Source organism: Oncorhynchus mykiss, chromosome 15 (genome assembly GCF_057628025.1).
Source record: "Oncorhynchus mykiss isolate SJ-2025 chromosome 15, ASM5762802v1, whole genome shotgun sequence".
Taxonomy (NCBI): Eukaryota; Metazoa; Chordata; class Actinopteri; order Salmoniformes; family Salmonidae; genus Oncorhynchus; species Oncorhynchus mykiss.
The window spans coordinates 23,464,132-23,722,500 of NC_143036.1; the positions used below are offsets into that span (position 1 = coordinate 23,464,132).

A 258,369-nucleotide genomic window follows, 5' to 3' on the forward strand; every position below is an offset into this window, starting at 1 on the left:
GGAAATGTATATTATTATTATTAAAAAAATATTGTCTGTGCGTAGAGATTTTATTTTGGGGCCGACACATTTTCATATGTAATTATACGCTCACAGTCCCCCTGCTGTGGCCTATCCATACACAACACTATTATGGCTCAATATTGATCCATCATTTAGTGTCTCCCACTGACTCCAGTCGAATCGGTCATGCAGTCAGGCCCGAGTTGCCACTTCTTGTTAAGACCAATGTTTAATGACGCAATTATTTCATAAGGGGATTATATGGACATGGGCGGTAATGACTCGTGTTTTATGACATATACTGATGAATTCCGGGTGCATATCACTCGGCGGCTCACACATCGTGTGCTGCACCACATGAGGCGTCTGTTGTGGAATCTTAAATCCCATCAACTCGTGCCATTTTGTACAAAGATGGGTGATGGTTTACCCTCATCACTAGTTGATTGATTAAAAGGGGAATGGAAACACTAGGCTTTATAACACCAGCTAACTGTAGCTGTAAACCAGCATCTTGGCATTGTTGCATCAATCAGTAGGAGAGTTTTGGAATTCCTGAATTTACTGAGACCATGACCTCGGAGTGCATTAATGAACATACTTTGCTGGTGTCAAAACCATGTATGAAAACATTGTGTGTATTTTGAAAGCTGAGAAACAGCCCTTTCAAATGATATGACATGCAATAGCCCCACATCAATCAAATCAGTCATGAAAGAACACCTGTGAAAATATGTATCTTATACACCTTTGTCCCAAACAATTGCTATTAACACAACTTCCTAGTGAAGACAGAGAAACACTTAGAGCATATTGAGTCTTCCTTATTTGTAAGGATTGATAATCTGAAATCAGACTAGTAATACCTTTTACTGTGAATGATTTACAGACATTTTAGTGACCGGTGGTATTTTTCTAGAATTCTATGGAATGTTCTGTGATCAGACACTTTCTTATCTGATAATATAATAAATATATATATATGCACCAAAACATATTACAATTGGCATTTGATAAGGAAAGACAAACAAGTTCTATAATATTAATACAATTTGAACGTTATTGAAAGAATAAGGATAAGACGTTGTCTCATTCAAACCTGAAAAAAAAATGCAACTTACATTATTCTAACAAAATTATAACATTATATACAACATTTATTTCAGGGATATTGTCATTGAAATTGATCTGGAATGGCAAAATATTATAAGAATAAGGCATATAATTACAATAATTGGCTTTTGCACTAGGCCACTAGCCTAATACACAGAGATTCAGAACTAATTAAGAAAGGGGAAATGACCATTGACAATTTGCACTACTGGGTGAAGACTAGGAGTCCACTCACTAGTACCTATGCACTATGTAATGCACTAAGTGTATTTGTTATTGTATTTTTTTACACATTAAATAAAAAGGAAAAGCTGAAAAGTCTGGAGTGCATAAGTATTGAACCCCTTTGTTACGGCAAGCCTAAATAAGTTCAGGAGTAAAAATGTGCTTAACAAGTCACATAACTTGCATGAGCAATAGTAGTGTTTAACATGATTTTGGAATGACTACCTCATCTCTGTACCCCCCACATACAGTTATCATTAAGGTCCCTAAGCCGAGCAGTGAATTTCAAATACAGATTCAACCACAAAGACCAGGGAGGTTTTCCAATGCCTCTCAAAGTAGGGCACCAATTGGTAGATGGGTAAACATAAAAAAAAACATTGAATATCCCTTTAAGCATGGTGAAGTTATTAATTACACTTTGGATGGTGTATCAATACATCCAGTCACTACAAAGATACAGGCCTCCTTCCTAACTCAGTTGCCGGAGAGGAAGGAAACTACTCAGGGACTTTAACATGAGGGCAATGGTGACTTTAAAACAGTTACAGAGTTTAATGACTGTGATAGGAGAAAACAACATTGTAGTTACTCCACAATACTAACCTAATTGATAGTGAAAAGAAGGAAGCCTTTACAGAATAACAAATATTCCAAAACATGCATCTTGTTTGCAATAAGGCACTAAAGTAAAACAGCAAAACAATGTGGCAAAGAAATGTACTTTATGACCTGAATACAAAGCGTTATGTTTGGGGAAAATCCAACACAAGACATACCTGAATACCACTCTTCATATTTTCAAGCATGATGGTGGCTGCATCATGTTATGTGTATGCTTGTTATCGGCAAGGGAGGTTTTTTGACACAGGCAAAATTCTAGAAGAAAATCTGGTTCAGTCTGCTTTCCAACAGACACTGTGCACCTTCTGGACTCTGACCTGGTTTATGAACTTCTGCCTGTCCTCGACCTGCCTCTTGCCTGCCCTGTTGTTCAATAAATATCGGAGACTCAAACCATCTGCCTCCGGTGTCTGCATCTGGGTCTCGCCCTGTGTCGTTATACACTGGGAGACAAATGTACCTTTCAGCAGGACAACAACCTAAAACACAAGGCTAATTAAACACTGGAGTTGCTTACCAAGATGACATTGAATGTTCCTGAGTGTCCTAGTTACAGTTTTGACCTAAATCGGCTTGAAAATCTATGGCAAGACTTGAAAATGGCTGTCCAGCTTGAAGGATTTTTAAAATAATAATGGGCCAAATTGTACAACCCAAGTGTGCAAAGCTCTTAGAGACTTACCCAGAAAGACTCACAGCTGTAATCATTGCCAAATGTGTTTCTAACATGTATTAACTCAGGGGGTTGAATACTCATGTAATCAAGATATATTAGTGTTTTATTTGACAAATGTTTGAGTACTTTGTGTATCTCCTTGGACCCCTTTTGCCTCCAGAACAGCCTGAATTCTCTGGGCCATTGATTCTACAAGTCAGAAATGTTCCACAGGAGTGTTGGTCCATGCTGACGTGATGGCATCACATAGTTGCTGCAGATTTGACGGCGATACACCACCACCAGCCTGTACAGTTGACACCAGGCAGAATGTGTCCATGACGCAACAGGAACAGGGATTCGTAGGACCAAGCAATGTTTTTCCACACCTCAATTGTCCAGTGTTGGTGATCACGTCCTCAATGAAGCCGCATCTTCTTGTTTTAAATGAGGAACCTGGTGTGATCGTCTACTGCAATAGCCTATCCGTGACAAGGATCGACGAGATGTGCCTTCCGAGATGTCGTTCTGCACACCACTGTTGCACTGTGCCGTTATTTGTCTGTTTGTGGCCCGCCTGTTAGATTGCATGATTCTTGCTATTCTCATTTAACCTCTCTCATCAACAAGCTGTTTTTGCCCACAGGGCTGCTGCTGAACGGATGTTTTTTGTTTGTCGCACCATTCTTGGTAAACCCTAGACAGTGTCGTGCGTGAAAAGCCCAAGAGGGTGGAGGTTTCTGAGATCCTGGATCCGGCGTGCCTGGCACCGACAATCATACCACGCTCAAAGTCACTTAGGTCACTCTTTTTGCCCATTCTAATGCCTCAGTGCCTGTCAGCCTGCTTTATACTGTCTGTAGGAGCGATCCATTTTCGTGAACGGGTGGTGTGCCTAATAAACTGGCCGGTGAGTGTACATGTATGTGTCCTATGAGGGCGAGGGTGTGATTGTCCCTCAGCCCTGTTTGCAGACTCAGCAGCATGTCCAGTCTCTCCAGCATCTGCCTATCCTTGTCACCGTGGGGGCAGCTATTGTCTTCCTGGTGCACAGGTGACATGTCTATAGTGTCGTCCTCCTGACAAAGGTCTGAGAGCTGACAGTCCACCAGTGTCCTACAGACAGAGAGAAAGGGAGAGAGGGAGAAAACATAGATCTAATTTATATTTAGGCCTAATAGTACATATCAATAATACATACAGTTACCTTCCAGTCAAAAAGCTGAGGGGCAGCAGCATCACGTGGTGACTCCACCTTCCTCCATTTCAATCTTATCTTCTTTGTCCTTGTGTTTCCCAAGTAGCGATGACCCTTCAGCACATAATAAAAGGGAATCATGAATGGAAGGGAATTGTACAAGTTATCAATCAGCTTGCAAGGTGAAAAAGTTACATTTTATCATCCAAAGGTTTTCACTCTAACATTTGAGAAAACATGTAACATCATTTCATATCCGATAGTCCATAACTGAAATAATATGATAATGTCTGCCTGTAAGTAGCAAAGTCATGAATCAGCTATTTGGTTTAGGCAACACACTGTTGTGCAAGAGTCATTTAAAAGCAAATGCAGAGAGGAGCTGAGAAAATGTGGGTTCTCCCTCTGGCCCTCTAGTAAATTGCTGAGGACAGAGTTTTATAGTAAGTGGGGCCAGACAACAATTCTCCCTATATACGGCTGGTGGCACCTTAATTGGGGAGAACAAGTTTCCACGTGTTTGATACCATTCCATTTATTCCATTTCAGACATTATTATGAGCCATCTTCCACTCAGCAGCCTCTTGTAGTACAGCACTGAGCTCAGTGGGGGGGAGGGGTGGGGGGGTTGAGTGGCTGCAATATGAGAGCAAGTGCCACCTGTATTCCAGCAAAGTCTAAATGAACAAGGGAATATATTTACTGTGGGACACTCAACATGTCACACTTCAGGCCCAGATTCAGTCAGGGAAGTATTCTGCGTTGGAGAGAAATTGGCCTATATAGCCCCTGTGCTGCAGAATGCATCTATTCATCAATGTCTTGTTTCACACAACAAACACTGGTTAGCCACATAACTTGAATTTGCTTTACTATGTATTTTTTTCCCACAGTGCAGGTTTCACGCAGCAAATGAATTCCTTACGTAATCTACAATGAATATGAGCTAAATTATCTGTCTAGCAATTCAGTTCTATGATCAGCAAAATCCACAACGAAAGGCTAAACAAAATTATCATTAACTTCAATTCACTTGAGTGTCAGTCTCTGAATATCTTCTCATCCCCTTTAGCAGAGGTGATTCTGGACAAAGTCAGAACAGAAGGCAAGACATTCCCAAGAAACTTTTTGAAAAAAAGATGTTCCACTCTCTTAGGCCCCAGTCAGCAGCACATTCAACAATGAAACAGACAGATAATTACTATGCCTGAGGAGCCGGCACGTCCCCTACCCCCCAGTGGTACCTAGCATTGGCTGCCTGCAGTCTTCATATGGTTAGGGAAGGAGGAGGCTGCTTGACAAACTAAAGGGATAGCAGTCAACATGGTAGTAATGAAACAGGTTTAGGCAATGTGCTTTCCAAAGCTTCGAAACTCTTAGAGCATGTTCATGTAAAGAAAATGATTATACAGAATTCTTGCAACCAACCGAATGTTATTTATATGGGGGATACAACCTTCCCAGCTCTGCAGATTTCACTGCGAAGAGGCACAATCATTAGATAATTAGTTTTGGTACTGTCCATATGTAGCTTGTTTTTGGTCACAGGTTCAGGAATGGCTGAAGAATTGCAATATTTACCTGGAGCTAACCCTGCAGATAGCACTACTGGGTGGTCTGAAAAGTCATAGTCAATCGATCAATAATATAAGAATACTCTTAGCAAAAATGTTCATTTTCAATTTACAATCTGTGGGAACAATGAGAATAGAAAGGTTCAGAACTTTTGTGAAACATCAAAGCACAATTGAAAAATATATGACAAATAGAAATCCAATATGGATGGTGTTAAAAGATTGATGGGAGGAGATGAATGGAGCTGAACGTTGTGACTAATAACAACAAGATAACTAATGTAAAACATACTGTGCCCGTAAAACATATATAGGTTTTAAGAACTTTTGGGAAAGAGCGCAGTTTGAAAGATATGGCAAATAGAAATCAAACCGGATGGATATCACAAATATATGGGAGAGGTTGAGGGTCGAGGAAGGAGAAGAGTTAAAAACAAACAAAATAAAACTATTGTAAAATAGACTGTCCATAAAATGTATATAGTAATTTATGTATAAGCATGAAATACAGGCCTAAGCGTTGTTGTTCACTAGTTTGCTCTAACTGAGGGAGGGGTGGTAGGGTTGGTGGGTAATAAAGAACATATATTAAAACAAAAAGATGTGTGTGTATATATGTATACAATGGCAAGAAAAAGTATGCGAACCCTTTGAAATTACCTGGATTTCTGCCTAAATGGGTGATCAAATTGGATCTGATCTTCATCTAAGTCACAACAATAGACACACATAGTGTGCTTAAACTAATAATACACAAATTATTGTATTTGTCTTGTCTATATTGAATACGTCATTTAAACATTCACAGTTTAGGTTGGAAAAAGTATGTGAACCCCTAGGCTAAATATTTCTCCAAAAGCTAATTGGAGTCAGGAGTCAACTAACCTGGAGTCCAATCAATGAGACGAGATTGGAGATGTTGGAGAAATTAGAGTTTGCTATTCACAAGAAGCATTGCCTGATGTGAACCATTCCTCAAACAAAAGAGATATCAGAAGATTAAGAATTGTTGAGAAAGCTGGAAAGGGTCACAAAAGTATCTCTAAAAGTCTTGATGCTCATCAATCCACGGTAAGACAAATTGTTTATAAATTGAGAAAGTTCAGCACTGTTGCCACTCTCCCTAGGAGTGGACGTCCCTGCAAAGATGACAGCAAGAGCACAGGGAAAAATGCTCAATGAGGTTAAGAAGAATCCTAGAGTGTCAGCTAAAGACTTCCAGAAATCTCTGGAACATGCTAACATCTCTGTTGACGAGTCTACGATATTAACACTAAACAAGAATAGTGTTCATGGGAGGACACCACGGAACAAGCCACTGCTCCGATACGTGCAGCAAAAAAACATTGCTGCACGTCTGAAGTTTGCAAAAGTGCACCTGGACAGATAACTACAGTTGAGTTGTTTGGAAGGAACAATGTGTGGAGAAAAAAAGGCACAGCACACCAACATCAAAACCTCATCTCAACTGTAAAGTATGGAGGAGGGAGCATCATGGTTTGTGGCTGTTTGCTGCCTCAGGGCCTGGACAGCTTGCTATCATTGACGGAAAAATTAATTCCCATTAATTCCCAAGACTGTTATGTTTCTGTGTTGTGGGTTTGTTTGTATGTGTGTGTTTCAGGATGGCTTCCTGAAATCCAAAGCAGCTGATTCGTCGGCCCCATCGATGATTGGAGCTCTGACCCCGTCCTCTCGTCAGGAGATACAGCTGTTTTCAATTACCGACTCCTTCTGCAGATTTAAAAGCCAGTGTTCCTTTGTTAGGAGTAGAGCTTCTGGGTATGTCATGTATTGGTGGTTGCACAGAGAGGCCATACCAAGAAGCTCTATGTTTCGTTGTTGGTCTATGAATTTTTTTAAAGTATAATGTAGCCGGTCCTGTTGACATTTGTGTATGCCATAGGACTGTTTTTTGATTAGTGAAATTGTTCATTTTAAGTTTGTTCTGTTTCATTTGTTCCCAGGGGGGAAGGGCAGGGCACATTGGGAGTGTTTAGGAAAGAGGCCTGCGCGCATACATATACCCGTAGTATTTCCTATGTCTATGCACACTGGGGAAGACCTGGGAGGACCGTCCCCAGTATTTTGGTTAGCGCGCCAGGTGGTGTTAAGATACAGTTGAAGTCGGAAGTTTACATACACCTTAGCCAAATACATTTAAACTCAGTTTTTCACAATTCCTGACATTTAATCAGAGTAACAATTCCCTGTTTTAGGTCAGTTAGGATCACCACTATATTTTAAGAATGTGAAATGTTAGAATAATAGTAGAGAATTTATTTATTTTAGCTTTTATTTTTTAAATCACATTCCCAGTGGGTCAGGAGTTTACATGCACTCAATTAATATTTGGCAGCATTGCCTTAAAATTGTTGAACTTGGGTCAAACGTTACAGGTAGCCTTCCACAAATTTCCCACAATAAGTTTGGTGAATTGTGTCCCATTCCTCCTGACAGAACTGTGTAACTGAGTCAGGTCTGTAGGCCTCCCTGCTCGCACACACTTTTTCAGTTCCCTCCACAAATGTTCTATAGGTTTGAGATCAGGGCTTTCTGATGGCCACTCCAGAAATAGCATTATAAATATTCACTGTACCTTGACTTTGTTGTCCTTAAGCCATTTTGCCACAAATTTGGAAGTATGCTTGGGGTCATTGTCCGTTTAGAAGCTTTAACTTCCTGACTGATGTCTTGAGATGTTGCTTCAATATATCCTTATAATTTCCCTCATGATGCCATCTATTTTGTGAAGTGCACCAGTCCCTCCTGCAGCAAAGCACCCCCACAACATGATGCTGCCACCCCTGTGCTTCACGGTTGGGATGGTGTTCTTCGGCTTGCAAGCCTCCCCCTTTCCTCCAAACATAATCATGGTCATTGTGGCCAAACAGTTCTTTTTTTGTTTCATCAGATCAGAGGACATTTCTCCAAAATGTACGATCTTTGTCCCCATGTGCAGTTGCAAACCGTAGTCTGGCTTTTTTATGCTGGTTTTGGAGCTGTGGCTTCTTCCTTGCTGAGCGGCCTTTCAGGTTATGTCGATACAGGACTCGTTTTACTGTGTACCTGTTTCCTCCAGCATCTTCACAAGGTACTTTGCTGTTGTTCTGGGATTGATTTTTACTTTTCGCACCAAAGTACGTTCATCTCTAAGAGACAGAATGCTTCTCCTTCCTGTGCAGAATGACGGCAGCGTTGTCCCATGGTGTTTATACTTCCGTATATTGTTTGTATAGATAAACGTGGTTTTGGAAATTGCTCCCAAGGATAAACTAGACTTGTGGAGGTCTATAATTTCTTGTGGAGGTCTTGGCTGATTTCTTTTGATTTTCCCATGGTGTCAAGCAAAGAGGCACTGAGTTTGAAGGTAGGCCTTGAAATACATCCACAGGTACACCTACATTGGACGCAAATTATGTCAATTAGCCTATCAGAAGCTTCTAAAGCCATGGCATAATTTTCTGGAATTTTCCAAGCTGTTAAAAACCTCTTTGGGCTGAGATCCTGCTAACGGGATCGATATGACAACAGCCAGTGAAAGTGCAGGGCACCAAATTCAAAACAACACAAATCCCATAATTAAAATTCCTTAAACATACAAGTATTTCACACCCTTTTAACTTCTTATGGCTGGGGGCAGTATTGAGTAGCTTGGATGAATAAGGTGCCCAGAGTAAACTGCCTGCTACTCAGTCCCAGTTGCTAATATATGCATATTATTAGCAGATTTGGATAGAAAACACTGAAGTTTCTAAAACTGTTTGAATGATGTGAGTATAACATAACTCATATGGCAGGTAAAAACCTGAGAAAAAAATCCAACCAGGAAGTGGGAAATCTGAGGTGTCATTTTTCCAACTCATTCCCTATTGAAGATACAGTGGGATATTGGTCATGTTGCACTTCCTAAGGCTTCCACTATATGTCAGTCTTTAGAACCTTGTTTGATGCTTATACTGTGAAGTAAGGGCTGGCTGAGCCAGGTGTCTAACAGAGTGCCATGAGCTCGTGACGCTCGTTCACGTGAGAGCGAGCTCTGTTCCATTGCATTTCTACAGACAAAGGAATTCTCCGGTTGGAACATTATTGAAGATGTATGTTAAAAACATCCTAAAGATTGATTCTATACTTCGTTTGACATGTTTCAAACATTTGTGGAACTGGGATTCCTGGGAGTGCATTCTGATGAAGATAATCAAAGGTAAGTGAATATTTATAATGCTATTTCTGACTTCTGTTGACTACACATGGCGGATATCTTTTTGGGTTGTTTTGGTCTCTGAGCGCCGTACTCAGATTATTGCATGGTGTGCTTTTTTCGTAAAGTTTTTTTTAAATCTGAGCGGTTGCATTAAGGAAAAGTGTATCTAAAGTTCCATGTATAACACTTGTATTTTCATCAACATTTATGAGTATTCCTGTAAATTGATGTGGCTCCCTGCAAAATCACTGGATGTTTTTGGAACTACTGAACATAACGCGCCAATGTATACTGAGATTTGTTTTATATAAATATGAACTTTATCGAACAAAACATACATGTATTGTGTAACATGAAGACCTATGAGTGTCATCTGATGAAGATCAAAGGTTAGTGATTAATTCTTCCTCTCTTTGGCGGGAAAAATGGCTGTGTTTTTCTGTGACTTGGCTCTGACCTAACATAATCGTTTGTGGTGCTTTCGCCGTAAAGCCTATTTGAAATCGGACACTGTCGTGGGATTAACAAGAAGTGTATATTTAAAGGCACAGTCAACTCAGTGTATGCAAACTTCTGACCCACTGGAATTGTGTTACAGTGAAATCTGTCTGTAAATAATTGTTGGAAAAATTACCTGTGTCATGTACAATGTAGATCTAACTTACTTGCCAAAACTATAGTTTGTTAACAAAAAAATTGTGGACTGGTTGAAAAATGAGTTTTAATGACTCCAACTTAAGTGTATGTAAACTTCCGACTTCAACTGTAGGTAGGAGAGGGGGCTTTAACTTAAACTTTTTTTGCTTTGGTTCCATCCAGCCCCTTTTCCCCAAATTACCGTGTGAAGGAAATAAATTCCCTACTAATCGTAACATTCTCTGCCTTTGTCATCCTTACCCGCAACTGCAATCCCATACCTCCTCACTCTATGTTGAGTTGTAGCAGGGTGTTGCGTTCCCTCCTCCAAGAGGCGTGCGTAACAAAGATATTTTGCAGGAGAATGTTAGGCTATCTGTCCGCCAATTGACGCTCAGCAGAAGTTGGTTGATGCAACAAGACAATGACCCAAAGCACAGAAGTAAATCAACAACTGAAGAAAATACGCCTTCTGGAGTGGCCCAATCAGAGTCCTGACCTCAAACCGATTGAGATGCTGTGACATGACCTCAAGAGAGCAGTTTACACCAGACAGCCCAAGAATATTGCTGAACTGAAACATTTTTGTAAAGAGGAATGGTCTAAAATTCCTCCTGACCGTTGTGCAAGTCTGATCCACAACTACAGGAAACGTTTGGTTGAGGTTATTGCTGCCAAAGGAGGGTCAACCAGTTATTAAATCCAAGGGTTCACCTACTTTTTCCACCCTGCACTGTGAATGTTTACATGGTGTGTTCAACAAAGACATGAAAACATATTGTTCATTAGTTTAAGCAGACTGTTTGTCTATTGTTGTGACCTAGATGAAGATCAGATCACATTTGATGACCAATTTATGCAGAAATCTATGTATTGAAAAAATGGTTCACATACTGTTTCTTGCCACTGTATATGTATGTGTATATATCGGCAAAAAATATATGTTGGAGATTGGAAGTGGTGCAGGCAATTACATTGATGGAAGCTACAATCTATCTGAAATATTAAAGCTGATCTACCCCCTACAAAAAATCAAATGCACAGCCCCATGTGTCTGTGTATTGTGTAGAGTACCCAGAGGGGGCTAGCCTGGGAGTGTATGTCTTGTTCTCTGTGCCTTTGTATTATAGCAGGCAACATCAATATGATGTCATGCATGGAGATGTGCTTTGAATGGTAATACCATTATACTATGCACTGGAGGGATAGAGGACCTCTGTATTTGTATGCTGGGTAAATGGGGTCCTGAGACCAGATCAAAGGGAGAGAATGTAATGACAGCAATAGACATTTGATGCCCAATACGAAGAGGATGAAGGTAAAGATGTAGACATCTTGGTTTCATGAGGAGAGAGAGAGAAGAAAAGAGAGGGGCTGACTGTGTAATTTCAATTGAATGTGGATGTGCACAGGCATACTTCATACAGTGGAAGAGATGTCCGAATAGGAAAGAACAAAGATGTCCAGACTGTGCAAACCCCCAACTGTAAACACAAGGAAATATCAACACTCGGCAATGTGCAGCAATGCAGCACACTTCTTATTTGCTTTGATTTTGCTGTCTGCCATATTACTGGTGACTCAAATACCAGAGCGGAGAAAAGTCAACCATGGCAGCAGTCAAAGTAGTTGTCGTAGTAGAAAAGTTTATTGTCCCCAAGGGGTAATGGGTTTTGTATGGGTTTTCCTTTGGAGTTCTGGGCTTGTGCTGGTGCCGTCTGACGCATCACCCGGTGATGGTGTCGTTTGAATTTGGTCGTGGCAAAGTGAAGTCTCATAACAGTCAACCTACTATACTGCTCCGTCAGTGAGAGGTAGCAGTTAGGAAATTGCTTTAACAACCCTTAGGTGTATGCTTATTTCTCAGTTGCCTTGCTTAAAAAGCCCAGCCCAATCTAAAGCCTCAGACCCCAAACAGCTTAGAGGAGAGACACAGCAAAAGCTGCAGCCAACCTGGATATACACCGTCTAAAAAAAAAGAAGGGTATTACAGACCCCCGGGGTATCATAAGTCAGGGCATTGTACACGCACCCCTAACCCCATAATTAAGTCACATTCCCCACAAGTGTAGGAAACCAGACGCTTGACAGTTCGATTAAAAAGTAAGGATGAAATACCACATGAACGCGAATCGAGATCTCCTTTTGCGTGTTCACCGGTGAGAAAAGTTATGACCTTGTAGGAAAATGTTATATTCCTGGCCAAGAGGAATAGGTTTTAATCAACTCGATGGATGGGCTTTTTGTTTGCATCTGTTGTTGCTTACACCTCCACTTATTTACTTATATTCTGTGGGAAGTGTGGTTGAATGGTAGTTCTGTTCCGAAAGGTATATTAACAACAATGCAGAGTGATGGGCGCTGAGGTCAGAGTGTAAATATCCCTATTGCAATCCTTCTCTAACAGACACTGTAAGTGAAAGAAATGCATAGAGTTAGCAATGACATGGCAATGTGAATAGTGGAGGCTACTAGCATGTTGCATTAGCAGGCCAAAGCTAAAACAGACTACATTGGCTATATAGCACAGCACTCGCGGCAAACAAGACATAAAGCTCATAGGAGCTAGCTGTCTGACAGGCATCAGCAATTGATGAGCGTGGCTTCATTTGTAGAACATAAACAAATGCCTGTTTTATAGAGATACATGGAGATTGATAGATCTGCCACAAACTCTCTCTCATCACCTTCATGTCTCAAAACTTGGGAATTCTGAACAGTAAAAATTGCAGTTGATTTCAGTGAAATTGGTGTATTGTGTACAGGATGAACTTCAAATCATTCTCTAGCCCTCTCTTATGCACCTCTGAAGATCAAAAAGGATTAGACAGGTTCATCCAATATGTCAGAGAAATCTATCCAGCCTATCAGAGGGAAGGATAAGGCTATTGCTACTTTGGCATGCCTAATTCTAATGCAATGTTTTCAGATCTAGGCCTTCATGAAGTGCCTGTATTAGGTGCAAGGGGTTGCTTTAGAATTCAGAAATCATGTCCTCTACCTCTATTGTAGGTAGAATATTTTACATTTTTAACATTTAAGTTCTAATTGTCATCATTTAAAAGGCCCTTTCATGTTAACTTCACCACTAGATGTCCTCTTCCTCCCAGACTGAAGACTGCATACAGACAGCAGCAATGTAGACCTGAGACATTACTAAGCCATGTCATGCACACGTCTCATGCACATACGCATGAGTTGTCTTTTCACTGAAGAACCCCAACAGACCATATAATCTCCTCCCTGAAAATGCTCTCTGTTATTAGATTGAATATGCTCTCTGCCTATATGAACTATGCCTGCCTGAAGTGACGTCTTAGAAAAAGGTTATTTCGACTAAAACGTTGACCAAATAAATGGTATCTACAGTAAACTTGTGTATAGGAGTATCTCATGAGGAACTATATGGCTTTTATTCACAGCACAATAAGGAACGAAAGCATAATGGTGTGTTGCGTAGACTGTAGCATTCATTTAACCAAAAAAAAACTTTTATTGCAGTGGACTTCTTGGTAGTCTTAAACAAATCTACTTTGGAACAAAAGTATATCTCACACACATGGTTATGGGCTTAACAAAAGAAGACAACTGTACCATGTCAGATAAAGAGTTGAAATGTATTCCATTTTGAGTTTGCATCTCAATATTGCACTTTATTACATCACAGAAGACAGAAATATAACAACCATTTGACATAGAAATGATGTTTATTATTTTATTATTATATGCAATTATGACACATACAGTATTAATACAATTCCACCCATGAAGCCACTAAAGGGCAATTTGGTCAGTTGACTGCAGGAAAGGACTACCTAAACATATAGAATGTGCAGGAATGCTATTTTTACTTTTCTGATGAAAACACAACGTAATTTCAATGACACTATGTTGAATCAACGTGGACTAAATGTTGAATTGACGTCTGTGCCTCGTGGGCAGCTATCTCAAATCAAATACAATTTTTATTTGTCACATGCGCCGAACACAACTGGTGTAGACTTTACTATGAAATGCTTGCTTACAAACCCTTCCCAACGATGCAGAGTTTACAAATAATTATTCTTCTCCTCTTTGCTCAACTTCCTCCCTGGTTGTAAGAGTGATTTGATACTGTAGTTTAAGGGTTCTTTATATGGTGGATTGAAGACTCTCCTCAAATTGTATTTGTCACATGTGCCGAATACAACAGGTAGACCTTACCGTGAAATGCTTACTTACAAGCACTTAAAACTTCTTCAGGATTAGTGGGTCCCCTGTGGGACAGTTGAGCATAAAGACAAGATGTGCATTTTCCCACCAGAGATGTGTTTTCATCAACTTGACCTGTTGCGGTTAGATGGCTGTGCATGATGATGTAGTGTATGTAAAAATAACTTTTATATTTCCATGTCCCGGAAAAAAACACAAGTTAAATGGGATTCCATTGCAAGTCTACTGATGGTTGCGTCAGAACATTGTTTTTGCGAATGTGTCCACTCTGGTGTCCACTCCACCTTTTTTTAGCGTATTTTATTTTGTCTACATTTGGAAAGGTTACCGACAAATTGGCTGTTTTCATCAGGCCTATTTTTCATCCGACATGTACTTTACTCGTTTAGATGGAAACTGTCGCGCCCTGATCTGTTTCACCTGTCCTTGTGCTTGTCTTCCCCACTTTTCCTTTGGGTATTTATACCTGTGTTCTCAGTTTGTCTGTTGCCAGTTCGTCTTGTTTGTCAAGCTTACCAGCGTTCGTTCTGTCAGCTCCTGTCTTTCCCAGCCTCTCTTTTTCTCATCCTCCTGGCTTTAACCTTTCCCTGTCCTGACCCTGTACTACCCGCCTGACCAGTCTGCCCGTCCCTGACCCTGCCTGCCGTCCTGTACCTTTACTCCTACTCTGGACTATCGACCCCTGCCTGCCTTGACCCGTCGTTTGTCTGCCCCTGTGGTTACAATAAACATTGTTACTTCACACAGTCTGCACTTGGGTCTTACCTTGATTCCTGATATAAACTTGGTTTGTGTAGACAAACAATGGATGGAGACCAATTACTCTTTTGCAGATTTAATGACGAACTGATCACATCTACAGCCATGCATCAACTCAACTACTTCCTGTTCTCTCCCAATGACTAACCAACATATAACCAATCAGAATAGAGCACAGTAGTTAACTACTGTAGCAATTGCTAGCTAGATAATCAGAATTACACAACATTCCCTTAGAAAACAACATTCCCTTAGAATTTAAATAATTCTACAGTACCATAGAATTCTAAAGCAGTCACAATGGATGACATACAATTTGAATACAAACTCTTCAATTCAAGTCAATACACTTTATTTATCCTCCAAGGGACAATTATTTTGGGGGTTAAAAAGTTACAGGGAGACAACACATAACCAACATCATACTGTACTCTGTATAATGTATGTTGCTTTGGCATTCATGGAAGATACATTTTGACCCCAAAGTCGTGCTTCGCTTCTCTGTTGCAGAGCTGAGCGGAGCGTCAGTCTCTGAGCTGTAGTCCAGGTAGCCCGCTGTTGTCTCCCCAAACGAGGAGTTCATGTCCATTTCCATTGCTTGGTGTGTTTACTCTCAACCTGTCAAAACATTGCCAGCTCTTACAGTAAACAACTTATTTAAATCAGCAGAAATTGAGAGAGGAAAATATACATTTTAGCTGACTTACCCAAAACGTTTGGCTGGCTTGTTTGCTTGCAGCAAGTAAATGTAAAAGTTTCTTTGTCTTCAAGTAAGACTCAGCCTAGGTTAGGAAATACACAGGGGAGGTAAGTGTGTGTGCGTGTGTGTCAGCCGGGTGTGATGCATAACACCCTATGAATCAGACCTTTGTCATCTAGCCTTTAGATATTATCTTTCTATTCTGTCCTAATTTTTTGCACAATCTCCCCAAAAGGTTGAAACTAACTGTAGCACCAGATAAATTAAACTGACAGTGTAGAGGTCCTCTCTAGCTCAGTTGGTAGAGCACGCGCTTGCAATGCCAAGATGGTGAGTTTGGTTCCCGGGACAACCTATATGTCAAAAATGTATGCATGCATGACTATGTTGCTTTGGAGGAAAGTGTCTGTTAACTGGTATATATTATTACATAATTAGTGAAACATCGTATGCTCGCTCCATTTTTCAAAAATGTAGGTGTGAATGGAAGAAGGAAGTTAGCTACTCACCCTGCATATTGAGTCAGGAGTAATGTTTATTTCCAAACAGCAATGTTTTACATTGCCAGATAATGTTAGCCAGAGGCAAAATGTAAACATTTGATTGAGAGTAAACATAGAAAAGAATGACTTGCACATTGTTATGACACATTAAGTCATTTCTTAACTTGTCCTGTCACAACTTGTCTCCAAGTTATTGATAACATTTTATTGAAATTGTACAATAATGGAGCATTAATGATGGATTGGATTTATAGAGTGTCTTTCTACCAACCGAAGCATTCAAACACTTTACATAGTAAGGGGGTAACTCACATCTACAATTAACATTGTATAAACACATTTATTTTCAATCAATCAACCAAATGTATTTTAGGAAGCCCTTTTTACATCAGCAGTTGTCACAAAGTGCTTTACAGATATCCAGCCTAAAACCCCAAAGAGCAAGCAATGCAGAGGCAGAGGCACAGTGGTGAATAGCAACATACATTTTTCAAGGTTCATTAACTAATATGAGACTCCTAGACATGAATGAATGTGCATTCCTGTGCCACAGGGCTCCTATATCATACCAGAACATCTGTTTGACTAGTTATGCCCACTTGAGGGTTTCTAATATGTGACAATGTCCGGCTACCATTGATTGAGACATGGTTCTTTAAACACGGCATATGTTTCTGCAGCAGAATCCGGAAGTGGTTCTGGAATTTTCTCCCCACAAAGGTGTAGAAGGCAGGATTGATACAGAAGTACAGATATGTGACCATACGAGTAACATGCAGCGCATAGTCAAGCTTACGGAGTTTCACACAGTCGACTTCAGCTGCTTGAAGCATCACCACCACATTATAAGGAGTCCAGCATGCAAAGAACAGCAGTACTATGACAAATATGAGTCTCACCGTCCTGTACTTGTTGGTCATCCTGGAGGAGATGACCGTCATGGCAATCCTAACGTAGCAGTAAAAAACAACAATGAGAGGAAATAGGAAAAATAAACCTAACTGGAGATATGGCCCCGACAGCTCCAATTCCTCAGAGACAATCGATTCTGGGGTACCAACCTCCTCACACACCAACCCCTGGTAGTAATGCTCGGCCTGGTCATAGAGTAGAAACGGCTTGATACACGCCAGGAGGCTGATGCCCCACACAGCGGCGGATGAGGCGAGGGCGTAGCTCCTCCGACGTAGCCTGGTGGACGGCACGGCGTAGACCACTGCCAGGTACCGGTCAAAGGTCATTAGGGTGAGGAACAGGATCGAGCTGTAGAAACCCAGGAAGTAGGCGCTGCCCACAATCTTACACCAGACCCGGCCGAAGATCCAGCTGGACTTGTGGTGGTATACGGCCCAGAAGGGCAGACTGGACATGAAGACCAGGTCCGACACCACCAGGTTGAGGAGGAAGATGTTCCCCACCGTGTTGAGTTTCTCGAACTTGCAGATGATATAGAGGACCAAGCTGTTTCCCACCACACTCAGTGTGAAAATCAGCAGGTAGAAGGTGGAGAGTTTGACCCCAAAGTTGTGGTTCGTTTCTCTGTTGCAGAGCGGAGCGTCAGTCTCTGAGCTGTAGTCTGCGTAGCCCGCTGTTGTCTCCCCAAACGAGGAGTTCATGTCCATTTCCATTGCTTGGTGTGTTTACTCTCAACCTGTCAAAACATTGCCAGCTCTTACAGTAAACAACTTATTTAAATCAGCAGAAATTGAGAGAGGAAAATATACATTTTAGCTGACTTACCCAAAACGTTTGGCTGGCTTGTTTGCTTGCAGCAAGTAAATGTAAAAGTTTCTTTGTCTTCAAGTAAGACTCAGCCTAGGTTAGGAAATACACAGGGGAGGTAAGTGTGTGTGTGTGTATGCATGTGTGTCAGCCGGGTGTGATGCATAACACCCTCTGAATCAGACCTTTGTCATCTCGCCTTTAGATTTTATCTTTCTATTCTATTCAGCATATTGGGGGTTGGGGAAAAAAATCATTGTGTGTGTCCCATGTATCCTACTTTCAGCACACGTCTTCCAACATATGTCAGGTGGATATATATATACCCTACAAATATATTTGCACCCTTGTACTTTACAAAACAAGTTCTCTATTTCTTCTAAAATCAGTTGAAATTGAAGAAAACATTTGGTATCCACACCTTGTTAATGAATTTTTAACATTGCAGAACCAACTTTATTTTTGTAAGCTTAAGCTTACAATTTCTATTAAGAAAATAAAGGCAAATGGCATGGACAAAATTATTGCCAACCTTTGGCCAAGATAACTCCCTACAAATGCTTATTTTAGCCATCAATGTGCTTGCTGCACATCTGTAGATAGTAATTTGGCCCACTTTTCAGCAGCAAACTGCTCTAATTCTTCAATGTTTGAGGGGTGCCCTCTACCAACTGCTGTTTTCAGTTCTTGCCATAGGTTATGGATGTGATTCATTCAGATCTAGACTCTTCGCTGGCCACTCTAGAACAGTCCAGTGCTTCTTCTTGAACCATCCAGGGTGCTTTTGACGTGTGTCTGGGGTTGTTGTCCTGCTGGAAGATCAAAAACATTCAACAGAGACCCAATTTTTGGACATTGGGTTAAGCATTACATCCCCAAAAAACTTGATTATCTGCTGATTTCATGATGTCAAAGCCCCCATTACCAGAGACAGCAAAGCAACCCCACAGCATTACCGACGACCAAACTAATCATTCAGTGAAAATAACACCCTTTTGCTGCCTGGTACTTGTGGAACACATCATGAAATCATGAAAAATCATGGGGGGGGGGGGGGGGGGAATCATATTTAAATGAAATCAGTAGATTATCAAGGTGTTTTGAAGTCAATGTTCAACCTAGTGTCCAAAAACTGTGTCTCCGTCAAAGGAGGTTGGTGGCACCTTAATTGGGGAGAACGTGCTAGAGTGAAATCTAGGAGCTAAAAAAGAACACAAAATACACTACATGGACACCCCTTAAAATGATTGGATTCTGACGGGTGTATAAAATTGAGCGCACAGCCATGCAAAGTCCGTAGACAAACATTGGTTGTAGAGCGGCTTTACTGATGAGCTCAGTGACTTTCAACGTGGCACCGTCATAGGATGCCACCTTTCCAACAAGTTAGTTCATCAACTTTCTGCTCTGCTAGAGCTGCCCCGGTCAACTGTAAGTGCTGTTATTGTGAAGTGAAAACGTCTAGGAGCAACAACAGCTCAGCCGCAAAGTGGTAGGCAACACAAGCTCAAGAACGGGACCACCGAGTGCTGAAGCGCCTAGTGTTGCAATACTGACTACCGAGTTCTAAACTTCCTCAGGAAGCAACGTCAGCACAAGAACTGTTCATCGGTAGCTACATGAAATTAGTTTCCATGGCCGAGCAGCCGCACACAAGCCTAAGATCACCATACGCAATGGCAAGTGTTGGCTGGAGTGGGGTAAAGCTGGCCGCCATTGGACTCTGGAGCAGTGAAAACGCGTTCTCTGGAATGATGAATCACGCTTCACCATGTGGCAGTCCGACGGACGAATCTGTTTGCGGATGCCAGGAGAACCTGCCAAAATGCAGTGACAACTGTAAAGTTTGGTGGAAGAGGAATAATGGGCTGGCGCTGTTTTTCATGGTTCGGGCTAGGCCCCTTAGTTCCGGTGAAGGGAAATGTTAACGCTACAGCTTACAATGACATTCTATACAATTCTGTGCTTCCAACTTTGTGGCAACAGTTTGCGGAAGGCCCTGATTCGCCTGTGCACAAAGTGAGGTCCATACAGAAATGGTTTGTCGAGATCGGTGTGGAAGAACTTGACTGGCCTGCACAGAGCCCTGACCTCAACCCCATCGAACAACTTTGAGATTAATTGGAATGCCGACTGCGAGCCAGGCCTAATCGCCCAACATCAGTGCCCGACCTCACTAATGCTTTTGTGGCTGAATGGAAGCAAATCCCTGCAGCAATGTTCCAACATCTAGTGGAAAGCCTTCCCAAATCAAATCAAATGTATTTGTCACATACACATGGTTAGCAGATGTTAATGCGAGTGTAGCGAAATGCTTGTGCTTCTAGTTCCAACAATTCAGTAATAACCAACGAGTAATCTAACCTAACAAGAAGAATGGAGGCTGTTATAGCAGCAAAGGGGGGACCAACTCCATATTAACGCCCCTGAATTTTGGAATGAGATGTTCGATGAGCAGGTGTCAACATACTTTTGGTCATGTAGTATACTTTTGGTTGTGAGAGTACAGAGAACTGACGGGAAACTGGCATGTAATAAAGCAGGCTAGCAGATGGTCACACACACACACACACACACACACACACACAGTATCGGTCTCCATAGTCTGGTGATATTTGTGGCTGATTTCAAGGTTTTACTGCTAACCTACAAAGCAGTACATAGGCTTGCTCCTACCTATCTTTCCGATTTGGTCCTGCCATACATACCTATGCATACGCTACGGTCACAAGACGCAGGCCTCCTTACTGTCCCTAGAATTTCTAAGCAAACAGCTGGAGGCAGGGCTTTCTCCTCTAGAGCTCAATTTTTATGGAATGGTCTGCCTATCCATGTGAGAGACGCAGACTCTGTCTCAACCTCTCTTCAGTAGGTCCTATGATTGAATGTCGTCTGGCCCAGGAGTGTGAAGGTGAACGGAAAGGCACTGGAGCAATGAACCACCCTTGCTGTCTCTGCCTGGCCGGTTCCCCTCTCTCCACTGGGATTCTCTGCCTCTAACCCTATTACAGGGGCTGAGTCACTGTCTTACTGGTGCTCTTCCATGCCGTCCCTAGGAGGGGTGCGTCACTTGAGTGGGTTGAGTCACTGACGTGATCTTCCTGTCGGGGTTGGCGCCCCCTCTTGGGTTGTGCCATGGCGGAGATCTTTGTGGGCTATACTCGGCCTTGTCTCAGGATGGTAAGTTGGTGGTTGAAGATATCCCTCTAGTGGTGTGGGGGCTGTGCTTTGGCAAAGTGGGTGAGGTTATATCCTGCCTGTTTGGCCCTGTCCGAGGGTATCGCCGGACGAGGCCATAGTGTCTCCCGACCCCTCCTGTCTCAGCCTCCAGTATTTATGTTGCAGTAGTTTGTGTCGGGGGGCTAGGGTCAGTCTGTTATATCTGGAGTATTTCTCCTGTCTTATCCGGTGTCCTGTGTGAATTTATGTATACTCTCTCTAATTCTCTCTTTCGTTCTCTCTTTCTTACTCTCGGAGGACCTAAGCCCTAGGACCATGCCTCCGGACTACCTGGCCTGATGACTCCTTGCTGTCCTCATACCACCTGGTCGTGCTGCTGCTCCAGTTTCAACTGTTCTGCCAGCGGCATGGAATCCTGAACTGTTCACCGGACGTGCTACCTGTCCCAGACCTGCTGTTTTCAACTCTCTAGAGACAGCAGGAGCGGTAGAGATACTCTGAATGATCGGCTATGAAAAGCCAAATGATATTTACACCTGAGGTGCTGACCTGTTGCACCCTCGACAACCACTGTGATTATTATTATTTGACCCTGCTGGTCATCTATGAACATTTGAACATCTTGGCCATGTTCTGTTATAATCGCCACCCGGCACAGCCAGAAGAGGACTGGCCACCCCTCATAGCCTGGTTCCTCTCTAGGTTTCTTCCTAGGTTCTGGCCTTTCTGGGGAGTATTTCCTAGCCACCGTGCTTCTACACCTGCATTGCTTGCTGTTTGGGGTTTTAGGCTAGGTTTCTGTACAGCACTTTGTGACATCAGCTGATATAAGAAGGGCTTTATAAATACATTTGATTGATTTATTGATTGGTAATGACTGGAACGGTATCAGTGGAATGGTATCAAATACATCAAACACATGGTTTCCAAGTGTTTGACGACATTCCATTTGCTCCGTTCCGGCCATAATTATGAGCCTTTCGACCCTCACCACCCTCCACTGGTCTCCATTGAAGGTTGTGGGTCTTCCAGCAGGAAACCCCAAACACAAATCAAAAAGCACCCAGAAATAGTGCAAGAAGAAACGCTGGACTGTTCTGGAGTGGCCAAAGAAGATCTGAATCACATCCACCCCTCAAAGGGTTTGCTGCTGAAGAGTGGGCCAAATTGCCAGTAAAAAAGGTGCAGCAAGCTCATTAATGCTACATGAAGCATTTGTCAGTAGTTATCTTGGCCAAAGGCTGTGCAACCAAGTACTAGCTCTGGGGTGCCAAAAAATTATGTCAATGTCATTTGTCTTTATTTTCTAGATTAAACTAATTCTGCAATGTTGAAAATGTAATAACATGGTGTGGAGACCAAAGGTTTTCAATTTCAACTTATTTTAGAAGAAATTTGGAATTATTTAAGAAAAGTGCAAGTGTGGCAATATATTTTGTCCACAACTGTATTTACCTGAATTCCTTATGTCGTGACGTTGTATTAGTTAATGTGATGACTGTTGCTCATCGAATGATTACAAGTTTCTAATTGCGTGATTAACTGAATCAAGCAATTATTAACTCATTAACCTGGGGCACCATGGGAAAACTAGTTTTTATTGAGTTTCTATTTCCCAAATTAACTCAAAGAATATCAGAATATCGATTTTACAACAGCCGCTAATTAACCAGTTGCCTCTACCAATCTCATTCTGAACGTCGTATAGCCCGTGAATCTGCACGGACCCGGGTCTCACCAATGAATTCGTACCACACCAATCTTAGTTGAATATTTATTTACTAAAAAGCTAAAATTATGATAAAAGATACACATAGACAAAACACATTATAGGCTATTGATTAGAACTTAGTATAATGGGCCAACACACTATGGCGCATGTTACCCGCAATGGGGATTTCAAAAGAGAGAGAAAAAAAGAAAGTACACAAGAGAAATATACATTTGGGTGAATTTGTCAGCTATGCTATTCTAACCCTAGCCTTGCCCCAAACTGCCGCTCTTATGGGTCAGAATATAATGATGTAATTACGCGGGGATGATCTCCGAGGATTCTCTGCGTGGACCGTTCAGCTGTTCGATGACGCACTTCTCCTGCGCACCTCCCTGCTCGTCCTCCCGATGTCAGTGTCCTTTTTGGCTGAGGAGTCTGTTCCCTCACCGTTTGCTCTGGAAGGGGTCTTCTGAGGACAGACAGCTCTGTAGCTCAGAGCTCACAGCATAGGAATGAAACCCTTTAGATACCACGATTCGATGGGAGATGGAGGCTAGGTGGTTTGACTTGAATTCACCCGCTTAGACACAGCTACTCATCCGTAGCTTGGGTAGAAAAGGATTTCTTTGTCCTCAAACTTGCGTTGCGTTCTGGGTTCGTTGACTATTTAGACCTTGCTGCAGCTGGGGTCACGTAGTCCTCCTGTAAATTCTATACTCACAGGTTTTATACCCTTGGCTCAGAAGTGGGCGTAACCGCCTTTAGGGCAATTCTCTGGGCGTACCAAGTTAATGAGGCAAGGTCTAGATAATATTCAAATCCAATTTTAGACAACTAACTTAACATTTTATCTTCCCCAAAACATTCTCTTTGATTTTGATATTTTCCATACACCTGTACAATATATAAACATCAAACATCTACGAGGAAAACTCTTCACATTACAATGTTTTCGTAATAACGTCATCCCTGGGTGTACCTTTAATAACAAAACAAAAATGACATACATTTTCATATTCCATCTATCGTCATACCACCATTGTGGCTGACGGAAACCATTGTTCCAAAGTCCCTTTATTTCATGTTTAATGTTCTGAGGCTGGTTCTCCATAGTAACAGGACAAAGGAATTTGTCTGTGGCCTTTATGTCTGCAAACTTTGGCAGCTGGGGTGAAAGAGGAGCGATTACGATAGAGGGAACCAAGTCTAGATGACCTATGTTTTGGAGGTGTTCAAAACAAGGTTAAGGGCAGAGAAAACTTGTTGGACACTAAGAAACAAAATCCGGGGAGGAGCCAATTAAGTATAAGACTGTATTATCTGCATCTAAATTGATGAGAGCTTCCTACTGCCTGAGCTATGTTGTTGATGTCAATTGAGAAGAGTGTGGAGCCTAGGATCGAGCCTTGGGGTACACCCTTGGTGACAGGCAGTGGCTGAGACAGCAAATGTTCTGACTTTATACACTGACTTTATACACCTCAGAGACACCAACACTCCTTAGCCCACAAGAATGGAATGGTCTACCGTATCAAAAGCTTTGGCCAAGTCAATAAAAATAGCAGCACAACATTGCTTAGAATCAAGGGCAATGGTGAAATCATTGAGGACCTTTTAGGTTGCAGTGACACATCCATAACCTGAGCGGAAACCAGATTGCATACCAAGGCAAAGGGTTGCTACTTTGAAAAATCTCAAATATATTTTGATTTGTTTGACACTTTTTTGGTTACTACATGATTCCTTATGTGTTCCATATTATTCTACCATGTAGAAAATAGTAAAAAAATAAATAAAGAAAAATCCTTGCTTCACATATTTATTGATATTTCGGTCGTGACACCTTGTAAAAAATATATGAAGATTTACCAACTTGCTAACTAATTTTCTTCAAAATGTTTGCAGACATACTACTCACCATGCGGCTATGCAAGAGGGTTACAATCCCATCACCTGGTGATATTTGTAGGGTTGTGGCTTAAGGCAGTGTTTCCCAAACTCAATTCTGGGGTTTAGTTTTTAGTTTTTTGCTCTAGCACTACACAGCTGATTCAAATAACCAACTCATCATCAGGCTTTGATTATTTGAATCAGATGTGTAGTGCTAGGGGGAAAAAAAAAAGTGCACCCAGGGGGGGCCTCAGGACCAAGTTTTGGAAACCCTGGCTTAAGACAAATTCATTCTAGTCTTTTATTGTGAGTGTTTCAGTAGTGACATCAAAAGCATTTCTTTTTTTAAAGACGTTTAAATAAACAAAACTACTAATTAAATCAGTATCTTTGAATGTAGTAATAGAACAACTCAAGATGTTCTATTGAAATAGGTGTTTAAAAAATTACAAAAATCACAATTTGCTTTATTTTCAAACATGAAGTTTAGGAGTCAAGATTTGGGACAGCCACCTCTGAATATGATTAGCTGTATAAACAATGACTTTGTACTATATTAAATGTAACTGTATGTTTGTTATTGCCTTGGATTGTATGAGAACATATCATGAAGTAAATACATGTCCTAAGTTTGGATACTTAGATGTTTTTTTGCACCAATCATGCAGAATCACCCATATACAGTACAGTCCAACCATATAAACACATAACAGTTGATGTAAAAGTATATCATGTAAAAGGATATCATAAAATACATAAAAGCATCTGAAAATATATTACAATATTTTAAATGTGAAAAAACAACACCAAAACAGCTTAACCATTCATACACATGTCAGCATCTGTCATCTCCCATGGCACATCATGTAGCCCCTGTAGTTAAACCAGGAGGTATAGCACATCATGTAGCCCCTGTAGTTAAACCAGGAGGTATAGCACATCATGTAGCCCCTGTAGTTAAACCAGGAGGTATAGCACATCATGTAGCCCCTGTAGTTAAACCAGGAGGTATAGCACATCATGTAGCCCCTGTAGTTAAATCAGGAGGTATAGCACATCATGTAGCCCCTGTAGTTAAATCAGGAGGTATAGCACATCATGTAGCCCCTGTAGTTAAATCAGGAGGTATAGCACATCATGTAGCCCCTGTAGTTACATCAGGAGGTACAGCACATCATGTAGCCCCTGTAGTTAAATCAGGAGGTATACTGTAGTATTTTAATAAAGTATAGTATGATATTTAAAGTAAAATTTCAAAAATGTACATGAAGTATGGACAATGCAGTATGAATCCTTTGGCTATATCAAACAAAGAATGTGTTTTAACAAAGATATGCAAAACACATTTGAAGCAGTTCCTGAGGTTTAATTTCATTTATGGTATGGGTTTATAAAGGTACAAGATGAATTAATATATTATCTACAGTACCGTTTTCGTAGTTGGGATACATTTTAAGCCGAAATTCTCACAATGTTGTCTTGTAAAAATGCACCAGGCACTTACTATAGTAGCACATTCTGTGGTTGAATCCAGGTAGCCTGTTATTGTACTAATTAGCAGTTACTCTGTGTTTACCTCAGCCCGCAACATATTTACATTTTGACATGCTGTAAAATATTTACATATGGAGGGCTTGACAACAACATCTTATGGTATACATTTTTTTAAATATGTTTCATACCCTGGTTTTACAAAACATTTTTCACTGGTGTACTTATATGTAATGCCTTGTGTCCAGCAACGAGGTAGTGTTACAGTACCAAGGACTATGATGATTCTCTTTGGACAATCACCATTAAAAGTCCAAAACATATGGTTTCTATCATTTATCCTGAAACCTACAAACATACAGTATATGAAACCAAGCATATGTCTCAATATACGTAGACCTAGTTTCAGTTAATCGGGACAAATATTTCTACTGAACAGCAAAGTGGACTCCCATATGCCTTAAAACAGGGTTTCCCAACCCTCTCCTCAGGGACCATAGGTCTTTTTACATATTTGTTGTATCCCTAAACTGGCACACCTGATTCAATTAGTCAATTATCACCAAGCCCTTTACTAACGGAATCAGGTGTGCCAGTTCAGGGCTAGAACAAATATGTGAAATGTCTGGGTGTCCACGAGGAGATGGCTTTTAAGCATTGGTGTCCAATCTTATCTGCAAAGAGCCAGTGTGGGTGCAGACCTTTATTCCATTTTCAGGTGTGTTAGTGTATGGCTGGAGCAAAAGCCTGCAGTGAAACACTCCCCTTTGCCGAAAAGATTGGACATCACTGTCTTAAAGTACTGTATGACGTTGCATCTTGACCCCGACATTGAAGCCCGTCCTCCCCTCTAGGGGCCCCTTCCTCTCAGAAGTTGGGCCCTTTGCTGTAGGGGTCATTCCTGAGGTTGTAGGCCTGGTAGCAAGAAGACATGTCACAAACTCCTGGTAGTCCTGATGACCCTTGTTTCCCTGGCATTCCGGGACTTCCTGACTTCCCAGGCATCCCCTGAGTGCCCGGGCGTCCGATGCCATCCGATCCGCGAGGCCCCTGAACTCCTGCCCGTCATTAAGAATAAATACTGTAAGGGGATATGACTCCACAGAACGAGCAGTGTGTTTTCATGTTTCAGAATAATCAATGGTGATGGTTTCATATGGAGTGATGGGATATGAGGCTCTAGAAGAACATTTGTGTCAGTATAGCAAGCGAGCTAGCATTTTATGCTCTCTGGAGGATACCTTTTTAGAAGACTCCAATCGCTGATAGAAGGGGCAAATTAGTCATGATTAACCGCTAACTAGCCACTTTAGCCTCTTCAATCTCTGAATCCCTAGGTGCTAATCCCTGGGTGTACGGCTAATCAAAAGCTAGCATGTCGTTAGCACCCAATGGTTAATTCGCCATTGTGTTAGCTTACCTGACTGTCCAGTAGGGCCTGGTGACCCTGGACGGCCCTCTCCTTTGGTGCCTTTGAGTCCTCTTGGTCCAGTGTCACCTAAAGATGATTTCTAATCATTATACTGTGTATAGAATCAACATGACTCTAGCTCACCTGCTAACATAACATACTCCACTGTTACTTCAAGTGGGTAACACTTTCTATGAAGCTGTAAATACATTGAACTGCAATATATTTACAGTAGTGTATTGTATTTAATTCAATTGTCGGGCCGACTCTTCTCTCTGTATATATCAACGATGTCGGTCTTGCTGCGGGTGATTCCCTGATTCACCTCTACGCAGACAACACCATTCTGTATACATCTGTCTCTTCTTTGGCCACTGTGTTAACAAACCTCCAGACAATCTTCAATGCCATACAACACTCCTTCCGTGGCTGCTCTTAAATGCTAGTAAAACTAAATGCTCTTCAACCGATTGCTGCCCGCACCCGCCCGCCCGAATAGCATCACTGCTCTGGACTGTTCTGACTTAGAATATGTGGACAACTACAAATACCTAGGTGTCTGGCTAGACACCTTCACTCACGGTGCCAAACATACCCTCGTAAAACTGACTATCCTACCGATCCTCGACTTCGGCGATGTCATTTACAAAATAGCCTCCAACACTCTACTCAGCAAACTGAATGCAGTCTATCACAGTGTCATCCGGTTTGTCACCAAAGCCCCATATACTACCCACCATTGCGACCTGTATGCTCTCGTCGGCTGGCAGTCTCTACATATTCATCGCCAGACCCACTGGCTCCAGGTCATCTATAACTCCTTGATAAGGTAAAGCTCCGCCTTATCTCAGCTCACTGGTCACGATAACAACACCCACCCATAGCACGCGCTCCAGCAGGTATATCTCACTGGTCATCCCCAAAGTCAAAACATCCTTTGGCCGCCTTTCCTTCCAGTTATCTGCTGCCAATGACTGGAACGAATTGCAAAAATCGCTGAAGTTGGAGACTTACCTCCCTCACTAACTTTAAACATCAGCTATCTGAGCAGCTAACCAATCTCTGCAGCTGTACACAGCCCATCCAATCTACCTACCTGATCCCCATATTGTTTTAATGAACTTTTATGCTCTTTTGCACACCAGTATTTCTACTTGCACATCATCATCTGCACATCATTCGCACATCTATTGTTCATTTGCTAAATTGTAATTACTTCGCTACTATAGCCTATTTATTGCCTTGCCTCCTCACGCCATTTGCACACACTGTAAATATACTTTTTTTCTATTGTGTTATTGACTGTACGCTTGTTTATTCCATGTGTAACTTTGTGTTGTTGTTTGTGTCGCACTGCTTTGCTTTATCATGGCCAGGTCGCAGTTGTAAATGAGAACTTGTTCTCAACTGGCCTACCTGGTTAAATAAAGGTGAAATAAAAGAATTAGCAGCAAAGTGCTTTACAAGACTAGCTATGGTGTTCAGCTATTGCTCCTTATAACCAATTATATAAATGTAGTCATCTTTATAATTCTGGAAACGCACGTGGTTCATAGGTGAATTATAGGGGAGTAATGTTGTATTTCCACATGTGTTACCATGTCATAATTCCTTTATCCGAACCTGTAGATTAATGCGTTACCAAACACTCAGTAGAGTCTTTGGGGTTTCTGTACAGGTGTGTTACCTTTGACTCCCTGGGGCCCCTGCATGCCGGGGGTTCCTGGATATCCTGGTGAGCCGATTCTACCGGGATAGCCCGGGGTTCCTGAGGAACCTTTGAGTCCTGGTGCTCCAGGCTGTCCCGGGGGTCCCTTCACCGTCTCACACGGCTCACATCTGCTGAGAGGGGATAGTGTCTGCAGCAGCTGGGGGAGCTGATCTGGGAGGGCCCAAGCACAATTTGGTTCAATCAAATCAATGTTAATCAGTCAATCAATCAAGGTATTAAGGGAACCATTGTTTACAATCATTCATATGTCTCATGATTTAAACTTCTTTATTTGAGTACACCTGGAAAAATAGCCCACGTATTACCGCAGCTAAAATATTAATAGCACCAGATAAACATATTGCTATTAACTGTAATATGATGCTGTAAGGATGTTACCATTTTACCTTCCTTCTCTAACCAATACATATTCATATTGAACATGGATTCTAAGGCGTAGTCAGATCCCTACACTCAATTTACATTTCAATATGTGTATTGTTTAATCCCTACAGTCTTAAGCTGCTGAGTCAACAACGAGCTGCACGCTTTCCAGCTTACTTCAATTTGCACTTTAGTTATTGACACTGCATAGCTACCACTGGGCGGGTGGTGACAGGTACTTACTCCGCAACACATCGCCGCAGAGCTTCATCATGTGGTCGTCAGAGGGAGGCTTCCCCTGTAAGACACAGATAAGGCCAAATGGGTAAGACGGTTGATGTCTGGATGGCGAAGGTATGGAGAAACGGACAGGGTGCTTTTAGAGAAAGGCAAGGATTCAAGAGAACTCACAGGCTTCCCAGGGTAGCCCGGCGTTCCCGGTTGCCCAGGCAACCCGTCCTCGCCGGGAGATCCCCGTGGGCCAGCGGCCCCCACGTGTCCCATGCCCCCTTTCTTCCCATCGGTGCCTCTGACACCGATATCCCCCGTGATGCCTTTCTGATGATCGTGAGGAGAAATATGGTCACAAACTGTATATAACTAAACACAGTATATAGGACCTTTGCATACAGAGCTCGATTGCATTTAAAATGTCTGTTATAGCCTACAATATATCTGCCTTGAGACTAGAAAATGAATAAGCGTTCCAGAATAGGTGTTCAAAGAAATCATAGTGTAAATATGCCGACATGCATCTTTTAAAATGTGAATGTTGAATTTGGGGCCTGATGTGATATGGATTTCACAGTAGGTTTACTGTCATGTCTACCTTCACCCTGCGGGTGTGATGTCGGAGGCTTCATGGTATGATGTGTTCAGTAGTGTTCCTCAGAGAGGATCTGGTCTCTGGTGTAGAATGAGGCAGAATGGATTATAGCTAATGCAGCAGTGTAATTCTACAAACCTGTCCTTTGCCTCCCCTGGGTCCAGCTTCACCCTGGCAGAGAAGGGAGAGGAAAATGAGAGAAAGAGCCTGTTAAAAAAGTTCTGCTTGTATATCAAAGAAACGCTCTCTTTCAGAAGCTCTTCATTCAGTCCGCTCTGATAAAAGTACAAATATTTTTTCTTGCTGCTGTCTTACTTACTACAGTTGATGCAGAGGTACATTTTTTTATTTGTTATAAACCGACATACTGTTGGCCTAATGCTGTTGTATATCAAACACGAGTCACAGCCAGTGCATTGGCCACAGGGAAAGTTATGACTACAAATTGTTTACCCATAAATAGTGTTATGTAAAAGTGACAGGCAAATCCACTGTGCCTGATATTGGCCGAGGCGCCATCTGTGGAGGGGGGTGGGTGGGGGGGGGGCTCTGTGAAGACCGAGGAATAAAAACGTTTTGTAGTTCAAGTTGATTTGATATCCACTGCCACCCAGTGCCCTGGTCATGTAACTGCACTCACTGGTAAGCCGGGGTTCCCAAGGGCCCCATCGGTGCCTCGTTCGCCCTGGAACAAGATACAGGGTTGGGGGTATGGATGATGGGAGAGGGGAGGAAGATGGGAGGCATCATAGGAGGGTATAGGAGAGCACTCGCCACTAAAAGGTCATCATTAGTATTCACAGCCAAGGAGAGACGCAAGGGTCTCATTGACCTTTAAAAAACACATCACCTGAGTTTCCCCTACCTCCCCTCTCTTCCCTCCCTTCCAACCACTCTGCTCTGAAGTCTGCCTTTATCACGGTCACCCTGCTGTGATTGTAAGGCTATAGGAAGTACAAATCAAAGCACAGAGCCAAAGACACTACACTCTGTAGTCACAGCACAGGGTCCTTAAGGGAGGACTGACTTCGGTGCAGGAAAGCGTTGTTCCTCGTGATTAAGACATGACTAACACTCATTATTTTCTTGTCAGTGTCCTGGAGAGATATGAGTATGTACAGTACAGTGCTCTAAATATAGTGTAGGACTCTATGCGCAGTATAGGGTTCTAAGGAGCCTACAGGGTAAAGAAAGTAGCCTTACCTAAGCACATAGGAGCAGGATCCAATCTCCTGTTTCTGTAGCGTAAGGCAGCTTTATGTAGTACACAACCTGGACAGGACTCTAGTCTATCGCAGAGCCTTAGCCCCAATCTACTTTATCTCCTTAATGCTGAGTGCCAAGCAGAGACGCATTGGGTACCATTTTTTATCTTTGGTATGACTCGGCCGGGGATTGAACTCCCAACCACAGCGCCACTAAGGAGTGTTGCAAATGCAGCATAGGGTTCTAAGTACAGTAGAGTACATGGTTCTAAGTATGAACTTGATTGTTTGGATAATAAGACAATCACTTGTCCTTATTTTATGTGCTGTGTATGGCGAGCTCTATAGGTCACTGCAAACAACCATCCATCAACCCAATAACTAAATGTCACTATGACAAGAATAAATGACAATGAACTGAACCACCCCCTGTGTCAGAGACAGACAAGAGAGAAGATGACAATACCTGACTTCCTCTGGGACCCGCCTCTCCAGTTTCTCCCTGAAAAACAGTGTATAACATATGGCTGTAATAACCAACGAGTAGGCGTCTGGGCGTGCCTGCATACAGTCTGAAGGACAAGCTCTCAGTGTGTGTGAATGACAACACGTAAGAGGAATGAAATATGCATTATGCAAAAAGACATCAGCGCTTACTGCAAAACAGGCACATGAACAAGCTCCCTGATACCGAGAACCATAAATCATTCATAAATCATGTCTTTAGAGCCGCACACTGCCTCATTAAGCCAAAAGGCCCCCCTACAGGCAATAACACTGTTATGTTAGCTGAGATTTGGGCTCAATCTCAATTCGTCTTTCTGTGATTCTTTGCATCCTATCTCCTTGTCTCCTTCTCAACCGTATTGGAGAAAGTCAAAGGCCCCTCCCCTCAGACCTTCTTGTCTAATGCTTTTTGAGAAAGAAGCAAGGAAAGAGGGTGCAAGGAATCAAGGAAAGATTCATTGAGACCTGAAGTCTTTGTTGGTGCATGCTGATGCCCTTACCTTGGGACCTTTGAACCCAGGTAGGCCATTAGTGCCCGGGGACCCAAGGAAGCCTGCCTCTCCTGGTGTGCCCTAAAAGAGTGAAAAAAGCATGATGAATAGCTGGGGTAAGTCTTCTTAGCGCAGGCTCTGGGTGGAAGTAGTCTGTAGGCAGAGCGCTAGGGTCAGCTTACCGGGTCAATCTACAGTTGCTACATACATTTTTGTACTTATAACTTAATGATATGTACCTATTGATTATTGAAGAATATAACTTCTAAATGCCTCATGAGTTTAGTTCAACGGTCATACCCCATCAGAACCCAAAATAGATGCTCGTTTTACTCCAATGTTTGTAAACAAAGTAAATGTAAAGACACACTCTACAGCCTCAAGACATGGTTAAAACTATAATTTTGATATCATGGCTGGTCAGTCCTTGGATCCATAGTTCTGTCTATGAATTTGGTTGCATTTCTCTAGCCCCATCCCTCAGCTTTTTACTGAACCATGGATGTATGTTGTCTGTCCGTAGTCTAATCGATCACGGAGTGCGTCTCTGGTGCCTTTCTCACCTTTTGGCCTGGCATTCCTGGAGAGCCATCGGAACCTCGCTCCCCCTCGCTTCCCTGAATAGACACATAGGAATTAAACACTGACACACACACACACACACACGTTCGCACGCACACATTCACACACACAAACACATGCACGCACTAAAACACGCACAAACACACATGCACACACTCAGCATTGCCAACAAACACAGAGCTGATGAAGCTTCCTTTGTAAAACAGAAGGCTATTTGAAATTCAAGACAATAGTCTATTTACTCAACAACGAAAGACTAGAATTACTTTTACACCCTAAACGCACTTTGGTAAAGAAATATCACATTGGGAGAGATAATTCTAGTATTATCAGTAAGCCATTCGGAGAGTAGAGAAGAGCCCACACACTGGGGATGAAAAGCTGCAGCATTAGCATAATCACTCATTAAAATGGGTGATGGACAAACCTTTGGGCCATCGCGTCCACTGGCTCCAGGGTCTCCCTGGGGGCCTTGAATTCCCTGGGCATATAAAAACACAGACAGTTGGCCTGCAGGCAGTGTGACAGGATGCGTGACAGCTTAGTCACCAACCACTGAGAGGGAATTAGATGGCAGATGCCCCATTCTGGTTCATAAAAAAAAAAAAAGGGGATGTGCAAAGTGGCTTTAACCCTACCCATCTGCAAATACACTTAGCTATTGTTCCTCTTTGTTGATGTTAGGATGACTACTGTTATTATTCACTGCGACCGGTCTATTTGCACGTTAATCACTGATATACAGTAATGTAATGTGTTCAAAACCATATCCCAGACCACAAGTGTGTGTGAGTAATTGTACGAGGGTCAATAATGTGAAGTTAAAAACTGCACTGAACAAAAATATAAACACGACATGTGAAGTGTTGGTCCCATGTTTCATGAGCTGAAATAAAAGATCCCAGAAATGTTCCATACACACTAAATGTGCACAAATGCACAAATGTGTTTCCATCCCTGTTGGTGAGCATTTATCCTTTGTCAAGATAATCCAATCACCTCACATTTGTGGCACATCAAGAAGCTGATTAAGCAGCATTACCATTACACAGGTGAACATTGTGCTGGGGACAATAATCGTAACCAACATCAGTGGGCAAATGCTCGCCTTCGATGGCCACTGGCACGCTGGAGAAGTGTCCTCTTCACAGATGAATCCCGGTTTCAACTGTACCAGGCAGATGGCAGACAGCGTGTACTGCATCGTGTGGGCGAGCGGTTTGCTGATATCAATGTTGTGAACAGAGTGCCACGTGGTGGCAGCGGGGTTACGGTATGGGCAGCGGGGTTACGGTATGGGCAGGCATAAGCTACGGACAACGAACACAATTGCATTTTATCGATGGCAATTTGAACACACAGAGATAGTGTGCAATTCATCAGCCGCCATCAACTCATAGTTCAGCAGGATAATGCACGGCCCCATGTCGCAAGGATCTGTACACAATTTCTGGAAGCTGAAAATGTCACAGTCAAAATGTCACCAGACATGTCACCCATTGAGCATGTTTGGGATGCTCTGGATTGGCGTGTATGACAGCATGTTCCAGTTCCTGCCAATATCCAGCAACTTCGCACAGCCATTGAAGAGGAGTGGGACAACATTCCACAGGCCACAATCAACAGCCTGATCAACTCTATGGGAATGAGATGTGTTGCGCTGCATGAGGCAAATTATGGTCACACTAGATACTGGCTGGTTTTCTGATCCACACCCCTACCTTTTTTAAAATCTGGGACCAACATGCATATCTGTATTCCCAGTCATCTGAGATCCAAAGATTTGGACCTAACGAGTTTCAATATTTCAATTGACTGATTTCCTCACATGAACTGCAACTCAGTGTAGATACCATGTCTTTACTAAACACTACAATTCATTCAAATTTGAGGGAAGAAAACCTTCAATTCAAATGTAGATGATTGCTCTAACTTAGTAACACGTGTAGTTATGCAGCTTCACTGAACCAGAAGAGGGCAGCAATGGAACACCATATGATGCACAGCTCGATGGCTCTGCTTGAATAGGGACAAGCTGTTACTTACTCACCAGTGGAGGGTGCCCAATCACCTCGTCTAATCATAGTCCCTTTATGGAACACTGTCAGAGCTCTCTTAATGCATAATGGATAATTAATTAAGAGAGAATTACATTTCAGCGACAATTAAATAGACATGTTACAGTACGTGATGTGTATTGTAATTCCTCCCGTGGAGAAAATGACTGCAATTGAAATAAAGTAATAAACATACTCGTTCATTACTACATTTACATTTGAGTCATTTCGCAGACACTCTTATCCAGAGCGACTTACAGGGTGAAGTGCTTTGCTCAAGGGTACATTTTGCACCTAGTCGGCTCAGGGATTCGAAGCAGAGACCTTTCGGCTACTGGCACAACGCTCTTAGCCACTAGGCTACCTGCCACCCTAGTATGTGTGCAATCGGTTAAATCATTGAACTGGGATTGCTTGTCATTGTACAGATGTTGACACCCACCTGTGGACCTTTTGGACCTGTCGATCCCTTCTGCCCAAGTGCTCCTCTCTCTCCCTGTTGGATGAGAAGAGATGAATGCACTGCCTCCCCTGCAAGGTAGTCCATCTAATTACTTCTGTGCCTCAGAAATCCTCCTTGTATTGACTTGAGGCCTGGGACTTTTCTTACTCTAATATGGTCTCAGCTTTCAATCTATCTCTGATCTCCTATTATTACAGTTATTGACTGGATATTAGTAGCAGCGTTATTTTTTATTCTGTTCTTACATGAGGCTTAAAGACTGTCCTTGCATCCATAGCTCTGTCTATGAATTTAAGTGTTTACATTTCTCCAGCCCCATACATCAGCTTTACCAAACAAAGTGACAGTGCTTCTGCATCTGCATTGCTTGCTGTTTGGGGTTTTAGGCTGGGTTTCTATACAGCACTTTGTGACATCAGCTGATGTAAAAAGGGCTTTATAAATACATTTGATTGACAGTGCCATTCTGCCTTTAAATACTTTCTTATTTACTCACATGCAAATAGGAGAGTCTTACCTGAGGTCCTGTTGGCCCCGCTCCTCCAGGAAGCCCCCGGATCCCCTGGAGATGACACACACAGCAGGTCAGCTGACACAGCAGTGGCACAGTGAGTGACAAGAAAAGCGGGCCCCAGTTTAATTGCTTAGTAGTCAATTCATAATTTCCCCCTCCTCTAGTTACAGTACCGCCATTAAGGCATTTCTAGAATGGCACATCGGAGAGGATGAATAAAACAATCTGGCATGGCAAACCACTTGTTGCAGTGTGGAGTGCTTGCCTTGCATACAGTACATGCCAGTCATCCATTCCAATGAGGCCATGATGAGCCACAGTGGAGGGCATTGGGAGACCTTTGGAACACATGCCCAGATGCGCTGTGATGATTGTTTTCCTTGCATTCTAAATTGGTTTAATGGATCCCGCGTCTCTTCCCCCTGGTTTCCGCTGGGGGTCCGATACGCTGTATTCACCTCATTTACAGCCAGCGGGGCCTTCATGCACTTTGCTAAGTAATTACACACAGGAGAGGAGAACAGAGTGCCAATACACCACGTGCTTAGAATTTCAGAGAGGGCCATTGTAAAGACATGCCCTCGCCACCCACTGGCTTAGATGGAATCAACCTAACCACTGAGGTAGTAGAGGTGATAGACTGTATGTTCACCTGTTTAAATAGTCATATGGTGTTAAACTCTATTGTAATACTGCTGAAATAAATAAGCAGGGGTGAAAGTAAGGCGGTACAGTCCGGTACGGGGGGGTGGGGGTACGCCCAGTAAAACATGCACTTATCAAAACAATTCATTCAAAATGTTAAGAAAAACGGTAGGTTATTACACCACTTTTCATAATCTACGCTCCAAAATACGATGTGGTTTGACGAGAACACAGAAAGTTTGCCAAGGAAGAGATGAGTGGCTGACACTGAGACTCACAGGGACAGCAGTGGATTCTGGCCTAATGACAATGGTAAACTATTGTCATGACACTTTGTGATGTTGTGTAACGGATGTTTCTTTCCTTTCATCACTGTTTGGAGGGTGGAAATACAAGTATACAAAGCATACTCTGTGTATTTCCAGCCTGCTCTTTCCATGACAGACTGACCAGGTGAAAGCTGATCCCTTATTGATGTCACTTGTTAAATCCACTTCAATCGGGTAGATGATGGGGAGGAGGCAGGTTAAAGAAGGATTTTAAAGCCTGGAGACAATTGATACATGGATTCAGACAGTGAATGGGCAAGACAAAATATTGAATTTCCTTTGAACGGGGTATGTAGGTAGTAGTAGGTGCCAGGCGCACAGGTTTCTGTCGAGAACTGCAATGCTGCTGGGTTTTTCACGTTCAGTTTCCCATGTGTATCAAGAATCGTCCACCAACCATGGGCCATCATCCCTGTGGAACACTTTCGACAGCTTGTAGAGTCCATGCCCCGACGAATGGGAAAAAGGGGGGGGGGGGGGGGGGGGGGGTGTTCAATATTAGGAAGGTGTTCCTAATGTTTGGTATTCTCATTGTATGTTGCGAGTGGGAAGCGGGACCAGGTGTGACACTATGTAATTCTATGATTAGACCCATAACATTTTTTGGTAGGTCCCGTACCGGGGAAGAAATGTATTCTACTTTCACCCCTGGAAATAAATTATGTTCTTAGTACTGCAAAGCCACAGCGCAAAAGTGATAACCAATGTAGAGGGGCTAAGGTTAGAAGTGAATGACAATAGAATACCTTAGTGACTGCTTCCTGTGTCTGAGGTGTGACTTATTGATAGATTCATGTAATAATGTAGATACATATACCGGTTCCCACTTTAGATAAAGAGTTCTACAGGAAACAATGGAGCTGTCTGGGTGGGATACTGTTTTTACAGACCTGCTGAAAATACATATCCATTTTCCCTGGAGGACTTTCAAATACCACATGGAAAGATAAAAAGCTGAGCTCTGACCACGTTCTCCATTTTCCCTGGACGACTTTACAATTATACCACATGGAAAGATAAAAAGCTGAGCTCTGACCACGTACTCTAGCATCAAGCTGGTAAAATCGATAGTTTGCAGAGTTTCACAATTTTTAATAGCAAACACAAAAAACAGAGGGGTGTAGCCGTTGTTTGCATTAATCAAAACATACCTGGGTAAATATGGGCACTATCATTCTGAAAAGAAACCAGCATCTGTTATATCAAACATTTCCCAAAACAACCCTAAGAAAACACTGATAAGATATGGCCCCGTCCCAACTGAAGGTGTGTTTTATTTTGAAGCGGGTCCTGGATTGAGCGGCTCTATTACTCTGCAATCTCTCAGCACCACACCTGCGTGTGCGAACACACACAAACACAAGAACCTGCTTCCGTAGCACAGTAAATAAAATCCCAATGAATGGGGTTGGAAGAAAGCGCCATCTGACACTGCTGGACCTTTCCCTGCCCCTAGTGTATTCTGTCTCCATTGTAATTAACCTGCTAGAGCACAACCACTTCCACCCACAGTGGAATGCATCCAGATCATCAAGGGGTTGGCTGCTGGAGTGCCCACACTCTTAGGAAAAGGTGGAGAGGAGGAGAGAGGGATACGAGAGGGAGAAGAGGAGAAGAGAGGAAACTGGAACACGACAGTCCCTTTGACATCCCCCACTGCTGCATGCTGTTTGGCATTAATGACACATTTGATCAGAAGAGGCCCACATTGATGAAAAAGTGCTTTTGTTTTAATGCCTTAGCATGCAAAGAGAAAGCTTGGTGAGAAAAGATTGGGACGAGCTGACTACTTTGTTTTCGAGGTGCGGAGAGTGCCTCAGCACGCAAGGGCGTATGCTTTGATGAATTTAAAGGCAATGGGGCCCCTGCCAATCTCCCTTCCAAAATGGCAATCTAGACCTACTTCTGTATGTTTTAGCGTATCTAGGGACTTGCTAAAAGCAGGCTAATTTAGTCAGACAAGCAGAACATATTACACTCTTAGAAAAAAGGGTTCCAAAAGGGTTCTTCTGCTGTCCCCATAGGATAACCATTTTTGGTTACAGGTAAAACCCTGTTTTGTTCCAGGTAGAACCCTTTTGGGTTCCATCTAGAACCGTCTGTGAAAGGGTTCTACATGAAACCCAAAAGGGTTATACCTCGAACCAAAAATGGTTCTCAAAACGGTTCTCCTATGGGGAGAGCCAAATAACTATTTTAGGATCTAGATAGCACCTTTTTCTCTAAGAGTGTACAGTCTATAAAGTGGGTGACAATGACGACCAAACCAGACTTTTATCCTGGTTTATTGAATGTAGGCCTATGGCTGGAAGTGTTAGCACCAAATAAATGGAGACCTCAGCAGCAGTGTGACTTAACATTTTAGGGTAGCGTACAGGCCTCCTCCTATCCCCAAAAAACTAGAATAGTGTAGGCTGGCAGATAGTGATATTGAGACATTTCATCTTACCGTCCAAACGCATTGTATGCAGCTGGCAATACACTTGTATCCCCCATGGACCGGTTTGATCCTAAAACATTCTCCATTCCGGATACAACAGCATCAATTTCCTCCTTAACTAGATTTAGTGGTGAGAAGGAGGGAAAAATATGTATACTTTCTTTACATAACACCATTTTCCACCACCATGCTAGAGTGGCTAATGCTAATTCCTGATGTTGCACCCTGCTTTTAGCCAGGGGTAAACATCAGACTGCTGCAACCTGATAGGCTTAACGCGATAGCAACATCCAGGACTAGCATTCCTAGGCATTAGCCACTAGCATGGTGGTGGAAAATGGTGTTTCATAAAAATGTATTTCCTCCATTTTTTTTTTACACCTTCTCGCCATTAAATCTAGTTAAGGAGGAAATCGATGTGTTTGCAGCCTGAATGGAGAATGTTTTATGTACGAACCGGTCCACGGAGAATACGAGTGTATTGCTGGCTGCATACAATGTGTTTGAACAGTAAGATGAAATGACTCAATATCACCATCTGCTGGCCTTTGGGCTAATCTATGTTGTACCGTTTGTAAAACAGGCAGTTGGATTTATTAGCCTAGTCCTGAATTCAGACCAAGGCTTAAGACTAATCTTTTTGTATCTGCATATCAGCTATCCACATTTATAATGAGTTCTTTTGAGCCTATTTGAAATGAGAATCAATGTGTTTACTTACACAGTAGGTATTTCTTCTTCGCTATGATCAGCTTTTTTTTTTACCTTTATTTAACTAGGCAAGTCAGTTAAGAACAAATTATTATTTTCAATGACGGCCTAGGAACAGTGGGTTAACTGCCTGTTCAGGGGTAGAAAGACAGATTTGTACCTTGTCAGCTCGGGGGTTTGAACTTGCAACCTTCCGGTTACTAATCCAACGCTCTAACCACTAGGCTACGCTGCCGCCCCGACAGCTTTGACAGCTTTTCAAAAGTCGACGAATAGGCCGACAGTTGAAATCACTGACTCCTGACAATTCAGCTCACAGAGGGGAACTCCCGGAATGCAGTCGCAAGTAGCCTAATTTCAGTCTATATTGTCAATTTTATTTGTACCTGACCTGTTTTTAGAATATGGTGTTTGTTAACATGTCATATTCAAATCGAAGCACATTTTTATTTGATAGGAAGTCATTTAGTCTATTTGATCGGAGACACATTTGGATGTAAAAAAAAAAGTGTCTGTCTCATAACATTGTCATAAATATGGTCTCCAGTCTGTAGGCTACTGGAAAACCACATAGGCTCCTACTCTTTCTACTACTGGCTACATGATTTATGTTACATTACTTGAGTCTTGGTGGAGTGCCGCAGCGCTGCATCTCTCCAACAGCACCCTGGAGAAGCGCGCTGGGCATGGACAAGATACATTTTGTGCCCCTGACTTGTGACCACTGCTTAACATGGGGCGTCATCGGCGCTCACCTAAATAGCCCATATGCCACTGGGTGAGAGAAGTTTCCATTGTTTTTGTGCAGAATTATGTGAGCTGGTATGTGTTGTTGGAGGTACATCTTGTTCAGTTTAGCTCGGAAAATGCTGCCCTCGTCAATCTGGTCCGCCTAATCCTGCCCAATGGGCGGGCCAGCCCTAGCCTGGCCAAACTAAATCTTCAACCGCATGCTATCCAATTGCAATTTCTCAAAACTATTATTAAAACGCTTAACAAATCTCCCAACATGCATGCATGCCACTCATATTAGCTACCTCACCCAATCAACTGCTGCACTTCAGTTTAGTCAATCCCATGTTCTGTTCTTTGCAGCAAACAAGGATGAAGCGCAATGGAGACAGATGGTTGTGATCCCACATCAAGACCACTGTGGATTTACTCATGATGGCCATTACCATTGCGGGAAAACAAGCATGGAGATGGCCCAAACCCCTGAGTGGTCCAATACATCTGGTAGAACCGTTCAAAGCCATTCTCTCTCATTCAAGATTAGCTTCACTCTCTAAGGGACACATTTGAGCTTGAGATCCATGATGCTCATCACTTGAATCTACACAACTACTCCATTGATACCAATGCATGATGTAAGCGAGGATTCGAGGTACTTGACATAGGATTTAAATGTGCTCAGAAAGCATAAACACTACAGTGGTAAGACTGCAGTGTATCGCCCAGGGTGATTTTGATGCTGCAATCCAGCCCCAGCATCAACAAGACTCATTACATGCAAGAAGGGAAGCCTGTTAGGCTGTTATATTCCACTGTTGTTATGGCAACTCCTCTCAAGAGGTACACTAGTTGGAGAACTCTGTGATTTGATGGGTGGAGCTATATTGCATGCACTGAGGTCAGCAAACATTGTGGCCAAGCGCTTGGTGTGGCACCAATACGAGGTTGCGTGCCTAATTCCTAATGTCCTTTTTTCATGAATCTTTACGAAGTCACTTGTAAAGCAGCTGCTGGTTATAGGTTTTTCTGCTGAGTTGATGGGAAATGTGTTTGTTTGGAGGCACTACGTTTGTTGCTACATTCAGTTTGGGTGACAACCACCATTGCCAGTGGTTATAACTACAATGCATGTGTGTATTCTACAGTACGTGAGACATAGCCAATGGATATACAGGTAAAATAATGGAAACAAAGTGTATTGAAAGCAGGTGCATCCTCACAAGTGTGGTCCTGAGTAAGAGTAAGAGTAAGCAATTAATATTCCATCATGCTTATGGTCACGTATAAAAAAGAATACCATGGCCGTCTCAGTCACCAGATCTCAACCCAATTGAACACATATTGAAGATTCTGGAGCGGCGCCTGCAACAGCGTTTGACCACCACCGTCAACAAAACACCAAATGATGGAATTTCTCATGGAAGAATGGTGTCTCATTCTTCCAATAGAATTCCAGTCACTTGCCAAGGCGCATTGAAGCTGTTCTGGCTCGTGGTGACTCAACGCCCTATTAAGACTCTTTATGTTGGCGTTTCCTTTATTTTGGCAGTTACCTGTATCTATACTGTATGTGCCTAAAACTTTGTGAATAGCCAGTAGTATCTACTTCATGTGCATTCAATGTTACGAATCACCAATGGTAATGTGTGCATTACAAATTCTGCCCAACAGATTACACATTTCTTTACAGCAGATTAAAACAAACATCGAAAACAATGTATTCTTGACTTATTGATGAAAGTCGTGTCCAGCAAATGTAATTAATAATGTCGGGACTTCTACTTGGTGAGAGTCAGAGAAGTGCATCTGTAAGCAGTATCCGATCTCTTTGGTCTCATGCAGAGAGGAGGTTACAGTGCAGCACACACACACACACACACACACACACACACACACACACACACACACACACACACACACACACACACACACACACTACAGCTACTAAAGTGCTGACTGACTCACCGGTACCCCCTGTTGTCCATCAGCACCAGACATTCCAATATCTCCTTTGTCTCCCTGTGAAAGAAAGAGAGAGATTGAAAGTAAGATTGAAACAGCGTTAGATCGCCTTCATTGTTCGGCACCTTTGTATACAGCTCACGTGCACACCTAGTAATCAGAATGCTTATATAGTTCCAGCACGTAAACGTCAGCCTAAAATTGTGACATGTTGCCAATTCATTTGGATCCCACATGCAGCTCAAAAGGAATGTAAGTTAGTGAGTCGCATTGCATGAAGCAGTGGGAGATGAGGTCAATCATCAGAATAATATCAGTATTCCTGTGACCTCTGTTGTCCGGCAGTTAAAGCCACAGACCTGGGCACACATGTACAGCCTAGGCTACTTCGAGTGGACCCACGCCCTTCTGACTGGTAAACTCTTCTACCTTTCCTGTCTCCTCTTCACTGTCCTATCTCAGGAAAAACTCAAAATCTTTAAAACAAAACAAGGGTTATTTATGCAAACATATATAAAGAATAATATAAGTAATCCTTCCTTATTATTTATTATTTCTGAGCCAAGAGGTGGATCTGGTTTAGACTGTAGGTGGTAAGGTGAGACTGAAATACATGAACCATGAATCACCTCTTGGTAAGTTACACATGTTAGCAGTTGTGGCGGGGACCTTCTATTCTTGTTCCCTTGTCCAGTCTCAATATGGTTCCACTGTACAAAGGCAGTTAGCATCCCATGTGCATGTCCCAGACAACCGGTGGGCTGACCACAGCTCATGCTTCTATCTTAGTTATCTTTATTTTACCTGGAAAGAAAGAGAAGAGCCCTTATTCTCATCTAAATGCGAGAGCAGTCCTTGTGGTACTATATTTATAATTTGCTCAAATAGAGAGCTAGCCAGGTGGTTGGTTACTGTTACAGCAGTATTGTAGACATACAATGTCTCTCATGAATATGACTTTGCACTAAGTACTGGCTGATGGAACATGTATTTAAACAATACTGGTAGGGTGGTGAGGGTGAGGAAAGTGGTGAATAAGCTTTGCCTCTGTTATGTTTTTTCTTTTGAAGTGTCCTGCCACGCTGCGCACATAAAAACATACATGCCACCAAACCCTGTAATTACAACAAGAAGACGCCCTGATGTACCAATAAACGGGGTTAGAGACATACATCTTTGTATGCTATAACTGTTAGAAAATAGACAAGTGCAGAGTTTCTGGTTCAAAAGACAAGGAGGACCCCATGTAAAACTCTAGCGACCAGAATTTTCTTTACAAACGGGGGACATAAATAATGGCTAGTGGCTAGGTTTTGTGAATTGAGAGTTGTAAAGAACTAATGTTTTACTGATATTCAGTTAAAATGAGGATACAGTTGCTCTGAAAAACTAAGCTTACTGTGCTCCCTGTTTTACAAATGAAACAACTGAAAATGAACACAACCTTCTGTTTTGGCACAATGGGCATCTGGAATAGGTTTGTTGTATCCATTTTTGTATCCTTCTTGGGGAGCCAATTTGACTTGTTATTGTTGTTTTCTGAATATTATCTGATCGCAACCAGTTCTAAAATATTAGAGAACATTCCAAACCAGCAATTCGTCAACAAGCACCAGCCACTTGGGAAAAATGCAATGTGACACAAATTACACACACATATGTCAAACATACAGTAGTACCCTGTATATAGTCTATTTTAATTGGAAGCAAGAGAACAGAAAAGAAAGGTCCAAATTGGTTGTAAAATATAAAGTAGTCACAGGAAATGGGAAAATATGAAATGGGAATGTGAGTTCCATAGAAAGTCATCCTAAATATAGCACTGTAGATGTAACTGATATGTACTTTTCAATTGAAGTTGTTTTTTCCTTCAGCAAAACCTCCATAGACTTGTTCTGTGTCCTCTCCAAAGTAATGAAGGGAACCAGATTGACTGTACTCATTAAAAAGTTGCATACATTAGCAAGGGTGAGAAACATTGAAGTCATAACCTTGAATACACTCCCCATTCTCCTCTCCCTTCAAACAGCACGGCACTTAAATGGCTAAGCCGGAAAATAAAACCCACACAGAGGGCCTTGATTTACAATTAAATCAGGATGAAATTTTGGTTCGTATTTGCTAGTTGTGTTTGGGTTTTCACTGAGCTCCCTGATGTAAAACACTGCTTTGCACCGCAGTTATTGATGGAAGGTATTATTCCAGAAGTTCCTACAGAAAGTCTGTCTCATGAAGCCTGCTGTTTGTTTTCATAATCCCAAGCAGCTACACTGACTGTGCAGTGTGTTCAATGGTGGCTACGGCACGAAGCCAGCTTCCCATTATTAGGCTTCTGCTTGTCAATGCCTTTTAATTATGAGGGCTCAAACATTGATTTTGGCAGCTAAATGCTGCATCACAATCATATTAGGGTGGCATTACAAGATATTAGAAAGGGCTCTCTGTGTAGCGACTAGCTAGCCTCTTCATGGGTTTTTTGACGTACTGGACCTGGAACGTGGTTTAAATGGGAAATTTTTCAAAAATGGCTGCCTCCTACTGTTGCCTGTTTGTACGGAGACTGGACAGACATCGTAAGAGCTGAAACTGCATGTGTTGTCTCGACGCTCAGCCACCGAGCAACAACACAAAAAGCGCTTTCTATCCCAGTGTAGGTGTGTGACAACTTCACTCAACACAAACCAACTAAAGCTGGGACTAGGAGTGACAGCACCACTCCCCGGAGCACTCGGCTACACACATTACAGGACTTTTTCCTAATTGCTAGAGGTTCAGGAAACTGAGGCTAGTTGCCCATTTGTGGAATGGTAAAGAGTTTTGAGTAAGCAGGTGGATAACAAGAATGGGAGATGAGAATTCCATTTTAGAAAAGTGCTGTGTATGTATGCCAATAGTTATTAGACAAACATTTCCTGATTTTAAAAAAGCATTTCCTTTCTTCCAGAACCTCTTCCACAAGTCTTCTATGTGAATAGGGCAACAACCACAAAGAATATATAATTCACGTGTTCCATATGTAATTGTATGGCAATAACACTAACAAATCATCAAAACCATGTAAACAGGTCATGCTTAGGGATAATACCCTATAATTAAAAAGCCAAATTACATTCAGCAGATATTTATTGCGATATGCAACTGGAATCTCAACAAAGGAGTAACATAGGGAGTTCCCAAATTACAAGCCGGTTTTTAGGGACTCTGTGTATCATATTGCCAAAGTAATTAACACCCTCAGTTTTGTTGAGGTATCATGCGGTAACATTTTCTATAACATTTACGTTTGAATCAATTAGCAGACACTTATCCAGAGGTGCGTACAGTTAGTGCAGTCATCTGAAGGTAGCTAGGTTAGACAACCACCTAAGCCATTATATATAGGCCATCCACTTATAGATATAATGCCCTCCATTGTCTGCCAAGAGTATTAGTAAGAGCTTGTGGTTCCACACAACAACCTCATAGATACATAAGCATCTGTAAATGCATTCAAAGCAATGCTCATAGAATGTCCTCCTTCAGCTAGCAACAATGAACAAGGGAGTTTCATTTGAGGCACCTTTTCCTGAATGACGTCAGAATCCCATTGTAGTGTTACTGAGCTTCCTCGAGTGCTAATCTAATTGGCACTAGTCCTGTAGGGAGGCTTAGCCTAAAACAGAGTGGGCTACAGCTTGGCTTACATTCTGCCAACTTGTTTAATTCAAGGATCAAATCTGGTGTCCTGTTATTGTACGTGTGGGCTACTGAAGCAGCGGGGGAAGGAATCTTGATGTTGGGGCTTTAGCCAGTGATGGTGTTTGTGTGTGTGTGTGTGTGTGTGTGTGTGTGTGTGTGTGTGTGTGTGTGTGTGTGTGTGTGTGTGTGTGTGTGGTGCTGAGAGTAGACATATACACATGTATTACCCATCTGCTACACTACACATCCCCTGGTTAAAGATCCTAACAGATTCATCCCCTGGTTAAAGACCGTAACAGATTCATCCCCTGGTTAAAGGTCCTAACAGATTCCTCCCCTGGTTAAAGGGATAACTCAGGAATTGGGGTAATGAAGCCCTTTATCTACTTCCCCCAAGTGAGATGAACTCATGGATACCATTTGAATGTCTCTGCATCCAGTATGAAGGAAGTTAGAGGTACTGTAGTTCTGCGAGCCAATGCTAGCAGTTACCATAAACTTCCAGTCATTGTACTAACATTAGTTAGCAATTTCGCTAAAGCTAGTTAGCAACTTCCTTCAAACTGCATGCAGAGACATAAAAATGGTAACCACAAGTTCATCCGACTCTGGGGAAGTAGATAAAGGGATTCATTGCCAAAATCCTGAAGTATCCATGAAGGACCCAAACAGATTCATCCAATATGTGCACACAGACAGACAATCCTTCATGAAATACTCGAGTATGCCTTTTTAATAATGCATGCATTGAGTATGCAAGTACAAAAAAAAACATGCTCAATGGCTTCAACATGAGGGCCTCAATAAGACATTGTTGAAATTAGACCAGGGATAGTGTAATCGTATATTTTATCCCCAACTATGAAAATGTTTTTGTGGGAGGAATTGCCCTGGTCTATACTTCTGTAAAGTCGTATAAGTCTATAGTATAGGCCTCATTGACATTAACTGGAATAGGCAGCCCGGGTTTCAGTATTGTTTAAAGGACAACTCTGTGTAAATCAACGATATTTACAACAAATTTGAGTTTTATATGTCTGTGAAAGTGTGGATAGTGTCGAGATTAAAATGTGCTTGTCTAATTGTGTGTGTGTGTTCGTGCATGTGTTCATGCGCGTGTATGTGTGCATGTGTTTTCCTAGGGCAGAAACCTCACCAATGAAACTGACAGGCCACGTCACAACAGCTAATCACACAACCTAATGATGTGTGCGTTGGATGAAAGAAATTGGGCGAAGGATTTGGCCTGGAATCTGTTTTACTAGCTCATGTGGCATTGGGACATTTTTACTGTCCTCTAATCTCAATAGTCATGCATGGGTCATCTTTCTCAGGGATTTTGAAAGAGATGGAAGAAGATAGAGAGGGGAGAGAGAGAAGAGTCCCTTCTGTCGTGACGAGATGGAGAGATAGACATGAGCTCTGTAAATACATAAGGCACTGTGAGTATTAGGTTGGGTAACTGGTGTCCTGGTAAGAGATCATCCCCCTCCTGATGGTCCAGTGCTCATGGATTTAAGATCTGGGTAAAAACCCACCTTTACCCCTAGCTAAAGGTATCTGCTTAATGACATGTTTTTGTTTTATATTTGCATTATATTTAAACACTTTAAAGACCTTCAGAGTCCCATTTCTGTTATTGTATCATTTTTTAATCTCAGACCAACTTTCCTGGAGGCTTCCAAACCAGTAAACTAGACAGAGAAACTACTTCTACTAAATGATAATGATAATACATAGAAATTATTTTGCGCTTTTGTTTCAGGCCCTAAGATATTTTGGGTCTGCCAACTGTCATAATTTAGAGATGAGAGATGCAGGGCACATCTAGTCTGGGTACAGTCATTTTTTGTTGTTATTTCTCTGTAATACTACAAGCCACCTAGCAATTTTATGAAGTTGGCCTATAGCTGTGCCCCATCGGATTTGTGGGGTCCATGTTGCCTCTGTGACATGGCGTACAAGGAGTGGAATGTTAGCTAAACATACTGGTACCTAGGCTATGGCACTTCCATTGAGCAGGCTAAACTGTTTGTTGGAATTCAGAGACCCTGACCTGAGAAGGGATGGGACAAAAGAGGGAGTAAATCTGCCATCCTGGTCGATAAGGGGAAGATATACGTCTGCTGAAGCTAGGTCTAGAGGTGCCCTCTGTAAACATTGTTCTAGCGGAAATCTCCAATAAAAAGGAGAAGATAGTAAAAACCAAGCCAATATCTTGAATGTCTTCTACCGTTTTCCTCCTGAGGTATGTTGGAGAAGCGGAGGTAGTTCAGTGAACCATGATTGTCAAATGAGTAACCTTGCCTGAGGGCTTGTTTTAACTCCCAGATGGGATGCAGAGGCTTTAGCTCATAGGGTTAACACGATGTTAAAGCATAAAGACCACCTGCGTTCAATACCAAGTTGTCATAGTTTAAGTTTTGCTACCGGGTGAAGACTAACATCCTTCAACATTCATAACATCCTTCACCAAAGCCTAGGTACCCTACAACAATTGCCTGCCATTTAGATGTTATGGAATTAGGCATAACAACAGGTTGCCGAGTCAAGTTTGCTTGTGTGTCCCAGGATCTCACCTAGCCCTGTCAGTGTCTCTTCTGTCTCTTAGCTCAGTGATAATCACACCATAACCAAAATCAATACACACCCTGCCCCAGGATACCGTGTTGCTAACTCACCCACCTTGGAATATTTCGACTGCAGAGAAGAAAATGGCCTTGTTTTTACCCAAAGAGCACAACACAGTGTAACACACAGCAAACACACTCCTAATGTGTGCTCCCAGAGCAAATATTTTGCTAGGTTTGTGAGTCCACTGGAAAAATGGTTGGAGTGAAAATATTTCACCTTGTCCTGCAAAAACCTTGAGAACGAGCCAGCCGCCATGAAACATATCACACAATGCAACCCAAGCAGACTCGTGGACATATCCCATTCATGAGATGTTTGTGGTGATTGATTTCACTTCCCTCCTGTGGGTATAATTGTAGTACAATTTCAGTATTGGGTATAACTTCAGTTCAATTCCTAATGTCAGCAGAAAATATAGATTTGGGCGAATAGTAAAATGAAAACTAACCCATGGAGATTGTTAAAAACATAAAACTCACAAATAAATGTCTAATAATGGTTGCATTTATACTTGATATACACATGGATATTGACTTTATACATTCATTTAGAAGGCGTGCGTGCTCTCTGTCAGTGAGCAAGCAGGTGTTTGGGTAACAGCCAGGCTAATGGTAAAGCCATGACCTCACAGGCATGCAGTGTGTTACAGTGCAGCAGCTAGACATGTTGTTAACAGGAGGTTGTGAGTATAGTACAGGTACAGGCCTATAGCTTGGCATGGACTGGGTGCTGAGTGGGGGGGTGGCCCTCTGCCAGTAATGTGAAACACCCCCATGACAGGACCCAGGACCCCAGCCACCTGAACTGTCAATGGGGGTGAGTGCATGTCTCATTCAAACTGCCTGAGACTGGAAATACACGCACGTGCACACACACACACACACACACACACACACACACACACACACACACACACACTATTCTATATGCACCATCAGTGTTCAAATTCACCAGTGGATCTCAGTGTAAAGCAACACTAACTAATTGAATCACGCCATTGGTTTGTTACAATAGTTCTCCAACATGTGTCACAAAAAAAAATAAAAAATCACACACAGTTATACATAATTACACTGACTTCCAGGATCACTAAATCATAATTTCAATCTGATGATTTACTGCAAGTCAAGATTGTGCACTGATTGTGTCCAGATGGGTTGAAGTGAATGAATCTGTACAACAAGTGAATTAATCAATCTGTACAACCCAGTTCAACAATGTCTCTCTCTTTCATTAGAAAAGTAAACTGTATAAGATCCGGTAGCACAAATAACATTACGTAGATTTGTCTCACTGAGTCTGCACTGCCTTGTGATTCATTCATTTACCAACCATTACAATGGGCTGAAAGGTAGAGGGGAAAACACTCTTTCTGACTTTTCCATCCAAACACAATCTTTGTTAGGAGTCACTAATCCAATAAACAGATTTGAATTTCCATGTTGGAGTCAACTGTATGAGAATAGCCCTTTCTGTCCGTCTGTATATACAGATGGATTGATTCCTGTAAATCATTAGGCTGTGCAATGTTCCCTGCAACAGTATCAAGGGAAATGCACTTCATTTATTTTTCTTGCAGTATCTGAGAAAATGCCACTAGTGAACGTTCGCTTGGTCCCAGGACCAGGGAAATCACAGGCTTCTAGCTTGGTCCCAGGACCAGGGAAATCACAGGCTTCTAGCTTGGTCCCAGGACCAGGGAAATCACAGGCTTCTAGCTTGGTCCCAGGACCAGGGAAATCACAGGCTTCTAGCTTGGTCCCAGGACCAGGGCAATCACAGGCTTCTAGCTTGGTCCCAGGACCAGGGAAATCACAGGCTTCTAGCTTGGTCCCAGGACCAGGGAAATCACAGGCTTCTAGCTTGGTCCCAGGACCAGGGAAATCACAGGCTTCTAGCTTGGTCCCAGGACCAGGGCAATCACAGGCTTCTAGCTTGGTCCCAGGACCAGGGCAATCACAGGCTTCTAGCTTGGTCCGAGGACCAGGGCAATCACAGGCTTCTAGCTTGGTCCCAGGACCAGGGCAATCACAGGCTTCTAGCTTGGTCCCAGGACCAGGGCAATCACAGGCTTCTAGCTTGGTCCCAGGACCAGGGCAATCACAGGCTTCTAGCTTGGTCCCAGGACAATCACAGGTTTCTAGCTTGGTCCCAGGACCAGGGCAATCACAGGCTTCTAGCTTGGTCCCAGGACCAGAGCAATCACAGTCTTCTAGCTTGTTGGTTACAAATCCCTCACTCACTTTTCAAGGTGCTTTTCAGGATGAAACACATCCATGACATGGGTCTTTAACCACTGTGTTTTGGTCCTTTAGTTCTGATGAAAGGCCTCATTTGGGTCTAATAGGACATGTTTAACAATATGACCGGACTGCAATTCTGTTTTGTGTCAATGGAACTGTGCAGTAGCACCCGACATGTGGTTCACATTAGAAACTCAAAGTGTGAACACAACCTTTTGTTTTTACTGAGGCAGTGCTCAACCCACACACAGACCGATGGGCCTGTTGGAATTACAGTGTTTCTTGGGTCGCAATTGCATTATAATAACAGGAAAACTGCCAAATTGCTTTGTGGCTGGAATTCAAATTGGTATAACATGCACATAACTTCCTTTCCTAGAATGGTCGAAAGTGAATCTCCACAGCGAGCCTTCATGCTTTCTTGTTTGCAAGTTCACAGTGTTGCATTTAACTTATTTCACAACTTGACGTACTTCAGATGTGGTCAATCCTGTGTCCTTCGCTTAATTGAATCAAATTATGCCAAGAGAGGCTTGATGGGATTGAATTTCAATCAAAGTAGAATATGATTCACTTGGCATCTGGTGCAGAGCACATTATCCTATATGATCGTACTGTACCTCATATTTTCACACGGTACATCAAAGAAAAACCACCATGTAGTGAATGTAGTTGCTTGGATAGTATGTTGTTTCATGTAATGACACAGGAACTACACTGTTAACTAACGAGAAACAGAATGAGTCTTGCTTCCTTTCATTACTGCCTATGCCTCTATAAACAAAAATCAAGTTAAGATCCGCCCATTGTTAATGGAGCAGGAAGTAGAGGATAGGAATCACCTTTGGTCCCACCGGCCCAATCATTCCATCTTTGCCCTGCACTCCTGGTCCCCCCTGTAAGGAAAATAAAATAAGAAACGGAGCAGAACAGGTCAATACCAAATTCCCCCTCTTCACGTCCCAAATCAAACACAATTACAGAAATGAGCCCCTCCACTCCCACTTCAAACAGGCTGTCTGGTGTATAGACATACAGAGAGGACTGAGGAAGCAGCAAACCCACTCTGCTGTAACCTACACTTTCTCCCATATCTGAGAGAATTACAAAAGAACTGTGGTGTCTCCTCTGTGAAGGTAAGAACGGCTAGCCTGGGAATCAAAACGGTTTCAGAGTCAAAGACCTGCTGTGGGTTATGCAGTCAGGTGCATCTCAGAACCACTGCAGTGAGAGAGAATTTGAAGTACTGAAATTTGGATGACAGTTTACTAGCCCCCTTAAACCGACCCAAACCAGAAACCTTGGATAGATGGCAGAATTCGCGCAAAACCGCATTTAACCATGGCAAGGTGACTGGGATTTTGGCTGAATATAAGGCAATCAAACAGGCAAAATGTCAGTATAGAGACAAAGTGGAGTCGCAATTCAACAGCTCAGACACAAGACATATGTGGCAGAGTCTACAGACAATCACAGACTACAAAGGAAAAACCAGCCACGTCGCGGACACCGATGTCTTGCTTCCAGGTAAGCTAAACACCTTTTTCTCCCGCTTTGAGGATAACACAGCGAAACCGACCAGCTACCAAAGACTGTGGGCTCTCATTCTCCGTGGCCAACGTAAGACATTTAACCGCGTCAACCCTCGCAAGGCTGCCGGATGAGACGGCATCCCTATCCACGTCCTCAGAGCATACTCAGACCAGCTGGCTGGAGTGTTTACAGACATATTCACTTCGCTGATCCTCAATACAGGGGCCCCACAACACCCTGTTCATCCATGACTGTGTGGCCACACACGCCTGCAACTCAATCATCACGTTTGCAGACAACACAACAGTAGTAGGCTTGATTACCAACAAAGACTAGACAGCCTACAGGGAGGAGATGAGGGCCCTGGGAGTGTGGTGCCAGAAAAATAACCTCTCATCCAATGTCAACAAAACAAAGGAGCTGATCGTAGACTTCAGGACACAGCAGAGGGAGCACCCCACTATCCACATTGACGGGACCGCAGTGAAGAAGGTGGAAAGCTTCAAGTTCCTCGGTGTACACATCACTGACAAACTGAAATGGTCCACCCACACAGACAGTGTGGTGAAGAAGGTGCAACAGCGCCTCGTCAACCACAGGAGGCTGAATACATTTTGCTTGGCACCTAAAAGCCTCAAACTTTTACAGATGCACAATTGAGAGCATCCTGTCAGCCTGTATCACCGCCTGGTACAGCAACTGCACCGCCCACAACTGCAGGGTTCTCCATAGGGTTGTGTGGTCTGCCCAACGCATCATCGGGGGCAAACTCCCTGCCCTACAGGACACCTACAGCACCGGATGTCACAGGAAGGCTAAAAAGATCATCAAGGACAACAACTACCCGAGCCACTGCCTGTTCACCCCGCTATCATCCAGAAGGCGAGGTCAGTAAAGGGGCATCAAAGCTGAGACCGAGAGACTGAAAATCAGCTTCTATCTCAAGGCCATCAGACTGTTAAATAGCCATCACTAGCATCTTAGAGGCTGCTGCCCTGTATACATAGACTTGAAATCACTGGCCACTTTAATAATGGAACACTAATCACTTTAATAATGTTTACATATTTTGCATTACTCATCTCATATGTATATACTGCTTTCTATTCTATTCTATTGTATTTCAGTCTATGCTGCTCCGACATTGCTCATCCAAATATTTATATATTCTTAATTCCATTCCATTCCTTTTACTTTAGATGTGTGTGTATTGTGAAATTGTTAGATATTACTTGTTAGATATTACTGCACTGTTGGAGCTGAAAACACAAGCATTTTCCTACACCCGCAATAACATCTGCTAAACATATGTATGTGACCAATACAATTTTATTTTATTTTATTTATTCATGCAGTGCATGGTAGTTATTAGTTCTGTCAGTTTGAGCATCTTATGAGATGAGACGTACACTGGAAGCCCTCACCTGTTAGTAATGGGGATGGAGTTGAAGGTTTGCATTTTTTTGTGAAGGACTTAAATAAGAATCATTGTAATAGTCTAGGGTGTAGAAGCAGGCAACACATACTATTTTATCAGCAGCTATGTAGACATGGGAGCTTTAAACAAGATCTAACTAAGAAGCCAGGTTCCCGAAACTGACAGACTGCCAAAGATTATGACAAACGACCATATTGGTCAGATGATGATCATAGATAAACAAAGAATCAAAACCAGAACGTACCATTGGTCCAATCTCACCCGGAGGTCCGGTTTGTCCCCTCTCACCCGGAAGTCCCTATATGGACAATGGAGAAGACATGCTGTTACAGGCAAAGTTTCGGTTCATCAAATATTATAGATCTATTGTTATGAAAAGGTCTGGAGACCCAGGCCCAAACCCTTCCTCCCTTACCTTTTTCCCTGGCATTCCAACAGAACCCAGGTTTAATTGTGAGGTGGCAGGACCCTTGAATACAAAAGACAATATTTAACAACGCACAGTGAGGCATTGATGAAAAATCTAACTACTCTTGGCATCTGTAGTGTATTAGTGTTGACTTTTTTTGCTCTGCCCATTTTCTGAAGGTTTTGATATGCTACATGTGAAAATAAATCCCTCCATTTCCTCCCCATCTGGTCTCAAAGGGCCTGCACTTCAACGCAGTTAGACTGTGTTGTTTCCATTGAACCTGACCATCTGTTTAAACCCTCTTAAAACACTAGTCCAGAACAGACAGAACAAGACTGGTATACAGAGCACCATTGTGGTGCTTCAGACAGGGCTGTGGTGGTGGTGTGGGCCGGTTGGCTCCTCTCGTCCCCTGGCACAGTGGGTGAAAGTCGGGTTGGGAGTCTCACCTTTGGTCCTGGCGGGCCCGGTTTCCCCGGCAGTCCTGGATCCCCTCTCTCGCCCTTCATGGACACAAAGTTGGAGCATGTTAGAGTGTTATGCAAAACTCAAACCCTAATATATAAATCCAAATCATGCACATCTACACAGAGGAGGAGGAGCTTACCTTGCCACCTGTCAGACCTGGAGCCCCGCTGGGTCCTAGTTGGCCCAATTCACCCTGTGTGGGTCAGGAATAAATAAGAAAAAAACACTTCTATTGTATGTCTCTCAGATTTAATAGATGTATCATGCTATTAAACATATATTAATGGCACTGCAGCGGTTGCTAATAAAAGAGACAGTCGCACGCTACTCTTCCTAGCATCATATTTTAGGTGTTGGTCTCTGGGCTTTCCTCAGAGCTTTCAGAACAGTGGTTGCTGCAATGGTGTTGGTAATACTGGCTACTATTGTGGTGGGTTTGATTCCTGCACAGACCACATTAAACTGAATGGATATGCTAACTGTTAGCATAACAACCATAACGGTTTGATTAAAAAAACGGTACTGTTCATATTTAATAGTACATTATTCCTGAGTGTTACACGTGTTACAGTTAGCAGTGTTGGATTGTCAAGAAATGCTCACCGTCTCGCCAGGAAACCCAGGTTCTCCAGACCCACCAGGCTCACCCTGGGTTCCCTAGACAAAACAACAGGGTCAGTATAATGTAGTCTATGTGTTGCCTAAGTGGGAAGGCTATCTGTGATTCTCTGTTCCGTTATGTCAAATGATAGGTCAAAAACTCCCCCAAAACTTCTCCCAACATCTGTGGGAGGTAGGTGTGATGGGAGATGGGTACTGTTGTTTTCACGCAATATAAAGAAGATATGAGACGTTGATGTGTACTCACAGGCTTACCGTCAGGGCCTGGTGGTCCTGCTCTTCCTATCTCGCCTCGGAGACCCTGTACAGCCAGTCACAATGGCATTAAAAACTTTACGGGCTCCACAACAAATGTGAATGTGTGATTGATCATGCTACGCAAGTGGGATATACTCAGGAGGATCAGAAAAAAACATTGGAGTGATTTCTCCCTTTCTTTTCTAACTTGTATTGTTTTGAATGAAAGATTGTCCAAATAAATACTGCAGTAATAATGGATGGCCCGTCTAATGATTAATGATCGACAGTGATTCCTGCCGACACACTTCTAGAATGGACCCAATGTAATAAATCACACAGGATGCAGTTGCAGTGCCTGTCGCTGATAACTGAAACGTTTTAAGCTCTGGTGTCAAAAGCTACCTGAGGGGAGGAGACTAACCAATCTATCAGATGTCATTTTCTTTTACAACGAAGCCCAGGAAGCAGACAGACAGAATGAGATGGAGAGAGGGGCAGAGAGAGTGTGTGTCTTGGTATACTGTATGTGTGTGGGAGAAGGTAACCCCCGGAGCCGGTGATGCTGTACTGTACCATAGGTCCAGGAGGGCCAGGTGGTCCTGGGCTGCCATTAGCACAGTCACACTCCACTTCCTCCACTGTGGGCTCACGGTCCAGGGGACACTGGGACAGATACACACTGAAGTGTGACACTAATGCAGACACTAAATGGTTAAAAAGAGCAGAGACAACAAGTCCTCACTCACCCTCTCATCATCCTGTGAAAGAAAAAAGAGAGAAAAATATATATCACTATACCCTTATACCCAGTTTATGTAAACTGCACTTCAAACTGCACTTTACAACTTCTTTGTCGAGATGCTATTACATTTTCTCCGTCGGTCATAATAACATTAAATAAGTAAGGAGTTGAGAGTAGTTGGGGAAGTGAACAGATTTTCCCCACATTGTAATGTGTGCCTCACCACAGAGTAGATTTCACAGGCTGTCTCTCTCTCGCTTTGATGAGGGTCACAATAAAGGCGCAGTTTCTGTATCTCCACCTAAAAAAGGCGGTTAAAAAAAGAAAGGAAAACAAGTCAGGCAACACTGAAATTATGAAAGAGACTACACTACATCCAACAATTTCACCCATTGTTCATCCAAATGCAATGGTCCTATTTCACTTTAGTCCAACATAGAAAACCACATCTGCTAAATGCTTTCGTCAAATGCTTTGTGAGAGCCGTGCACGCCCCACGTAAGGCCCCAGTAAAAATACAGTGCCAACCTAAGTAATTATACTGGAGCAGTAGTAAGCCTATAGTCACATCCCTTGCCAATTTGCCGTAGAACAAACACTGTTCCTTCTACTCACAGGGACTGTGGTCTCCGCCCCAAACTTCTTGGCGACCTGCGTCTTGCCGTTGATGTAGATTGGCTCCACCGGCTCCAGTAGCGCCACTTCCTGGATCTCCTCATCGTCCAGGAAACCGGTTACTTGCCGGGGCCTCACGAGCAGCTTCAGCTGGTGCCAGCCTTCATCAAAGAAACTCTGTAATGGATGGTGGCACAAAAGGGTCAATCAGAACGATAGGGACATGGATGTGACGTCCATAATACCATAGGGTTCTAATTCACTTGCGGTTGCATCCATACCACAAATTGTGGGCCTAAATCACGTTTCTCACTAGTGGCCATGAAACTGAACATATGTGTCCACATTGCCAGTGTAAATGTTAAAGTGTACTCTTAGTTATAATAGCTACATCTAGGAGTGGGAGTACTTGTGGCACCCAAGCTTCTAGACAGGTTGTCAATGCTGCCAATCAGAGTGGTGAGCAGTGCCATGGAGGTACTTATGGCACTATCCCGCTTTTCCGTGGCACGCTATCTTTGAACACAAAGCTGCCAAAAGGAAAACAGAAAAATCAACTGTTCCGTGGTCTTTAGACATGGCATCCACATGAATTAACTTTGCATGTTGTTCTGAGTGGAGAACGCGTTGGAGTCTAAACTGCAATCCAGTCCATTAAAAGTATCAGAAATAGGAGGGTCATATTCATGATCATTGACAGACTACATTCCGACGCCAGCAGAATGTATGCCTACCATCACCTCTGTACAAGATCACAGTTAGGATCCGGTGTGTTTCCTGATAATGTTACCTGACCAGGAAAAAGTCCTGGCTTTGAAAAGTCTGATATAGTGTTTTCAGTATACTGTGGTATCAGTGGAGACTGCTGAGAGGAGAGCGGTTCATAATAATGTCTGGAACGGAGAAAATGGAATGGCATCAAACACCTGGAAACCGTGTGTTTGATACCATTCCGCTGTCATTACCACGAGCCCGTTCCCCCCAATTAAGGTGTCACCAACCTCCTGTGTGTGGTATACAGTACGCTCTTTAAAAAAACATTATCCATTCTGGCTATGACAGTAGTAGAGGTCTACGTTGTTCATGTGCAAATATGTATACATGTATACAAAAATGTACACAAGTACACAAAGATACCAACCCCAACGCCCTGCACATTAAAGGTGACCAGCTGCTCCTCATTGGTGGTGCTGGTGGTCGTGAAAGTGACAGACTTGTCCGCTCCGTTCAGTGTCACTGCTGCCTGGGTGACGCCATCTTTAGAAAGGATCCTCAACAGGTCAAACTTGTCCTGTTTGGCTGAACCCTTGAGGCGGACCGTGGCCACAAACACATAGGATGGAGGCAGACCCTCTGGGAAGATCTCCCTGAGAAAATAGTCAAATAACAAATAGAAAACTGAATCGTGAATACAGTACTTGTCAACATCTGTATGGTGACTTGTAAGTAACCTTTGAAAAATGAAGGGAAATCATAAGCCTGCAAAGTATGACGAGTACAAAATGTGTTATTATCAAGTGACCAGTCTAGGAAAAACTATGGATTCAGAGATTTTCCTGGTCAGTTCATATTCCACTGTTTTCCTTCAAGCTGCCAAGAAAGGATTTAGAATATTCCACTATTGCCGATGATGTTGTGCACTTTTTACCACCACAAACATGTGTCAAAGAGGTTTGAAGTGCCACTGGCCGGAAAATCATCTGGATGTTTTCAGAAACTCACCCAGGCTTCTAGTGTCTGTGGCTGAAGGTCGTCCAAGTGACTCACCCAGGCTTCTAGTGTCAGTGGCTGAAGGTAGTCCAAGTGACTCACCCAGGCTTCTAGTGTCTGAAGGTAGTCCAAGTGACTCACCCAGGCTTCTAGTGTCTGTGGCTGAAGGTAGTCCAAGTGACTCACCCAGGCTTCTAGTGTCTGAAGGTAGTCCAAGTGACTCACCCAGGCTTCTAGTGTCTGTGGCTGAAGGTAGTCCAAGTGACTCACCCAGGCTTCTAGTGTCTGTGGCTGAAGGTAGTCCAAGTGACTCACCCAGGCTTCTAGTGTCTGAAGGTAGTCCAAGTGACTCACCCAGGCTTCTAGTGTCTGTGGCTGAAGGTAGTCCAAGTGACTCACCCAGGCTTCTAGTGTCTGAAGGTAGTCCAAGTGACTCACCCAGGCTTCTAGTGTCTGTGGCTGAAGGTAGTCCAAGTGACTCACCCAGGCTTCTAGTGTCTGAAGGTAGTCCAAGTGACTCACCCAGGCTTCTCGTGTCTGAAGGTAGTCCAAGTGACTCACCCAGGCTTCTCGTGTCTGTGGCTGAAGGTCATCCAAGTGACTCTCCCAGGCTTCTAGTGTCTGTGGCCGAAGGTAGTCCAAGTGACTCACCCAGGCTTCTAGTGTCTGTGGCTGAAGGTAGTCCAAGTGACTCTCCCAGGCTTCTAGTGTCTGTGGCTGAAGGTAGTCCAAGTGACTCACCCAGGCTTCTAGTGTCTGTGGCTGAAGGTAGTCCAAGTGACTCTCCCAGGCTTCTAGTGTCTGAAGGTAGTCCAAGTGACTCACCCAGGCTTCTAGTGTCTGTGGCTGAAGGTAGTCCAGGTGACTTACCCAGGTGTAGACGTTAGTCAGATTTCAAATTCAAGCTTGTCTTGTCACGTCTTTAGCAGAAATAACAATGCCCCGTAACTGAGTTGATAATAATAATAATAATAATAATAATATTATATTTTGTTGATTTTATTCAGATTCTCATTAGCCAATGGCAACAGCTAGTCTTACTGGGGTCCTAAATTATGAAAAATACATTATAAACAAAATACTTTACAATTGACATACATTTTAAAAACATTAACATGTAGTGTGTGTGTTTGTTACACATACATGTCAGTACATACGCACAACAAGTAGGTCACATGTTGTGTCGTGAGGTGTTGCTTTATTTGTTTATTGAAAGCAGGTTTGCGGTTCACTTGTGCTATATGAGATGTAAGGGAGTTCTATGCATTCATGGCTCTGTATAATACTGTACGTTTCCTTAAATTTGTTCATGACCTGGGGAAAATACCCTTGGTGGCATGTCTGGTGGGGTAAGTGTGTGTGTCAGTGCCGTGTGTAAGTTGACTATGCAAACAATTTGGGATTTCCAAGACATTAATGTTTCTTATAAAACAATAATCAATGCAGTCAGTCTTTCCTTAAACTCATAGCCATGAGACACTCACATGCATATTACTGATATTAGCCCTCTGATTACAATGAAGAGCAAGACGTGCCACTCTATTCTGGGCCAGCTGCAGCTTAATAAGGTCTTTCTTTGCAGCACTTTACCATATAACTGGGCAATAATCAAGGTAAGATGAATCTAGAGCGTGCAGGACTTACTTTGTGTAGTGTGGTGTCAAAAAGTAGAGCATCTCTTTACCACGGACAGACCTCCCCCATCTTTACAACCATTGAATCAATATGTTTTGACCATGACAGTTTACAATCTAAGGTAACACCAAGTAATTTCGTCTTCTCAACTTGCTCAACAGCCACACCATTCATTACCAGATTCAGCTGAGGTCTAGAACTTAGGGAATTATTTGTACCAAATACAATGCTCTTAGTTTTAGAGAAGTTCAGGAACAGTTTATTATTGGCCACCCATTCTAAAACTGACTGCAACTCATTGTTTAGTTTTTAAATTATTTCACTAGCTGTGGTTGCTGACAGGTATAGGGTTGAATCATCAGCATACATGGACTCACAGGCTTTGTTTAATGCCCGTGGTAGGTCATTGGTAAAAAATAGAAAAGAGTGGAGGGCCAAGAGAGCTGCCCTGGGATACACCATACTTCACATGTTTAAACATTAAAAAAGCTTCCATTAAAGAGTTATATTAGATAGATAGCTTTGAATCTACGTATGTGTTATGGTTGAAAAGCCATAACACATACGTTTTCAACATGATAATTATGGTCAATAATATTAAAAGCTGTACTGAAGTCTAACAATACAGCTCCCACAATCTTCTTATTATGCCATTTTTTAACCACTCATCAGTAATTTGTGTCAGTGGAGTACATGTTGAGTGCCCTTCTCTATAAGCATGCTGAAAGTCTGTTGTTAATTTGTTGACAGAGAAATAGCATTGTCTCTGGTCAAACACCATTTTTTCCAACAGTTTTCTAAGAGCTGGCAGCTAGCTGATAGGTCGCTCTGATAGAACCAGTAAAGGCCGCTTTATCATTCTTGGGCAGCGGAATGACTTTGGCTTCCCACCAGGCCTGAGGATAAACACTTTGCTCTAGGTTCAGATTAAAGATATGGCATATAGGAGTTGCTATAGAGTCATCGACCATCCTCAGTAGCTTTCCATCTAAGTTGTCAATGCCAGGAGGTTTGTCATTATTGATCGTAACAATAATATGAGATAAGTATGAGTTCAAAATAGCTAAACAAAGGAATTGAGGACCATGGTTGATTTGGAGGTTGAAGGGGAGACCCACCTTGTGTTCTCTGTGATATCTGTTGAGGTGGTCAAGGAGAAGGCTGTCTCAGACACCAGAGAGCCTTGGATCTTCTTGGTCTTCTGGTGGATATTCATGCCCAGCATCAACTCAAAGCCCTTCTCATCCCTGGAGGCCACTGGGATACGCGTAGGACACACAGACTCTTTGGACAGGAAATTACATCACATACGTCTCAGTGTGTTGTGGCATATCTACCGTAGATACAATCTAGATTGTATTTGAACATGCATGCCAAACATTATAATTAACCCATTTTGACTAGCTTCTCTTTGTAAGTAGTGAACGGGCTCCTATGGCTTCGTAAACGTTGTTGACAAATTTCCCTGCAGTTTATGGTCAAACAATGCCTCCAGCTGCAGTGTGGTTGGCAACAGCGAGCGTATCACATCTGTTTCCTGACACCATCTTTTCTAATGCCCTTTCTTTCCACCGCCACATGTCCCTGGTTTGGCTCCAGTGCCTGCGGCTTCCCACTTCACAAAGCGTGAGTGGTGTGCAGCCTGCTTTCAGGGCAAACCTCCAGTCTCTTAAATAGGCATAGTAGCTGGGGCCCCGCACGAGATGTGACCCAATTAATGCTTTCTGTACTCTTGCAACCCAAAAAGTGAAAGAAGTCCAGGTGAAATAAAATTAACGAAATCAAGGAAAAGGAATAGCGGCAACCCACCCTCGAGTCCTAAACCCACTGTTTGGGGAACTCTATCCTAGCACACCTCCAGGTAGCAGTACACCTCCTACCTTACACTCACTCACCCTCACACAGTCTCTGCTCCATGGAGTCTCGGATTCGGTCTATGTTGGCGTAGTCCTCGGCATACAACACGTAGGTCCCCCCCGGCTTGTTGGCGATGGACATCAGCTCTGAGGTGGTGATCTCGGTGCCCACTCCCACGGCGAACACAATGACGCCTTGCGCCCGTGCTTCCACGCTAGCATCCACCACATCATCCTGGGACTTTCCGTCCGTCACCACCACCGCAATGCGGTTCTTGACGGTGCTGGTGCGCTGCGAGGACGGGAACACGTGATCTACGGCGAACTTGATGGCTCGGCCCGTCTGAGTGTTCCCGCCTAGATAGCTGATGCCCTCGATGGCCTGGATGAGGTCCGGGCCACCGTGGTGCTTCCCCAGGGGGATCTCCAGACGAGGGGTGTCGCTGTACTGCACCACGGCCACCTAGTTCAACATAGTCTTATTTGAATATGTCAAAAAAGTTCAATTTAACCGTTGTAGTTATATGTCAACTATGCTGTCATATGTCACTTTCGGTGACATATTACGGTAACACTGTACCGGGCAACTTAAGGTGCAGTGTTACACATATTCATTCTAAGTCTGACCTGTGAGTAGTGGGAGCTGATGTCGAAGCCGCTGGTGATGTTGACGAGCCAGCTCTTGGCCTTTTTGAAGTCACTGTGGCCCACGCTCCACGAGCCATCTATGATGTAGACTAGGTCATTCACCGCCGTGCTGCAGCCTAGGAGGGTTGGTCACAGGTGTACACACACACACACACACAGTCATAGATACATTAATGTACATGCACACACACACACACCTCAAGAATAAGATATGATCATGTACAATGTCAAAGCTTTCCATATTTAGCTCCAAACATGTCCTTCGTAATCAGGGCCAGCCCTCCCATTAGGCAAGATTAGGCCGCCGTCTAAGGCGGGACTTGAATTTGGAGCGGCATTTTGACAATTGGCTGCTGCCCCCCGGCGCCCCTGATCGACTACTACACCGCCCGCGGCACCCCAGCCACCATCTCATAGTGTTGCTGCAGTTCCCGCCCCCACCCCATTCCAGCTTCTCCCGAAGTTCACTCCCACTATCCTTGGTAGCTCTGGTGATGTGTGTGTTTATATGGGAGTATCCAATTGTGAAACATTGATAAAAATGACTCTGCCATTTAGATTATTGTATTTTTTTTTATGTTTGTGTGTGATGAAAACGATTAGTGATTAAGGCAGTAGCCTAACCTAGCCTGTCAACATTAGCTAGCTACTACTAGTGGATATACTTTTAGCTAAAAGTAATCTATAGAGATTTGTAGTGAACATTTAAAAAATCAATGAGAAAAGAAGCACAATCTCTAACCAAAGAAATTCGCTGGTGAAATTTATCAGCGTGCAGCAAAGTCCATCAGCCATGTGGAGAATGACAAGTTTTCATTGGCCCACTACAATAGGAGGATGGCGAACAGGGGGATAGTGGAGAGACCAAGGTTAGCCTATTCCAAGCCTATTTGCCTATTCCAAGTTTTGCTGCAAACTTTTTGCTGCACACGAGTGCAAATATGTGCTGGTCAGGGATGGAACAAGGGACTGGAAGAATCTGTGCCACCTCCTCAGCTCGCAAGAGAAGTCACATGACCACCTAGATAGCTTCCAGAGATGGAAGGAGCTGGAGATCAGGCTGGTGTCCAAGCAAACTCAGATGGTTTGATTTAACGACCATGGACAGCTACCGAGAGAACATCGCTGAATGCAATGCAGCACCCCAGCAGATGAAAGAAGCCACTAGGTGGAGACAAAATAAATAAATTGTTGAAACTGATGTCGGACAATCAAATTCAATATGTAAATAAACAACATTTGTTAAGGCTGGGTCATTGACATAAAGCTTATTTTACACTGCTCCAGTGAAACGAGGCCCGCATTTATGAAAGCAGTTGTTTCCAAAGTTCAAATGATCTTACTCTGTCTTACAGTCCTAACAGAAATATTAAAATATAATGTTAAATGTGTTATACAAAAGTGATATTTTTATTTTAATTGTAACAATTATGGAGCCGTGCTATGTGTGATAACAGGTGTGATTTACAAGAAACTTGTTTTCCTACTATAGGTAGTATGTTGCATAGTGATAGCAACATTGTAACTCTCCGATGCAGGGGTTAAAGATAATTGGAGCTTATTTCTTCATCTTCCAATAAATAAGTGGTAAGCCTACCTGTTTGACACACAATTATCCTATCCATATATGTCGGTATAGCCAAGTACTCCAATACTGTCACATGCACTGATTAAATACCTTTGTGTCTGGGAAGGGCTTGGTGTGTTTGACTAAAACCAGGGCTCAAATTGAGTGAGGGTATCACATACCCTTTGTTAAAGAGAGGGCAAAAAGGATATACAGTGCCTTGCGAAAGTATTCGGCCCCCTTGAACTTTGCGACCTTTTGCCACATTTCAGGCTTCAAACATAAAGATATAAAACTGTATTTTTTTGTGAAGAATCAACAACAAGTGGGACACAATCATGAAGTGGAACGACATTTATTGGATATTTCAAACTTTTTTAACAAATCAAAAACTGAAAAATTGGGCGTGCAAAATTATTCAGCCCCCTTAAGTTAATACGTTGTAGCGCCACCTTTTGCTGCGATTACAGCTGTAAGTCGCTTGGGGTATGTCTATCAGTTTTGCACATCGAGAGACTGAATTTTTTTCCCATTCCTCCTTGCAAAACAGCTCGAGCTCAGTGAGGTTGGATGGAGAGCATTTGTGAACAGCAGTTTTCAGTTCTTTCCACAGATTCTCGATTGGATTCAGGTCTGGACTTTGACTTGGCCATTCTAACACCTGGATATGTTTATTTTTGAACCATTCCATTGTAGATTTTGCTTTATGTTTTGGATCATTGTCTTGTTGGAAGACAAATCTCCGTCCCAGTCTCAGGTCTTTTGCAGACTCCATCAGGTTTTCTTCCAGAATGGTCCTGTATTTGGCTCCATCCATCTTCCCATCAATTTTAACCATCTTCCCTGTCCCTGCTGAAGAAAAGCAGGCCCAAACCATGATGCTGCCACCACCATGTTTGACAGTGGGGATGGTGTGTTCAGCTGTGTTGCTTTTACGCCAAACATAACGTTTTGCATTGTTGCCAAAAAGTTCAATTTTGGTTTCATCTGACCAGAGCACCTTCTTCCACATGTTTGGTGTGTCTCCCAGGTGGCTTGTGGCAAACTTTAAACAACACTTTTTATGGATATCTTTAAGAAATGGCTTTCTTCTTGCCACTCTTCCATAAAGGCCAGATTTGTGCAATATATGACTGATTGTTGTCCTATGGACAGAGTCTCCCACCTCAGCTGTAGATCTCTGCAGTTCATCCAGAGTGATCATGGGCCTCTTGGCTGCATCTCTGATCAGTCTTCTCCTTGTATGAGCTGAAAGTTTAGAGGGACGGCCAGGTCTTGGTAGATTTGCAGTGGTCTGATACTCCTTCCATTTCAATATTATAGCTTGCACAGTGCTCCTTGGGATGTTTAAAGCTTGGGAAATCTTTTTGTATCCAAATCCGGCTTTAAACTTCTTCACAACAGTATCTCGGACCTGCCTGGTGTGTTCCTTGTTCTTCATGATGCTCTCTGCGCTTTTAACGGACCTCTGAGACTATCACAGTGCAGGTGCATTTATACGGAGACTTGATTACGCACAGGTGGATTGTATTTATCATCATTAGTCATTTAGGTCAACATTGGATCATTCAGAGATCCTCACTGAACTTCTGGAGAGAGTTTGCTGCACTGAAAGTAAAGGGGCTGAATAATTTTGCACGCCCAATTTTTCAGTTTTTGATTTGTTAAAAAAGTTTGAAATATCCAATAAATGTCGTTCCACTTCATGATTGTGTCCCACTTGTTGTTGATTCTTCACAAAAAAATACAGTTTTATATCTTTATGTTTGAAGCCTGAAATGTGGCAAAAGGTCGCAAAGTTCAAGGGGGCCGAATACTTTCGCAAGGCACTGTATATTGTTTGCTTTATATTTTGAAATAAATACATAAATGTATCCAGATTATATCAAGCGTTCAATAACAATGCTTAACTCGGTGATGCCTTATGGTAGAAACCAGCTCTAAAATGCCTGGGAAAGACGCGACTCCAATGCATATGGGGATATATTGATTCCTCTCTATGACAATCTCAAGCTGAGCTGCAGCCTAAAATATTCAAGGAGATGAAAACACTTGACTTCGCTATTCTGTCCCTACTAATTAAGCTTTTCTCTTTCTGAAAAGAAAACACGTTTGTTTAAACCCAGGCAGTTTTAAGGAACCACTTCTGTTTTTTGGTCATACAACGGACGAGTAGCCAGTAGTTGAAGCTTACAGTTTTCTGCGTCAGTAGAGCCTCTGTCTGGGTGGAAAGGTAACTTTTGAAAGTGCCATGCTTAGATTCATCAGGATATCTACAATGTCATTATTTTTGTCTCGCCTACGGCGCAGAACGTCCAGGGCATTGCTGATTTTATCAGCGCAATCAGATTGAAAATATTAGACTATGTTATTGACATTGAACTGATTATATAGCCTACTAACCAGGTGTGTTAAAAATGGTGTTTATTCGTAGCATAGGCCTATTAATTGGGCTGATATTATGTTCTGTTCCTCCAACTTTTAGCTGAGAAGAAAAATTGGCCCAAGGCCAAACCTACGGGGGGGCGGCAGATTTTTGTCTCGCCTAGGGCGGCAGAACGTCCAGGACCGGCCCTGTTCGTATTTTGAGATGCAAGGTTTAACCTGCATGTTTTCTACAGAACAGATTAGACATACCATACCAAATGTAGACATACTGTACATACCAGCTCTGATATCCTCCTCCTCTATTGCCTGTAGATATGCCAGAAACAGCAGCATAGTCAGTGACCTTAATGTCCATGCCATTGTTCTTTAAGAGGTGTCCCGGTCCAGTCTTCACAGTCTGAAATTAATACTTTCACAGTTGAGAAATGCATGTTTATAATTTACAGTATGTAAATCAACAGATTGGATTTCAGATCAGAGAATGTCAGGGAGATGTGAAACGTCAAGAACAAACAGCAGTTTGATATGTGCAGATGTTGAAGTAAGCTGTTCTGAGATTTCATGTCAACTCTCATTTCAGACCTGAACGTCACATTTTCCAAACGTAATCACATGTAAAAACCCTCTATACGCTATCAAAATACAAAACAGCAGTCACCACGTACTGTGAATTTAATTGGACTGTCACTGAAATGCCTAACACCAGTCCTGTTTAGAACGGACCTGTGGTACACCCACTCATTCATATGCCTGTTCTTCCGAGAGTCTGCTGTCTCTTTTTACAAGAGAGAATGTTATGCTTCTCAGCTCTGTTTTGTTTCATGCAATGTAATGGGACAGATGTGTCAGATGAGCAACCAGGCAAACTCTAAATAATGTACATAAAAAGGACATGAATAAAACAGCATGTGTCAGGAAATTGTACTTGTACGCCCATGGGCTGAAAACAAGAACCTCTCTCCCTATCCCCCTAAAATCTGTTTTTTCTTCCCCCACTCTTCAAAAATATCTTGGTAAGGGAGACATTTTGCATTATGCCATAAGACGCGTGGTCTGTTTTTTTGTGGGGGCCAGCCCACTTTCATTTAGCCTAGAAACATTGCCCCACCGACCACAGGCCTCAGCCAAAGAAAATAACAATGTAGGCAGAATGCTAGAGAACACAACACGAAAATAAACATGGCATGCTGCAGTGTGTTGGCAGGCAGTCTGAAGACAGGGGTGGGACGGCACACACACACGTCTCTCTATGCGGCGGATGTCAGTCGTGGCCAGTCTGCTTCCTCCCGCCACTTCAAATCCTTCTCCACTACGATGTCCTTTCAATGTCAATAGACATTATTTTCTTTTTTAAGTCTGATCAAACAAGCATTGAGTTGTTCTGCTTCAAGTCATGGTACTGAGTCATGTATTTCAGCAAACAGCCTTGAGACCAAGTGAATAACATGTTTCTTAACATGGGGGTTCTGAGTCACAGGGATATGTAACTCTCAGGCTGTCAAGACGGTAAGTTCTTTTGAGGTAAAGGAGTGGCCTGAGTTCAAGTATCAGACACAGGGGTAAAGAGAGAAAAAAATAGACAAATGTGTCCAATGCTGGCCTCCATTCACTACTTCTCCAAGCGGTCTTGTAAAATGGTAGTACAGGTAGTAAAATGTTACAGCCTGGCTGTAACTGCAGGTCCTAGGAGAGGGCACTCAGGACATTCCCAGGGACATGGGAAGTCAATTCCCTCGTAAATCATCTGTGTGCAGCGTTTCCCTCCATCTCACTTCAGTGATGGTTCCACTAAACCTGCAAATGATCCATCAGTGGTAAACAGAGCACCAGAACTGTGAATCAGGTATTAAAACAAAACCCAAAATATATATTTATATACACATTGTGGCTCGTTTATGAATGAATCACTGAGAAGCGACGTTACATCCATCACCAAGAACATTTAATCATTTCCCTGGCTTTATGTCCTACACAGCAAACGTGTGGCTGTTGTGTTGAGGTATAAAAAAAAAATGTTTTCAACAAATCAAAACATAGTTTATATTTTAGATTCTTCAAAGTAGCCACCCTTTGCCTTGATGACAGCTTTGCAATGCAATCTAATACAATATATAAGTGGTTGGAATTATTGCTCCCGTTACTGAAATGGTTATTCCAATTTAGATGGTTTAGGTAGTCTTTTATGACAAGTTCATCACCATAGCACTCATTCTGAATTTAAATTGTGGGTGATAAAAGTTACAATTATTATAATGCGGCGGCAGTTAGCCTGGCAGGTAGGAGCGTTAATTACTGTCCCAATGCTCCTACCCGCCAGGGTAATGCTGCCGCATTATAATAATCATAACCGAAAGGTTGCTGGATCAAAACCCGAGCTAACAAGCTAAGAATCTGTCATTCTGCCCCTGAGCAAGGCAATTAACCCACTGTTCCCCAGGTGCTGATGCTGTCGATTAAGGCACCTCTCTGATTCATAGGGGTTGGTTAAATATAGAAGACACATTTCAGTTGAACGCATGACTAGGTATCCCCCTTTCCCTTTCCTAATTGTTGAAAATCCTCCCTATGGCTGGATTCCAATAGGAATACCAGCATAGTGACCTGCAGGGGGCATAACTAAAGACCTTATGACATGTATAATGTAAGGTCATGAAGGGTTTACTTTATACTCAAAAACATTGAGTTTTTGAAGGCTTTTGTTGAAGGCTTTAGTATTGAAGATTAATGAATGCAACAACCATGTCTCTGTAACTAACAAACACAGTCTTGGGTGGGTAAGTCGTAATGTTCACTCGAAATGCACCCTGGGAAATATGCAAATAAGGCTTTACACCCTACAGTGTTAAAACAACCCCCCCCCCCCCCCAAAAAAAAAAAAAAACATAATACATGTGTTTTTCCCTAAAACTGAGAAAGTGTAACAGCATCAGCTCAAATAAAATGTTAATTTAAATCAGAATTTGCTACACCCACGGTGTTAGGGACCTAACACTCTGGGGATGTCAGTTTATCAGCACTTTGAAAAGTGTTAGTTTAACACTATTTGAGATGGTCACCTATAATTTCAAAGAAAGTGTTACATTTAACACTGTGGGTGTTAAAATTCTGATCGCAAATTTGCTTTGTAGATGTGTCGCCTGTCTTGACCCAATATCTTCTGACTAACATCCTAATCTTTGCACTAAAACTTTCCACATTAGGACAATGAACAATGCTAGGGATTATGCACACTCGCTGTTGATCAATCCTCACTTCACTGGCACAGTATACAGTGCCTTGCGAAAGTATTCGGCCCCCTTGAACTTTGCGACCTTTTGCCACATTTCAGGCTTCAAACATAAAGATATAAAACTGTATTTTTTTGTGAAGAATCAACAACAAGTGGGACACAATCATGAAGTGGAACGACATTTATTGGATATTTCAAACTTTTTTAACAAATCAAAAACTGAAAAATTGGGCGTGCAAAATTATTCAGCCCCTTTACTTTCAGTGCAGCAAACTCTCTCCAGAAGTTCAGTGAGGATCTCTGAATGATCCAATGTTGACCTAAATGACTAATGATGATAAATACAATCACCTGTGTGTAATCAAGTCTCCGTATAAATGCACCTGCACTGTGATAGTCTCAGAGGTCCGTTAAAAGCGCAGAGAGCATCATGAAGAACAAGGAACACACCAGGCAGGTCCGAGATACTGTTGTGAAGAAGTTTAAAGCCGGATTTGGATACAAAAATATTTCCCAAGCTTTAAACATCCCAAGGAGCACTGTGCAAGCGATAATATTGAAATGGAAGGAGTATCAGACCACTGCAAATCTACCAAGACCTGGCCTCCCTCTAAACTTTCAGCTCATACAAGGAGAAGACTGATCAGAGATGCAGCCAAGAGGCCCATGATCACTCTGGATGAACTGCAGAGATCTACAGCTGAGGTGGGAGAATCTGTCCATAGGACAACAATCAGTTGTATATTGCACAAATCTGGCCTTTATGGAAGAGTGGCAAGAAGAAAGCCATTTCTTAAAGATATCCATAAAAAGTGTTGTTTAAAGTTTGCCAGAAGCCACCTGGGAGACACACCAAACATGTGGAAGAAGGTGCTCTGGTCAGATGAAACCAAAATTTAACTTTTTGGCAACAATGCAAAACGTTGTGTTTGGCGTAAAAGCAACACAGCTGAACACACCATCCCCACTGTCAAACATGGTGGTGGCAGCATCATGGTTTGGGCCTGCTTTTCTTCAGCAGGGACAGGGAAGATGGTTAAAATTGATGGGAAGATGGATGGAGCCAAATACAGGACCAGTCTGGAAGAAAACCTGATGGAGTCTACAAAAGACCTGAGACTGGGTCGGAGATTTGTCTTCCAACAAGACAATGATCCAAAACATAAAGCAAAATCTACAATGGAATGGTTCAAAAATAAACATATCCAGGTGTTAGAATGGCCAAGTCAAAGTCCAGACCTGAATCCAATCGAGAATCTGTGGAAAGAACTGAAAACTGTTGTTCACAAATGCTCTCCATCCAACCTCACTGAGCTCGAGCTGTTTTGCAAGGAGGGATGGGAAAAAATGTCAGTCTCTCGATGTGCAAAACTGATAGAGACATACCCCAAGCGACTTACAGCTGTAATCGCAGCAAAAGGTGGCGCTACAAAGTATTAACTTAAGGGGGCTGAATAATTTTGCACGCCCAATTTTTCAGTTTATGATTTGTTAAAAAAGTTGGAAATATCCAATAAATGTTGTTCCACTTCATGATTGTGTCTCACTTGTTGCTGATTCTTCACAAAAAAATACAGTTTTATATCTTTATGTTTGAAGCCTGAAATGTGGCAAAAGGTCGCAAAGTTCAAGGGGGCCGAATACTTTCGCAAGGCACTGTACATGACATACTGCCATGCCACCTCTCTCTCTTCACAGCCACATGTCTGTATGCTTGCATTACATGATGTAATAAGCTCCAAATAACCATCCGGTTTCAATGGTGGGAGCAGCTGATATGTGTCTCCATTGAGTGTGAGGGTGTTGGGTATTTGGCTGGCTAAATAGTGGGGAACCCTGAGATTTTCCTCCAGATGTGTAACGGTTGTGGTATAATGGTACTTTTCAACCGAAGGCCATCTGTGTGTTTTCTTATGTACCAAATCCACAAGTTCCCTACCATAGCTTGTGGAAATTCCTCATCACACATGAAAATGAGAAAAATCTGTCCATCGACTGAGGTTTCCTGTTTCCTCTGAGCTTACACATTTTGTGCCAAACGCAATCAGTAAAAGCGAGCTAGACAGGTCAATGGTAAAAGCGTTAACGTCTCAGCATTCGTCTGTTGTGAAGAAAGATGCATTCTGTTCAGGCTCCATAACATTGGTTGAATGTGGCAAGATGGCCTCAAGATGTTCACAGTTATGGATTGGCCTCCATTATGGTTTAAGAAATAATGTTGTGTTTGAGTGATGTTGTAACCAGTCAAACTCAATAGCTCTTCTTGTCTTCTCTTCATTTACACTGATGTGAAAGAACTGAACTGGTCAAATTGCACCCATAACATTGAGAGGAAATGAGGAGAAGAAGCTGAGATACTCCCATTGAGATGCTCACCATTCAATGAGAACTAACTGGAACATTTCCTATGAACGCCCTTTTCATAACACATTAAGTGTGTTTATAATGCCTTATGAGCTATGCATAAAAAACGTCCCTCTGAGACAGGCCGAAGCATTAGAGCAGACTCTTTTTCTTTCCTTGCTGCGTCCATCCAGGCGGGCACAACAACATCAGCAGCTATAAATTCCCCATGGGCCTCTCCTAGTGAAACACATCAGTCATTACACAGATGATTTACACACGCATGGCATAGCGGCAAGCCTCGAACCTGAATTGCTTGGAGCCTCACGGAACATTTGGGAATCACTGGTGCGGTCAGTGCAACCACTCCCATTACAATCAATTACATCATCTTATTAACACGTACAGTATGTCTTTATTCAGCGTTCTCCTTCCACTCATCTCAATGTGGATGAATAAACATGAAGGTAGCTAAACCGCACTGGGGCACCATTGTGAATACAAAAATGCTAATTGATTCTATCAAGGATGTAATGAACTACATTAATGATGTGTGTGTGTGTGTGTGTGTGTGTGTGTGTGTGTGTGAGAGAGAGAGAGTGACTGAGTGCATAAAGAGATCTCTGGGAATTGATGCAGCAAAACCCATTGTCAATTGAACAAGGGAGTTCTAGGGGAGAGCTGGCTTTTAGTCCTACTAAAATGACTGCAGATTGCTGCAATTCCTCAGGGACTTGGCACAGTACAATGGGCTACATGGAGGACCTACATTAAAAATACTGATAAACCGAGATTGCCGTGTTTATAATTCCAACCGATTTTTCCCATGACTTCATATATATTCTTGTGATGCACTGTTCATTGTTGTTGAGTGAATTCACTAGGAATGACAATACACTTTATGAAGGGGTTCCTTGACTGGAGCAGTGGTCTAAGGCACTGCATCACCGTGCTAGAGGTGTCACTACAGACCAGGGTTCGATCCCGGGCTGTATCACAAATGGCCGTGATCGGGAATCCCATATGGCGGCGCACAATTGGCCCAGCATCGTCCGGGTTAGGGGAGGGTTTGGCCGGGGTAGGCTGTCATTGTAAACAATAATTTGTTCTTAACTCACTTGCCTCATTAAATAAAAGGTTAAATAAATGGGTAATGAAATATCATGCAGGAATATCTTGCGTTTTAGGTGCTATATTTGTCCATCTGTATCCACTCAACTCCTAACGTCATATTTAGTCCCTACACTGCCAGAAAATATGGCTTCTTCTGTTTACAGAACAGCCTTCTTCAGATTTCGGATATGTAATCATTTCAGTTGCAAGACACATTGGCCATGGTTGGAGGAAGGCATACTACTGTATATTCTCCTTAGCAATGTGTAATGTGCTTCTTATCAAAACCAGTGTTTGGATGCAAGGCCACACAGGCATAATCATATATATGGCATTTATATTTGTAGCATGTCTGCCCTTTTCTGCTCAGCGACAGTTGAATTTGCAATGTTTATTTTCTGCCTCACCAACAGTTGCAGAATACAGATTCTGGGGGTACAAGACATGCTTATTCTGAAAGGCCCACTTTAAGGACAACTTAATATCATTACCATGAGGATAATCATGGTTAACCCAGAAGTAAAATCTCACAGAATTTGGTCAGCTACAGAATCTGTCCACAAGAGATTACCACGAAGGCCAAAGTACTGTACGTGATAAGCAATAAACCAATACACCACAAAATGTGACTTTTATTTTCTTTAACTGGCTCAGGTGTCTCCCCTTTGCCCCAATATGAGGTCAGTTCATCATTGCCATTGCCACTGGGCAAGCATATGTTACCCTTTCAGTGCGGAGCCACCAATCTCTTAGAGGCAAGCCATGATGTAATACTGAGTAGCAAGCAAGTCAGTATCAGGCTAACTAAAAGTCAAGAATAGGCTGTTGTTACAGTACTTAGCCTATAATTTCCTGCACCCTACAGGGGATTACATACTTCATGGCTTCCCCATTAAATGTAGCCCATGTACTGACAATACTTGCTCCATAATAGGAACAATGTAAAGAAAAGTAGCTCCAGTCATCAGCTACTCAGATAGGCTACTGTTGTAGTAGACTACCATTGTTGTAGTAGGCCGCATGAACCTTGCATCAGAAAAGACATTAAACCAAATGAAAATGTGCCTGTGGGATATCAGGCTACATTCCCATCACCACATTCCTCAAAAGCATGTAGCCTCTTTGCATCAGTTAGAATGTCTGAAAACGCAAATAGAGATCTGGGTTCGGAGGAATCTGCAATCTGATTGGCTGAAATGGGGTTCCAAGCCATTGACAATTCACTGTTATCTGCACTGTCTATGTCTAAGTAGTGTTAAGTTTCAAAGTATCAATACTTCAATTCAATTACAAATAATATTCAAGACAATAGTTCATTACTTTATTAGTAATTAACTATAATGTTAAGTAATCAAAGTCGTTTTTGGAATAGCCATTAATAATTTCAGTATGAAAAATATCTGAAAAGAAAAGCTTACCTTTTCAATTCCAGGAGACTAGCACAGTAAAAACTGTCCCTCTCCAGAGACAAACTTAAGACAAAAAGATTTATTGTACAAATAGAAATTCTCTGTATCGTCACTAGAGGGAGACTTTGCTATTGGTCCACAAGTGAAAGTGTCGCACTCGCAGGTCTTTATACCCGGGGAGCCTGTGACGTCTCATGGAACGCTCCACATGTTGCTGCTGTCACTCCCGACTGCAGACTTTGTTAAATGAGTGGGATAACCTTTAAATTAATTCATTAGACCGACACGCAGACAGAGAGACTGACACACACACACACAGATCTTCATTGGTGATTTGTTGGTTGAAAGATACACTCACACTTATAACCTCACTTTATGACATGTTTGATTGAAAATGTCTGTGTAGGCTCCTATATTCTGTAGTAGCCTATTTTAACTTGTCTAACTGTAGATAGTTTTTTGTTGTTACGTAAATGGTTGGATACAGAACAAGCACACATTTACCTTTACTAGCCCAAATGTGTATGGAAAATGTAACAGTAGGTAAAATATTTGTCCCCTGCACAGTTTCAACCTAAATGTATCTCAAAAACGCTCATTGGTGACTGAAAACCTTCATGAGAGAAAGTGGCATCAAGTTGACCCTTAAAATCTACCAAACTACACTGTGCATGAAAACTTTTTAGAGTTTTAATGTAGGTTACGCTTTACCAAATAGATACCCATTGCAGTGTTTGAAGCAGACCAAATCCATAGATCCAGAGCCATGCTGTTGAAATACCATAGACTCCACCCTACATTCAGCCCCCTAAATGAACTATTTTCGTTCAAAACAACGACAAGAAATGTTTAACCCTTCAGACTCAGACTTTGACTATGTGGAAGGTGATGAAGACAAAATGATCTATGTCAGAGGTCACTGGATGAGTTTGGCATTTGTCAGTGGGTGGGAGGTGTCGTAGTAATTGTAGTGTATTTGAGAGTTCAAATATGTATTTAAATGTTTCTAGTGGCTGGAGAATTTTCCATATGCATAAATGCTGTGTCTTCTAATGGCGTCATTTTTGAGATTCTAAAAACAACATCTCAAGCATTTCGGCCACCCAAACGTTTTCTTTTCATTTGATTAAGTTAAATGTTATGCTGCACATATCTTTGGGGATTTAGGTTTTGTTGGTTGTCTAACCTCTTTAAATATCAGTTGAAAGGGCATACTTAACCAGCTCATTTTATCAATAAACAAACCAAGTAAATGTCACTGGATCCATTATCAGTGAGAGTATATTAGTACAATTGAAAATACTGTAAATGTTGCTGTATCGTATGCAAAGGATTTCAAATACCAGCTTTTATTTTTTCTATAGTGTTCATATAAAGTGGAAGAGCTACATTCATTTTACTTCATTACAGTAATAGTCTAGATACATGCCATAGCTGCATAATGCTTATACATCGCACATTTCAGCTATTTAACCTTTAGGACTACCAAAAGGGATGGATGATGAACCCTGATCAAATGTTGCCCCCTGTTGCTTGCCTTCGATTACTGCTCAACATAATGCAAGGCTTCAAGCTGTTTTGAACAACACCAGCTACAAAAGCTATGTGGATGGTCAAAATGTCATGTCAAAATACCATTACATTCTTTATATTTTTATTATGTATTTTTTTTAATGTATTTAACTAGGCAAGTCAGTTAAGAACAAATTATTTACAATGACGGCCAAACCTGGACCAATTGTGCGCCGCCCTATGGGACTCCCAATCACGGCTGGATGTGATACAGCCTGGATTCGAACTAGGCTGAAACGCAACATGTGAAGTGTTGGTCCCATGTGATGCCTCTGGCACGGAGATGTAGTGCCTTAGACCGCTGCGCCACTCGGGAGCCCTGTTGATGTATACAATTATACAATTATCAAGGATATATGATTAATCTGATGATTAATCTGATGATTAATCTGACATACAGTCGTGGGCAAAAGTTTTGAGAATGACACAAATATTAATTTTCACAAAGTCGTCTGCCTCAGTTTGTATGATGGCAATTTGCATATACTCCAGAATGTCATGAAGAGTGATCAGATGAATTGCAATGAATTGCAAAGTCCCTCTTTGCCATGCAAATGAACTGAATCCCCCAAAAACATTTCCACTGCATTTCAGCCCTGCCACAAAAGGACCAGCTGACATGTCAGTGATTCTCTCGTTAACACAGGTGTGAGTGTTGACGAGGACAAGGCTGGAGATCACTCTGTCATGCTGATTGAGTTCGAATAACAGACTGGAAGCTTCAAAAGGATTGGTGGTGCATGGAATCATTGTTCTTCCTCTGTCAATCATGGTTACCTGCAAGGAAACATGTGCCGTCATCATTGCTTTGCACAAAAAGGGCTTCAGAGGCAATGATATTGCTGCCAGTAAGATTGCACCTAAGTCAACCATTTATCGGATCATCAAGAACTTCAAGGAGAACGGTTTTATTGTTGTGAAGAAGGCTTCAGGGCGCCCAAGAAAGTCCAACAAGCGCCAGGACCGTCTCCTAAAGATGATTCAGCTGCGGGATCGGGGCACCACAAGTACAGAGCTTGCTCAGGAATGGCAGCAGGCAGTTGTGAGTGTGTCTGCATGCACAGTGCGGCGAAGACTTTTGGAGGATGGCCTGGTGTCAAGAAGGGCAGCAAAGAAGCCACTTCTCTCCAGGAAAAACATCAGGGACAGACTGATATTCTGCAAAAGGTACAGGGTTTGGACTGCTGAGGACTGGGGTAAAGTAATTTTCTCTGATGAATCCCCTTTCCGAATGTTTGGGGCATCCGGAAAAAAGCTTGTCCAGAGAAGACAAGGTGAGCGCTACCATCAGTCCTGTGTCATGCCAACAGTAAAGCATCCTGAGACCATTCATGTGTGGGGTTGCTTCTCAGCCAAGGGAGTGGGCTCACTCACAATTTCGCCTAAGAACACAGCCATGAATAAAGAACGGTACCAACACATCCTCCGAGAGCAACTTCTCCCAACCATCCAGGAACAGTTTGGTGACAAACAATGCCTTTTCCAGCATGATGGAGCACCTTGCCATAAGGCAAAGTGATAACAAAGTGGCTTGATCGTCGACTTCGGTGATGTCATCTATAAAATAGCCTCCAACACTACTCAACAAACTGGATGCAGTCTATCACAGTGCCATCCATTTTGTCACCAAAGCCCCATACACTACCCACCATTGCGACCCGTACGCTCTCGTTGGTTGGCCCTCGCTTCATACGCGTCGCCAAACACACTGGCTACAGGTTATCTACAAGTCTCTGCTAGGTAAAGCCCCGCCTTATCTCAGCTCACTGGTCACCATGGCAGCACCCAAACGTAGCACGCGCTCCAGAAGGTATATCTCACTGGTCACCCCCAAAGCCAATTCCTTCTTTGGTCGTCTTTCCTTTCAGTTCTCTGCTGCCAATGACTGGAACGAACTGCAAAATTCTCTGAAGCTGGAGACCCATATGTCCCTCACTAGCTTTAAGCACCAGCTGTCAGAGCAGCTCACAGATCACTGCACCTGTACATAGCCCATCTATCTACCTCATCCCCATACTCTATTTATTTATTTATCTTGCTCCTTTGCACCCCAGTATCTCTACTTGCACAGTCATCTTCTGCACATCTACCATTCCAGTGTTTAAATGTTATATTGTAATTACTTCGCCACCATGGCCTATTTATTGCCTTAACTCCCTTATCTTACCTCATTTACGCTCACTGTATATAGACTTTGTTTTCTTTTGTTCTACTGTATTATTGACTATGTTTTGTTTATTCCATGTGTAACTCTGTGTTGTTGTATGTGTCGAATTGCTATGCTTTAGCTTGGCCAGGTCGCAGTTGCAAATGAGAACTTGTTCTCAACTAGCCTACCTGGTTAAATAAAAGTTAAATAAAAATAAATAAAAAGGCCACTCTAAAATGTGCAGTTTTGTCACACAACACAATGCCACAATTGTGTCAAGTTTTGAGGGAGCATGCAATTGAGCATGCTGATTGCAGGAATGTCCAGCAAGTGTAAAGAACTTATGAAAAAATACTTTAAAGTACTACTGAAGTAGTTTCTGTAGGGTATCTATTGTTTAGGGTATTTATATTTTTTACAATAACTTTTACTCCACTACATTCCCAAAGAAAATAATGTACTCCCCCCCCCCCCCCCCCCCCCGACATACAAAAGCAGTCGTTACATTTTTAATTCTTAACAGGACAGGAACATTTTCAAATTCACGCACTTATCAAGAGAACATCCCTACTGCCTCTGATTTGGCGGACTCACTAAACACAAATGCTTCATTTGTAAATGATGTCTAAGTGTTGGAGTGTGCCCCTGACTATCCGTAAATTAAAAAACAAGAAAAATTGTGCCGTCTGGTTTGCCATACATAAGGACTTTGAAATGATTTCTACTTTTACTTTTGATACTTAAGTATATTTTTGAAATGACATTTACTTTTGATACTCAAGTATATTTAAATTCAAATAATTGTATGACTTTCACTTTTACTTGAGTCATTTCCTGTTAAGGTATCTTTACTTTTACTCAAGTATGACAATTGGGTACTTTTTCCACCACTGGCTATGCCCCTGCCCAGTCATGTGAAATCCAAAGATTAGGGCCTAATGAATTTCTTTAAATTGACTGATTTCTGTAACTCAGTAAAATAATTGAAATTGTTACATGTTGCATTTATCTTTGTTCAGTATATTTCACATACAGTGGTCTACTTTAAAGCAGTGTAAATTTTTATCCTGGTCCTGGGAACCCAAATGGGTGCACATTATTGTTTTTACCTTAGCACTACACTCAATAACCAAGGCTTGATGATGAGTTGATCACTTGAATCAGCTGTGTAGTGCTAGGGCAAAAAAATATAAAAAATGCACCCCTTTGGGACCCCAGGGCAAGGATAAAGACACTACTGTAAACGATTTGAACATAATTCAGGCCTTGGTGGTATGCAATGTGCACTACTTATGCAATGTTATTTTTGAGCCACTAAGGGTCAGTGTTGTCTAGAGGAAGGCTTATCTCGGGATAGGCCAATAGGAATAACACACTGTAATGTAAAGTTGTACCAACACATGCTTTCCATGCTTAAATAGCTAAATCAAGGGAAAATCATATATTTTAATACACATATATAATTTTAACCTTCGCTTTAGGCCCAAGCATTTGAGTGGATACATGAAACTGTAGTGTGTACTGTAATAAATTGAGTACTGAAAACATGGACTATTGATAAAACGTTTTTAGACTACCTTTGTACTTCGTAAACACATTACCCATGATGATGAGTTGCACATATAGAAGCCCATCAAATAATATAGGCCTGCCATTTAATAAGATTCTACAGATTCAAAATGACATATCTAAAATGTAACTTTCTCTACAAATTTGAATTCTACCCTAGATTGTAGATAAATAAACTAAAACGATAAACTCAAGTTATGACACTTGTATAACAATAATTTTTTAGGACCCAGAACGCTTCTATGGAAAGGAGGAGGGGTTTGTGAATGATTGACATGTCACCAGAGTGCGATCTACAGTGGAGAAAACTACAGCTTGTCGCCGAGTCACTGTGATTATTACAAAACACAGAAAAATGTTATTTGCATCCGTTGATTCTGCTTTAAAAAACGTTTAGACGATCAAAGGATGAATATTTACCGGTAATTTACGCCTTGAAGCCTTTCTAGTCGAGCTGATAATGCTTAAAATGAAGCTGCCCATGAGAACGGCGGAGGCAGGAGGAGACGACACGGCCGAGGAACAGCCCGATCTCCATATTCCAAGATCGGTCTCCGACAAGCCCGAAGGTTCCTCCAGACACCCAGGATATCCATCTCAATTGGATAAAGAGACCGTTTTCGAATGGTTTGGTTTGCATTTAAATCCTGCCAAGCGGATCGAGTTTATGTGCGGACTGCTGCATATGTGCCAGCCACTTGAGCTCCGGTTTCTGGGCTCCTGTCTGGAAGACCTGGCTCGGAAAGATAACCACGTTCTACGGGATGTCGAGATAAGGGCCAACAATCCGAATGATCTGGCCATTTTATCAGATGTTATCGACCCTGTCGTGCGCTCCAAACTGCTGGTCTGCTTGTCTCTTCTGGGATCTGACAGCAGGGAGTGTGCGGGAATACTATTTAGGATATTGAGCCATGTGGATCCCTCCTTGTTATTCAAAAACTATGGCTATTCTGTTTCGCCCTTCAAGGACTCTCAACATCACCAGTTCTATTCTCCGTGTGTGGACGGGAAAGCGTTCGGGAGAACAGAACAGAATTGCGGGCTTCCAATGGAGGCAGTGATCGGACCCTTGGAACAGTTGGCGCTGCTTTTTACTATGGCCTCCTTGCATCCAGCGTTCCCGTTTCATCAAAGAGAAAAAGTTCTAGAACAGCTGGACAAAATTCAACTTGCTATAGAGGACGAGAGACAGCAGAATCAGCGCAGAATAAACGCCCAGGTAACATTGATTAGCAGTTAGATTGACTAGTGTGTTAGATAACGTTAACTGGGGTTGTCACTAGTTACCACACAGCCACAAAGACTATAAAACATTAATTTAAAAAAAATTAAAAGCTTTTTGGGCTAAATTTAAGGTTAGTCGTGTGGTAAGGTTAGGTTTAAAATCAGATTTTAAAAATATACATTTTACAAATAGGCGGGGTTTAGCCATAATTATGACTGTGGTTGTAGTAACTAGTGACGACCGTTAGCTGGTTGCAAAATGAGTGGTTAACTATATCTCTAAAGAGTTTGGGCCCACGTTTCTGTTTGCCTTAGCACAGATTCAAATAATCAAAGCACAATTATGAGTAGGACATTTGAATCAGCTGTGTATTAGTAGTTCTACTCCAAAAACCAAAATGTGCACCTGGGAGAGGGGCATGGCCGAGTTTGGGAAACCCCTGAGCCAGATCACGTGATATCTACGGTTCTGAATAGGAGTACAGATTCGACCGGTTCGTATCTTAAACGTTCTACATAGGCGTCAATTTCCCCCTTAATTTTATTTAATGGTAAGAAGGCAGGAAAAATATGCATACTTTCCTCATGAAATTGGGAGAATATGCGTACTTTCCTTATGAAACACCATTTTCCACAACCATTCTAGAGTGGCTAATCCCGGATGTTGTGTATCAGGTTGAATCTCAGACGAGGGTTTCCGTTTCTTTTATATATGCTGCGTTAAAGGCTCTGCATGGTCACTCTGGCAGTGGCAGTACAGTATTTACTGCTATACGGCCTCTGTAGAAGTCGGGGCATTCATACTTCTTGCGCTTCTCAGAGCTGTTGTCAAGGAAGTGAGTTTGTGTTTATACAGGACCTCCCACCCCCGCCTACCCTAAACCAATCATGTCAATGCGCAGCTATTGGCATCGGCTAATGGGTATCCTAATAAATCAAATCTATAGGGAGCCCTCTGCATTGTTACACAATTTGGGAGGTGCACAGCGATCTGGTGCGGAGCTCGATTTGGCCTCCACAAGCTTCTGGATGCTTCTTCACACTCTCCATACAGACTGTCTGTATACAGTCTGTTTATTTTACCCCAAAAAGCCCATTTGTGACCCATCCTCTCTTTTTAGTCTTCTGTTCCAAATGTTTGAAATTGTGTTTTTTACATTGGATCAAAGTACAGACTCAGAGCTCCAAATGGCATATTGTAGTTGGAGGCAATATGGGGATGTAAATGCTGCTTTAAAATGTGATAAACATATAATCCAGTTTAGGAAAAAAGGCATTAACATTTTTACTTTGATTGTCACACTTGCTCTACATTAATCCGTTGGAAACATATTTAGAAAATGAATACTTATACCAAATTGCCAAAATGGATTCTCTGACCATTATCCCACCAAGTTACTCCATTAGGCAGACCATTTAACAGTATCAAATTGCCTATTGTTGTATAATAAAGGTAACCTTTCACATTGAACAGCTACAGTGCTGTTCTTTGTTTACGCCCATTTAACATCGTTCACAACCACTAAAGCCGTAGATCCACCCATCTCTTAAATAATTCACATTGGAACACATGCAAATGTGGCCATCTGATAAAGCAGACAATGGTTAATATTTCAACAATAACCCACTTCAAGTGCTAACGGTAGTAGCCTACAATTAGGAAACGTAATACACAAAGGCTTAGGTAAAAACAATATCTAGGCCTATATCATAAAATCCTTTTGAGGGACTTTGGTTTAGGTCATGTTATGATATCTTTGGAGCAATATTGGCCTTTTCATTGCAAAAGTCCTGATCTTCTCAACTTAGCAGTTGTCCCTTTAATGTAACTTGGGTTTGGTTAGCGTGCTAATCTATTAGCATTCACACCACAGTGGCTGTTTTCAGTAGCTAGCTAGTTAAACATGACAAACTGGCAAACATGAAAAAGATTAACGTCATGCATGCCATAGCACATCAGCAATCAACATTAACATCAGAATACAACTGTCCAGCTTAGCTAGCTGGCTTAACATTGCTTCGTCCCGCAATGAGCCATCCTGCAAACAATGGCTCGTTGCGGGACGAAGCAAGCTATAGTGGTACCTGTATGAAACTGTCCAGCTAGCTAGCTATATAGCTAGCAATGAAAACTACTTTTTGATACAGTTGAGACAGTAAAGCACCTCCCAAATAATATGGTAAAATCCGGGAACTATCATTTCGAAAACAAAACGTTTATTGACCAAAACGTTTATTCTTTCAGTGAAATACGGAACCGTTCCGTACTACATCGAACGGATGGCATCCCTAAATCTAAATATTGCTGTTACATTGCACAACCTTCAATGTTATGCCATAATTATGTAAAACTTAATATAATACATCAATAAAATCAATTTAGCCTCAAATAAATAATGAAACATGTTCAATTTGGTTTAAATAATGCAAAAACAAAGTGTTGGAGAAGAAAGTAAAAGTGCAATATGTGCCATGTAAGAAAGCTAATGTTTAAGTTCCTGGCTCAGAACATGAGAACATATGAAAGCTGGTGGTTCCTTTTAACATGAGTCTTCAATATTCCCAGATAAAAAGTTTTAGGTTGCAGTTATTATAGGAATTATTGGACTATTTCTCTATACCATTTGTATTTCATTAACCTTTGACTATTGGATGTTCTTATAGGCACTTTAGTATTGCCAGTGTAACAGTATAGCTTCCGTCCCTCTCCTCGCTCCTACCTGGGCTCGAACCAGGAACACAACGACAACAGCCACCCTCAAAGCAGCTTTACCCATCGTTCCACAAAAGCCGCAGCCCTTGCAGAGCAAGGGGAACAACCACTCCAAGTCTCAGAGCAAGTGACGTTTGAAACGCTATAAGCGCACACCTGGCTAACCAATGCTAGCCATTTCACATCGGTTACACCAGCCTAATCTCGGGAGTTGATAGGCTTGAAGTCATAAACAGCTGCTGGCAAACGCACGAAAGTGCTGTTTGAATGAATGCTTGCGAGCCTGCTGCTGCCTACCACCGCTCAGTCAGACTGCTGAATCAAATCATAGACTTAGTTATACCATGATAACACACAGAAATACGAGCCTTAGGTCATTAATATGGTTGAATCCGGAAACTATCATCTCGAAAACAAGACATTTATTATTTTAGTGAAATACAGAACCGTTCCGTATTTTATCTAATGGGTGGCATCCCTAAGTCTAAATATTCCTGTTACATTGCACAACCTTCAATGTTATGTCATAATTACGTAAAATTCTGGCAAATTAGGCGGCCCAAACTGTTGCATATACACTGACTGCGTGCAATGAACGCAAGAGAAGTGACACAATTTCACCTGGTTAACATTGCCTGCTAACCTGGATTTCTTTTAGCTAAATATGCAGGTTTAAAGATATATACTTCTGTGTATTGATTTTAAGAAAGGCATTGATGTTTATGGTTAGGTACACATTGGAGCAACGATACGCAGCGCATCGATTATATGCAACGCAGGACACGCTAGATAAACTAGTAAAATCAACCATGTGTAGTTAACTAGTGATTATGATTGATTGTTTTTATAAGATAGCTAGCAACTTACCTTGGCTTACTGCATTCGCGTAACAGGCAGTCTCCTCGTGGAGTGCAATGAGAGGCAGGTGGTTAGAGCGTTGGACTAGTTAACTATAAGGTTGCAAGATTGAATCCCCCGAGCTGACAAGGTAAAAATCTGTCGTTCTGCCCCTGAACGAGGCAGTTAACCCACCGTTTCTAGGCTGTCATTGAAAATAAGAATGTATTCTTAACTGACTTGCCTAGTTAAATAAAGATTAAATAAAGGTGTAAAAAATATATATTTTAAAAAATCTGCCAAATCGGTGTCCAAAAATACAGATTTCCGATTGTTATGAAAACCTGAAATCGTCCCATTCCGATTAATCGGTTGACCTCTACTGCATAGACCCTGACTCTGCTTGCACAGAACGAAAGAGAAGTGACAATTTCCCTAGTTAAAATAAATTCATGTTAGCAAGCAATATTAACGAAATATGCAGGTTTAAAAAATATATACTTGTGTATTGATTTTAAGAAAGGCATTGATGTTTATGGTCAGGTACACATTGGTGCAACAACAGTGCTTTTTTTCGTGAATGTGCTTGTTAAATCATCACCCGCTTGGTGAAGTAAGCTGTGATTCGATGATAAATTAACATGCACTGCATTGATTATATGCAACGCAGGACAAGCTAGATAAACTAGTAATATCATCAACCATGTGTAGTTAACTAGTAATTATGTTAAGATTTTTTTATAAGTTAAGTTTAATGCTAGCTAGCAACTTACCTTGGCTCCTTGCTGCACTCGCGTAACAAGTGGTCAGCCTGCCACGCAGTGTCCTCGTGGAGTGCAATGTAATCGGCGTCCAAAAATGCAGATTACCGATTGTTGTGAAAACTTGAAATCTGCCCTAATTAATCGGCCAACCTCACACTAGGTGGTGGTGTGTTGGACACAGTCACTCATATAGAGCCTGTCTGCAGTCCTGATATCTGTAACTCTTGGCTTACCTGTGTAATATTGACATAAGCTCAGAGAAACTTGTTTTGCAAACATGGGCCTGTTTTATCAATTGCTGGGCTGATAATTGGACAGTTTACCTCTGTCAAATGAATATGTAGTTTAAAGTTGTGTGTATTTGATGTTCTTTTTGCAATAAAGATGGTGACGCTACAATAATACACATTTACAATAGGTCTATATCTGAAAATATATACAGCCTGATGATATACATACATTACTTTAAGAACAGGATAGTGTAGTCAACTGAAGAGTATGAATTAGGCTTTGAGAATGTTTGAATCCTTAGAACCCTGCATATTCTTTGTTTTAATTACAATAGACCAACATAGCTACTTTAGTAGGTCAAAGCTGTGGGCTGGAAAACCTTGGTAGAGCATGGGTAGAGTAGGCATTGTGGTGCTCAGGCTTCAGACCAATATATATATATATATACACTTCTCACTTAAAACATTCACTTTTTTTATATTTAATTTCCATGGTTTTTACACCGGAAGGTGATTATGCAACATTATAATACAGCAATCCAAGTAAAGTAAAAAATACACAATAATGGCAACATAAATAATGTAGTTATTAGTATGCATTTAATATTAACATCTGATATTCCAGTGGGGAAGCGAAAAACCAGAAACCAATATGGAGTAAACTGGAAAATGTCCCTGATCTCTTTTAAAACCTCTTAAGGATTTGGTATGTCGCCTAAAATGGCATAACCAAATCTAACGGCCTGTAGCTCAGGACCTGAAGCAAGGATATGCATTTTCTTGATACCAGTTGAAAGGAAACACTTTAATGTGTGGAAATGTGAAATTCATGTCGGAGAATATAACACATTAGATCTGGTAAAAGATAATACAAAGAAAAAACATGAGTCTTCTATCAAAAAAACATACTCGTCTTTGAAATACAAGAGAAAGGCCATTATAAAACCATTATACCCAGTTCCTAAATTTTAATATAAAAATTGATTTTATCAAACAAAACTATTCTACATTTTATCTCTGGGACCCACGGGATGACAAATCAGAGCAAGATTACTGAATTATTTACCTTCAGAGGTGTCACGATCGTTATAAGGAGTGGGCCAAGATGCAGCGTGGTATGTTTCCATCCTTTTATTTAGAAGCACAAAAACAATAAAGCGAATAAACAAAACGTGCCGCTACTATAATGCTCACAGGCAACTATACATAGACGAGCCATTTTCCCATTGTGTTTTGTGTGATATCTAAATATGATCCCCAATCAGAGACAACGATAAACAGCTGCCTCTGATTGGGAACCATATCAGGCCATCATAGAAATACAATTCCCCTAGATAACCCACCCTAAATCACACCCCGGCCCAACCAACATAGAGAATCAACAGCTCTCTATGGTCAGGGCGTGACGAGGTGAATGTATCAAACCAGTTGCCATGATAAAAGTTTTGTTGTTGTGCACTCTCCTCGAACAATAGCATGGCATTTGTTCACAGTAATAGCTACTGTAAATTGGGCAGTGCAGTTAGATCAACAAACATTTAAGCTTTCTGCCCATATAAGACATGTCTATCTCCTGGGAAATGTTCTTGTTACTTACAATTTAATGCGAATCACATTAGCGCACGTTATCTCAACCGTCCCGTGGGGGGCACACTAACCCCGTAGAGATTTTAACAAAATAATCTCGCAATCTCGCTCCTGGAGAATACACACATAATCAACATGACTAGGGTATGTATGGAGTAATGTTAGCTAAAGTTATTGTTAGATGAGCAATGCCCATTGCATGTATTATACATTAGCAGTTTCCCAAAGTTTGTTGGTGATTATGAACTTTATTTAGCTAGCTGTGCATTGTGGAAGGATGTGGGGGATATTGTCAACATTGAGTTGTGCCAGTGCACGATCTGTCCATGCAGCTAATATTTCAGGCTTGTTGGCTTGTAGCTAAGTTACTGGCTAATGTTAGTTGGCTAGCTAACTGGCAATAGCAACCAAGGACATTCACTATCTTATTTCTGCTTATTTGTTTGTGCTTTGATGACACGAACATGTCAACGCCAACAGTTTACACTGATGACTTCAGCCATGTGAAAAACCTTCCATAGCAAAATATAGCTAGCTTCCTTTGCTTTGCTCTCATCCAACTGGTGTTTAGCTAGCTACTATTGCTGTTGCAACCCATGTGCTTTGGTACAGTTTTAGAAATCGTTGAGATTCGACTGAAAATATGCCTGCATTGTCATAAATTCTACAAAAAGGTAGCAAATCGTTTTGAGTACTTGGGAGCGATACATTTTATTCAAACTGTTGCTCCTACAAACTTATTCTGACCGAAAGGTGGAAAGTCTAGTGGTCACTTTGTGGATGCTGTAGGCTCTTTCTTATCCAATGACTAGATATTGAGCTAGGTCAAGGCAAGAAATTGTGTTTTTCCCCAATGCTAATGAACGTGTTAAAAATATGCTACATAGTTCTCTGTATCAGCCGGACGGCTCATGACTAGGCGGGGAGAGTGTTTACCTCCAAGTTGATTTGCGAATTTTCATTGACATTGGTGTCATATTGGCTTAGATATTTTAATTTAAAATTGAACTTCAACCAATGCCATACTATTGGGAGGGGGGGCTATCACCCCCACAATGATGAGTATTATATCCCAATGTCTTACAAAAGGCTGAAAGAGTATGGCTAGTTCTCAATTGTTGACATTTGACAGATGGGGGAAGATGCCGTATTTGTTCAAATTAATCAGCTTTTGCACCAACAAGCACTCTTCCTTTTGGAATACAGTTTTTTTTTTGTGGCTTATGAATTGATCCATCCATTGATGGCCCTAAGTAAGGCTGCACATCTCATTTGGTCTTTTAGAGTGTGTGACATATTCATGGAAATATCCAGAATTCTCGCTAGGTGTGGAAAATCCCCACTCAAGAGTGCTTGAACATACTTGTGGAATAGACACTGGCTGGAATGCACTTTTAACCAATCTGCATTCAGGATTAGACCCACCCGTTGTATAACAGCCGCTATGCCCTATGCTAGGAATTTAATAGTGTTACAGGGGACTGGTTGTCATCTCCTCCAATACAAAACGCCACCATGGAATCAACCCCCCGAAATACACTTGCTCGTCTTTACGGGCATTTCACAAAGAGTTATGTGCTGTGCTGCGTGCAAGGTATTTGGCCTTGTGGCCTACTGCACTGCAGGCCTGGCGACTCTACAGGGAGAAGGAAGTTATGTCCGAGTGTGGGGCTCAAAACCATGCTGGAAGCCAAGGGCTTGAAACCAACTGAGCATTAGGTGACTGACTGCAGAATATAGGATACGGGGAGGCCAGCCAGGGTCTCAGTTTGTTGACAGAGAGGGATTTCCTTCTTGGGGTGCTGCATCTTAACAGGGTGTCCTCTCTTCTCCTTGTCTACTCGCCTTTACTGATTTAAACAAGCTATTTGGCCAGGTGAAAGCAAATGCCTTATGACTTTATACTGATTGCAGGCCTATATTTGTATTGGAGTGGTACTTGTCACTGTGTAGGCTATAAAAATAACAGACACATCCATGATTTTATTTTCTCCGTACTTTGAATAGGCTATATACAGAACATTTCTGTGACAACCCGTGGTCACGTCCTATTTCCACTTGTGTTTCTAGTATAGTTTTAATACAGTTCTGTGTTGGGCAATCATCCATGTTGACTGTAGTGTTGTTGACCCACTTGTCCACTGAAATAGTTACATCTCTATGTGTGCCTGATGTCATATTTAGCCACTTGGAGAAAGATGTTGAAGCCAGCAGCACACAACCTCACAACTCAGATATACTTACACTCTCATAGCCTGCAATTATGATCTGAAGAACAGCTACTAGCGCTCAAGTGAAATGGCGTGAGGTTTTAATGTGTTGTTATAGCAAACACTGTCCCAATCCACCCTCTCCACCCCCGCAGTTTACCAGCAAAGAAGAGAGTTCAGTCACTCTGAGCCTAGAGTGACCACAATTGGAGCTCTCAATTCCTAGGAGTTTACTAATGAGGTACTTGCTCAAGTACTGGCCTTTTTTTTGTTGTTGCCTAGGCTACACCAGGTGGAATTGCTTGGGTAAGAGGGTGAATCTCCAACATGTGTTGCTGTGTCCAATGTATAGGACAGGTAGGATAGTGTAAATAGGAAGAATGCAAATCTGATGTCGAAGAGACGAAAATCTTACTTCACATACTTGGGTTATTTTCTAACTTTGAATTTGAATTAATGTACTTTTTTTTACAGCGTCCCGCTTTGATTTAAACACATCTTCCCATATATCTTTGCCCAGGGAAGAAGTGGTCAGAAAGAGACTTTTTGGACCAGAATGTCAATACATTTAGGAGATGCTCAGCTCAATGTTGACCCATTTAGCATACCATACCATTAGACATCGATGTCTTCATCATTCAAAAATATAAATAGTCTGATATAATTTAAAAGCCTACAAACAGGGTTGTCAAACTATTTTATAATGAAAATAAATAAATAATAGCTTTTTGTAAAAACCTTTTAACATCAACAATCTATCACATCAGTTATCTTTTTTTCATATTTACATGTTGTAGCTTAGACCCTACTTTCCATCACCTGAGGTTTTTGTGGTGTGTCCGCCATTGGTTGAGAGACAACATGCTCTTGAATACAGGGTGGGTGTCATTTCAATAATAGAAATAGAATGGACCTATCCCTTCAGACCACTGTAATTTAGCTGGTACACCATTGACATTTAACTTGAATTTAAATTTTTACTTCTAATTACTACCACAAAGATGGCGGCCGGTCCACCCACTGTTGAATGTGATCTTAAATGGTCATGTCTATTCTATGATCTATATTTATATGATTTCAATAGTAAATTGTTGATGGGTTGACAGTATAATTTAAACAACGGATATTCCCATTCAATTCAACACTCTCTGATGTGTGGTCCAGAGGAGGCTGGTTGGAGGAGCTAAAGGAGGACGGGGTCATTGGAATGGCATAAATGGAACGGAGTCAGACGTGGTTTCCATATGTTTGTGTTTGATACCGTTCCAATGATTCCATGCAAGCCATTACAATGAGCCCGTCCTCCTATAGCTCCTCCTACCAACCTACACTGGTGTGGACCTCCAACCGTCTTTGTGGCACCATTTGAAAGTAGAAATTTCAATTCTATTCCCATTTTAGTCCATTTATCAGCAAAAACATGACACTCGCCCTGTATTCAAGAGCATGTTGTCTCAACCGATTGCGGTCACAACACTAAAACCTCAGATGTAAGTAGGGTCTAAGCCACAGCATATGTGAATATTAAAAAAATATGAGCTTATGCATTTTTTTGAATTTTTTAACCTTAAACGTGAATTATGAAATAGTTTGACAACCCAGTTTGTAAGCTTTTAAGTGTTATCAATCTCAACCATTTAATTTCTACTGATGAAGACATTGGTATCTCATGTTATGGTGGTGGCGTATGCAAAATAGGTAAACTTTGAGCACCTTTTATCTCTTGAATGTTTTGGCATCTAGGTCCAAAAAGTCACTTTGAGTACTTCTACAATGGACAAACATTTATGGAAAGTTTTGTTCATATCAAAAGCGGTGCTGTCAAAAAGTTATAGAATTCAAGTGGATTTACCCAACTGTAAGCAGGCTCATAGAGAGACTCCCTCTGCAGTTCAACATGCAGTTCATTACATCAATCTCCACTGAACCGTGTTGGATGAAAAAGAGTGATGTCCACTGACTAACCCGTTCCAGAAATAGACCTTGATGGCCTCATGGTGAATCACCTCTCTCCACTGCAGCAGCAGCAGATGTCGAGTTAATGCCAAATTAAATCAGAGCTCCCATTTGTAAGACAGTTGTTGTTCCTGGACCATGTCAAATGTAAAGAGGGAGGAAACGCTTCAAGCCAGCAGAAGCTGATGTGGTCGCTTTGTTTTGTTGTGTTTGGCATCATTCAAGTGCCACTGATATAGGACCAAGGCTATCCATCTATTGAATGCTATGGTTGGTTTTCCCCTGGTATATTTGAAGCATACAGAACTAGGCTTTTGCTATTATCATATAAGCCCTAGTACCAGTTCTCCAATAGCACTACTGTATCTGTCCCCTCTCTCTCCTCTGGCTTGTGTTGGGGCTTGTGTTGCACTGATATGCCAGGGCTGAACTGTGTTCTGTTCTCCCATGACCTTCAGCGGAGGCATAACTGTCAGTCTGTTTGTCAGCTCTGCCTCCTAGCTGATAGCCAGGGACCAAAGCCCTGACCCCTTCTCATGGGCTGCAAGCAGGGCGTGTGTGTGTGCAAAAAGAGATCTCTGGGAATTGATGCAGCAAAACCCATGATCAATTATGAATATGTAAATGCTGATTCTATCAAGGATGTAATGAAGTACATTAATACTGTGTTTAGGGTTGCACTTTTTGGGGAATATTCAGAGGTGGAAACTTTCCGTGGGAATATATGCAAATTAATATTAATACCATTTAAATGTAGATCTTTTTTGCATTGGATATATTTACCATATCATATGGAGACAGAAACATAAACCTTTTACCTTATCATAAGTAGACATATTTGCAAATGATTAAAACCTTCCAATAGAAATAAAAAACAAAACAATTTACTTACAAATTGAACTTTTAATTAAATGAGTTGACTTCACATGTGATGATTTCACTGAACAACAAGAAAGGGAATATTGAATGATCCCCAGTGATCCATCGCATCTCCCCAAAATATTTTCAGCGTACATCTATAAAATGATAGCTTAGAAACTAAAGCTTTGGGTGTCTTCCTCTCATGCTTCCATGTCTTCTCCCTGGACCTCCTGTCATGAGAATGTTCAATCCCAATGATAATAACTGATAATCAATAGCTCTGACCAATCCCGAGATCTGTAAAACCATGGGTTTAATAATAATTAGTCAAAGACTAAAAGATAGTACAGTTCCTTATACAAAGACATCCATTTTATAGCTGCGCACATACTTCCACACAAACAGTACATATCCTACGCACATACATACACACCAACAGTAGGTATCCTACGCACATACATACCACCAAACAGTAGGTGAGTTTTATCCTTCTCCATAGTTCTCACCACTGTGTATCACTACCCAGGCGACCGTTCCATTCCCCCGAGATTAGGGGAACCTTGAGAAGTACTCCCTATGCTATCATACATTTCTCAGAGGCCTAGCCAGATCGGTTCAAACACAGTTTAATTGTTCTCGTTTTTTTTCTTCGGCACACACATACAAGTTCAAATTCTAAACCACGCCTTGCTCAGACAGTGCGTTTTTCCACTATACAGATACATTGTTAATTCGGACTAAAACCACACGCATCATCAGATTATAATTTTATGATTCTAATCAATTTCATACAATTATAAGGTTTCAGAGTGGAATTATGTAATCATTATCTTTCAACATTTTAAAATATTTTATCACCTCCTCAATGTCCTGCCACTTTCCAACCTTGTTGAGGATGGCTGGTCAAAAAGCCTCAAATGGATGGCCATCAACCCTTGTATTGGTCAGCCTGTTACGTGCTTTGGTGTGTTTGTTCCCAAACAAGGACCAGTTGTGCTCTGAGGCGGCTGATGTTGGTGGGATTTGGAGGATGATAGAGGCAACAGGGGAAAGAACCTCAGATCCACCAAGTCCCTTCCACCAAGTGGCTGATGTGATATGTTGGCATGACTGCCATATTGCATCTCCATCCCAAAGCCCTTGCTTGGAAGTGTACTTTGCCAGACTGCCAAGAACCTTGCCCTCATCTAGACCAAGGTGGCAAGAGACGGTAGTGATGACACCATAGGCCTTGTTGATCTCTGCACCAGACAGGATGCTCTTGCCAGCATACTTGAGGTCCAACATGTACACTGCGGCATGTAAGGGTTTCAGGCAGAAGTCTTCACGCTTTTGATGCATTTCAGAACTGTAGTTTCCTCTGCTTGGAGCAACAGTGAAGTGGGCAAGGCAGTACAGATTTCTTCTCTTTTGCAAGCAGAGACTGAACATCAGACAGGATGGCATTGTCTCCATCAATCTGTACAATGTCTACTGCTATAGGTTTCAGGAGTTTCAGGCTTACCATTCTCTCCCAAAATATATCATCCAGGAGAATCCTCTCGACAGTCTGATATGGCCATTTCTTGGAGAGACTCCTTCCCCTCCAGGAGACTGTCAAACATGATGACAACACCACCCCGACGGATGTTGCTGGGCAGCTTCAATGTGGTGCTCTTATTCTTCTCACTTTGCTTGGTGAGGTAGATTGCTGCTATAACTTGATGACCATTCGCATACCTAAGCATTTCCTTGGCTCTCTTGTAGAGGGTATCCATTGTTTTCCGTGCCATGATGTCCTTGAGGAGCAGATTCATTGCATGAGCAGCACAGCCAATGGATGTGATGTGAGGGTAGGACTCCTCCACTTTAGACCAAGCAGCCTTCATGTTCGCAGCATTGTCTTTCACCAGTGCAAATACCTGCTGTGGTCCAAGGTCATTGATGACTGTCTTCAGCTCACCTGAAATGTAGAGACTGGTGTCTGTTGTCCCTTATGTCTGTGCTCTTGTAGAATACTTGTTGAGGGGTGGAGATTATGAATTAAATTATTCTTTGCCCACGAACATTTGACCACCCATTAGAGATGATTGCAATACACTCTGCTTTCTCTATGATTTGCTTGACCTTCACTTGAACTCTGTTGAACTCTGCATCCAGCAAATTAGTAGATTAAGCATGTCTGGTTGGAGGGGTGTATGCTGGGCGAAGAACATTCAGAAATCTCTTCCAATACACATTGCCTTTGAGCACCAAAGGTGAACCAGTTACATATACAGCTCGAGCAAGACATTCATCAGCATTTCTCTATGTTCCTCCATTGAGTCAAAAAAAACTTTGATTCCAGAAGGACCATGAGCTGTTGCTATCGATAAGGTGTCTGATTCATCATTTTCACCTTGAGTAGAAGTGGAGAGACTTTTGTCAGAGGTTGCTTGTTGTGAGCGCTGAGGGAACTTTATGTACTTGGCCAGATGATTCTGCATCTTTGTTGCATTCTTCACATATGATTTGGGACAGTATTTTCAAATGTGCACAGCTTCGCTGCAGTGAAATGTCTCCACACATCAGATAGTGCCCGTGGCATTTTCCTGTTAAGATTAAGGGAGGGGAAAGAGAGTAAAAAAAAGAAATAAATACAATTCCATGTACAGATAAATAGTTAAGCAGTTAGATTAAACAACTCCTTTGTAAGATAAATGTTTTAAAATGAAACCTGTATGGAAACAGGTGAATTAACACTCCTCTGTTAGCAGGCTCAAGCTAGCTAAAACTAGCAGAAATTGTTAACAAGTTAGAAATTATTTAAAAACACTTTGCTGTAGGATACTATTTACTAGTTAACAAATAATTATGTATGTCCTAAAATATATTCACCCCACCCAGTATTGTAATCAAAACTTACCAGAAAGCATGTAGTCCTTGGCTCAGACAGTGTAGTGGTGTGGGCTCAATAGCATCTCATTAGTGTGCAAGATCTTGAGAATCAGCTGCACATGTGATGGAAGCATGCACTGTGCATGCAGAGGGTTGCAATTCCATTGAATTGGGGACAGTTCAACCAAAATATGCCACAAGACCTAGAATTGCCTTGTGTATCCCACAAAAAGGGTTAATTGTTATAAGCTAACTTTTTTTGATGAATTTAAGCAAAATTCCCCAAATTCCCGGGCTTAACTTCCCATGGAAACATTCCAGAAATATACCGGAAAGTTTCCAACCCTTTGCAACCCAAGCTGTGTGAGTGTGTGGTGGAGGGCTGGCTGCTGTATGTCTCATCCCATATGCAAGTGTTCAAAGACCAACTTATGAACAACGGCATGGGTCCCAGACGGACAAAAGCACCACTGCAACAATGGCACAAGCGGCAACATTTTAGTATTCGCTCACACCTGACAGATGTTCTGGGAGCTTGATAGTTTGATTAATCTTGGTGACCTTGCTGTGTGGGATGTCATCTTTTAAATGCCCGAGTACAGCTGTGATGTTGAAAGCTTTCTACTCACTAGTCCCTTTGTGTTCCGACAGCACAACAAGGCCCAGAAAGCAGAGGAGCATGGCCCAGCAGCAGTCACCATCGAGGCCAGTCTTGGTGAGAGGACGCAGGCACAGGGACAGGCTCGCCACGCCAGCCAGACACCCCCCAGCAGAAGGGCCCAAAGGGAAGGTAAGCCAGTGAAGAACACACAAATGTATACACACACACCCACCCCCACAGTGTTACAAATTCCTCGCAGTCAATTGGGAAGAAAATTACAACTGTATGCACAGCCCCATATATTTAACTATTATTACTGTGAAGCAGTTCCAATAAGACTGTACAGTATGTGCTAATCCTCTTCCCTCGCTCCTCACAGCCGTGCATGTAGAGAAGATCGTGTTGAAGGGGATCTTACGGAGGAGGACAGACAGGGAATACAATTTTGTGGTATGTTCCCAGTCATTGCAGTGTATTAAACTTACCTTTTCCACTGGTCCCACTGATGCTACCAATGATTTGGTTGCACCAATCATAAAAAAAAAAAACATGATCATTGATAATGACCTGGCCTGTGTTCCATAATGTGCCTGCATTCCATACAGAACCAGGCTAATCATGACTAGCCATTTTTTTATTAGCATGCCCTTGTGTTCTTATGTTGATTTTGATAGATTTACAGCAAAGAAAAGAAAGTGAAAAACGTATTTTTTGCATATTTCAAAGTGCCATGTGTTATTTTCTGCTAAATCCTCTAGAGGGTAGAATTTTAGAAAAATATTTTTTTTTAATCTATGTCTACAACAATGCTTAAACCACATCAGGGAACAATTTGAGGTCTGGAAAAAACCTGAGAAATTTAGATTTTGTTTTCTGTAGTTACCCTTTAACCTTTCTGGCGCAGGCGTTCCGCTAGCGACCCACCTCGACAATATCCTGTGAAATTGCAGAGCGCGAAATTCAAATTACAGAGATATAAATATTTAACATTCATGAAAATACAAGTGCCATACATCAAAATAAAGCTTAACTTCTTGTTAATCCTGCCGCTGTGTCAGATTTCAAAAATAATTTAAGGCAAAAGCACACCATACGATTATCTGAGGACAGCGTCTCGCATACAAAAGCATGAAAAACATTTTTCAACCACGAAAGTCAGAAATAGCGATATAATAAATGCCCTACCTTTGAAGATCTTTTTCTGTTGGCCCTCAAAGGTCCCAGCTACATCACAAATAGTCATTTTGTTCGATAATGTCATTCTTTATATCCCCAAAAACTCAGTTTAGCTAGCGCGCTTCATTCAATAATCCACCAAAATGCGGATTCAAAATGCATACAAAATGAATCCCAAACGTTACCAATAAACTTATCCAAACAAGTCAAACAACATTTATAATCAAACCTAAGGTGCCATAATACGTAAATAAATGATCAAATTTAAGACAGAGAATAGTATGTTCAAGAGAATAGTATGTTCATTACCGGAGATAAACAACAAATAATGCACTCTCATCCACACGCATGAAAACACTACAGCCAAAATGTGAGCCACTTAGAAAAACTACCAATTCCAGACTAAAATGAAAGACTGTTGACATCTAGTGGAAGCCCTAGGAACTGTAATCTGGGAGGATTTCGCCTCATAATAAACATGACAGCCATTGGAAACAGTGGTAGGCTTTTTGATGGTTTGTCCTCTGGGTTTTGCCTGCCATATCAGTTCTGTTATACTCAGACATTAAACAGTTTAACAGTTTTAGAAACTAGAGTGTTTTCTATCCAAACCTACCAATTATATGCATATCCTAGCTTCTGGGCCTGAGTAACAGGCAGTTTACTTTGGGCACACTTTTCATCCGGACGTCAAAGTACTGCCCCCTAGCCCAAAGAGGTTTTCAGGTGTACCCTTTAACAGCCATACTGTTGTTTGACTAGCTGTGTTTTTGTAGCCATAGGTGGCGCGTGAGTTTCAGGTTTGGGGAAGAAAATTTACACCATAAAAATGCACCTTTTATAATAAAGGATCACCGCATTTGCATCACCACATTTGCATTAGCGCATTTGCAGACTTCTGTAAGATTTCCTAATGTGATGAGTATATTGGATAGTCATAATTTAGGCTAATAATATAACTCAATCACTGTTCGCAAAAAAAGACTGTTCAATGCATGCTTGAGCATGTAGATATGTTTCTTGGCCTTTGATGAACACATTTCATTCAATTCTACTACACTATATGACTGGAGACATTAGCAGAATCTTTTTTTAAATGACTAAATTACAGGGTAGCCTATTCTGCTGACACTGACAAACAGATCAATAAAAACGACATTGTCTGATCCATTTAAGTAAAAATACTTTAAAGTACTACTTAAGTAGTTTTTTGGGGTATCTGTACTTTACTATTTATATTTTTTACCTTTTTACTTCCTAAAGAACTACATTCCTAAAGAAAATAATGTACTTTTTACTCCATACATTTTCTCTGACACCCAAAAGTACTCGTTACATTTTGAATGCTTAGCAGGACAAGAAAATGGTCCAATTCACACACATTTTACTGGATGACTTTTACTTGAGTCATTTTCTATTAAGGTATCTTTACTTTTACTCAAGTATGACAATTACATACTTTTTCCACCACTGTGTTTCTGCCAGGTAGGCATAGGCTACTTTGTAGTTCACTTTTAATTGTATTTCCATTGACCCGAAGATGGTTAGGCTATCATTAGCATTGCTAACAGCTACACAAAGTGGTAAACATACAGTCAGGTCCATAAGTATTTGGACAGTCACACAATTTGCATCATTTTGGCTCTGTATGCCGCCACAATGGATTTGAAAGGAAACAATCAAGATGTGCTTTAAGTGTAGACTTTCATCTTTATGTTCATCTAACCATGTTTTATACATAGCCCCCACCACCACCACCATTTTTAGGGGCTCAAAGTAATTGGACAAACTGACAATCATAAATTAAATTGTGAGTTTTTATACTTGGTTACAAATCCTTTGCAGTCGATGGCTGCCTGAAGTCTGGAACCCATAGACATCACCAGATGCTGGGTTTCTTCCCTAGTGATGGTCTGCCAGGCCTTTACTGCAGCTGTCTTCAGTTCCTGCTTGTTGGATTCAAGTCAGGTGATTGACTTGGTCATTGCAGAACATTCCACTTTTCCTTAAAAAGTATTGCATTGCTTTAGCAGTATGCTTCGGGTCATTGTCCATCTGCACTGTGAAGCGCCGTCCAATGAGTTTTGAAGCATTTGGCTGAATCTAAAGGAGATAGAATAGCCCTAAGCATTTCAGAATTCATCCTGCTGCTTTTGTCAGCAGTCCCATCATCAATAAATACAAGGGAAGTAGTTCCATTGGCAGCCATACACTCCCAAGCCATAACGCTACCTCCACCATGCTTCACAGATGAGGTGGTATGCTTCGGATAATTTATTTATTTCACCTTCATTTAACCAGGTAGGCCAGTTGAGAACAAGTTCTCATTTACAACTGCGACCTGGCCAGGATAAAGCAAAGCAGTGCAACAAAAACAACAACACAGAGTTACACATGGGATAAACAAACATTCAGTCAATAACACAATAGAAAAATCTGTATACAGTGTGTGCAAATGAAGTAAGGAGGTAAGGCAATAAATAGGCCAATAGTGGTGAAGTAATTACAATTTAGCAATTTACACTGGAGTGATATGTGTCGACAGGGATGTGCAAGTAGAAATACTGGTGTGCAAAAGAGCAGAAAAACAAATATGGGGATGAGGTAGGTAGATGGTTGGATGGGCTATTTACAGATGGGCTGTGTACAGCTGTGGCGTTTGGTAAGCTGCTCTGACCGCTAATTAGTGAGGGAGATAAGTCTCCAACTTCAGTGATTATTGCAATTCGTTCCAGTCATTGGCAGCAGCAGAGAACTGGAAGGAAAGGTGGCCAAAATAGGTGTTGGCTTTGGGGATGACCAGTGAAATATACCTGCTGGAGCGTGTGCTACGGGTGGGTGTTGCTATGGTGACCAGTGAGCTGAGATAAGGCAGAGATATACCTAGCAAAGACTTATAGATGACCTGGAGCCAGTGGGTTTGGCAACGAATATGTAGTGAGGACCAGCCAAGGAGAGCATACAGGTCGCAGTGTTGGGTAGTATATGGGGCTTTGGTGACAAAACAGATGGCACTGTGATAGACTGCATCCAATTTGCTGAGTAGAGTGTTGGAAGCTAATTTGTAAATTACATCTCTGAAGTCAAGGATCGGTAGGATAGTCCGTTTTACGAGAGTAAGTTTGGCAGCATGAGTGAAGGAGGCTTTGTTGCGAAATAGGAAGCTGATTCTAGATTTAACTTTGGATTGGAGATGCTTAATGTGAGCTTGGAAGGAGAGTTTACAGTCTAGCCAGACACCTAGGTATTTATAGTTGTCCACATATTCTACGCGTCCAGAGTATTGATGCTAGTCGGGCGGGCGGGTGCGGGCAGCTATCGGTTGAAGAGCATGCATTTAGTTTTCCTAGCATTTAAGAGCAGTTGGAGGCCACGGAAGGAGTGTTGTATGGCGTTGATCCTCCTCATCTGGAGGTTAGTTAATACAGTGTCCAAAAAATGGCCAGATGTATACAGAATGGTGTCATCTGCGTAGAGGTGGATCAAAGAATCACCCGCAGCAAGAGCGACATCACTGATATATACAGAGAAAAGAGTCGGCCCGAGAATTGAACCCTGTGACATACTGAACTCTATCTGAGAAGTACTTAGTGAACCAGGCGAAGGAGTCGTTAGAGAAACCAACGCTATTGAGTCTGCCGATTTTAAGAATACGGTGAGCAGTTCCTTCCCTTCTCCATACTCTTCTCTTCCCATCATTCTGGTACAAGTTAATCTTTGTCTCATTTGTCCATAGGATGTTGTTCCAGAACTGTACAGGCTTTGTTTTTTGGCAAACTCTAACCTGGTCTTCCTGTTTGTGAGGCTTATCAATGGTTTACATCTTGTGGTAAACCCTATGTATTTACTCTGGTGAAGTCTTCTCTTGATTGTTGACTTTGACACAGATACGCCTACCTCCTGGAGGGTGTTCTTGATCTGGCCCAACTGTTGTGAAGGGGTTTTTCCTTCACGAGGGAAAGAATTCTTCTGTCATCCACCACAGTTGTTTTCCGTGGTCTCCCGGGCCTTTTGGTGTTCCTGAGCTCACCAGTGCATTCTTTTTAAGAACGTACCAAATAGTTGATTTGGCCACACCAAATGTTTTTGCTAGCTCTAATGATGGCTTGCTTCACTGGCAGTTACAGCTCTTTGGACTTCATTTTGAGGGTTAACAGCAACAGATTCCAAATGCAAATGCCATGCTTGAAATCAACTCTAGACCTTTTATCTGCTTACTTGTAAAATAACTAATGAGGGAATAACACACACCTGGCCATGGACCAGCTGCCAATTGTCCAATTACTTTTGGTTCCTTTAAAAGGCGGGGACCACTGTGCTGTAATTTCTACACCGTTCACCCGATTTGGAATGTAAATACCATCAAATGTTTTTAATTTCAACTCTAACATGCTGTGCTATATAGCTAAAATAAAAACTTTGTCAATGTCCAAATATTTATGGACCTGACTGTATGGGCCCTATTCGCACTGCACACACACACAGGCAATCCCGTGCCATTGTTTCCTCTTCAAAAAGTTGGTTTATTTTCGGTCAATTGCACATTACTGTTTGAATAAATCATGAAAAGAAAAAATGTAAAAAGATAATTGTGAACCAAAAACGAACGTGTCCAGGTAGAAAAAAAATCACTGTGTCGCATTGCCAAGTCAAACGGTCGCAAATACTACTGTTTTGGTCACAGTATCGAACCTTGTGTTGCTTGTGGAACAGCCAGTGCAGTGGAGTTTCCTGTGAGTGTGTCCTGTGCCAGTGGCATTTGATAGCATGATTCTAGAAGCATTGGCCATAGAGGTCACTACTCCAGGAAAAAGAAGAATGGAGGAAGGAGAGGAGAGGGGAGGGGAAGGGAGTGTTACAGGATATATTTTCTCCAACTCTTCCCTTCGGCTCCTGAAATATTGAAAGAAATGTATATCCCTTTTTTTATTTCCATATTTACTTTCCTTTCTTTCCCCCTCTGACTCGCTCACCCTCCTGTGTAGATAAAAAATAAAAGTGGTGTGATCTCTTGGGTTAAACATCCTGTAGTGTGACTTAAAGAGAGCAAAACATACTCTACACCGGGGAGAGGTCATGCATGAGCAGATGAGCTCCCACATTTTTCAGCATGTTTTTCAAAAAGAAAAGAGAGCTTTAGAGTAGACAAACTTGGATTTCTTTGGTAGGGACATATACAGTATGCTACCATAAACAACATCATCTTCACTCCAAATCAAAACTCAAAACCTACAACCTGATTTTGGATGGAATTACTTGGAATGCTTCCTACACCCAAGGATTGTTATTCTCAAACTATACAGCAAACAAACAGAAACCTGAAGACACCATCCAACCTGGAACTGAGTGAATAATGCTTAGTCTGAAGCAAAACTTTTTTTTACTTTTAAAAGCCAAGAATAAAAATCGATGTATATATTTTACTTTATAAGGGCTGAATGCTAAGGCTACCAAGCTTGCTAGGACAAAGAGATACAACTTCAATTAGCACTGACGTGTGAAGCGAGAGGTATCAAAGCCCTTAAGCCTAACAAATGGCAGGCTACCCCACCCAAATCCAGAGGCATTGAAGCCCCCTCCTGCTGTTCCGAGACCATTCACTGGCATTTGCCTCCAGAAATAAAAGCTTCTCCCAAGTGGGTGTGACACCTACTCCTGTTGCCTGCTGCTTGGATTCCACCTGGCGATCTGTTCACCGTCTGCCCTGGTTGTCTCCCTGTCTGGTACAGGTACCCCCACGACACTTCCCGAGCTTTCGCTCTCCTCCAGCACACAGGCACTGTTGGGGCGAGTGACTCTGATCTTACAATGGCTAGCCCCAAGTCATTGTGTTAAAAAAAATGATTGTGCATTTTGCTATTTGCCTCACGACTCCTGCATGCTTTGTTGACTACGAACTTTCTTTACCCAACTGTTTGTCCCCACACTCGGTACTCTGACTCTCTATTGGTTACACAGACTTGTGGCCTTCCAGCCCATTCTAACCACCTCTCGCTGGCTTTGTATTCATGTTACCTGATGAAATTGCTGTACAATATGATCTTGTTGCCATCTGATGCACGTTCAGATGTCATAAATCAGCACTGCAAAGATCTCCCTGTCCTCTGCCGTGCCTTGATTGTATTACTGTTGATGATATCTGGAAATGTGCATGTACACCCTGGCCCATGTACTGTTGCTAGCCCCAATTCTGACTTGTGCTCTGATATCTGCTTCACTGATTTCTGCTCTCGTAAAAGCTTGGGTTTTCTTCACGTTAACACTAGAAGCTTATGACCTAAAATGGATCAATTGAAAGTTTGGGTTGGTCATTACTGAGACATGGTTAAGGAAGAGTGTTTTGAATACTGATGTTAACTCTTCTGGTGATAACCTTTTTTTCGGAAAGACAAATCTTCCAAAGGTGGGGGAGTGGCAATCTTTACCAAGGATCACCTTCAGTGCTTGGTTGTCTCCAACAAGTCTGTCCCCAAACAATTTGATTTGCTGGTTTTAAGTATTAAAGTTTCAAATAGCTCTTTGTTGACTGTTGCTGGGTGCTATCGTCCTCCATTAGCACCGGCATGTACCCTAACTGCCCTAAGCTCTCTCCTGGCCCCTTACACTAAGTCTGAATGTGTCATGCTAGGTGACCTAAACTGGGACATGCTTAAACCACCTGACCAAGTCCTAAAGCAATGGGACTCCCTAAATCTTTCTCAGATTATTACCAATCCCACAAGTTATGACTCCAAACTCCCAGAAAAGGCTACTCTTCTTGATGTTATCCTCACAAATAATCCTGTTAGGTATCAGTCTGGTATTTTCTGTAATGACCTTAGTGATCACTGTTTTACAGCCTGTGTTCGTAATGGCTGCTCAGTGAAACAACCTGTCCTGATTTGTCATAGACGCTTGCTAAAAAGCTTTAATGAGCACGCCTTCCTTCATGAACTGGCTTCTGTAAAATGGTATAGAATCAGCTTGATCCTTCCTCTCTGTGGAAGACGCTTGGACCTTCTTTTTTGATATTTTCAGTGGGATTGTTAACAAACACACCCCCATTAAAAAAAGAGAAATAAACAGGTTCAGCCCCTGGTTCGACTGTGATCTTGCAGAGTTACTCCACCTCAAGAATTGGATTTGGTGAAAGGCTCGGCACACGCACGCTCAGGTTGACTGGCTCTCGTTTAGGCAAATGAGAAATAAGTGGACTCAGGCTATCCAGATGGCCAAAGTTAGTTACTTTAGGGAGCAGTTCTCTCTCTGTGGGTCGAACCCCAAGACGTTCTGGAAAACGGTTAAAGACCTGGAGAATAAACCCTCCTCCTCACAGCTGCCCATGTCCCTTAATGTTGATAATGTGGTTGTTACTGACAAGAAGCTTGTTAATCACCACTTCATTAAGTCAGGATTCCTATTTGACTCAGCCATGCCTTGTTGCCCGTCCAACATTTCCTCATCTCCCACCCCTTCTAATACAACTGTCCCCTATGCTTCTCCCTCTTTTTCCCCTGCCCCGCTACAAAGTTTCTCCCTGCAGGCAGTCACTGAGTCCGAGGTTCTAAAAACTTGACCCCAAAAATCCATCTGGGTTGTCCTTTATTTAAAGGGGGAGATCAAGCTGATCCTAACTGTTATAGGCCTATTTCTATTTTGCCCTGTTTATCAAAAGTGTTGGAAAAACCTTTCAATAATTAATTGATTGGCTTTCTTGATGTCTATAGTATTCTATCTGGTATGCAATCTGGTTCCCGCTCAGATTATGGATGTGTCACTTCAACTTTAAAGGTTCTCAAGGATGTCACCATTGACCTTGATTCTAAGCAATGTTGTCCTGCTATTTTTATTGACTTGGCCAACTATTTTGATACGGTAGACCATTCCATTCTTGTGGGCCGGTGTCTCTGAGGGTTTTTTGGCCTGGTTTGCGAACTACCTCTCTCAAAGAGTGCAGTGTATAAAGTCAGAAAATCTGCTGTCTCAGCCACTGCCTGTCACCAAGAGAGTACCCCAAGGCTCGATCCTAGGCCACACGCTCTTCTCAATTTACATCAACAACATAGCTCAGGCAGTAGGAAGCTCTCTCATCCATTTATATGCAGATGATACAGTCTTATATTCAGCTGTCCCTTCCCCGAATTTTGTGTTAAATGCTCAATAACAAAGCTTCCTTAGTGTCTAACAAGCTTTCTCTACCGTTAACTTTGTTCTGAACACCTCCAAAACAAAGGTCATGTGTTTTGGTAAGAAGTATGCCCCTCTCCCCACAGGTGTGATTACTACCTCTGTGGGTTTAGAGCTTGAGGTAGTCACCTCATATAAGTACTTGGGAGTATGACTAGACTGTACACTGTCCTTCTCTCAGCACATATCAAAGCTGCAGGCTAAAGTTAAATCTAGACCTGGTTTCCTCTATCGTAATCGCTCCTCTTTCACCCCAGCTGCCAAACTAACCCTGGTTCAGATGACCATCCTGCCCATGCTAGATTACGGAGACATAATTTATAGATTGGAAGGTAAGGGTGCTCTCGAGTGGCTAGGTGTTCTTTACCATTCGGCCATCAGATTTGCCACCAATGCTCCTTATAGTACACATCACTGCACTCTATACTCCTCTGTAAACTGGTCATCTCTGTATACCCCATTGCAAGACCCACTGGTTGATACTTATTTATAAAACTCTCTTAGGCCTCACTCCCCCCTGTCTGAGATAACTGCAGCCCTCATTCTCCACATACAACACCCGTTCTGCCAGTCGCATTCTGTTAAAGGACCCCAAAGCACACACATCCCTGGGTCGTATTTTTAGTCCACTGTAGGCAGTGACTGGAACAAGCTGCAACAAACACTCAAACTGGACAGTTTTATGACACTCTTCATTCAAAGACTCAATCATGGACACTCTTGCTGATAGTTGTAGCTGTGTTGCGTGAAGTATTGTTGTCTCTACCTTGCCCTTTGTGCTGTTGTCTGTGCCCAATGTTTGTACAATGTTTTGTGTTGCTACCATGTTGTTGTCCTGTTGGTGTAGTGTTGCTACCATGCTGTGTTGTCATGTGCTGCTGCCTTGCTATGTTGTTGTCTTAGGTCTCTCTTTATGTAGTGTTGTGTTGTCTCTTGTCGTGATGTGGGTTTTTGTCCTATATTTTATTTAGTTATTTATTTTTAATCCCAGCCCTTGTCCCCGCAGGAGGCCTTTTGGTAGGCCGTCATTGTAAATAAGAATTTGTTCTTAACTGACTTGCCTAGTTAAATAAAGGTTGAATAAATAAATAAAAGCAAGCGGGAAAGGGAGAGTGAGAGCACAGCCCTGTGTCAAAGACACCACTCAACAGCTGTGTCTGGGCCCACGGCTGTCTTCCTTCAGCTCTGCTCTGAGGGGAGTGGGCCAGCCAGTTGGCTCTGGTGCTGGGTGTGATTTCACCATGCCTGGCTCCCCCGCCAGGCTCCAAATTAAACCGAGCTGCAAACCTCCCTCTTTATCTGTTAGCACTAGTAGCAAGCCTCTAATGTAGATCTGTTTGGAGAGCCTGTTGTGTTCATGTCTTTCAGCTTATTGGGAATCACGTTTTAGGCCATTGCTTTTATGATCACACATACAATATACTACAGTACTTAGTATAGAATTATTATTTTTTTTATTCATCTTTATTTAACCAGGTAGGCTAGTTGAGAACAATTTCTCATTTACAACTGCGACCTGGCCAAGATCAAGCACATCAGTTCGACACATACAACAACAGAGTTACACATGGAATAAACAAACATACAGTAGAAAATAGAAAAATCTAAATACAGTGTGTGCAAAGGAGGTAGGATAAGAGAGGTAAGGCAATAAATAGCCCATGGTGGCGAAGTAATTACAATATAGCAATTAGACACTGGAATGGTAGATGTGCAGAAGATGAATGTGCAAGTAAAGATACTGGGGTGCAAAGAGCTAAATAAATAAGGTATGGGGATGAGGTAATTGGATGGGCTATGTTACAGGTACAGTGATCTGTGAGCTGATCTGACAGCTGGTTCTTAAAGCTAGTGAGGGAGATTTGGGTCTCCAGCTTCAATGATTTTTGCAGTTCGTTCCAGTCATTGGCAGCATTGAACTGGAAGGAAAGGCGGGCAAAGGATGAATTGGCTTTGGGAGTTATCAGTGAGATATACCTGCTGGAGCGGGTGCTACAGGTGAGTGCTGCTATGGTGACCAGTGAGCTGAGATAAGGCGGGGCTTTACCTAGCAGAGACTTGCAGATGACCTGGAGCCAGTGGGTTTGGCGACGAGTATGAAGCGAGGGCCAGCCAACAAGAGCATACAGGTCGCAATGGGGGGGTGGTATATGGGTGATGAAACGGATGGCACTGTGATAGACTGCATCCAATTTGTTGAGTAGAGTGTTGGAGGCTATTTTATAGATGACATCGCCGAATTCGAGTATCCGTAGGATGGTCAGTTTCACAAGGGTATGTTTGGCAGCATGCGTGAAGGATGCTTTGTTGTGAAATAGGAAGCCGGTTCTAGATTTAATTTTGGATTGGAGATGCTTAATGTGAGTCTGGAAGGAGAGTTTACAGTCTAGCCAGACACCTAGGTATTTGTAGTTGTCCACATATTCTAAGTCACAAGTATGTAGTATACTGTAGAATACTATACTACACACTGTAGTATCCCTCGATCATGTGTAGTACTTAGTATAGAATGTTGTAGAATACTACACCAAAAAAATCACTGTAGGAAATACTACAGAAATGTCCTCACAAATACTACAGTCTGCAAAAAACACAGCATTTAAAAAACGTTAATAAATACGGCAGTATTTAATTTGCATGTACCGTGCCCATTCCCGTCCCCTATATCCCAATTTGTGCCACCTATAAGTGAGAAGCCTACATACCAAGCATAGACCATATATTGTGTTCTCTACAGGTTATAGAAAAGAGCAGAATCTCTAAACTCTGATCACATCCCAGTCCTACCTACCTATAGATTATGGAAAATTTGTTCTTTTAGTATTTCTCCTCGTGGGGAAAACCCCACTTACATGACAAAGATAATAAAACAAAAGTAGTTTAGTAAATACTACAGTATTGTCCCCAAAAACACTACAGTAAATAATATAGTCCGCAAAAACACCACACTAATTACCTGTATAAATACTGTAGTAAAAAAAATAGTAGTATATTCTATAGTAAACTGTAAATACTACATTATAAACTGGGTGGTTCAAGCCCTGAATGCTGATTGGCAGACAGCCGTGGCATATCAGACCGTATACCACGGGTATGACAAAACATTTATTGTTATTGCTCTAATTACATTGGTAACCAGTTTATAATAGCTATAAGCCACATCAGGGTTTGTGGTATATGGCCTATATACCACAGCTAAGGCCTGTTTCCAGGCACTCCGTTGTCGTGCCTGAAGAACAGCCCTTAGCCGTGTTATATTGGCCATATACCACACCCCCTCGGGCCTTATTGCTTAAGTATACTACAGTAAAGACTTCAGTCCGTAAAAACACTACAGTGAATGCTTTAGTATTCCTACCATAGTATACACTATAGTATTTATTTATTTTTTATGTGGGAGGGCGCCTGTTTCTTATACAATGCAGAAAAACAAAATGATTGAAGACACTGCTAGCCTATCAAAACCCAGATAGAGTGGGTCTGTATTCTATCTCCTAGCGGACCTCTCGTCTTGGTCACAACCTTCCTTCATGGTCTGGTGAGAACGATTTAGCAGGTTTTAAACAGACACCACAGACGGGCCTCAGGAAGACCACAAAGTTGTAAGCTCTACCGCCAGTTTCCTTTTCGGATTATTTTGGGCTGGTTTACTGAACGCTGCCATGGCCACAACAGTCAGAGACTATAATCCTGAATCGGTCTGAAGCCGACGCTGTGTAAACCATATAATACCTGTAGAGGAGGAATTAATTGTGTGTGACTGTGTGTGTTTTGTTAGTGCGGGGGCATGTTGGTTTACTCATCAACTAAGCCTATGTTGATACATGTGAACATTTTATTTGAGGGTAATGACTGTCCTGCTTTTGCCTTGGTTTTATTTTTACGTGAGCTACAGCTCAACTGCTTTTGATGACGGACGATTTGTTGACTTGTCATCAGGGGCGATGGGCCAGGCTAGCGTTGAAAACGCCACCGTGTATCCCTCCTGATCTATTGCCATGGGCTCGTGTGTAAACAGTTACCCCGCGGTCACCACACACGCAATGGAACAAGGGCAACGACCTTGGAGCTGACTGGAATTCGACAAATTCCTATAAATGTGTGTGTGTTTGTGTGTGTGTGACACACCTCCTCGCGCCAGTACTGTCACATGTTTCTACCAAACAAGGAAACCAGCTAGGGTTCATACTGGCTTGTCTTTGTCAATGTGTTGTTTTGTGATGCATTGTAGCTAGATAGCCCCCCCCCCCCCCCCTTATTGGCTGTTTGTCTCGTAAAAATGCACAGGGGCTGCTCAAACTAAGGGAGGAAACATTGACAAGCCCTTCCCTCCTTCCATGTTATGTATGGAGGGGGATGACTTGCATTTTCCTCAATGTTGATATGGTTGAGTGTACTGTCCTTTGTGCCAGTCAGCTCTCTTGCTAGTGTCCCTGTCATATGGCCTCTGTATGTCCACAAAGTATTTATCCTGGCACAGCAGAGGTTATGTCCCTTAAAGCTAGGTCATACTGACCCTCATAATACAGTATGTCACTTTTTAGTCTTTGTTGTCAGTATATTGACTCCATTACCTCAGCAGGTGGTGCCATGGTAGGGCAGGGACAGACGGCAGGGTTTGCCAGAGAGAGGGGAGCAGCAGGAGAGAGGTGTTCCACTGGGGGATTCCCTTTGTCTAGCCTGCCTGCCTGCCTGCCTGAGCCTAACCAAGCCAGGCCCCATGCCAAGCCCCCGTCAGCCCACCACCCCTCTTTCACCGCTCTGATCATGTGATTTAGCCTCTAATGAGGGATGAGGAAACACTGCTGCTGTGCTAGACACACACACACACACACACACACACTATCTCTCTCACTCACTCTGTGTCATAACTCCCCAGCCTGTCTCTGATGCTGTCCTCACCTTACGGCAGAGTGATGGGTGTTTGCAGAGATGAGTGACTGACAGACGGCTGAAGACTCCCGGACAGTCGGGCAGACAATGGTGTTAGGATTTTGCCTGTGGTATCAGCCCGACTGTTGTTAATATTCTCCAGATATTAATCTTTTTCTTCCTCATCCTTTGCCTCTTTTTGCCTGAGCGAGCAAATGTGTCATTGCTGTTGTGCTTAAATGCCCCCACCACACATATCCTGTCTCGTTTTCCGCCAACAGCCATGTTTTTCTCTTTTCGCTCCAGTGTTGACTTGTCTGCCTGCCAAAGTTAACTGACAATTAGGAGTTTCATTTGGTTGCTGATTTGTCCGACCCTAACAGTGTCATTTTAAATGTAGCCTGGCTTCCTTAGTAGAACTAGTAAAAGGCTAGTAATGCTCAGTGTGTAATGTTGCTGTGTGAGATGGTTTAGGCTTACTATCTGGAGCATACTAGCAGAACCTAGACCAAGGTAAGCCTGCCCCATTATTTTGCACATGCTAATGGTATTGCTAAGCTGTACTGTAGCTAAGTAGAAAGAACATGGGGTTGCTGTCTGTTTTGGACTACCTTACATTTTATTTATTTTTATGTAAATGGTGGATGCTCTTAGCCAGAGTGACTTACAGGAGCAATTATGGTTAAGTGCCTTGCTCAAGGGTACATGGGCAGATATCTTTTTTTTACCTAGTCGGCGCAGGGATTCAAACCAGAAACCTTTTGGTTACTGGCCGAACACTAGGCTACCTGCCGCCCTTACTTTCAGGTATCCAAACAACGAGAATATTTATATTGTGAGTAGTACTGGTATCTCTTTTAATATGGGCTCACATGGACTTCAGTAGCCTGTAGTCATCCCCACAAAATTACAAAATATGTTTCTCTGGCTGACTCTGAATTGTTATTAAAAAAATAATAATTGCCTAGCGGTGTGGTAGTGAAGGCATCACTGCACCCTGAACTTGGCTTGGCATGGTACTAGCTAGCCGGACCTGCCTGCCTGCTGTGGCTACCGCCGGCCTGGGGACCAGAGGGTTTGCTTGCATCATCAACCCGCGTCACTCCAGTACACAGCCAGGTGCAGGAGAAACATTCGTGGCATGTCCCATCAATGAAATTGAATAGTCCTTCATTACAACCGATAGGGGAACATCCAAGTGTTTTATACAATCTATGGTCAAAGTCCTTTCACGTGACGAAGGAAGCTGTTTTAAGAGTGTTTGGATGTAACCCGGCAAGACAGTCTGTGCCACGCCGAGTGGAGAGAGATGGTCATGGTGGTTTTAATCATCTCCTTTTCTAACCCACCCAGCCAGCTCTGCTCTGCGCTGCCAAGCACCTGTTCAAGTGTGAACACATTTCCCTGTGCTCTATAACAGGCAGACTTACTCCTGTCATTTCTCCCCAGAGGTACATTTGGAGTGATATTATGGGTCTGGTTCTGGACTTGCTGGTAAACCGAGCCGACTCAGTCAGAATAGCCAGAACGGGCCGGGAAGCAAGGCAGTAAAAACTAATGGCTGGCAAAACCTGGCACCCTGTAACCCGGTGTACGCACACACACACCAAGAGACAGACAGGCACACTTACACACTCATTCACGCAGGAAAAGACTCGAGCACACAGACACACCACACATCCTTGCTTTGTCACTCTCGTTTTGTATGTGAGAAGCAGAGTAATGTGACAGTACGGGTGTAGCCGTCAGTTCCTCTGGGCAAAGAGTAGCATAGAGAGAGCAGGGCATCCACTGACTGCATTAGCAGCCAAGCCAGTCAGACCAAGAGAGAGGGGGACAACAGGCCTCTGCAAGACTACACAGCCCAGGGCCCATATAGGCTCCTAGTGTTTCCCCTATATTCATTTAGCAGCTGTGGCCCACCGCTGCTAAATTGTTGCCAATATGTATATTTATGGCGCTTTTAAATTGATAGTCGTTGGCTCAACGACTGGAAGTCTGTGGGAACAGCTAGCATGTCATTGCACTGACGCTAGTAGCAATGCACCCCCTGTACTCCACACACACAAGTCAACAGGGAATGAAAGCGCGAGAGAAAGAGGACTAAAAGCTTCAGTTTGGCCACTTTGGTTTTAAACAAGGCAGTTTTATTCAGTGTGTAGTGATTTTTTTTTTTTGTCCGTTCACTCCACACCACTGCCCTTTCAACATATAGCTTTGTAAAATAAGCCATTTTAATCCATGGCTTGTCACACAAAGCTTGGGTCAGTAAGTGAGGTTTTATGTGTTTAGTGAAACTGCCTTGTGAAAGGTAGGAAAAACAACTGATTGTCCCTCTGTGGACTTTACCCCTGGGACAGCACAGGACAGCCATGTGAGCAAGGCTCGCTTCTAGAGAAACCAGTCACTTTTACAGTCCTATATTGACATTAATGGTTGCCCGATTTGCCCGGGGCAGGTAATCTAAACAGTCGGGCTGGGGAAATTGTGTCCAAAAGATGACCGTTAATTCACTCACGTTGACTCTAGTGTTCCATTTGTTAGTGTGCATTAGCGACTCAAAACAAAAAAGAAACCAAGCCACGGTCTTTTCCCTTTCCCCTCCGTTATGTGTCTCACTCACTCCATTTGGTTTCCGACCGCTCCATCACACACAAGTTCCCATTGCTAGGAAGCGACATCGCGCTGGGAAACATCGGAAGCCATTTACTTTCAATGGAGGGAGAGCGAGAGAAGTGGAGTGGGCGGGGGGACCGTTGAGCGACATGAGCATGGTTTATGCCTTGTTCTTAAGGCATCGGAGTGACTCAAACATTATAACCAAATCAACGGGGGCCCTATGCCATGACATTTTTGGAATTTTAGATTCTCCCTGACTGTTTAGTTTTTATTTTGGTGATTGATAGTTCTCAAAGATCTCATTTAAAATATATTGCTCCATTATCTTTTCTGCACACTTTAAATATGGTTTTAGTCATTTTACGTTTATACTACTAAATGCATAGGGGAAACACTGGGGTAGGCTATCTCATGCTTAAAAAAGAAAGCAATTTAGCTTTCTAATGCTGTTAACTGTATGTCTCAACTACCACTATTAAGCAAATTACACCCTGTTAAAGCAGGAGTAAACGGTGAACAGTGCTATTGATGAGAAAGACGCAGCTGTTTCCGTAACACAAAGTCGCGGCTTAAATGGTGCTTGTCATCCTTCATTTAGCAACTGAAGTGTTTTTCAGTTTAGACGAGAAAATAGGCCTTTTTGATTTCGTCATCCATTGTGAACAGTGATACTTGGGGGTGCTCCTGAGTGGCGCAGTGGTCTAAGGCAATGCATCAGTGCTGAGGCGTCACTACAGACACCCTGGTTCGAATACAGGCTGTATCACACCCAGCCGTGATTGGGAGTCCCATAGGGCGGCGCAATATAAAATATATTTAGATTTATTTAACACTTTTTTTTGGATACTACATGATTTCATGTGTTCTTTTGTAGTTTTGATGTAGAAAATAGTAAAAATAAACAAAAACCCTTGAATGAGTAGTTGTTTCCAAACTTTTGACTGGTACAGATGAATGGCAGATTTTTCTAAAGCCAGGCACATTTAACAGTTAGGCTATTGATTATAGACCTAAACCAAATTGGGGTTTCCTCTCCTCGATTTTCTTAGACAATTAGGCCTCCGCCGCATTGTTCTCAATCACAATATGCTGGTTAACTTTGCTATTGTGCACATAGCAACATAGGGAAGGCGCCAATTCTACGGTACACTGAAGATTGTTTCAGAACTGAGGACAGCGACCGTATCCAACAGGGGAAAATCACAACTGTTATAAAATATTAGATTTATTATTGTTTCACCATTATTTTTACATAATATAACCATATACAATGTCTTAGAGTGATGAACTGTGCCATCTCCATGGTCTCCGCAATGGATTAGTGCACTGAGACAGGCGCGAAACAGACAGGTGTCTTGTGCACCATGAAAAAAATGACTGCTCGTCTAAAGAAATCTCAGTTGACCAACAGCCTATCGACCAAACAATCGACTCAATGGGGTCAGTCCTAATGTAAGTTGTGATATTATGTAAAAGCTATACGTTCTTACTACTGTCCGTAATTGAGACAAACACATTTGACCTGAAACAAAACATTTTGGGGTATTAGGGCACCTCACTCTTCCTCGTCTTTTGATCTGGTCTCCCTCCATTCTCCAAAGAGTGTTTTGGCAATTTACTACAAATCAAACTTTCCCTAATGATTGTGACTGTATAGGCCTATTGGTGAGGGACTGGAACTGAGCTAGTTTAGGTCTATATAGGGCTCTGGTCTAAGCTAGGTAGGGCTAGGGTATGGGTGTTTGGCTGTTTGGTATGGCTACTGTTGCCTGGCAGTGGCAGGAGAATGCAGCCTGCCTCCCTGGTAGTGCCCTCCAGATAAGGCTGAACGAATGAGCATGGAATGCAGGCATCGGCACAGCATCCATTGTGTCGCCTCAGAGTGAAGTGATAGAATCTGACAGGGCGTTCATCTTCTCAGCCATAGAGCAAAACACACACCACATTCACAAACATCAAATCAGGCACATGCACAAGACTATTTCCACTCGTCTTTGTGTTGATATTGGTTCTGTGGTAACCACTGAGGATGCAGAGTGGTTGTCAATAGAGATAGCAATGGACTCTCACACATTCTATTACATGACTCATCTGTAACAGCAGAGGTAAAAGCAAGCTGCATAGTCTTTTATAGACTTGGAATGATGATCATGTTCTTGGCAACAACAACTACTTGTTTGTCAACATAACTGCAGCTGATTTTATAGTCTGCTGGGGTGGAGGAATTTCTTCATCTTGATAGGGTGTGTCATTACTTCAAGGTGACTGTATTGAAGTTTGTATACTTCCTGTCTCACTTGTGTTATTCAAATATCATTGCATAGGACAGACAATGTTGCTCTGTATATCCATGTTTCTTCTATAGGCACGGTCAATTGGTTTAGCCACCAAGGGCTGTTCTTTGCCTCCCACAATAGGGGTGGTAACATAACTTCCCCGAGGGACATATCTCTCCACGCACCCAAACCGGATGACCCCCCACCCCACCCGCTGTGATGCTGTGAGAAAATCTGCACCCCCTTCACTTCTTGTTTCTTACTGATGTTGTTCCTGTGGTCATGTGTCATCCACAATTTTGAAGTATTAGATTGTGTACATACATGATCCCAGTGTGAGATATGATTTTTTCATCATTATTTATGACATGGGCCTACACTCAGAGCTTTTGATACTAGTCTAGACACAATCGTGTCCAAGGCTAGTAATCTAGCTTACTTCCTTCCCTTGGCAACTCCTTTGGCAATGCCCTTTCTTAGCGAACACAGTCAGCTAAACAGAAGGCTAATGTAACTCTTAGCCTTTTTTTCTCCCCCAAACTTTTTTTTTATGCACTCCCACTTGGGTTGACCTGGCCAGCACCTTTCCATCATATGTAGATCATAAAGTGAGGAGTGAGAGGAAAGAGGAGCAGAGAAGCAGGGGGACTCCCTCTAAATAAATAGCGGTGGGGAAATGGGTCTGACTCAGAGGTATCGTGTGCACTTATCTTTAGCCGGCCTCTGCTTGCTCATAGGCTAAGCAGCTATAGCCCTCTCTTTCCCCCTCTCTCTCGCTCTCTCTGTTACTCTTTCTAGGCCTAAAGAGCTCAACACCAGAACTCGCTGTGTGCTCTTGCTCACCTTCTCGCAACCCGTATGCCCTCTTGTACAGCCACAGCCCTTCTCCCTAATGACATGATTTAATAATTGGGGCTATGAAAGAGGCGCTTGTTTGACCCTCCTCCCACACTCCAATCCTTCAGTGGAGCAGATTACCGGGCCTGCCGGGACCCCCACCCCCTTCTCTGTAACCTCCCTCCCACCCCCGGGCCTGTGTGCGAAACGGGATGTCCTGGCTGGGTTCCAAGTTAGGGGGATGTGTTCTTTCCTGCCCCAGCTTAGCCAGAACCCAGGGCTCAAGGTTTTGAAGGCCTCCACTTTGAGTAAGTCACTGCAGGAGTTTGAATGTGTCTGAGTTATGTTAGATATGTAATACAGCTCAGTTATGTTCTAATTCTTCTATTAAATCAAGGTTGTCTCACATACCCAGACATGCCATGGTCAAGGTTGTGATCAGTGATGGTTGTCCATATGGAAGACAGTGATCTCAGACTGGCATGGAAAGCACTTGTGCCAGGGAAACAGCCAGTCTCCCTGACCATTCCTTTCTGGTGTGGCATGCTACGGCTGATGGCCCCCTCTTCCTGTTTCTAAACTCACACAGGATGGCCTTGCCAACCAGGTGTCTCTCTTACACCTTTTACCCCTTATTGGACCAAGCAGAGTTCCAACTCACCATTGGTTTATATTGCCCCCACAATAGTACGGCATTTGTTGAAGCTCAATGTGAAATTAAAATCTCTCTTTTCTAAGCCAATATAACATCAATCTCTATGAAACTTTGCAAATCAACTTGATTGGCGGTACACAACACACTCCCCATCTCTAGTCACTCTCCGCCTCGAGTTCTAAAACGGGGACCAGCAACTCGGTTGCTGCACAACATCAGCAGCTAGCTAGTAGCAGGCTCTCAGCTGTAGCTAGCTTGCTAACACCAGTCAGATGAGAAGCAAGCTACAAGCAAAATAAGCTAGCTAGGTATATTTGGATGTGGAAGGTGTTTCATATGGCTGAAGTCATCTGTGTAAACTAAATCAAACAAATAAGCTAGTGAACGTCCTTGGCTGCTATTATAGCCAGTTAGCTAGCCAACTAGCCAGTAACTACAAGTCAACAAGACAATACCATAGCTGTGCACCACAACTCAATATTGACAATATATCCTAGCTAGCTAAGTAACATTCCTCCATAAAGCCTAGCTAGCTAGCTAAGTAAAGTTAACAGTCAACACCAAACTTTGGGAAACTGCCACGTTGCTAACTTATAATACATGCAATGGACATTGCTCATCTAGCTACTCCGGCATGATAGTCAAACTGGCTAGATAGCTTAGTGTGCAGCACAATGTCAGTTTCAGCACAAACACTGCTAGCTAGCCTACATTTCTTCAACACAAACTGTAGATGATTAAGTGAATTGTCATGCTAAGAAACAGTTGGCTATATTGAATCTAATCTAGAAGAAAAATAACCGCACACCTATTTAGGCATGGTGCTGGCTAGCGGAGTAGAAAACTTGAAAATGAAAGAGAGCCACACACTCTAGGAGCTCAGATGCAAAAATTGAATTACCAACGTTTCGACAGCCAAGCTGTCTTCATCAGGGTATAATTACAAACACTGCGGGATTACTCGTTTATATAGTGTCAAAAGACACAGGTGTCTGTAATCATGGCCAAGAGTGACCTAATATCAGTGGTTAATTCTCAAATATTAAAATGGCATATAAAGAACAGCATACAAACAACAAATGGATAGCATACGATCATAGATTCATTTTAGACTACACAAGCTTACAAACAATTACAATGGCAAAGTCACAATAATCACAAGAATGGCTTCAGATCAAAGTTTACGTTGAGACCGAAGGGAGCAAGGGTCTTTAAGTTAAAGATCCAGGCAGCCTCTCGTTTTTAACAATAAATTATCAAGATCACCCCCTCTCCTAGGGTGACATGTTCGATGCCAATATGACGCAGAGACGAAATCGAGTGGCCTGCCTCCAAAAAGTGGGCCGCAACTGGATAAGTAAAGTTTTTGCACCTAATGGTGCTACGATGCTCTGAGATACGTACTTTTCATTCGTGCTTTGTTTTACCCACAAGGACAAGTTATAAGATAAATAACTGCCTTAGTGGAGCATGTAATAACACCTTTGATTGGGATCGATTTCCCTGTTTGTGGGTGTTTGAAGGATCTACATTTATAAGTGCCATTGCATTGAGCACAGCCATTACACTTGTAATTTCCATCCAGTAGGGGCGCAAATAGACGTTCAGGAATATCTTGGGATGGTAAATCAGAGTGTACCAATTGGTCTCAGATTTCTGTCCCCCGCGAGAATACGACCAAGGGAAGGTCCAACACAAACTGTAGATGATCAAGTGAATTGTCTTGCTAAGAAACAGTTGGCTATATTGAATCTAAACCTGGCCAATGCACATGCAAGTAGCGCATCAGCTGTGCATTATAGTGAATGTACACATGTACAATTTAGCTAGATCAACACTCGAGAAAGACACGTTGCTGTTTAGGATGCATTAATTCAGTACACCCTCTCAATGACATTTTCTTCAAGTCATTTTAATCTAAATCTGCACTGACTAATCAACAGTGTCAAGTTACTTTTCAGTGTGTTCCCACAAATCTGAACCCAGTAATGGTTTAATTTGGTTTATAATACATTGACGTTGGGTTAATTTTAGGTTCTGAATTAAAGGTGAAAATAATTTTATATGAATTTTCCGGTAGTTGAAAATAAATATTTTCCAGATGTTGAAATCCGGTTCATTTTCAGTTCTGAATGAATGTTTTAAAATACTTTCTTTACTTTTTATTTTACTGTACTGTAATGTACTGCACTCTGCTGTGCTCTACTGCACTGGTCTTCAAACCTTTCCTCAGGGACCCCAGAAATTTCACAATTTTGCTGTAGCTCTGAGCTAGCTATTCAAGAGCTTGAGGATTACTTGACAAGGTGTGCTAGCTCTGGAATAGATCAAATACAGTGGGGAGAACAAGTATTTGATACACTGCCGATTTTGCAGGTTTTCCTACTTACAAAGCATGTAGAGGTCTGTAATTTTTTATCATAGGTACACTTCAACTGTGAGAGACAGAATCTAAAACAAAAATCCAGAAAATCACATTGTATGATTTTTAAGTAATTAATTAGCATTTTATTGCATGACATAAGTATTTGATCACCTACCAACCAGTAAGAATTCAGGCTCTCACAGATCTGTTAGTTTTTCTTTAAGAAGCCCTCCTGTTCTCCACCCATTACCTGTATTAACTGCACCTGTTTGAACTCATTGCCTATATAAAAGACACCTGTCCACACACTCAATCAAACAGACTCCAACCTCTCCACAATGGCCAAGACCTGAGAGCTGTGTAAGGACATCAGGGATAAAATTGTAGACCTGCACAAGGCTGGGATGGGCTACAGGACAATAGGCAAGCAGCTTGGTGAGAAGGCCACAACTGTTGGCACAATTATTAGAAAATGGAAGAAGTTCAAGATGACGGTCAATCACCCTCAGTCTGGGGCTCCATGCAAGATCTCACCTCGTGGTGCATCAATGATCATGAGGAAGGTGAGGGATCAGCCCAGACCGACACGGCAGGACCTGGTCAATGACCTGAAGAGAGCTGGGACCACAGTCTAGAAGCATCTCAAGGCCCTGGAGTGGCCTAGCCAGTCTCCAGACCTGAACCCAATAGAAAATCTTTGGAGGGAGCTGAAAGTCCGTATTGCCCAGCGTCAACCTCGAAACCTGAAGGATCTGGAGAAGGTCTGTATGGAGGAGTGGGCCAAAAAGAACTACAGGAAACGTATGATCTCTGTAATTGCAAACAAAGGTTTCTGTACCAAATATTAAGTTCTGCTTTTCTGATGTATCAAATACTTATGTCATGCAATAAAATGCAAATGAATTACTTAAAAATCATAATGTGATTTTCTGTATTTTTGTTTTAGATTCTGTCTCACACAGTTGAAGTTTACCTATGATATACATTACAGACCTCTACATGCTTTGTAAGTAGGAAACACTGCCGATTTTGCAGGTTATCAAATACTTGTTCTCCCCACTGTACATGGAATGGCCTGGGATCCCTATGGAGAGGTTTCAGAACCACTACTCTACTGTGCTGTCCAAACTTGTCTGTGATTGGTCAGATATACAGTGCATTCGGGAAGTATTCAGACCCGTTGACTTTTTCATTTTGTTAAGTTACAGCCTTATTCTGAAATGTATTAAATATATTTTTTTCTCATCAATCTACACACAATACCCCATAATGGAAAAGTGAAAACAGGTTTTTAGAACTTTTTGCTAATTTATTAAAAAATAAAAAAACATACCTTATTTACTTAAGTATTCAGACCCATTGCTATGAGACTTGAAATTGAGCTCAGGTGCATCCTGTTTCCATTGATCATCCTTGAGATGTTTCTACAACTTGGAGTCCACCTGTGGTAAATGCAATTGATTGGACATGATTTGAAAAAGCACACACCTGTCTGTAAGGTCCCACAGTTGACAGTGCATGTCAGAGCCAAAAACCAAGCCATGAGGTCAAAGAAATTGTCCGTAGAGCTCCGAGACACATTGGCGTCCATCATTCTATAAATGGAAGAAGTTTGGAACCCCCAAGACTCTTCCTAGAGCTGGCCGCCTGGCCAAACTGAGCAATCTGGGGAGAAGGGCCTTGGTCAGGAAGGTGACCAAGAACCCGATGGTCACTCTGACAGAGCTCTAGAGTTCTGCTGTGGAGATGGGAGAACCTTCCAGAAGGACAAACATCTCTACAGCACTCCGTCAGTCAGGCCTTTTTATGGTAGAGTGGCCAGACGGAAGCCACTCCTCAGTAAACGGCACATCATAGCCCGCATGGAGTTTGCCAAAAGGCACCTAAAGGACTCGCAGACCTTGAGAAACAAGATTCTCTGGTCTGATGTAACCAAGATTGAACTCTTTGGCCTGAATGCCAAGTGTCACTTCTGGAGGAAACCTGGCACCATCCCTACGGTGAAGCATGGTGGTGGCAGCATCATGCTGTGGGGATGTTTATCAGCAGCAGGAATGGGGAGACTAGTCAGGATGAACGGAGCAAAGTACAGAGAGATCCTAAATGATAACTTTCTTTAGAGCACTCAGGACCTCCGACTGGGGCAAAGGTTCACCTTCCAACAGGACAACGACCCCACACAGCCAAGACAATGCAGGAGTGGCTTCGGGACAAATCTGTGACTGTCTTTGAGTGGCCCAGCCAAAGCCCAGACTTGAAACCGACCAAATGAGAAGGACTATGCTACAACGAGCAACCGACAGGTAGTCTGTTGTTTTAATCTGAATGGAGTTGTTGTTGAATGGACTGGCAAGCTCAACAAAATGCCCTCAACTAGCCTAGTTATCTACCTAGCTAACATTTGGCTATCTTAGCTAGCTTCTTACATCGATTGTGAGGCAGTAAAGAAGCACTGCCAGATGGGATGATAGATAATCTATGGCATTTACAAATTTGTCTAACTAGTGCACACACCCCACCGTGCCCTGCTGCAGCGTGCTCCTTCTCTCCCGAGTCACACAGGCTGCGCAGCAAACAAATGTCCAAGTTTAAACAAAGTACATTTTAAAAAATAAACTTAAAAAAAAAAATGTCACAATATTATTTGAGTAGTTTTAAATGCTCATTCCTAGTGGGTAGAATATCGTTTCTTTATTATCAGTCAAATTAACTAATGTATAAAATATTGATTACTATGTATAGCTTTAAGACTATAAATTACCAACCACCCAGCGTTGGAGTAGTTAGGTGTATTTCCCTGCTTTTGAGAGGAGCTGGCTCGTATTTCCCGGAGACTTCCAGCAATTGCGCTAAGCTAACGATATGCTAGCTTCAACTTCCTTAAAATTACACACAGAGAAATAAAATTGGTATCCATAAGTTCGTCTGACTCTGGGTAAGTAGAAAATAAGGCTTAATTGTTGTAAGTCCCTTTATTGCTTACTTATGAGAGGTAGAAGTCCCCAAAAGTCCCTTTTGTGACGTTTTTTGTCACAAAAGGGGCGTCTCCTTGTAATACTCTCCGGCATTCGTTGTACAACCTGAAAATTTAGATGAGCGTGATCACGCCTTCCGTAGCTGTGGGGACAATGTTGTCGCTTGGTTCCTTGATCTGATTTATTGGCTGTATAGGCTATTAATCCAAGTAGCCTATTTTGCATTGTTAACCAAATATAATCTAAGCAACTGTTCAAACAGTAAACCAAACAACAAGAATCCACCCAAAAAGGTGCTTTGTTTAAAGTAATAACTAGTGATTCCAGGCTATTGTGAAATGGTAAAACCTGCTGTAGCAACTAGCAGGCCATGTGCTTTTTTTTGTTGTTGACCAAAACATGACGTTCTATTTTTAGCTGATATCGGAATGAATACACAAGCAGCATATCAAACTGGGATAATGCTTTAGGTTACGCCGGCAAGTACAAGGGCATATATGTTTTATTTATTAATCTGATTATTTCACATGGCGATGTTGGAAGCTAAGAAGGCTAGCTACTACTAGCAAGGGGAAGACGACTCTTACTTGTTTCACAAAATTAAATGACAAAAAGAGAAAAAAGCAGTGCTATTGCCCCCTTGTAAATGGGTGTGGGAACGGTGCTTCAAAAATCCCACTCCACGCACGTAGATGAGACCATCTATAGGGAGGAGGTCAGAGACCTGGTCAACCTCTCCCTCAACGTGATCAAGACAAAGGAGATGATTGGACTACAGGAAAAGGAGGACCGAGCACTCCCCCATTCACATCGACAGGGCTGTAGTGGAACAGGTTGAGAAATCCACATCACCAATAAACTATCGTGGTCAAAACACACTGACAGTCGTGAAGAGGGCACGACAAAGCCTATTCCCCCTCAGGAGACTGAAAAGATTTGGCATGGGTCCTCAGATCCTCAAAAGGTTCTACAGCTGCACCATCGAGAGCGTCCTGACTGGTTGCATCACTGCCTTGTATGGCAACTGCTCCTCCCTCGACCGCAAGGCACTACAGATGGTAGTGTGTAGGGCCCAGTACATCACTGGGGCCAAGCTTCCTGCCATCCAGGATCTCTATATCAGGCGGTGTCAGAGGAAGGCCCTAAAAATTGTCAAGACTCCAGCCACCCATAGTCATAGACTGTTCTCTCTGCTACCGCACGGCAAGCGGTACCGAGCGCCAAGTCAAGGTCCAAAAGGCTTCTTAACAGCTTCAACCTCCAAGCCATAAGACTCCTGAACAGCTAATCAAAGGGCTACCCAGACCCCTATTTTATGCTGCTGCTACTCCCTGTTTATATCACTTTAACTCTACCTACATGTACATATTACCTCGACTAACCGGTGCCCCTTGCACATTGACTCTGTACCGGTACCCCCTGTATATAGCCTCGCTTGTTATTTTACTGCTGCTGTTTAATTATTTGTTACTTAACACTTGTTTTTAAAGCATTGTTGGTTAAGGGCTTGTAAGTAAGCGTTTCACTGTAAGGTCTACCTACACCTGTTGTATTCTGCGCATGTGACAAATAAAATTAGATTTGATCAACGGAGTGAAGCTTATAGTAACCTATGCTGACTAGGTCTGTCAAAGTCTCCCAATGGGCGCTATCTGTCTGTCAGTCTCCACCTCATTAGGTCATGGGAATCATTCTGAAAAGACAAGATATGCCCAGGGTCCTATTCATTTGGACGCGCAATAGATAATGTTTAGCAAATTTATGCTACAGCTTTTTTGTTGTTGAGATACTTATTGGAGAAGTCCAGGTACTCTCTCCCTCCTTGTTTCAGTCTGTTTTCTTCTGTTTCATTCCTAATGAACATGACCCAAGTTGGAACAGGTGACCTAAATCAAGCCATTGCTCTCTCGTTATGTTTTATTTTGCGTTCCCATAAATGTCTTGAGGGCAGAAGCTGTGTGTGTTTTCTGTTCAGAGCATGAATACATTGCCTAATTGACTAGATCAATTTGTCAAAAGAACAAATGGTTCCCAGATGAGATTTAGAGAACATGAATATCCTTGTTGCATAACAAATAGCCGACTGTATACATAACAGAAACATAGACCGAGTCATGAATCGTGACAGAATAAAAGTATCACCTACGATTTCAGACATTTTATTTCAGAAATAATACACAGCTTCTGAAATGAATGACTAAAATAGCCCCTACGACAACATAATCATATTTTGCCAGACAACATCAATTAGGAAGCAGTGATTTGAAAAGAATCCTGCTCTCTCTATCGCTCCCTCTCCTTTCTCGCTATCTCCTCTCTCTCTCCTCACCCCCTCCGCCCATGCTACTTGTTTATTTGTTCTCTCACTCTCCTTTCCCGCTTGTTGTCACCCTGGGGGTTTGCTCTAGCAGCTCTATTGTTGTAGTGCTGGTGATTAGCCAAACGGTTAGCACAGCCCAGAGCGTGTACGTGCGTGCGTGTATGTTTATCGTAGCAGGCGTGACTGTCAGCAGTGTGGTTCTATAGGTGCCCCAAAAGCAGATTCATACATTGGCTAGCGTTCGAGCTAGCCTATTTTCTATTGTTATTACAATTCACGTGCTAACATGGCCTCCAAGGATTTTATACATGTGACATTAACTGCTATTTAAACCTCAATGGCCAAACTCTCCATAGTGCTTTTCCCAAGAGAGTTTAGCATAAGTTAATTGAACTATTGTAGTCCTCTTCAATTGTTCACAGAAAATAGAGATAGCAGTGCAAGAGAGCAAAATTACTTGGCGTTGTCACTGCTCTTGGCACTTTCTTCAAATTGCTATTTTTTTCAGTGTAGCTCGGCGGGGGACAACAGGTAGGTCCATATGTTGACCATGTCAACTCTTTCCACACTGGAAAAGCAAACCACGCCACGTTTTGCCTTCTTGGCGTATCTGTCTGGTTGCACATGACTGTTCTGTTGGAATATGCCCAATGTGAAGTGAACATCTGCTTGCAGTTGGGTGGTAGTTCACTCAGTAAGGTTGGTTAGACCAATCACTTTGGTTTGCGCTGGGAGTTTTTAAAAGACCAACATTGGTCAGAAAACGTCCAACATGTCAATCCAAAAAGTATACAAATGGCAATCGCATTTTTTTGCGCTATAAACTGCCCTATAAATCAAGTTTAGTCCAACTAACCGTGTAGCGTGCTATGGCTTGTCGTGTCGTTAGTTAGAGACCTGTAACATCTCAATCTACTTTACAACATGTCATTACTAGCATCTAATTAGACATAGTCTAAAGGTGGTGAGAACATTAACTTTTCATTGCAAAAAAGTTGATTTTAAGTGGGAAAGTAGTTGGGGCTTTTAGGCTATGTCTTCGTCTGGTTGTAAACCTGTCATTGTTGATGGTTACAGTAATAGTGGTGCATGATCTCATTTAAAGTGATGCAGTAGGAGCCTAAACACCTTCATAGCCATTTGGGTCAAGTCAATCCTATTAGGGGGAACCATGCGGATCATTAAAAATATAGGCCTCGAATTTCCAAAACGTCAACCAAAGTCTTGCCCTACCTGAAGTTCAAAACAACCATTGCAAATTATGGTAATATCACCAATCTCCAGAGATTTAAAAAATATGCTTAAACAATTCATATTCCATGATGGGAAATATCAGTCGTTAATTGAACCGAGAACCTGAGGCTGTATGGGAGAGTCCAGAGCCCATTTTATAATAGTAGGAGCACCAGCAGCGCAATAATGACCCAAAATGTCACTTCCCTGGCAGCCCGTCACCCTCTTTTATGTCCTCATCAGAGCCAGTCTGGTTATGGTGCCGGAGCATAGCTAATGTTGTGTGCTTTACGAGGTGCTTATTGTTGTATCTGGAGAAAATTCCCCGGCACTTCGCTTGCGCTGTAGCTGCCACCGGGCACAAGGCTGTGAGCGGTTGCTAAATGACCACAGATGTTGTCCTTACCCCTTATGACCCAGTCACATCCTGTTGTAGGCCAAATAACTGTTGAACTGACTTTACAGTTGAGGAAAAGTCCCTGAAACCCGACCAAGAATACCAATGTGAGTCCAAGTCATTAGGTTCGGAAAGCAGCAAAGCACAAACGCAGGGCTGTAGAAACACAAACAAGACTTTTCTGAAGATTTGATCAAACCAAACAGTTTTTTACAGCAGTGGTGTTGTAGCGCTTGGGTGACACTGTTTATTATTGTCTTCTAGCTGTTATCTTGATCATCTCTACTACCACCAATGGTGTCAGCAGCAAAGCCAAAATGGTAGATTTGTAGATTTTGTTTGTTTGAGGAAAAACATTCCTACGATGTGATTATTATTTTTTTCATTCCCTAGTGTCCTTACCCAATGTGTCTGCATTTCCTTACAAATATCTGTCAATGTACAGTACATCCCTTGAATAATAATGTAACCATTTTTTCACTTCTCATTCAGGTAACGTGGTCCGACTCCTCATCCAGCAATGTCACCAAAACACATCTTGAACTGGAAAGCTTCTTGCTGAAGGTATAAATCACTAACTTATGTTTTAGAAATCCAATCAAGCTATGATCAGCCTTGCAATCTGTACTGTTAGCTATACCTATTCACATCCCAAATTGACTAAGTTGAAATGGAATTGACCCCAAGTTTCCTGCATAGCATCGACTGGATTTTCATCCACTCATAATGAGCAGGGATAATGAATGAGTTACTTAATTAGCTTATATAGTTACTTAGTTCATTTTAATAAGTAATTAACTCTTAATTAAGTCTCACTCTTGTTTTGAAGGTATCTGTTTGAATGGTACTGTACATGACTTGTTAAACCTTGACTCACTTGTCCTCTCCCCGTCAAGCAGCTTCCGAAGGAGCAGTCCACCGAGTCGTTTGAAAAGGGCATCCTCCGGCTACTCAACCAGGAAGACCAGTACGAGATCAGGGAAGTGGAGGGGAACCTCAAGTGAGTTCTGCTTACCGGCCTGCCTGTCTTGCATTGCATTGTTTTGGGGGGGTTTTGCTTTTCGCCGTCATTAGATTGTTGGCTACATTTCATGTCTGCACTCAAAAGTGTACAAACTACTAGTAGGCACCCCAGGTTGTCCCAACTTCTGCATGACAGACGACTCAGGTTGTGAATTAAAACAGGTGTTGGTGGATTGGAGGCCTACTCTTAACAGACCAGAAGAGCAGTATCAATACTCGCACGTAAAAGGCTTGTAGTCCTCTGTGTCTCAGTTGGTAGAGCATGGTGCTTGCAATGCCAGGATAGTGGGATCGATTCCTGGGATCACCCATGCGTAAACAATGTATGCACGCATGACTGTAAGCCATTTGGGGTAAAAGCGTCTGCTAAATGGCAAAGGATATAGAATAGTGTGTGCTGTACCTACTGCAGTGATGCCATATACTCAGCCTAGGCTATGCTTACACCCAAGGGATTCTCCTTGGCCATTTCTCGTCAGTTCCTTTGAACCATTCGTCAGTTTCTCATTGGTGAAATGAGAAACAGTCTCCAAGGAGAGTGTCTCAATTGTTCCCTCTCACTGATGTTGATCTAATTAGACGTTTATCCCCTCTGCTCTTCTGTAACAACATGACTGCATGATTACTTGAACAAAATGTCCTCCTCTGTGTTCTCAGTCAGAGGAATGCAGGCAGACTAGTTCCCTTTTGATTTTTTTAGACCAAAACCCTTTGCAATAAGCAGACTGGCTTACAGTCTCCACTGACTGTGTGTGCGTGTGCGTGTGCGTGCGTGTACATGGCACACCATCTTCGTCTTGGTTACTTTGAGTTGCGGTGTCTTGTTGTGAGGACAACAATGCCCCCTCCTGGAAACCACATCTAGTAAGTTTCGTTTTAATGGAAAATGAAAGCTTAGAGGGCTATTAACTCAACTGATGGATAACAATGAACAAACAACACAAGTTTGAAGCATTTATCCTTCGCTATATAAGCCTATTCAAGAGTACCTGATGATTGGATTAAAGAAATGGCAAAGTTTATGTTGGCCTGGTCAGTGAAGCGATGAAACACACACAGGTTCAGCTTTGGTTTCATATCCAAAGGGCAGGGCCACTTCTCGTCAATCAGCTGGGTAAGGCTGGTGTTCCTTCCAGATCATCCAGTCACACCCCTTGTGTCCAATATCTGACCACATTACTGTAACCTGTAAACACAGCCACGCAACCGATGAAACAGGTCTACTGTGCCATAAAATTACACATCCATAATTCTAAAAACATATTGAGTTATATGATCTCTATCTACTTGGCCCACTGTCAGGTGCTAGCAAACAGTGGAATGAATTCAGCATTTCTTTCATCAATTGTCCTTATTGCACTGATATTGCAAAGTTAATGGAATTTGTACTCTGATGCATTTTTGACATTTGGGATCCCGCTGTGTTGTGACGGCACGGATCTCACAATCTGGCTGGCAATTTTACCTTCAGAGAGGTTGCGTGGCAACAAACTATATGCCTAAGTTATGAGGTAAACTGAGGAGCGGCCCCTGAGGAATGGAATGGATCCTGTTGAAAAGAGCAGAGCCCACATTCATAAAGTCTGAGTAGGAGTGATCTAGGATCAGATCCTCCCTGTCCATATAATCTTATTCATTATGATCTAAAAGGCAAAACTGATCCTTGATCCTTTTGAGTATGGTCCCAGCACTTCCGTTTTAAATTAGAACTCCATCCAGCTTTAAAATGTAGGTCAACACTGACAGTACAGTCAAGTTATTACTAGTCGACGCATCAGATTCATCCAGTGTATTGGTTCAACGTTTTACCCCACAGCTTTGAGTTCAAATTTGGGCCTCGGCTAACTTGTAATTTTATATTTTCACCCATATACAAAGGTCTCTTTTTCAAAGAAGTAAAATTACAAAAATGTTTTTTTTCTCTTGCCAGGGAGAAGTTTCTGTCGGCTCCACAAGCTTTCCGACAGACAAGCAAGGTCTGTGGCTTCTTCCTGTGTGAGTCCTCCTCCTCCAGCCCCAGCTGCGGCAGATGTAAGCTGTGTGTGTGTGTGCGTGTGTGTGTGTGCCAGGGCATTTGACCGGCAGCATTTTAATTTACCGGACCCATATGCATTGGGTGCGTAACCTGATTAGGTCATCCACCCTCGGTGCTCAGAATGACAGAAATCACATTTAGTTTATGGTTATTCATCTTAACAAAACATGCAGCTCGAGGAGACAATGGCGTGCATTCCATCTTACCAAATTCCGATGCGCAATTTTAAGACGTTAAAATAACTGTCCAAACGGTCTAAGGCATTACAGTGCTAGAGGCGTCACTACAGACACCCTGGTTCAAATCCAGACTCGGGTCTAAGGCACTGGGGTATAAATAAATAAAATAATTGTCCACATTTACTTTTTCTCAACCAGCAAGACGAGTAACGAACAGCAAAATCACTAGCCTATGTGAATCTACTATCCCCCATAGTAGAAAAGTCAACCTATTCTATTGGTCAGCTTGTCGTTCTGTGCGAGAAAGAAATATCCTATTCCGAACAGACTCTGGGACAGTTGTGGGACGATAGATCCCAAATTCATACAACCAGTAGATCTAGGCTACTTCCCTCAAAATAAACATTCAAAAGCAAATGAGGCTCATGCAACAGATCTGAACGTTTAGCTTAAAATGTTGATAAAATATTACAGGCACTGGTCAAAGGCACTGCAGTGCTAGCTGTGCCACCAGAGATTCTGGGTTCGAGCCCAGGCTCTGCCGCAGGCGGCAGCGACCGAGAGGCTCATGGGGCGACGCACAATTGGTAGCTTGACCGTAGCTCGCTCGGTCTGAGCGCAGCGACCATGAGTCGTCGTCCAGGTTAGGGAGGGTTTGGTCTCCCTGTGGCGGACCGGGCGCAGTGCACGCTAATCAGGTCGCTAGGTGTACAGTGTTTCCTCCGACACATTGGTGCGGCTGGCTTCCGGGTTGGTTGTGTGTTGTGTCAAGAAACAGTGCGGCTTGGTTGGGTTGTGTTTCGGAGGACGCATGGCTCTCGACCTTCGAATCTCCCGAGTCCGTACGGGAGTTGCAGCGATGAGACAAGACAGTAACTACTACTAATTGGATATCATGAAATTGGGGAGAGACATTTTTTTTTTTATTACTTCACATTATTGCGCACATGCGAGATGAATGAAGAGATCTAAAGATGCAGCAATTGGCCTGCACCAGATGCTTAGGATTGTGACTAGGATTGTGCCTTGTGCAACTGGACAATGAAATAAAGTTGAGAGAAATAGGCGACTAGTTAAAATATTTATAAAATAATTGCCTGCACGTTTGGTTGGATTTTGGCTAGGCTACTTTGACATGCCTCAAACAGGTTCCAAATATGTTTACAAAATGCATACTGCCCCCAGCTCCTTGCAAAGTGGTGTGTGACATTCTGAAGTCTGCCTTGTTTCCTATGCACTTGAATAGCGAATGGGAAGCGCGCTTCAATTACCAGTTGGCCATTGTTTTTAACATGTGATTGCATTTACAATTGTTCCGCAATGATTGGGCTTATAAAAGCAAATGTTTCACTCCAGCAGCAACAAACAGCTGTTTCATGAGCTGTAGCCGCAGCTCTCACGCTACATCAACTGATATTTTGATCACTGAATAGGATAAAAATGCATTATTTCTCAATGGGATTTTAAAAAATTTGCCCAGACAATTGGCCGGCACCAATTTATCGGCTTTTTATTTTGGGGGGGGGGGGGGCAGCTATTACCGGCTAACGGAAACCTGTGTGTGTGTGTGTTTATACATATGTTGGGATACAGGCTCAGAGACGTGCCATAGAGCAGTGCTAAAAGGCCATAATAAAATGGGTTGTTTCTAAACAGCGATAATAGTAGAGTTGGAAAATACCAAATAAATTCTGCCATTTCTTTAAAGTGTGTGCATGTGGTGGTGGTGGGGACTAGCCTATTTCAGGTGTGAATTAGGGCTGGGAATTGCAAGGGACCTCACGATACAATATCGTCGGGGCATGGACTCTACAGGGGGTCGCAAGCATTCCACAGAGTTGCTTGCACATGTTGACATCAATGCTACCCACAGTTGTGTCTAGTTGGCTACATGTACTTAGGGTGGTGGACCATTCTTGATACACACAGGAAACTATCGAGCATGGAAAAACTCGCCTGGCACCTGTTACCATACCCCGTTCAAAAGCACTTAAATCTTTTGTGTTGCCCATTCACCCTCTGAATGGCACACAAACTCAATCTAAGTCTCAATTGTGTCAAGGCTTAAAAATCCTTTAACCCGTCTCCTCCCCTTCATCTACAATGATTGAAGTGGATTTAACAGGTGACATCAATAAGTAATCATAGCTTCCACCTGGTCAATGTATGACATGGAAAGAGCTGGTGTTTATAATGTTTTGTACACTCAGTGCATGTCTGCTGCAGAGAGACAAAAGAGAACATTAGGATAAAAGTGCTGAAAACATGTTGACTCGCTATTTAGTAATTTAGCAGACGCTCTTATCCGGAGCGACTTACAATTAGTGCATTCATCTTAATTAAGATAGCTGGTGAGACAACATATCACAGTTGTATTGTATTTTCCCTCAATAAAGTAGTTATCAGTAATCAAAGTGTGTGCTAGATTGACCAAGCAAGACATTAACAGAAACAAGTTATTGAAACAAAATAGTCTGCTATTATTGTAGAAACAAGATGGAGAACAAGCCATAGGGTGAAAAACACAGGGGTTTTGGCGCAGATACACCCGACTAGCGCTATATACAGTTGAAGTCGGGAGTTTACATACACCTTAACCAAATACATTTCAACTCAGTTACACAATTCCTGATATTTAATCCTAGTAAAAATTCCCTGTCTTAGGTCAGTTATTATCACCACTTTATTTTAAGAATGTGAATGTCAGAATAATAGTAGAGAGAATAATTTATTTCACCTTTTATTTCTTTCATCACATTCCCAGTGGGTCAGAAATTTACATACACTTAATCAGTATTTGGTAGCATTGCCTTTAAATTGCCAAACTTGGGCCAAACGTTTTGGGTAGACTTCCACACGCTTCCCACAATAAATTGGGTGAATTTTGGCCCATTCCTCCTGACAGAGCTGGTGTAACTGAGTCAGGTCTGTAAGTCCTCCTTGCTCGCACACGCTTTTTCAGGTCTGCTCACACATTTTCTATAGGCTGGAGGTCAGGGCTTTGTGATGGCCACTCCAATACCTTGACTTTGTTGTCCTTAAGCCATTTTGCCACAACTTTGGAAGTTTGCTTGGGGTCATTGTCCATTTGGAAGACCCATTTGTGACCAAGCTTTAACTTCCTGACTGATGTCTTGAGATGTTGCTTCAATACATCCACATCATTTTCCTGCCTCATGATGCCATCTATTTTGTGAAGTGCACCAGTCCTTCCTGCAGCAAAGCACCCACAACATGATGCTGTCACCCCCGTGCTTCACAGTTGGGATGGTCTTCTTTGGCTTGCAAGCCTCCCCCTTTTTCCTCCAAACATAACGATGGTCATTATGGCCAAACAGTTATATTTTTGTTTCATCAGACCAGAGGACATTTCTCCAAAAAGTACGATCTTTGTCCCCATGTGCAATTGCTAACCGTAGTCTGGCTTTTTTATGGCGGTTTTGGAGCAGTGGCTTCTTCCTTGCTGAGCGGCCTTTCAGGTTATGACGATATAGGACCAGTTTTACTGTGGATATAGATAGTTTTGTACCCGTTTCCTCCAGCATCTTCACAAGGTCGTTTGCTGTTGTTCTGGGATTGATTTGCACTTTTCGCACCAAAGTACGTTCATCTCTAGGAGACAGAGTATGTCTCCTTCCTGAGCGGTATGATGGCTGCGTACTATTGTTTGTACAGATGAACGTGATACCTTCACGCGTTTGGAAATTGCTCCCAAGGATAACCAGACTTGTGAAGGTCTACAATTTTTTTTCTGAGGTCTTGGCTGATTTCTTTTGATTTTCCCATGTCAAGCAAAGAGGCACTGAGTTTGAAGGTAGGCCATGAAATACATCAACAGGTACACCTCCAATTGACTCAAATTATGTCAATTAGCCTATCAGAAGCTTCTAAAGCCATGACATAATTTTATGGAATTTTTCAAGCTTTTTAAAGGCACATACAAGTTAGTGTATGTAAACTTCTGACCCACTGGAATTTTGATACAATTAATTATAAGTGAAATAATCTGTCTGTAAACAATTGTTGGAAAAATTACTTGTCATGCACAAAGTAGATGTCCTAACCGACTTGCCAAAACTATAGTTTGTTAATAAGAAATTTGTGGAGTGGTTGAAAAACAAGTTTTAATGACTCCAACTTAAGTGTATGTAAACTTCCGACTTCAACTGTAAATTACTAAAACCAGATATGAAGTATTTAGAAAAGATAATGGAGCAATATATTTTCATCTGTGAGAACTATCAATCACCAAAATAAAAACGAAACATTCAGGGAGAATCTAAAATTCAAAGAATGTCATGGCATTGATTTTGCTATAATGTTTGAGTCACTCAGAAAGCACAAGAACAAGCCATGGCAAAATGTGTAGAATTCCAGGAAATTAGCTTTAAAACTGAAAATGTTGTCGTCGGGTAAGAGGATGGCCTATAAAAGTATGCCATTGGCCACGCCCACTACCAAGCCCCAACTTTGCCACCGCTGCTGAAATAAATCCTAGGGGAAACACTGCAAGCAACACAGTGAAAATTGTGTAGGCTACCTATATGTTTTTTATGGGGCGCGCTCATAAAAAATCTAAACTTTTGTTTTATTAACGTTCCCGAATGTCATTATCTATCCTTGTATTTAGCAAATTTTAGACAAAGCCTTTTAAAATATGCCTATTTGTTATTTTGATTAATGCTCTTGCAAGTAATCGAATACTAACATCTGTTCGGATATTCAAATAGCCATGCCCATCCCTAACTTGGAGTCTAAGTAGCGATATAATATCGTCCCCTCACCCATAATCACATGGCCATAAGGCATGCAGATGACATACAGTACCATCCATGGCCATGCCGTCATTCTTCTAACTCATGTCATGGATCACGATACATCATGGCACAATTAACCGTCCTCCTCAAGCTCAGCTCATCCATATGTTGCTCCATCCCTCTCTCCGTGGCTGAGACTGGGCAGCAGGATGATAAATAGGTCCCCCAGGCACCTGTTCAGGGAGAAGCTCTCTCGGAAGGCCCCTAAATCATCCAAAATCAACAGACTGGGGCTGCTATGGAGTGGGGGTTGAGAAGGCCCTGTGGATACAGAGCATGAGGAGGTTTGTGTGTGTGTGCGTGCGTGCATACTCTAATCATACCGTTTGTATACATGAACGTATACAAACACATGCCTTGAGGTGGGCTCTAGGCTGTGTGTGTGTGCGCGACTCACCCACAGCTCCCTAGCCTTCCCGCAGAGCAGCTGTACATTGACACCCAGGTGAGGTGAGCAATGCAGGCAGCACGATGCCCTGGCAGACCCAACAACAGGATGTACTGTTCAGAACTGGGCCACGTCACCATGGATGTGTCCCAAATGGCAGCCCATAAGTCAGCCTCAGGACTACTGTACTGGCACTACAGAGGAATACCACTGACCAATGGCTATCAATCCACCTCTTTTTACCCATCCTCTTTCTCTCCGCCACTCTATGGATGCATCTCGAATAGCACCCTATTCACTATGTAGTGTACTACTTTTGACAAGAGTAGTGTTTTATATGGGGAATAGGCTGCCATTTGTGACTCCGTCTTCGTCATATTCTCAGTTGGATGAATTGTGCAACCCCATAACAGGAAGCATTAGATCAGAGGAGGCACTCAAAGCTTTTAATGTGGCTCAATTTGACGCTAACTTTTCCCCTTTTTGGTTAATCCTGTAAAATCCTTGCTCCAACCTTTTGTATTATAAACCTAGCTGTTTTTGGAACGTCCTTTGGTCAGCCGAATCTTTAACAGCGCTGTAAAAATGGCGCTGTAAAAATGGATTAGGCGCAAATGTTCCACAACCTAAATTAAATGGGTTCCATTTCGTACCCTCAGAGCAGGATAGAGGGGAAACAAGAAGGGAGAATTAGATTTGTGGTAACAAAACGCATCAGTGACTCTGGACATTTTATTAGAGGGTCCAGCTAGCCCTAGATTTATGGATGAAGGGAGAGCGGAAGAGAGGGAGGAAAGGAGATATGGAGGGAGTGTGGAGGTGTTGATAGACCATTGGCCAACAGCACCAGTTACTGCCAACAATATGTTTTATTTTACTAGGCAAGTCAGTTAAGAACAAATTCTTATTTGCATTGACGGCCTAGGAACTGCCTTGCTCAGGGACAGAACGACAGATTTGTACCTTGTCAGCTCAGGGATTCGATCTAGCAACCTTTCAGTTACTGGCCCAACGCTCTAACCACTAGGCTACCTGCCACTTAGTAAAGTGTTGCCTGGGTGTTTTAGTGACCTTACTGCAATGCAATTACTGTCTATGAAGGATAGGATATGTTCATGATTATGCATCATGTAGCTGCATGGGAAACAAGCATATCTCCCCATACTTCCCCTTTAATATCAGAGACATCAGACTGACTTGTCAATGCTACTTCGTTGCCAATACCTACACTCCCTACTGTGTCTCCTACTGAAGCCATCTGGCGTCAGAGGCTACGTCCCAAATGACTCCCCTTTCCCTATGGGCTCTGATCAAAAGTAGTGCCCTATATAGGGAATAGGGTTACCCTGCCCTACCTGAGAGACGGTGGCAGGTGACAGCAGATGGCTGACAACCTAGGTGGGAGAGGTAGGTGTAGGGGACCCGATCGAGTGTCCGTGTCACCGCAGAGTGATCCACACAGAGGGACTGAGTGATCAACAAGGCCCAGATGGTAAAGGAGAGAAGGAGAGGGTGACACATCCCATAGAGAGACAGCTCCGATCAGGTGCTCCATGATTAACAGCAGTGTTTCCCCTAGCTCGACTTCCCCTACTTGTGATGGCGGTCCGCCTGACTGTTGTCTGAAAGACTTGACTTGATGTGTCATTGTACTAGTTCACATTAAACTAATAGCAGTTTTCGACTGGGCAAGTCATGGCATTTTTCCCCCCAATTTTGTGATATCCAATTGGTAGTTAGTCTCGTCCCATCACTGCAACTCCCGTACGGATTCGGGAGAGGCAAAGGTCGAGAGCCATGCATCCTCTGAAACATGACCCCGCCAAGCCGCACTGCTTCTTGACACACTGCTCGCTTAACCCGGGAGCCAGCTGCACTGTGTCGGAGGAAACACCATTCAACTGGCGACCGAAGTCGGCGTGCGCCGCCCAGCCCATTACAACTAGAGCGCAAAGGACATCCCGGCCTGCCAAACCCTTCCCTAACCCGGCCGCCTCATGGGTCTCCCGGTTGCGGCCGGCTGCGACACAGCCTGTGATCGAACACGGGCCTGTAGTGACGCCTCAAGCTTTAGACCGCTGCGCCACTCGGGAGGCCAAGTCATAACATTGTTGTTATAAGTGGAATTAGACTGTGTGTGTGTGTGTGTGCCTCTCTTTCCAGTTAACCCTGTGGCCCTAGGGAAGCCATACAAAGAGGACTGCTCAGAGGCATCCAGCCAGGAGGAAGGTGTGTGTGAGTACCCCATACCCAACCTGCTTCATCCCCAAACCCTGTTCACCCCACACCCTACTCCTTCCAACATGGTTAACCCCTTAACCCAGGTCAACCTGAAGCCCACTCCCCTCATCCCAACCCTGTTTACTCCCCAGTTCAGAGGCGGAATCTAGAAGAAGTGTATTCTGGGAGACTAAGAAGTTTTGACAGTTAGCCAACACCTTAACTGGTGGGAAGAGAAGTGAGAGTTGTTGATTTGAAGAAGGGTTGTTGCAGATACCTTTAGCCTAGACTATTCCTCGCAAGGGTTTGCCTAAACTCCAGTGAAAAGCCTGTGTTATGTCACGTAGCTCGCCAGCTAACCATGTGTGAACCAGAAATATAAGGCACTTATACTGCGTCACATCTCTGTTTTAGGTGTCTATTAATTTAGTTTCAACTGAGCGAGGGGAGGGGAGGAATGCACAGGATTATTTCTCTGGCTCGGCAGTGCAGGAGAGGAAGTCCTGTACTCCAGGACAAACAAGTAGCGCTATGTTGCTAACTTCTGTTTATTTTGGTCGGGTGTTCGGAAAGCCTGGGCTCTCTTTCTTTCTCTCTCTGACTATCTATCTGTCTCTCTTTCTCACCCTCTGGCTCATCTCTCTGTCACTCTCCCTCTCTTTCTCTCTTACTCTCTCTCTCTTTCTCTCTCCCTCTCTCCCATCCCTTGCATTTCGAGGCTATATTTTGCCCGTTGTCCATGCACTGGGCTCACAGGCTAATCACAGGCCACAGTGCATACACTCACTGCAGGCTTAGCTAAACCAATTAATGTCCTATTAGTATAATAACTTATGTCATAAAGCATTACAACGTTCCTCACTGAGGACAGCACAGAAAAACCTGTTGCTACTGACTGATAAATAAAGATGGAAATTAGTTTTGATGTGAACTGAAAAGTTGATTTAAAATCGTATTGTTCTTGTCAACTAAAGATGAATAAATAAATGTCTCTACCCTTCAGATTTGGAGCCGTACGTTCAGGGGCACCGGAAGAAACATGGCAGCAAGAGCCCCAGCCTTAAGTAAGCACCCTATTGTCTTAATGTAACAGACAGCTTCCTTAACAAGTACTGCTTTCCTCACAACGAGGCTCAAACCCAAGACCTCCACCTTGCAAACACACGTGACTGCTCTCCTGAAGTGTTTTACCAGTCACTAGTCAGATGTCCATCTCCCCACCTAATGAATGAGGGTAGCGTAACCTGATCCTAGATCTGTGGTTAGGAGTGACTCCTCCTTCAAATGAGTAGCCCCTACCACCCCAGTGCAGATCTAAACAAGTGCCAATAGTTTTGTTTCTGAAGACATGAAAATGATTCTCATTCTGCCTCTCCTTTTCCCAGCATTCCCAATGCCAAAAGTTCCCAGGGGGAGAGCAGTCGGGGGGGGCCCCACGGCTCGGAGCACAACGGCCTGCCAGACTGGAGGAGGAAGAGCTGTACGCTCAAACCCAACCAAGACACCTCTGGGGGGCTGGGCCCAGAGCAGGTGAGACAGATGGAAAACAAGGCTACATCCCAAACGGCACCCTATTCCCTTTATAGTGCACTACTTTTGACCAAAAAACAATGAATTTACAGTTAACGCTAAGCGATTGAGGCATTGTTATTTAGATAGTTTTGTATCATTGTTTACAATGTTTGAACATACAGTACATTCTGATTGGTTGTTTTTGTTGTTGACTTTGAAAATGGCTCCTCGGGAACATTGACTGACAACCCTGGATTACACAGACAAAGTAGTTCATTTAGACCAGGCAGACATGTTACATTTCAAGATGGCTGACACATTGCTCCACTTTAGCCTGTAATGAGCATCATTGTTCCTCAAATGCAGTGTATGATATACCATTTTGTAGGCTGTATCACATCCGGCCATGATTGGGATTCCCATAGGGCGGTGCACAATTGGCCCAGCGTCTTTCAGGTTTAGCCGGGGTAGGCTGTCATTGTAAATAAGAATTTGTTCTTAACTGACTTGCCTAGTTAAATAACAAAATAAAAAAATATTTCACATTTTGCTTCTTGAATCATGGCGATCGGTCATGTGGTGTGTGTGTGGACATGTTTAACTATACTTTTGGGGACCAGAAGTCCCCACAAGAATAGTAAGCAAACAAATATTTGACCAACTGGGGACATTTTGTTAGTCCCCACAAGGTAAAATGCTATTTCTAGGGTTGGGAGTTGGGTTAGGGTTAGGTTTATGGGTTAGGTTTATGGTTTAGGGAAAATGGGATTTAGTATGGGACTGAATTGTGTGTCCCCACAAGGTTAGTTATACAAGGGTGTGTGTGTGTGTGTGCGAGGTCACACCCCTCAGCAGCAGTAATAACATGTCTAGCTCAGCAGCAATAGGATTGCTATCAGCGTTAGCCAGGGTGAAGCGCTGTGCCCTTTGACCCCTCCCACTATAGCTCTGGGTCGGTGTCCAACACCGCCTCATTCATGTGGCCCTCATCATGTGACAGGGGTTGTGTAACAGGCAGCAGCACTATGGCATTCCTGCTCTGGCACATGGTATTGTTGGAGCTATATGTTTTAAAGACACAGTCTGTAGATGTATTTTCTCCTGTGGTTGTATCAGGAATATAACATGATATACCAACCCACCTCCTTGAGAGCTAACTGAGTATACAGGCTTGTATCATTGAATGTTCCATTGTCTGAATATATATTTTTCCTCTGTCTGCAGAATCAGGACAGTGAGAAGAGGAGCAGCCACCCTGCCACCAAGAGCAAGCCACGAGCACTGGGACCAGACAGGTGATCACTATTCCCTATATAGTGCATTATTTGCATTATTTATGCCCAGGTCCCATAGGGCTCTGGTCAAAAGTAGTGCTCTATATAGGGAAAAGGGTGCCATTTGGGATGAATCCTGTATCAATATTCAAACCTGACTTACGGTTGAATCTGCTCATAATCTATCATCGCAAGACAGTCAGTCACCATCACTCGCCTTCTAAAAGGGTCTAACATTGACTGACATTTAAGAGACTTCCCTATTCAGACATACTGCCTCAACACTGAGCCGGCTGACCATACAGTTGCTACGTTGTGATAAGTGCCGAGCACGCACTGAGCACTCAGACAAACATGGCCATGACAGGTACGACAGGCTCGGGAAACGAACGTTAAAACAGTGTGACTGAGTTCAGGAACCCCCACCATGGAGCCTGACAGAGAAGGCGTAGCATTTTGCTAGCTAGCATGCTAACAGCCGAGCCAGAGATGGTTTAATATGTAAGCTGTTTTCTTTTTGTCACAGTTCTGGTTCTGCATAAGGGTGGTTGTCAAGCGCCCAGGCAGACAACTGCTACAGGCACTTTTGAGAACTAGTAGAGACTTCAAATAAAGGAGTTTTCCTCCCTATCTACTTATTATAAACATTTTTATGGGCTATAGGGTTTAGCATTGCGCTAGCTAGCATTCTAGAAACAGAGCTGTCTCCTCCTGCTACCAACTAATGTGACAAGCCACAGGCCTCAATTTCTCTTATCCTCCCTCCTTTATCTTTTGTGACTAACCGCTCGCCTCTCTCTCTCTCCTCCAGGGAAAAGGGGAAGAAAGGAGAAGGAAGAGCGGCCTACTTGACGAACGGGAGCATAGTGCCTCTGGCTTCTCAGCGAACGCGACAATCGTCAGGGAAAGGTGGGAATCGATGGAAATTAATTTGCCCCTGCAGTCTTCTTCCTGTCCCAGTCGACTCTGAAATGTTATCAAATGCTATTTGGAGAAAAAAGATTGTGTTTTTGTTTTCTGGGTGAAATGGAGGCTTGTAGTAACTTAATTTTACCAACAGAAAGCAGTGTTGTACAAGTTTATTGGGCATAGCTTTTTAGTCTTTTGAGCTGCTTATTTGAATGCCTTAGCACACTTATGCCTTGAAATGTTTTATTTGATCTAAATCAAAGGATATTGAATTAAATCTAGTGTCATTAATGTTCAGGTTGTGTGTGTCCAGACGGTCATCTAGTCGGAGGCTCCAGTCAGGACGTGTACGGAGACACTTCGTCTGAGAGCTACAGCTCCCCCTCCAGCCCCCAGCACGATGGACCAGAGAGCCTGGACAGCGAGGACGAGAAGGACAAAGGTGACACGCGCTCACACACACACACCATTATTAGAGAGTTTGTGCTTGTTTAGGTTTTTGGATAGGAGCACTAAGACTTGTTCTCCTCTCTCTCTCCCTCTCTCTCTCTCACGCAGATACAGATAGTCACTCAGACAACTCCAGCAGCCAGGGTAGAGCGGACACCTTCTTCCCCTGCCACGAGGTTGCAGGGGGGGGCTTGCCCACCATCCACCCCCTGGCCTCTGCCAAGCCTGCTGGGGAGCCCCTCTGCCCCGAGACCATCCCCAACTTTCCCCCCATCACCTTTATGCAACCCCTGCCCTACATACTGCCCAACGGAGCACTGCCCGCCGATGCCTCTCTGCCAGTCCTGCCTCCTCCTCAGGTGGCAGCGGCCCTGGTAGACAACAAGGTTGTGGGAGGACTGATCATGCAGGTGCCCTTGGTCCTCCGAGAGCCCATGCCCACCCCAGTGCCAGTTCCTGTGCCAGGGGACACAGAAAAGAGGGATGCCCTTGCTGCAGTGCCCGTGCTGCTTCCAGGGTTTAGCTCCCCCACCCTGGGCTTACACCCCCCTGGCAGCCCTGCCCTGCAGCCCCTGATCCAGCGCTTCAAAACGGCCCCTCATAAGGCAACTGTCACTTCCGAGGGTGTCACGGCCTCCTCTGCCCACCACCCCCCGGTTGGAGCCATCAGCGTCATCGCCCCCGGCCCACCCTACGCCTCACCCCTGCAGCCAGCTTACCCCGACCCTGCCGCCAACCCCCTAACACCCTCTGTACCCAGCCCCCTAACCCCCTCTGTACCCCTAGGGGAGCCTAGCATCCCTCACGCCAAGCACCCGGGCATGGCTCTTCCCTCAGGCTTGCCTTCTCCATACATCATGCCCCCCATCCCCACCTCCATCATGGCAACGCTGGGGGCAGGAGTAGCCGGAATAGGGGTAGTGCCCACAGCTGGACAGGTTCAAGCGGTGGTGCCCCCATCCGTGCCCACCCACAACCCCGGTCCTGTGCCCAGCCCCAGCCCTGCCCTCACCCACAGCACGGCACAGAGCGACTCCACCTCCTACATCAACAGCACCAGCTGTGCCAGTAACCTCGTCGCCCAGCAACAAGTGCAACCACCACAACAACAACAACAGCAGCAGCAGCAGGCGACTCCCCAGCAACAGCCCATGTGCTGCGGGGCGTGCGGTTGCCGGGGAGGCTGCGGCACCAGCAACAACAGCCACACAGCGCCTTCATTCTTCTTCCCCCACCAGATGCCGCCGCGGCAGGTGTTCGGTGTGCCACCCATCTTCCAGCTGACGTCCCTGTGCAACAGCAGCTACCTCAGTCAGCCTCCCCTCCAGAGCAACGGCCAGGCCCAGCTACCCTTCTTTCCATCCGCCCCGGCCCCCTACGCCAGCCAGACCCTGCTGCACACACACCCCCACTCCCACTCTGACCACCTACTGGGCACACAGCAAGGCTACAGCCTCCAGCAGATGGCACCCTACAACCGCTTCTACCCGCACATGTACCCCTCCAGTGTGGGCATGGTGCCCGGGGCGGGAGGCGGAGGTGCACTGGGGGTAGCAGTCGGCGTCAACAAGAAGAACGCCAACGTCTCGTGCTACAACTGTGGGGTCAGTGGCCACTACGCACAGGACTGCATACAGCCCTCCATTGACTCGACACAGCAAGGTAATAACGCCACCGCCAGGGGCAGGGTGGAGCGGGGAGGGGCGGCCGCTGGCCTCTTCGGACGGCCCCCTCCGCCCCCCCTGCAGCACTTCCCCAAGTAGAGGTCAGCCCTCAGGACTGATCCCACCCCTCTCGATCTCTCTCTTACACACCAGTACCCTACACCCACCCACACAGAGGGCACCCTTGATCAAGCTTGGGAAGGCACACCTTTGCAGTAACCTTCCTCACCCCCTATCCCCCAAAAACAGACTATTAGCCACCTTCATTTCCATTTTCAGGACTTATTTAGAGCCAGGAGCTGCTGTAAAGGGCTCTCATCTCAGGAGACCTGTGGACATTTCTCCCAAACTCTCTGTTAGCAGGGCAAAGACAAAACACAGCAGAACAGTTAAAAATGAAAAACACAGACCAAATGACATGACACATGTCACGCAGAGGATACGATTAGGTGCAGGTTGGGAATTTGTAGACATCTCAGTGGAACCTTGTCTTTTTGCTTACTTTCTCTGAGTTTATTTTCATCGTATCCCGTTTCTTATTTGTTCGACTGACGCCCACCTCTCTGTTTTTCAGGTGGCTTTCGGCTGAAGTACGCCGCCTCCCACTCTTCCGAAGCACTAGACAACGCCGACTGAAGAAGTCTTCTCGTTCCGCCATCTTGTTTGTCACGAGCGGTCAAAGAGACCCCTCCATTTCAAGAGAGCACCACTCGATGTTTCCCTGTCATTAACCAGGTTTCCATCCAACTTTTTTAGGCGAGTAAAGTACATGTCGGATAAAAAGTTAATGACAGGCCTGATGGAAACAGAAAATGTGTCGGTAAACTTTCCAAATGTTGACAAAACAAAATACGCTAGACAAGGTGGGATCTTTTTGTGTCGGTAAAATGCGATGGTAACGCTTTTATGTGCAAATATTGATATAATAACCATCATATTGAAGTAAACTTGGAGTCACGCTATGATATGGTGTGGTCCTCCCACTATGACTCGGGGAAACAATGCAGTTTATTAGGCTACAGATGAATTCATTTATATTGAACTTCACAGGGTGGTGAAAGTGCACGGTGATCTTGATGCTCCTTTCCAATAAATGTCAAGGGTCAGATTCTGGTGACAGGAATATCGATGTTTGACTGCCGTTTAACAAATAAAAAGATTCTGGCTCTTATCCATAATAATCTCTTCATGTAGACTAGCCTACCCGCACTGTATCTGCGAGCTGTTGGCTAGAGCACACGTGCCAAGACCGGAGTAGTCACATTTTCTATTTAACGCAACAGTTTGTGACAAAACTATCAGTAGAGTTGAAAACACGATGGAAACACATTGAACTTTAGATTTATATTTGGTACATGAAAACTTAAGTGAAAAAGTGTACTGCGTCATCATACACTGATGTGGGAAAAAGTGCATATTTTCTTTATGCAGATTTTTGGAATATTCGCTTGAATATATGTCGACAATTTGATTGAAAATTTAGCTATTCTCATTTTTAGTTTGACCTTTTTTAACGAGCGTGTGCGAAGAGGGTCCTAAGTACTTGTGCCTGAGACATCACCAACATCCCCATCACAGCTGAGGGTGAAGCTGTCTCGTTTCCAGAGACGCATACCCCCCCCCCCACCCACCCCCCCCCCCTTCACCAATCCCCCAGTGGCTTTTGGTATTTTGCACTGAAGACTGGCACAAGACAGCAGCTCATGTTTACTAACTTATTTCTTATATTATTAGAAAACATTTTTTTTAAAGACACCATGTGTACGGGGAGCTTCGTAAAATTATTTTGTTCTCAGAATACATGGGGATCTCGATTAGAGTTTCATATACTTTGTCTTTTATAACGGTATATTTATACCTCATTGTTATTCGACTAGGATTTTTATTGTTTAACTGTACAGCTACAAAAGATGAATGCAAACCAACAAAAAAGTAAATGTAAGAAGAAAAAAAAAGATTATTTTTCTCTTTCGCTGCAGTGTTTTTGAATGTACATGTTTAATTTCTTAATGTTAAGGAATCTGGCAGTATCGGGGGGGAAATTCTTAAAGCATTTGCCTCTTGATATAATGTGAAACGCATATTAAGACGTTCTTAATCATCATGTCTGTCATGTAGAAGTTAAATGCTGCTGTGTTTTTATTTTTGGTAACATGCACTATAGCTACCAGGAATTCTGAAGTCTCTCAAGTGCACTGAAACAGTCCTAAATCAAACCTAGAGACAGATGTTATTGCAGCAGTGAAGCTCTATACCTTGCTACACTGCTGTCCCTCCATCCAGTATTCTCTTGGAAATGTTGCACTGCAGAGTCGAGCCACAGGGTGGTGCCATGTGAAGCATCAGTGGTTAGGAGGGATAATACTATCATTGATAACTCTGAAAATAACTTTTTTTCTTTAGCCATTTCTACAAGACTGGTGGCAAGGGCAGATGTCATGTAGCCTACCTAGACAGTCAATATGTTTATTCTTCCTTCAATGCAGCAGTGAGATCTAACTGTAAGGCATCTTGTTTGTACATTGGTAAATGTACTCAAATCGATGCACATACACACTATAAATTGATGTTTTCATGTGGAGTATGAAAATGAAAAGTGTGAACACTAAAGGAAGTGTCTGACTGGAGTTTATTGGATATCAGGATTGGTAGCCTTCCAGGGGTTGACATTAAGGGTTGCCATATTGCCTGGGGAAAGTGAACTGATCATTCAAGCTACTTGAGCCTGCTGAGGTTGCCCCATGGGGCTGGTTATTTTTGTTTGTTTGTGTGCGTGTGTGTGTGCGAGAAAACAACCAAACAGCAAAGAATTCCAGTAGCCAAAAGCTGATCTTTTCATTTCCTCCCCATTGTCTGTTTTTCACTTATTAAACAATGTATTTCGTAACTGATGTACGAAATAGAATAATTATTCCAAAATAGAAAGAATTCAATCAATCTTTCTGATTCCTATGTGTAGGTGAAAGGCAGGTAATATGTGGCACTTACTTACTGCCTGTAAATATATCATTTACATTTTCGGGCAAGTGATCATAATGTTTGGGCAACCAAAAAAATACTCCTGACTTGCCCGATGGGCAAGTGCGTTTCATGCCTCAATGTCAATCCCTGGCCTTCTCAGACAGCATATCCCTTGAGATAATTGTCAATCATTTAGAGCTCTTTCGTGTCTGTTTAAGCTTTGTGGTCTACACATTAAAATTACATATAGGGATATTACAGTACACACTTGTTTGTTTATATGAGAAGTTATGTCAATTTTTATGAATAGTCACACTTAGTACAGTTTGTCTCCAAACATTTTGTGAAAGCTTTCCACCAACTGGTGAAGTACTCTAAATCTCTTCTGCTTGATTTGATGTAAGCAGAAATTTCTTACAATTACTTAAAATATTGAGGCAAACTTGGACATGAACACAGGAAAGAAAATGTGTGGACCACTTTACATTAATCGGCTGGATGATTTGAAGAACCATGTGAGCTCGGAGGACAATTGTATATATGAACCTGCCAGTTGTACATGTTGAACATATATGGTTAAAAATGCTGTACTGTAGAGGGTACACTCACTGTTACCTTAAGGTGTATGTTTACTGTATTCTTTGATATCTACATTTTAGTGTACTGGAAAGGTCAAATATATTTCTAGAACGAATTTGGATTTTATGCAAATTGTTATGGTTTCCTGGAAATAACAGCAATAAATACAAAATGCCCCAACATTCTTGTTTATTTGTCTGTTGTAATTAGGTCCTACACTGCTTTTATGTACTTTGTTTGTACTTTGAACTTCAGGACAGTTTTATCCACTTGCATTGCCGTAGTAGTCAGTTGATGCGGAAGAGTGCGGAATGCGGAAGAGCACTTTTACAGCCCACCAGGGGGTTTACACTATTTACCACAGCCATAAAGTCATAATTAGCTATATTGTAAAAATTCGTGAAAACAAAAATGTGCTTTTTGGTATTCATTTAAGGTCTGGCATAAGGGTATCAAGTGTGGTTATCGTTGAGGTTAGGGTCAGGTTTAAAATCCGTTTTTAAGAAGAGTAATGGTAGAAATAGGTGGGGTTAATTACTGTGGCTGTGGTAACTAGTGACTATTCCCCCCCACACACACAGGGCGTGTCTGTCTTGTATATTACATATTTCAGACGGTTAGCTGAAACTTGTCTGTAGCAAACCACCCACTGAAGTCACCTGGCTGTAGAGGGAAAGAGAACTACCTGACATTGACAAATAACCATTCATTGGTGAGTAGCTGCGATACAATATTTTCTCAATCTAAAGGCACTGACTAATTTATTGTTAACCCTGTTGCCATTCTGATAAACGAATTTGCAGGTTGGTAGCGATTACTATACTCTTTTTTTTTTATAATTGGTGATCCTTATTTAGCATAAGAACTATAGTTTGATTGGCTATCACCATAAATGTAACATCAAAGAGGACAGGACATTGATCATTCTAATCAATGTAGCTGGCTAACTAGATAGCTGATTAATCTTGCCTGGCTAGTGGCAACTCAAACTCCTTTAAACCAGCCCTCCACAATGATGTACTGTTATGTTGACTCTACCCACAGTCCCTGAGTTTATATTCACTCCGCGGCCGGGTTGAATAAAGACAAAACATTAGCCTACCTTATAAAATCCATAAATGTATAATTATTGTGCAATATCTACTGGCATAAGTGCGTAAGAGCACATTTATGCTTGATCCGAAAATGTGGTCGGAGACTCGGTATGAGGGTGTGACGCTTGACGAGCCTCCAGAGGCAGGCAGAGGCCAAATTTTATGGAACACGGATGGGTCTTTGCGTGTCAAATAAGCTTGTTGACCAATCAGGACCTGAATATGACTGTACGTCACATAATTTAACGTGTCATTAAATTACGTAGTTATTACACAATCACTCGAATTTAATATGTCCCCAACGATTCATCGCTCCGTATTCTGTGACGCTGGTAAAGTTGTCTCGGGCACTTACAGTGCTGGTCATTAAAAAAGCTAACTAGCTCATGGATGCAAACAATGTTCTTCCCAAAAAACATAGCAAAACGACAATCTGTTTCAGTAGCTATAGTTAGCCAACTATAGCTAGGTTTCATCATCTAAAATAACCCTCATGTATAAAACAATTATTATTTGATTAACGATGGTCGGACCCATCTATGTGAAGCTAGCCACAATAAGGATTAGCCACAATAGAATAGTGGGCTTTGCGGTTAGCCTTCAAAATAAAAGTATGTAATTGACAGTGATGCAAATTAATACAAAGAGTCGAATTATGCCATAATTGAATAGATCATGCTAAGTGAAATTACACTGGATGTATTATACTTCAGAATTGCATTGGGGTCATACTTATTTCACTGTACAGCCTTACCTCTGGATTGTGGATCAATGACATGGGGTTTCAGTCTACTCAGTGACACCCAGAGAACATTAGCGATGTCATTTTCTCCCCAATCCTTAAATGTCTTTGCCCTGTAAAAGAAGCAGATTAGAGAACTTTGCCTATGTCGATTTATAATATTCTGGTGAGCAAAGGTTTCGTTTTCTAGGGCAACAAATAGGCTATTAATCTAATGACCAAAATAAGCTGCAAGTATATAATAATAATAGACAAGTTGACTAATAAATAGCCTACCAAAATGCTGAAAATTATAAACAAAAACATATCTAACTCAGACAAAAAAAAACTGCATCCCCTGTCAAGAAATCGTTCCGGCGTCTGACTGTAGCCGACAGCGCATTTTCTATAAATGGGTTAGAGTCGGTTGTGGGCCTCAGATTTTCACTTTATCAAATACTGTCTGTACAAAACATTAGGAACAACTGATCTTTCCATAACACTAACTAGGTAAATTCAGGTGAAAGCTATGATGTCTTATTGATGTCACCTGTTCAATCCACTTTAAATCAGTGTAGATGAAGGGGGGGCAGGTTGAAGAAGGATTTGTATGCCTTGATACAATTGAGACATGGACTCAATTGAGACGTGTGCCATTCAGAGGGTGAATGGGCAAGACAAAAGATTTAAGTGCCTCTCAACGGGGTATGGTAGTAGGTGCCAGGCACACCGGTTTGAGTGTGTCAAGAACTGCAACGCTGCTGGGTTTTTCCATGTTCAACAGTTTCCTGTGTGTCTTAAAGAATGGTCCACCGCCCAAAGGGCATCCAGCCAACTTGACACTGTGGAAGCATTGGAGTCCACATGGGCCAGCATCCCTGTGGAATTCTTGACACCTTGTTGTCCATGCCCCAATGAATTGAGGCTGTTCTGAGGGAAAAAAAGGGGCGTGCAAGTCAATATTAGGAAAGTGTTCCTATTGTTTTGTGCACTGTGTGTAGTCGGGCGGTTGGGTTATTAGCAATTGCGGGCAAACAAAACAACTGCACACCACTGATGTACATACTCATTCAAGATTTAATCAGGCTGTAATACACAAGTAATTGTTAAGAGTACATTTAAATGTAACTTTATTCAACATTCTGGCTTGTAAGGTACATTTACAACATTTTGCAGGCATTAGTTTCAGGATGTATATACCAATTAATTGTGTATTACACAGCCTGATTAATCAGACTGCTAGCTAGACTACATTAATTCTATGTTCTTTAGCCTACTTAGTCTTTCGCATCAGCCCAAGATAGCTCTCGCGATAATTGCATGTCATTGTATATAGGCTACTGTATATGACTGCTCTGTTACAATGAAGTTTAAAACCCAGTGCCCACGGATACTAACTTCTTAACCTTTCTTCCAAAGCTCTGCCAGCCTGCCTTTCCCACCTGTTACAATGGCATCAGTGTCTGTGGCCAACACCAATTTCTCTCTGGAGCTATTCAAGAAGATCACAGAGGTCAACAAAACAGGCAATGTCTTCTACTCCCCTCTCAGCATCTCCTCTGCCCTGGCCATGGTGTCCCTGGGAGCCAGAGGGAACACTGCTACCCAGATGTCAGAGGTGAGTCAGTGTAAACCATTTTCGGGGATCCCGTCCATCCAAAAACAGATACACTCAAACATAATCATCTTACTCTCACACATTAATCTCTTATGCAACTATACTTATGTTGATTAGCCTGTTTAGTATGCACGGACAGCACAGTGGTACCGGAATGAATACATATATATTTCATAAAATAGTTTGATGGACTAGTCACTATCGACAAAGGTTGGATAATGTAGCCTTTACTTTTTGTCATTACCCTGTCTAATGTAAACTTGCATCAAGGCTAGATTGGATTTTTTTATATGTAGTCACATGCACAGGGTCATTTATTTAACAGTGCAGTTCTCCGCCTAAATTGACTATAGCTTCTCCCTTACACTGGAAAGGTTTTTCACAGGGGTTTTCTGAGATGAATAGGAAAGGGTGTGGCTGACAAATGGGTAGCCTGTCCATGACAATTCACAGAAGGCTTCCTTTTAGTCAGCAGATGAGGCTTTATTTGAGTACAGCCCTACTGTTGGAGAGCAATAAAGTAATCCCTCTTATCAGTCTCTCGGTTCCCATTATCTGTGTACAGCTAGTAGACATGTAGGTGCCAGATAAGAGTTTATGGTGTCATTGGATTTTTAAAAAATATTTTTATTTTATTTAACCAGGTAGGCCAGTTGAGAACAAGTTCTCATTTACAACTGTGACCTGCCAAGATAAAGCCAAGCAGTGCGACAACACAGAGTTTACACATGGGATAAACAAACGTACAGTCAATAATCAGGGGGCGAGGCCCTGACAGTTTAGATAATACATAAGAGTGGACTAAGTCTAATTTGTACAACCTCCATTTAGCTGTCAGCCAGCAGATTTATTATAATAACCATGGAATGTATTGTCCAATGTGAAAAAGCCTTTCTGCAATATACTGAACATGTAGGTAGTGATGAAATAGCAGCAAGGTCGAGTTGAAGTCATAAAAAGGGCGAGTCTAGGGTACACAAGGGTGGGACAAGAATGCATACCTTCCTATTGAGCAATCCGGCTCGCCTAGTTTAAATAAAGGATATTAAAAAAAATTGAGCAATCTTCACAGAACAAATACGATAGGGGGTAGTCTCAATTTCTTTACCTGTTAAGGACTCAACGGCCTTCATTTACCGCCCTACATTACGTTTTGAAGGATTATTTCTGGAACCTACACAGCTCGCCAGCCACACGCACACACACAGTGTTGCCCACTCCCCACATCTATGCTGTTCAAAAATGATAACCAATTGTCATACTGACGTCCACTAGGTCCTCTGCTTTGTCAAAGCAGACAAATCTAAAAAGGCTGACCCAGGACTACTCCAGCAAGTACAAAAGCCCCAGCTTCCGCTGGCTCTGAAGGTGCTAATATAAGTATATAATAAGGAATGGGTAGCCCAGGGGGTTCAAAGAGCGCTTGTTTCCAGATAACATTGGGCTGTTGGTGAGGTAGCCATTTGGTGGGAACAAGGTACTACTATTGGTGTGGGGCAGGGCTCTTCAACCCTGTTCCTGGAGCGCTACTCTCTAGTAGGTTTTCGCTCTATCCCCACATGTATCTAACTTGATTAAGCTCATCTTTAGTTGAAGCGAAAACCTACAGCACGTTGCTCTCCAGGAAAAGGTTTGGATAGCCTTGTTGTGGGGTCTGTGTTTTCTGTCGTCTATGTGGTTTATTTACAGTACATGTGTGAAGGGATATAAACACAAATCCTCTTATAGCCTATGTACACAATGTAGTAGTCACATTTGGGACTTGAGGGAACACAAGCATATTCTTTCTTTTCTTTTTATCTATATTCTTCATAACCCTTGATAAGCTGCCGTCTGAAAACGGAAATATAAACAGGAAAGTCTGGTCACACTCAAACAAACAAAGAATTCCTTATCTGCTTTACGAGCAACATGAACGTAATCTGTGCTGGTCATGTCCAACCACCAAATGTCAAAATGACAAGTTATGCTGTTTGGATGCATTTTAATGTTGCCACTTTTTCCTGAAAACATGTCTTTATTTGGTGATGTGGTGGATGAATACAGTAAACAATGGCGGGTTTGTTTGCTAGCCGAACAACGTAGGAGTCGTGTTTCGGCTCGGGGTTTGCATGTCATGGATGCCACAGGAAGATGCTACCACAATGTCACATTTTGTAAATGTTATTTTTTGAATCCTGTCTGCAGTCCCTGCACCTCCACAAAGCTACAGATAGCGTCCATGTCGGCTTCAACAAACTCATGAGTGAACTGAACAAGAAGGGAGCCCCGTACGCACTGAGCCTGGCCAATCGCCTGTACGGCGAGCAGTCTTACCAGTTCGTTGAGGTAAAGCCCGATTGTTTACACAGTGGGTGGAGAAAGTGTGTGTCTAAGATTTAGATATTTTTGCTCAATCTGAATTGACACTAATGAATCACAGTGTGTTAGGTTAAAGGTCATTATGCATTTCATTACACGTTGGAACATAGCCTTATGACGAAGAGAGTTGTCAACAAAAAGATCATGGATAGAGTATCCTGCAAAATGCTATCATTATACTGTACAAACAATTATACTGTACATCATTGTAGACTATACACTATTATGTTAGATACTTAGGGTTTGATAAAGCAAGGATATTGACTGTTGATTTTTGTGTCTCTGGTAAATGTGACAGACGTTCCTCGGCGACACCAAGAAGCACTACAATGCCGAGCTGGAGGCTGTGGACTTCAAGTCCAATGCGGAGGCTGCCCGACAGAACATTAACGCCTGGGTGGAGAAGCAGACCGCAGGTGGTTAGATGCTGCAAGCTGTCTCCATGTGCACAATAGTATTAATATTCTCAAATTCGGTGTAAAGATCAAAGGGACTGGATTGAGAATGAATTGATCACTTTGTGTTCATATGGATTCATATGGATTCATATGGATTTTAAATCCATTAGGTGTCCATGATCTATCTGTTTGTTATGTAACTACACCTTATTACAATGTTACCATCACCTCTGTCATTTCTATGGCCTCTGTATTTTGTAGAGAAAATCAAGAACCTATTGGCGGAGGGGGTTGTCGACCAACTGACCAGACTAGTGTTGGTGAACGCCATCTACTTCAAGGGCAACTGGGAGAAGAAGTTCAAAGAGAGCAGCACCAGCGATGCCCTGTTCAAATTAAACAAGGTAGTGTTTACCCAAACGGCTTGACGTATAGAACGAATTCCCGACAAGATCTGAGGAGTGGCTTTTCATTTATTTTTCTCTGATGTGTCCGTTTGCACAATGAATGTGTAGTTACACCACTTTAGAGTAGCGCTTCTAAAGAAAAGATCTGACTTCCACTGAACTGTTGCTGTAGTCGGTTCCAGTCATCCCTTCTCTGAGTCTGTTGTGAGAGTAATGTTCTAGCTTGCTTCACTTTCATGAGTAACGGTGAGTAACCTTTGCTACAATGGTGAAAACGCATTGTAGTCACAAATTACACACAAGAAGGCAACTGTTAACAAAATATTTGGTGACTCCCTACCTTCCTTTCATTGACTACAGAAGGAGAGTAAGCAAGTGAAAATGATGCATCAGAAGGCCAATTTCCCCCTGACCTTCATCCCAGAGGCCAACTGCCAGATTCTGGAGCTGCCCTACGTAGGGAATGAACTGAGCATGCTCATCATGCTACCTAATGAGATGGAGGATGACACCACTGGCCTGAAGAAGGTAGGACTCACCTTTACATTCAACAAGATGGGCTTTGTGGCCAACACAATACACATGGAGTATAAAGTTAACTTAAATTAGAAAGCTTGTTTTAGGGTTAGCTCACACTGAAATACGTGTCTATGTCTTGACTTTGTCTCCTACACACACACACACACACACACACAACGCAGCTAGAGAAGGAGCTGACTTACAAGAACCTTGTGGAGTGGACCAGGCCTGACATGATGAACACGGTGGAGGTTCAGGTGGGTCTGCCTAAGTTCAAGCTGGAGGAGAGCCTGGACCTGAAGGACTTGCTGGCCAGCATGGGCATGACGGATGCCTTCGACCACTGCAAAAGCGACTTCTCGGGCATGTCGCCTGACAACGACCTGGTGCTGTCCAAGGTGATTCACAAGGCCTTCGTGGAGGTCAACGAGGAGGGAACAGAGGCAGCTGGCGCCACGGCCGCCATCATGATGATGCGCTGTGCCATGAGGACGCCCACATTTGTCGCTGACCACCCCTTCCTCTTCTTCATCCGCCACAACCCCACCCAGAGCATTCTGTTCTACGGTCGCTACTGCTCCCCTTAGAGGCTATATAGGAAATGGAACATTCCATGTGGAGGGAAGAAGGGCTTTTAATAGTATATACTGCAGTAGCTACATCAATACCCCATCTGTGTGCTTGATTATATGATTTGAGGTCAATGCCTTACCAAAGAATTGAAGAGTCAAGTGTATTTGTGATGAAATTAGGTTTAATACATTTCTTCCTGGCCTGATGTTACGAACAACACATTGTGCCTTATCATGATCAATGTTTCTCTACTTTCCACCTACTTCAACACACTGAAGTGCAATTATCCTCAAACATATTTCTATTTTGTGTTCTGATAATGAACTCTCCTAGTCTTCTGATACTATACTGGTGTTTTTTGTTTTTTTCAAATTAAGCAACTATATGAAAGTTTACAGGAAATAAAGATATGATAAGTGTGTGGGTGTGTGTCATTTCCTGTGTGTGCACATGGACTGGTGTCTTAACCAATGATGTATATAAACCCTGGATTGCTAATGCTATGTATTGACCAATGAGAGGCTTTGGAGCCACTGGTCGGCCATATTGGCACTCCCCAGAAGAAACAGTCCTCTAGGAATGAATGGAATTCTAAAGCATTTCAATTAAATGTTTAGAGGACAAAATTACATGTATTTTAAGTATTTTTGTTGTAGTGGGGACAGTAACTAATTTCAAAAAAATCATACTACATTTTTGTATGTTTAGCTCACATTTTAAAATGTAGGAATGAAGATGTATGTAATATAATAAATGTGGCAAAAACAAATATATACACAAAATGCATTTTTATATCTTCCAAAATATGTTTTACAACAGTGGGGGAGTAGCTTCAAAACAGCCCCTCTATGTCAGTTATCTCTGTATCCCACACATGCAATTATCTGTAAGGTCCCTCAGTCGAGCAGTGAATTTCAAACACAGATTTAACCACAAAGACCAGGGAGGTTTTCCAATGCCTCGCAAATAAGGGCACCCATTGATAAAAAAAATAATTAAAAAGCTAACACTGAATGTCCCTTTGAGCATGGTGAAGTTATTCATTAAACTTTGGATGGTGTATCAATACACTCAGTCATTACAAAGATGCAGGCGTCCTTCCTAACTCAGTTACCGGAGAGGAAGGAAACCACTCAGGGATTTCACCATGAGGCCAACGGTGATTTAAAACCATTACAGAGTTTAATGGCTGTGATAGGAGAAAACAGGAACGATCAATGACGTAGATACTCCACAATACTAACCGAACTGACAGAATGAAAAGGAAGCCTGTACAGAATACAAATATTTCAAAACATGCATCCTGTTTGCAACAAGGCACTAAAGTAATACTGCAAAAAATGTGGCAAAGCAATTCACTTTTTGTTCTGAATACAAAGTGTTATGTGTTGTATTTGCCCCAAACATTACTGAGTACCACTGCATATTTTCATGGTATTTAGTTTAGTTTATTAGGATCCCCATTAGCTACTGCTCATGCAGCCGCTAGTCTTCTTGGGGTCCACATAAAACGTACAAATATATGACAAAGTACAGAACAGTAATACAGATAAGCTTGTAATTGTTAAGGACTGGGGAATTGTTCAGGATAAAAATAAAACGGAATGGAGCCAAGCATAGACAGAATTCCAGTGGGAATTAGATTTTTGGAAAGAGTGGATTCCTGCTTTTTGGCTGACACATAAATGATCCTTTACCCATTGTCCTTTACCCAGCTTGACACAAACTGAGAATGGTTACATCTGTGAAAGTTTCGAGAAGTAGAATTGTTTAGATTTTTTGTGCATCCTCCGCCTAGATGAATCGGGCTCTTCGAGTCACACGGCAAACCTGTGGCGTGGTTTGCTCTCCGGAACAGGGCACCGCTCAAATCGGTGATTAGTGGGGTAGGATTGGGTGTAGAGGTTAATCAAATTATAAATAATATTCCTGGTGTTTGTGACACATAAATGAGAATGAGAATACCGTCTGTCTTGTTAAGCTTTGACACAGAGTTTCTAGCTGATAAAGTCATATTAGGTTATATTTGCTATACTGCTATATTTCTATGCTGAGGGCCTATGTTCCGAAAACGCTACGGAGTTTTAGATGCCAAGGATTCGGACATGTTGCAGCAGTGTGTAGAATGGAGATCCCGTGATGTGATAAATATGCAGATGGGCATAGTCAGAGGGAGTATACAGTTGGGGGTAGAGAAAACACTGTGTCTGTACTCATGCAGTTGGGGATCCGAAGTGCCCTGTGAGACAGGTTGAGATTGCCAAAATTCGAGTGGGGCTGAACGTTTCTATGCTGAGGCAGTGAATAGATTAGAGGATAGCGCAAGGGTGAGCCGGGAGTCCCCCAGTGAGTAGGCCTGAAGAGAGAGATCCAGAGAGGATGTGTTTTAGTAAGGTTGGATTTATTGCGTTTATAGCCATGGTGATCAACTGCACTGATGCAGCGGAAATCACATAAAATAGATGTGGTAGTTGCAGCAGCAGATAAATATTTTGGGGTGAGAGATTTTACTCTAGATCTACAGGGCGTTTTGAGAGGTGGTGCCATCCTCCCAGGCCGACAGCCTAGTGTAGGATCGTTTAGGCCAAAGTAGCGGGATGGGGTGCTGGGTTTTTGGGGATAGTGTATATGTGCAGGATTAGATGGTGGTACAATTTAGGATTTCCCATTCCCCTTTTCTTTTTGGGACCAAAATTTGCAATCTGCACTCCAAACTACGAAAGGCAGCAACACAGCGTCTAGTCTGCCGGGAAAGCCACACGAAGAAGAAAACACTTCCTAGTTAACAACAGGAGCAGCAGCAACTTCTATTGCTAGTCAAATCGTGAAAAGTATTACACAATTGATAAAATGGGCAAGCGATCTAGTAAGATGTGAATGTATCTAACGTCAGCTTGCTAGCTACATGATAAGAAAATGACACGGCATGGCTTCATCCCTTGCATTACCTACCTAGCAATAGTGTAACGTTAATTACAGTAGCTAGCTTAGCTGCTAGCTGATTTATTGTCGAACAGGTTGGACAACTAACGCTATGGCTTCTATCATGGAACGTGTCCTGTCCAAGCTTATGAATAAAAATGTACTTTTCACTGTGTCGTTTCTCGTACGACTTGTTTTGGTCAGTTTTGGTGTCTATCAGGACAGAACTATGGTGGTGAAATACACTGATGTTGATTATCACGTGTTTACAGATGCGTCGAAGTTCATCACGCAGGTAAGTTACCATTTCCTTAAATATTATAAATATATACATGCCTGTCAGACAGTTCAGCCATGAAATCTGTTGGTCTTCCTGGTGTTGATTCCAATGTGTTTTTTCCTTGCCAGAAGATACCGAATTTGGCTTGTTTACACTGAGCTGCACTGGGGTCAGAACGCAATCAAAGTCCCAAACTGGTTTTTGTGACATCCATATTTCAGAGAGTCCTAGCTTTCAGGAATGGGGTCATAATAGTGTATAGCCAAAACGGTTCAAACGACAGAGCAAAATTCATAGGAAGAAAATAAATTCAACATGCCACTTTGGCTTCTCTTAACAACCGTGAATATTTAATTTGATCTGTTTTCTACTTTTCCTGTCTTGCAAAGTACCAGGATGTCTCTGATTTTGAATCTGAATTTAGAGAACAACCCTTTTCGTCCTCATGCTAGCTAGCAGTAACCACCGCAGCCATTTTGGAATGGCAGTGTCAGCCAATCAAATTGTATTTGTCACATGTGCCGAATACAACCTTACAGTGAAATGCTTACTTACAAGCCCTTAACCAACAATGCCGTTTTAAGAAAAATAAGTGTTAAGGAAAAAATAGATAAGTAAAAAAGAACAAACAACAAATAATTAAAGAGCATCAGTAAAATGACAGTAGAGTGGCTATATACAGGGGGAACCGGTACAGAATCAATGTGCCATTTGATTAGATGTTCAGGAGTCTTATGGCTTGGGGGTAGAAGCTGTTAAGAAGCCTTTTGGACCTAGACTTGGCACTCCGGTACCGCTTGCCGTGCGGTAGCAGAGAGAACAGTCTATGACTAGAGTGGCTGGAGTCCTTGACAATTTTTAGGGCCTTCCTCTGACACTGCCTGGTATAGAGGTCCTGGATGGCAGGAAGCTTGGCCCAGGTGATGTACTGGGCCGTACACACAACCCTATGTAGTGCCTTGCGGTCGGAGGCCGAGCAGTTGCCATACCAAGCAGTGACGCAACCAGTCAGGATGCACTCGATGGTGCAACTGTAGAACCTTTTGAGGATCTGAGGACCCATGCCAAATCTTTTCAGGGCCTTCCTCTGACACCAATCAGCTCCTTTGTTGTTCAACGTGATGTTGCCATTCCATAATGGCTACTGTGGCTACAGCTGGCTAGCATGAGTTCGAAATAGGGCAGTGTTTCCGGAAACTAGCAGTATTTCAATCTTCTCGATGGAGCAGTGTGGATAAAGGTCAAATTTGGAGTACAGTTGCATATCCCATCCCTGCATTGATGTATGTTTTCTGACCCATATCTCGCGCCAGCTCCACGGTGTCTTAATGTAACCATGATTGCGTTGCGAGCACAATGCAGTTCAGTGTAAACAAGCGTAACAGTAGGGTCGGTATCTTCTGGATAGTTTTACCCTTGATCTTTTCAGGGACCTGGCCTGCTGAAAGCCACTGGCTTGAGAATCAATGGGATAACATTTTGGTTGGATCTGTCAATGTTACATTACTCATGCCCAAATCTTTATTTGAGAGAATTTAGCTTTATTTGAGAGAATTTTGCTTTGTTTGAGATAACCTACCAGCTGTGAGTCCCTGCTGGTGATAAGTTTGCGTTCCTGCAAAGCTACACTTTAGCAAACAGTGCTTTTTACATGTGTCGTGTAACCTGCATCATTCTGTCCTCCTGTCATTGCAGGGCCAGTCTCCATACCACAGATCCACCTACCGCTACACCCCTCTACTAGCATGGATCCTGACCCCTAATGTCTACCTCAGCCATGTCTTCGGGAAGCTTCTCTTCATCACATGCGACGTGCTCTCAGGCCACCTGATCTACCTTATCCTTCGCCAGCGGGGACTTAGCTGCAAGGCTGCCTGCCGTGTCTGCTCCCTGTGGCTACTCAACCCGTTACCGGCCGGTGTGTCCAGCCGAGGCAACGCCGAGTCGGTCCTAACAGCCCTGGTTCTGGCCACACTGCTCTGCCTGGAGCTGAGGCAGCTCCCCATGGCAGCCATCTTGTACGGCCTGGCCGTCCACATGAAAATTTACCCGGTGACTTATGCCCTGCCTATTGCCCTATCCCTACAGAGAAAGGAGAATGTGGAGGAGAGGGGAGTGGGGTGGTGGAGGAGAGCTCTTGGGTTTCCCCTCAGGCTATTGAATAAGGAGCTGTTTCTGTTTGCCGGTGTGGCCGGAGTGGTGTTCTGTGGATTGACTGTCCTGTTTTATAACATGTAAGTTTGGGCTAGCTCAGTGGGCTAATGCATACTTGAGTTGTTGTCGATGCTCCTAGTAAAGATCGGTTGGTCATTGACCATGAAAAGCTTTTCATTGTCAGTTGTGAAATCTGTTATGTCATGTGTTTGATGCTTGTTTGCTAATGGTAAATCATGTTACCAATACAATTGTCCTCATAACTGTTCTCTACCCATTTGACCATATCTAATCAGGTACGGCTGGGACTTCCTCCAGGAAACCTACCTGTACCACCTGACGCGGAGGGACATCCGCCACAACTTCTCCCCTTACTTCTACATGCTGTACCTGACTGCAGACAGCCCCTGGAGCCTGGCCCTGGGTCTGGCTGCCTTCCTGCCCCAGGCCCTGCTGCTGTTCCTGGTCTCCCTGGCCTTCCACACAGACCTGGCCTTCTGCTGCTTCCTCCACACCGCCATCTTTGTCTCCTTCAACAAAGTCTGCACTTCCCAGGTGAACATGACACTCCTCCATCTGTGTCATGTTTGAAAGTGTTGCTAGGTGTTAAGTAACGTTAAACCCATTAACATGGTATTGTGACACTGATATGACATAGATGGTAGGATATGTTAGGTTAAATGTTATGACACTTGTGTTGTGTTATCTGTTGTGTTGAATGTGACCTTTCCCCCAATCTGTATCATGCTGGTGTTGATGGTGCTTTAGCATGATAGCAGTGTTTTTTTGTTGTTGCATTATATTGGTTGAAAACCAAGGGCGTGCATACTGTAACATCAAATCCATGGAATGCAGCTTGTGGGAATGTTATGATGCTCATAGTATGTTTTGTGTTGTTTTTTTTGTAGTACTTCCTGTGGTATCTATGTCTGTTTCCTCTCGTCCTACCTCGACTGACCCTGTCACCAAAACAAGGAGTAGAACTCTTGGCTCTCTGGTTTGCTGGACAGGTAGGTGCAGCATCATTGGTTGATTGTATCTAGATTTCTGTCCAACTGGCGACAGATTTTCAAGTGAATATTCTAAAATCCAAATTAAAAAAACTATGTACATTTTCCCACCAGATATGTTTCCATCAAATTGACATGTTGCAGATAAAAGGCTGTGCGTGTTGACGTAGTGCACATAAAGCATTCATTTCACATTAAATTCCCATGTACCGAATTTAAAAAAAATCCAAGTTAAATGGGTTTTCCTCACATTTTCAACTCTGAGGTTTTTGTCACCAAAAATTGTACGTAATATAGCGAATGTGCCCTCTGGTATTGGGACGTGCGCTTTAGCCAACAGCTCGTAGATACAGTGCGGGTATAGCCTGCCCTACACAATGAGATGAGGCTATTATGGAAAAACGGGGGGGGTCAAATCATGAAATCAGATATATTAAGGTCGGAAAGTTCTCTAGAAAGATGACAGAGTTTCTGACTTAATTCCGTTCACTAACATTTTTCCCAGTCAGAGCTAGTTTACTTCGATTATATCAATATTTGATATATATATTCGATATATTTATTATATCAGTCTTTCCACTGCCATTTCTCACACAATACATTTTACCAGTGGTGGAAAAAGTACCCAATTGTTATACTTGAGTAAAAGTAAAGATACCTTAATAGAAAATGACTCAAGTAAAGTAAAAGTCACCCAGTAAAATTCTACTTGAGTAAAAGTCTAAAAGTATTTGGTTTAAAATATACTTAAGTATCAAAAGTAAATGTAATTGCTAAAATATACTTAGGTATTCAAAGTAACAGTATAAATAATTACATTCCTTATTTTAAGCAAACCAGAGAGCACCATTTAAAAAATATATATATATATAATTTTTACGGCTAGCCAGGGGCACACTCCAATATTCGGACATCATTTACAAACGAAGCATGTGTGTTTTAGAGTACGCCAGATCAGAGGCAGTAGGGATGACCAGGGATGTTCTGTTGATAAGTGTGTGAATTGGACCATTTTCCTGTACTGGTAAGCATTCAACATGTAACGAGTACTTTTGGGTGTCAGGGAAAATGTATGGAGTAAAAATACAATATTTTCTTAAGGAATGCAGTGAAGTAAAAGTAGTCAAAAATTTAAATAGTAAAGTACAGATTCCCCTAAAAACCTATATAGTACTTTCAATTATTTATTTTTACTTAAGTACTTTATACAACTGAATGTTACAGACACAAATAAAGATCCCACTTTCTCTAGCGTATTTTGTTTTGTCGACAAAATTAGCTGTTTCCATCCAGTCTGTAGTGACATTTCTTATCCGATGTACTTTACTTGCATAAAAAGGTTGGATGGAAACCTGGTTATAGTCCCATTATATGAACATAAAGGGCTTCAAAAAGAGACCCAATCTAACTTACTCTATACAGTATTACCAGACTAACCAACATGGCTCCAATATTATCAAATGAAACAGTAGCTCAAAAATTCCCCCAAAGTTAGTCATTATAATATTTATTAAAAAAATACATAATGTGTCAGATTATAGCTTGCATCATATAAAATGACTTGTCATTGAAGTTGTATAGGCAATATACTTAGGAAAATGTGTTTAGGAAATGTTTTCTTCTTTTGTCTCAGGGTATATGGTTGGCCCCTGCGTACTACCTGGAGTTTGAGGGATACAACACCTTTCTGCTCATTTGGCTGGCTGGACTGATGTTCTTGATCATTAACTCATTCATAATGGTACAGATTATAACCCATTACAAACCACCAGACACTACGCAGAGATTGAAAGCAGAGTGATATCCGGACAACTACTTGAACACTTAATTCTACGCTCCTTGGATGTAAGGGATCAAGTGAAGACAATTCACTAGTAGACAACGTAGTTGCTGATAATTGCAATGCATTTGTTATTTTGTCTGTATGGGAATTTTGTATATATAAAACAAAAATACCTGGCATGGATGTCTATTCAATGGATGATATTGTATATTGGTCGTTGATGTTTCAGTTTGGTAAAACATTTATATCTATATTTTGAAACTGTACGTACACAATTTTGCAGAATTGATACAGGCTTAACAGCTTTTTCTACCCAGTAGTGAACTAAGTGAATATAGTACATAGAAATAAAGCAGGGTGCCTTTTAAATGAAACGTATCAGAAGGTGGCAGCATTTAGCTGATAACGGCGCTAAAAGAGGCTGTATCCTCAAATGCCCCCATCATAGTCAAGGAATTCAGCCATGAACACAACTTGAAGACAAACAATAATGTCTGCTGTTATTTGTTACTTTAAGATCATGGAGATTCTTACTTTATAATTCTGCTCTATCTTTGCCTTCTACATATTGTTTAAAGAGAGACTGTGAGATTCTGTTATTTCAGCCCATTTCAATTCTACTTACCCAGAGTCAGATGAACTCGTATATGTAATTTATGTCTCTGCTGGCTTAGCGTTAGTTTCACGAGCAATGCTACTGTACCTGTAGACTTCCAGTCATTTGCATTGGCTTGTGAAACTACCGCAAACTTCCTTCATACTGCACACAGATGCATAAAAATGGTATCCACCAGTTCATCTTACTCTAAGTAGAACAAGGGCCAAAATGCCAGAAGGTCATGAATGAGGCACAAGCAAGGGTGAGTTTACACTCCGTCCCTTGGGTTATGACCGCTGACTTAGTGACCCCTAACAGAGTTGTGTTTGTGTTCATGCTTGTGCGTGACTTGGCTGTGAGTTTGCATTCCCACGTCATGAGTCACACCTATTGCACTCAGTGCCCTCTCTCCACACCCACCCACCAGCCAAACCTAACCCGCACCCAATACGTCTCCAATGCTGTTTCATTTAGCCGCCTCGCCTAGTTGAACCTCCTCAACAACGCACAAAACATCCTGCTCAATAGGGAAACACTAAGTTCGGTTCCTTTAATCTACCGTGTTTACCTGGTAATGAGGGCTCTCTTTAAGCACTGACACATTTACTCCAGGCCCTGGGTGGGTTGCGTGACTAGCTCCCATCTGCTGGAGTCTGGGGTTGTGACATCATCCCCAAGGTCCTTGCTCATCAAGACCAACGACAAGACGGGAGGGGCGGTGGGTGTGACCAATTAGAGCCAATGGTGTAGGGAGTAATGACTAGTGGGGGCGAACCGGTCACGCAACCCTCGCTGGAAAAGGATTAAGGTCTCATTGGTCTCCATGGATCAACCTCCTCATCCTCCTCCCCCTCCTCTATACAGCTGTCAATGCACATCAAAGGTTCTCCTTTGCGTCATTGTTGCCCCGAGCCCCATGCCTTTCTCTCTGCTGTACTGAATTGCACAGCCTCCTCTGCGCAGTCAGTCATGCGCAGTCAGTCAGATGTCGTGTCACAAGGTCGCCTGCGTGCTGACAAGGTTTAGGATTAAACATGTTAACTTCTATACAGCGCATTTACACTCGTATCACCGCAGAAGGGTGTGTCTCTGACAGACTTGGATCTTTTATATCCTTGAATGCTAAGTGACTCTGATGCTATTGTCACAGATAGTGATGTACTATTGTAGCTGGAGGGATGATGTGTAGCACACAACTCATTCTCTCATATAGTCCCTTTGTTTCTCAGTGACAGCTAGCTAATGGTGCAACTGCATACTACTTGCTGTATGTGCCACCATTACATGCTAATTAATGTCATGGTAGCTTATTATACTGAACAAAAATATGAACGCAACAATTTCAGCCCCAGCCAATAAGAATGAGATTTTACCCACAAAAGGGCTTTATTACAGGCAGAAATACCCCTCAACCGCAGCTGAAGCCGGATGTGGAGGTCCTGGGCTGGCGTGTTACACGTGGTCTGCGGTTGTGAGGCCAGTTGAACTTACTGACAAATTCTCTAAAACAACATTGGAAGTGGTTTATGGTAGAGAAATTAACATTCAATTCACTGGCAACCTCTCTAGTGGACATTCCTACAGTCAGCATGCCAATTGCACACTCCCTCAACTTGAGGGATCTGTGGCATTGTGTTGTGTGACAAAACTGCATGTTTTAGAGTGGCCTTTTATGATCCCCAGCACATGGTGCACCTGTGTAATGATCATGCTGTTTAATCAGCTTCATGATATTCGACACCTGTCAGGTGGATGGACTATCTTGGCAAAGGAGAAATGTTCACTAACAGGGATGTAAACAAATTTCTGAACAACATTTCAGAGAAATACGTTTTTTGTGTGTATGGAACATTTCTGCGATCTTTTATTTCCGTTCATGAAACATGGGACCAACACTTTACATGTTGCGTTTATATTTTTGTTCAACATACGTTACGTTTGGTATGGTTACATAACACAGAAGGTTACATAACGCTAATATGAAAGGAATGTGGTTGGTCGGGGTGGGAGCATAATGCAAACGTCTAACAACCCAAGATTGTGTTTTCGAATCTCATCACGGATAACTTTATTATTTGCAACTACTTACTACTTTTTAGCTACTTACCATGTTAGCTTCCCCTAACCTTAACCCCTAGCCTAGCTAACATTAGTGTTAGCCACCTAGCTAATGTTAGCAACAACAAATTGTATTTCGTAACATCATACGTTTTGCAAATTCGTAATCTATCGTACAAAATGGATGACGGACATCCGCAAATGAATACATATCATATGAAACGTAACGTCATACTAAATGGAGTGCCTCGGATTTGCGTACAGAATCAGTGGTGGAAGAAGCACCCAATTATCATACTTGAGTAAAAGTAAAGATACCTTAATAGAAAATGACTCAAGTAAAATTTAAAGTCACCCAGTAAAATACTACTTGAGTAATAGTATTTGTTTTAAATGTTTTTAAGTAACAAAAGTAAATGTAATTGCAAAAATATTCTTGAGTATCAAAAGTAAATGTAGAAATCATTCCTTATACTTAAGCAAACCAGACGGCACAAGTATCTTGTTTTTATTTACGGATAGGGCAACACTCCGACATAATTTACAAACAAAGCATTTGTGTTTAATGAGTCCACTATATCAGAGGCGGCACTAATGACCAGGGATGTTCGCTTGATAAGTGCGTGAATTGTAACATTTTCCTGTCCTGCTAAGCATTGAAAATGTATCGAGTACTTTTGGGTGTCAGGGAAAATGTATGGAGTAAAAAGTACAATCATTTCTTTAGGAATGTAATAAAGTAACAGTTGTCAAAAATATAAATAGTTTAGTACAGATACCCCAAAAAACGACTTAACTAAAAATACTTTAAAGTACTATTAAGTACTTTACACCACTGTACAGAATAATATAAAATGCTCTGACACCAGGTTGAGGGGAAACTTCACCCCAGAGCATACTAGGCATCCAGTATTTTAGGGTGTTCTGTTTTTCACTCTTACTTTGACTTATTTACGCCATGTAGCCTTTTTAGTTTTCTATTTTTGTTTGGACGACAACAACAACATAAATGAAGAGACGACAATCTGGCACTTGTGATATTGGGCTGGGAGTCTGTATTGTTGCAGCATACACAGAGTGTATTGTTGGGGACCTTTGAGCATATTGAGCTCATTTATCATCCTGTCTTTGCCCACTGTGTATCATGAAAGAAGGTGATGCTTTTATCTCAACTGTGTCTGGAATTCAAATGAAACCCACCATAGTGTCTTTGTATATGAACTAAACTACTGGCTTAGCTCGAAAGTTCCTTCTCGGGTTCATCAGAACATTTTTGAAGTTTACGTGAATCTCTGTCTAAGTCAGGTGGTTACCTCAACACAGCATCTGACACCACCAACGCTTAAAAGCCTGGATGCAGTTATCACTGTTTTTACTTTAATATTTTTGTCATTTAGCAGACGTTCTTATCCAGAGCGACTTACAGGTGCAATTAGGATTAAGTATCTTGCCCCAGGGGACATCGGCAGATTTCGCACCTAGTCATTTTGGGGATTTGAATGCTCTTAAACGCTACGCTACCTACTTTTAAACAGTGGCTTACATTTACCCCCCATTCAGCATCCCCTGCTGTCCCAACGTGGTCCTGGCCACCTCCCTTTAGGCACAGTGGGCAGGAGCCACTTATCCCTGGTGTGTGGGGGGGATTTACCTGAGAGTGGCATGGGACTCACTGTGAAGGCCTGGACAGGCTTGCTGGGCAGATCCCAGATCTTCTGTGGAAGGTGGGGGCTATTGGCATAGCACTGAGATGGAGGGCACAGCGGTGCCATACAGAGGCACATGGTTTGCAGGTGTTTGATGCCATTCCATTTGCTCCCTTCCAGACATTATTATGAGACGTTCTCCCCTCAGCAGCCTCCACTGCATCCAGTGCCATGGAACATTTAGTGCCATAGTTTATCTTTCTCATGGTGCTCCACACAGCCGCCGTGGGAAAAGACTATGGCTTAAACGCGCAAACACACACACACACACACACACTCTAATCCGCTACAGTCACATTGCCACTGATACAGACAACACCTGTCCTGGAACCGTGATATAGCCTGCTGAGCTAAAGCCGTGCTTAATAACTTGGCCAGTCTGTCCCAGGCTCTGGGGGATAAACCCATTCTTCTGAGACCACCACGTCTACTAGTGTCATTTAAGCCCTAAGCGGTGAACGAATCCTGGTTTCCCTTTGGAAGCTAGTTCGGGTGGTTTGCCACGATACGTAGCAGAAGGAGAGGTCAGGAATGACTGTCAAAAGACCATGTTATGGATCATCGAGAGGATGGAATGTAGGAAGTCAGTAAACCGCGCTACATTCTACTGCCTGGGACAGCACTTCATTTTCTATACTTAGGCTCTATGTGTGTTCTTGTTCACTTCCCTTCATGGATTCAAGTACAAAAGAGTGGTGTAAGAACTATGGTGGAAACTCCCTCTAGTCTAGACCATGCCCACGGCAATCCAATGCTTTTGAAGAGGAGTGCACTTCAGGTGAAAGGTAGAGAATTGTGAGGCAAAGCAATATCATAAATGTTTCACTATCCCAGACTGTAGAATTGACATGGGTGAAAGGGCAGAGGGATGTAGGATACATTGTCATCTGAGCTAGTATGAAAACGATCACATTAGGCAGAGTTAGAGGCAAGCTGAGGCATAAGTAACAAGCTGCTCTGTTGCTTTTCACTTTGTTCTATAATGGCAATGTCCATTTATTGAGTTTTGGGCCATACGTGTGTTCTGAACAATGTAGCTTTGAGTTATATGTTTGAGGAATGATAATGCATTATGACACGCTGGTCACCCTTTAAAGATGATCACTTGCAGGAGGACTCTGAGGGATAGTAATATTAATATAATATATGGGGCGGCAGGGTAGCCTAGTGGTTAGAGCGTTGGACTAGTAACCGGAAGGTTGCGAGTTCAAACCCCCGAGCTGACAAGGTACAAACTGCCCCTGAACAGGCAGTTAACCCACTGTTCCCAGGCCGTCATTGAAAATAAGAATTTGTTCTTAACTGACTTGCCTGGTAAAATAAAAAATAAACATTCCATTTAGCAGATCCAAAGAGACTTGTAGTCATGCGTGCATACATTTTTTTTATGTTTAAGTGTGTTTTGCTGTTGTTGATCAATTAATTGGCTATGTCAACAACAGCTGGTCAACAAGCTAACCTACAGCCAACACCAGTATGATTGGTCAGCCGACACCAGTGTGATTGGTCAGCTGATCTAACAGTATAGCTTCCGTCCCTCTCCTCGCCCCTGCCTGGACTCAAACCAGGGACCCTCTGCACACATCAACAACTGCCTCCCATGAAGCATCGTTACCCATCGCTCCACATAAGCTGCGGCCCTTGCAGAGCAAGGGGAACAACGACTTCAAGGTCTCAGAGTGAATGAGTCACCGATTGAAACGCTATTAGTGCGCACCCCGCTAACTAGCTAGCCATTTCACATCGGTTACACCGACACCAGTATGTTTGGTCAGCCGACACCAGTATGATTGGTCATCCCACACCAGTATGATTGGTCAGCCCACACCAGCATGATTGGTCATCCCACACCAGTATGATTGGTCAGCCCACACCAGCATGATTGGTCAGCCCACACCAGTATGATTGGTCAGCCAGCACAAGTATGATTGGTCAGCCCACACCAGCATGATTGGTCAGCCCACACCAGTATGATTGGTCAGCCCACACCAGTATGATTGGTCAGCCAGCACAAGTATGATTGGTCAGCTGACACCAGCTGGCATGGCTGTTTAGGACATCTTTACAATATGATAATCCCAGGCTTTATTAGACCATGTAGAAAGACTTACATTCAGATTATGCAGTGAGATGAACACAAATGTCCTTCAAGGATATCTTAGAAGTGGTAATTTACAGAAATGTGATACGGTGTAGATTTGATATACCAATTATGTCATTACCATACATTGGACTAGGCCTAATAAATAACCAGTATTCAAGAAGTTGTGGTTTTGAGCTGCACGTTTCCTCAGCTTGGGGCGGCAGGTAGCTTAGAGGTTAGAGCGTTGGGCCAGTAACAGAAAGGTTGCTAGATCAAATCCCCGAGCTGACAAATCCCCGAGCTGTCGTTCTGCCCCTGAACAAGACAGTTAACCCACTGTTCCTAGGCCGTCATTGTAAAGAGGAATTTGTTCTTAACTGACTTGCCTAGATAAATAAAGGTAAAAAATATCAATATATTTTTAAATGTAATGAAAACAAATGACCTCTCAACAGTGGCCCATCATTTTTTGATGATTACCTTATAGGATCTGTGGTAGATTAATATGTTTTTCAGATGGTTTTGCCCCATGTTAGATGAGGTCAGAGGTCATCCAATGTAGTGGGGCAATTTTTATCATATACTATATTATATATACAGTATCTCACATGCAACCAATAATAAGACTATGCCATTTGTATGCTAACAAAGTCTATTCAACTGAATATCTGACTCCATAAAGAGGATTTAGCAATATGCAAGAGACTATATTTGAGTTAAAGTAATAGGATAATCAAGAAAGGTCTGAGAATTGTCTATATCAAAGACGGATATTTAATATCATTGTAAAATGAATGGCATGAACTTAAATGACAATTCCTGATTCCTGCTTACAAGCAAAAATTAAAGCAGGAAGCACGAGTGACTCGGTCAATAAAGTGGTCAGATGAAGCAGATGCTAAGCTACAGGACTGTTTTGCTAGCACAGACTGGAATATGTTCCGGGATTCTTCCAATGGCATTGACGTTGTCCCCACAGTGACCGTACGTACATACCCCAACCAGAAGCCATGGATTACAGGCAACATCCGCACTGAGCTAAAGGCTAGAGCTGTCACTTTCAAGGAGCGGGACTCTAACCCAGAAGCTTATAATAAATCCCGCTATGCCCTCCGATGAACCATCAAACAGGCAAAGCATCAATACAGGACTAGGATCAAATCGTACTGCACTGGCTCCGACACTCGTCGGATGTGGTAGGGCTTGTAAAACATTACAGACTACAAAGGGAAGCACAGCCGAGAGCTGCCAAGTGACACGAGCCTACCAGATGAGCTAAACTACTTCTATGCTTGCTTCGAGGCAAATAACAGTGAAACATGCATGAGAGCACCAACTGTTCCGGACGACTGTGTGATCACTCTGTTCGCAGCCTATGTGCGGCCTTTCAAACATTCACAAGGCTGCGGGGCCATATGGATTACCAGGACGTGTACTGCGACCATGCGCTGACCAACTGGCAAGTGTCTTCACTGACATTTTCAACCTCTCCCTGTCCGTGTCTGTAATACCAACATGTTTTAAGCAGATCACGATAGTCCCTGTGCCCAAGAACACTAAGGTAACCTGCCTAAATGATTACCGACCCGTAGCACTCACGTCTGTAGCCATGAAGTGCTTTGAAAGGCTGTTCATGGCTCATATCAACACCCTTGCCCCAGAAACCCTAGACCCACTCCAATTTTCATACCTCCCTAACAGATCCACAGATAATGCAATCTGTATTGCCCTCAACACTGCCCTTTCCCACCTTGATTAAAGGAACACCTATGTGAGAATGCTATTCATTGACTACAGCTCAGCATTCAACACTATAGTGCCCTCAAAGCTCATCAATAAGCTAAGGACCCTGGGACTAAACACCTCCCTCTGCAACTGGATCCTGGGCTTCCTGATGGGCCGCCCCCAGGTGGTAAGGGTAGGCAACATCACATCCACCACGCTGATCCTCAATACAGGGGCACCTCAGGGGTGCTTGCTCAGTCCCCTCATGTACACCCTGTTCACTCATGACTGCACGGCCAGTCATGACTCCAACACCATCATTAAGTTTGCCGATGACACAACAGTGGTAGGCCTGATCACCGACAACGACGAGACAGCCTATAGGGAGGAGGTCAGAGACCTGGCCATGTGGTGCCAGGACAACAACCTCTCCCTCAACGTGATTAAGACAAAGGAGATGATTGTGAACTACAGGAAAAGGAGGACCGAGCACGCCCCCATTCTCATCGACAGGGCTGTGGTGGAGCAGGTTGAGAGCTTCAAGTTCCTTGGTGTCCACATCCCCAACAAACTAACATGGTCTAACATGGTCCATGCACAGTCGTGAATAGGGCACAACATAACCTATTCTCCCTCAGGAGACTGAAAAGATTTGGCATGGGTCCTCAGATCCTCAAAAGGTTCTACAGTTGCACCATCGAGAGCATGCACTGGTTGCGTCACTGCCTGGTATGGCAACTGCTCGGCCTCCGACCGCAAGGCACAACAGAGGGTTGTGTGTACGGCCCAGTACATCACCTGGGCCAAGCTTCCTGCCATCCAGGACCTCTATACCAGACGGTGTCAGAGGAAGGACCTAAAAATTGTCAAGGACTCCAGCCACCCTAGTCATAGACTGTTCTCTCTGCTACCACACGGCAAGCAGTACCGAAGCGCCAAGTCCAGGTCCAAGAGGCTTCTAAACAGCTTCTATCCCCAAGCCATAAGACTCCTGAACATCTAATCAAATGGCTATCTAGACTATTTGCAGTGCCCCGCCCCCCTTTACACCGCTGTTACTCTCTGTTATTATCTATGCATAGTCACATTAATAACTCTACCTACATGTACATAAACTCAGCAAAAAAAGAAAAGTCCTCTCACTGTCAACTGTGTTTATTTTCAGCAAACTTAACATGTGTAAATATTTGTATGACCATAACCAGATTCAACAACTGTGACATAAACTGAACCAGTTCCACAGACATGTGTCTAACAGAAATTTAATAATGTGTCCCTGAACAAGTCCTGCAGTGCATCTACTCCTCATGAACTGCACCAGATTTGCCAGTTCTTGGTGTGAGATGTTCCACCAAGGCACCTGCAAGTTCCCGGACATTTCTGGGGGGAATGGCCCTAGCCCTCACACTCCGATCCAACAGGTCCCAGATGTGCTCAATGGGATTGAGATCCGGGCTCTTCGCAAGCCATGGCAGAACACTGACATTCCTGTCTTGCAGGAAATCACTCACAGAACGAGCAGTGTGGCATTGTCATGCTGGAGGGTCATGTCAGGATGAGCCTGCAGGAAGGGTACCACATGAGGGAGAAGGATGTCTTCCCTGTAACGCACAGCATTGAGATTGCCTGCAATGACAATAAGCTCATTCCGATGATGCTGTGACACACCGCCCCAGACCATGACGGACCCTCCAACTCCAAATCGATCCTTCTCCAGAGAACAGGCCTCGGTGTAACGTTCATTCCTTCGATGATAAATGCGAATCCGACCATCACACCTGATGAGACTAAACCGCGACTCGTCAGTGAAGAGCACTTTTTGCCAGTCCTGTCTGGTCCAGCGACAATGGGTTTGTGCCAATAGGCGACGTTGTTGCCGGTGATGTCTGGGGAGGACCTGCCGTACAACAGGCCTACAAGCCCTCAGTCCAGCCTCTCTCAGCATATTGCGGACAGTCTGAGCACTGATGGAAGGATTGTGCGTTCCTGGTTTAACTCGGGCAGTTGTTGTTGCCATCCTGTACCTGTCACGTAGTTGTGATGTTCAGATATACCGATTCTGTGCAGGTGTTGTTACACGTGGTCTGCCACTGTGAGGACGATCAGCTGTCTGTCCTGTCTCCCTGTAGCGCTATCTTAGGCGTCTAGCAGTACGGATATTGTGATTTATTGCCCTGTTCACATCTGCAGTCCTCATGCCTCCTTACAGCATGCCTAAGGCACGTTCATGCAAATGGGTAGGAAGCCTGGGCATCTTTCTTTTGGTGTTTTTCAGAGTCAGTAGAAAGGCCTCTTTAATGTCCTAAGTATTCATAACTGTGACCTTAATTGCCTATCGTCTGTAAGCTGTTAGTGTCTTAACGACCATTCCACAGGTGCGTGTTCATTAATTGTTTATGGTTTATTGAACAAGCATGGGAAACAGTGTTTAAACCCTTTACAATGAAGATCTGTGAAAGGATTTGGATTTTTACAAATTATCTTTGAAAGACAGGGTCCTGAAAAAGGGATGTTTCTTTTTTTAGGCTCGTTATTAGGCTCGTTATTGTTATTTTATGAGTTTAGGCTCGTTATTGTTATTTTAATACTGCTCTTTAATTATTTGTTCCTTTTGTTTCTTATTAGTATTTTTTAACTGCATTGTTGGTTAGGGGCTTGTAAGTAAGCATTTCACTGTAAGGTCTACAGCTGTTGTATTCGGCGCATGTGACTAATACAATTTGATTTGATTGATTTGAACACTGACATTAACAAAATAGTATCTACTATCTAGGCATCTAGATAGGCATGATCAGAGAGAGTGACAGACAAAGAAACCATGGCTTGTACCATGGCCCATAGTTCTTGGGGGAGAGGGAAGGAAGTCATAGCCTGAAAGCCCATGCCCCAAGAGTCCCTGGGGTGGAGAGAGAAAGAAAGAGAACCCTTTATTTGACCAAGAAGGAGAGTGATGGAGTGCTGCGTCAGATGACCTGGCCTCCACAATCGCCCGACCTCAACCCAATTGAGATGGTTTGGGATGAGTTGGACCGCAGAGTGAAGGAAAAGCAGCTAACAAGTGCTCAGCATGTGTGGGAACTCCTTAAAGACTGTTGGAAAAGCATTCCAGGTGAAGCTGGTTGCGAGACTGCCAAGAGTGTGCAAAGCTGTCATCAAGTCAAAGGGTGGCTATTTTGAAGAATCTCAAATATAAAATATATTTTGATATGTTGAACACTTTTTTTGGTTACTACATTATTCCATATGTGTTATTCCAGAGTTTTGATGTCCTCACTATTATTCAACAATGTAGAAAATAGTAAAAATGAAGAAAACCCCTTGAATTGGTAGGTGTGTCCAACGTTTAACTGGTACTGTACATTTGAAGATGATCCCTGGGCTTTGATGAACAGTAAAAGGGTTGCAGGGGAGGTGGAGCTGATCTAGCATAGTGCCAATTCCCAGCCACCGTACACGATCACATACAGCAAGTTCTACCATCCTAAGGTGCCTCTTGTTTGCCATAAATGGCATATGTCCTTGTTGGGATTACTGCAGTTTCCCAAACCAATGCATGAGACATCGCAAAATGAAAGCTAATTCTTCACATGCAAGTCCAGTTCAGGTGAGCTGGCCAGCCATAGTTGGTAGCCAAATAGGTACGTATGGGAACAATGCACTCCAGCAATTTCCAGGTGGCATTTTGGCTGTTGAATGGCCTCCTGACACGTGGTAGTCTAGTTCCACAGTGTCTCTGTCTCTAGTAACTGCATAAGGGGAGGACTGATGGTGCAGTGGACCTATCAAGGACAGTTCTGGGAGATTCAGGATGGCATTAACATTGGAGAGGTGCAATTCCTGTGACATGTGAAGGCCCATTAAGGTGATGACAATTCTTGTTAATGGGTGTCAGGTTGTGTTGGTTGATTGAAGTGAACACCTGCCTTATGCACTTCTCATGTCAACAAATACGGGGACTCCAGGGCAGACAGCCAGGATGGTGGACATGATTGTCCTGAAGAAGCAATGTGCCAGCTCAACCCAAACAGGATAAGAGTACACCGGAACATCCAAATGTGCATCACAAATGCAGTGAGCCAGCAGAAGGTCATGTTGGGATTCAGGCAGACGTATTAGACTAGCAATGAATCAAAGCTCACTTCTCAGTGATCCTCAAAGAGGTTTGTTACTTGGAATAATTGGTGTTGCCAAGCAGTCTGTTGCCTTTTTATATATCCAGACAACGGCGTTTGAGTGTATATGGTGGGAATATTGGATTCCTAACATAAATCAAGTACACAAAAATAGTATTGAGTATAGTTCATAAGTAGAATACCAAAATATGAAACATTTCTCATTTTAAAAGTTTCCATATACAAGGTGGGTAAACCACCGTTTATTGGTAATGTGGCAACCATATTGGATTTTGGACTCCATATTGGATTTGGGACTCCATATTGGATTTTGGACTCCATATTGGATTTGGGACTCCATATTGGATTTGTAGTCAAATTTATGGGGGTCGCCTAACGCTTTTGCAAGAGTAGGGGCTAAACATATAAAACCCACAAAGGAACCTTTGACTGGGGGGAAAAAAATTGCCCACTTGCCGTACACACAAAATGTTTTTTAAAAACTGAACAGTATGCATTCTTGTCAGGCAGGACCATACAAATTTGACTTGAATATTGACCAAAAAGTTAAGTTTACATTCATCAAAAAATATTCATATTTGATATTTCCAACTATTAAATCTGTGTGTTTACAGGTCTATATTCGAAATCCTAATGCTATTTGTTTGCGAATGTAGGTCAAACAATTGACACAGTTCATTTTTCCAGAGTAAAAACAACTCTTTATAAGCTCTTGAAACAAATCAAACGCAACAATTTCATTCACATGAATTTCATTTAAAGTTTTCTTGTCTTCACACCTCCAAGGGTGTCCGTGCTCCAGGGTTTATGGGAATGTCCCGCCCTGAAGATTGCCACCGCAAACGTGTGTTTGAGTCTTGTGATAGCCATTCATACAATAAATTGAGATTGAATCATTACGCTGGGCGTCGGCGCCTGCAAGTCGCTACACGAGAGTATCACCCTCTCTCATTCTCCCACTACACCAACATATTTTGCTAAAATAACACGTGACTGCAGACCTGCACGAGCGCTTATCCTTCTATCCCTCTTTGACTTTTGACGTGGAATGTAATGGCCCTTGTAGGACACACAAGGTTGTTATGGGGGAATTAGGGCGCAGATATAGCAAGATGGAAGGAAGAAGGTAATCCTCTTCTGAGGATTGGTTTTCCTCCTAAACCAATGAGGACAGCCCTCCAGCTGGCTAGTCGGCTTAGGGTCAATCATAGCGTCACATGACCATTTTGTAAAGTACCCAGTCTACTGTATGTCCGGTGCTGTCATATCCAGCTTTTCATTGGATCTTCAATTCAGACTTTGTCCTGTATTTCACATAGCGACAAGTAAAATATGAGTTGTATTGCACAGTTACAAAGTAGGTAAATGAGTTGTGTACAGACGATGAGACCAAGGGTCATCACTATCCTATCCAAGCTCATTAGGTCTACCACATGGCACTGAGTCAGTTATATATGTCTGGTTCGTTTTTAGCATTGATCTGAGGCTCGGTACAGCAAAGGTGTTGAGCTCTGACCCGTCCTAAACTACGTGTCAAACGTATATAATTGGGGGCCCTTGTGATCTTTCCACTGTTGTGATTGGACTGCAGATAGTCAGTGAGAATGACTAAGCTAATGGTTGTTAATTGACATCACTGATTAGGATACTGTAAATCAAAAGTGACAGATTGCTAGCCTGTTTTGGACACGCACACGGAGGGATCCCATCTATCCATTATCATGTTGTTACTTGTATCTGCTCAAAGGTGTGGTGTTGAAATATACAGTACATGTCTGAGTTTTGTTATGTTTTTGGTCTTTTGAATCATAAGGTTAATCAAGGTTCTTGCCTCATTCCGAGCAGTGAGAACCCTCCTCCACTTGCCTGGCTCCCTATATCATATAATTTACTACAATGTGTCATGACATTAACGGTTTTGACTTAATATAGGAAGGTACAGTATTTCCCCTGTTTCCAGCTCTTCCCAGACTGCGGTAAGTGGTCCGTGTTCCATTCTCCTAGTCGTGCAAAGGAACTGTCACGTAGCATTTACACCGCATTCATCATAAAGTGGGCCGTGCTCCTGCATATCTGTTTTTCCTCTCATCTATTTCTAATGGAGAAAGACAATACGACTGCAGTTTGAAATATGGCACTAAAGAGCGAGCTATTAATGCCAATAAACAATAGCATGATAATAAACTGCTGGCAAAAAGTTGCAATGTCCTTTTTGAGTTAAAAGACAGCCATGTCATCTAAAGAGAACCTTTGCAGACCTTGCTACCATGATTTCTGTTTAAAAAAAATGTGTTTTAATTATTTGTGCACAATATGTTTTGGTTTGACAACAGGAAAAGAGGAACCGGTATTCTGTCTTCCTTAAATATGCAGTCCGGGATCTCAAGCACAACAACTATGTAACATACTGTATGAATTGGATTCGTGACATATCATATGAATTGCAAGAAGAAATGTATATTTTGTTTTGTTTTGCAGGATGTAACTTATCATAGGGAATGGAGGATGTAGTACACAATTGGATGAACTAGTACACAAAGGTTCTGGAGCATCACTTTAAGAATGATCTTTTATTAGGTAATTCTTGTTTTTGAAAAACACTGAAAAATAACAACTTGCCACAAATACATACTTGCTGCCTTGCAGCTACGAAGTTAGCCAGAGATCTTAATTGTGTATTTACTTGTTTTATCAAAAAATGCATTTTATTGTCCTTCGTGAAACAGCACAAAGCCCCCAGATGTCTGGATTTAAATATACAATTCTGGCTAGACAATAAATATGAATCATTGGACATTTACTGAATTTAACACAAAAATAAAAGTCATTTTAAATCTCAAAGGTGAAGCTATTTACAATGTGCATGTCAACTCGACATCATGTCTAGGTAGGTATTGAATGGATGATGAGTCAGTCCCAGTAGTGCAGCAAAATCTTTACAGTAGCTTCATGTGTGAAATATTGAAATAAAACATCATTTGTTTTGACTTTGTCAAAGACAAAGTTGTACTGTGGAGACTGAAGTTGACGTGTTTTGTTTTGTGTAGAGCAGAGCAACATGATTTTGTTCATAATTCATAAGCGCATGCATGGAAAGCAACTTAAACAGTTTTGAACACAGTTCCTTCTGGGATGACTTTACATGAGTGTGACCGTGTTTTAACCTCTGTTTAGTAGTTTGAATGATAGGACAATGAACTGCCAATTTACACAACATTCAGTAACTTGTGTGTCTTGTCAGGGTGGGACTGGAGGAGAATGATGTCAGTATGTTGTAGTAATAACAATGAAACCTAACAGGCAATAGTGACCATAGAGATCAATACATTATCTTTCTCTACAATAGTGACCATAGAGATCAATACATTATCTTTCTCTACAATAGTGACCATAGAGATTAATACATTATCTTTCTCTACAATAGTGACTAGAGCTGATTGAGTTGTGTGCATAGACGTATAAGAATAGGATTAAATCAAAGATTTGAAAACCATGCAATAAATTCCCTTTCTTGCAAAACTGGACACACTGGACACACACACTCAAACACACACATACACTGGGGCGACAGGTAAACTAGTGGTTAGAGTGTTGGACTAGTAACCGAAAGGTTGCAGGATCTAATCCCCAAGCTGACAAGGTAAAAATCTGTCGTTCTGCCCCTGAACAAGGCAGTTAACACACTGTTCCTAGGCCGTCATTGAAAATAAGAATTTGTTCTTTACTAACTTACCTAGTTAAATAAAGGTTAAAAAAAAGAAACACTTCATGACCAAAAGTATGTGGACACCTGTTCATTGACCATCTCATTCCAAATTCATTGGCATTAATATAGAGTTGATGTTGCTGCGGGGACTTGAATCCATTCAGCCACTAGAGCATTAGTGAGGTTGGGCACTGATATTGGGCGATTAGGCCTGGCTCGCAGGCAGTGTTACAATTCATCCCAAAGGTGTTTAATGGGGTTGAGGTTAGGGCTTTGTGCAGGCAAGTTCTTCCACACCGATCTCGACAAACCATTTCTGTATGGACCTCGCTTTGTGCATGGGGGCATTATCATGCTGAAACAGGAAAGGGCCTGCCCCAAACTGTTTCCACAAAGTTGGAAGCACAGAGGATGTCATTGTATGCTAAAGCGTAAGGGGACTAGCCCAAACCATGAAAAACAGCCACAGACCATTCTTCCTCCTCCACCAAACATTACAGTTGGAACTATGCATTGGGGCAGGTAGCGTTATCCTGGCATCTGCCAAACACAGATTCGTCCTCCGGACTGCTAGATGGTAAAGCGTGATTCAAAACTCCAGATAAGGCATTTCCACTGCTCCAGAGTCCAATGGCGGCGAGCTTTACACCACTCCAGCTAACACTTGGCATTGCACATGGTGATCTTAGGCTTGTGTGCAGCTGCTCGGCCATGAACAGTTCTTGTGCTGACGTTGCTTCCAGAGGCAGTTTGGAACTCGGTAGTGAGTGTTGCAACCGAGGACAGACAATTTTTATGCTCTACCCACTTCAGCACCTGGTGGTCCCGTTCTGTGAGCTTGTGTGGCTTAACATTTCGCTAGACTCCCTGTCGAAATGAAGGTTGAATGAACATAAATAAAATAAACACAATTATTTGTACTGTAATGAACAGGAGGGATAATCTGTAGAAGTAATCAGATCATTACAACTCTGACCTAAAACAGTTGGGGCTGCAAAAATGGTTTGATTTGAGATCTAATATATGACCATTATCTCCCTACTTCTCTTCCTCGTCAAATTTCTGCCCTGCTAGAGCTGCTCTGATCAACTGTAAGTGCTGTTGTTATGAAGTTTCTCTAGCAGGGCAGAAATTGACTTGTTAGAAAGGTGGCACCCTATGACGGTGCAACATTGAAAGTCACGGAGCCCTTCAGTACGGCCATTCTACTGCCAACGTTTGTCTATGGAGATTACATGGCTGTGTGCTCGATTTTATACACCTGTCAGCAACGGGTGTGGCTGAAATAGCCGAATCCACAAATTCGAAGGGGTGTCCACATACTTTTGTGTATATATAGTGTATTCAGACTGATGCGTACCATATTCAAATGATCCTTCAATTGATTTACAAAACCTGACTAAAAAGAGCATGCACAACCCTCTTTGGGTAAACCTTCTAGACAGGAAATAATTTCTTGAGGACAAATATTTACATAATTGCAAATTGTATCACCCATCACGAATGTGTACATTTTATACAGTTTACCATCACATTTTTAAACAGCCTACCAGAGAAGTCAGGTGGAGACAACACAAAACACAAACAGAAATGTGACTAGAACATTTGCATCACTACATCAAAAGTGCTTCGGATAATAACTACAATTTCTTCCATTCATCAAAACAAAATCCAGGGGCAGGATCCCCCCCATACCTTTCTTTGATTGTCTCAACACTTAGACTTTAAACCTGAGCCATATCCTGAATGTCTTCTGCCAATGTATTATGCTGGTGAATGAGGAAGTGTGGGATGGATGTATGTCTATTGCATATAAACATAGGGGTTGGCTTTGTGCTGCCCAGCGTTCATCACACAGTGTGGCATAACGTTCCTCTGAGAGTGCCCCATGGCGTGACTCATGTCGTTGCTGCTGCCATCCGACCACGGGGGTGAGTCCATGGGTTCCCGCTTTATGGCATGGAGCAGTCCGTGACCTTTGAACTCGTAGCCCTGCTTGTAGTCCTGCTGCATGTAGCCCTTGTTGTGCTCCACAGGGCCGCTTGCATACACGTCCATGCAGTTGATGCTCTGGCTGCTACAGAGGGGGTCTGAGTGGGACAGCCTCTGGGGACTGAACTGGGACAGGTCCTTGTTAATCACACTCTTCAAGGGCCTGCCGCCCCCCACATTATTATAGTTCTGGAAGTGGCCGTTGTTGTAGGGTGGGCTGATGGGGCTGATACCCGCCTTGCCCCGCTGGCACGGCGAGTACTGCTCGTAGTAGTCCGCCTCCGACTTCATCTGAAGGCTGTTGTTGTCGCCGTAGCCGTTGCCGTAGCGACGGTCCACGGGCTCCCGGCACGTCCACGGACGGCCATAGGCGTCACAGCCGTTCTCCGAGTCAGAGTCCTGCTCCACCTTGATGGGCATCTCAGGCAGCAGGCGGCCATCGTAGCACTCGCCGTAGCCATTCTCGCTCTTCACCGCCTCTCCCAAGCAGTAGGGGTCCGAGCCGTCGGGGGTCTGGAGGCTCCCGTACATCTTGGGCACGTAGACCTCACCACCTCGCCCTCCTCCATGACACATGCTGGGGGACATGCGGTAGGGCTTACCGTAGTGGCCCGCCTTCCCGAGTCGATTCGAGGGGATGTAGCCGCCACTCTGCCCAGCCCGGACGGTCCCTGAGGCAGGCCGCATGGGCCACGGGGAGTCCGGGCCTGGGCCTTTGTGGTGGGGGACGCCGCCCATAGAGGTCTTGCAGTAGTTGAGGGGCTCGTCCTGGCCGTAGTAGCCCCCCTCCGACTTGTACTTGAGGCGCTGCTGGGACCCCCCGGGGCTGGTGCAGTTGAGGAGCAGCGGGTCCCCGCCATCCACCATCGCCACACTGCCAGAGTGCCTCCTGAAGTGCTCCTCTCTCTCACTGCAACATGGAGGAAGAGGAGAGGTAGGGAGATAATGAAAAATGTGTTAGATCTAAAATCAAACCATTTTTGCAGCCCAACTGTTCAACTAGGTCAGAGTTGTAATGATCTGATTACTTCTACAGATCATCCCTCCTGTTCATTACAGTACAAATAATTGTATTTATTTTATTTATATTCATGCAACTTTTATTTCGACAGAGAGTCATGCATACACATCAACACACATCAATATACACTATACACATCACTAAACATCACTATATACACAGTAAAATAAACATCAATACGAGATAGATGATCGTATAGGGAACAAGACACTTTTTTGCTATGTCAACAAGAGAGGAATACAATTCTCCCGCTTTATCCTGTCTCATCAGAACAGTGTGTGTGGATTATAATAATCGTATATTTCTCATGTCCTTTCAGCTATCCATTTTGTCCGTTCAAATAATCAAGTCAACAACAACATTGACATCGAATTCTCAGAATAACAAAAACGAAGCCATATTTATTTCTGGGAATGATTTAATCTTTTCCAGGATCTAAACACAGGCAGGCAGATTATATAACTCCCTGCCAAAGCTGGGGATCAGTTAGCCTAGAGAACTACGTTATCTTCCTTCTCTTCCCTACAAATTGTATTTCAATGCCCTCAGCGATAAATAGATACATGTTTAGTTCTTAAGACCCCGACTGTGGTTCAATGACACATTCTGGGCTAAAGTCTGTGCATCATGTTGAGGCTAGGCCTACAGAGACCAAAACCTATTGAATGTCTCTTTAGTGAACTGCTGGTGAGAGCATGACCCATTCTGTCATTTTTCAACACCACAAACAATATCTCTCCTTCTCTGTCGCTCTCCCTCAACTCATCATTCAATTCTGTCATTTAGCTGGTTTTGGAGGAGGGTAAAAGAACCATGGACTGTGGAGACACTGAGGTCGTGGAGGAGACCAAGGTCGTGGAGGAGACACTGAGGTCGTGGAGGAGACACTGAGGTTGTGGAGGAGACCAAGGTCGTGGAGGAGACACTGAGGTCGCTTCATAACAGCTTTAACTGAAATTAATGGGAAGCTCTTTTGACGTATGATCGTCGATTCCCCCTCAGAAGCAAGGATTGCCCCCTCTTGCCAAGGTATGCTTCAGGTTTATAAAGTGTGCAGACTTATGTCTTACATCAGGATAACTTAGTATCAGAGTCGGTCAAATCCCTAACGCTTAAGTAATGTGTATTGGACTTATACAAGTCCAACAAGCGTTGTGTCATGAAACATCCTGGTTCTATGGTAGAACCACCTCTGTTGGCGAGTGAAAATAGGATACTATTTGGGAGATATTACACATTATTCATAATGAACACAAGAGGGGGTGGTAGGGCCCTAGCTGACTAGTACTGAGTGTGCCCTCCAACTCAACTTTTACCCTCAAAGTCAGGTTTCCTCCCTAATGATCCATGAAGCACAGGCCCACGTCCAAAAACAGAAAATCAATTTGTTGTCTTAATTGAGTGTTGTGAGCCATCCAAAGCTCATTTTAGTGTGTGTGCGTGTTTGTGTGGTGTTTGTGTTTGAGGGGGTGGAAAGAGAAAGAAGCCAGCTTCTGTGTGAAGCTATTGTTCTTGATGTCACAGGTCGTTTCTGATTGGTCTAGGCGAACAGGGGGTTGTGCCCAATACTTAGCAAGGCAGCCTTTGCCCTTGGTGACCCAGATCTGTCCAGTTAATATGCTGGGCCTAGCTTAGCCTGGCTCATTGGCTGACCTTGCCCCTTTCTCACTCCAAACACTTGGACTGTGCCAACTATGTCCCAAATCTAACTATTCGGACCACACTGAAGTTGCTGTTCAAAGAAATTAAAGAATGGTCTGAGAATGGTTGGTCTGCAGATAAGGCAAAACTAGATTGACTGATCCATGCTCCAAGGAGTTCCATCTCCCATCAGTAAACGTTTAAGTTAGTAGTAACCTTATAAGGCATGACATAGCCCTGATCATCAATAAAAAATTGGAGTTTGAAATAATATCACTTGAAGCCTAGAAAGTGAGTACATTTACAAGTATAGTCAGTGTAAGCCTATATGATGATGTCAGAGTCTAGGTGTGTCCTTCCGTCCTTACCCGTGATCTAGTGCAGGGATGATGCCCCCTCCGCTCTTCTGCTTGCCCCTCATCATCATGCCCTTCATCTTCATCTCTGTGATGGAGGGCAGCAGAAGAGGCACAGCCACACAGAACAGGGCCAGCTGGGGGGGTAGCAGGGCCCCCGAACCCGACTTCTTCTTCTGTCCCTGGAGGAACTTCAGCCGCCCCTGGAACTGCATGGTCTAACAGAGGGAGGCAAGGTTAGAGCCTACAACTTTGAGGTGGAGTGTTTAGCACCCAAAATAGGTATAAAGAGCATTTTCTTGTTGAGAACTTGTTTTTTGCCAGATGCTATTTAGGACACTATAATTTGAAGCACTATTCTGGTATGCTATTAATGAATTATGGCTGACAACTTGTCTGATCTCAGCACTTCTGGTAATGAAGAAAAAATGAAAAAAAGTCTTGATACAAGCCAAGTTTATTCAGTCACAACAGCCTAGAGAAATAACAGAACGACCAAAGCTGTCTTTGCCTGCCATCGAAATGGACCCGTTGACAGGAGGATCTCTGTTGACCTTCCCTACAGTGTTCAAATCAAGGCCAACTTCAAGCCCCATCCGTTTCCATTGACGGATCCAAACCCCCAAACCACTCTGGTCAGAACTATGGAAGGTGGACCAATGGCTGTAAATAGTAAATACATCTGTGTCCAAGCACCAAATCTTCTGGCCTGCTATGTCCGGGATATGGGAACATTCTATGTATACCTACACTCAAGCTACAATTTCAGCAAACATGACACCAAATGGGAGATCTTTCTTTGGTAAGTACATCCCCGTCAGTTCGCATTAGAGGCATCATGGCTGGGTGGGTTCTCTGGATGGGTTTGTCCACTCACCAAAAAGCCAGAGGTGCTGTCCAGCAGGCAGCGTACACGGGAGATGAAACAGCGGTTGAGGAAGGAAGAGAACTCAGGAGCAACTCCCCCCGCCTCCTGAGAATGGAACAGGCTGCTCACCACAAAGTCTTCTCCTATAAAAATAAATAAAATAACATTCACTGTATTGCCGTTTTTTCCAGTTTCTTACGGTGGACAAGCTTTAAAAGACTTACAGTGTTGGTAAACAATTGCAGAGTCTATTGTGTTAGAGATGGGCCTTCATACTTCTCACACACACCTTATCCCTGTGGTGGAGAGGTGGCATTGGAATGAGGTATGTTTGTGAGAAATACGAAGGCCTATCTGACATAATCGAGCATAGTCTGGGACTTTCCACCCATACATTGACCATTAATCACAGTCTGGTTAGTGGATGTGAATAGAGTTAACAGCACAGTTAACAGTCCAGTCTTACTGTTTGCTGAATCGGTGCTCCTCATTTCTGCTCGCTCACTCCCACTGTTGCTAGGCAGAGGGCCTCCCTCCACTAAAACCCTGTGACCTTTCCTACCCATACTGTTCCTGGTAATTATATACACACCAGTTTCTGTGGCTGAATGGTGGTCCTGGGATGAGCCGTGCTGGCTGGGGTTCATGGCCCAGTGGAGTTGTCTTCTGAACTCCTGCCGGTCATCTACATGGATATAATCAAAGACGTTCTGGTGCATCACGTCCGTCTGGATGGAGGGAGAGATCGAGACAATTACACATGAAGGCCCCAGAACTGTTAGCCATTACTCCCACCCATAACCCAGAGACCTCGACACTTAACCTCTGCCATGGTTCACTGGATTGGCCCAAAGGCCTCACACGCAGAGGGTTCTGGAGGTGACACCAAAAGACCCAAATAGTTCTGTTATGGGTCTGGCTAACGGGCTGCTAATCTGTCTGTCTGTTGCTCAGATTTGGATTGGTGTGATTTTGTAAGAGTTTCACAGGACATTTTGTGGTTGGAATAACTTATGAATAACTTGGAATAAAAAATATATATATTATGCTTTGTTTAAAGAATGTGACTGTTTGAATGACTAAAGTATGACATTATAGTGAATGACTTTACACAACTTGAGCTAAATCATGTATTCAGAACAATATCCCCAACAGCTCTGAAAAAGTGGCATATTTACTGGAAGATTCTCTGAGATCAGCTGGTTGTTGTTGCCAATATGTTAAAACCATTTTGTGTGCTGCTGCTGAAATTCCACAAGGAATTCTTCCACTAAACTACACAACGGGCAACATTTACAGTGGCTCTCCGATGTCACTGAGCCACGGGGCCAGCGAGGGCAAGTCCTGTTTGTCAAACATCGCGTGACACCAGCTCCTGAAGAGCAGCCCAGCCCAGCCCTGCTGAAAACCCCCTTACAACCCAACCCAGCCCGCATTTGTAATGCCTCTTTCTTTCCAGCAATAGCTGTGCTTTCTGTCAGGGAAATGACAGATCCCCACTGAAATATTCAACCTTCCCCCCATAATTTCCACATTGGAGGCACGCAAGCTTTTTTGAACATTTGCCTTGCAAAACAATTCCTCCCACCGAAGCACATGGCAAGCGCCGCCACAGTTCCCACCGGCAGACAGATCGGGTGTCTATTGTGTGAGATTCTCTCGTAAAAAAAGAATAAGTGATATTTTCCCTGGCCCTCGCGTCTTGATCTTCAAAAGCGTAATTACAACGGAACAAATAGGATCAAAGCGACAATGCTGTTTTTGCACCATTTCAGTGCTTTCTTGTGGTGTCGTCCCTAAAAACAGTCCTATATTTGTCTTCAGTGCTGCCTATTAGTGTGTCTGTCTTCTTTATGGCTTCTTAATTATGGATGCCTGGAATGTTTTGTCAAGGTTTAAGTGGTATTATCAGAGTTTTCTCACAATCACACCCAACTGCATGATGTATACATAATGCCACAACTTGACAGTTAGAAGCCATAAATTAAATATTAAACTATAGTATCTCTTTGTGTACATGTATGATATACACTCTATAGACAAAAGTATGTGGACACACCTTCAAATTAGCATATTTGGTTATTTCAGCAACACCTGTTGCTGACAGGTATCTAAAAATCTAGCACACCGCCATGCAATCTCCATAGACAAACCTTGGCAGTAGAATGGCCTTACTGAAGAACTCAGTGACTTTCAACGTGACACCGTCATAGGATGCCACCTTCCCAACAAGTCCGTTCGTCAAATTTCTGCCCTGCTAGAGGGGCCCGGTCAACTGTAAGTGCTGTTATTGAGAAGTGGAAACGTCTAGGAGCAGCAATGGCTGAGGCTAAATGGTAGGCCACACAAGCTCACAGAATGGGAGTGTTGAAGCGTGTAGTGGGTGAAGATTGTCTGTCCTTGTTTGCAACACTCACTACCGAGTTCCAAACTGCCTCTGCGAGCAACGTCAGCACAATAACTGTTTGTTGGGAGCTTCATGAAATGGGTTCCCATGGCCGAGCAGCCACACACAAGCCTAAGATCACCATGTGCAATGCCAAGCGTCGGCTGGAGTGGTGTAAAGTTCGCCACCATTGGACTCTGGAGCAGTGGAAACTCGTTCTTTGGAGTGATGAATCACACTTCACCATCAGGCAGTCCGACGGACGAATCTGGGTTTGGCGGATGCCAAGAGAACGCAGCAAAGGGGGGACCAACTCCATATTAATGCCCATGATTTTGGAATGAGACGTTCGACGAGCAGGAGTCCATATTATGAGTTTAAGTTTGTTTTGTATTAGAAAATTGAGCAGACTTACACACCTTTTAAACAATTAATTTCATGTTTTTTAAAAGGAAAACAATTATCTATACTGAGGGATCTATAGTCACAAGTGTGTGTGTTGGTTAGGACAACTTATGTGCTACTGTGAAATGTAAAACTTCTGTGTTGGATGTTTTTCTAACACAGTTCTATGTCAGACCATGCAACATCCTTCTGTAGGTGGCACTGACACTAAATGTCAGGACTAAACACTGTCACAGCAACCTTATTTTTCACACCACTTGTGAAATATAATTTGTGAAATATAATTTTAATCTTCCCCAATCCTCTACAGAATTTAGGGACGATGACACAAAGCCATTTGAACCGGACAGAGGTTTGATTTTGTCTGTAAACGTGGTTGTGTCATGAACCGAGCACTCACAGCTCCAGAGTGACATGCGGCTAAAGTCTCTGGCACGCAGCAAGGCACCACTTTCAGACCACTTCAGTTTTCATTCCATTTGAATGACGCTGTTATTGCACCCGACTCCTTGTAAGGCAAGTGCAGGCACTCTTGCAGAATAATCTCCCGCGCTCAAATGGCTGCCTTGTCTGGGGAGCTGGGGGCGCTGCTAATAGTGTTAAAGCACTTTATCCATGACTGTGAGGGGAAATGATTTAAGTAGGGGACGACAGGCATACCCAGTTGATAACATCAATAATTAACGTCGCAGAGGAAGTCGGAGAAGCTGGAGTTCGCCTCGTCTTATGCCTGCCCGTCCCGGTCACTACCTCCTGACCGCCTCAGAACCTTTCTCTCTCTCTCTCTCTCTGAATAGCCTGTGGTGCTGCTGAGCTGACCTCCCTGTCACCTCTTCCCTCTGGTGAAGGGTTCAGGGAGTTCTTTACACCCCACCAAATAATGTAACAGACCAACATAGAGAGGGATGGAGAGATGGAGCAAAGAGAAGGGAAGAGAGAGGCTAAGAGAGGTCAGGGGATGGAGAGATGGGGCAAAGAGAAGGGAAGAGAGAGGCTAAGAGAGGTCAGGGGATGGAGAGATGGGGCAAAGAGAAGGGAAGAGAGAGGCTAAGAGAGGTCAGGGGATGGAGAGATGGGGCAAAGAGAAGGGAAGAGAGAGGCTAAGAGTGGTCAGGGGATGGAGAGATGGGGCAAAGAGAAGGGAAGAGAGAGGCTAAGAGAGGTCAGGGGATGGAAAGCCAAGAGACAGTGGCAGGGTAAACTAGGCCTTTATGTGTCTGCTGCTGCGGCCGGCTCCCATTGGGACAACAGTTTCTACCAGGCCATGGCCCCTGTCTCAACTCACAACTTTCTTGGGGCTCTCTCAATGTGCAGAGTACATACACAGTCCCACTACTCCAGTTAGCCTGGTAAATGTCAGCAGAAATACCTTTAAATTAACGTCTGTTATCTGTTACCAACATGCCCTGGAAGACCATATAAAATATATTCAATTAATTTAAAAAATCTTAACAATGAGACGTACCTGATGGAAGCCCAAGTAGTCGACGATGGTGGAGGAGGCATAGAAGACCATTCCATCGCTGCTCACCACCAGCGCAAAGCCAGTCAGGGACTAGAGGGGGAAAAAGAGAGATGAAGGTTAGTTTGCACGAATACTGATAGCGGCACTTGGCTTTGGAGCTTGGCTCATCTCGTTTGGGTTATTGGCAATTTAATATCACAGATATGAGGGTGAGTTTTTACATTTCCTGACTGTGTTTGTCTTCCAAAAGCCCTCCCAAGGAACACCCAAAAGATGACAACACCGAGCAACTCCATCACAGAGGTTTTTCAATCGACTGCCCTCATTTTGAAAGTATTCATTAAATGGGATTCATACAGCTCATTCACAACAGGCTGTCCACAACTGAGGTGGGAGGGAGGGCGGTGGAAGCGGAGGAGTCGGTTCCCCAAACTGTAATTTATGAACTTCCCAGTGTTTGTACTGGGTCCAAGTCTCCGGCGATCGCGTGACTGGCGCTGTGCTCCTGCCAGAACCTGTCACCTCCAGTTTACTGTGAGCAACACCAGGTCAGCCCAGGCTGCTACACTGCTCCAGTCCTGGCTAACACAGGCTAGCACTGGGACTACTACTGCTGCTGTTTGGCTATGTATTGATCTATTTTCAATGCTGATGTATGTTTGGGGTGGGTATGTGTGTACATTCCATGATGGATAAGGGGTGGTCTGGTCTGGTCTGGTGTGGTAGCTGTCTGTGGGCTGAGGTTTCTGTTTGCCCTCTGAGGCTGCCCCGTTCATACAGAGAGTGGCAGAACACAACATACACAGCCACTGGTCCTTCTGTTTCCTCAACCTCAAACTTACAACACGCCTCAGACTTCAATAGGCTTCTGTTCTTTGTCAACTTCTTTCTCACCATTATTTGGCTCATGTCCTAATTCCCCAGTGCTCCCTCATTTTGAGTGACAGACATATTTAACCGCTTTACTGAAAAGCTAATCCCAGGGCCGTGTGTCTGGTGGTGTAACTTCAAAATGGCCGTCACATTATCTTAGTGAATGAGTTGTGATGACTTGCATGATGCATTAGGACTACGGATCAATTAACTCATTTAGAAGGGGAACGTCTGGATGACGACAAAGAACAAGAAAGAGAAGATCTATGAGACAATGCAAGAAATGTATCTTAAATAATGTAGCTTCTACCTTAACCTACTAACACCCTTGACACCTGTGTCAATGTAAACTTTTTCTAATTTGACGATACAACAATTTGACAGTGTGTTTGATTTTGTGTGTCGATAAATATGTTGACCACAAAAACCATTGCAATTACTTAAAGGACTTTGGTAATAAAGCCCTTTACCTACTTCCCCAGATTCAGATGAACTCGTGGACACCATTTTTATATCTCAGCGTGCAGTTTAAAGGAAGTTGCTAACCAGCGTTAGTGCAATTGCTAACAAGCGCTATGACAATGACTGGTAGTCTATGGTAACTGCTAATACGCTAGTAGATACCACAGACTTCCAGTAATTGAGCTAATGCTAGTTAGCATTGGCTCACAAAACTATCTCTAACTTCCTTCATACTGGATGCAGAGACATAAAAATTGTATCCATTAGTTCATCTGACTCTGGAAGTAGATAAAATGCTTCATTGACAACATCCTGAAGTATCACTTTAAATATAATAAAGTTTATTAAATTAAATTCACTACTGATCCTCCACGCCCCAGGTTGAAAACAATAACAAAACCATGTTCATAGATTACAGGGAGACACAAAGAAAATCCACCCTGGTAATTGCCAACTGATGTATGACATGTCTCTCTATCACTACTGAGCCTTCCCAGATCCTTATATGGTGAGCTCACTTCACTGGCATGCCATTTAATCCCCTGTTTATTGTGCACGCTCACTGCTAATGCACTAATGTATACAGGTACAGCTCTGAGACGTGTGTATGTGTACTTGCATGTTTACGTGCATGGATCTCTTAAGTTTGTGTGCATGAGTGTGCTGTGTGCTGTGTGCTGTGTGCGTGTGTGTGTGTGTGTGTGTGTGTGTGTGTGTGTGTATATATATAGATAGATAGATAGATAGATAGATATATAGATAGATAGAGGCTCCCCTCCCCTCTGTGTGTAGCATTGTGGATGAAGACAGTGTTTGACAGGTTTAAACTGCACACTCCTGCAACAGTCAGGGGGGTTGCTGACCTAGTAAATGCACTCCCCTTCCCCCAGCAACCAAGCATGGTGTAACCAAGCACTGCTCAGCAAAAACAGCAGGCCTGTGCGTGATAAGCTACTCTGGCATTCCGGCACGAAATCTATTATCGTTCTTTAACGCAGGTGTATGTGGGTGGGGGTGGGGTGGGGTGTATGTGGGTGGGGGTGGGGTGGGGTGGATGATACTGGATATAGGAAATGGTTTGTGTATTAGTAAATGTTTATTACAATTCACAATGAAGATGTAGATCTGGTATCACTTTCATTGATTCCTAATGTGGTTTCACCGGTGCTTAATAGGACTTGCTAAAATAATTCATAGCACTATAACAGTCCAATACATACGTGCTGGTTAATGAATTCATAATACATTACACACCAAGATGGTTCATAGACAGAGCTGTCACTGTGTTCATGATGCTGCAGCACTCTAGCCAACCCCTCAGATATGATATGTTCTCTCTTAGCCAGATGCCACTGAATCACACTATCAATACAATCCCCTGGTTGGAATTCTCTCTCTTTCTCTCTACCATTTGTTTTCACAAAGCGAAAAGGGGAGCATTTTAAAATCACTGCTTCCCAGCATTTATTTTTCTCCCGGTTCATGGAATTCCGATAGCATTAAGTAATGGAAACTTGCACCTGCTCCTGGCCCGGACAAGAAAACATTTCAAATTCAAAGTCGAAAGACCCTCATGGGTCCTATAAACGAGGTGGAAGGTTAAAAGCTTTGACTTACAACTCTTAAGAGGCAGTTTGCACGCATTACCAAAAATACGCTCACTACATTTGGACACGGCAGAGGGCTGCGCTGAGGGAGAGAGAGAGAGAGAGGGAGGGGGGTGGAGGGGTGACATGCCTTTGTTTCCACACATTTGATAGGTTTCCTCCTCTCTCACATTGTCACCGTGAGATCAAAGCAGCAGTGCCAGGGTCACGGTGAAAAAGAGCTGTTCCTAGTGTTTTGAGTCATCTGCGGCAGCCGGCAGGGAGAGAGAGGGGAAACTCACTGGCATCCTCTCGCTGCCCCAGGGGAGCCCGTCCTAACAGCAATGGCAACCACCGCGAAGCTAGTCATTTCTGGAGTCACGCAATGAAAGGCGACACATTATTGCCACAGTCAATCGACTTTGTTTATAACCTGTGTTGTGACAGCCCAACACTTTAACTGAAGCCTCACTGGGCTCTTCTCTCTCTCTGTGTGTGTGTGTGGGGGGGGGGGGGGGGGGGGGGGGGTCAGGAATAGTGTTATAACCCTTTGTTTAATAAACACTAATTAGCACATTGAATGCCTAATTACATCACAAACAATGATCTGAGCACACTGTTCACATGTGTATTATAGCTCAGGACTAGCTCCAGTTGAGCTGGGCCTCTCACGAACATACTGTTGTTCACATTCATCAGCCATGCACCTGTTTGGCTGGTATGGAGTCAGTCACTTCATAATGCAGTGGTACAGACACTTTAACAACATCTCGTATTTTGCAGGACTACTCTTCAATCTTGCACCTCCTCTCTCCTCTTATGCTCTCATTTTAGCACCAGTGGCTGAGATTTCTCTCAGTGCATTTTCAGCAAGTTAACATTTATTGTCATGAATCTTGCACTGGAGGCAGAACTGAGCGATTTCAGCTAGATGGGCCTGTCAAAATTGGTTATTGTACAAATTCATGAAAACAAAAATGTGCTTTTTGGCCTTAATTTAAGGTTAGGATTAGGCATTAGGTTTAGCAGTGTGGTTAAGGTTAGGTTTAAAATCCAATTTTATGACTGTGGCTTTGCCAGCTAGTGACCACCAATGCTGCCTCCAGAATAAGATTCATGGTGAAAAATGCTAACCTGCCCATTTCCATGGCTCTGGGTTTTTAAGTCAGTTTCCCGTCAGCAACCCAGCAGGGGGGCAACTGGTATCTGGTATCTATTGGAGCTAAACTGCACTTATCCATTCCCTCTCTATCCACCATCCCCACGTCCGTCATGCCATATTAGATCGCTCCAGTGGAGGTCAGAGCATGGGCAACAGCCCTCCCTTCCCGGCCCCTCACCCCTCGCTGTTGTGTCACTGTTGTGACAGGCACACTCTCTAACCATGACAACACACACACACACACACACTTACACACACATACACGTTTGGCTGCTTACCTCCAGAAGGAGCCCACTCTCTGTTATGCTGTTGCCCATAGCCATAGGCAGGCTGTCTTTTCTGGGCTCGGGGAGGGGGTTGGTGGATGGACTGATATGTTTTCTGTTGGACGGCTTCTCATGAGTCACTGGAAAATATGAGATAGGAAAAACTCAGAAATGGAGAGTCCCCACATAATATAAGAGTTACAAAGTGTCTATTCTCCATGACTAGGGACTTGACCTTAACTTGTTCTTAGTTAGTGGTGGACAAATTCAAGCGATTTGCCCAACATTTTTTTAATCAACTGGCTTTATCAGTATGGAAATCCATGTCAACATCGATACATACAATTGTGTTGCATGGGAGAGGAGAAAGGTAAATCATTAACATGTGTTAGGCATAACCCGACACAACATATTCCCAGTTAAATACAAGTATTAAGCAGTGAGGATGGGGTATTTAAGAAGAGCAACGTTTACGGGATTCCCCAGACACGTTTCCACCACATGGCTCACTCTTTACTTTGGAAAAACCTCACAAAATGGCATTTTCTGAACTGATTGGCACGAAACAGTGTGCACACACTGGCTTTTAACATTTCCCTGAGACTATTAAACCCATAGAGCTCTCCTGTTATCCTGCACTGTAAAGACAAAACACACAGACTATCCTATTTTATTTGGTTTCTTACTCGCTGTTGAACGTATACATGGTCAATTCAAAAAGTAAACCAAATTCCAAATCCTTATTTTCCTCATTGAAAAGCATTGAAGGGAATTGGAATTTCAGTGTACTTCCTGAATTGGCTGGAATTGACCCCAACCTTACTCCACACAGATTGGATCAGTGGCCGGTCTGTCAAACCTACACAGTCACGCACACTCACCGGGCCATGGTCCCAATGAAGGAGCAAGCGCCAGGACCTTACGGTGTATTCTACCAACACCCAGGACTCATTTTAACCCGCTCCCTATGCTCCACTCAGCCACAACCCCTCCCTTGTTTTTTCCACACCTCTGCTGGTTCTACAGCCTACACCGGCGAGCAGCAACTTTTCGTGACTTCTGACAAATTCCCTGCACTTAAACCCGGCCGGGGCACGCAAGCTATTTGAACCACTTTTTACCCCCACTTGTGTTTTGTTCTTTCTCTTTTTTTTCAATTCATAATATGATACAAAGGCTATAACTATACGTTCATGTTCCTTCTCTCTTTTAACCACAGGTTGAATCTTTACTTCAATACACAAGGCGTATTCTACCTACTTCACCACCTACTCTCCCCTCACGCACTTGTATTCTACAGTCACCTCAGTTTAGTCTGACTGGTGGAAACCAGGGCAGGTAATGAATCAGAGTTTTTCAATGACCATGTTTTTTTCACTAACACACACACACACACACACACACACACACACACACACACACACACACACACACACACACACACACACACACACACACACACACACACACACACACACACACACACACACACACACACACACTCTACTCTAGCCCTTACGAAAGCCTTGGAGAGGATGCAAGTCCGGAAAGACAAACATACTGGATGATTAATCATTGGAGTAGTGCTTCCTCAGCCAACAGTGACTTTATTCATTACCCTTGTTTTGGTGTTGTCTCAAAGAAAACAGAAAACCTAATGATTCAACGTTTATATGCTCTCTATTCAGACACTCTGTTTAGGGTGAGGTGACCACTGCCAGGATATGTACACTAGAGGCCCAATTATGAGGGTATAAGTGGTCCTTCTTACTCTCCCTGCTTTAAATAATACAGCCCTCAAATATCAGTAGCAGTCTGTGGTTGAGCCAAGAACATTACAGGTGTGTTCCTAAAACCACAGGACTTCATATATAGTCATATATGGTGCATCATCTAAAAGCATGGCTAATACCCATCAGTCAAATACACAGCTTGTGAAGTGGACACATTGGGAAGGAGGTGAGGTGCCCTATGTGCTCACAGCCCCCCTCATTTTGAGAGTGAGGGGACTCAAATGGGTACTATACTTGGGCATCCATGGCCGGGGACTCCTCCAGCAGCCTCAGGCCCAGTAAGCTGAGATTCCCCTGCCTTTCTTCAATCAGCACCTCATCTCAACTTAGCGCTTCCCCTGACCTTTCCGCAGTGCTTTGTTCAAGTAGAAAGGGGACGGACAAGGATGCTCGTTTTGGTAAGGCTCCAATGAGTAGGCTAGGCTTTGGCTGCTAATGAGTAAAAGAGGACAAACTAGTACGGTGGTGGTGGTGATGTGTGCGTGTTGGAGGTGGCATCTGTTGACTTGATCGTGTTAAGCAGGGTGTCAACGCCAGAAACTTTGGGCTACCGTGGATGCTGCCTAACGATGGGTTGTGTGTGTTGGGGGATGCAAGGGGGGTCAGCTTCTGCGGGTGGAGCCAAGTGCGGCTGAAAAAGTGGGGTTCGTCACGCACCCTCTTTACGTGTAACATCCCTCTCTTACCCACTTCCTCCTGTCTACCAAACGAGGAAGCGGAGATAGAGGCTGTGGCGTGACATGTCACAAGATCAAATCATTCATTCATCTGTTCACCATGCGACACGCTCTTATTCCTGGTGTAATAGCCATTATAGGCACACAAAGATATGTTTCACAAGGCAATGAGCAACTGAGAGAACCAGTCTGGGGTTCAGAAGGAAGGGAAGAGGGGAGGGAGGGTAGAATTATAGGTATTGCGTGCAATGCTGGAAAGTGTCATATCTCATTGTCTGTATCCTCTCACATGCTTTCTGAGATTGCTACCCGTGCAGTTCATAAATAAATAAAAAGCACTCACATTTCTTGAGTAATTTGGTCCCCATTTTTTGGGTTGAATGGAATGGAAAGCCTAAAATGACTGTTTTAGTAGTCTACTCAATAGATCTATATTAATTCATACAAATTGCTCAAAAAGTGTGAATTCATTATGAGACTTAAAAAAAAAATCAAAACAGCCCTGTCTTGCATTTTCCCTGTGTGTCAATATAGTATTGTCAAGTCTCCACAGAAGTGCAGTCTTTTATTGCTGCTCCCTGGGAAGGCCTAGCGTTCAGCTCCCAGCCTTGTAAATATTACCGGGGTGCCATCTTTTGGCAGAGCCTGTGGGCTTTTATAGAGTTCCAGTCACATTTGAGAGCTCCACTTTGTTCCCCTACCCTCTGAAAGGCCTTGCGTGCACGCAGAGAGCACACATATCTTCACTTGAGGCGATGGGGTGGTGGGGTTGGGGAGGGGAAGGCAAGTGGCTGACAGCCACCCCCTTTGCCTATTCCTGCCTCCCCTTTCTCCCTCCTTCTGCAGCTCAGGAAATCCACAGCAGAACGAGAAACTCCAGAGGGAGAGGGAGGGAGGGAGAGCGAGAGAGAGAGAAGAGAGGGGGGAGAGAGAGAGAGAGAGAAGCGAGGGAGGGAGGGAGAGAGAGAAGAGCGGGAGGGAGAGAGAGAGAGAGAGAGAGAAGAGAGGGAGGAAGAGAGAGGGAGAGGGGAGGGAGCCGCAGTACAGGCAGAGTAGGAGCTGGCTGACCGAAGCCCCGTTGTCACGCAAACTAACCGTCTGTCAATCTTCTCTCTGGTCCCTGACAGAGCGCTGGCATCTGGCCAAACCCTTGCGTGCAAGCCGGCAAGCCACATTAGCCTATAAAGAATTTCATAATAACAACAGCTGTTAAATATTGATGAATGCTGGCAAGCACTGAATGCTCTCTGCAAAGGTTAAGCCTGCAGTGTAATGGAACCTAATTCTTCATTATGATGTATCGAATATGCGGAACTCTCTTTTTTAGGTAATGTGGCATGAATTTGAGGACGGACTAACTAAAGGAAGAGGGCAGCTACTTCGGCAGAGGATTTGTTCCGCTGTAGTTTCTGCAGAGAAACAGAAGCCATTTGTTGTCGGTTCAGTTGCTGAGTTTTATTGCCTTGTTATAATGCCATAACACTGTAGTATAATTTGTGTTATTGTTGTCATTCTAAATCAAATACCACGTTCGCATTAGAACTATAAATCCTTAATCTGACATGTTGTTTTTATAACATAAAAAGGAAGTTTGTTCCATGTAAAAGATAGTTATATCTCAGTGAATATGTTGTTGTAACCTAGACTTGGCAACTCGCCATTTCTGTTTCATAAAACAAAAGCCAACTCCAATTGGGGGGGAAAATCACACATTTCATCTTTCACTGTGGATTAGAATCAAGTGAGTGATTTCATGGAGAGCAGGACAGCTAGCGGAAGCCATATTTCTAGAGGGAACTTTTTTTTCTCTCTCTGTGAGCACATGAAAACAAAAGGCTCATTTGTAGCTGAAGATACAGAGCAAAGGGAAGTGATATCAGGACAAAGAAGAAATTATATCATATAAACAGAGGTTTTCATAGAAACATGATTGCTTCCATTGCTGTTATAATTGGCTCAGAATTGGAGGGTAATGGAAGTGTCTACATAGACCCCAAATAGCAAAGCTTTTTCACAGGAAACAAACTGTACGGTGTCACTACTATTTGACAAAACTGACAAAACATACAGTAACTTAAATGTTTGAACTTACGGCTTGAATGTTACTGGCATATAACTGGTGCAGATACTTCCATTCAGTATATTGTTTGACATTCAAAATAGACTATCATAGGTTTGTATATTACCCAGACATATCTGAAGCTAAAGGTAACTCGAGCAAAAGATTTCATGGCAACATGTCAGCCTTGACCACCTCTACGGCAGCAATGTGGCCTCAATAACATTCCGGAGTGCTCCATGTCATGTAATGGGAAAACAAACCAAATCCATGTTTTCCGCTACTTATCCACTCCATTGGGAAGACCAACAACATGCAAATACGTTTAAGCAAATGGCCACAAGGAGTGTATCCATTAGCATGAGATGAGGAAATTAAGCAGGAAGCATTTTTTTTCTAGTGCCCAAATGAAATCATCAGTGAATTTCCATTTGGTTATAGGCTTACTAAAGCGCCGTTCAATGAGCTGAGGGTTTGTTTTGCCAGTGATCTATCTTAAAGTTCCTTATGTGGATATCAGTCACATATTTTATTCATCTCCAGCAGGTCAGACCAGGATAGACCAATCAGTGAGTCATTTTCCTTACCCTCCACTAGTTTCCAAGACAGGATTAGAAGGAGACACGCACGGTGAGAACGTTCCCTGGGAATCAATGGGCAACTCCATTGTTTCAGCCGCAGCGGCACTCTGACTGACTGGATGTATACAGCAGTTCTATTTCTATCTGTAGTAAATAACGGTTTCCTTTGATAAACTAAACTTGCTAATTCATTTGTTTCTGGGTTCCTCCTCTTCCAGACGCCAAGGGTCATTGCGATAAAGCTTGACTCTGTTATGGGCAGGGGCTGGGGGACTGGCTTCTCTGTTGCTTTATCAACAATATCTTGTTGCCCGTTGAAGTTCTCTCCCGTCCCAGTCATATGGGTTGGGGCTAGCCATCTATTCATGTAAGAGAGAGAGACCAAGGGGTTGCGTTTTACAGTGATATAAAACCGGAGCTGGAGACCTCACACACTGCATTGTCTGAGGCCTCAACACCCATTAATAACCTACTTTGTGTGTGTGTGTGTGTGTGTGTGTGTGTGTGTGTGTGTGTGTGTGTGTGTGTGTGTGTGTGTGTGTGTGTGTGTGTGTGTGTGTGCGTGTGTGTGTCCCCGTCAAGAGCTATTTATAGCTTTTCCTTTTGATTCATGTTCTGACAAGAATGGTGGGAGTGCAACATTCAGAAAACTGCAGGATAGTAAAAGTACAAATGGGGATTGCAACTCGCCACAATAAAGAGGCTATTGCTGTACTTTTCTATTGACATAATCTCCATTTTCACAAGCAGGGTGTAAACATACTTAACCAGCGATTCATTAATTGTTTAAAAGGAGAATGAACAGAGGGTACGTTCTCTGAAACTTACTTTAATGTATTTACAAAATATAGGCCAAATGTACGTACACACATGCGAGTCAACTCTTTTAGTAAGCTGTAAACTCATTTAGTAAGCTGTAAACTGTAAAAATGTAATTGATTTGAAGTTTTATTAGAGCACAATCTGAATTGAAAAGCTCCCATTTACACTAAAAACAAACAACGTTGGGACTGAAATAGACGTGTTTCCAGATGTGGTGTACAGTATAAAACATCCATGTTTTATAGCATTTTGAAATGATGGCAAATACAGAGAGGGGGAGTGAGAGCCATATGGGATGTTGTGTGATCTTGGCTCTGTAGCAGAGTTATTGTAAGTGTTTGGTAGGGTCCAAGGTCCTGAAGTAAATCCACTTAATCAAAGTCAGAGTAAAACACACTCTACTTTGGGGCCCAAGGCCTCAGTTCCAGAACATTAAAGAATTATGTAGCAGATCACATTTTTTATTTTTCATTCAGTATATTCAATCCATGTGAAAGCTGAATCGTCTCTGCAATTTTTTCTTTATGAAAATGGATTGAGACTTTACTTTAGCCGTGAGTTAAGAACTCACTTAAAAGGAGAGAATGTTTTGCCAACAACGATGAACCTGACAATGAATCCCTTGAATATAGCTTTCCAGTTCTTCTACTTATTTAACCTGCGTGGGAAACACTTAAGACAAGTCAAACAACGCGCTAGTCCTAAGAATTATTCGTTTTGGAAATAATTATTCGTTTTGGAGCCCTCTATTTTGGTACCTTGATTGCGGAGCAACATTCCATCACGAGAAGAGAAAGAGGAGAAGCGAAGGTTTAAAGCCTGGACAGACAAATAGAGAGAAGTGCACCGCAAGCAATGGATTCCGACGTTTGAAGCCTATCCCCAAGAGAAAGCACATACGCTTATTAACACGGATAGTATTGTCCTTCTACTTAACTGGTCAACACTTAGCTTTGGTCTGTTTTGAGGATACACTTTCTAGCTAACCAGTGCAGGCCAGGACCTGACACTTGTCTCAGAAAGATGTGTTTTTGCTTGGAATGTTATCGCCACCTTCATCTGATGAAGTATTGCAACAGTGAGCCCTTGGAATCTTTATCCCACGCAACAAGAGAAGTAATCTGTTAAAAAAAGATTATGGTCCGTTTCAGCCCATTGAGGGAAATAATAGTGTGCAGATGGTCCAGCGAGGTGAATCAATATGGGAGCTGGGCCGGAGAGCACCGCAGTAAGGCACCCACAACACGCAATGCAAGCTCACTATGCTAACCTGAGCTACAGCAGCATCCTTCTGCCAGTAGGACTTTGCATCTTTCCATGTTGCACTACCGTGCCTGTTTAACATTAACGCCAAGGAAAACAGCTTTGTGGGAAAGCACATATGGGCCCTGAACTGTTCTCTTCAGTTTCATTCAACATCCCCAGCCGGCCGCCACCACACCTATTGCATGCATGTTTATATCTCTATCAAGAGTTAGTATAGCCAAGCAGTATGCACAGCAGAGCGTAGGTTAATGATCATTTAGATGGTCATTTTCCATTAAGGAAAATTGTGTGCCTTGCTTCAGCTCTTTAAAAGTATTTTTGTGGTAGTGGAAGAAGTGTTCTGATTTCTGATTTAAATAGCAGATAAGTAGACAAAGGTTTAATACGCTCAAATGTTTTGTCTAACTTGTTGGGAAAGTGGTCAAAGTAGGCGATTTGTGTCAAACGTCACAATGTTTACTCACTCATCTCATGCTTAGAATGTGCTGCGCCAGTGACAAAAACAATTGTATCTATTGATTTGTAAAAAGTTATTTGTGTTCTGAATTAAATAGCAGAGAAGTAGACAGGTGATATATTTTAAAAAATATTGTCTATTTTGATTGGGAAAGTGGTTAAAATGTCAGTTGTTTCTAAAAGTTGAGACAAAGTAGTTGATGTTATTACTAAAACAGCTTCACCATATGATTGGTAGAAGATATTCTGTTCTGATTTCAGATTTGAATAGCAGAGAAGTAGACCAAGATATCATACCATCTACAATTTTGATTACAGTGCTAGGAAAGTGGTCAGAGTAGCTGATTTGTGTCAAAAGTTACATTGTTTACAGTAAATAGACTGTTGGAAGTCACAGTTTCAGAATTAGAGTGTTTCACAATGGGAGGTTTAGCATGTTGAATAAAACCCATTAAAGTGGCTGCAGTTTAATAAAAGTGATATAGTTTAAAACATATAAATGGTATCAAAAAGTTGTAAGCAAGCACTCTATTCCAGACCAGTCTACACGTTTTAAAGATTGAATGGCATTTCTAGCATAAACTATGTACGAGGACTAGTGAGCTAAATAATATTTTTTTTGTACAATATTTAAAGTGTGGCTGCTGTCACAAGCCGCATCAGCCACACTTAGCGGTTCAAGCGTTGGACCAGTAACCGAAAGGATGCTAGTTGGAATTCCCAAGCTGAAATTTAACCCTACTCTCCGAGGGTGTCTCATGAGTGGGATATGTAAAAAAAACACATTTCTATTTTACACTACAGGTTACAAACACACTTGTACATGTGTGAAAGAGGACAAATATAAGCACCCCCTACTTTACTTTTTGGCCACACTAATCAGATTGCTAAGAGTTAGCGTGAGGCTTAATAAGCTAGTGTTGTTGTGTAACATTACTGATGAGGGGAGACAGAGAGCCAATGAGCTGAAGAGTCATGGACCCTGTTGGCATTGACATTGTTAATACTGCCTCTGATGAAAGAGGTACAGTAAACTTGCACCACATGGCAACCGTCCAATCGGCTCTCTATGCAGCGAGGAATAACCTGATTCACAAGGCGCGGACGGACCTTGCAGCCCGAGCGACAATCTACCTGTCACACAACACCTCGAAGTCGACCAAAGATAGATTGACATGCTAGGTATGATCCGGACCCCGGCGATCACTTAATCTCTAAACTAGTGAGCATATTTACCACTTTATTCTCACTTATTTGCAGTTCCTAGTCCCGGCCTCTAGCTGTTGCTGTGGTTTTTGATGCTCCCCCTGGTCACAATATCATGGGGGAACATCAAGGAATAGCCAGTTATTGATTCTTAACAAATCAATGATCAATGTGTAATCAATAACAATATATGGATCGTATTATGGACATAATGTGGATCAGTGCAGTCAACAAATGTTGCGTGACATTTTCTTCTGGCTCGTATGTGACTTTGGATTTGACATACTGCATGTCATAAAACATCATACACAACATTGTTCAATGTCATGTGCCTCGTTCGTGACCACCCACTTCAGCCCTCTCGACAATCTCCCGTTCGCCCTATTCACATGTCACAGCCAGCATTATTTATACATACAAACATTGTTTTCCCTGTTTATTCCAATCACTTCATTATAATGTAAGGCGGGTGGAGAGAAGAGAATGGGGGTTATTTTCCCATGCATCCCCATTGGTGCGATCTCCCTGCAGGCTGTTGAGGCTCACGCGCTTGACGGCAAGCGACCACCAGATCACGCAAGCCTGCTAAAAGGGGAAGAGCCACGGGAGTCACGCAGGCCCCCACCAGAGCTACACAGCCAGCCCTGCTGAACTCTCTCTCTCTCTCTCTCTCTCTCTCTCTCTCTCTCTCTCTCTCTTTGTGGAATTTCTTTCCTTCTTAATATGTTTGAGTCAATCAGTTGTGTTGTGACAAGGTAGGAGTGGTATACAGAAGATAGCCCTATTTGGTAAAAGACCAAGTCCAATTATGGCAAAAACAGCTCAAATAAGCAAAGAGAAACGACAGTCTATCATTTCTTTAAGACATGAAGGTCAGTGAATACCGAACATTTCAAGAACTTTTAAAGTTTCTTGAAGTGCAGTCACAAAAACCATCAGGCACTATGATGTGACTGGCTCTCACGAGGACCGCCACAGGAAAGTAAGACCCAGAGTTGCCTCTGCTGCAGAGGAAAAGTTCATTAGAGTGACCAGCCTCAGAAATTGCAGCCCAAATCAATGCTTCACAGAGTTCAAGTAAAAAACACATCTCAAGTGCTCAGTGCTCATCAACAAGTGCTCAGCATATGTGGAAACTCCTTCAAGATTGTTGGAAAAGCATTCCTCATGAAGCTGGTTGAGAGAATGCCAAGTGTTTGCAAAGCTGTCATCAAGGCAAAGGGTGGCTATTTTGAAGAATCTCAAATATAAAATATATTTTGACACTTTTTTGGTTACTACATGATTCCATATGTGTTATTTCATAGTTTTGATGTCTTCACTATTATTCTACAATGTAGAAAATAGTAAAAATAAAGAAAAAACCCTTGAATGAGTAGGTGTGTCCAAACTTTGACTGGTACAGTATATATTGCTCATCCAATGAAGCTTTAGCGTCCAGTGTACACACTATACAATAACTTGTCTTCTGTTCCACTTAACTACTGTCACTCTCAATATAGGCACATTTTTCTCACTATACATGCACATGAATTTCCGTCACAATCTATTCCCCCCCTAGATTTCCGCTACATTCCGTGCTCAATGTTGTTTATGAAAAAATCAAACATGAGGGCGAAATACTAAACTGACTGGATTTATTTGAGATGCAGGATGCAGTCGCTGGGGGCTAATGGTTTGTCTAACAGCCATTGCCACTGGAGCTACTATTCCAATCGTCTGGGAGGAGGAGGAGGAGAGGAGGAAAGAGGAGGAGAGGATTTTTATGCTACTATCCCAACCGCCTTCTCCAGAGGGGTGAGGAGGAGCGATGGAGGAGGAGGGGATTTTGGTGTTGTTGGTGAGCTGCCAGGCCACCAAGCCATGCGATTATCATATTACCACGTGATCTGATTTGGGGCTGGTCCCTCCCTCTACTAGGAAAAAAAGCAGAGCTCTTCTCACGGAAGCCCGAGGGGGAGCTGCCGGGGTGTAACAGCATCACCTCTGAGGTCAATTCAAAACCTCCCCCACATTACTGCTCCCCATCCCTCAAACTCCTGTCTTTCTCTGTTCATATCCTTATACCTTGGTCTCCACCAGTAAGATCAAAAAACCTCACTGAGTGAAGCAGTGGATCAGTTGAGTGCATGATGAAATAGCTGAACATAAGTTACTCCTGAATTTGTCCCTCGTTACCCAAAACAACCGGGACAGCACCAGACAGCTGTTCCATCTGTGTTAATCGCTTCTCGATTGAGATCAACGTGTAATGGACCATTGGGGCTGGGCCTTAAGCTTTTGATGTGCACGGCTTGTGATATTTTGAGGGGAATAATTGCCATCCTGAACATGAGTCCACTGTGAGAATAATCCCCAAAACGGACACCTCTAAAATGCCTATTGTGTGTGTGTGTGTGTGTGAGTGAGTGGTTGTTTCTATGTTTACCCTCATCTACAACTGCCCAGTGTTTACAATGTTTTTCATTAAACCAGATTACAGCAGTGTATGAATCTGCCTGGGTTTTACTGCTGATCCGATGAGCAGCTAGGTCAGGGCATCAGTGAGCAGCCTGCCAGCAGAGCTCCAGTCAAGCAGAGGCTTCCATGATTTTGGATCGTGCCATAGAGTAACAAGCAGGAGACCTCCGGAGGGCAATAGGGACAGTTGCCTGGCCTAGCTAGGCCCAGATTGGGGGGGGGGGGGGGGGCTCCAAGGCCCTGTCGGCCCTGTCAGGGACTGAATCATGCAGCTGTATCCTGGGGAGAGGAGGAAAACAGACAGGGGGCCTAGACCTTGGAACCTTGGAGCTGCCACAGCCATGTCCTTCTCCGCCGACTACTGACACAGAACGGCCCATGGAAAGCTGGCAGCCTCTCAACTTCCAGCTGCTTTTGGCCCGGGTCTCCCTCTTCCAAAACAGTGAATGGAGTAATTATCTGCACTATTCAATAAAGAGCTCAGCATTCTAGATTCTGGCAAGGCCTGGCCTGCCTCTGTCTTTTTTCTCTCACACTGATGCCTAGCATCTCATATCCTAAAGGTGAATTGGCACAAATTATCCAAAATATTATTATGGTTTTCATGTGAGTCAGACTTGATTCCTGTTGCAGGTTTAGGCCACAGCGATTTTAAATCCCTCATTTAGGTAAAGGGCCAAATGAAACGCTAGAAACTAAATTACTTCTCATTCCTAAATGTTTATGGATTGAAAACGATGCCAGTCAGTATAGAACTTTTTGTGATGGGATAGTGGAAATTAGAAAAGGCCTTCTCATTCCCTTTCTCAAAGCCTAAAAGAAGAGGGTGTTCAATGGGATGGTGAATCCAGCTTAAAGCCATTATTTTTTTTAGACCAAATGACTATCAAAAAATTAATCTCACAGGCAATATTTAGGGGGAGTAGGTGCCAGAGATTTCACCCAGACCTTGTCACGAGAATGGGCCACTGTTAACAAACTCCCTGTAAAGAGTGAATGGCCTGAAATGGCGACCTGCAATCTTACATTTTTCATATCAATATTGTAGATCACCCATGATCACTCTTAGTGGAGAAAAGTTCATTTAAGTTATATTGGAAACACGTGGACTTCACTATGTTGCCCTATAGGGCGCTCCTTCAAAGCATGTCGTAAGGATCATCTGTCAGATCCTGTCTCAACGTTAGAGACAGAAAGCTAATCAAATATTGCCAATGACTAAACGCAATGATGTCTAGACCCATCAGGACCTTTGAAGACATGAAGCCATGCTACAGGATGTCCTGAGAACATGTGGGAACCTTAGTGAGATGAAAAGGGAGGGAAATTGGATACGTTACATGTGTGCCCTAATGTGTGGCACGCTTTGCCAGATAACACTGGTAATTATCGCTGCCACAGTAATGAAGTTCTCCTATCATCCTGAGCAAATAAACTGTTTTTTGGGTTGGTGTTTTGCTAGCAGCTGAAGGAAGAAACCTGTGGCTAGGATTGTTGGAGTGGGGCCCATGATTGGCTGGATGGTTGGAGAGGGGCCCATGATTGGCTGAATGGTTGGAGTGGGGCCAAATTGTTGGGCAGCCAGACCATGTGGTTAGCTGACATCCCCAGTAGTGGCCAGAGTACCAGAGTCCTATAGACAGATCTATCTAAAATGCATTAGGGCTGATGCGCTTGATGTTGCAGTTGAATGCTATACAGACATGATGTCAGTCAGATGATACTGGCTATATAGCCTTGGTAGAACATTTTCATGACTTGTTCCTATCACCTCAAGTCATTGAATGTAAGATGTGCTGGTTAGAAACGAAGGACCCAGTCACATCAATCACACAGGAAAAAGGAAAGGGACTGTGGATATGGTACACTCAGACATAACGAAGGTGTATTTCAAAGGACAGGTGTGGTCTCACATTGATATCCAATGACAACATTTTCTAAAAAGGAATAGCTAGCATGGTGTGTTGGTTTGACAAAGTCTTGGGTATTTGTGGTTTGAAATGTTGATAAGAAACTATAGCAGCTATATGTTTACCTGATTCTTTATGCATTGGTTCAAAAACAGAAGTTGCATTTATGATGCGTTTCAGAGAAGTAAATAACTGCTGCGACTCCATTGCACTTACAGGGCCTATATGTCACTCTGCCAGTAGTTTCCTTCATGTTTTCCTTACAGTGGAAGTTGATTTATGACACGCCCACAGGAATCTCTTTCAAATGACTTCAGTATGTTTCCAGAGTGGGGAACATTGCTGATTTCGCAAAGTATCAGCAAGCTCAAAAATACTCCTTGTGTCACTTGGAGGAACTCACGCAAGCCTTGAGAGGCCATTGAGGCCGTTCTCTCTCTCTGAACCTCTTCCACTGTGACCAGTGGCTAGTTTGTTTGGTTTCCTTTATCTTTCCATCAGATGTCTCTCTGTTCTGCACTGAGTTGTGGAAGCAGAACCAGTGCAATACACCCGACCAGACCCGTGACCTCTCTCTCTCGCTCTCTCTCTCTCTCTCTCTCTCTCTCTCTCATGGATGCTCTTTACCAGCTAAGGGAACAAAAAAAGATGAGCCAGACGAGAAAGACATTGAGCCAGACGGAGGCAACATGTGCTAAACTCCTTACTTTCTCACCCGGCCGAGCCGACGCCAGATCAGCAGTGTGGTGTAACGTTACGGACTGCGCTCGCTTACATCACCGTGCCGAGGTGCATCCACAGGGGCCACCTGTGCTCTCCAGATTTTCACTGACTTCACACTTCATCCAATGACCCACCCGATCCACTTGCATCATAATATATCCACTTGCACCAGATAGCAACCTTATCCAGAAATCCAGGACTGCTGCAACTGCTTTCCATGTGACTGAAAGGGAGCAGTAGGGGGGGGAGGAGGGAGTGCAGAGGGGGGCACGAGGGGACGAGAGGGAGGGGAGCGAGGATAGCGTGCAAAGAGCTAATGGAAAGTTTTAACCTCAAATTAGTCACATCAGTAGCCCGCAATTAACAAATTTCGGGGTGCCAAGTTTACATGCTTTACATTTCAAAGGGCAAAGACATGCTGTTTCTTTTTTCTTGACGTCTGTCTTAAATTACATTTATTAATTGCATGAGCTGATTTTCCACTGCAGCGGGCAGAAGACTGCCATCAGCGATGGAGGAAACTCGTCTGGCGTTTGATGGAAAATCTGAAGCGGATCTGTTCCATATCTAGAAACCCCCCCTACTTTGTAACCATGTTAACTATCCTGCTCCCATCTGCAGCTGCATTTCAATGGTTCAAACCAGTCAAATATTTTATTAGGGGAAGTCAAGTAGGTCTGTTGTGTGCTTGTGGAACCATTTCATAATAGAGACGGTGATTCAGAAACGCCTGTGACTATTATCAAAGCCCTTTTGGAAACACTGAGGTTTTTAAATGCTGTTCACCTCTTCCTACAGGCTCTAAAGTTAAATGAGGTGGTGAAAGATTTGAATTTCAATCTGTTTTTCTATAGCAAAATGTATTTACCTATACTCGAATCAGTACAAATGTGACTGGACGGCCATGTTAAATGATGGCAATTATTCTAACCTATATGCAAACAAGGTGTAAGGGATTTCCTCCTCTTCGGCTGAAGAGGAGAGGCGAGAAGGATCGGAGGACCAATATGCAGCGTGGTAAGTGTCCATGGTTCTTTTAATAAGAAATACTCAACATGAACACGACTGAATACAAAAACGTGGTAAAACCATCCTATCTGGTGCAGAGAACACAGAGACAGGAAACAATCACCCACAAACCCCAACACCAAACAAGCTACCTAAATATGGTTCCCAATCAGAGACAATGACTAAGACCTGCCTCTGATTGAGAACCATATCAGGCCATACATAGAAACGGACAAACTAGACACACAACATAAAATGCCCACCCAGCTCACGTCCTGACCAACACTAAAACAAGGAAAACACACAAGAACTATGGTCAGAACGTGACACAAGGTGGTTGTTTTTTTTTATCCTAAAATTAAACATGTTTGCTTGCAATGCTCGAAAATGTCAAGAAGATAAAACATAAATTGACATAAATCAATACAACTGAACCAATATTTTGCTTAAAAAATATTACCATACATCAGGTTACCTGCACACCTTACCTATTTGTTAATCTCTTAAAGCTGGACATTTGTCAGTCTATGTCCTTGTCTGTGTCTGTGTGTGGTCGTTCTATTCACTAGCGCTTGATTTGTTTTCACTTTGCTCTGTGGTCCCATTTTTATATAGAACGTTGTAACGTATCCTTAAGAGCTACATCTGGGTCTCTGGAGTTTGGGTTGGAATCTCCACTCATTCAGCTGGGACTGATTTTGGCCCAAGGTCACTCTCCACACTTTCCATATGACACGACTGCTGGTTTAATAAGCTTGGAAAGAGAAAATCGACTGTCCAGGGGAAAGTTTATGAAGAGACATCAAATGCTAGGTGTCGTCCGCCTTCTAAACTCTACTCCCTCTCTTCCATGCACCTGCCCTTATCCTGTCCGAGAATAGAGAGCAGATAAATATGCAACAGTCCACCAACTGCAACTGTTGGACAACCGCGGACCACATTTCAAAGAGCCAAAGAAAGAAAAAGATAAACTTAACAGAAGGTTGAACATGTCATTGAGCCCTGGACCTTAACAATGATCAATAAGGCCCAGGAGCGTTCTTTGTTTAACGGTTAAAACGTTTTTAAAAAAATCATTAACGTCATTCAAATCAGCGATCCCTTTCCCTTTTATCTCCAACGAGAGAGTTTCTAATAAAGAAGCGATGGACCGCGGAGAGAAAAAAACACCATCCCATCAGGGAGAAAAAGTAAGTGTTGGAGGAGATCTGAGGAGGACCGTAAAAAGAGCACGGGCCAAATCCAACCCCTGCCATTGGACCATTAAAAAGGTATGTGTGAGAAAAGTCATAGGTCTACACTCTGAAATGATTCTGTTGAAACACCTCAATGGGAGAGGGCCAGATGTGGCTCAGTCGCAGTGACAGTTGGTGCGGGTTCATGTTTCACTGTGCCCTTGGTGGAACTTAGTGGTTCTTTGTGGACCGGGGTTCTTATAAAAGACAAGCGGCGAGGACCGACCCAGTTAACCCTGGGCCATATGGTGAGCCTATGCTAGTCTAGTTGTGCTGAGAAAATCAGACTCTGGGCCTGTTGTTGTCTGAGGAAGGCTTCTTCCACAGACTGTTTTGACTGTTCTGGAGTCACAGAGCCAGGGGGAAACACCCCTGAGTGAGGTGAACAACAGTCCATATCACCACTCTCCTCTCTCTTCTCCTTCCTAGACATCCACAGCTTCAGTCCGTCCAAATATTTTGCCCTATGTGGCACAGTGGGAGCTGGCCGGTACGGTCGCTGATTCTGTGCAAATGCTAACGTGCTGCAACAGGGCAGCATGGAGAGTAGTGTGGACTTGAGAGGGAGGGGGATTTAATGGGGTCATGTCAGCCCACAGAGAGGCCAATGGCAGACAGGCCCAAATACTGCCACTGCCCACTGTACCTACCTGCTCTTTCAGTGCATTTATGCTTTCTCATTGATAGAGAACAGAATAATAATTTACAGAACAGAGAGAATGCTGTGGTGCCCCTCTCTTTTGTGCTAATGTTTTCTTTGAGGTTGTGGTAACTCTTAATGTCCTATTCTGGCAGATTTATAGGGACTGTACCCCACTGGGCACGTACTGGTTGAATCAACGTTGGATTGACATCTGTGCCCAGTGGGACGCAATTCAGTAATCCTCACCTTAGAGCCTTCTGAATAATTAAATTGGGACGTAATTGTATCAGTCTCTGCTTGTTATTGCTGGGTGCAGCGTCACAAATGGATGGATAACGGAGAAGTGAGAGAAAGGGGGAAGGAGAGATGGAGAGAGAAATGGAGCTCCATGCACTTGCTGCTCCACTCCTAGCACAGATGACTTTGTGTGTGGGTGTGTGTGTGTGTGTGTGGGTGTATGTGTGTGTGGGTGTGTTTACAGAAGTGTGTGTGTGAGTGTGTGTGATTTCACCTGATCTCTGTTAGCTGTGACAGCTTTATATGGGGGGTGGGGAGGCACCGAGGTCTGGGATTCCCAAAGCATGCCGAATAAATCCAGAACCTCCATGGATTCATTGCGTACAGAATCCACTCACTCGCCCAGCCCACCTGGCAAAATCCCACCCCTCCCTTAGGCCCCCAATTTAGCCTGAGCGCAAAGGTTTTGGCCATGCCGTGACAAACTTAATGGTGTTTAGCCATTGATTCATCTATCATCCCCATTAACCCCATGGCTTTACCTCTGTAACCAAATGAGCCCTAGTCTATTTATCTATATCGACATCGCCATGTGACTTTAATAATCCTCTGGAGATGCAAATTCTTTCATGTTACAGCTGACGGATCTGAGCAGTCACAGGGGGAACAGGTTTTAACGTTGTCGGGAGAATCATAACTGTACATCTGGATTTGACAATGGCAAACATGCCATCGGGAGAGGATGGCAGTTTCCTAACTGCTGTTCTGATGTCTTAATGAAAGTACATTCATTTCCATACACATGCTGTACTTACAGTAATCAATGAGGGATACATACAAAGCAGCTATATTACAGTACAAACACCTCTGAGTGATACTGAACTACCGTTCATACACAGAAGCTTTAGAGACATGCCTATTATAAAGTACTGTGTTTCAAGTTCAAATGAAACAGGAAAAAGGAAGTGGTCTTTTTTATCTTGACTCACTTTTCTTGATAATTGCATTTTAATAGATTTAAAGCCACTCTGCACTTTATCAGGCAAAGCCAGAAGGCCACACTACTCAAGAACAGGGCGCAAACAGATGTAGCAGTTTAGCCATATCCCATCACTCAGATAAGAGCTCATTTGATAACAATAACAGAACATTGTATTCACTTGATCCAAGAAGTGTCCTCAGAGGTGCCAATTCATTCTTATATTGGGACACCTGCCTGACACCTCTGGTTAAATTTACAGTCACAGTGTGTTCTGCCAAATACGGATTTGATTTGACAGGAGTTTTATTTGCAGTGGAACAAAATAATAATCCTGCAATACTGTGTTCATGTACACTACTGGTACATTTTTTTTTAGAACACCTACTCATTCAAGGGTTTTTCTTTATTTTTACTATTTTCTACATTGTAGAATAATAGTGAAGACATCACAACTATGAAATAACACATGGAATCATGTAGTAACCAAAAAAAGTGTTAAACAAATGAAAATATATTTTAGATTTGAGATTCTTCAAATAGCCACCCACACTTTGCCTCTTGACAGCTTTGCATACGCTTGGTATTCTCTCAACCAGCTTCATGAGGTAGTCACCTGGAATGTGTTATTTCAGAGTTTATGTCTTCACTATCATTCTACAATGTAGAAAGTAGTCAAAATAAAGAAAAACCCTTGAATGAGTAGTTGTTCTAAAACTGTTGAACGGTAGGGTAAATAGAATATCAACCTGTCGCAGAGTGATAAACACTTTCTGTGTTCAACTTCAGGGAAGGAAGATAATTTACCACATCCCTATGCCCTTGTTAACATATTAATTTGATTAACTAAACAAATACACCAGTTTAGCCCTAAAATAGTTATCTACAGGGAACTGTTGGTTCCTCATAGTAGTGCAGAAGAAAGTTCTGATATGATGACATGGCCTAAATGTGACTAGCCTGTTTAGACCCCGCCCACTGTCAAAAAATTATATTGTTGTTTTTATTACTGGCGTGGCTGATTGTCATGCGGAGGAAAGTCCCAGAAAGACACCCAAGACTGTTCGAGTCCATCCAGAATCTCCTGTCAGGGATAATGTGGATCATCCAATCCGATTTCCCGGTGAGGTGAGTGTAGAGAAGAAGGAAGGGTTTGGCCAGTCATGAGGCGTAAATCTGATACTGTTACAGCATGTGATGAAAGCCACCTGCACAAACAGCACTACAAAGGCTGCCCTGTTTTCACAAAGACCCTCCATTTAATTCACTTTTAATTGAGCCTGATCTCTGACAGCTGACATTTTGGATTTATGGAGTCCGGAATGTCCGTAAAGACGCATGACTCATTTGTGAATGGCCATAGGCGTTGCGCAATGTGCCACCCGCCCATTCAGGGTTTTTTCCTACAACTTATTATAAACATTTTGTTCTATAATAAACTGTCTCCTCTTGTGACAGCAGCATTCATAAATGCTTGGTGAACGGCCTCTCTATTGAACGCAGCGCCGGACGGTGAATCCACCGGACGTCCCGTGAGGTTTGTGTTTACATAAGGGCAGCCGAGGAGATGTTCAGTGAGAAATACCCCCAAAATACTTCATGATTTACAAACCACACTACAGAGTTATGCAACGTCAAAACATGTGGCCTCCATGCAAAACAAACCCTCGGCACGCAAGGCAAGAAGCCACGGAGGTCATTCTGTGTTGGGAGAGCCAAGTTTCTCCTGGGCACTGTCTCCGTGCTCCACTTATGCTGAACGTGTGGTCTGAAGTGCTCACAACAGTACGTTTCTCCCTATACCCAGTGCCTTCAGAAAGTATTCACACCCCTTGACTTTTTCCACAGACCCCTTCTATTGGCAAGCCTAAATAAATTCAGGAGTAAAAATGTGGTTAACAAGTCATATAATAAGTTGCATGGACTCAGTCTGTGTGCAATAATAGTGTTTAATATGATTTTTGAATGACTAACTCATCTCTGTACCCACACATACAATTACCTGTAAGGTCCCTCAGTTGAGCAGTGAATTTCAAACACAGATTCAACCACAAAGACCAGAGTGGTTTTCCAATGCCTCACAAAGAAAGTCACTTATTGGTAGATGGGTAAAAAAAAGCAGACATTGAATATTCATTTGAGCATGATGTTATTAATTATACTTTGGATGGTGTATCAGTCACTATAAAGATATAGGCGTCCTTCCTAACTCAGTTGCCGGAGAGGAAGGAAACCACTCAGGGATTTCACCATGAGGCCAATTTGGACTTTAAAACAGTTACAGAGTTTAATGGCTGTGATAAGAGAAAACTGAGGACGGATCAACAGCATTGTAGTTACTCCACAATACTAACCTAAATGACAGAGTGAAAAGAAGGAAGCCTGTACAGAATACAAATATTTCAAAACATGCATCCTGTTTGCAATAAGGAACTAAAGTAATACTGCAAAAAATGTGGCAAAGAAATTCCACTCTTCATATTTTCAAGCATAGTGGTGGCTGCATCATGTTATGGATATGCTTGTCATCGACAAGGTCTAGGAGGTTTCTTAGGGTAAAAATAAAATTACTAGAGCTAAGCACAGGCAACATCCTAGAGGAAAACCTGGTTCAGTCTGATTTCCAACATATACTGGGAAACAAATGTACCTTTCAACAGGACAATAACCTAAAACACAAGGCCAAATATACACTGGAGTTGCTTACCAAGACAACATTGAATGTTCTTGAGTGGTCTAGTTACAGTTTTTCCTTAATTTGGCTTTAAAATATATGGCAAGACTTGAAAATGGCTAAGAATGATCAACAACCTACTTGAAGAATATTCAAAATAACATTGTTCAATTATTGTACAATCCAGGTGTGCAACACTCTTAGAGACTTACCCCAAAAGGTGATTCTAACATGTATTGACTCAGGGGGTTGAACACTTGTAATCAAGATATATTTGTTTTTTCTTTTCTTTTTTACAAATGTTATAATTTTTCTTCCACTTTGACATCACTGAGAAGTTTGTGTAGATCGTTGACAAAATTCTATTTAAATCCCTCCTTGTAACACATCTAAATGTGGAAACATCAAGGGGTGTGAATACTTTCTTAAGGCAATGTAAGTCAACTGCTAAAATGGATTTACAGAGCGCATGGACAATTCCTTCCTACATGAGGTTTGAGAAAAGCATAGTCCTACCCTGATAATTTGCACCAAGGGTTTTAACACTGAAGAACACCAGTTTCTAAAATGTTCCCAATAAAGTACACAATGGCCTTCTTGTTACTCTGCAAAAGAGGAGGACCAATCGACTGATAGGCAGCACCTCCTGGTATTGTCCGTCAACATGTCAAACGTCTTTCCCAAAATATAAAACAGTGGTGATGTCACCTCTCACCAATCACAGCCTTCATTTCAGTCCACGCTAAGATCTCTGTCAGATACTGAGATGGATCAGAGAAGTGAGAACCTGGGCACTCTGAGCTGTTTATTGAAACAATGTTTCTCTGATTTGATTACACTGCACTAATCTTCATGGATGGTGGATTTATTATGCAATTGAGATTTTACAGCATTTCCCTAGTTTGATTGGCTCCATCCCTCAAAACTCTGCAGAAAGTATAAACATAATTGAAATACAATTTATCAGCAGTGTAATTTGGAAGTTTGCTTCGCAGAGATTCTACATTTTCTCTGGAATGGGAGAATGTCTTAGGTGCGGCAGTATGCTTCCTTAGAACCCAGTTAGAGTGTAAAATAGTAAAATGGTGAAATTAGAGATTAATCAGATGAAACTAGGAAATCTAAGACGACTGCAGCTGGATACCTAAACTTATACGAGGACGATCTGATGGGAAACTGGCAGGGAGTGCAGCATCACTAGTAAACTGTCCTAAAAGTCATTGGTTGTAAAGTGAATGGGATCTGCATGTGTCCCTCTCATTGTTCTCTTCTCATAATGGACACAGACAGTTTGACTCTGGGGAAAGCAGGGCTGGCGGAGGTCATTTCCTGTGTAACACCAGAGGGAAGGGAAGTCATCCTATTGTGTTCTGTCCCATGCTTATTCCCCCTTTCCTGCCCATGATGACTAAGATGGCCGCCGCTGCCCATGACGAAGACTTGGACTAGTGGGGATGATGTAAGAATAGTGACTCACCATTTTATTTTTATAACAGTTAGAGACACTGATTGAATTAACATTCTTCATATCATCTTGACTTGTGTCTATTCATTTTTCAACCCCTATAGGTTAAATGTTAGGGGCACTGTTGGATCAAAACCAGTGAGTAATATCTGGAATAAATATGATAAATATTAACCCTCTCAAACTGTTAAAAAAGTTTCAATCAAAACACAGTTTAGTTGTGCTGATATATGGTACATAAATCCCAAAGTGCATTTGTGTAGCACAATATTTTTTTATTTTACACCTCTTTGCCAAGATTAAGCTCAGCACACACTCAAATCAACAGCGTACCATCCCTATCCTGATTCAAGCCATAAATGTCTTAACATAATGAGAAAAGGCCAAACCGTAATCATACCAAAATCATACCAAAATCATACCAAAATCATACCAAAATCATACCAAAATCATACCAAAATCATGCAGTAGCGTGGGAGTTTAACGTATTACTTCCACAGAGTGCATTGACTGCACTCGCAGAATGCGTCTTCATTTGCGAGCAGCACTCTCATCCCAGAGATTCACAGCACAGCCAGTGTGACATGCACTCATTGGAGAGAGGGAGGAAAGGAGGGAGGAGATGGAGCAATTTACAGGTGGAGGGATGTAAATGTAAATATTGACAATGTGAACAGGAAAAAGCGGTGGCACTGTCCCCATGGGGAAAAACTGTCATCGCCACCTCCCCCATCTCCTCCCCTTCTCTCTCTCACTCCACCTCTCCCTGCTGTTCTCTCCATCGAACGATACAAACATGGGATTCGATGTGCAACACTGCAGCGGGGGCTGTCATTATCATTCACACACAATCTACAGTATACACAGTGATATAATGCAACGCTGCAAGAGTGTCTCTCTCTCTACTGTTGAACTCAATAACCTCTGCCTAATAAAGGATTTTAAAGGCTTTGAGGGTTTTTATCAACCCTGGCAGGAGATAAAGACTAAATGACTGTAAACTCAGCATTAACTAGAGAGGGTCAGGAACGGTGTTGTCGGAGTTAATGACATCACCAACAGAGAAGTGTCTACAGTCTTTGCAGTTTTGTACTGGGACAGTTTACGTGACAAATCGTTCATTCATTTATTTATCCACTCATAACTGTTAGTTTCCACACAGCTATGGCAGCAGACAGGAATTTTTTCCTTGATATTCCCAGCATGTGATCCTCATACTGGAATAGGATACCTGACCCGCAGGCTCCGTGAGCCCTGCTGACAGAAATAATCCTGCTCTCCTTTTTTTATCACTCCCTTTTTATATCCCGGCCGTCGAAGCACGCCATCTCCCTTTTGAACTCCTCCTGTTTAAATTCCTCTTTATTTTGGTTGCCTCAATAGTCACAGGCTATTAGACTCCAGAGATATAGATCAGCACCCGAGCCAGTCTGTTTTTAAAATCTCACACTGTCTCCCTCTGGCCGCTGCCTGTGAAGGATTGCAGTGTGTGTGTGTGTGTGTGTGTGTGTGTGTGTGTGTGTGTGTGTGTGTGTGTGTGTGTGTGTGTGTGTGTGTGTGTGTGTGTGTGTGTGTGTGTGTGTGTGTGTGTGTGTGTGTGTGTGCATGCTTCTCTATGTCTAAGTATGTGTCTGTATAGGTTCATCTGTAAAGATTTGCTTATGTGTTTTTGTGTGTGTGCGTGCATGTGTTTTGCGGAAGCTCAGGCCCATTTCTGCAAGGCTGGTCTCCTGCGCTCCTCTGTTCGACAGATCGTTTTCATAACCACTTTTCTGAGGTCAGAGCCCAGACTGCTGCAGTCACGCAATCCCCCGCCTGCCGTCCTGCACTACACCACTACCACTTCACCAAAGCCTCTTAAAGGGCCAGCAGTCCCTTTGTCTCTGCTGCTGTTTTAAAAAATATATATATATATTTAACCTTTATTTAACTAGGCAAGTCAGTTGAGAACAAATTCTTATTTACAATGACGGCCTACACCGGCCAAACCCGGATGACACTAGTCCAATTGTGCGCCGCCCTATGGGACTCCCAATCACGGCCGGTTGTGAGCTCAGCAGGATGCTATGGTGGCAGGATGCTATGACACAACTGTGATTGCTGCTCTTTAATAAGTGTTAACATACACACTACCGCTCAAAAGTTTGTGGTCACTTAGAAATGTCCTTGTTTTTGAAAGAAAAGCACATTTTTTGTCCATTAAAATAATATCAAGTTGATCAGAAATGTAGTGTAGACATTGTTAATGTTGTAAATGACTATTTTAGCTGAAAACGGCTGTTTTTTATGGAATATCTACATAGGCATACAGAGGCCCATTATCAGAAACCATCACTCCTGTGTTCAAATTGCACGTTGTGTTAGATAATCCAAGTTGCTAATTTTAAAAGGCTAATTGATCATTAGAAAACCCTTTTGCAATCATGTTAGCACAGCTGAAAACTGTTGTGTTGATTAAAGAAGCAATAAAAATGGCCTTCTTTAGACTAGTTGAGTATCTGGAGCATCAGCATTCGTGGATTCGATTACAGGCTCAAAATGGCCAGAAACAAAGAACTTTCTTCTGAAACTCATCCGTCTATTCTTGTTCTGAGAAATGAAGGCTACTCCATGCGAGAAATTGCCAAGAAACTGAAGATCTCGTACAATGCTGTGTACTACTCCCTTCACAGAACAGCGCAAAGTGTCTCTAACCAGAATAGAAAGAGGAGTGTGAGGCCCCGGTGCACAACTGAGCAAAAGGACAAGTACATTAGAGTGTCTAGTTTGAGAAACAGACGCCTCACAAGTCCTCAACTGGCAGCTTCATTATATAGTACCTGCAAAACACCCATCTCAATGTCAACAGTGAAGAGGCGACTCCAGGATGCTGGCCTTCTAGGCAGAGTTGCAAAGACAAAGCAATATCTCAGACTGGCCAATCAAAAGAAAAGATGAAGATGGGCAAAAGAACACAGACATTGGACAAAATAACTCTGCCTAGAAGGCCAGCATCCCGGAGTCGCCTCTTCACTGTTGACATTGAGACTGGTGTTTTGCGGGTACTATTACTGAAGCTGCCAGTTGAGGACTTGTGAGGCGTCTGTTTCTCAAACTAGACACTCTAATGTACTTGTCCTTTTGCTCAGTTGTGCACCAGGGCCTCCCACAGTTTGCGCTGATACTTAAGTACATTTTAGCAATTCCATTTACTTTTTAAACTTAGGTATATTTAAAACCAATTACTTTTAGACTTTTACTCAAGTAGTATTTTACTGGGTGACTTTCACTTTTACTTGAGTCATTTTCTATTAAGGTATCTTTACTTTTACTCAAGTATGACAATTGAGTACGTTTTCCACCACTGCCGCCCTATGGGACTCCCAATCACGGCCGGTTGTGACACAGCCTGGATTCTACTCCACTCTGACAAGTCAGGCCCTAACCAGTCAATTAGTCCATTGAAACTCAGCGCCTATTTACACCCCTCTCTTTTTTCCTCTCAACAGAACGAGGAGGTTTTTGTGTTTCTGTCAGACTGGGCAATGACATGGTAATGGCTGTCTGGAGCTCTCGAATTCCGATGGCGCATTGACAAAGCTTACCATTGTCCACTGACCGCCTGTGTCCGACTCCCATGTTCTCCCCTGCCCGCACCCTGTCACAGACATACTGTGCCAGCCAACATACAAAAACAACTGAGACTGAAGAGAGGGGTGGGAGAGGTAGGGGTGGGGTGGGTTTGGTTGGGTGGAAGTCACAATTTGAGAGGCTGCAGTGCATTGCGTGTGAAGGTCGGGGCTAGAAATTGTCACATGTGGCCAAGTTCAGCGACTTAATTGAATCCAAACCTCCGGACAGACCGAGCGAGCTCCAGCAGTTCCACACAGATGGGGTGGCTGTGGCCATTTGATGTTTCGCTATGCTAATTGTCTTAGCTTTCTTTTCAAACGCTGTAATTTAATGGTTGGTCCACATGAGCTCCTGGATGCTTTGAAATGTCATTATCTTAGGGAAATAACGCTGACACATACTGTATGTGCAGAGCGTAATGTCGAATAAAAATGGCCTCATAGGTTTTGATGTGTTTTTCCAGATACATCCTGGAATTGCTGTTTTTGATTTTCATATTATGTCATCACTTGTGAACCCGAGGCACCCAGAATTCTGAGCCTTCTGTGAATCTACCCCAAATATTGTGACAACCAGAGGTGGCAGTAAATCTGGGAGGGTGGGAGGGAGGATGGGGAGAGAGAAAGATCATACATGATACACAGAGAGAGGACAGAGGAAAGAGAGAGAGCGAGAAGGAAGGAAAGATGGAGGGAGAGTGAGAGAGACAGAGACAGAGAGACAGAGAGAGAGTCAGAGAGGAGGGGGAGAGAGAAAGATCATACATGATACACAGAGAGAAGACAGACGAGAGAGAGAGAGAGAGAGAGAGAGAGAGAGAGAGAGAGAGAGTCAGGGAGGGGGGAGGGGGAGAGAGAGAAAGATCATACATGATACACAGAGGGAAGACAGACGAAAGAGAGGGAGCGCAAGAGCGAGAGAGGAGGGGGGAGAGAGCGAACGATCATACACAATACACAGAGAGAAGACAGACAGAAGAGAGAGAGACAGAGAGAGAGAGACAGAGAGAGACTCAGCGAGAGAGTCAGAGAGAGAGAGATAGAGAGAGGGAACGCCAAGGTGTGGTGTCGTGTTGTGGGCCTTGCCAGGCCCTTAGGCCAGGGAGTGGTGTTGACACAGAGGCAGAAGGGTGTAAACTCCGTCGGAATAATTGAATAGTCAAGGAGGCAGTACATGACAAGACAGGAGCACTTTATCTGCTACAAGAATTATAACAGCACCGATACAAGTGATATAGTTTCACCTGGACCCAGTCCCATGACAACAGTGCCTCGACGTATAAAGATAAAATATCATACTATGTGTCACTCACGATATTACCACTCACAAAATGCATCCCCCCTCCCCAAGGTTAATGATATTTTCACATGACACCCCCCTTGTATTGAACCCACACAATGAATTAACTCAAGACTTATAATTACAACCACAAATAACAATAACTGTAGCGACCCTGTGTTTATAAATGTGGATATCCACTTTGCCATTTCAGCAGGGTTTTGTGGCACAGTCGATCCCATGCAGGGCTACAGAAGGTTGAGGGTTTGTCAACCACCACAGACAAGCTCTCTCCCTGTCTGGTTCATTACACTACAATCACAGCTGGCTGCAGACAGTGATCAGCGTTTCTGTGCCAATGCACCACACAACCGATTAGAAAATCCTAACTGCATACTGATTACCGACTTCGGTTGCTTCAACATCATGGGTTGTGTTTTCAACACCACAATCACAAAGACTAGGCCTATGTCAATCTTGACAAACAGAAAATACATCCCTCCATACCTTGTACCCAGTATGGAAGGCTTGGCTTGACAATCTCAGAATGTCATTAAACTTTTTAGTGTTTTGTAACTAATGACTGCTTACATTCATTAAATGGCCAGTGCACAGTTTGGAGTGGAGGAAGTGTGCAGGTAGCCTACGGAAGACTTTGAAGTAGCCTAATCAGATTAAAACATTGTGACTGGTTGTGTTTATGCCACAAATAAAATATAATACATTTTAAAAGTTAAATGACAAATATTTAGGCTATACTGAAGTATTAAGTTGTAGGTGTGCGAGGAATAGCCGCTTGGATTGGAGAGGAGGCAGAGCGCGTGTTAAGCTTTCCTGAATAACTGGGCCTGCCGGGAGCATATGTGGCCACATTATTATTGGGAGAATTATGATTCGCAACAGACAGCACATTCAGCATCAGAAGTAAAAATACAGCCGGACTGGCGTGATACTGTGCCTTCCCAGACCTTAGAAACTGCGACAGTAGACCCAGAAATGAATGAAACATTAAATTCATAGGGCTCTTGCGCCTTTATTCATATGACATATAATTTTGTACTCAGTTAAAAACAAAAATGCAGTATTTTTTGCATTGTGTTGTAGGCTAGTCTAGGTAGGATAATTGTGTCAATAGGAGAGCTTTGAGTTGTGCGTCTCATGTCTTCACTGTTCTTTCGTGCGTAATGACGCAACTGGCCTCTCCGCTGCCTGTCAGCTATTCTCTTTTTTTTAATATATTTTTCTCACCTTTATTTAACTAGGCAAGTCAGTTAAGAACAAATTCTTATTTTCAATGACGGCTTAGGAACATTGGGTTCGACTGCCTGTTCAGGGGCAGAACGACAGATTTGTAACTTGTCAGCTTGGGGATTTGAACTTGCAACCTTCCGTTTACTAGTCCAACGCTCTAACCACTAACCCTCTTGTGGATTATAGAACATTGGTGCGGCTTTTAGTGATTTTATGTGTGGTATGATTGCTAATTAGCCTATTGCAGATCTGGACAAACAATCCACCTACCACTATTGTCACTATGAATGGATAGTTAGACCGTATTGACCTGTAGTTCGCGCGCAGAAAAGCGTAGTGCATAAGGGAAGTACCAAACCTTGATAGGGTAGGCGCATGCAAGCAGATGAGGACATTTGGCTAGAATGGAAACAATTATATAGTAAAACCTACCAAGCGGTGAATGTAAACCAGGGGGAAAAAAACACACCATAAAGCAATGAATAATTGAAAATAATTTAGATATTGCCGTGATTAAACCACGGTATGTGGAAATACATGAATGACATTGCGTGCGAACGGATCGGTATCCCGTAGATCCGACTTCCCTCTGTGAAAGGGCGTCTGCGTCTCCGTGAATATGCCCTTTGAGTCGTCTCAGCGCTAGGCATGTTGTATTTACTGTATCAAGTAATAGGGGTGATGTTACTTCAAACAGCCACGGGAACGTTCAATTTATGTTATTATGGTCTTACTTTACTACGTGTTCCGACTGAGTCATGTTCATGGATTCTTGTGTTGCACCCTTAAATTACTCTGTGGATCTACTGTGTGATGTCTGTTGGCGGCTTGGGGGAAAACACTGGGAATTTGTTACAGAATTTGTTAGAGAATTCCATCTGAATATGGAAGTTTGGATCAAAGTTCAAATTCTTAATTATATTGTTCAGAACTTTCACATTTTCCCAAGAGGAGATCTCGTGAACCCATGCGAAAAACTGATAAGAGTGAGAGAAAACACGTGTCATTCAACGCCTAATGAAATGTCGATGACATCGTCGACAACGTCTGAGGTGGGAGGCGACGGCCAACAGGTCCGAATTGGGATTGGGGTTGGGTGCTGCTCTGTTGATGCATATTTAATACTGGCTCTCTGATGAAAACAAACACTAGTACATTAGTGTGGAGAATTTCCCAGGCATCGCACGCAACCTATACGGGTGCTCTGCCAAGGGAGCCCCAGCAGCTGCTGAATATGAGCATAACATACTGTTCCTCAGCTGGCCAATTTAAACACGATACTCAGGGCCATGTCAACAGACCGTTTGAGTGGCATGGAATTCTTCCTTTGCGCAAAGCTCCCGTTTGTAGCTAGTACAGGGGCACATCTCGATGAACTAACGTTAAAAGAAAATAGCACGCCCTCGACCCTTAGTCATTTATTTTTGAGTGAAATCGTATTAGTTGATATTTATCGAAATCAAATCAAGGATTCCGTAACAATAAGAAGACATTGGATTATTTGATATCATAGTCATTCATTCTGCATTGTCCCATGAGTAAGTTATTATAGCTATCTTTATACGCTCTGTATTCGTAGCACTAGGCCTCACTGTAATAAGGTCAGGATCAGGGATGATTTTGACAGTAACTGCTTCAAAGTGGGCTAGTAGGCTAGAGGCTCGGGTTAGACCAGGTTAGACTATGGTTTCACTTTGTTATTTCAGATATGGCACTTAAAGTATGTGCCCATGACAGCTCAGGTGTGCGACAAATTTACATAGAAAACCATGGTGATGCATGTAGAGTGGGCATCATTAACAGGCAATGGGGAAGAGTGTTTGTGCTCTTTGTACAGTGGCCAAATACAAAGTGCTGTACAACTGGCATAGGGGCCCAATTCATTAGCTCAGATTAGCTAAATTTCAGTTGCTATAATGATAGACATCTGGGATGAGGCCTGTAAAACGCCAGCGCTGCGCTTTGTAACGGAGGGCTGTTTAATTTGGAAATGAAACAAAAGCTATTACAGAAAACAAACACATTTCCTGTTGTGTCTTTGAGAGGTGCCAATGCCAGCCCATAAATAAGTAAATATCACTATGAAATCTTTACGTGTTTAACTGGAACTCTTGGCCGTTAGAATGTTGAAGCGGATAATTTATGAATGGCGTACAAATGTGTTTTTTTTTCTCACATAAATCTTTTTCCAGCTTGTTAATTAAATAATAATTATTAGTTTATGCTCAGATAATAAATGACACTGCAGTTCTCAAAGAGACACATCTAGATGAAATAGGGTGAGTTTGACACCGTGGCACAAACATTCAGTCAAAGGAATGCCATGCAGACACTAAGCACCACTGACTCCATCTTGTGAAGAGAAACACTTCATCAGAAGTCTACTGATACATTCTTCTCGACCCATCTCTCACGTACAGCTTCTTTTCTCTGTTTTATTTTACCCCGGCAGCTCAGTTTTAGACATTTAAAGCCTCAAAGCTGATCTCCCTGCAGTGCTGAGCGACGTGATGTCATTCAAAAGCCTAGTGAGGCCGAGGCTGTAAATCCGGCAGCATTAGGGCCTGGCGTGGCCCTGTTTACTGTCAAACACTTAAGACATACCTTAGTTTCTTCTGTGTTACAAATTGTGCTTGGGGGCTTGAGAGCCCTGCCAAGGAGTAGTCACGCAAAGGGTTCTGCAGCGAATAACTGGAGCATTCATTAGTCGTAACTGTCCTCTGCCACTTCTCATTCAGAGCAATTACTCCCTTATGTGCTTGGAACCATGCACTCGTTATTATCCCCTAACGGTTGTTTGGGTTAGCTTTTTTCTCCAGTTCACTTTCTTTCTCTCTTTTCATTTTTCTCTCTCTGTTTTCTCTCCCTCTCTCTCGCTTTCTCTCCCTCTCTTCTCTCATTCAACAAGAAAATATTTTCTGCTTCACTCATTTCGTTGCCATTGCTCTGTGTTATACAGTATGTCACACAGACAGGTGGTCCAGGAAATTACATAAATAACAACGTTTTCTGCATATTTTTGCTGTGCTTTCTAACCCTAAACCCCCCCAAAAATATATTGGAATAACTAAATGAAGAATTCAACTCCAACCCTTCGTTTCACATCTGTATTGAGTTACAGTGTCGTGGCGTTTCCTACATATTGATAATGATAGGAGAACTGGTACTTTCTTCCCTTCATATTCTTTGTGATAAACTGGTACTTGTACTGAACTGTTACTGGGACATATACTGTACAATGGAGTAATTAATCCTATTACCACATAGAACCAGATCAATTTAGAGGACAGTAGGTATTGGCTGGTGAACCCAGTGACAGCATGGTAACCCAATGTCCAGTACAGTACAGCACTTTACTGATTGGCCGGTTTTCCATAAACCCTCCCTTCTTCCACACCAATCTTTGCCCACATTGCTAACTTGGGGTCATGCCCAGGGCCACCTTGTTACCCCGACATTACTTTTCGCTGGAACAGCCACACTGAAAAGCTTGCCCCTCGATTTATTCATTAACGGATCCTATTACTGCCAACAGTGCACCCGTTGTGAGCGCCCATCTCGAATTGGCGAAATCCTGCGTGATAGCTAATATGTCCTGATATAGGAAACTGGCAATGGGGGGAGACCGGACGCCTGCCAACAGGTCCATGGTTGGTGATGCGTTGTAATCAATTGCTTGATTACCAAAATCTACTGAAAGGCATGGTTAAATGCACCTTTGAAAAATAAAGGTGTTAAGCTGGATTATATGTCCCTGAAAACTGGACAGACATGCAAAACACATTTAAATATCACTATCAATACATTTATCCATCTAAAATATCAGAAAAAAACATATTAGATGAATACATATACAACAGCTTTCAATACCGAAGTGCTTAGGTTTAAGTTAAACAACTCAAGTCAAACAATGGCTTTTTTTCGGGGGGATTAAAGAGCTTATGTTTGGTAATGTATTATTGTTATGTGACTGCTATATATAAAAGTACCATGTATGTAAAATGTGAATACAAAACGTGTATGTAAAATGTAATATGTAAAATATGTGTATATGCAGCAAAAAAAGCTTTACATTTAAAAAAAAGTTATTTGTCCTCCGAAGCGGGTGGGTGGTGGAGGGGTTAATACATTTAAAAAATACTAATTTTAAATAAAGATGAAAAAAAAGTGCACATTTTTAGCCCTTTTTCTCCCCAATTGGTGGATACATTCTTGTCCCATCGCTGCAACTCCCCTACAGACTTAGGAGAGTCGAAGGTCAAGAGCCATGCGTCCTCCAAAACACAACACTGCCAAGCCACACTACTTCTTGACACACCGCTCACTTAACCCGGAAGCACCAATGTGTCGGAGGAAACACCGTCCAGCTGGTGACCAAAGTCAGCTTGCAGGTGCCTGGCCCACCACAAGGAGTCACTAGGGCGTGATGGGACAAGGAAATCCCGGCCGACCAAGCCCTCCTCTAACCCAGACGACACTGGGCCAATTGTGCGCCACCCTATGGGACCCCCAATCACGGCTGGTTGTGATACAGCCTGGAATCGAACCAGGGTCTGTAGTGACACCTCTAAGCACTGCGATGCAGTGCCTTAGACTGCCGCGTCAACTCGGGAGGCACGTTTATCACAGTCTCAATGAGTTATCAAATGAACTCTCTACACATGGGGCTCCTGAGTGGCGCAGCAGTCTAACGCACTGCATCTCAGTGTAGAGGTGTCACTACAGACCCTGGTTCACTTTCAGGCTGTATCACAACCAGCTGTGATTGGGAGTCCCATAGGGTGGCGCACAATTGGCCCAGTGTTGTCTGGGTTAGGGTTTGGCCGGGGCAGGCTGTCATTGCAAGTAAGAATTTGTTCTTAACTGACATCCCTAGTCAAATACTAATAATAATATGGCTGCAATAGTACCACATCTGCAAACCATACAGTGTACTTACACAGAGGAAAACAGGTATTTGTATGTGGTTGTTACAGTCTTATACCCTGATGAAGACAGCTTGGTAATTACATGTTTGCATCTGAGCTCCTAGAGTGTGCGGATCTCTTTTATTTTCAAGTTTTCTACTCCGCTAGCCAGCACCTCGCCTAAATAGGTGTGCGTTTCTTTTTCTTCTAGACCAACAAGTATCAAATCTAACAGCCCAATAAACATTTCATTTGTCATAACAAACATTGTCTTTTTATAACAGCTGATTAACATTTGAAGACCTTGTTGAGTGCAAATTCATATTAACCCCCCCCCCCAAAAAAACATGAATCTAAACATATGAATGAACAGCAGGAGTAGGTAACTGAGAATGAATTGCTATATAAATGGAAAACAAAGTAATAGCTGCTTCCTACATATTGCCTATCTAACTCATTGCCAGTACATTGAGATGTATAAAGGCCTAAGTGACATGCAGGGGAGGGGAACATCATATAGTTTGTCTGAGCTTAGTGCTTAGCAGCCTGCTTGACTGTGATTCCAGAGGACAGACTCCAACAATGGTGTTGGGCCAACAAAGGGCCACTCGGTTCCATATGAAGGGCACACAAACAAACCGCCATGCTGTGTTCTCAGCTCTGTGATGCTCAACAGTAACAGTTTGCTGTTTTCTGTTTGCAGTGCGAGGCCCCTCAATAAGGATTTGTGGTAATTCACTTATGGCCATTTGTGATCCTGGGGGCTTTGTTCGCCAGTGGCCACTCAAGCGGAGAGGTCAGCTCAGACAAAGGGAGTGTCACGCCTTTGATTCAAACGGCTAACGAGTTAGACATTAGGATCCTAAATACCTACACCAGCTTGCCATCCAGACCCTTACTGCACACATACAAGAGGTTAACATGTGAACACTATTTTATGGTATTGTATGGAGCTGAGTTACAAGGTCAAAAGCTCTTTGCAATGAATGTTCAATTCAGCGAATAGAATTGCATTATCGTATTAGTTACCTCAATGGGAGGAAGAAGCATTCATATTTGCATTGCAAATGGAATGATAAGCATACACATAGACTTATGTTGCTCATGCAAACATAACTTGCTCACGCAATGCATAAATAATTACCCATGGCGTTGTAAGCAACGACAAAAAAAAAAGGGCAATATTGGCATTTAGGTTTGTCAGGAGCTGTCGTAGAGAGAGATGCTCCACATCAGTGAAGCACACGCAGATAGATGGGAGGGAACTGTGTCTTGGCAGGTAGCCAAGCGGATAAGAGCTTTGGGCCAGTAACTAAATAGTCGCTGGTTCAAATCTCAGAGCTGACTAGGTGAAAAATCTATCAATGTTCCCTTGAGCAAGGCACATAACCCTAATTGCTCCAGTAAGGTGGTCTGGATAAAAAATCTGCTAAAAGACTCAAATGTCTCTCTTAGTGGGGTTGATAATCACAGAGCCTTGACACTCCCCATCCTTCATTCAGGGGAAGAAAGGGGAATGTATGTACATGCTGTAACATCATTCTAGATGTTAGAACTAGACAGAATGTACACATACAGGAGGTCAGAACACCATGAGAAAAGAGTCCACGTTACAGTAATTCAAAAGTCCAAAATGTCTGATATAGGCAGGAATGACCTTTGTCTTCTCAAGAATGTTTGGGGTGACAGGGAAGAGAAGTGGAACGGAATCAGCAGGATGAGGAATGAAGGAGAATGTGTCCACAGGCAACCTAGCTGGGATTCTGCTCTGTGCCTCTCTGACACTGCAGCACAGCAGCAACGGCTCATCACTTTGGATAACTCCTCTGACCTGTTTTGACACATGACATTCAACTGTTACGATACGCTGAAACCCCAGGATCCCTCGGGCGCAATATGTTGCGTGCAAAATAACTGACCGTGTATCTACAGGAAACACACAAGGTACTGGATTTACATGGGTTGCAGTCTTTTCTTTGTAGTGGGATCGTGATAAACGTTCAAGTGATGACTTCATTGTCTGGTTTTATTGTTCCATCACCGTGACACAATAGTTGGGTGGCAGTTTGGTCACAAGCACCAGTTGAAAGGTCAATTAGTATGCTTTATCTGTCTGGAGATTGGTTCCTCTGTTGCCTCTTATAGTCATTTACACAATTAGCCAACCATGTAGACAGCATGGCATACAAACATGAAACATTTGTACTCTAAATGCTTTTAAGATGTGCAACTCCACACATCATAAACTTTTGGGGTGGATGTCTTCAACTTGTCACAATCACTAATTGATAAAACATTACGGCACACTTCAACTGTTGTCCCTTGTTCAGTGTTGTGAGTCTGTACCCTGAGTGTACAAAACATTAAGAACACCTTCCTACTTTAGCTCTCAGAACAGCCTCAATTCATTGGGAAATGGATTCTACAAGGTGTCGAAAGCGTTCCACAGGGATGCTGGCCCATGTTGCCTCCAATCATTCCCACAGATGTGTCAAGTTGGCTGGATGTCCTTTGGGTGGTGGACCATTCTTGATACACACGGGCAACTGTTGAGTGTGAAAACCCAGAAGCGTTGCAGTTCTTGACATATTTAAACCGGTGCGCCTGGCACCTACTACCATACCCCGTTCCAAGGCACTTAAATCTTTTGTCGTGCCCATTCAACCTCTGAATGGCAGACATACACAATCCATGTCTCAATTGTCTCAAGGCTTACAAATCCTTCTTTAACCCGTCTCCTCACTTTCATCTACACTGATTGAAGTGGATTTAGCAGGTGACATCGATAAGGGATCATAGCTTTCACCTGGATTCACCTGGTCAGTCTATATAATGGTGTTCCTAATGTTTTGTACAGTCAGTGTATATTGTATGTACTGTACAGTATCTTGATATTGTGGAGACATGTTTGACACTGTGCCCACCAACCCCATGGAAAATATTGACACAGTTTACAGACTTTCACTGTCTGAAATCTCCTGTTGTAAGCCTTAGCTTACATGTCAACAACATGTTGATGCATCATTGCACTCTATAGTGCTAAGCTAAGGGACTTCTCTGACCAGAGGTTTCATATGTATGGGGCAACTTCCTGATTGACGACCTCAAGGTAGAAAAGTTTAGTGGGACGGGACACAAGGGCCTTTGTGGCGTGATTAAAAACCGGAGGACGTCTAGGGCCCGACATTTTGCTGACGTACATTGAGCATGAGGTTAAGGTTCCTGTAGCCATCCTCTTCCCCATTCTTGGCTCATTTATAGTGCTGAGGACAAAAGAGGCAGACATGTCTTACCAAAGCAGTTTCCTCAAAGTGTTGCACTGTGGCAGGAAGGCCCAGTCCTTAGTTTCATGTCAACTAGTACCTGACATATAGTTACATCACATTGTTTCCACAGACAACCCCCTCTGGCACACAGCCAGGTCTGAATTTACTATGCGCAATGTCAACAAGTCTGCATGCGAAGCCAACATGCTGATCTAAAAAAGTACAAATATTGACAAAGTTCCTCAGACTACAGTACAAATGTAGGATCTTATTTTGGCCTGTATTGTCACGGTAAAATAATCCTGCAGCAACAGGATTTGAACATTTAGTGGTTAGGCTATTAGCTTGCCAAAAGTAGGCTACATGAAAAGTGCAATACTTTTTTCAGTGCATTTATGTAAATCACAAAGTTCATCTGCATTTCCCGCAGTGCAAGAAAATTCTCAGAAACAGAAGAGTGAACAAATGAAGATCCTACATCTTTATTAAGTTGGAAAACACCATTTGGAAAGATTTGATAGGATTATCACAGATAAAGTGTAGATAATGCAGGCTGTTGAACCTCTCAACACAAAACAGAGCCACACTGACAGATGGATCTAATGAAACACATGTTCCAGAGGTTAAAATAAGCGTGAAATCCGATATAGAAGCCTTTAAAAGATTTTGATTTACCATGTAACGCATAAAAATATAACTGACCTCATCCCACACATTTACAGTAACTCTGTGGTGATGAACATCCAACCTGTTTGTGTAAGGAAGGAACGAGGATGGTGTGTGTGTGTGTGTGTGTGTGTGTGTGTGTGTGTGTGTGTGTGTGTGTGTGTGTGTGTGTGTGTGTGTGTGTGTGTGTGTGCGTGCTTGGGGAATTGTGTGCGTGTGTGCTCGCCCGCGTGTGTGCATGAGTGTAGGAGTGTGCACGTGGCCCTACGGGATTTCGATATGATAGCACACTCTCTTGAAGAGCACAGGGCAGTCAGACTAAACAACTGTTATTGTGATCCCAATGGATGGACCTGAACTGAACTGAACTGCTCTGGCTCTGTGTCATAGAACCCATCAGTTTTCACTGGGTGAAATGTTCTGTTATAATCTCCACCCGGCACAGCCAGAAGAGGCCACCCCTCATAGCCTGGTTTCTCTCTAGGTTTCTTCCTAGGTTTTGGCCTTTCAAGGGGAGTTTTTCCTAGCCACCGTGCTTCTAAACCTGCATTGCTTACTGTTTGGGGTTTTAGGCTGGGTTTCTGTACAGCACTTTGAGATATCAGCTGATGTACGAAGGGCTATATAAATAAATTTGATACATTTGAAAATTTGATTTGATGAGACTAGTTCTCTTACTCATCCCTAATGGGAGCACATGACGACTGTAGAAGACCCAATCTAATTACAGGGGGAAACGCATCCTAAACATGCAGCAAAATGGCCCTTTGCAGTTCCTCCTGATTCGGTTTAGAATGACCGGAGCTCAAACAGACTTCAATCAGACTTCAAGTCCCACGTTGCACTATGGATGCTCTCTGAGTACTGGGTACATTAGATACGCAAACATATCTCTATAAATCATTGTTGTGTTTTCATTGGAACTTCAGAAATCCACAAACGCTATGTGTGACTACGTCAGACATCCCCAGCAGCACTATCAGCAGTTTATAAGAAGCAAAGATTGCTGCCAAGCTTAAATTTATCACATCCCTAGATTCGATTAGGTTTCACAACTCTGTTCGAAACTTTCAGCATGGATGCTGTATTTCAGAGAGGCCAGAAACAGAGTAATTGAAAATGAAAAGATTATCTTGCATTGATAATTGTTAGCCAGCTGAGACACTAACGCGAACATGCCCTGGCTTGTATTTGATCAACCCTCGGTGACAGATATAACCAGAGATGGCAAAAAAACTTGACGCAGCAGGAGGTCCCATTTGTCCCCTTAGCCACCTGCCTTATGCCTGTCCTTGTCCAGAGGAGGGAGTGTCAGGGAGGAGGTGTGGGTGAGTGCCAGGCCAATGTGCATGGCCCCGTAGGAGTAACGATGGGCAGAAGGGAAACCCGATCAGTCAGCCACGAGGATCACGGAGCGCCGACCGGGGCAAGAAGAGAGACGGTGACAGACGTCGTCAAAATCAGCCTTGGTCACACCTTGGCTGGCAGTCCAAAGTGTCTGCAAGGCCATCCTCCCATCGCTTGACTACCAAGCCCACAGATGGAAGTGGAAATGTTCTGCCTGGGTAGCAAGGCATGCTGACTGGGTGCTGAGGAGGAAGTGGTTATTTAGTACAGCACTGCAGTGCACACAGACATGGCTAATGCTTCTTTATGCCTTGTTTATGCCTTATTGTTAATCTTTTAGAGTTGAGAGTGTGGGTGGCAACCTTGTCTCACACTTCCCAGCTGTGAAATCCCACAGCCCATCACACAGCCTGTCACACAGCCATCACAAAGGCCACACAGCCCATCACACGGCCACACAGTCTATCACACAACCCCACAGCCCATCACACAGCCACAAAGCCCATTACACAGCCCATCACACAGCCCATTACACAGCCATACAGCCCATCACATAGCCACACAGTCCATCACACAGCCACACAGACAATTACACAGCCACAGAGCCCGTCACACAGCTACACAGCCCATCACACAGCCCATCACACAGCCACATGATGGCTGTAATTGATGTTTTACTGTAATTCTAGGCTAGTGCACCCAGCAGACACACACACACAGCCACACACAGCCACACACAGCCACACACACACACACACACACACACACACACACACACATACACACACACACACACACACACACACACACACACACACACACACATCACAACTGCTGCTACCAGACTCTTATTATACTGCTCAGTTCATACACTGTACCCCATCCCCCCATCCCCAGTACACATGGAAATATTGGACTATAGATTGTGCCTTTCTGTATTATACTTATGCAACAATGTTTATTCTATTCTACTGAGCCATTTACTTTATGTTCATATTCTTAGATTTTATATATTTTTTATTGTTGTTGCATTGTCGAGGAGGAACCTGCAATTAAGCATTTAATTGGACGATGTACACCATGTGCATTCCGTACATACAACTAATAAAACTTGAAACTAACATCCCTCTATTCTATCACACTTATCATTATGTTCCACAGGTACTATTTATCTTAAGTTATTGTTATTCTATATCTACAGGACATGGCATGAGTGTCTTGCCTGGGATTAAAATCGTACGACTCTACAATGCAACCATTTCAACGATCCTCCAGTTCTTCAGTACATGCCACTTTCCATTCCTGCAGCCTTTCAGAAGCTTGCAGTGCCGTTAGCAGGGATTAGATCCCCAGGACTGATAGAGGAGAAGAGAGAAAGGAGAGCAGATGGGCCTGTCCTTCATTACTGGGTCAGGACTCAACCCATCTGATCCTCATCACAGGCCCTATTGACTTCCTGATAACGGAAAATAAATAACATCTGAGAGGTAGCGTGATAGTGGATAGCACAGAGGCCCAGGAACAATGGGGATTCACTGGTGGAGTTGCAGAGTTATTTGGGGGTTTCTATTGGTCCCTCCTGCTACGTTATGTTGCATTACAGCCATAAAACAGACGCTCTTATCAAGAGCACCTTATTGCACAGTCATTATATAGTATATTGACTGTACATGTGAACCCACAACATTTGTGCAGCTAGCACTACCTAGAACATACTACTTAGCAAACATGCTGGAAAACGATTACGCCGAATGTTTTTGTCAAACCTGTTAGTTCACGTTAGAAACCCATGGATATGCATCTATTGTTATCTTTCTCCCGAAGCAGTGTATGTCCTACACATTTGGATCTACCCTTCAATTACCCCTCCTAACACACAGCGTTAAGCACATTCCTGTGTGACTGGAGACTGAAGAGATTGAGTCTGAAAGGACTCAGACCTGTCGTGTGGGACAGACTGTGAGGAGCTTAGTGGAATATAGAAAACATGGGGGGAATAAATGGAAGCATGAAGACAAAAGGGAACGGTTACTTCATCTGCAGTGTAAACCCAGAGCTGACTAATTACACTGAAATCCCAGGGCTGTGACCCGCCATTAAAACATGGTGGGGAATTACAGCTCACTGCTCTGACAACAAACAGAGACCCAACGATAGGTCCTGTCACAGACACAGCAATCTGGTGTCCAAAACCCAGGCAGACTCGTACGGTGCTGTAATCTGGTTTAATTAAAACACTGTAAACACTGGGAGGTTGTAGATGAGAGTAAACACATAAACCCACACACGTGCACACACACACACACAAACACATGCGCACACAGACACATTCTAACACACACACGCATATATGTCTTAATTGTATTGTTTATATAATTTGTTTTGTCGTGTTGCTTGTATATCGTTCTATTGAAAAGTTGTGTCTATCAATGTATTCCTGTTTTGTTTTTGTTTGTTGTTGGCCCCAGGAAGAGTAGCTGCTGCTTCTGCAAAAGCTTATGGGGATCCGAATAAACAAATTAACAAATAAACACACACACGCTCACAGAGGGGAGGGGAGGGTAGGGAGGCTAGAGCTTTGGTTCTCAAATAGTGGGTCATGGTCAGTGACTTTTGGGTTAAGGCTGAACATGTTCTTTTGTCTATTTATTGGGTCACAGGCAGGTCAAATGGCTTCAGCAGGGTCAGAAAGTAAAACATTGGGAGCCACTAGGTTAGAGACCTGAGTTATATGTCTAATCAAAGCTAATACGACTTACCTAACCATACATAGGGGCTGCCAAGGCAACATTTTGGGCTTTTATGATTTGTGTAGCAGAAAACACAGAGAAAGGAGCTACGTTCAGCGTAGGTTGATTGCTTCCAGTTCTGCAAATGTCTGCAAAGGTTTAGTGCTGGCTTCATTGTAACCTAAAGCTTTTGCATTATGTCGAGGCACACAAGTTATTGACTACTCACAAACCCATGGGGGAGACAGGATTGGATACTGTTCAACTTCCTTCAGTGAGGATATACAATTGGAATCTACAAGGATTCTATTGTATGCCGACTCAGTCAAACCATATTTTATCTGGATCTAATGTAGTCAACTGTACTGCCTCCAACCATGCAGCTACCTTAGAGGCAGAATCCTTGGAGAGGGCCTGAGAGCTGAACATGATAGATGGATCAAGTCGACACACATTCAAAGTTCAAATACCAGACATCCATGCTCATCACAGTCCTCAATAGCACTGGAAATAATCTGCATTGATTTAAATGAGTACTGCACTACACAGTGGTTAGCTATCATGACCTCTTAACATATAAATTGAACAGTAACCAATATGTTGTTCTATATTAAACAATATACCTGTATACAGTATATACTGTAAGCATCACGTATGTATTCTACACTCACATAATGCTAATAGGTCTAATAGGCTTGATACAAACAAAACCTCAATATTTTATAACATTTTCCAATTACTGTGGGTTATCCAGTTCCCTTAGGCCCTTAGGGTAAATTTGCACGCAACTGTACACACTACACTCTTTACTACTGTATACTCTGTTCTGCTCCACCCAATGGTACGAGACAGGGGCGGACTGGGACCAGAAATCAGCCCTGGCATTTCTAACACACCGGCACATTTTCTTCTTTGAGGACCACGCACCAGCCCATTTTCTTCCTCAAGGCCCCATTATTAGCCAGGACATGACCATTTTGCGTAAAAAACCCAAATAAGACAAACTAAATATGTGAAAAATGGACCAGCCCATCTGGCAATTTCCCAAAATGCCAAATGGCTAGTTCGCCCCTGGTATGAGAATAACCGCTATCAGCCGCTGTCTCCTGATCCAGCCAAAACCAGACACCAGGGCCCGTATCCATAAAGCGTCCGAGAGTAGGAGTGCTGATCTAGGGCCTTTCAGATAACAATTGTTAAGATTATATGGCCAGGTGGGGTCCTGATCCTAGATCAGCACTCCTAGTCTGAGACGCTTTGTGGATACGGGACCAGATATGTCGTTATTGTTTCTGTCTTTTCCAGTCATCCTCCCATCTGTACACCTCCCATCCTCATCTCCCTCCTGATCCTGCCTCTGAGACCTCTAGTCCCCCTAGTGGTGGGAAGGAAGACGGCACCCTTCTATTCTGACCGTGGCCTATAATAAACCACTCGATATAATAGGATAGGGCAGACACAAGGCGTACCTTTTATGTGTGGTTCTATTCCTGCTGTCTTTACGAGGAAGTCATGTAACAAATGAGAGCGGACTAGATTCAATTCAGAGAATGATCGAGATCTGAGGAGAACAAATGCTTAATGCCAACCTATAATTGATCTCATTAAATAGACCTAAGCATCAAAGCATCTAATCTGCTCACCGTGACTACTGTCCTCTGTAGTTCGGTAGGCAGCGCATGGCGCTTGCAACGCCAGGATAGTGGGTTCGATTCCTGGGACTACCCATATGTCAAATGTATGCACGCATGACTGTACATGGCTTTGGATAAAAGCGTATGCTAAATGGCATGTATTTATATATTACAGATAAGAACAGGCTAAATTAGAATAACTGTTCCTTTGTATGATTCGTTCTTCACTGTGCCCACCACTGAAGTTAGGATCCATTTCCAAGCTACTGTATGTTGCTTTGAGGACATCTGGTCCCTCTGTGATCAAATCCATTAAATCCACCATGTCATCATCTCACACTGGCACTTTTAACAGCCTTAGCACCTGTGATCTGCGTGATGGATAAACTGCCCTCTCGGTCAGGTTAATGGGGTTAAAGGGTGCCCGAAAGTTGCCACCATGCATAGAGTTGAGAGGTCAGGGAAGTGCATCAGGCTATGTGAGCTTTGAACTTGCTTCAGTGTCATAGAGAAAAGGACAGCAGAGTACATCAGTCCTGCTCCTGCCTTCCTCCAAGTCAATTGGTCAAATCGTTCTCTACTTGACTACAGTATACCTGTTCACCCCAATCCATTCTAAAAGCCCAACATGCACTGATGTGATTGTGATTGCTGTTGCATCCTCAAAGGAATTGCCTTGAATGAGGCAATTTATGTTCATTGCCCCTGTGCCCCATTCACCCTTCAGCAGGTAGAATCCCTGTTCATAATAAAGGCAAAAAAAGCATTGGGGTTGAGCATGTGTTTTGTTTCAGATCTCTCTCTCTCTCTCTCTCTCTCTTTCTCTCTCTCTTTCTCGTGTTTCATTTGAGCTTTCTCTCTCTCATGTTTCGTTTGAGCCCTCTCTCTCTCTCTCTCTCTCTCTCTCTCTCTCGTGTTTCATTTGAGCTCTCTCAATCTCTCTCACTTTCTCTTTCTCTCTCTCACGTGTTTCGCTCGGGCTCTCTCTCTCATTCAGCTGTTTCCTGAAAGCTTTGTTTTGACCTCAGTGCCATGGGGGCCACGGGCCCACAAAATGTTTTTAGGTCTTTTTCTGAAGTGCCCCATAAATATTTGAACGCTCTGTGGATGAGGAGTAACGAGGGAATAGAGAGAGAGAAAAAGAGCCAGACACTCGAAACACACTGATGATAGATGTTGCTGGAACGCACCCGCCTGTTTTCGCTATTGTTTGAATACACAAGAGACTTGAGGGGAAAGTAACGACTTAAAAGAGAGAAAGAACATTATCAGGTCATCTGGCAGAGAGGAAAACATCTTTCCCCACTTTAAAGTATTCCAGATTGTTGGTTGATACTCTACTGGAGGGACACTCTGTAACTCAGTGTAACTTAGTGCAGAGTATAAAAATCAGGTCCAGAGCATATAAATCAGGGTTGGCATCAATTCGAATTGAAGGCAGTCAATTAAGGAAGTGATTTGAATAGAAAGCTAAAGAAAATCAAACAACTTTTGAAATAAATCGGTTCTACTTGTTGGGAAGTCATTGAAAATAGATGTCAGTTTTCAATTATTGAATTGAAATTTCAGTTTACTTCTTGAATTGACTGCCCTCAATTCGAATTGACCCCAACCCTGATAAGAAATAGCCAAGACCTGGACGGAAGACAGCTCATGAGAAACAAAACAAGAAAAGGGGAGGAAAGTTATGATAAGCCCGAAAAGTATTTGTACAACGTTACAGTATAAGATAGAGGAGAGTAAAGTTGATTGTTGAAGAAGTAGTGGAGAGAAACTAGAATAATTCAAATATACATGTCATTGATTACCCCTCGTCAATCCAACCAACATTTTAAATATTGCAAATGAACATCAAATAACCTGATTCAAATGCACTTGTGTGCTAAATGTCAATTTACTTACAATTTTTCTTACAACCAGAATGTTCTTAAAACTATGCCTGCGGATATGTTGAATAACCATGTGTCTCACACAGTTTGTGTAACAAGTGTGAGACCCTGAACAGGATATTTAAATTGTAGGTCCAGGCAACCACACAAGCTCCCAGGCTGCTATTGAAAAGACTGAGGATATATTCTCAGTTTGTCACACTGTGCCCAGGAGCTGAGATCTCTGACTTAATGTCTGTCCCTGAAAAGAGAAGAGTTCTCCTGAATGTACTACTGAATGTATCTCCACTCATACACACAGACTGAGATCTATATTTTGCAGTCGACTACATACACTTACAGCGTAGTATAGTGTAGTTTAGTGTAGTGTGGTTCACCTGATCTGTGTTGTGTGTGTCTTGTTTTGAAATGTACTGTAGTTTCTGTGGTGAGTCTCTACTCCCTATAAGGCATTGGGGGAGGACGAAGTGTCTTCTTACCTGTGAAGAAGCTCTTGACCCGGAGGTAGCTGACACTGAGACGCAGCACAGACAGTTTATCCAGCTTGGAGATGATGTCTGGGGAAAAGGGCAGCATGCTGGCCAGCCGGTCCAGCTCCGCATTCAGGCGGTCCCGGTGCCTCTTTGACGGGTTGGACTTCTCACTCACCGTGGCCGGTTTCCTGGTGAAAACACAACAGGAATATTTTAGTGTCTTTTATTGTGACGGGTTAGTAGCTGTTTGATTCTAAAATATCTGTCAGGCTCAACTGTTACCGGAGAGATGTACTATGCTTTTGGGTACAGTACGGCCAAGAGTTATGGTTGTAGCAACAGAATATAAACAGGGAATCATTTTGTAAATCAATAAAAGATACTCATATTCTTTGAAGAGTTTTATTAGAGTCATCTTTATGACTCAGTCAAACACATTGATATAGTGAACGATGCAATATGTGAGGTCAATATACATACATGTTTCATTCAGCAATTGCATACACACACACACACGCACACACACGCGCACGCACGCGCACACACACACACACACACACACACACACACACACACACACACATACACACACACACACAGGGGGTAACAGCATTGCCAGTGTCAGATAATCAATACTAACTCTAAGGGCTTGAACACACGTTTGCCTGCCAAGAGTGCTAGCGAACCGAATGCAAACCGATTTGACATATAGAATCGTGCGAAAATGACGTCAGTCAGACGTCAACAGCACGCTTAACGATCGGTAGATGAATGGGAGATCCACATTCAGTGCGATGTGTGCGACCCTTAAGAGAACCTCTACAGACACAGATGGGTTGATAGCCTCCAGCACCACCCATGCCTGTCCAGTGACTCAAATCACCACCCCAAACCATCTCGGCGGTGCCCGTCTCAGATCTCCACTGCGTGGTTGCAACAGGTTCCCTTACTACTACCGCTGACCCCTGGCAGAAAAGAGGTAATGTCAGCTGAACTCCCTCTTGGTTCAAAAGAGACTTGGTTCAATGTACAACTGCAACAAGCTGCAATAGGATTGTGACTTTGAGTATGTTGTTGAGGAAACTCACAAAGCTATTACAGCTGGTTGCCTTACAATTGTATGTTGAATCAACAGTGCTGTATCCTTAGGAGTCTGATTTCTGTCAGCTAGCTACCCCCAGTCAGCTAGCTACCCCCTGACTCTCTTGCAAGCAAACCCAGTGCTTCAATTAAACCAGTCACGCCACCGTTGTTTACTAGTCCAAATGGGAGGTTATTTCACATTTGTGTCAACCGTCATACTGTTAAAGCAATGTCATTGATTGAGATTCATTTAAAATTGAATTACATTTATTTATATAGTGTTCTGAAATTTGACATAAATTGTAGCTCACTGAAACCTGTTGTTGCTGTTTAACATTTGAACTGTTAAGTGCTACAGTAGCTGATGGCTAGCTTGGTTAGCCTATACGGAATTTTTCTATGGCTAACATTTGAAACCATCAGGTTTCCTATGAGTCATTTTAACTATGCATCACCTTTGAAAAAGTCTGGAACCACAAGCAACCACAATAATTTGCAAACGACTCCTGCCTGCTGTCATTAAAAAACATCAAATGGCACTGATTTTACTAATAGTATGCCCATAAGAATAAGAACCTGAATATCAAAAGTAACCTTTACATAAAATGAATGAATCCAAATTGATTATATCTATTACTTATAATTCAACCCAAAGCCATGTGAATATTCGATATGTAATAGCATAAATATGACGTCAGCAAATCTATAACATTTTAAATTCGTCCAAACTTTTGCAAATCTTACTAATTTTGTTTTTAAAAAACGTCCAGTGTTTGGTTGGTAGTATAACAGTAGCTAATGTATCTGCATGCTACTTAAATACGAAAATATCACACAAATAATAAACTACAGGTTACTATTTGGCTGCCATGTAGGCTATCACAACAGCAAAAAAAAGTAGGAGAAAAAAACACATAAAATCCATAAAACAACGTTCAACATGCGTCAAATATAATATTATGGAGAAAACTTGTGATTCTTAACTGTTTTTGAACGGGCTTCCTTCTTTTCCTGCCCGCATACATGCAGTCTCCCGGTGGTATCATCGTCTTGCGCTCCGTTAAGGTAACAGGTGCGCTACAGAGAAGATGGAGAAAAGTTTTCAGCGTCCCACATATGACATTGGCTACAAAAAGTTTAATGAACAGCCGAATGAACTCCATAAAGTACATTATGTTAAAGCAGTTCATATAAGTCTAGTGATGCTATCAAAATCGAGTAATCAGAAAGAAAAGTCATAAGAATAAAGAGGATTGATGCGATACTATGTCCTCAACAGTTATAACGACCGTCAATATTTTGTTTACACTGGTGAAACGTAAATATGATGAAAGGCGTAAATTCATAGACAAATCAAAATCTATGCTGCCAACTCTCGCTAAAATTATTCGCATCAAATACATAACTGATGTAGCATAATAAAACGTTGAATGTCATTTTAAAAAAGGCTACTTGGAACAAAAAAAGAAAAAACATCAAATTAAAACACTTACCAAGAAGGTCTGTCAATATTACTTAATTCCAGTATAATGTTAGATAGGTCATTCAAATTGAATGGGTATTTTACAGACGGCACTTCCTACGTGAACAATAATAATTCCTCGAGAAAATACAGCGAACGTCTACCAGAGCTCTGAACTGATGTTTTCAAAGCTCGAGGCAGATGTGGTTGATGCTTTATACCGAATTGAGTCGCCTTCACTTCCTCGCGTTTCAGGTGGCGGATTCCTCTGAATGACATGTCGAGCTCTTCGCACGCAACTGCCTCACAAACAGACTGCGCGCGCACACACACACACACACACACACACACACAGAGCGAGAGAGAGACATTATGAGCAGCACAAGGGGAGGGATCTCACGCAAAGCACCACACTACAAATCTCTATGTAGCAGGGAGATTTTTACTGTCGAGCGCTGTCCGAAATGGAAAGGATATTTGGAGCAAGCATTTAGGAAAAATATATTGCCAATATATATCCATGGACACTTACCTGGAATAGTTTTGGATTCGTAAAACCACCTTTAAACAGTCAACTATTGCTGGATATACTATCTCCTCAACTTGGTTTGAATGGTGCGTTTGGCATTTATTCTAGGTTGTTTCATTCGAAGGATACGCCAGGAGTTTTAATGTTGTACAGTAATGGCTTATTTTGTTTACTAGCCCATTAATAAGTGCGTGCTGTGTTGTATTATGATGGTTTTAAAATGATCAAATAGCTTGAACCGGGGCTAGGCTATAGGCCCTATACAAAGACGCAGCGAACGTAGAACAAATCCAAGCAGTCGAGTTCAGTTAGCATTAGGTCGCTGCCAGATGCTAAGAGATTTTACATAGTCTATACGTACATTTTGATTCAATTTATTGCCCCTTTGTGTACACAGGTTAATCTTTATGTAAGGCTATATATACTGTACAAATAGACCGGTTGGAGGGAGCAGTGAGAGACTGCTCTAATTTGGTCCATGACGAATCATTTTCGCTTAATTCAATTGATGTGATTGTCATATTGGATCTGTCTAGGTTTTTTTAATCTGTAAAAAGTCACGAAGTATATGATTATGTCATTTCTATTTTATATTCACTGATGAGAACTTGACGTTCACCTCATTTGTCATTCATTTACTGTTGTGTAACTGACTGAAAACGGAGGCCTTTGATGTGATTCAAATATTTGAAACCAATTTTAATTAGCGCCCATGTTTCTTGTTCTTGACTTATTTTTATCAACACACAAATGTTGTAAATGTTATGCAAAGGGTGTAAAAAAAATCTTTACTCTTGTCTCTCTGTCTCTGTCTCTCTAGCTCACAACACACATGCCACTAATGAATGAAGCAACTGCAAAGTAGATGAACACAAACATCTGTAAAGCAGATTTCAGATTAAAGCTTTATCCTCAAAAGGTTATCACACCGACTTATAAAACATGGAGTCTGACTTCCCAGAAAAAGGAAAAATCCTATGTAGAAAATGTACTCAGGAAGGCTTGCATGTGGAATAAAAAAAAGAGAAAGGAAACACACAGAGTGGATGAATGAATGAAGGATTCATCTTGTGTGGGTTCTACCACCATGTGTCTGTGTGATTTAAGTTAAGAGAGAGAGAGAGAGAGAGAAAGTGAACTCAAAGAGGAAGCTTGTAGGATACTGTACAAACCATTTAAACAACACCAGCTCACCAACTCTCCAGACAACGGCTTGCTTGACTGTAGTTCACATGCCTGCATATTATATCACCCTGTGGGGTGAGAGTGGGAACCATCTTCATGAAATAAAGATCTGCAACAGGAAGGACTTGGAGTGCAATGCTTGTCTTCTGTGATGATAGATCATGATAGACATTGGCTTCAGGGTGGTTTCCAGAAGTTGACAGGGCCGGCTCCAGGCATACATGATTAATTTTTTTAACAAATGTTTTTTTTACTCAGTCGAGGTCTCAACTTACTGTTCAGAATCAAAATAGTAGAATACACAAGGTGCAAGTTCCCGAAATGTGGTTATGTCAGCCATGTCCGCTAACAATTTTTAGATTGGTAAATTAGTCTAGCCAGTTATCTAAACTTGTAGTAATCATGGCTCCCAACACAATCAGTCGCTGCTATAGCGGGCTTTAGAATCAATGTACAGTAAATCCCACTGCATTCTTAACCATAGTCCCTTTAAGATTAGTCTGGGCTCAAGCATTAGTAAGCTTGAGTCGTTGTAGCAGAGGCATGCCTTTTGCACACAACCTGGACAGTGCTCAGTGTATGGTTCTATACATGACATTAACCCATCCCATACTGCTGCCCCATTTTAAGCCAGCTGTCATCTGTTTTGAATGGAGAAGGGCTTCATTGATTAAGCCCTCATTTTGCATTTCCATTGATTTCAAGCTGAATGTTGTGGCGAAACATTCAGTTCTAATAAACATGAATGAACATTTAGTGTCTCATCAATTGCAATGCATTGCAACTGCCATTCCTAGTGACCCACACAAGGGACTTCGGAAATTAACACTCATATTCGAAAACCCTTAACAAGCCTGGCATATCACATCCGTGTATGTTTCTAACACACTTTGTCCTGAGATTGTGCTGTAAAAGTGTCATTATGTTTCACTATTGTTTGATGTAATATATTCTATATTTTTTTTGCCAGTTCTGTCTTTTCCCCTGCTTCCACCAATCTAAACAGAGTGTGAGTCAGAGCACAGTGCATTGTGGGTTTTGATCTGAAAGTTAGTGTTCACACGATGCCACCCGTTGGACAATGACAGTTGTGTAATCCTGTTTTGGAGGGGGTGAAGATTATGTCAGCAGACCAGTGCATGCTGTGACGTGATACACACGCACACGCACACACACACACACACACACACAAACACACACACACACACACACACACACACACACACACACACACACACACACACACACACACACACACACACATACACACACACACACACACACACACACACACACACACACACACACACACACACACACACACACACACAGGGTAAATCTTTATGACAACTTTCATAACCCATGTACAGTAGGAGGATTTCAGCAAAATTCCTTAGCATAATCCTTTTCTGGCAATAGTTCCCTCCCGGGCATCATTGTGCTGATCTAGCATCACCCTATAGCAGTAGTTCTCAAACTGTGGGTTGGGACAGGGGTCCAGGTGGGTCGCACACCGGATTATATTTTTTTGTGCATTGCAAAACATGTATTTATCTGAAATACATTTTTTGGGATGGAAAAACGCTTTCAGTGTAAACTGCCCTATAGGACTCACATAAGTGAATGCAGCAGCCTTGGGTTTGACATCTATCACTGTTCAGTGTAACTGACTGATTGAATATATTCGATAATTAAAAGTAGTGGGCTGCACCAATCGTGGGCAGCAGCTTGGTAGACATTATCTGCAGAATGAGTAAGTCAACATAGCACTATCGAGATGGTACAGGGCCTCTATTTTTTATGCTATGTTGATTTAGTCATTTGGGGAGCAATTATAAAGCACAGCAACATAACCTGAGACATTTGCGGCAAGCATAGAGGCGTTCCTTACATTTTCTTAAATGAAAAGTTGACTGCAGACTGCAGACAGAAGGCATTTGTGACATTCGCTAGGTTTCTATCCAAGTGGCGACAGATTTTCATGTAAATATTCTAAAATATGCATTAAAATAATATGCAAATGTGCCCACCAGAGACGTGTTTCCGTCAAAACGAACTTGTTGCAGATACAAGTATGTGCTGTGCGTGATGACGTTGGCGTACAGAAAAATTAATTTTGTGGTAAAATTAATTAACTGAAAAAAATATACAAATTAAATCAGTTTCCATCACATTTTCAACTCTACTGATGGGTTTGGTACGCGCGCTCTCTAGCCAACAACTCGCAGATATAGTGCGGGTGTAGCCTACATTATGAGATTATTATGGACAAAAGAGCGAAATCATTTGTATTTGTTAAACGGCAGCCAAGAATCAATCATCATGTCACCAGAATAAGACCCTCATTATTTATTGGAAAGGAGAATCAAGCTCATCACCGTACACTTTCCCCACCCGGTGGTTCATTATCATTACATTATTATTAATATGTCATCTATTGCCTAATAAACTGCATGATTTCCAGAGTCATGGTGGGATGACCACATAACATATCATCGCGTGACTCCAAGCTTAATTCGATATGACGGTTATTACGGTATATTAATATTTGCGCATAAAAGTGTTTCCACCGCCATTTCTTTCATAAGACATTTTTAAGACACAAAAATATCCCAACTTGTTTAGCATACTTTGTTTTTGTCAACATTTGGAAAGTTTACCAACAATTTGCTGTTTCCATCAGGCCTGTCGTGACATTATTTTATCCAACACGTACTCGCATAAAAAGGTTGGATGGAAACCTGATTACTGTCTTCAAAGAACGTTTTACTAACATATTGTCCTCCAAAATCGACCTCTTAATCTTTGAACACAAATGTCTAACTTCTGTAAAAATCAACATTTCCAGAAACAACCATAACTTGGAAGCCAGTCATCCACTGGTCAGCGGCAGACTTGAAAATGTTTAACTGGAGCTGAAAGGTCAGCGAGAGGTTGACCACTTCCTCTTCCCTTCATCTCTTTAATCTATTCATTGACACAACTCAGTAAAAGAGGCCTGTATGCAAACTCACATCAACCAGCACTCCGCAGGAAACTGTTGGAAGAGAATGTAGATTATCTTGTATCTTTAGTCTATATTGCTTCTGTTCTATTTCTCAACCTTTTTAGTTCCATTCTGAGTATTTGACCTCATGTCAAAATGAGTAGTGCACCCCTGACTTAGAACAAGACAATGATCAAGACTAGAGATTCACAACCAAGGACAGTGGACAGCAAAGCAACAAAGAATGACTTTTGACATCTCACAAAGTATTCACAGCCTCAATGATATCCTTTGAAAGAATGAAAGCAAACAAAATATCCACAGTACATTTATAAACTGATATTATATTCTACAGGCTTGTGATTGACCAAATGTGCCAGGAGCAACATAGTGGAAGTAAATCTCTAGATACAAGGTTAATGGGTTCAGTAAGAAACCTCCGGAGGGCATACACAATGTAGAGTCTATAGACCAATACTTTTCACTTCGAATTGACATTGAATAAATACCACTGGAATGACTAAAGAATAACTGACTAAATACAAAGAAAAAACATATTATTTGTATTGTCACCTTTAAATAGTTGTCAACATTTCGTACTGTACGTTTGCACACTTCTCTTTCATCTCTGCTTGTGTGGCAAGCCGGGTGCACTGTTTTGAATGGATCTAAGCTACCCTACCGAAGACCTGGCGCTGACGTGTTTTGTCTCACACGTTATCATCAAACAGACCACTGCATGCTGTGAAGTGGTACACACACACACACACACACACACACACACACACACACACGCTACAGGCTTTAAATATTTTGCTGTACTGCCACTCTCACTTACACACACACACGCACGCACACACACACACACACACACACACACACACACACACACACACACACACACACAAACACACGCTATAGGCTTTAAAGCTTTTGCCTCAGGTGCCGTATGGTTTTAACTCCATTGTCTAGTCCTGTTAGTGGCAGTCAGGCGTGATAATAGAGGGGATCAGTTATTCACAGGGTGTCTGTTTTGATACAGCACTGGGCCAACATGCTAGGCAGTGCTCTGAGTACCTGGCACAAAGAGTACCTGGAACCTTTCAACACATTACTGTATACTACTGCTTTTTAGATTCAAATTTGCTCTGCATGTCACCACCCTAAACTCTTTTAATATTTTGCATCCCTAAAATCACAAAACACCATAACAGTGTGTGTTTGTGTGTGCTGTATTTTTTTCTGTCTGTCCTGTAGGGTGAGATAATGACTTCAATAAAGAACTAACCTCTATTAAATGTGATAATTGTCCATATGTGTGTGTTTCATGCACACACACATGGATATGAGCTCCAAGTGGCAGTTTACATTAGGTCATAACTCAGAAAGAAGAACCTAGGCTCCTGGGTCCTGACCCAGACAGACACCCAGTTTCCCTCCATCAGCACATTTTGCACTGACACACAAGACAACTTCCCCTAGTGGGTGACATCTTGGATCAAGTCGGAGGGGTCCTCCCGGTAGTGAAGTTGTAAATCTGGCAAATGAAAAACAAATGTGAGTGAACCATTAGAAAACAAACTAACTCAAACAGGGATGGAAGCAATTAAAGGAAGATCCATCCGGTGATGATGGTTTCTGTTTCTAATCTGCTCTGTTCAAAGCTAGATTTGGAGCCGTGGTTAAATGTCTTAATAAACTGGTTTATCAATTTTATATCTGATATACAGCTGAGACCCCCTCTGGGTTCACTATTACCAGCAGAAGATATGTGTCAACCACAAGGAACTTTAGCTAAAACGTAAACGTTAGAATTAAATGGTTGGTGTATACTATGTCATACTATATTACACAGAAATAACAACTGTCTCTTAAAAAGCAATGAACTACATAGCAAGAAAATACACTTTGAGGAGTGACTCATTACATTTGTATCCCATATGTCAGGAAGCCCATACGTATGTCAGGAAGAAGCTAACTCGTTCCAAATGTTTCTGGGCTGTCAATGGGGTCTTACCTCGCAAGATGATTTTGTATCCTAACACACCAGACGCTGAACGCTCAGAAGGAAACATTTTCGACACTAAGTCATTGTTTTCAATCAACACAACAGGCCATAATAGTATCCGTGTCGTCTGAGAGTAAGACATCATAAACAATGAGACATAAGTGAAAAACATACCAGAAATTAGTATTAGGGTAACACTTTATAACAACTTTCATTAAAAAAAATAATTAATAGGCCTATTTCATGAATATTTTATTATTTGTACATATTTATAAACATTTATGAGCGTGTATAAGGGTCATTCCACAAAATGAGAGCTTTTTGTGTCCCTTTTATATTTTAAGTAGAAATTGTGCATCAATATATACTTTTCTAAGCCTGTTACATTAAATGAAGTGCTCTTTAATATAGAACACATGGAGAATGCAATAAAAAAACAATTGGAATAAAGGCTTGCTAAAGTGCCAAAATTCAGCATTTTGGCATGTCCCTCCATCAACACTGTGTCACTTCCAGGAACATTTCTACCCTCTTCATCAAAAAATGTATCCATGTCTCACCATCATTGTAAAGCCCTAGTTATTTTGTTGCCTTGACAAAATCATCTCTGAAGATTATTATTTATTTCATGTTATTGGAACAACCGATAAGCATTATAAGCGTTGCAATTTATAAGTGTTTATAATATAAAACGTGTATAAAAATGCTGCTAAAATTGCATTTTTATGAACGTTGTTATAAAATGTAACATTATTTCCATATGGAATCTCTCATATGGCAATGGCAAAAAAAAATGATGTTGGAGGGGTCAGGCAGTCACTAAAGCTACATGTCAGGTAACACTTCACCAAACTTCAACAACTGCAAAGACTATGTTATATCCTGACTACTATGAACGAAACTCGAACTTCAAGTCGGGTAGAAAAGGTGACTTGTGAAACACGTTAAAACTCTCACACATGCAGTCGGATTATTCAAACGCCCTTGAAAAACAGTAACAGTAGCAACAGTGACTGAAAACATGGCTCCCAATCAAGCTGCTTTAGATGCAGAAAATTGCTTACACATTTTATACAGCGATTGGAGCCCAAAATGGAGAAACCTCAGAGGATACATTTCCACAAACTGTGTGTCAGAGATTGGGGTATCCACAGCAGTGGTCTCTGCACCTTTCCAAAACCCACCATCACGCCCATGCCCATACTGGCTGCGTGCACTGGAGAGAATCCAAACCTCTATTTAGTCAATGAACCACACATACTGTAGGACAAGAGGCATATGACGCCAAGAAAGCATGGCCATGGGCTTAAAGCAATGATTGGCACAGCTAGTGTGACTGTCCTGTCCATAATCCATTGCTATTGTCCTCTAACTAAGTCAGCATGAAGTTCAAATGAAGCCCCATGTTTTCATCGCCGTGCTTTACCCCATTTCACATGTTGAAATGTTTTCAATTTCCTACCAGACCACCTTTTCATCAGAATTGCATCAACTATGTTTCTCTTCATCAACAACTTACACATCAATTAAGGTGGTGTTTAGCCATTTTTCCAGCTTAAAAAGTAATAACAAGTGAAAGACCCTCGGGAATAATGCTGATATTGGAACAATAGTCACTTTAATAATGTTTACATACTGCTTTACTCATTTCATATGTATACACTGTCTTCTATTCTACTGTATTTTAGTCAATGCCACTCCCACATTGCTCGTCATAATATTTATATATTTCTTAATCTCATGATTTTACTTTTAGATTGTGTGTTTAGTTGTGAATTGTTAGATACTACTGCACTGTTGGAGCTATGAACACAAGCAATTCGCTACACCCGCAATGACATCTGCTAAATATGTGTATGTGACCAATAACACATTTGATTTGATTTGAAAGGCAAAATAAGGTTTTATTGATTGAAGTACTCCATCTAGTGGGCATTAATGGACACGCAGTGCAAAGATTAAGTACGTTTAATCAGTCAATATCTTCAATAAGTTCTTTAACCTGAATTTGCCTAATTATGCTTGACTATGAATTAAAGCTACTCGTGCATTTAATTTACATACATTTACATGTAACTTTACAGATAGGCGTTGGCCTACATCACCAAAGACACGATGTGATCTCATGAGAAATGTCTGAGCACTTTCATCCCACTCTTTTTAAAAGTCAGACATTAGGAAATATTGGCTTAAATAACTGATATACCACAAGGATATACTACTTCATCATTGTTAGCATGCTAACAGTCCAAACAGGTAGCATCATCGAGCCAACTTGTTAAGGGACTTAACTTCAGGTTTGACATATTATATATAGTTATATATATAGTTATATATCTCTAACTTGGAGTTAAGTCGCTTAGCTATGAGCCAATGAAACAATACCATTGTTGATTCTTCTAAAGCTAATTTCCCTCATCCCTACACGAAGCATACGTATTTAATCTACTGTCCCATGCATAGGCCTATTTATTCATCCAATTACTACACTACTATAAAAACATAATTTTGATTAATGGAGCAGGCACAATTATTGAAGGAAGATTAGGAAACTAAACTCCTTGGAGTAACCCTGGATTGCAAACTGTCATGGTCAAAACATATTGATGCAACAGTACCTAAGATGTGGAGAGGTATGTCCGTTATAAAGCGCAGCTTTGCCTTCTTAACAACATTATCAACATGGCAGGTCCTACAGGCCCTAGTTTTATTTCACCTGGACTACTGTCTAGTCGTGTGGTCAGATGCCACAAAGAGTGACTTAGGAAAATCATAATTGGCCCAGAACAGGGCAGCATGGCTGGCCCTTAAATGTACACAGAGAGCTAACATTAATAATATGCATGTCAATCTCTCCTGGCTCAAAGTAGAGAAGAGATCGACTGCATCACTACTTGTATTTCTGAAAAGTATTGACATATGGAATGCACTGAGCTGTCTATCTAATCTACCAGCACACAGCTCAGACACCCATGCATAGCCCACAAGACATGCCACCTGAGGTCTCTTCACAGTCCCCAAGTCCAGAACAGGTTATGGGAGACGCACATTACTACATAGAGCCATGACTACATGGAACTCTATTCCACATCAAGTAACTCATGCAAACCGTGAATCAGATTTAAAAAACTGATGAAATACACCTTATGGAACAGTGGGGACTGTGAAGAGACATGCACAGACACACGCACGCACACATGCACACACAATAACATATGCACTATACACACAGGTACACATAGATTTTATGTTGTAGATATGTGGTAGTAGAGTATTGGCATGTGGGCACACACTTAATGTGTTGTGAAATGTATATGTTGTAAAAATGATATCTGCCTTCATTTTTGCTGGACCCCAGGAAGAGCAGCTGCTGCCTTGGCTAATGGGGATCCATATTAAATATAAATATAAATACAACAAATATTTGGTAGAACATTTACCTTTATGTAAAAAAATATATATATTATTTCTATAAAAAAAAGTGTATTATACTCTTCTTTTTCTTGTTGTTTCTTGTGGCCAGGTATCAGAATTGCCTCATGTCTCGTCAAAATCCAAGTATTGTATTTCCCTGCAACGATTGTATTGGCTAAAATCACCCATGTGACACAGTGACAGCCAATGAAACGTCTGCTTCCGCATTCATCAAGTTATCTGCTAATGAGTAGAATTTTACTTTTGACATGCTGTCGAAGCTTGGCTGTAAATCAGATGCGAAATATTGGATGCAAATGCGGGTGTATTGATTTCAATATAGGCGAATCAATTGAGGATTAAGAGTTCGGAATTATTTCAGTACCATCATTTGTAGCTCTGCTTCGAAATGCCGTTTGGGTGAGTATAGCGGCAATTATTTAAATGTTGTTCTGGCATAGGCAAATTTACTAACTTGTATCTATTTCACAACGAATTGTACCCGATCAAGAAGTACGTATAGTATAATCACTGAGCTGCTTATGTTGTGGATAATATTTGTGTATAACGTTACTTATGTAATCAAAACTGCCACAGCCTGGCTTGTTGGCATTTGTGTGGATAATTACCTAACGATTATATTTCTCTAATGTTAGCTCAACAGTGGTTGGAAAATTGTCTTTCCATTTAAATTCGTTATCCTTGTAGGTAGAGTTGTTCCGCACTTTTTTTTATTACCAGGGGTCCACACCCTATGGCCTACTGAGTCATTGCAGAGGGAAAAAAGTGATTTCCCTCAATGTCTTAGATATCTCTTCCGGAGAACATGGTCATCCACAGACAGACTTGATGGCAAAACAGTGCTCATAACTGGAGCCAACACTGGTATTGGCAAAGAGACAGCGCTGGACCTGGCAAAGAGAGGTAGACCTACAGTGATACATAAATCCATGATGTTTCCATACAAGAATGTGTTGTAACAGTTATGTAAGATGTTTCACCATGACCTGTTGAATGCGTCTTGGGCTATTTCTCAATTGGTCTTTTCTTGATTCCACAAATCCTCTCTCCTCGCTTCCTAGTCAAAAACACTTTGGAGCCCATATTTGCTCATGGATGCCAAGCAGTGAAACACATGATCAACTGATTTGACTTTGCAATTTGTAGAATCAGTTGTATTACGGATTCTCATCAATTTGCTGAAGCTTCTATGTAATCATAATACAACACGCAGTAGTAGTAGTATATGCTGCTGGAGCGCGGAGGAGCGGAGCTGGTAAAACTATTTCTGGAAAATGAATTCTGATTCATTGTAAATAAATTATATTAATTACCAACATTTCATGAAAAACTATAGGATGACAAACCAAATAAATCTGTGTAGTAGGTTTGGTGGTTTGTTCTCTCTGGTGTCTGTGCAATGATTTATGTTCACTTCCTTTCTGTTCCAGGAAGGGGCCTCCAGTCGCTTAAAATGACTAATGATCTGTTGCCTACGCCTAATAGTCATACTCATCAATTATTATTATTACAAATAGAAGATCATTATTATTATTACAAATAAATGACCACTTCTAACTATGGTGATCATTTAGTAAATTAGATTAAAGCTGAATCAATGTCTCGCACGATCACATAATGATTCATTAGCATTTTAAATAACAGAACCAAATACCATGGCATAGTAAGCCTGTAACATTACTGTTACACCAAAAACTCCTCGTTTCTAATGAGATTTTAGGATGATTAGCTGAATAGTTTTCTCATGTGCCTGTTGTGGGGTATGCATGGGTGTCTGAGCTGTGTGCTGGTAGTTTAAACAGACAGCTCAGAGCCACTAGGCAGGATATTCTGTGCATTCGTAAAGTATTCAGACCCCTTCCACATTTTGTTACGTTACAGCCTTATTCTAAAATGTATTAAATTATTTTTTCCTACAGACAATACCCCATAATGACAAAGTGAAAAGATTTTTGTAAATGTATTAAAAAATAAACAGATACTGTTTCCATTGATAAGTCTTGATGTTTCTACACCTTGATTGGAGTCCACCTCTGGTAAATTTTATTGATTGGACATGATTTGGAAAGGCACACACCTGTCTATATAAGGTCTCACAGTTGACCGTGCATGGCAGAGCAAAAACCAAGCCATGAGGTCAAAGGAAATGTCTGTAGAGCTCCGAGACAGGATTGGGTCGAGGCACAGATCTGGAGAAGGGTACCAAAAAATGTCTGCATTATTGAAGGTCCCCAAGAACACAGTGGCCTCCATGATTCTTAAATGGAAGAAGTTTGGAACCACCAAGACTCTTCCTAGAGCTGACCACCTGGCCAAACTGAACAATCGGGGGAGAAGGGCTTTGGTCAGGGAGGTGGCCAAGAACCTGATGGTCACTCTGACAGAGCTCCAGAGTTCCTCTGTGGAGATGGTTGTCCTTCTGGAAAGTTCTCCCATCTCTGCATCATTCCACCAATCAGGCCTTTATGGTAGAGTGGCCAGACGGAAGCCACTCCTCAGTAAAAGGCACATGACAGCCCGCTTGGAGTTTGCCAAAAGGCACCTAAAGACTCAGACCATGAGAAACCAGGTTCTCTGGTCAGATGAAACTATTTGGCCTGAATGCCAAGCATCACATATGGAGGAAACCTAGCACCATCTCTACGGTGAAGCATAGTGGTGGCAGCATCATGCTGTGGGGATGTTTTTCAGAGGCAGGGACAGTGAGACTAGTCAGGATCGAGGGAAAGATGAAGGGAGCAAAGTACAGAGCTCCATGAAAACCTTCTCTAGAGTGCTCAGGACCTCAGACTGGGGCGAAGGTTCACCTTCCAACAGGACATTGACCCTAAGAAAACACAGCCAAGACAACGCAGGAGTGGCTTCGGGACAAGTTGCTGAATATCCTTGAGTGGTCCAGACAGAGTCCGGACTTGAACCCGATCGAACATCTCGGGAGAGACCTGAAAATAGCTGTGCCGCGACGCTCCCCGTCCAACCTGACAGAGCTTGAGGATCTGCAGAGAAGAATGTGAGAAACTCCCCAAATACAGGAGTGCCAAGCTTGTAGCGTCATACCCAAGAAGACTCAAAGCTGTAATCGCTGCCGAAGATGCTTCAACAAAGTACTGAGTAAAGGGTCTGAATACTTATGTAAATGTGATATATATATTTTCATTTGCTAAAATTTCTAAACCTGTTTTTGCTTTGTCATCATGGGGTATTTATTGTGTTTTAGCTTGATGAGGGGAAAATACAATTTTCATCCATGTTAGAATAAGGCTGTAACGTGAAAAAGTCAAGGGGTCTGAACACTTTCCAAATGGACTATGCTTTGATTGAAACAAAATACAAGAAAGGCTAATAGTTTAACACCATCTCCTCTAATTCACTCCCAAAATAGTCATTCAAGAATATATAAATGCTTATTCCCATGAAACTGATTGAGATATGTGTGGGCAGAGGATGCGTTTTATGTATATTCTGTAAGGATATGCTATTCAATTGGATACATCTGTCGGTACAAACTTTGAGGAAATTATGACACATTTACTTTTTTAAACGATTAATAAAATCACCTAGAAAATAGCAATACACAACTGGATAGCATCCTATGCCAGACAGGCTTGTTGGTGTGTGACTGTCCAGCAGGGGTTGCTAATGGTTATTATTTGTTATTTGTGAGATTCTTACATTTTCTAATATAAATATATTTTAATGTAGATATGAATGTTCTGTCCAATATCCTCCTGAAAAGCCTGTATGATTGACATCCTGAGTTGAATTCTGATTGAGCTGGAATAATTTAATAATATTCCCCCCACAATTTCTTCACAGGGGCCAGGATAATCATGGCCTGCAGAGACATGGAGAAAGCTGAGGGGGCCCTGAAAGAAGTCATAGAAGGCTCTGGCAGCCAAAATGTTGTCATCAAGAAGCTTGATTTGTCAGACACCAAGTCCATCCGCCAGTTTGCAGAGACCATTAACAAGGGTGAGGCAGAATAAGACATGACTTGAAACTTTTTTCAGTTGCTTAGTTACTCCACATGGAATCTCTATAGGGAAAATGCATTTGATTTCATAAACTTTTTTTGACAACACCCCTTTTGATTTGAACAAAAACCTTCCATACATATTTGCCCAGTGTAGAAGTGCTCAGAAAGTGACTTTTTGGACCTGAATGACAACATTCACAAGAGAGAGGTTTTCAAAGTTGACCCATTTTGCATACCCCACCATACCATGACACATCCATGTCTTCATCACTAGAAAATATAAACAGTTCAGATATAGTTCATATAATTTAAAAGCTTACAAACAGGGTTGTCAAACTATTTAATAATTTCTGGGAAAAAAATGTTTTTAATCTAAATAGTAATGCTTTATCTAAAAATGTGTAAACTCAGATTTATAAAAACTTTTTAAAAATTGTATTTTTATTATTTGCATATGTTGTAGCTTAGACCCTATTTTACATGAAGGTTTTTGTGTTGTGCCTGCCATAGGTTGAGACACAACATGCTCTTGAATACAGTGTGGGTGTCATGTTTTGACAGAAACAATGTAATTCCCATTTTAGTACATTTTAAACTTTCAAATGGTACCACAATTCAACACTGGTCTGACCAATTGGAATCCATGCTTCAAGATTGTTTTGATCACGCGACTGGGATGTGTTCCGGGTAACTTACGGGAACAACATAGACGAATATACTGATACGGTGACTGAGTTTATCAGGATGTGTATAGGAGATGTTGTACCCACTGACTATTAAAACCTACCCTAACCAGAAACCGTGGATAGATGTCAACATTAGTTCAAACCTGAATGTGCGAACCATTGAATTTAACCATGGCAAGGTGACCGAATACAAGGCACTCAAACAGGCAAAACGTCAGTATAGAGACAGAGTGGAGTCGCAATTCAACGGCTCAGACACAAGATGTATGTGGCAAGACCTACAGACAATCACGGACTACAAAGGGAAAACCAGCCACGTCACGGACACCGATGTCTTGCTTCCGGACAAGCTAAACGCCTCCTTTGCCCGCTATGAGGAGAACACAGTGCCACCGACACAGCCCGCTACAAAGGACTGGGGGCTCTCCTTCTCCGTGGCCGATGTGAGTAAGACATTTAAGTGTGTTAACCCTCGCAAGGCTGCCGGCCCAGACGGCATCCCTAGCCACGTCCTCCGAGCATGTGCAGACCAGCTGGCTGGAGTGTTTATGGACATATTCAATCTTTCCCTATCCCAGTCTGTTGTCCCCAAACGTTTCAAGATGTCCACCATTGTTCCTCTACCCAAGAAAGCAAAGGTAACTGAACTAAATGACTATCGCCCCGTAGCACTCACTTCTGTCATCATGAAGTGCTTTGAGAGACTATTCAAGGATCATATCACCTCTACCCTACCTGTCACTATAGACCCACTTTAATTTGCTTACTGCCCCAACAGATCCACAGACGATGCATCTCCATAGCACGGCACACTGCTCTATCCCATCATACCTATGTAAGAATGCTGTTCATTGACTATAGCTCAGCATTCAACACCATAGTACCCTCTAACCTCATCATTAAGCTCGATACCCTGGGTCTGAACCCTGTCCTATGCAACTGGGTCCTGGACTTCCTGACGGGCTGCCCCCAGGTGGTGAAGGTAGGAAACAACATCTCCACTTCGCTGATCCTCAACGCTGGGGCCCCACAAGGATGCTTGCTCAGCCCCCTCCTGTACTCCCCGTTCACCATTGACTGCGTGGCCGCGCACGCCTCAAACTCAATCATCAAGTTTTCAGACGACGCAACAGTAGTAGGCCTGATTACCAACAATGACGAGACTGCCTAAAGGGAGGAGGTGAGGTCCCTTGGAGTGTAGTACCAGGAAAATAACCTCTCACCCAACATCAACAAAACAAAGAAGCTGATCGTGGACTTCAGGAAACAGCAGAGGGCGCACCCCCCTATCAACATTGGCGGGAACGCAGTGGAGAAGGTGGAAAGTTTCATGTTCCTTGGCGTACACATCACTGACAAACTAAAATGGTCCACCCACACAGACAGTGTGGTGAAGAAGGTGCAACAGCGCCTCTTCAACCTTAGGAGGCAGAAGAAATTTGGCTTGGCACCTAAAACCCTCAAACTTTTACAGATGCACAATTGAGAGCCTCCTGTCGGGCTGTATCACAGCCTGGTATGGCAACTGCACCTCCCACAATCGCAGGGCTCTCCAGAGGGTGGTGCGATCTGCACAACGCATCACCGGGGGCAAACTACCTGCCCTCCAGGACACCTACAGTACCCAATGTCACAGGAAGGCCAAAAATATAATCAAGGACAAAAACCACCTGAGCCACTGCCTGTTCACCCTGCTATCATCCAGAAAGCGCGGTCAGTACAGGTGCATCAAAGCTGGGACCGAGAGACTGAAAATCAGCTTCTATCTCAAGGCAATCAGACTGTTAAATAGCCATCACTAGCATATGAGAGGCTGCTGCCCTGTACATAGACTTGAAATCACTGGCCACTTTTCATAATTGGAACACTAGTCACTTTGAAAGTAATGTTTACATATTTTGCATTACTCATCTCATATATATACTGTATTCTGTCCTATTCTACTGTATCTTAGTCTATGGCGCTCATTGTTCATCTAAATATTTATATATTCTTAATTCCTTTACTTGGATTGTGGGTATTGTTAGATATTACTTTTTAGCTATTACTGCACTGTTGGAGCTAGAAACACAAGTATTTCGCTACACCCGCAATAACATCTGCTAAATACTTGTATGTGACAAATAAAATTTGATTTGACAATGATGGTTGGAGAAGAATGTTGACCTGAATGGGAATATCTGTTTTAACTTATACTGTCTATACTCTATAAGAAACATATTGAAATATAGATAATAGAATAGACATGACCATTTTAAGTTGCCTTTCGACAGTGGGTGGACCAGCGGTCATCTTTGTGGCAGTACTTAGAAGTTAAAATGTCAATTTAATGTACATTTTCAATGGTGCACCAGCTATATTACAGGGGTCTGAATGTATAGGTCCATTCTATGAGTTATGATGAAATGACACCCACCCTGTGTTCGTTTTGGGTCTCAACTGATGGCGGGGCACAACACAAAAACCTCAGATGTGAAATGGGGTCGAAGCTACAACATATGCGAATATGAAA

General features: G+C 42.6%; 7 protein-coding genes across 36 annotated transcripts in view; 4 read left to right on the plus strand and 3 right to left on the minus strand.

The window, feature by feature from the left end:
- Positions 1-16,420: 16,420 nt before the first annotated feature.
- Positions 16,421-18,299, minus strand: LOC110490829 (C-C chemokine receptor type 3). Its single transcript, XM_036945575.2, has 2 exons — positions 18,147-18,299; positions 16,421-18,057 (listed from the first exon to the last, which is right to left on the minus strand). Exon 2 carries the CDS (start codon positions 18,032-18,034, stop codon positions 16,970-16,972), a length of 1,065 nt encoding a protein of 354 aa, XP_036801470.2. The 5' UTR covers positions 18,035-18,057; positions 18,147-18,299; the 3' UTR covers positions 16,421-16,969.
- A 6,528-nt stretch (positions 18,300-24,827) lies between these two features.
- si:dkey-225n22.4 (uncharacterized) lies at positions 24,828-76,036 on the minus strand. The gene is made up of 31 exons (XM_021562733.3): positions 75,905-76,036; positions 68,080-68,198; positions 63,826-63,962; positions 63,238-63,661; positions 62,461-62,626; positions 59,139-59,364; positions 57,998-58,174; positions 57,606-57,683; positions 57,387-57,398; positions 57,214-57,303; positions 56,648-56,701; positions 56,383-56,436; positions 55,919-55,972; positions 55,761-55,814; positions 55,315-55,368; positions 55,144-55,197; positions 52,771-52,824; positions 43,377-43,430; positions 36,558-36,602; positions 36,020-36,073; positions 33,948-34,001; positions 33,502-33,555; positions 32,948-33,019; positions 32,407-32,442; positions 31,376-31,420; positions 30,874-30,906; positions 30,321-30,467; positions 30,153-30,207; positions 29,502-29,696; positions 27,824-27,901; positions 24,828-27,461 (listed from the first exon to the last, which is right to left on the minus strand). The coding sequence occupies exons 2-31, from the start codon at positions 68,159-68,161 to the stop codon at positions 27,271-27,273; spliced, it is 2,883 nt and encodes a 960-aa protein (XP_021418408.3). The 5' UTR covers positions 68,162-68,198; positions 75,905-76,036; the 3' UTR covers positions 24,828-27,270.
- Positions 76,037-81,440: 5,404 nt separating this feature from the next.
- Positions 81,441-147,109, plus strand: LOC110489808 (zinc finger CCHC domain-containing protein 2). 27 transcript variants are annotated; one of them, XR_016486594.1, is made up of 14 exons: positions 81,441-82,407; positions 97,078-97,216; positions 97,407-97,477; positions 127,411-127,482; positions 127,815-127,918; positions 129,872-129,972; positions 137,524-137,595; positions 138,584-138,644; positions 138,966-139,110; positions 140,317-140,387; positions 141,178-141,275; positions 141,574-141,717; positions 141,834-143,844; positions 143,964-145,344. XR_016486594.1 is itself a non-coding variant. In XM_090199634.1 (14 exons), exons 1-14 carry the CDS (start codon positions 81,646-81,648, stop codon positions 144,023-144,025), a joined length of 3,456 nt encoding a protein of 1,151 aa, XP_090055760.1. In that variant the 5' UTR covers positions 81,441-81,645; the 3' UTR covers positions 144,026-147,109. The 27 variants fall into 27 exon arrangements, 16 of the variants coding, with proteins under 16 accessions (XP_090055760.1, XP_090055762.1, XP_090055761.1 ...); XR_016486596.1 differs by having other exon boundaries at positions 137,524-137,589; XR_016486595.1 differs by having other exon boundaries at positions 127,818-127,918.
- Positions 147,110-147,228: 119 nt separating this feature from the next.
- On the plus strand, positions 147,229-155,041 carry LOC100136251 (leukocyte elastase inhibitor). 2 transcript variants are annotated; one of them, XM_021562188.3, is made up of 8 exons: positions 147,229-147,641; positions 150,164-150,362; positions 151,638-151,730; positions 152,550-152,690; positions 153,022-153,139; positions 153,383-153,525; positions 153,889-154,056; positions 154,230-155,041. In XM_021562188.3, exons 2-8 carry the CDS (start codon positions 150,195-150,197, stop codon positions 154,632-154,634), a joined length of 1,236 nt encoding a protein of 411 aa, XP_021417863.3. In that variant the 5' UTR covers positions 147,229-147,641; positions 150,164-150,194; the 3' UTR covers positions 154,635-155,041.
- Positions 155,042-156,706: 1,665 nt separating this feature from the next.
- Positions 156,707-162,948, plus strand: pigm (phosphatidylinositol glycan anchor biosynthesis, class M). The gene is made up of 5 exons (XM_021562736.3): positions 156,707-157,837; positions 159,518-160,056; positions 160,273-160,531; positions 160,885-160,986; positions 162,620-162,948. Exons 1-5 carry the CDS (start codon positions 157,655-157,657, stop codon positions 162,785-162,787), a joined length of 1,251 nt encoding a protein of 416 aa, XP_021418411.3. The 5' UTR covers positions 156,707-157,654; the 3' UTR covers positions 162,788-162,948.
- Positions 162,949-177,627: 14,679 nt separating this feature from the next.
- On the minus strand, positions 177,628-241,391 carry LOC110489811 (uncharacterized). Its single transcript, XM_021562737.3, has 9 exons — positions 241,084-241,391; positions 240,575-240,667; positions 238,514-238,695; positions 193,274-193,401; positions 188,913-189,002; positions 185,249-185,384; positions 184,666-184,799; positions 183,801-184,006; positions 177,628-181,680 (listed from the first exon to the last, which is right to left on the minus strand). The coding sequence occupies exons 2-9, from the start codon at positions 240,634-240,636 to the stop codon at positions 180,582-180,584; spliced, it is 2,037 nt and encodes a 678-aa protein (XP_021418412.1). The 5' UTR covers positions 240,637-240,667; positions 241,084-241,391; the 3' UTR covers positions 177,628-180,581.
- Positions 241,392-251,360: 9,969 nt separating this feature from the next.
- The window catches only part of LOC110489812 (retinol dehydrogenase 12), a 16,231-nt gene continuing 9,222 nt past the window's right edge, over positions 251,361-258,369 (plus strand). Inside the window, exons 1-3 of one of the 3 annotated variants that reach the window (XM_090199647.1) lie at positions 251,361-251,594; positions 251,983-252,098; positions 255,012-255,167. In XM_090199647.1, coding sequence (XP_090055773.1) covers positions 251,584-251,594; positions 251,983-252,098; positions 255,012-255,167 — 283 coding nt within the window. In that variant the 5' untranslated portion in view covers positions 251,361-251,583. Of the gene's footprint in view, positions 251,595-251,915; positions 252,099-255,011; positions 255,168-258,369 lie in introns of all 3 variants that reach the window. The other 2 variants (XM_090199648.1, XM_090199649.1) reach the window with 2 other exon arrangements.

Bases quoted from the DNA above. Each gene is read 5' to 3' on its own strand.
- LOC110490829 (XM_036945575.2), bottom strand. From the start codon at position 18,034: ATGGAAATGGACATGAACTCCTCGTTTGGGGAGACAACAGCGGGCTAC.
- si:dkey-225n22.4 (XM_021562733.3), bottom strand. From the start codon at position 68,161: ATGGCATGGACATTAAGGTCACTGACTATGCTGCTGTTTCTGGCATAT. The intron at 62,627-63,237 runs GTGAGTGAGTGT...TCCTGTCCAAAG, and splicing joins GGAGCAGAGACTGTGTGAGG to AGTCTGTGTGTCCTACGCGT. The intron at 30,208-30,320 runs GTGAGTTCTCTT...TGTGTCTTACAG, and splicing joins CGGGCTACCCTGGGAAGCCT to GGGAAGCCTCCCTCTGACGA.
- LOC110489808 (XM_090199634.1), top strand. From the start codon at position 81,646: ATGCTTAAAATGAAGCTGCCCATGAGAACGGCGGAGGCAGGAGGAGAC. The intron at 97,217-97,406 runs GTAAGCCAGTGA...CGCTCCTCACAG, and splicing joins CAGAAGGGCCCAAAGGGAAG to CCGTGCATGTAGAGAAGATC. The intron at 141,718-141,833 runs GTGACACGCGCT...TCTCTCACGCAG, and splicing joins CGAGGACGAGAAGGACAAAG to ATACAGATAGTCACTCAGAC.
- LOC100136251 (XM_021562188.3), top strand. From the start codon at position 150,195: ATGGCATCAGTGTCTGTGGCCAACACCAATTTCTCTCTGGAGCTATTC. The intron at 152,691-153,021 runs GTAAAGCCCGAT...TAAATGTGACAG, and splicing joins AGTCTTACCAGTTCGTTGAG to ACGTTCCTCGGCGACACCAA. The intron at 153,140-153,382 runs GTGGTTAGATGC...TGTATTTTGTAG, and splicing joins GGTGGAGAAGCAGACCGCAG to AGAAAATCAAGAACCTATTG.
- pigm (XM_021562736.3), top strand. From the start codon at position 157,655: ATGGCTTCTATCATGGAACGTGTCCTGTCCAAGCTTATGAATAAAAAT. The intron at 157,838-159,517 runs GTAAGTTACCAT...CTGTCATTGCAG, and splicing joins CGTCGAAGTTCATCACGCAG to GGCCAGTCTCCATACCACAG. The intron at 160,987-162,619 runs GTAGGTGCAGCA...CTTTTGTCTCAG, and splicing joins CTCTCTGGTTTGCTGGACAG to GGTATATGGTTGGCCCCTGC.
- LOC110489811 (XM_021562737.3), bottom strand. From the start codon at position 240,636: ATGATACCACCGGGAGACTGCATGTATGCGGGCAGGAAAAGAAGGAAG. The intron at 189,003-193,273 runs GTAAGCAGCCAA...TTCCCCCTCTAG, and splicing joins AGAGTGGGCTCCTTCTGGAG to TCCCTGACTGGCTTTGCGCT. The intron at 184,007-184,665 runs GTGAGTGGACAA...TCCCTCTGTTAG, and splicing joins ACAGCACCTCTGGCTTTTTG to ACCATGCAGTTCCAGGGGCG.